Here is a 288,358-nt window from a genome sequence, read left to right on the forward strand (position 1 = left end):
TCTGCAGAAGAGTAAGCTCGAGATAATTTGTGAAAGTTACAAGTGTTGCATGGTCATATATGTCTAGAAATACTGCATCCTATAGCTTATGTTTGCAGTTCCACAGGGCACATTTATATATGACAGGTTCTGAGAAGCCCTGCAGTAAAGAAATATATTGAACTCTGTTGACTAAGTTTCTCATATTTAATAATAAAACATTTTTGTTTATGTAACACTATATAGATTGGAGCAGTTTTACAAGATGTGGACTTTACGACCATCAGAACCCAAAGAGTCTCACCAGGCCCCTGAATCTTCATGGGGTTTACCTCCCACCCTCTGTATCTCATGTGTTTTACAAAGTCTGTCAGCATGCTACCAACCTGGTATTATTTGGCCTGATCAATGTAAAGTTATTAATGTGATATTCTATGGAATGGCCAAATCTCTGTGGACTATATTATAGGAAGGACAGTTAACCTGGCCAAAACCAAAACTATGAATATATATTATTGTTGAGTCTATGGAAATATAAACTGTTCATGATTCTCTTTTCTGATTGAGATAGGAAAGGATTCATTCACTAAATAATGCTGCAGACCATGTGACTCAGGCTGTGGTAATCTGCTGTTGCAAAGCTATTGCATCTGACATGGTCATTCCAATGACTAAAAACCTTATTTGTTTGAGTATGTGACCACCACTATCATCCACCAGGATATGCCCAGTTTCTGCAGGGAGCAGATTGTGAAATAAATGGAGATACAATAGGTACCTACTCATTTATTCTTTAGACTGTATGGTGGCTCTAGTTTCTTCTTACCAGTACAATCCCTATAGCTTTGGTAAATGAAGGTACTTGTCCCTTCCCAGGAACATACAGAATGTGTGCATTTCAACATGACCACCAACCTGAGCCAGTTATTGCCTTTCTCTAGTATCTGCCAGAGTCATCCTAGCATTTCAGCTTCACTTAGCAGGAGCCATCATCACTTTGTCCGTGCTTTGAGAAGTTTCCTAAATCACTGTTTAAGGTGTGTTAATGATGAACAGCAGAAAAATAGATTTTCCTTTGTCAATCAGCTTGAAAATAACATTTCTTTTGATAGCTTGGTTAACTGCAGTCATATTTATTGACATTACTAATATGTTTGGTGCTGTTACTTTGCTTTATAATTAATATGGTAATTATATTAATTTTGCTATATTCCCTAGTTTGTGGATCTTCTTGTATTATCTAAAACTTTAACTTAGAAGTTTGCATTTTTGTCTAATGTATGTATTTATACCTCTAATGGTGTCCTCAGGTTCCTTTCTTCTTACTTAACATTTTATAGATAGTGCATCAGTTTTAAATGCTTCTCTTGGACTCCAGCTATTTGCTCCACAATGATCACTTAACTTACCCTACTTTTCTTTCTTCCTGTTCCTCCCATTTTTTGCTTGCATTCTTTCTACTTTTTCAAAATACGTCCTTCACTTACTATTCTTTACCCTCAATGACTTCATCTTTGTTTCAACCTTATGTCTAAAATTAAGTATATTGAATTCTCAAGATTAGTTTGTTTCCTGAAATGTCCCCAATTATCTTTAGGAAAACTGAGGTCTATCCTTTAGTGGATGCCTCAGAAATGTGAGAGCTCACAATAATTGAAACTTTTTTTTATAGTTTCGGTATTTGAAAAACTGTTTAGCTGGGTATAAAATCCCTGTCTTGTGGTTCTTTCAAGTTTATTGAAAATTGTGTTCCATTTTCTTTCTTGGGAAGTGAGAGGAGAACCTACTTCTTTTAGACTTATAAGTAATTAGACCTTTTTGTCTGGTGGCCCTAAAAAATATTTTATTTGACTTGAATAGCTAAGAATTAACCCTTTCAGGTCAATATTGACAAGTACATGGTGGGACATTTCAATGTAAAGATTTACATTTTCTCTTATTTCTGTAACATCTCCTTGAATTATGTTTTTGTTTGTTTAAATATGTTTTTTATTGATTTCAGAAAGAGGAAGGGAAGAGAGAGAGATAGAAACATCAATGATGAGAGAGAGTCATTGATCACCTGTCTCCTGCATGTCCCGTACCTGGGATCTGCAGCACAGGCATGTGCCCTGACCTGGAATCGAACAGTGAATCCCTAGTTCATAGGTAGATGCTCAACCACGGAGCCACTCTGGCCAGGCGAATTATGTTTTTTGTTTGTTTATTTGTTTTTCTGTTATTTTGCTTTTGTACAACTTTGGGGGGACTGTAATTATTTATGTTGGAACTTTTTGTTTGCCTTCTACTTTAGCAACTTTCTTTGTGATCCCTTATATTTCTTTATCTTATTTTTATTTTCTGGTGTGTGTATTTTGCCTATTTAAATGCACTTGATTAAAATTTAATTCATATCTCTTATTCCTTGCCATTTGTAATTTATTCTTTTCTTAGATGTTTTGTCTTTTCTCAGTTTTTCTTCTAAGTTTAATAAATCTCATTAAATTATTTTTCTCTTTACGTATGTATTGATTTTTGTTCTTAGTTTTTGTATTGCTGATTGTAGTTTTTTCTTTCTTTTTAAATAAATATATCTCATAATGTTTGAGATTTAGTTCAGTTTAGAGTGCTGAGTGCCATGTTACAATGTTCTGCTTCAGACTCATTTTTTAAAATGTATCCATATTGTTGAAAGTATTACAGATGTCCCCCTTTTTCCCCCTCCCATTGGTCTCCTCCACCCCACTCCCACCACCTCCCAAGGCCTTCAACACACTATTGTCTGTGTCCACGGGTTATGCATATATGCATATAAATTCTTTGGTTAATCTCTTCGCACCCCCACCTCTTCCCTCTGAAATACATCAGTCTGTTCCATGTTTCAATGTCTCTGGATCTATTTTGTTCCTCAGTTAGCTTGTTCATTAGATTCAACATATAAGTGAGATCATGTTGTTCTCTGACTGGCTTATTTCACTTAGCACAGTACTCTCTAGGTCCCTCCATGCTGTCTCATTTTTTATAGGAGAATATTAATGAAATAAATACTTTGTAATTTGATTTTTTCCCATTAGATTATGATAAGTAGGAGAGACACTACATAAAATGGTAGTAGAGTGTCCATTCTTCTCACTTATGCTTCCTCGTTGTATTTAAGGGTTTATTTAAAAAGAAAATTTTTAATTGTGTTACCAAATGTCTAACTCTATTAAGAATTATGATAGATTCAGCTGATGAATTAATGGTACAATGTCTTTAGTCAAAATTTCTTTCTGAATCAGAACTAGATCTCTAAAGGAAACAGCTCTCAAATCCATAGATCACTTTGTACTTTGAGGAACTAGGCAAATGAGAGCAAAGTAGACCTAAACAGCAGAAGAAAGAACATGATGAAAGATTAGAGTAAAAGTAAACAAAACACAAAATAGAAAAACACAAGAGAAAAATCAATAAAACAGAAAAGTTTATTCTTTGAAAAGATCAATAAAACTGACAAACTTATAGTTGGGCCAACAAAAAAGAAATAAAGATGCAAATAACAACTCAAAATGTTTATGTGATTGATTGACTCACCTTTTATTGAGAGATAGGTATAATATGGCCAAATACACAATGTCCTTATTAATGAATGTTTCACACTAAAAACAAAAATAGTTCTTACTAGCCAGAGTAGAAAGATGTCATTGAAGACCCAGGGCATTCCATAGGGACCCCAGCATTGTTATACCTCATTGGTAGAGCTAAGCAAGTAATGGGGTGAAGTTTACTCTAGATCTTACTAAACAAAGATTAACAAGATGTGAAAGGATCAAGCTGATACACAAGTAACTTAATTATTTTCCATAATAAGATTTGACAACATATAAAGGAATACAACGAATGTAAGCACTCAACCTTGTAATATTCAAAATATTCAACATCTAATCAAAAAGTTTTAAATATGCTAAAAGGTATAAAAATGTGACCCATAATTAGAGAAATACTTGGTCAATGGGTAAAAGCTCCGGGAATGACAGCGATGATGGAACTAGCAGACCAGGACTTTTAAACAGGTGTTGTAAATATGCACAAAGACAAAGGAAAGTTGGAACATAATCTTTTCTCCTATAATGTGGTTTGTCTTTTTACGTTCTTGATAATATGATGCAAAAAAGTTTTTAATTTTAGATAAAATCAAATTTATCTCTTTTTTCTTTTGTTGCTCCCACTTCATTCTGTTGTATGTAGAAATCCAAGTTGTCCCAGAAACATCTGCTGAAGATATATCCTTTCCTCACTGAATGGATTTGGCACCCGAATCAAAAACCAATTGGCCACATGTTTATGACTGTCTTTCTGGGCTCTCAATTCTATTCCATTGGTCTATATGTCTGCCTTTATACCATCACCACATTGTTTTGAGGTAAGTTTTAACATCAGAAATTATGAGCCCTCCAGCTTTGTTGCTCTTTTTCAAGATTGTTTTGACTATTAAGGTCTTTTGCAATTCCTTATGACTTTGAAGATTTTTTTTTTTCCTATTTCTGTAAAAAAAAGTTCATTGGCATTTTAATAGAGGTTGCACTGAATCTGTAGATCTCTGGGAATTGTTTAGTTTACAGCCTTCTAGCAATTCCTTTATCCTCAGACTTGCGGAGTCTTAGTTTAGGTGTGTGCAGCTTGATATCTAGCCAAAGATTCAATAAACTCTATAAAGATTCCTATCTCTTTTGGAATTTTTATCAGGCACATATATCTATTTTTCAGTGTCCTGCCTCACAGTAATCAGCTGGATCCACCTCCCTGAGTTCTGACATCAGTTTTTTCAACTCGGTGTGGCTGCCAGCATCTGTTTGTGTTCTGCGTCCCGGCACTGTCGTCCAGAAACTACCTCTGTTGGCAGAAAGCTGCGACCATCATAGGGTTCACCTCACTGTTGTTTCTCTTGTTTCAGGGATCACAACCCTATACCACCTGTTGTCTGATATTCTTTTTAAAAGTAGATCCTTTGTACATTCTGTCCAGTTTTCTGATTTTTTATGACTAGAGGGCAAATCCAGCACTGGTTATTTCCTTATGGCTGCAAATGTAAGTGTCCATTTTTGAAATATTATGACATGACCTATACAATTCTTGAGGGAAGAGACTACATCTTATTCGAACCTTTATTCCTAATGCTTATTATAGGATTTGATACACATTATGTCCCTGATGAATATTTTGAATCAGGGGTTTTATCTGCCACGTGTATGCAATATTTGAATCTCCTTATGAACATCATTTTGTGCCTGTCTCCTTGAAGCCAAACTTGGTAGCATATGGGTTTAATCTGGTATGTAAGCTAGAGCTTTTGTTTGTAGTAAGAAGTCTTGAGTTTTAATGCTGATTCTTCACAGATGTACAGCACCTTAGGAAAGTCAAAATCATATACAGGGTTTTTTTTAATTCCTGTGAAAAGGGAATCCTTGCACTGCTCACCACCGGAGGTTGCCAAAAGAACCAAAAGAAAAAAGGGGCTGGATGTGACCCAATTTGAGTAGTAAAATATAGAAGAATATACTTTTATCTAAACCTGAACCCTATGCATTTACTTTGTGTTCTCTGTACATTCCATGCCAGAATTTTGATGAGTTCCCCACACATATGAAGTGCTCCATGATTGTCGAATTACTTTGAATGCATGCACAGACTTCAATGAAACTCAAATGATGTTTACTGTCTTTCATGTTATTAGGGGTAATAATGCTGAAGGTAATGCTTACTTAAATTTCCAGGGCTATAGAGAGAAACACTGCAAACATTGATGCCTACTCAGGTTTCATTCCTGAAGCAATCTCAACAGCAGTGAGACTGCAGAAGAACTTGGGACACATTACTATTTTTGTTTTGTATGTTTGGGTGTAGAGAATTTGTTAATAAGAACATTGCACAGTTGGCCATATTATCCTCTCTAAGTGAGCAATGAGTCAAACAATGAAAATTAAGATTTTGAAAGTAGAGGACACTTTGCAATGAAACTTTTCCAGCCAGGTCAGAAGAATTAAGAGCATCCAAAGGGAAACGCAATTAGATGTAACATGGGAGGTGTGTGCTTTTGAGACAAAGATTAAATGGCAAAAGCTGTCCAGGCGAACTCTCAAGAACGTCTGCTGGAGTATAATTGTTTCTTATGCTACCCAAAAGGGCATTTCCAAATTGCTGACTACACTTCTCTCTTCTCCATTGTTGGCACGTTTCAATGACTCTCACTTCTCAAACTATGCACAGTTCCCTGGAAACTTTGTCCCCTAGTGACTTTCATCAACCCCCCCAGCTGGTTCTAGAGGGACATTTATCAAATGCCTTCTGTTGCAGAAATTGCTTTGGAATCACCTCTAGAAAGGGCCTGAAAAAAGTTGTCCCACCTGCTCATTTTCAGTTAAGGAAATGGATACCTAGAAAAGGACACTGACTTCGCAGTGTTTAAATATAGGAAGTGGCCCGAGGAAAACCTAGTTTTTCTATAATATCACATTACCCTTTACCTGCCGGATGATGACATGGGGCCGGCTACACACACGAGCGTTACTTGCGTCGCTTTCTCTCTCCTCCTTCCCTACATTCTTTCTTTCCTTTGGTTTTCCTTTCTCTTTTTTTCCCCTTTCCTCCAATAAATTATGTCAAATTACTTATTAATTTTCAAGTTTACGAGACTTATTTTGTGTGTGTCTGTGTGTGTTTGTGTGCTCGTGTGTCAAACGCATTGCTGAATTGTTGTTTGTCATTACAAGTCACAGTGTTTAAGGAGGGAAATGGAGAAACGTTCACCCCATTTAGTGTCTGCTTTTTGTGTGGAGCAAGCCTGTGAATCAAAAGTTATAACGGATGTTGAAAAACCAGTTTGCTCGAAAGCTGAAGTGCTTTTCTACTTTCAGATTCACTTTACTTTGATATCAAATGAAACCCATTTGGTGTAGAAAATTAAAGTAGCTGCATTTTTCCTCAGCGCAGAAAAATCTTTTATTTGCCTCTAACCCTTTCCATTTTTCATGACAGTAGCTGCAATCTCTCCTCTGAAACACAAACGTGTCAGTGTAAGCATGGCTGGCAGGCTAAAGTGATTATGGGATAATTTGTGTTTGCCAAACCAAACAAAATCAATCACCATTGTTTAGAGACCCACAGCATTAAATGGCTATGAGAGGATATCTCTGGACTCTCATAAAATAGGTTTTTCAAGCACAGATAAGGGAGCAGAACATCAAATTCCCTCAGGTATGGTTCATAATTTTCAAATTTGCATAAAAATTATAAACTATACATATGGTAGCTTAACTCCATTGGATTAATGCAAACTAAAGGCAGTTCGGCACTGTTGAAGTGATTGTTTTAGTTACAGGTTCCCAAGGGGCAAGAATATATAATGAATGTTTATGCAAAGCTGGAAGTAACCACTGCAAAATGTAACGTGCGGCCTATAAGCAGGGATGGAAGATAGCTTCACAACCGGATGGGAATCAGAAGAGAACGGATAGAAGCAAGTGTTTACTGCATCTCTAGCCATTTGTTCCTGAGTACATTAGTCCCCCCATATCTGAAGGGGATATTTCTAAGACTTCCAGTGGCTGCCTAAAACTGGGAGTAGTACTGAACCCTATATACACTAGGGTTTTTCTGTACATGCATAACTTTCTACTTAAAAGAAGCACTTTACAGCTTCTCTTGGGCATCTGTGAATTGCCAGCATACTGCTCTTGCTCTTTGGGGCTATTATTAAGTAAAATTAGGGTGCTTGAACACAAGCACTGCGATACCATGACAAGCAATATGATAACGCAGAGGGCTACTAAGTGACTAACGGGTGGGGAGTGTGTTTATCGTGGATACATTAGACAAAGGGATGGGCCACGTCTGAGGCTGGATGGAGCGGGACAGTGTGAGATTTTTATCATGCCGTTCAGAATGTCACACAATTTAAAACTTAAGAATTGTTTACTTCTGGAATTTTTCATTAAATATTTTCAGACCGTGGTTGGCCATGCATAACTGAAACTGTGGAAAGCAAAACTGCAGGTAAGTGGGACCACTGAATACTCAACAAAGATGGTTTCGAGGGTGAATTTCTGTGTTTATTTGCCTTTGTTTTGGTTCTTTTGGGATTATTTTCCCCACCTATCCCAGCTGTAACCTGTCAGGGAGCATTTGGCCCAAAGCTCTTTGCTCTGAGAGACTCTAGTAATCCACTTTCCTCCAGGGCAGGTGTCTAGCTGCCAAGAAGTGCTAAATTTTGTTCCAATTTTAAGCTAGTAGGGGCTAGTTAATTTGGGCATTTAAGGATTAAGAGAGTCTTCAGTTTATAAAATAAACTGAGCTGTCTTTGAAACTCTAAGAAAAACAGATGTATCTTTCTAGCCCAGCTGTCAGTAGCTCAAACCATTTTTTCTTTTTTTCTCAATTACTTTCAATCTTCCTATGCAGTGTGGTTTCATATATTTTTATGACTTCGGAGATCTTTAAAGCAAAGAAAGTCCCTCTAGTTCAGGTCCCTGCACAGCAGACCGTGAGATGGATATTTTTGTTCTGGTGAGGTTCCTGGGGGTGTGCTCCTCTCGGTGGGAAACTTTGAGGGAAGGGGGAGGGCAGGAGAGGAAGATGCCCACCAGTGTGGCTTCCCCTCACCCAAGCTTCAGCCTGTGCCTAAGGAAGCCCTGACTAGTGCTCACACCAGACTATCCTCTTTGAGGAAAGGGAGCTGGCTTTTATACCCTGGATCAGTCAGATGTTGGCTACAGACAACTGTCTTAGACCCTCGGAGGATGTGTAGGCCCCACAGCATCTGTTTGAGGTGGGAGCTCCCACTGGCCGAAGGAAATTCTCTGGGAAGGGTGCAGTTTTGGTTGGTTAGCAACCGACACTCAGGCAGTGAAAACTGTGTTCACTGGGCCAGCGAAGAGGTTAAGGCAGGACCCACATGGTCTGCCAAAGGGAAGGAACCGAGGCATACGTCACTCCTGTTTATAACTACACAACGCTTTGTATCGCTCTATTTCTTTGAGTGGATTCATTATACTTTATTGATCTAGCCCCTATTGATAAATATTGGTTTCTAATATTTTTCTTTTTCAATCCTCACCCAAGGATATTTTTTCCATTGCTTTTTCAGAAAGAATGGAGGTGGGGGGAGGAGGGAGAGAGAGAGGAAGAGAGAAAGAGAGAGAAATGAGAGAGATACATTGATTGGTTACCTCCCACACAAGCCATAATTGGGGCTGGGGATCAAGCTGGCAATTGAGATACATGCCCTTGGCCAGAATCGAACCCAGGACCCTTCAGTCCACGGGCTGACACTCTAACCACTGAGGCAAGCTGGCTAGGTAGGTTTCTATCTTTTTGAATTATTACCTCAACATGTTGTTATGACTATATTGCCACATTGCCCATATATGTACATATACAGGCCACAGTCATAGATGCTGAATTAATGGATCAAAAGGTATGTGTGCTGGTAATTTTCTTTGATTTTTTTTTTTTCCAAATTGTCCCTTTTAGGTATTTTGCCAATTTACACTAGCAGTATAGAAGGAAACTTTTTCTTCTTACACTCATTAGAGAGTATCGCCAAGCTTTGTGATGTTTTCCAATCAGATGAAAAATGTCTGGGCTCTTTGCATATAGAGTTTTCTCTGTCTGGAACTCTCTTCTGTGGGCCCCCCTCCCCCTACCACATGCCCCACCAAATTGTCACCCTTTCAATCTCCAATGAAGAGTCATTAAAGGAAGCACCAGGTATTTTCATTATTATGTCTCATAAATGTTTGCATGTACATATTTGTGTCTTACTTAAAAACACCTTTTTTTCCCTCCCCCAGCTGAATAGTAAACTCTATTAAGGTAGGGGCTATTGTTGTCTTGTTTACATCTGTATCTCTAACAGATCCACTTATACTCTAATAACAGTGGAATGAGTGAGAAAATAAGTGAGCAGGTCACATCACTAAAAGTTAAACTGGGATCTGCCAGATCGCAGACCTCATATTTTTTCTATCATTGTATTCTGCCAAGATGAGATTATTTAAGCCTCAGAAATTAATATCCTATGCAATAAAGCCATAGAAATATCTGCCTAAAATTTTGGATTACAGTTCACTTTTTCCTTTAATTTCCATAAAATCATATATTAAATATCTTGGCCAGCTTCTCTCATCCCCCAGTGGATCTCACTGTTTCTCTCTTAGTGACAAAGTTGCCTGTCTTTTAGTGATGTGGATTTTCCATAATGGCTCTGCTTTGGGGACAACACACCGTTTAAAGACACCCTGGAGGAATATGTTCTATGGCTTCCTGGAGATAATCCAGGTACTATGGTCTGATTAAGGAACCAGGTTTCAAAGATGAGTTTTCATATTTCCTATACTGCACTAGACTAGATTACAACACTTACCCTGTTTTGATGTCTGGGGAGAATGATAATTCAGTCTTGACTGAAATTATCTTCATCTGCTTAATTATTTAATTGACATAAAAGTGATGCAAAAGAATGCACGTGCAATCTAAATGGTGGTGTCCATGGAGGTGCTGCTAAAAGTACACGGCCTAAGCCTTACGGAGTTAGGGATTTGCCTGCTCAGAGGTCTCAGTCTCAGGCTTCCTCGTGTCTTATTCTTTTTTAGAGTTGAATGTAACATAAAAATCAGCCCATAACTCAGACCTAACATCCATATTTTGGGCTTTAATTTTTTACTGCCTAATAATGTTGTTACCAATTTACATAGTCCAGACCCTCTGTCCCTCTAAGGGTTCTTTCTCCATTCAGTGTCACCAAGGCGGAAAAAACACAAAACCGAAGCTGAGCGTTCAGTAGCACAGGCTGTATTCAATGGCCAGAGAATGGAGAAGTGGGAGTCAGACTCACAGATCAAGCTCTTGTCTAAGAGAAGAATGGGGAAGGTTATAACAGGGCAAAATAACAAGTTTTCCTGGAAGGAGTTGGTCTCTTCCCGGAATTGAGGTGCCACCCCTTTTCTTTCCTTATGTGGTCTGAGTTGGGTCTGTCCTGGAACCAGTGGGTGTGTCATTTAGTATGTTGATGTATTATAATGAGCTCATAATGAGCTTCAAGGTCTCCTGGAGGTTAGATCCAGTGCCATCTTGGTTCAGGCCAACTCTGACAATTTTTTTTTATCCCTCTTCTTTCTCTGGTTTTTCCTATAACTGAAATGGAAACATACGTACACAAGGTTCCAACAACCTGGGGCCTACAGCCATAACGACAATGTGACAATGTTACTTCTGAGACCGTTTGCTATTAGACCTTTGGGGTCCTTGATTCTGCAGGACAGTGGGCCTGACTCTGTTCTACCACAGTTCTTTCTTTGATAAGAAATGGAGAGCAAGGGAGAAGAGGGGCAGGGGTGATATTTCTTGTTCCCTATAGTTTATAAAAGATCCCAGTGATGTGAGAATGCTACCTTATTAACCTAATACATTTTTAAGTGCAACACATTGTCTCCCTGTTGGGGGCAGAAATATTAATCATGCTCTGTTAACCATGATTTTTAGCTGTAGTTATAGGAAATATTAATCATGCTCTGTTAACCGTGATTGTTTTGTTCTGATTAGAGAAAGCACACTTTAACCTGGCTGAGAGTTGTATACCCTGGGACATGGGAGTAAACTTTGGAATGTTGTCCCTACTTCTTTTATCGTCATGGGAAGATTGACAGCCTTGTTCCAGAAACAATGGAATCCTGGAGGTGCCTGCCCTTTTCGACCCCCAGCCCACATTGCTTGCCTATTTCCCCATGCCTGAAATTCCTACTTCACTCTGCCTGTAATTCCTAGTTCCCCACGTAATCTTTGTCCTTCTACCCAATATAAGCAGCTGGCTAATGGGGGAGTGAGAGCAAATTTTCATGGATGATCCCCCTGCTCTCCCATATTGCCAGCAATATTGCAATAAACACTCATATACAATTCAACCCTGTCTCTGCTTAATTGGCTCAAGTAACGATAGGCAGCCCAGACCCACTTGTTGCCCAGTTTCATTCCCTCCCGAAACTGGTAACAAATAATCCAGGACATTTTATGTTGTATAAATTGCCAGGTAAGCATAGACTGACATGGATAGAGCTTTGGAAATAATGGGTCATATAACTTCATTCATCTTTTAGCATTTGACACATCAGATTGTATAGATGTATTTTGGAATTCAATTCAACTCATTACAGTTTATGAATTTGCTGTTCTTTGGTCTGCCTCATCCTGCAATTCTTCACATTGTCATTGCCGACCCTCATTGGGTGTCAAACTAATTCTGAGAGATGCATCCCTTGGACCCCCAGCCACCTGTGTACATTAGGGTCTAGGGGTCCTAACCCATAGAGCCTGGGAGCTGTGGCCTTGAGGACCAAGGTCTCTTTTAAATGGCTCAAAATATGATCAGATAACTTTCCTTCCTTTATTTCTCGCTTTTGTTGTCCTCCCCTTTTTTACTTCCCCTTTTTCTTTCCTCTATGCTACTACTTTTCATTGTATTGTCACACTTTATATTAAGTGGTGAAGTCCTGCTATGTTTAATGTCACTCTCTGGCTGCATAACTGCTAATATGTACTTGCATAATTGCATCTCCTGTGCTCCTTTTATAGCAGTAATTACAATATTGATTTTATTATTTGCATGTTTTCCCATTCTCTCTCTATAGATCTCTCTCACTCATGAGATCAGGTGCTATGTCTGTCATTTTCATTGATATATCCCTAGCAATTATCATTGGCTTGGCATAGAATGAAGCTAAACAAATATTTGTTTAATGAGTAAATCCTCACATTTTGGTCAATTCCTGTGCCTCTCTATTTCCCATTGTCGGGACCTAAATATTATTTATGGCAGTGACTTTGCAAAACTCTACTAACCAGCCAAATTTTCTTATGGTAGCCATGCTCTAAAATGAGCTGTCCTGCATTTAATATTTCTGGGATCTTGGTGTGGTTAGGAGGGTCTTGGGGAAATTTTAATCTGTTAAACTGATACTCACTTGTATCTGTTAGGGATCTTTGGTTGCTCGGTAATTTTTACAAAAATAAAAAATGTTGGAAGACTATTGGGTCATTCATAGGTTTCATGTATGGAAACACAGGGATAGAATAGGGTAGATGCTCATGTTGTTGTTGATGTTGTTATTGAATAATTGACTGAAACCTCCCTGCTTCGAATTGTTTAGAAAAAGAGTAGGTTCCTGAGACATGACTATGAGGCCAAAAAGATGAGTGGATCAAGCCAAACCAGACCAGGAGGAGCGATAATTTTGGGCAGAGGAGGCCTTGTAACATCTTTAAATCATGATATGTTAATAGTCATTGCCTCTGTCTACACACAGAATCGATCTAGGCAGCAGCTTGTAGGAAGTCTATGTTCTAAATCATCCACATTACACAAAGTGACTTGCATACAAATGATGCTAAATAAGCTTGTTGAATGTGTGACCAAGTGCTGTGTCATACAGTTCTGGGCCTCTTGCTCTTACAAGTAGATACCTGCGTCCAGAAATAGCTACATGAGAGGCTTGTTACACATCCATCATGTACCAGTCTTGCTTGCTTCCTTAGAGCCCGTAAGATTAACTAAAGCTGGTCCTGCCTTGGTGCCCTGGTGTGTGGAGTACAGCACTTAGACCCACTCTTTCTTTAGATAGAAGCAGTTGGCATTGCACCTCTGCAGCTATAAGTCCTTAAATTACTCTTTCTGAACAGATTTAGCCAGTGTGATAGGCAACGAAAAGGGAGAAGGAAATGGAGGATAAGGAAAGCTTTGTGTTACGTGCTCCCCATGCCCCTCTTTCTGTGGCTCTTTCAAGAGTTACATGAAAAGATCATTGAGCCTGAAATGCATAATTTTTGACATGCTAACCAATTAGAAATGTTACTAAATCCTGTTAGGTTGTCATAATTACTAAAATGGTGGATGTCTAGACAAGTCTTTATTGCAATCTCTACAAAGAATGAAAAGGTTACGTGGCTTTGCTGGAAGGTTCTGTTGTTCCATCTAGGATTATTTAAATTATTTAAAAACACATGGCTAAAAAATCTCTAAGATAAAAATTCATAGTCAGGGGTCCAAAGTCTTTATATTGAGTTAGGTCATAATTTGATCATAAAAATGATCTGGTTTGTGATTGGTCATTAATTTGTGAGTGGTCAAAGACCTCTAAAAGCCCCTCTGACCTTCTGGGTTCTTAATGAGAAATTCTTGGTATTAATTTCTGGGCAGCAATGGAACCATTGCATCAGGAAAAGAGGAGGAAATGGCTTGAAGGAGCATCAAGTTTAAATGTCACTGCAAAGGTAGAATCAGTTCATGTGATTTTCCCACTTAGTAGAAAGCGTTTTATTTTAAGTTAACAAACTGGAAGTCATTCCCCAGAAATCACCAACCCCCTTAGTACCTGCTGCAGTGATGCTTCTATAGACAGGTTTGAGGCACCTGGGGATCCCCAGAAATTGTGCACAAACTAGTGTATATGCACAGACGTAGATTTCATTAGATTCTGAAATGTTCCTTGTCCCATAAAGTAAATACATGTAAGCCTAAAGGATAAAGCTAATTTTTTAAAAATGTATCTTTATTGTTGAAAATATTACAGATGTCCTCTTTTTCCCCATTAACCCTTTCCACCCCACACCCACTCCCTTCCCCAAGTCTTCACCGCACAATTATCTATGTCCATGGATCTCGTACCCTTTGGGACAGTATGGATGGACCTGGAGCATAGTATGCTAAGTGAAATAAGCCAGGCAGAGAGAGACAAATATCACATGATCTCACTTATACGTGGAATCTAAAGCTAAATTTTCAAGGACAGCAAAGGCCATCCTACCCAGTCGTAGATTTATTCTTTCAACAAATGTTTACTGAACACCTATTATGTGCTTGATGCTGGAGATATAATAGCAAACAAGCAACATGTGAATTATATGCCTGTGAAAGAGAATAGAGTGCTGATAACAGATTACGTATTGATCGATGCAATCATTGTACATAACACACACACACTTTCATTACACCAGGCAACTAGTACTCAAAGTGAACATTTGTGTGTTGTTTTTTTATTGTTCACCCTATACTTTCTGATCCTTTTTCTTTGCTGTATCTCAGACCACATTCTCCAAACTTGTTTGATTTCTCTGAATCCGGAACTACCAGTGCCTTGACTCTGGTAGTGAAAGTCACACAAATACTTTGGATCTGATGCCCAATGCATCAGGTTGCTCTGGGCACTCAGCAGTTTTAACTAGGATTTTATTGTACTCACTCCTGAGACAACTCCTTCTATCCTCTTGAGGTAATGAACCAGCCCAATAACTTCTGAATTAAACTTTTTGATCCTGCCCTTGCCCTTATCCCTGCACCCAGTGTTTGTGCTAGAGTTGCTCTGGTCAGTGCAATCGAGATGTGAACATGGATCTCCCAGGGAACTCAGTTCCTCCTCGGCATTACTTCTCTCAGTCCTAGTCAGCTTTAAGGAGCCAGATCATAGTTCTTTGCATCTACAAAGGCTTCATGGTTCCCTTTCCTTAGCTGATCTACCCTAATATTCATCAACATTTTCCCCAGGATCTCATAAGGAGATTAATTGGACATTTGCCCCTCTCCTATGAAATCAAATACAAAGGAGTAAGACTTTGTGGATAGGGTAGAATTTTGGTGTAAGAACTGTTTAACCTACAGTTTCTTCCTCTTCCAAGACACAGTCTTTACATCCTTCTAGGAAATATCATCCTGTTGGGAATGTATGATCTAGCATGTGTCAAAATCACCCGGGGTGGGGGCTCATTAGCACTCACATCACTGGGGCCTACCCCTAGCCACTAACAAATATATGTTTATATTTTTAAAAATCTAGGTTTGTATTAGGATATCATGTTAAAAGAGAAAAAAAAAAAAAAAATAGTCAAAACTTTAAAAACTTGTTTCTGTAAATATATTCTAATTTATTACTTATATAATATTTTGACTACATACCAGGCTTCATTCTGGAAAACTCCTAAGTGTAGGTTGAGACTTTTTTCTTTCAAGTAACTAAGGCTGTTATTAATATAATATTATCAGAGAGAATCATATAGACTAATACACTGTAAGCTTAAATTTAGTATATTTTGTCCAAAAAGAAATAGATGCATAGTTTTCACACAATCACCATGTGAGTTTTACCCATTTAATGTTTTATTATTGTAAACACGTTTGTTTTCCTTAAAGCCTTAAATAAAGTGACTTGTAATTTATGGGTCTAATATTATGAGCATATCATAGGATTTGTTTAAATATGATTTAGTTATGGTCTTTTTGTTTGTTTTTTAAAGCTTTAAAACATAACATTTAAACATTTAAATAGGTAGTTTGGTTTAAAATAAATAAAATGGTATATTAAAATTAATACGGGCAAATTATAAATGATAGTTAAGAACAAGGGAGATCAGAAAAGAAGACAGAAATAAATTGAAATAAAACTTTCATGCCAGAGGAAACAGGAAAACTAAAAGAAATAAAAGAAACCATTAATAAGCACTAAAAATATTCAACTTGTAGAAGTTAGACTAAGACAAATGTGGGGGTTAGAATGCAGAATAGAATAAAAGTATAATTTGATCTGATGATAAAGAAATAGTACAATAGTACAAATTGAGATGAAAAAAGCAAAAGAAATGGCTTGGAGCTATTTCAAACATAAAAACCAATAAAATAGAAAACCATATTGTGCAAAGAAATAGAGGGCTATGTGTTGCCTTCAACTTTTATATCCTCACTTTTTTGTGGGGAAGAGGGCAGCTTTGACCTATTAATTGCTGAGAGAAATGTGGATTTATCAACTTATCTTTGTAGATCAGTTCAATTTTGCTTTATATATTTGACCTGATACCTCTGTAACTAATCTAATTAAAGACATTTGTTTTGTACTTCGTAATTGCAAACATTTAAAAAAATATATGCCTCTCTTTTTCCTTTCTGCTTTGAATGGCTTCTTTTAAGGTGCTGGTATAGTTTGTTTGGAAACATTTAGGCTGAGGAAGAGAAAACTTACTGGTGCACAAAATTCATATTGGAGATAAAATCCACAAAATATGAATATTATGTAAATTCATGTATAACAAGAATATTTTTTCAACTAGAATATACTTATTGGCTGAAAAACCAAAAAAATATGAATTATTGTGTACTGAGATCAGGAATGTTGTGGAACAAGCAGGTTATGGAGAGAGGAATACGTCCACTTGAGTCTTATAAATCTATTAGACATCTAAGTGGAAATGTTGAGGGAGACATATGGATATATGGGTTGGGAGTTCACTGGAGAGGTCTGACCTGGAAGGACGAATTTCTGAGTTTTAGCGTAAGATGCTATTTGGCCATGGAACTGGATTGGAAGCCCCAGGGAATAAGTGTAGACAGAACAGTAGTTCAAGGACTGAGCCTTGACTCACTCTAACATTTGAAGCTTGGAAGATTGGGGGAGTCACGGCCAGTGAAATTAGAAAGAAAAATCAAGATAGTTGTGCTCTACGCCTTGGCTGGTGTGGCTCAGCTGGCTGAGCCTTGTCCCCTGCACTGAGAGGTCACTGGTTCAATTCTTGGTCAGGGCACATGCCTGGGTTGCGGCTGGATCCCCAGCAGGGATCGTGCAGGAGGCAGCTGATCAATGTTTCTTTCCCTCTCCCTTCCTCTCTCTACAATCAATAAAAACATAAACATTTTTTAAAAAAGAGTTGTTTTCTAGAACCAAGTTAAGAAAATATTTCAAGAAGAGAAAGAAATCGCATATGGCAAAGGCCACCGATAGCTCAAGACAAGGTATAGAATTTATTCTTAGGGTTTTACTTTTTTAATATGTAGGTCATGCTAACCCTAACAAGAACTGTGTTTGTGGAGTGGTAGATAGTAAAGACTTGTTGGGGCGAAAGGGGGGACATCTGTAACACTTTCACCAAAAAAGATTTAAAAAAAAAAAGAGAAAGCTTTGTTGGCATCAACCCTGTCTTTTAGTTCACCAGTTCTCACTTCACTGCTTCTCAGTGGCTGTTCTCTGCACTGGCAACATCTGTATCATCAGAGATCTTGCTAGAAATGAACATTTCTGGGCCCCAGTCAGGCCTGTTGAGTCAGAAACTCTGACACTGAGCCTCAGTCGTGTGTATTTTAACCAGTTCTCCAGATGATTCTGATGCACACTGAGGTTTGAGAACTACCACTCTTGATGGGTATCAGCAAATTCTCTCAGAAAAGCCGTGACATCAGCACAGTTCATGCTTACTCTTCTGATTTTCAGCTGCTTCTTGAGCTATGTTGTTATATTTTACCTTGCTTTTCTATGTGACGTAGTAGAAGTGTTTTCAGGGTGGTGTGTGTGTGTGTGTGTGTGTGTGTGCGTGTGTGTGGAGGGGGAGGAAACTATATATAGTGTGTATGCACATATATAGTATATATGATATATATCCTATTGTATTATCTGTTTTAAAATATTTTTATTTTTAGTTAATTGTGAACTTAAAGAAAAGATGCAAATCAATACCCCCATCTTCCCTCTCTTAATGTTAACACCTTACATAACGATATATTCTGTATTCAGATTTTCCCACTTTCCCCACTAATGTTCTTTTTCAGTTCTAAGATTCAACCCAGGATCTCACACTGCATTGAGCTGCTGTCTCCTTAGTTGCCTCAAATCTAAGAGAGTTCCTCCGTCTGTCCTTGTCATTTATGACATTGACACTTTTGAAAAATACTGGTCAGTTATTTTGTTGAATGTTCCTCAATTTGGGTTTGTCTGCTATTTTCCCATGATAGAATGCAGTTGTACAGTTTTTGACAAGAACAACACAGAAGTGATATTGCGCTTTTCTAAATATATTTTAAATTTTAGGACATTTGAAAGTTGCACCTTGGTTGTAACTTGTTTCACTGTATTAAAGTCCATTTGCTTGGTCTCTAGAATATATTTTATTACCTAAACTCATTCTGGGTTAATCCTTATTGCCTTCTCTCCAACATCTATTTTAATATTGACAATGTAAAGTAGTTTCCAGCAGATCTAAAGAAAACACAGCACAAAGCCTAGGTACTTTGACAGGTAAATACAGTCAAGAGTAATAGAGTTCCAGTAAGTTAAGAATGGTCCCTCAGGAATCTCTTTTCTCCTCCTTGCAAGTGATGAGAGGGATCAATGCTAATTCTGCTTGAAAATTGTTCCATCTGATTCTAAGCATTAAGAGAGATATTGATTCCTCTGGCGGGCTTGCACTACCCACCTATTTCCTAAATAGGCATTTCCCATCTCAGAGTCCAGGGCAGGGACACATGTTGGGCAGTGAAAATAGCAGTTCCCGGTCTGATTTAACTGCAGATCACTGGACTCTACTCAGGGAAAGCACTTCTGCACATTTTTCAGCTCCTGACCAGCTGCCAGCGCTGTTTCGTTGGAAACGCCTTAAAGTACTTACACATTTTAACTCGCTTGGCCTCCCCTTTGTGAAGTTTTCTTTTAGTGACCTTCTGAGGGGAGTTGAGGTGGGTAGGGCTGGATAGTTTTGAAGACTTGGACTCTTGGGTTCGATGTCAGGTATTACCCACCCCTTAACAGGACAGGATGTCAAGAGAGAGACAGACCGCATCCCTGTCATTGTGACTCTCCGTCCTGCCTTACTGTTGACCAGCCTGTCAGCACTGCCCCTCAGGGCTACCTGAGAGCCCGGTGGAGCCACCGCGTTCGGCTTCACCGAGGGGCAGCTCTGGCCCTGGCCTGTTCTAGGGAGGCGATGTGGGATAAATACGCACATGCAGTTAAAATTGCTTAGTCAGAGATGCTACTGAGACAGTAAGAGGGGCTTCTGTATGTATAAAGCCAAGCATAGAGTTTGAGAATGAACATAAAATTTTAGTGGAAAAACTCTTTGTTAAACAACCAGAATTTGACAAGGTATAAACTTATTGTCACCTGTAATCATACTTTGTCAAATCTGGAATAATGTTTGGTAGATCCTACAGTTTTTTAGTAACTTATGGGCATTAAAAGTTCAGGTGTGGTTTTAAAATCTCATATGTCCATTCTATGTAACATTATACAAACATAAAAGAAATAAAGATATGCTTTATGTTCTGATTGAAAATATCTGCTTAATAAATTACTAAAACAAATACCAAGTTTCAGAGTAGTGAATTTCATATAAAATAAATCTTTTAAAAAAATAAAATAGAAGCGAAAAACAAAAAAGAAAGAAGTAAACACGTGAATCTGAATCCTTTGTAAGAGACACAACTATCTTTTCCTTTTGTATAAGAAAGAAACTCACAAGAATTTGATAAAAGTTGTTATCTGGTGGGAGGGGATGGGAGGGATGACATGGGATAGTATGTTGTCATTTGGACTTTTGCAGCGTATGAATGGATTATTGGTTTAAGGTAAAAGGTAAATAAAATGTTTTAAATGGCTTAGTATTATAAAACCAAATGCCAGTCCAGTGACAGGTGACAATCTTTCCTTTCCTCCAGTAGTGGAATCCCAGGATAGCTGGTAGACCGAGACCCCTGAGGGAATGGAGCATTATCTGCTCATTCACTACACTTCCGACTTTGCCCTTTGGAAGGGAGGGAGTGATGGTCTGTGTGTTTCCCCCTCATTCCCACTTCTTTTTCTCCCTTCTCTGGAGTTGGGACATCTGAAGAGCAACAGAAGAAATAGCAGGGCTTTAGATAACGTATCTGTCATTTCTTTTCTCCTAGAGGTTACTGTGTTTCTGGCTAACCCTAACTGGCCAGAGATGCCTTCTTTGTGGCAGGTATCCAAAAGCTAGCTCCCCTGGGAGAATACAGCTGAATTCTTTAGGAAACCCTGTGAAGAGCCTTCTTCCCCCCCTCCCCCCATGTGGGGGATTCTGGTTTGACATCTCTAACCCTTCCTACTCCTGAAGAAAACCTCCCTGTTCTTGATGAGGAGGTTCCCTTGCCCTTCCCCTTGGGTAGGATGCTTGCTGAGCAACTCGAGCTATACTATCCCACACAATGTCTCCTTGACATACTGGAAACTAAGCCATCTTTGCCAGACCAAAGGGTCACACCTTATCTCTGTCTTGCCAGCTTTTCTCAATGGTTCCTTTTCTGCTGCTTATATAAGCCTGGAAGGCAGGTCAGCAAGTCTGCTGCATAAACAAACATCAAACCAGGGAATAGATGTCAATCAGCCTCTTTGAAGACAGTCCCAGTCTCCAAAAATGAAATTTCTTGGAGCTTCTCTTCCCTATGTTGTTGGCCAGAAGCACCCTTTCATCTCTGTTTTGGGAAGTGGGGAGGGGAAGCTCCAGCAGCCACCAATAACCGATACCTTGTAATGATAATGCTTATGTCCTCTCTCCAGCCCTCCCAGTCTTCAGATGCAGAATAGGATGTCGGATAGCAGTGGCTGAGATGGAGTAGCATAGCTTGTTTAATGGCCTTTCAAAATACCCTAACGATGGCATTTCCCACTGGTCGTTTGGGTTTCACTTTAGAGTAATGAAAACATCATCCCTATTTGTCTTCACTTGTGGATTCTAGTCACCAATTCTGCAGCAACAGGAAATATTTCAGTTAACAACCCAAATCAAATTAACCCCAAAAGACTATAATGCATTTAGTTTGCCTTTTCCATGACAAAGCATGGTGTTGTGCAGAGTAAGTGTCATAAATGCCTTCTGAATGAAAGGGAGAGAGGCAGGAAAGAAAGGAGGAACGGTAAATAAATGAATGACATACGAGGCATGTTTGGGGAGTAGACCATTTTGTAGAATGATGCAAAAAGAATGTCCTTCAGAAGCATCACTTGAAGTTAAACAGGCACGTCTTACAGTCAGTCATAAGAAAGGTAACAGAGGGTAAGTGGAGAGCAAAAGGAGGCAGGCACATGTTCCCTTTGGCTCTTCCAGTGCTGCGTTGCTTGCCTATCAAACACTCCGAAATCTCAGTGCAGTCGTGGTGGACAATGTTTCCCAAATCCTGGGTGCTTTTCATAATATTATGTGAGAAACATACAGAGTAAAACACAATGTGGTATTCTAGAGAAAAAGAATAGAAGGACTGGGTTTTGAAGTCATTTTAAGCAAGTTTCCAACATCAAAATTTAATGTGTGCAAAATGTGCTAAATTTGCATAAATATTTTACCTGGTTTGACTTTTTGTTATAAAACAAAGTACCCTGCCGTTTCATCATTCCCAATTCATCTCCTACCAGGTCACTGTGAAGCCTGGCCTGATCAAATCTACCGCGTTGTGACATTTGCAGCTGCAGAGCTGCCACCCTGTCAGCCCGTGGGAGCTCATCCATCCCAGGGCAGCATGTTCAAGAGTAAAGAAGAGAGCTTCAGCCACTCAAGCAAATATCTCTTACACAGGCATTTCTTTAGAAAATGATAACTTTTCAAGAGCCAGTTCTTAGGAGTTGCAAATGTAGTATAATTTCACTAGCTGTGATGGGATTAGTTACCTCAGAGTTGCCTCTTCTTTTGACATTGCAAGTTAGCAGATAAGTCAAAGCTAATTAGAGTAGTAAGAATGGTTCCCAGGGAGACTGAGACAAAGCTCTTAATTGGATGAAGATTCTCACGGCTTTTTCTGGAAGCCTTCCATGGCTGCTCTAACCTACATTACTGTTTGTTTCTTTGAATAACTTTAAGTGCATATTCCTTCCCATTTCTCACTTTTTTGTTGAATTAAATAAAGTACAAATTGTAAATTTTGTTGTGATTTTTTAAAAAATTCATCCAGCCAACTTGGGTTGAGTGCTAGGTGCACAGTATTGGCAGGTGACCAAGGTGACCCTTCTAGTCCAAGAAGCTGTGAACTAAGAGGAGGACAGGCAAGGGAACCGTGTCGTGGGTAGACTTCCCTGTGAGTGCACAGCGAGGATGCACTCAGACTGGGGGTCAGGAAGCACAGTCTACGGGAGATGATGCGGATCTGAGAGTCTCACCTCTGCTTCTCATTTGACCCCAATAACAAGCAATATCCTTCAGCATTTAGAAGAGCATCTGACACTCACTGAAAAGTATTTAAATGAGTAGATAAATCAGAGAAGCATTACATCTTTTATATATAGCTTCCTAAATGCAGGGAAACTTTTTTATAAATCTGAAACTAAAAAGTAATTCAGCTTCCAATTTTAGTAGTTAAAAATAGTGTAAACTATTCTGGCAATTCATGAAATGTAACCTTCCAGCACATGACCAGACTTATAAACAAACAGTCCACATGGGTTGTGACTGACCAGAAATGTCTTTAATCACCATCTGTCATGTAACATATTTTCTACCCCATCTGTTGTGAAATGAGCATGAGATTAAAAAAAATAATATATTGTGTTCCTACAGCTTTGCTGGGTAACAAGTTCAGAAATAAAGGCTGTAAGCACAGAGAAATGATGAATTAATGTCAGAAAGCAACAGGATACAACTTCAAAGTAAATAAGTAAATAAATAATAACAATAATTCACATGAAAATGCTGTCAGAAAAAAATAATAAGGTGAAACCCCTCCTTCTCTGTTTGAATTATAACACAAGAAAGGTTGCATTTAATTTTGATGCATTTAGTTTAGTTGTATTTAGGTTTTGCTATTCTTTTTAAATAAGTGACCGCTCTCTGTTCTAGACACAAGAGCTCGTGATAGCACTTAAATAATCAATTCCGAAGGAGGGTTGAAAGAGGAAAGAGAACTCATCTTTATTGAGGCTCTAGTAGGCGTCAGACATTTTACATTTATATTTCTCCTTTTTTCTTTCCCCTTTTTGCCTTTCTTCACTATGTTCTCTCCTTTCTTACGCTTCCCATTCTTCGTCTAGCTGAGATGATCCCCCAATATCTTCTCTCCCTTTGTTTCTCAGTAATGGAACAATTAATGTTGGCCAAATAGATAGCTGCCCCAAGTAAAGTCTACTGTCCCAGGCCTTTCTTGCAGCTGGGTCTCACCATGGGGGCAGTGGAAATGGTGTGGGAAATGTGATCCATCCTCACCGGTGAGATGTCATGAACGCTTCCTGCTCCTTTCCTTCTTCCTACCGACCCACATGCTCTAGAGCAACTATCTTGAACTCTGAAGTGGAAGCTGCATTTTTTAGGTTAGTAAAACAAAGAAATAGAAGTAGCTAGGATCCTGATAATAGACTGCTCCTACCAAAGCCTGGATTTATTTATTTTGTTTGAAACACTCTTATTTTTAGTCAAGGACAGCAAAACTAATACTAATAAATTTTCATTATTTCATTCACATATGGTTGCTTGAATCATTAATTCATTAAAAACAGTGACCCACAGATGAAAGGAGGTGGCCACACAATAAACATCTGTTGAAAATCAGTACACATGGATTTTCATATTCTCAGCTACTTTATAGCTGTGTGGTCTTAAGAAAGTCACTTCATTCTCTGACTCTAAGTTTACTTATTTATAAAGTGATACTTTAAGACCAGAGATTCTCAACTGGGGGCAACCCTCCTCAAACCCCCAAAGGTGTTTTGGCAATTTTTGATTGTCACAAGTAAGTGGTGGAGTACTACTGGCACCTAGTGGGTAGAGGCCAAGGATGCTGGTGAACCGGCTACAGTGCATTCTACAAGCCCCATGACAAAGGATTACTTGGCTCAAAATGTCAATAATGCTAAAGTTGAAAAACTCTAGTTTAGACAAAATATCTTGGTTCCTTTCTAAATTCCAATAATTTTTATAGGATTTTGAACTATACATTCATTAAGAAAATGGTATAATTCTTATGGTAACTTTCATAACAAGTAAGATAAAACCCCTAGACAATGAAACAAAAAAAATAAGTCCTGTGATGGGGCAGTTGCCAAGGTTGGTTAAATCATCAGGAATTAGTCTATCGTTCTGTTCTGCTTTCCTCAATATCTAGACTTTCCTCCAAACTGGATCTACTTAGAGTGGTAAAGGGGCAGCTATAGCTCCAGATGCCACACACAAAAGACGAAATATGTAGCAAAGGAGAGTGACTTTGTCTTTGTTTCTATTTCTACTGGCAAGAATGATCTTTTAAGACCATCCAAAAGATTTTTCCTAACAATACATTAGGTCAAATTTCTGTTCTTCATTTTTTTGTTGTAGATAACATCTGAGAGCTGGGAGCTGCCATCTTACAAAGGGAAGCAGGTCCAGTCTGAAGATGAAGCCAACCTACTGAGGATGGTAGAGAAAAAAGATGGAAAGAACCTGGGTTCTTGAAGACATCATTTCATTGCTCAGTCAACTAACCTTAGAAATACCAAAGCACTGAAACTGTTATCTTGTGAAATAAATTTCCCCCTTGAAGTATAACTCAGGAAAGGAATGAGACCTTGTTCCCTTTAGAATGTGAATCACTCACTGAGACAGGGGTGAGGGCTCACCTCTCTGGAAGCATAATGCTATATGGAAAGAGGTGGGTGCTTGAATGAAATCTGGGCTCTGTTAGAAATGACAAAGGGGGAAGGATGGCTGTTAATATTTACTATATGACCAACACCATGTGGGAGCTGAGGTTTCTAGATAAATATGGCAGAATCCTTCTGCTCGGTTTACTGGGAAGGCACAAGAGTAAGCAATATATTGTGCAGAGCGATTTGGTGTGCTGTGAACCATAATAGTGCTAAATAAAATATACTTCGGTAGTAAGCATGAGAAACTGTTGCTAGTGGAAATAGAATTCTTCCATGGAGTCGTGAGAAAAGCATTTTGGGGACCCACACACAGGAGGATGTGAGCAATTGTGGCAAGATGTATTGGAGCAAAAACGAAGGACTGCCCCCTAGGTGCCAGACGCCTCATCCACGACCAGGTGGCCCAGCTCCCTCTCCGAGCAGAAATCCAGTATCTGGGGCCTCAGGCCCACACTTGTTCTCAGCAAGCTCAGGAGGGCCAGGGCCCAGAGGTGCAGAGCTTCTCTGTGTCTCATTTCGCCATCCACATGTCCGCTGCCCAAGCTGTGCTTTGGCCCTCAGCTGGGACTGCATGGCTGCCATGCCCAGGCCTATGAGGCTCCTACAGAGAGAGAGCACTTGAACAATGAACAATGAACTTGGGCCTTCGTTAAGCTTTGATTATATTTTGGGGGGTCTGGGGAGGGGTAAGATTTTTTCAAACTAACCAATCTTCCTAATTCTTTGAGGGCTTGTGCTGGGCCCTCCCCGTATCCAATCCCTTTCCTGGATCTTTCGGGCTCTTTTCTTATCCAATCCCTCCTCCAGAATTTTCCCAGGCTAGACTCCCACCTTTTATGGTGACCATCTGGCTTCTACTGGGCATGCCTCAACAGAGGAATTTCCTCCTTTCCTGTTCCTCCCTGCCCCCACCCCAGGGTAGTATGGGGAAATGGAAGGTTGTTCCCTGGGAACCTTGGAAAGCTAGTCCTTTCTCCCTATTGGGAATAAACATCCATTTGGTGGAGGATGCCACTGTCCCCCGGGCGCCTGGGAAGCTGTCATTTCCCGACTTAATTAAGCTTACCCAGTTTTGCTTCCTTCTCTTGTTAATTCCTAGCTAGCTGCCTACTGTAACAAAACAGCTTAATATAAGTAAGTCAAATATACAAATGCATTTAGGAATTGAAAACAGGAAAATTAAAATGTTTTTGTCATCATAATTTGGTAAAAAAAATTAAAATTTGACAGGAAAATTTCCCAAGAGAAATAAATTCAAAAAGCAGAGAGGGCATCCTCAGATTCTTTCTGGGGGAAAAATTAGGATGTGCATTATGACACTATATAAATATATAAAGGAGCTTCTGTGAGAAGAGGCACTGTTGACACAGTTCGCATCTCCACTGTTCACCCTGTAGTCTTGTGATCTTTTACAGCACATAAGGGTCCAATTTTATGTAAATACAATACATTCAGTTTGTTTTAGAATATAAAAAAATGTTGTGTGGAATTCCAAGCAGTCTGTGATGAAAGCCACAGTGACTGTTATTTCCCAGAGCACCCAGATTTTAGCCCATGAGGTTAGTGACATTGTCCCCCTAGGCTCTATTTTGTTTCTCTGATTGTGTCATGGGTTTAAATTCTGCTTCATCAGCTAGACTGGAAGTTTTTTGAGGGCAAGCCTTAAAGATAATGATGGTCTATATTCCACCTGTAACGGCAGGAAATAGAGTAGGGATAGAAGAAAATTAAAAGGAACGGCATCCAATAAAAATCTCTCTTCTCCTGGTGGTGTCCCTGAAGTCTGTTTACCTTTAGTATAAAGAGTTTTTGTACAATTTAAGAGTGTTAAATCTAGGCAACACTTTAGCACTTTCATTTGAGCTTTTAATTTTTTTAGTAATTGGAGACAAAGGAGCTGCTCCAATCCCACAGCTCTGGATCAATTAAAATGCCAAACTTGAGGGCAACAGAAATGGAGGTAGGATTCAGACCTGTTGAGAGACTTATTTCCATATTTTTTCTGATTTTTTTCTGAATGCTGAGAGACTGTCTTTTTGATCAGCCCTTGAGCCTTAAAATTCTGCCATATTCTTTTTTTAGAACTGTGAATCACTGAAACTGAAACCAAGTACCTCCAACTGAGTTGAAAGGACTCTTTCACTAAATATCTCTCTAGTGCCCAGCCGGAGTAGCTCAGCAGCTGAGCATCAACATATGATCCAGGAGATCCTGGTTCGATTCCCGGTCAGGGCACATGCCCGGGTTGCGGGCTCGATCCCCAGTCGGGGGCGTGCAGGAGACAGCTGATCAACGACTCTCATCATTGATGTTTCTATCTCCCTCTCTCCCTCTTCTTTCTTCTCTCTGAAATCAATAAAGATATATTTGAATATATATAAATAAAATAAAATAATAAAATACAATAATATCTCTAGTGTTTCATCCAGCAATAAAATTTCAGAACATTTAATTGGCCAAGTTAAAAGTTCTTAGCTGTTGTCTTTTTCTTTCTTTCTTTTTCTTTCTCTCTTAGTTTTGCAGAGAGAAGCTTGAGATCTATTTTAACCTAATTATTTTTGACAGGCCAACTGTAGCAAACAGGATGAAATTATAACCTTTTCAGTTAATTGTTGTGATTATCTACTTAGCATAATGTGCCTGCCTGTCATATTAAGGAGACGCTTGCTGTGGGGATGCAGCTGGTAGTTAGTTAGGTATGAAGGGTGGGCTTTAAGATTTCATTAAAAAGTATCAAAACGTATGCTTTAGGGACTGAAACAGAAGAAGACCAGCACCTAGGTAATTGGTCAATCAATTAAAGTTTTCCGCAGACCAATGAATGACTAGACACTCTTTCAGTCTTTCTTTTTGTATCTTAAGAACCAGAAAGGGAAGAGTAAATTTATAATTTGGTGGTACATTAAAAGTCCTTTTCCAAGGGAATGTCATAAAGAGACAGCTGCCTAGATTAGGGCCAGAATGAGGAGGGGTGGAGCAGTTCCTGAAGAAATTTGATGGAGCATAGTAGAGAAAGGAACCAAAGTTATTATACCTAAGGAATTACTTTCAACAACTTCTTTTTAATCTCAGAAGTGAGTGGTTTGCAAGGCATAGAAATAAGAGCATAAAGAGGAATAAAAGCTGTAGAAAACAAGAATGACAAGTAGAAAAACTCTAACTTAGAGAAGGAACCCTTTGGGACATTGTGTCCATCTTATAAATTTCATCAGAGGACTCTTTTGTCTTTAATTTCGGTCCAGATATATTACTGGGCTGAAGGACAATCATTGCTAATTATTTTTTTCAGGAAGATAATAATGTCCACATTACAATTTCAATTTCTATTAGCAAAGCACAAGGAGAGCCAGGACTCGTGGTCACGTATAGATCCAGGGCCAGGAGAGCTCATGTCTAAAGGCTCTCTTGGTGTTTGCTGGGAAAACCAGAGGTTTCTCTTTATGGGCCCACTCTTAAAACTATAACCTTAATCTAATTGGCTTCAATATTATTCATAAGTCAAAGATAATTAAAGTGTGTTCAAGACTCCAGAGAGGGCACCAAAAATCAAACCTTTATTTGGGACTTCCTGATATATTGCTTTCATGGTGACTGACCTCAGAAGATATCAGTATAATATTTTCGGGCTTTGTAGCCCAATAACCTTGTCTAGTTTCCTTAAAAGAGTTGGTAAGTTTTGTCTTTCTTCTAAAATATAGATGTTGTGATACCCTTGTCATTAACCCAGTTATTAGTTAATTAACAGGAGAGGAGCAAAGGGAAGGCCAGATCATACAAGCATGCCATTTGTGCCAGAAAGCTGCAGTTTAACACTCTCCAGGTCTGTCCCCCACAAATCCTGGAGGAAGGGACTGGACAAAGAAAGGATAGATGCATGTCCAGTAATATCTTGCCTGTGAATGACCTGGGAAAGGTGATTCGCTGTCAGTCACACCTGGGAGCAGGCCATTGGCCAAAATAGGAGTGGCCACTGCTAGGACATGAAATCTGAGGTATATAAGCTCCCAAACAGAAGGAGTTTTCCTCCCTTCTCTCCTGACCCCTTCTCTCTTGCTGCTGGTGCCTGACATCTGGTTTGTGGGGCTCTCATGCTCTATTGAATCTTATAAATTTCATCAGAGGACTCTCTTGTCTTTAATTTTGGTCCATATATATTACTGGGCCTTCCCACATGGCCCACAGCCATGTGTACCCCACACCCAGTGGACCAATGGTCTATGACTAGTCTGATGCTGTGCCAGAGTCAACTTCACCGTAGAACAGAAACTCTGGACACTGGCTTTGCTTTTAGCTCTACTAAAGCTCCAGCTGCCCTTTTCCAGGATTGGTTTAAGGGAAATGGGACTTTGGAAACTGAAAGATGTAACTTCATTCAAATAAAAAATCACTCATTCTCCCTCGTGACTCTTAGAAAATTCTTTTTCTCAAAATATCATAAGAACCCAGCTCCCAGCACCAGCGGGGAGAAGGACCCCCCACTTCCACCTGTGAATGACCTGGGAAAGGTGATTAGCTGTCGGTCACACCTGGGAGCAAGCCATTGGCCAGAATAGGAGTGGCCACTGCTAGGACATGAAATCTGAGGTACATAAGCTTCCAAACAGGAGTTTTCCTCCCTTCTCTCCTCACCCCTTCTCTCTTGCTGCTGGTGCCTGACATCTGGCTTGTGGAGCTCTCATGCTCTATTGTGTCCATCTTATAAATTTCATCAGAGGACTCTTTTGTCTTTAATTTTGGTCCAGATATATTACTGGGCCCTCCCACAAGGCCCTCCTTTCACTGACAACAGGTGCACTTAGGAGGCAGCTTTCCGTCATTTGGTACAGAGCACAAGAGGAAGTTAAAAAAATTTACAGGTGCTTAATATCTCACATTTAGAAAAAGTGGACTATTCTACATCAAACTTGGTGGATATATGTTATACCTTTGCAGACAGAAATGATTAACCCATTCAGAAGCATGTATTTGTTGCTTGCTTGCTTTATGTCAGATACTATACTATTCCTTTAATTGTACCTGTTCGGGTGTCTTTTTTTAGGTCCCTGTTCCCATTACAAGAGATCAGGCTGAAGCTGTGGGTTTTAACTGTCAAGAATATGTTAATTTAATTTATTAATTCACTTAGGTATGTTGAAAATAAGGCCCAATAGGACAATTAAACTAAATTTTGTCTTGACAAGATGCTTCAAAAATAAGTCAATTTTTTATGAGGCATTGCATGTAAAAACGAGGTTAGGTCAGAGAAGCAGGGTTGTTATAGTGACTGAGAACATGGACTACCGAGCCAGGTGGGCTGAGTTTGTATTTCTGCTGCACCATTTGCTTCCCAGATGACTTTGGGCAAATAATTTAACTTCTTTGTACCTCAGTTCCGTCACCCCTGAGATTAGGACCATCAGAGTGCTCAGCCAGAGGATTGTCTGAGAGTTCAAAGAACTGATATAAGAAAAATGCTGAGAAAAGTGCCTGACCCATATTGGGGGCTCAGTAGTTTTTAGATTCCTGGTTATAGTGGTCTCACTTTAAATTACATAAGACTTTATTTTGCCCTTGAAAAAAAAAAACCCTCTTTGGGGAGGACTGGGGCATTAAATTAGGAAAGAATTGGATTAAATAGTTAATAGTAATTTTGAGAGTGAGGAAAGAAGTGTTGTTATGACCTTCCGATTTTGCCTTCCTAATAGACCTTGAGGACTGTCTCCCTGTCTAATGATATGGGTTGTTCTTCAGCTCCGCCCTTGTTCTGCCATAGACACTTCTCTTTCAATGGAGCTAGAAGGCTGCATGTTACATTTCACACACATTTCTACTGGGTCTGCCAGTGGGAAGTACTGGCAGGAAGCTGGAAAGTGGGACAAGGGAAAAAGAAGGTGTCTCCAGTCAGTGGTGGCGATAGAAAGAGTGATTGCATCAACATCTTAGCATCAAGCAACAGTGCTCTATGAGATTGGGCTCAAGCAGATCTTCAACACAGAAATAAATTGCATGAGAAGGCGCGTCAGATTCCCCAGCCATCCCCTGCGTGAACCTGACTGGTTACAGCATTTCCCATATCACTCTGAAACAGGTGCCTTGTAGGATGAGAAGTCTTTTTTTTTAATTTTTTAAAAACCCTCACCCAAGGATATGTTTATTGATTTTAGAGAGGGAGGAAGGGAGAGAGAGAGAGAAACTTCAGTTGGTTGCCTCCCATATCCAGCCCGACTGGGGACCAAATCCAAAACCTAAGTATGTGCCCTGACTGAGAATCGAACCCATGACGTTTTGGTGCATGGGATGCTGCTCCAACTGAGCCACACCACCAAGGCAAGAGTCCATTTTTGACACCAGCTTGGAGACAACACCTTGTGAGTTAGGCTATTTTCCTATAAGGTGGGACATGTGTTTTGAACCCGTGAGGAATACATCGTGCTGTTTCTTTCACAGCGAGAATGCAGAAACCTAGGAGTCAAGATTCTGGAAGCCAGAACGACTAGCGTCACTAATGTGTCTAACAACACGCTCATAAATGTTTGCTTCGCATTTCCACAATTTTCAGCTTTTCTGGTTTAGGAGTTTCAGTTCTCAGGAGGAAAATTTCTAAGGATCACAACATTATTTTCAGCAAAATCAAAGCTGAAACTTCTCTCTGGTTATGTTGAGCTCCTCACGCCATTGAAATAAGAGGCAAATCACTTGAGGCCAGGGTTTCCCTACCCTAGTTATCAGGTGGAAACACATTGCTGCTAAGAGAGGCAGAGGAACAAAGAAAGCTGGGGATCCTCTGGGGTGCCTCTTAGTAGTTCCATGTACAGTGATGACAGGTGACAGAAATCCAGTAAAAGTGGGGCCAATAGGTTGTCAGAACCTCCAGGAATAAATGTTTAGGTCAAATGCCAGATAAAGAACACCAGCCAGCTGAGGCATTGGCCGGGGCGAAGGAAGTAAGACATAGTTTGGAGATAAGGGAAGTTACAAATATCAACTATGTTTTCATGGATAGAAATGAAGACTATAGCAGCTCTTTACTTGGTCCTGTTTGCTTGCTATATGCATATTTTATATATTATTAATTTTTCTTCTTCTCTTTTCCTACTACATTATGTAGAAGTGTTACAATTGTGTCTTTAGGTGGTAGTATTTTGAAGTGCGTGGGTAAATTTAGAAGTGGAATTAAGATTATCCAGTCATTTATTTCAGTTAGTGTGTGCCCTTTTGGAAAACTGAATGAGTATATATTCATATTTATGAAGATTACCTGCTTTTTGTGGTGTGGAAAACTGATGTTGTTAAGGATGTTGTTTGGAAGTTTAAATATGGGAAGAGGGGTGGGTATGAAAGTGAGCTGCCAGGAGCGGGCAGTGACAAATCGTGTCTCTATTCTCTCAGCTTCATGTTAACTTGTTTAGACTTTTCTCTTGCCTACCAGGCTGGAAGACTATACACTACGTCCCTCCAAATTCCCGTGCCAGCTGGCTTCCTGTCGCCTTCACCCAATGGGAGCTATTAGAGTGAGGCTCGAAGGCTGGAGGAAGGTACAGCCATTTTTTTTCTAGGTTCTGGAAGTACTTTCTAAAGTGGCAGTGAAACCAGCAGCAGAAACAGTAAAGACAGCCCTGGCTGGTGTGGCTCAGTGGTTAGTGTGTCAGCCTGCACACTAAAGGGTCTCAGGTTCAAGGTCTGGTCAAGGGCATGTGCCTGGGTTACAGGTTCCTTCTCAGCTCTGCTGGGGAGCCTGTGGGAGGCAACCAATCGATGTCTCTCTCAGTCTCTGTCTCTGTGTCTGTCTCTATCTCTCTCTCCTTACCTCCCTCCCTCCCTCTCTCTCTAAAAATCAATGGGAAAAAATGTCCTTGGGTGAGTAGTAACCAAAAAAGAGGAAACAGTGGAGATGTTAGCGATGGTGATTGTCCGGCCATGTGCCTTGATTCCAGATGAGGTAGCTCAGAGGCCACCACAGCATTTTCAACGGGACAGTGACTGTGGGTTCCGGGTGGTAACACGCCTCTATTTTCTCAGCCCTACGGGATGCAGCAGCCACCTTCAGTTATGAATTTTGTGACAAGCAAAATTCTCCTTAACTTCACCAGATCTTTCATCTCCTTCAAGCCAAATGCTTGCATTAAATTCAAATTGTAAAGGTGCCTAGAATTTTCCTTATTGGGGATGTGCTAATACAGCCTTACATAGAGAATGCTTTCAGCTTTCACCCATTCCCTTATCCCGCTGCTTGGATGGCTTAAGGCTATTAGAGGACAAGGTCAAGGTGATAGAGTGGGGGAGATTTGGCACAAATTTAGCCCCACATCTTTTGGTTACTTTCTACTCAGGTCCAGGCCTCTATCCCTTATTGCCTTATTATCTTTGCAGCCTGCTGAACAGAACTGAGCAGGATCTATCTGGGAGATAGATCACTAATTCAAAGTACAATCAGCCCTATGCTGCTTCTAAATCAGTTTTTAAATTCTCTCTGTGTCTCTGGTTTGGGAGATGGAATTATTGCTCCACTTTGCCAGAAGCTTTCCCACTCTGTGTTCTCAGGGTTGCCAGATAAAATGCAGAAGGCCCGGCTAAATTTGAATTTCAGATAAATGCTGCATAAATTATATCTATAATTTTTTAAATATTATTGTTTATATGAAATTGAAATTTAATTAAATGTCTTGGATGTTGTGGAAGTTTGCTAAAAATCACCCACTTAAGCTCCACTCAGAGCTCCTAAGTCAGAAACTCTGGGGTTGGAGCCCAGCAATCTGTTCTCACAAATTCTCCAGGAATCTGTGACACAAACTGGAGTTTGAGAACCATCTCCTGGTGCAGGCAAATATGAACACCTCTAATGCTACCTCCCATCTCTCTACCGGTGATGGAAGTTTTCACCTCTTGATTGTATTATTTCCCACTACATCTGTACCTAGTCCAAGAACATCTCTTAATGTAACTCTTTAGGAAGTCACTACTAATTTATCTCCCAATGCATTCTTAGTCTCACAGTGTACTTTCAACTTCTCATCCCCAACTTGTGGAATCTAAAACTTACTTTTTCAGCATAATGCTTTATATTCTGAAATATTCTTCCTTACAACCTGCAGTTTCTTTAGCTCTGAGTTTCCACTGAGGATGAATCAAAAAGGCCTAGGTGGATAGTGAGTTAAAAGAGCCTTGTGTGTTAATCCTGGTTCCTGGCACCATAAATGCACACTTGAAGGCATTGAAATTCATGAGCCAAAGAGTCTCTATAATGGTGAAATGTAAGACACTGGATGGTAAGTTAAATACATTATTTTGGTTAAGAAATATTTAAGAGTGACCTGTAAATCACAAGTAACAGGGTGGCTCAGTTGGTTGGAGTGTCCTGTGCACCAGAAGGTCACAGGTTCAATTCCTGGTCAGAGCACATGCCTAGATTTAGGGTTCGGCGCCCTGGTCAGGGCGCATACAAGAGGCAACAGATCAATGTATGTCTCTCACATCAATGTTTCTCTCTCTCTCTCTTTCTCCCCTCCTCCATCTCTAAGATTAATTTTTACAAAAAAAGAAACAAGTAACAATTTATTATGTCTAAGCACAAATTGTGCTTTTGGACTGTTGCCTTGGGGAAATCTAGAACATAAAATCCTTGTGGAAAACCTATTTGGTTTGATTTGGAGATTTTTGATAGAGGCACTTTGAATTCACAGAGAAGGAATCTCATTTTCTCACAGGTAAACAATTCTTGAAATAAAGTCATTATAAATTACAATGTGGCTTATTTATCATCAATAAACACCCCCTTAATTAGATGTTGACTGGATCAATTGCAAGCCAGCACTGGGCTAAGTCAATGTTGGAAAATAAATGATGAAGGGTCCCTTGGCAAGGCCAGTTATAATGAACAAAATTAAAGTGATTTCTTTCTTACTGCAGAGGCAGGATTCATGCTTCCAGGACACATGCTTTGCCTGAGAGTTCGAAGTGTTGAGCAGAACATGGACTTAAGCATTGATCTCAAACTACGCAGACATTGATCAACCTCATTCCCTTATCCTGCTGCTTGGATATGAAAATGCTGATAAAATTCTCATTAAAGCAATAATGAGATAGTATTTTTCACTGATATTACTGGTAATTAAAAAATAAATAAACAAAGGATTTTGGACTATCAATGGCAAAATGAGGTCTAAATTCTCAGATTTTTCTTATAGAAATGTTAATTAGCATAATTTTTATGAAAGTTAATTTGATTATATAGATCAAAATTTTTTAAAATATTCCCTTTAACTCAGTAATTCAACCAATTTTTTCATCTTAAATAGCCAGAGATTAGAAAATAATTATGTACAAGGAGGTTTCTTAAAATTTTTTTAAATAGCAAAAATTTTAAATGGCTAGTTTGAATGCATGACAGTAATAGAATGGCTAAATAAATTATGGTGCGTATAAGACAGAATTATTATATGGCTATTAAATTACTTTTATTTAAAATTCTTATAATATAATGTGAAATTGAAAAACATGATGGAATATTTTACATAAAAAAATCTCAATTTTGTGTATATACATACAAGTGTATTTATAATAAAAATGGGGGAGAATAATACATATGAAAATGATCATAATTACTTTCTCTAAATGATAGCCTTGGTATCTATTGTCTTCTTAAATATATTTCCCCTTGTATTTTCTAATATTTATAAAATAATTTATTACATTTAAAATCAGAAATAAAGCTATATGCTATTTTATTAAAAAGCCTTATTGAGCCCTGACCAGGCAGCTGTCCTCCAAAAGGTTGTGGGTTTGATGATTCCCCATCAGGGCACTTACCTAGGTTATGGGTTTGATCCCCAGTCAGGGAGTATACAGGAGGCCACCAATCAATGCTTCTCTCTCTCACTCTCTCTCTCTCTCCTTTTTCCTCTCTCTCTAAAAATCAATTTTTTAAAAAAATATATCTTTGGGTGAGGATTACAAAAAAGAAGTTTTATTGAAATTTCCCCAGGAATCCCATGATTCTGTCCAATAATTTATTTATCACTTTTTAGCACCAGTTTTAATTGAGTGGCTATTATGTGCTAGGCGTAGTAATAGAAGTGCACACATACACGTGCACATATAAATTATCTCAGGTAGTGATAAGTATTATGAGATGATAATGTAGGGCATACAAAATAAAGGAGTAGAGAGCTGTGAGGTAGAGATACTATGCTTTTTGTGGTAAGAGGCCTTTACTAGGAGACTTTTGAGAAACGAAGAAGCTGCCTGTACAGCTCTCTGGGGGAAGGACATTTCAAGCAGAGACAAGAGCAAGTTACAAATGTCCTTGGGTTGACAGCGCGTTTGGCATGTTTAAGGTGTACAAAGAGGCCAATGTGACTGGGGAGAATTGAGCAACAGGAAAAATTAGAACATTAAGGTGAAGCCAGAATATATAGGACCTCATAGGCCATTAACAATTTGATTCTCCTGTGAATGAGAATGGGAAACGATTGGAAAATTCTGAGCAGAAGAGTGTCATTATCTGACTGGTTTCAGGAGGATTACTCTACATCTTGAGTAAATAGGCTGTAGAGGGAGGTAAAGAGGAAGAAAGAAGACTAGTTAGGAAGTTTTCAATATGATTCTCGTGAAGTATAATGATGGTTTTAACCAATGGAAGAAGTGAGACATTGTTGGATCCTGGATGTAGTTGAAAATGCAGCCAATTGGACTTTTTGATGGACTGGATGTAAGGCACAAGAGGGGAGTCAGGATCATGCCAAGATTTTGGTCTGACCAACTTGAATGATGAAGTTGCCTCGACTGAAATAGAGAAATACCATAGGAGAAACAGACTGACAGCTGGGGAGGGACGGACAGATAATCAGGAATTTTGTTTTGGATATGGGATATACAGTAGAGAACAACTAGATGCAAACACCTGAAGTGTATGGAAGAGGGAATAACTGGAAATTTATGTTTGGCCACTGCAATTCTACAAAGTATTTAAAGGGATGAGACTGGATGATCTAAACTAAGGCATTAAGTGTAGATAGAGACTGTGTGAAAAGGAACCCTAAGGCTTCCCAGTATTCAAAGTTAGGCAGGTAAACGGGAATTGTCAAAGGAGACTGCATCTGCAGCCCACGTGAAACAATTATCTAGGGTAGAGATTCTTGAATTTTAATGTATATATGAATCACCTTAATGTCGCAGTAAAATGCAAATTCTGACAGAGTCAGAGCACAGTTTGTGATTCTGCATTTATAACGACAGGCTCCTATTCTGCTGCCCCTGGGACCACACACTGAATAACAAAGATAGGAGAGAATGGCAGAGTAAACTCATTAGGAGAATATTCTTGTATCTCTGGCAAGTTCTAAAGATCCACTTAAAATCTGTGATCATGAAGTTAGATTGAAATTACTCAACATGGCTGTGTGTTTTCCTAAGGCCACTTAGCCACTGGGGTGCAGATCAGATTTCACCTGGTTGCATTTTCCTAAGAGAGTAGGAAGAAGGGTGAGAGGGACAAAAGAACAGAATAAGCAAGAAAGTGATTATAATGATGGACTATGAAATACAAGAACAGTAGAGAAAGAAATGAAGATATAAAGAGGTGAATGGCCAACAGTGAAAATATGGTAGGGTCAATGGATTGGAGGTGGCCGTGGACTGGGAGAATGTTAAGGTTGAGAGGTGAGAGGGTCTAAGATGGAAAGACCAGAGGTATTAATAGGAGCATGGCATGCTTGAGAGTATAGAGGCATTGCAGTTATAGTAATTTCAAGGCCTAGGCTATGACCATAGTGGACAAATGCTGGAGTGGGATGATGACAAAGCCAGCTGAGTGGCAGATATTGGAAAGATAGTCTACATGGAGATTAGCATCACTGAGCATTGAAACAAAAAATGAGGGGGGGGGTGGAAGGAGGGAAAGAGAGAGAGAGATGAACCATATACTAAAATGTCAAGGAATTAAGGACAGTGGTTCTGAGCTTTGCAGATGACTGCAATAAAGAAGGGCAGTGGTGGTGGAGAATGGGAGTTGTTAATGAAGTTCAGAAATATTTTCCATTCCCCTCTTTCAAGTTGTTTGGTAGAAATACCCCCAAAGAAGTTATGCCTGTTCATGCAAATCTCTTTGGTCCATTAATGCAAACATAATATATCACCTCTGGAAGGCAACCTTCAACACCCAGTGTGAGCCTCCAAGTCTCCTTATCTCTGCCACCATGAGTAAGTAGATAGATGTAGGTTCTATCCATCCAGCCTCCAAATGATGGTGACATCGAATAAAAATTTCCACTGACCAGAAATGGATGCATTAGGTGAATGAAAAATAAACCTTTGTTGTTTTAAGCCAGTAAGATCCTGGATTGGTTGTTAGTGAACCGCAATTATGGCCATTACCATTAATTTGCTTAATTTGAGAGTACGAATTTCAAAGAAACTTGAAATTTTCAGAGAGAATAGCCTTGATGTGTCTTGAATAGCAGGGAAGTTAGTATTTCCTGTTCTAGGCTTCGTTACCAGCTGTGTGGGAGAGAAAAGAGAGAAATTACATTTTTAGAAGGTGAGGAAATAGAGACAATTTTGAGAATTTAGGCAATTTTGCTGAGCATATGGGGATTTGCAAGTAGTTAAATTGGTTCAGATTAGGGGATATGAAAAACATTTGGGCAAGGAGCAGGGGATGTCCCGGGAGCCCTGCAGTAATCAACAATATAAGGCAGAGGTCAGCAAACTCTCCTCTAAGGGACCAGCTAGTGAATATTTTAGACTTTGTAGGTCAAGAGTCAAAGTTAAAGATACTAAAGGAGCTTATATAAGCATTTAAAATGTAATCATTAAAACACATTCTTTATTTTCAAGACATGCCAAACCAGAAGGTGGGCCGTGGTTTGCTGATTCCTGATATAGAGCATGAGGGGTGAGGTCCTCCCTGGTTTTCGGGAATGTCCGCATAGTGGGTGTGTAATTAGTGCTTAGCACGCTCCCACTACCTGTTTCCGCTGCTGTGCCGAGAACCTGCACACGCACCGCCACTGGCTGTCACTGCGGCACCGCAAGGAACAAGCCAGTGCTAGCATTCCTGCACCATTAACATCCCAAGGACTGCAGGCACCACCTGCCATTTCTGGGTGCTTGCTTTTCTCTACGCTTTCCTAACTGCTGCTGGATCATTAGCTCATTTTCGGTTTACCATAATCCTGTGAAGTTGGCAGTATTATTTTCATAGAAGAGCTGAGGAAACTGTGACTTAAAAAATTAAATTCTGGTCTGGAGCCAGAGAGTATGGACCAGACCCTGAGGCCAGCGCCCTGCCTTCGTGGCCTCTGCAGCGGTCTGCTCCAGCAGCCAGAACCCAGCGCGGAGGCGCAACATTCAGATGGAGTGTCGGGTCCTTCGGAACAGGGCTCCCCGGGAAGCTTCCAGGACCAGAGCCCCACAAGCCCGATGTTTATGATTTCAACACCACATATGATCAGATGGACAATGGTCTCCTGAGGAAAGACAGAACTGGGCACACAGAACAGCATTTTGCACATGTTGGAGAGAAATAGGCCCATCAAGCCCCGACCAGAAACGTTCCAGAACTGTGAACATCTGTTCTACCTGATCCACACCTGCAAAGAGAGTGTAGGCCAGGTGGTGGGAGATCTGAATTCCAGAGAACAGGAGACCCGCCAGCCACGCACATGGCCAAAGTGGACATCCAGGACACCCACAAAGAGGCCACCCTGGAGGCGCTCCTCTCAGTGAGCTCTGCCAGGACATTCAGCACACGGAGGACATGGACAATGAGACTGACCAGCTGCTGCAGGAGTTCGAGGAGAAGGGCAGCTGGACCTCCCTGCACACGTCTGCTCCTATTGAGCCAGGGGCCAGCGCCCCAAAGCCGCCTGCCTGCGCTTGCCCTTGTTAATACTTGTCCCTTCCTGACTCTTGTTTTGACTCTGAGGGCTGGTGCTGGTGGCCGGCCACCCCCTACACTGTACATAAGAGATGAGAAGATAGACATAAGCTCGGATCCACAACTATCAAGTTTGATATCCTGTTCTTACTTACAAGTGCGATATTAATTATAAAGTATTTTTTCTTTAACCAAAACAGAAATACACTGTTTAGAGTTCATTTTCCCCCAATATATCTGTATCTTCCATTGTGCATTCCTCCGCTCTCTCCTATATGGCTGGAATGTGCAAACACCTATTGAGAGAGAACCTACAATTGTCCAATAAACAGATGCTACTGATCAGGAAAAAAAAGAAAAATCGAATTCTTCCAATAGTTATGTGTCATGGGCACCAGGGCAAACAGCATTTTCCTTTCCACATAATGTCAAACCTAAAAGTTATATTATGTCACTCTTTAACGCATTTCCCCCTTTTCAAGACATTACTTATGTTTCAAGTCCCCCTGTTCAGAAGAAATACTGATAGCAAGAAAGGCAAGCTCCATAATTGGTTCTACCTATTATGAATCCTTGTGACCGCTGATACAGTGAAGTGTTCTGTCCTGCCTTTTTCTGACCTATGTTATGATTTCCCCAAAATTGTTTGGCACTGGGCCTGAAATGGTGGCCCTTATGTTAGTTTGATCTTACAAAGTTAGTACTCCAGGTTTTAAATATTTAAAATCAATGAACATTTTGAGAAAAAGACTGATCAAGTGAGAGGTGTGTGACCTCAATTTCTTCAATCTATTTGAAGCTGACTTTGTTTTCCTAAAGAAAGGTAAAAAAGATTGAAACGAAAATAGGAAGGTGTACCTTTCTTGTAGCTAGATAATGTGTTTGAGCTGCCTTTCTCATCTTGGAGAAAAGAAAGGCCAACTGAATAATAAAATGAAGGCTGTTGAAGGGACTAGCCAAGCAGATAAGACACAATGGGTAACCACAATAGGATCAACCTTTGCTGTGCATTTACTTTATGAGCAGTTGAAAAACGACAACAAAGGAATAATACTATTTATATTCTTGCAATTTTCTTATCCCCTTTACACATTATTAGCTGGGCATCTTTTAATTTGTGAGCATCTTTATTAAATAGCTGAGACAAAAATTTTGCATAGTGTTACATGGTATGAAAGTAATTTATATCTGTATCTACATCTATCTAAATTCTTATTTGATATGTAGGCTATTTACAATTTTTATGTGTTAGCATTTATATTATGTATTAGTGTTTGCAGCCAATTGTTATTTTCTTAGAACAATTTTCTACAGATCGAATTTCTTTTTTTCTTAATTTTTATTAAATTTATTGGGGTGACATTGTTTAATAGGATCACATAAGTTTCAAGCATACATTTCTATGATAGAATATCTATATATTGCACTGTATTCCCACCACCCAGTCAAACCATCTTCTTAAAGTCAATACTTTCCTTAAGATCCATGTAATCACCAAACCACAATTACTAAAAGTAGGAAGCTCCTTGAAACTTAAAGGAAATATTACAAAAGACATTTTTAACCTGACTTACTTGGGTGGGAGTTGGGGGATAGGGTAACATTGGAATGAGCGATAGTAATGGGTGAATTTCCCGGATAACAGAAACTTTACTTTCTAAATTCTGACATTTTCTAAAATATTCACTGATTTAGAGTCATCAGTACAGACAGCTTCTTTCAACTATTCTAAATGTTCTGTATATTCTGTATATAGTGCATTGGGTAATACACACATAGGATACGGCAATATCTCAGTAAGTTGGAGGGTGATGGTGCATATGGTTCTTCCGTGGATGCTTAGGTTTGCTTTAACACTTTGTATTGAAATAATTTTATCAAATGATAATATAGCTAATTAATGACAAATCTATTTCTAGACCCTCTCCATTCTATGACTGCATCCTCAAAAGTCCATTTGAGTTTTAGCCTCATAAACAAATCATCATATTTTAAAATTAAATGGCTTCAAGTGACAGGTAAAAGTAATTTTGGCAAAGTATGTGGATGGAAAGCATAGATTTTTTAAAAGTAACTGATGAAATAGAAAAGTTATATGTAAACTGAGTTTTTTAATTGAGTTTTTAAAAACTCAGTTTATGCTGTAAAATGCAGCATATTTTATATACACTAAAGAAAATGGCCCTTTAAAAAGATTATTTGATAATACTTTGTTAAGTAATCGTTAGGTGTTTTCTCAGATCTATTTCAGTGCCAACATTCTTTGAAGTAAAAACTTAAAAATTCAGATATAGAAGACTCTGGCATTTCACAGATAATGTTCCAGAAAGTGATAATCCTGTACATTTTGTGGTGCAATCCTAGAGGGGCTTCCTAAAGGACACTGGTAAGTGGTGACAGATCTGAAATTAGATTGGAGGCCTCCTGCTGCTCAATCCAGAGCTCCTTCCACACGTCGGCCTTACTGTGAGACACAGAGCCACCTGTGCGAGAGTGGGCTTGTGCTTCCACTGAAGGGCCACGTTGGGTCCATTCTCTTCGTGGCGAGTGGATAAGCAATATTAACAAGCTCTTCTCTCCCAACCCAGGTTTTATTCCGTGAAGGAATCGACTGCCTTCCTTACCCCCTCTTGTTTTCAAGTCTCATTTTCTTTTTATCTGACTGCACACCTTCTTCCGTTAGGGGCGTTTAATTTTCAGGCCCTGCCTGTGATTGAATTGCTATGTGCTTCCTCCCTCTTCCCTTTCTGTCAGCTCCTACGCGCTCTCTTTATCTCCACTGTCATTAGATATTTCGTTTGCTGGGCTCTTTTCTTATTTGTAACCTATCACTTGATTTTATTTTCTTTCGGTCTCAAGCTCACTTTGAGTAATGTGTTTTCCTCATACTGTTTTCCCCAGGGAAATAAAGAGGAAACACAAGACAGAGGGGAAGCATCCTTTTTGCAAAGAGTGAAAGCTAATCTCAGTTTACTCGGCACTGTCTTTTCTTCATCTTCTTTAGTTTTGTAAGTTTTTTTAGAATAATAAAGAGTAATCTCCTGAATTCCAGATTATACCTGAATTCTCAGACATTTTCCAGCTACTAACAGGCTCATTAATAACCCTTTTATCTGTTTAAAACTACTACACAAGAAACTAGTCAAAATAAATCAAGAAATAAAATTGAGGAACTTGTACTAATAAATGTAACCCTTTATATTGCCAATACTCTATAAAATGTGTGACTATAATGTGAAGCTTATTAAGTAACACATTGATAAGTTTATAATAAAGTTTTCTTTTATAAAAATCATATTAAGAGGCTGGCTGACTGTCTTGATATTTTGTTGCACAAGATATGTTTGGAAGTAATTTCTGAGCCACACGAGGAAAGTAGTTCCATTGCTTTATGACGGCATCTCATTTTCTGACTCTCAGCCCCATCATGATCTGAGTGATCTTGACATGAGGGTGACCTCCAAGTCACCTTGGAATATTTGTAAAAATCTAATATATATGCACAGAAGTGAACAAAGGTTTGCACTCAGTGGTGGTCTGTAATGAAATGCTGCTGTAAATGATCATTTATAAGCTCTAACGATCACATTAACCTGAGCACATGCCTTCACCAGGGCAGACACCTGTGGGACCATGTCTTCAGGGAACAAACGTACATTTTGCCAACCACCAGCTTAAGTGATTTTTGAGAATGGCATAAAATAGATGAAAATCTTCACTTATACTTTGTTCTATCCATTTTTTGGATGGATAATGTCATCTTGTATATTTCTATCTCTAAAGTTGCTTTTTGTAATGATTCACAGAGTTGTAAATAAATAGAATTTATTCATAATTTTTAAGGCTTGCCTCACAAAATATTACTACCTTGTCTTCAAACTCAATATTAACAACAATCAGTGGTTTCAGCGTCTTTTTCTCTTTCCATCCCTTTATTCCACCCTCCACCTCCTCACCCCTGCAGCCATTCCCTCCACCTCTTGGGCTGTCTAGGTGCTTCTGCATTAAGCCCATCTACTATTTCAGATTTAATTTACTCAAATCAGTTGCTAAAATGACACAACTTAAACAACATAGAATGATCTTTGAATCCTCTTGTTTTCTCACATCTCATGTCCTATCCATCAGTAAATTGTGTGGGTTCTACCTTCAGGTTCCTCCACTGCGATTACACTGATACAAACTATCATAATCCTCCTCTAAATTACTGCAGTTGCCTCCTAACTAGTTTCCTTGCTTCTCTACTTACCCCTAGTGTTAGCACAGAAGCCAGAGTGAACCTTTAGGAATGGAAGTCAGATCCTGCCAAGGCTTTTCTCCAGGCCTTCCAGTGACCTCCCATACCGCTCAGAGGAAAGTCCTTGCAGTGGCTCATGGGCCCACACTCGATACGTCTCCCGGCTATTTCTCTAGGCGTATCTCCTACCATTCTTGGCCTCTCTGGATTCCCTGCTATTTCTTGGACATGTTGAACTTTGTCTTGCCTTAGATCCTTTTGACATGTTATTTTCTCTCCTAGGATAATCTCAGGAACACTTTCCTGAGGGGCTGCTCAATTGTCACCTTATCAACTCACATAGAGTTACGCTATTGCTGCTGCTCTGCTGCTCTCAGGTGACTGTCTCCTTAAACAGCGCCACCCCTCTGCTACATTCCCTATTCCTCCCACTTTGTTTTCTTTACCCTTCCCCCCCAGAGATTTATTGTCTGAATATATCTGTTTATTCATTTGCTGCCTCCTTCATGCCTCCAAGAATGTAAATTCCATGAGAGCAAGGACTTTTGCTTAACACCTAGAAAGTGTTTAAGAAATACTTGTTGAAAAAACTAAAAAATGAAAGAAAATATGTTAGTAATGTGTTTAAAAACATAATCTTTGGTGGAAATATATGTAGACCCAAGTGGCTATATAATCATGGACAAACACTCTTCTACAAAGGGTACAATAATATCAGTTTCATAGGCCAGTCATATGACTTAAATGATTTATAATGTAAAGAGTTTATCAAAGTGTCTATCAGTAGCAGATGTTCATGTAGCTACTGCTGCTGCTCTGCAGCCCCTTGAATGTGTATCTTTGCTTAATGAATAACTGACCAAGCAGGGAACCTTCTTCTCAGGGGGAGTTAAGTACCCTGACACCTACCCTCCTTCCCCTCTTCCAGGATGTCTTGGTGGCATAACCGCCTGTTCGTCTGGGCTCATAAGATACGATTTTATTATCACAATCTTTTGTTAGATATTTTATCTCTGTGATGTACATCTCATTTTACCAAGCCATTGACTAAAATCAACAAAAATATAGCTTCTGACCTTGTTGTCTTTTTACTGCTGAAATCAAAACAGGGAATCAATAAAACAAAAAGTATAGATCTTAAAATTCATTTGAAGTTGACAACTTCAAGGAGAAACTTGAGTTTCTGGAATGAGGATGTTTATTATTCTTGCCAGATGAGCAAATGCTTCTTCTAGTTCACACCTTTCTTTCCAAAGGAAACAGACATAGGAGAGCTTCGCTTCATATATCTCTGCAGTTAAAGAGTCAAAGGTCTTCTATTAGCTAAAATCGAAACCTTTCGACTCTTTTAACCTTTGAGATCATGTTATGCTTGAAAGAAATAGTGGGAATGGGGCTTGGTAATTAGGAGTGAGGCCAACATCTAAAGAAAGAAATGATAGAAGAAAAAGCTGAAACATAACTTTTACCTAATAACCAAATCTTTGAATTGATTTAGATTTGCCAGAAATATTTTCCAGCTTAAATACATTTCACTACACTGGTGAACACCCTTGTCAAAATTGTTACTACTATTGTTTTGGAATGATCTTGACAAATAATATTGATAGTTAGAACTATCCCAGGTGTAGCCTCTGCTTGCTAAGAAAGTGTTAGCTCTAGGCTAGGCATCGTTCCAGGCATTTGATAAATGTTACATCAACAGATCCTCACAGCAATCTAATGACTTAGCTGTTATTCATCATATACTATGGATGGAAAAATAAAATATAAAATAAAATAAGACAATAAATTAAAATAAAAAGCATGGCAGGATAGTACAACTAACAAGCAAGTGGCAGAAAGTCTGGATTTCACACTGAACCTGCCTAGACAATAAGGCTTAGACATTGGCTTTAATGCCTCCCAACAGAAACCTGAATCACATGTAATACATGCCTGACAGCAGATGGATTTTCAATTCATTGGTGGCACAGAGGGGATCAGAGGATCAGGACCAGTGCTCCTCTCGGCCAGATGCAAAGACTTTCTTGATTACACTTGTCATTCAAATTTGGCTTTGACTTTGGATTAGCAGTTATTTCAAGACACTTTATGGTGTGAACAGATATACCCTTAGGTCCTTGGAAATCAATGTCCTTTTTTATTTTTCCTGTGATAAAAAAACTCAAAATCTTAGTGACTTACAGCAATGAATGTTGATTTCATTCTTGTAATATTAATGTGCTTTGGTTAATTTAGGCAGGATTTGCTTGGGCCAGGCTGGACTCCAGTGCTCTGGCTGAGTTCATATCTGTGTCTTTACTCCCTGGAACATATTCTTTTCAAGGTGGATCTCAGGTGGACAAGAGAAAGCAATGGCGTGGGAAGCTTATACAGCCTCAGTCCAGAATTGGCCCATTGCTACCGTGCCCACGTTTCACTGGCCAGAGCACGTTGCCGTCAGTGGCGTGGGCATGTGTCCTCCACGAACACAGAGGCACCGCAAAGCCCCATGTAGAGGCACAGAGCAGAGCTGAAACAGGGAGGGAGTGGAGAGGTGAGAGCAATGTGGAAGCCAAGTGTGGACTCGGAAGCCCCACTGGGCCTACGGCTCGGCTTTGCCCATCTGAAATGTGGGTAAAACATTCATCTCAGGGGTGCCTCGTGAAGGTAGAATGGCATCGCCTACACACAGACTGCAGGGACTGACACCCGGCATCACAAACAACCCGCAGTAGCTTTCAGTTTTCAAGCTGTACTTCCATTTAATACACTTCCCACTTGTGCCATTTTGTGGTCTAAAAAAACAAACCAAAAACCACTCATCTCAGCCAGGGGTCTTAAGAGAAGAAATGGAGACTTATATACATTTGGAAAATTACGGTAAGTGGAATAAGTAATACCATCTCCCCCCAAAAATTCTCCTCAACAAAACGAGTTTTGTCTTTGAAGTAAATTTCATTTGATCCATTTCTACTTTCAGAGCAAAAAGAATTAATAAAACCATTTAGCTCAAAAAAGGCAGGATACAGATATAATTATATTTTAGAAATTTGGAAGGGTTATGCAGGTTTCTTTCTAAGTCAATTATTTTACATGCTCTGCTTTTTATAGTCACCATTAATGTATCGTTAGAACATATTGTACCTTAGGAATTTTGCCATATATTACAAGTCATAGGTTCTATAATTATTATATAATTCATCTTAGAAAATTACAGTGCTAGAAAATATATTATTATAGCCATATATAATCTAGTGTTGTTTTACTAGACCAGAACCAGTAAAGTATTTTCAATAGCATTCCTTTGCCTGTGAATGGAAGTGTTTCATTGGCTTACTTCTGATTAATCTGTAGAATTGAGATACTTAAGTGCTGTTGTACATATAAGACCACAGAATCTTCTTTATTCTAAAGGATATTTATTTTTTCTGTTAAATTGTTGAAAATAACTACTAACTCCTAACTTAATTATAGCACAATTCGTTGGGAAATGACTTTGCATATCGCTAAACTATTTCAAATTAAAAATAAAACTGTTGTATTTTTGTATAAATAACCCTACAGAATAATTTTCCCCAAACATTGCTTTCTTCTTTTCTCAGCAGTGCTTGCTGATAATTGGTAGTTCAGGCCCCTAAATATGATATTTGGTGACAACTGTGAGGAGTGGAGACACTGTGTTATCTTAGTCTGACAGAATAGAAGAAACTCAGATGAAACCAAGGAAGACTTTTTTATTTCTTGTGAAAAACAAATTCAAAGAGATACATGGGAATCCAAATATACCCGAGCGTATCTGAGCAGGTGAGCCAGCAGCGGCTACTGTGTGGGAGCCCCAGAGACTCCGGGAAGCCTCTACCAGCCCCTTTGTTGTCCTAAATAATATTCACATAGTTGAGACCAATTTATAGAAAAGTAAACCAGGCTTCTTCTCAGTGGTAAGATGTGCAGTGAGAATATTAATGAAAGCTTTATATCTTTTTCTTTTGTGATCCAAATAGCCCCTAACTCAAGTGACATCCTGGGCCTATTTGACACCTGCATTACCTGAAAATTAAGGGCCAATTATTAGAATTTCTTTATCCTTAGGGAAAGGTAGGAGCTAGGGGAAAAGGCCTTCCCCTTTCTGAGCATATTTATATAGTTCAATAAAGTTAAAAATAACGTGAAAGGTAGACATAACTGAACAAACGGGTTGGTAAGGAGTGACGACAGAGCAGAATGAGGCCTGGTGACGTGACCCAGAGAAAGAAGCTCGCTTCTCCGGGCACCCAGTGCCACCCTTCTGACTTCGGTTTTGGGAATTGGGTTTAGTTTATGAAAATTCAGTTTCAGGGAGAGACCTGTCTAATTTATTTACTTTTCTTGTTTGTTTGTTCATTTTTAGTCATTCATTGGTCTTCTGCACTACTTTATAACCTTCGTTCCTTCCCTAATTTTATACTAAAAAATGTGCAGATATTATAATAATGTCTTATTAATACTTGAAATTTAGATTTGGAGCTGAGAAAACTTAATTCATCATTTTAAATATTTATTTATTATATTTACTACAAAAGAATAGATGATTCGGCATTTACTTATTTTTCTCTAAAGAGAGAGCCTTTATTTCCCTCTTTGTCACTCTCTTTCTTTTACCCTTCCCTCTTGACAGAGACGTCGTTTTTCTTATAAAAAAAAAAAGATATCAAAAAATTCCCCTAGATGAGAAACTGCAGGAGAAGTGTTATGTTTTGTTTGAATACAGGTATCTTGCACAAACATACATTTTTATTGCTATATATTTTGGGAGTTATAAAGCTGGTTAGGAAAGGCTGATGGTGCATGAGTTTTGTCAGAACTTTGCACCTTCCAGATATGAACTGAAATAGGATCGGATACCCGCCAGCACGGAAAACAGGAAACGGATGGGACCTGCGATTGGCGGGTAGAGGGCCTCACAGGCATAAGCTAAATCTGCTGTGTTGTCAACACGTAGAAAAGTGAGTAAGTGATAAACAGGGAGATGAAGAGATCTATGGGGACAGACGGAGAGACGCCTTCCTCACCCACCCTGCAACAGCGCTCACATAGCCAGCCTGCTCTCCGGGTGTCACTGCGGCCTGGGTCCACTTCAGGCCATCGAGTTGTTGTCAGGGAGCCAGTCAGGACTCCTGAATGCATGTCCTTACCTGAGGCCAGAGAAGGGTGGGGTTAGCACTGTGCTGTAGTATCAGGAACCCCAGGAAAGCTCCAATAACCTACTTCTTTGCCCCAAATTACATTTAGGTCTCTGGATAATGCCTGCTTTCAGAACTTTATTGCATAAGATCTTCAGTTGTCTGTGAGATCCTTCTATGGCTCCCTCTCACCTGCAGGATAAATGTCAAACCTTGGCATGAAGCACAAGAGCGTTTTCACTTGACCTCTGTGTCTTTGGTCTCACCTCCCATTCTGTCTATCAGCTCCCCATCTTCTAGCCATAGCCACTAGTTTTCTCATCTCAGGAACATTTTCCCACATCACTCCCTGGCCCCAGTGTCTGCTGGTAGCAACAACTCCTCTTGACTCAACTCATCCATCACCTCTTTGCAGAACTTTATCTGATCACTCATTGTTTTCATATATAGAGCAGATATTCCTCCTCTTTCCTCTGTACTTTCAAATTTTTCGTGACCTGCCTTATGTGGACATGGGACCAAGTTTCACTAGATTCAGAGCAGGGACTGTGCTTGCCTTGTTTGCATCATATCACCAGTGAGTGGCTCTGGGCCTGGTACATGGTAAGTTCTCAATAAATTTTGATTGAATGAATAAATGATAGGCAAACACTGAATATGAGGTGCTATGTGAATTAGTGCAAAATTATAACTGTAGTTAATTTAAGTAAAAAAAATAACAATATGCAATGTTTTGTCTAAAATACTATAAATCCCATAATCACTGCAATCTAAAAAAAACTGAGAAACACTGGTTTCGGCAGGAGAGTCGGAAGCCTCAGTACGTGAGGTCTTCACCCTGTTTTGAGAAGCGAGTGCCTATGAAGGGATGAAGGTAAGCCTGGTGCCCATTTCCCACCTGCCTGTCCGTGATCTCCTTAAGGACGATCGTCATATCCGCACTGGTTCTTTGGACCTCAGTGCCTACCACAGCAACGAGTACATAGTTGCTGTTCCTTAAATTTTTTTTTTTTTGTACCTTTATTGTTGACAGTATTACAGATGTCCCCTTTTTTCCCCCATTGATCCCCTCCACCCCACATCCACACCACCCTAAGGCCTTCCCCATACCAATGTCTGTGTCCATGGGTTATGCATATAAGCATATAACTTCTTTGGTTAATCTCTCCCCACCCACTCCCTCCTCCCCGCCTTTCCTCTGAGATCCCTCAGCCTGTTCCATGCTTCTATGTCTCTGGATCTATTTCATACATCAATTTATTTTGATTATTACATTCCACATATGAGTGAGATCATGTGGTATTTGTCTTTCTCTGACTGGCTTATTCCACTTAGCATAATACTCCTTAAATGTTTTTTGAATTAAGAAATAAAAAGCATACACATTCCAACCTTAGGCATGGAAAGGAATCAATGTCTTTAATTAGCTTATGCTTTCATAGATTGCAGTCACCCATTGAATTCTATGTTTCTCAATCTAAACACACTGGTTAATTTCAATATCTCAATACAGACTAGATTTGCCTCCTAAGGTAGGGTTAAATTTCAGAGGTATTGGTGTCAGTAAGTACTTAGGTGTGTGTGTGTGTGTTTTAACTATTCCCTTCTCTATCTGACTTCAGATCCTTTGTGTCTCCCGCCCCAACTTCTATCAAGTGCACTTTCTCACCTCGTCCTACTTCCTACCTGTGAAACTCTTAAATGTGGGCAGGTTTCCTGCTCTAAAAAGACGTTACAAAAACGTATGGATGGTCCAGAAACTAGTATCTTCATACCTACTGAATTTTGTAGGTCCTCTTGGATTCTAGAATGTTTCTGATTTACACTGGCCTGTCCAGACTTGGATGCATTGCCTTGTCATAATTTACACATCTATAACTCTTAATTCCAGGCTAGCCAGCTAGTTTCAACAATTATGTACCATGATTCTAATACAACCTCTAGATCTATATAATGTTTCACACTTCCCCTCTTCCACCTTTCAGTGCAAAGGTTTCCTTGCTGTAGATCTACACACAATCTGTAATTCTGAATCTCCTTTAGAAAGACAGACAGGCAAAAGTAGAGTTTCAGCATAACAAGGTGAGTGTACAGTGACACAGGTGAGCCGGAGCTGGTATAGAAACACAGCAAAGGGATGTATTGTCTAATCCACGGAGTCTCAAATTTTAGTGCACATCAGAGTCACTCGGACGAATGACTAAAATATTACTGGGCCTGTCCCAAGAGCCCCTGATTCAGTAGGTCTGGCCTTGCAACCAAGAATTTGCATTTCTAACACATGCACCTGCTGCTGGTGCAGGGATCTCACATTGAGGACCACTGGGCTGTATGTAGGGTTACTGAGGAAGGCTTTCTGAAGGAGGTGGTGTTCAAGCAGGTTTAAAAGGATAAATGAAACAGTGAGGGAGGGGATTTCAAGAAAGGGAAGAGTAGACACAGACAGTGCATAACAGTGTTTCTGGAGAATTCAGAGTAGGAAATAAGGCAGGGATCTAAAGCAATAAACTGTGGGACTTTTTCCCCCCTCTGGTATCCAGTGCTGAAGTGGTTACTGTAACATTTCATATCTGTTCAAGTGAAAAGAATCACAGAATTGCCAAAAATGACAGGCAACTCTTTCCTCCTACCCATATTTAGAGACTGGCCCTATTTAAAGTGTCTCTGAAAGATGAGAGTTGTAGGAATATTTTAAGCAGGCTGGAAAAAGTTGGATGTACAAGAATTACAGTCTACATGAAAATGATGTAGAAACTCAACAATATCCTATACAGCATCCATCAAAAACAGAGGTTCAAAAATCCTCCTTTGGTGAAACTCAAGAGTATACTTGATTGAATGTCACTGTGAGCCTACAGTACATTTTTGTCACTACTGTTTGCCATTTCCAGTTATACCATCAAAAAAATAGACATTAAAGTAAATAATATCCAGTCCAGAAAGTCTTTGTATTGTTTATTTTTTGTTTGTTTTACCACTTATAAATAAAATTGGAGCTTCCATTTATTTAAAGAAAGAAAAGTTCTGGTGATATATATGAAGTAGGAGTTTTTATTCCATACATTTTTAGTTTTGATTTAAGTTAATATTTTCAACAATAAAATACATTATACCAAAAGTGTCTACAGAGACCAGGCATGATTTAATGAGTATTAATAATATGAATCTCATTATTCAGCCTAGAACATAGTCCAGTGCCTTGGAGGCATCCAGTTTACTTCCCCTAATCATATCCCCCTTCCTCCTTCCCAGAGGTAAACAGCAGCCTTATTTTTGTTTTAATCATTTTCCTCATTTTAATTATACTTTTGCCGCATGTGTATTTAGAAACTCTACATTTTCTAGTTCTGCCTTTTTTGAAATGTAAGTAAATGGAACATCTCTGTGTGTATTCTCAGGTCCCTTCAATTTTTGTTTAACACATGTTGTTGAAAATTGGCTATGTAGACATACGTAGGAGTAGGTCATTCATTTTCACAGCTGTAGAATATTCCATTTTATGAAAAATCACAATTTATTTGTCCAGGATACAACCTTCCAAAGCTGAATCAAGAAGAGGCAGAAAACCTGAATAGGCCAATAACAACTAATGAAATTGAAGCACTAATAAAAAAAAAATTTCCAGCAAACAAAATTCCAGGAACAGATGTATTTACAAGTGAGTTTCACCAAACATTCAAAGAATTAACACCTATTCTATTCAAACTATTCCAGAAAATTCAAGAGGAGGGAAAACTCCCAAAACTCTTTTTATGAGGCCAGCATCGTCCTAATCCCAAAACCAGATAAAGATACTACAAAGAAAGACAATTACAGGCCAATATCCCTGATGAACATAGATGCTAAAATCCTCACTAAAACACTAGCAAACCAGATCCAGCTGTAAAGAAGGGCCTCGTACCCTTTGGGACAGTATGGATGGACTTGGAGAATATTATAGTAAGAGAAATAAGCCAGACAGAGAAAGACAAATATCACATGATCTCACTTATATGTGGAATCTAAAAAACATAATAAACTCATGAACAAAATAGATTGAGAGACATAGAAGCATGAAACAGACTCACAAATCTCAGAGGGAAGGTGGAGGGGTGGAGGGGAGCAGAGATTAACCAAATAATTCATATGCATACATGCATAACCCATGGACACAGATAATAGTGTGGTGAAGGCCTGGGGCAGGAAGTGAGTGTGTGGGGTGAAAAGGGTCAATGGGGAAAAAAGGTGACATCTGTAATATTTTCAATAGTAAAGATAAATTTTTTTAAAAAAGATAGTTTGTAACTTGGATAAAATCTCTTTTTCTCCTCTGAGCCAGGGCCATTTTATTCCATATATTCTTAATATAATAAAAAAAAAAAATTGATTTTAAGGAATCTATTGTTGGTGTATACAAGTGCAATAAACTTTTATACATTGATCTCACATCAAGCAAGTTTCTTAAACTAGTTTTATTTATTCTTGTTACTTATTAAGTTGATTGGATACTATGTAGAGAATCTTTTATTCTGTGGCTAAAAACAATACTGCTTTTTCCTTTCTAATCCTTATATCAATGTTTCTTTCTTGTTGTTGTTGTTTTATTTGTGCTGACTATTACTTCTAATATTTATATGTAGTAGGATGCTCACTATCAATTGCTGGTAGATCTCCTTTATCAAGTGTATCAGTCAGAATAACCTTAGCTGCTAAAACAAACAGCTTTAAAATTTAATAGGTTTAAAATTCAAAGCTGCATTCTAAGCATGCGTCTTATACCACAGACCAAGATTGTGCAAACTGCTCTGAGCCCACGCCTGGCTTGCTGTCCGACTTGGTAAATAGGGTCTTGTTGGAACACAGCCAGGCCCACTTATTTACTTACTGTCTTCGGCTGATTTCAAACTAGAGAGCAGAATGGGATGGCTGCACTAGGAATCCTGTCGTCTCCAAAAACTGAAATATCTGCTGTCTGTCGCTTTACAGAAAAAAAATATTGCTGCCCCCCGATATAGACCATAGCATTTAGAATGCTGTTTTCAAATACACTAACAAACAAAAAAACAGAGATTTCAAATCTCCCTCCCTCCCCTCTCCCTCCCTCCCTCCCTCCCTCCCTCCCTCCCTCCTTCCTTCCTTCCTTCCTTCCTTCCTTCCTTCCTTCCTTCCTTCCTTCCTTCCTTCCTTCCTCCCTTTTTTCCTTCTTCCCTCTTTCCTTCCATTCTTTCTTTCTCTTCTTTCTTTCTATTTTCTTTCTACTTTCTTACCACAAATAGAAGCACCTTTCCTAGTGAAGTCTTCATTTTGTTTCTCTTTGTTGGGTCCATTATCTAGAAGGAGAGAATGCAGAGACACAAGGAAAAACACACAGGAGAGAGTAGGTGCATATTTACCAGGCATTGCATGGAACCCATTCCTGACTTCTGAAAGGTGAGCCCTTTCACATGCTTTTCGCTGTATAAAATTTCCTCACACAAAACTCAAAGGAAAGTGTTCAAAAAGAAGTTGGACACTTTAGTGCCTCCCTCCCTGGCTGGCGAGCCTCCTCTGGGTTTTGTGTGACCTGGCTGGAAGGGAGTCATTTTTAGAACTTCTCCCAGCTGGGGGGGGGGGGGGGGGCATCTATTCCCTCTACAGAGAGGTCTGAGATGAACTGGGTGCTCCTAATGAGGGCCCTGCCTGGGTGACGAAGGACAGTTATCAGCCAGAGCACCAGAGAGGACAGCAGGACATGAAACAGCAAACTCCTGAAAGAACTGCAAATGGGCACAGCCCAGAATGTCACCCGGGCACTGTCCAGGTGACCCACTCTGTCTCCCAGCGGGTGCTGTTTCTATTATACAATACTTCACGTGTGGGTGAGCCAAGGTGTGGAGGGAGACAGTCGGTCACAGGGAGTTTGGAGATGCATGAAGACCACTGCAGTGGGAACAAACAGGGGCTGTGTATGCAGAGCGGCTAGAGCGAGGGGTCGGCCACACCCTGGGCCTGGAAGACTCTCACATACAGGCCGAGGGGTGGGGAAGCTACACAGTGAAAAGGGGGGAGGCCCGGGCGGCCCTGATTGCAGGCTGTTGACGCAGGGAAGCTGGAGGCGGGCAGACTAAAGTGAGGCGCCTTCTGCGAGGGCTCGGGGAGCATATTTGGCCTCCCCTGCTTGGCTCTAGCTAGAAGCAGAGCTGCAGGAGGGGAGCCGGCAGGCCCCGGGCAAGCCCTGACCGCCCCGGCCGATTACTGCAGCGGCTACGGGCTGGCTTCTCTGACAGGTGGCTGCAGAAGTTACGGGTCAGAGGTTTATCATCATAGACGGTCTGGCCACTGTCCACGTGTGTAATTAGTCTCTTAGAGAACAAGAAAAGTATTTGTGCAGAAGTTCTTTGAATAAGTGAATAGGAAAAAAAGGAAATGGTCAAAGGAGAGATGAAGGAAAAAAGATGACCAAGGGCAAAGAAAAGTGATTGTGGCGTCTCTGATTAGCCAGCCGATGTTATTGAAGTGCAGAGGAGAGTGGAATGAAAATCTGAAATATATCCATCACCAGTTTATGCTTCTCGGGCCCCTTCAGTAAAGAACAAAGGTCTGTGTTTCCTTAGTTTACTAATGTGTTTTTTACTTCCACAAACTGAAGTGAGACATTTATAAGTTGTCCCTGCTCCTTCAAGCAGGCATTTTTATTAAAAGACCAAGTGTCCTTACACGCTGTAAAATATGCAGGAGGCCGAGGGAACCCAGAAGTGAATATAAAAGCTCGGTGAGATGGATGGATAAGAACCACCTCCAGGCCTGTGTTAGATCACCTCCGGAACACGCCGCTTCTTGAAGGTCTGTTGACATTTCATTATCCACCCTGCAAGGGAAGGTTATAACTCAGCTCTTCTAATTTCCACTAACTGAAACTGTAGTACACAAAATATTTCAACTTAAGTGTACCGCCCCTCCACTTTTAGAAAAGGGAACATAAATTGTCTTTCCATTCCTGAGTTTTAGAACAGATTTTGCTGGGTTTGTACCATTTTGGCTTGGAGCTCAAGTGTCGATAATAAATAATGTATGTAAGAAATAATTATAGAAGTTTACACAAAATCAGGGTTTAAAGTGCACTCATTTTTATGGTTTCCTACCCATAAATGGTCTAATTTTTAGCAATTTTCTGCTCATGAAAAACCCTTTATAAAAATCCACTGATCTTTGAATCAGAACATCCCCAGCGGCCCTTTTACAACAGCACTGAGCTTCTGGTGTTTCATGAGAAATCTAGCCTTTCTTTCCTCATCTGCTGAGGAAAGCAAACCCATGGCAAGTTACACAAGTGAAATTCCTTAGTATTCCTTGTTTTCTAAGTTTTAGAAGCAAAGGCGGAACTCTTCATAGCTCATGTGAAAACCGTGGATGCTACATAAAGGGATGTTTGTTGAGTAGTCACAGCCCGTAAAGGTTTGCGTATTTATCAGTATCCATCAGGGCTTAGCCATTCATTGGGTTATGAGTTTAAAACACTTTATTCTAGATCTCTAGCTGACATCAGCTCCCCCTTAGCCTTAACTCTATAAGCAATAAAACAGCAATAGTATTTCCTTGTTTGCAGGCATTCCTTGTTTGCAGGCACAGGGCAACTGTGGCCCTGGCCTCAGAGTCGGGAGCCCAGTATTCTGGACTTGTCCCTGCCTCTAGCAGACTCATGACTGTTGGCACTCCCTGAGCTTTCCTGACTGTATGTAGCTGGCTCACCCACTAAATGAGAGCTCTGTAGCAGATTACCCCAGCGAAACTTTTAAAGCAACATTCCCCAATTGTAAAAAATGTCATTCACTGGCTAGCAGCTGACCGACCCCAAATTTTATGGTTTTTAGAGAGCTGAGGTGCCACAGTGATCGTCTCCATGGGCTCTGAACTAAGCACGTTAATTTTATAGTATTGTCAAGTTGTCTTTGCACAGTTGTTAGGAAGCATCCATGTTGTCCACAAAATAAATAAATGGACAAGTGAAATAAGTAAAAGTTCGCAAGACAACATGCAAAAGAAAGAGAAAGCAAACAGTGAAAAGGGGGGTGATTGACACATATGCGCAGAATATTCCCATCTGTGCAGCTGACAGAAAACGTCAACGGCCACAGCAGGTTGGGATGAGAATGGGATTAAAGGGATTATCAGCTTCTTTCTCAGTGAGCCATTCACTTACTAATTCACTCATTCACTCACCTATCCATTCAACAATTTTTCTTCCAGACTAGGGGCATATGACACAGGCAAGAAGTCCACGTGCATGGAACTTACGTCATAGTGAGCTCTGACAACAAACAGGGGGCAAAGATTAAATAATAAATAATAAAAGTTTCAGGAGGTGAAGAAAACAGAACAACTTGGGTGGGGAACACACAATACAATATACAGATTAGTTATTATAAAACTGCACACCTGAACTTACATAATTATATTAGCCAATGTCGTCCAATACATTGAATTAAAAAGTTTAAAACAAAGGACAGAAAAGATAAATACGATGAAGAAATTAGGGGTAGAGAGTAAGAACCTTGAAGGGGCTGCAGATGGAATAGTTAGGGAGGGAGATAATCATTTAAAGACCACGAAGGAGAGAGTTCCAGGTAAAAGTAGCAATAGGTTCTAAGACTCAGAAAGGAAAGAGCTTGGGATTTCCAAAGAAAAGCAAAAAGGCTTTGGTAGCTGGAGTCTAATGGACAGAAAGAATTATTTGAGGTGAGATAAGGGAAAAGCCAAATCACGCAGGGCCTGGTACAAAGTATTAAAACATCTGGACTTTTTGAAGTTTCTAAAGTTTATTCTATTCTCTATGACCCAAATATGATGCTTGAACCCTTTGTGGCATCTAAGAAAATAAATGGGATCGCATAGATAATTACATATTGTCTCAGCAGACATTTATAACAATAATAATAATAATAATAACAGCTAACTTTTATTGAGTACTTTCAAATAGGCCAGGCATTGTGCAGAGAGCTTTCATGCATTAATTTGGGTACTTCTTACACAACCCTTGAGTAGTTATTACTAGCCCCCTTTGCAGATAAGAAAGATGAAGTTTATAGTTTCTACAGGACTTATTAAAACTTACATAACAAAAAGGCAAAAGATCAAGACCAGAACCCAGGATTCTGAATCAAAGCATAATTTAGATTCATTTAAAATGTGATGGGAGCATTAGAGTTCAGGAAGGAGACACTGGACTGGAATGACAGCTCTGTAAAGGAAGAGATCTTTATTGTGATAAAACCAGCAGGACACAGAGGTACCTTTCATGTAGCTGTCTCTCAAAAAGATATTGTTCTGATTGCATAAGTCTAAAATTTGCCATTTTCCAGGTTTCAGTGCACCTGGAAAGGAAGGAGGGAGAATGGGTATGACTTGGCATTCTTCTCCTAAATGTTCATACTTACTTTTCTCTCCAAAAAGTGTCTTACTTTACTCTTAACCCCCTTTTTCCCGTTTATTTAAACCATTGGTTTCTATGACCTCCATGATGAACATCTGTGCCCCAACTCCTCCATTTTCCTGTCCCACTGCCAATCCTGTAGGGTCCCCTCTCAGTGCCGCCTTCCTCTAAGCACCTGTTAATTTCCTCACTTCTTGATTAAGGTGCTGTATGTACAGTCTCAATGGAGTCCAGGTCCTGCTTCATCACATCAGGATCTAGTTATGAGAAGCACACCCACTTTGCCTGGCATTAACCATGCCCCCTCAATGTGGTGGGCCTTGGCACAGGTGCCCACGGAGCTGGTGTTCTTGCCAGTTATAGCCAGGAGTGAGTAAAAGCAGGATCAGGTTACTGAGAGAGGAAAAAGCACAGAAGCTGAGGAGACACTCTGAAGAGGTAAAGGGTATAGGTTAAAAGGGTTTATCAGAGGCCAAAGGATGTATTTGTCACATACAGAACAGCACAATCAAGCAACAATTCCAAGAACTGGTGAGCACCCGTAAACTTGGGTCTCTATCTTCTTAGAAACAGAAGTGTAACAGAAGCTGAGACTGTAAGTAGACAGCTCTAAGGTCAGCAGACAATTGGCCTGCATTTTGTCCCAATATTAGTTGTCAACATTTATTTCTTGCTTTCTGAGAGCCAGTCCTGAGTAAGAGTGGCATGCAGCTGGTGGTAACTGGCATCGGGAAAGAATAGACATAGTTCCTCCTCAGAAGTTCCCTGATGGCCTGTGTACCACATGAACCTATGGGCCAAGGACTGGAGCAGGCCTGGGGAAAGGCAAATTGGCTTCATAAAAATCCCTCTTCATGTCTTTTTCTATATTCACTATCTCATTAATTTCAATCCATCTAGGATGGTGATTTGAGATCAGGCCAAGGAGATATACCTGTTAACACCAAAATTCTTCTAGAGCTGACCAATAGATGATAGCTTTGGAATGCTATCATTAGAAAATGTAAATTTAATGTCCCTTTTATTTGCCATTAATGTGATGCTCAAGACATTCCGTGACCAGGCCCCAATCTTCTCCAGCTTTAAGTTGCCTGTGTTTTCAGAGCTTTGTGTCATCCAAGCGTTCTTGGCCTGGCAAGCATGGATCCAGACATCCAACAGTAGGTTTCATGGAGCCCATGAGTTCTTGATAACTTCACGTAAGTTATATGGAAGTTTACATGTACATTTAGTTAGCTTCTAAAAGAGGTCTCTGATTCCCCCAAAAAATTAAAAACCATTATGCTATTCCCTCAGCCTCAAATGATTGTTTTCTGTTTGCCATGGTCAGGTGACACTGTTCTTTGAGGCCTGGCTGATGTCATCTTCATTCAAGGATCCCAGGTCAAAACCAAATCAACCTTTACTCTCAACTTCCACCATGGTTTGGATGCTCCTCTAATGAGAACACATTTCTATTTGCCTCAGGGTAAGATCAATAATTAAATGCCTGTCTGTCCTAAAGAATTGTTAGTGCCTTGGAGAGAGTAAAACATACTATGTTTACCTTTGTGTACACTAGTTGTACACAAAGTAGTAAATGTGCAAAATAATAACTTCTGTGTTGAGTTGAACAGGACAATGTTTATTTTTATTGTATTTAACAGATCTTGGAAGATGTCTTCCTGGGTTTATGGTACTCATATATATATATTTTTTTTTTGCCCTTGACCTCTTATTGATTTAAATCCCATCGGCTTAACTGGAGAGCCATGCCTGAGCAGTCCTCTTCCACGCTCCCACTCCCACCCCTCACCTGGCATGGCGCTGGCTCTACTTCTAGCCCTAAGCACAGTTCTCTGCTCACCAGTTTCTGCAGTTCTGTGTGAACTTCAGTTTCAAGTCAGCCTCTCATCACTTATTCAACAAAGACTTTTGGAAGAAACTATGATGTATCAGAGTCTGAACCTAGTATTGGGGATCAAAAGGTGAGACAAATAGACACTGACTTACAATAACCACCTATAGTTTGCAGAACTTTTGAATGTTGATTTTGGTCCTTGACGTATCACCCTCATGTCACATTTTAATTTCTCAATAATTTTGTTTACCTTACTCTTTGCTGAGTACAAGAAGACAGTTGTGAATACTAACTCTGTTGGCCTCTAAAAGACCTTGGAATGCTGCGTTGCTGTTTTCAGTATTTGATATTATACACATAACCAAAGTTGGATAGCCACACCTTTTTTTTTTTTCCTTGGTTACTTTCACAATTTTGATTTGCTGCCACCCATGGACTATCTTGGGGTAAAGCAGAAGGACTGCACATTAGGATGAGAGATGTTTCCTCTAAATATGGAATAGTTGCAAAGCAATCATAATAATGAAATGGATTGTGGGCGTAATGTGCCTGTGTTTTCTCATTATGGCATATTTTGCTGTGATGGTCCTGTAATGAATGCACCACTTGTATGTATTAAAAATGACATAAGTGATCATTATAGAAATATTATCTTTCTCCCGTGATAATATTGGGGATTGCTTTCTTATTGAAAGGGGTACTGTCATTGGGATGTTAAATTTTTAAGTGGATCCCTCTGTTTTAATGTATAAGTAATAAAAGGAAGTTTAATAGAGCACTTTCTTCACTTTCTTCTTTTTCTGTTGTTTCTCGTTTGCTCTGATGTTTTTGAGGCTCTCAATTATGCAAAGATAATTTCCACATTTAGATGGGTCTGATTAGCCAGTGCTATAAAGAGCCTCTGAAAAGCTCAGACCTACTTGAGGGAAAGAAATCTTGATTTTTGTCTTACATAGAGAACAAAAAGGGAAGTAGGGACCCCTTTGATGTGAAATGGCTCAGTATCAGAGTATGGTCATTTTCTCCTTACGTTTAGCCTTCCTCTATGTCTTCTTCCACTGAGCTGTATGAGAAATAGTTACCATTTGAGTATTTGTTTTGACCACTGAGGTTTCTAGCTCTTTAGTTTCCAGGTCTATAGTTCCAAGGGATATGGGGTATTTGCTTATCTGGAAAAACTCTGAATGTTATGGGGTTTTTTGATGATACAAAATCCATGTCATCCATTTATGCTAAACTTACAATGTTTATGCCACCTTTTTTTTTTTTTTTAACCTTCGCTTTATGTCAGCTTAAATTTTCTTACTTTTAAATGCATCTCACACTATATTTTCTTCTCTGAATTCCTTACTTCCTGTCACTCTCAAGTGGTTTAGGTTTTGGTCGCTTTAAAATTGTCTCATGTGTACACCACAGTTCATTAGATATGTTACTTTGGACAAGTCACATAATTTTAGTTCTCAGTTTCGTTTCCTTCTGTGGAAAGTGAATGTAACATTATTTACTTTGATGAGTTTTCTAAAGAGACATCCCTCTCTTCTCTGTGTCAGATTCCTAACTTAGTCTCCAGAGAAATAAGGTTCAGGCTTATTTTTTTCCTCTGCCAAAGTGCTCAGGAAGTGTCTTCGACATAGCTCTCCATCTACTTTCTGTCATCACCAAGAGAGGATCTGGTTCTCTAGCTGAAAAATTCACCTTCACTGGGACACGTTTCACCCTTGTGTAGAGTTACTGTGTTCACAGTGATGGCTCATTCATGTCTTTTTCTCCTGGACCAGCATTGCTCAGGTGAAGTGCATGCCCCACCTCCACTTCCTACAGCCAAGACACAAGCACACCAGAACAGTTATTGCATGAAGGAGGTTCCTGTTTTTACCGTGCAGTTTCATGAAAGTTTGTAAGGCATGCTCCTCTTGTGGCTGGATGGGAAAGTCAGAGTCTACTCTGCAGAGCCAGCACTTGCTGCAGGTGAGTCCTCAACATTAGGTTAAAGAGCAACAAAAAGAGACTTTCACTTTGTCGTTGTTTCCCAACTATTCCTTCCCATCCAGCTATAGTCAAGGTCTTGTTCTTAGGAAGAGCTTGGCCCAACAATAAAACTAATACATGGGTTTCACTTGATCTCTTAGGGTCTATTTCCCCATTATCTAGAACCCCAAAGACTGAAACAGATGTGTTAATGAAGCTTGTACTCAGACTCCCCTGTACTCACCCAAACCTTACCAAATTATTGTGACAATTAAATGAGATATCATATGTAAGATCATTTGCATTCCTTATACATTGGTGTATGCTTTCATTTTGAACAGGATTTCTATTTGTTTTTCTTTTATGGTGTCTTTTGTGCATCTAAGGTAACTAGTGATATGTTGAGCATATAGAGTGCTCAATGAAGTTTGTTTTTACTGACTGACTGGCTTTTAAAGTCTTATAAGACTCAAGGTTTGTGTCTTGCCTAGTAATGTAAAGGATGCTCTTTGTTCTCTTTATTTTATGATTTTTTTGCTTTTACTTAATCTAATGCCATAATTTTACCTTTATAAATCCTCTAATTAAGAATATTTTACCAACATGTTGTTTAAGCTCATTCATTTCTGCCATTCAGTATGATAGGTTTCAATCCTGATCAATATTTTCTGTACAATTAAGTGTCTACTTTTATACATGGTATGTAAATAAATGTGTATCATTTATTTTATCCAGTATTTTTTAAAATTATCAGAATTTGAGTAGATAAGACCCCTTTAGATTAATTCTGTTTTTGTTTAAGATTTTATTATTCTTATTAATTTTTAAATATAAGTAATACACTCACATGGTTCAAATATCCAAACCATATATTATAGCAACCATATATTAAGTCTGACTCCCACCCCTGTTCCCACCAACTCTGATCTCCTTATCATTCCCCAACAAGCAACTGTATCATTTGTATACCCTTCTAGTGTTTAATTTAATTTTTTTATTTTTAAATTACAGTTGATGTACAATATTATATTAGTTTCATGTGTACAACCCTGTGATTAAACATTTATATAACTTGTGAAGTGCTCACTTCAATAAGTCTAGTACTCGCCTAACACCATATATAGTTATTACAATATTATTGATTATATGCCTTATGCTGTACTTTACATCCCTGTGACTATTTTGTAACTACCTATTTGTACTTCTAAACCCCTTCACCTTTTTAACCCATCACCCCAACTCCATCCCATCTGGCAGCCATCAGTGTGTTCTCTGTATCTATGAGTCGGTTTTTGTTATGCTTGTTCATTCATTTTGTTTTTTAGATTCTACATATAAGTGAAATTATATGGCACTTGATTTTCTGTGTCTGTCTTATTTCACTCAGCACAATACCCTCTAGGTTCATCCATGTTGTTGCAGGTGGCAAGCTTTCATTCTTTTTATGGCTGAGTGATATTCTACTGTATGTATACATCACTTCTTTACCCATTCACCTATTGATGGACACTTTGGTTACTTCCATAACTTGGTTATTGTAAATAATAATGCAATGAACATATGGATGTACACGAGAGTAGGCAAAAGTAGGTTTACAATTTTTTCACATGGGAAAAGACATGAAAAATATAATTATTATAATAGCTTTGTTAATTCAAACTAAAGTCACATGGCACAGTGCACTTAGGTACAATCTTGTAAGTGCTATTGTGACATTCTTTTGAGTTAATAAAGATATAATAATCATAACTTGCATGTATTTTTCCATAAAAACAACTGTAAATCTACATTTGCCCACTCCTATATATCTTTTCAATTTAGTGAAAAGGGTTTCTATGAATAAATACTTAGAGGAGAATTACTAGATCCTTCTTTATCTCTTGTTATAGACTTTGTTTTAAAGTTTATTTTGTCAAGTATAATTATTACTACAGCAGCTTTTTTTTTTTGTTTCCATTTTCTTTTTCTTTTTTTCATTTCTTTGCTTTCACTCTGTGTATTTTTCAATCTGAAGTGAGTCTCATGTACACAGACATATAAGGGTCTTGTTTTCATATCTATTCAGCCACCATATATGTCTTTTGATTGGAGCATTTAATTTATTTGCATTTAAAGTAATTGTTGAGATAAGAAAACAAGACCCATACATATGCTGTCTACAAGAGGCTGACCTCAGAATGAAATTACACACAGACTAAAAATAAAGGGATGGAAAAATATATTTCATTCAAATGAAAACAAAAAAGTTGGAGTAGCAATACTTATATATGACAAAATAGACTTTAAACTGAAGGTTACAATAAGAGACAAAGAAGGAAACTACATATGATAAAGGGAACAGTTCAACTAGAGAATACAACCCTTGTAAACATTTACCCATCCAACACAGGAGTACCTAAATATGTAAAGCAAATCTTCATGGACATAAAAGGAGAGATTGACAGTAATACAATCATAGCAGGAGATTTTAGCACCCCATTAACATCATTGGATAGGTCTTCTAGACAGAAAATCAACAGAGAATGGTGGCCTTAAATGACACAATAGAGCAGATGGATTTATTTGATTTCTTCAGAGCATTTCTCTCCAAAGCAGCAGAATATACATTATTTTCAAATACACATGGAACATATTCTAGGATAGACCACATGTTAGGACACAAAACAATTCTCAATTAATTTAATAAGATTGAAATCATATCAATTATCTTCTCTGACCATATGGTATGAAACTAGAAATCATTCACAAGAAAAAACTGAAAAATACACAAAGATATGGAAGCTAAATAACATGTTGCTAAACAATGAATGGGTTAACAATGAGATAAAAAAATAAATAAAAAGATACCTTGAAACAAATAAAAATGAGAACACAACAACCCCAAATCTATGGAATACAGTGAAAGCAGTCCCAAGAGAGAAATTCATAGCATTATAGGCCTAGTTCAAGAAACAAGAAATATCTCAAATAAATAATATAACTTTACACTTAAAACAACTAGAAAAAGAAGAACAAGCAAAGCCCAAAGTAAACAGAAGAAAATAATAACTATCAGAGCAAAAAATTTTTTATAAATAGTCTTAAAAAGCAATTTAAAAGATCAATGAAAGCAAGAGCTGGTTCTTTGAAAAGCTAAATAAGATTCACACACCTTTAACCAGACTCATTGAGAGAAAAAGAGAGAACCCAAATAAATAAATTCTGAAATGAAAGTGAGAAATAATAACTGACACCAAAGAAATATAAAGGATTGTAAGAAAATATTATCAACATCTATATGCCAAAAAATTAGACAATCTGGACAAATTCCCAGAAACATGCAATCTTCCAAAACTGAGTCAGGAAGAATCAGATAATCTGGGCAGACAGATTGCAACTAGTGAAACTGAAGCAGTAATCAAAAAACTCCCAACAAACAAGTCCTGGACTGAATGGCTTCACAGGAGAATTTTACCAAACATTCAAAGAAGAACTAGCACCTATCCTAAAACTATTCCAAAAAAGTCAAGAGGAGGGAAGACTCCCAAACTCATTTTAAGAGGCCAGCATTATTCTAGTTCCAAAACCAGATAAAGACACTCTAAAGAAAGAAAATTATAGGCCAATATCCCTGATGAACATAGGTGCTAAAATCCTCAACAAAATAGTAGCAAACAGGATCCAGCAATACATTGAAAAGATCATACAAAGTGATCAAGTAGAATTTATTTGGGGATGCAAGGTTGGTATAATATCCACAAATCAATAAATGTGATACACCACATAAACAAAATGAAGGATAAAAATCACATGATCATATAAGAGATCAGAAAAAGCATTTGATAAAATTCAGCACCCGATTATGATAAATACTTTCAGTAAAGTGGGAATAGAGGTATCATACCTCAGTGAAATAAGCAACATATATAACAAACCCACAGCCAACAACATACTCGATGGGCAAAAACTACAAGCATTTCCCTTAAGACTAAGAACAAGACAGAGATGTCTGCTTTCACCACTCTAATTTAACATAGTACTGGAAGTCCTAGCCACAGCGATCAGACAAGAAAAAATAAAAGGCATCCAAATTGGTAAGGAGGAATTAAAACTGTCATCATTTGCTGATGACAAGACACTGTATATAGAGAACCGAAAAGATTCTACTAAAAAATACTACTGGAATTAATAAATACATTCAGTAAATTGGCAGGATATAAAATAAAGTAATTGTTGATAGATATGTATTTATTGCTATTTTATTATTCATATTTTTATCTTTTTTTCTTCTTCTTCTCAAAGTAGGCCCTTTAATACTTCTTGTAATACTGGTCTGGTGGTGACAAACTCTTCTAGCTTTTCTTTGTCTGAGAAGCTCTTTATCTGACCTTCAATTCTAAATGATAGCTTTGTTGGGTAAAGTAATCTTGGCTATATGTCCCTGCTTTTCATCACTTTAAATATTTTGTGCCAATCCCTTCTTGCCTGCAAAGTTTCTGTTGAGAAATTTCTGACAGTCTTATGGGAGCTCCCTTATAGGTAATGAAATGTTTTTCTCTTGCTGCTTTTAAGATTTTATCCTCTGCTTCATCTACTCTCTTGATTCTCTGTAAAGTATTCTTAATTTCTGACTGTTTTTATAATATTTCTTATCTCTTTGTTGAACTCCTCACTAAGTTCCTCTGGCATTAACCACTGGCATTTTTTAAAAATATGTCTTTATTGATTTCAGAGAGGAAGGAAGAAAGAGAGAGAGATAGAAGCATCAATGATGAGAGTCGTCATTGATAGGTTGCCTCCTGCATGCCCCCAACTGGTGATCAAGCCTGCAACCCGGGCATGTGTCCTGACCCGGGATCAAACCTCAATCTCCAGGATCCAAGGTCAATGCTCAACCACCGAGCCATGCACAGCCAGGCAAATTTTGGCATTTTAATTGTGATGCGTCTTGGTGTGGGCATCTTTGGGTTCATCTTATTTGAGACTCTGAACTTCCTGGATTTGTATGTCTATTTCCTTCACCAAGTTAGGGAAGTTTTCCATCATTATTTTTTCAAATAGGTTTTCAACTTCTTTCTCTCTCTCTTCTCCATCCAGCATCCCCTTGATGCAAATGTTGCTATGCTTGAAGTTGTTCCACAGGCTCTTTATACTATGCTCTTTTTTTTTTTTTTCTTTTTGGATTCTTTTCTCTTTGCTGTTCTGATTTGGTGTTTTTTGCTCCCTTCTCTTCCAAATCACTGATTTTATCCTCTGCTTCATCTACTCTCTTGATTCTCTGTAAAGTATTTTTAATTTCTGACTGTTTTTATAATATTTCTTATCTCTTTGTTGAACTCCTCACTAAGTTCCTCTACTCTTCTTATCAGGTCACTAAGCAGTGACCTTATAAACAGTGTTTTGTACTCTGCATTTGGTGAACTGCTTGTCTCCATTTTGTTTAGTTCTTTCTCTGGAGTTTAGTCCTATTCTTTCATTTGGGACATGTTTTTTTGTCTCATTGTGGCTGCCTCCTTGTATTTCTTTCTGTGTATTAGGTAGAGCTGCTACATCTATCAGTTTTAGTAGAGTGGCCCTATGTAGTAGGTGTCTTATGGGGCCCAGTGGCAAACACGCCCCAGTTACCCAAGCTGTGTGCTCTAAGTGCAACCTTCCTGTGGGCTGTGTTCACCCTCTTGTTGTAGCTGAATCTTCATTTCTGTTGGCAGGTCAATGGGAATAATTTAACCCCAGGCTGATTGGCTGTGAGGACTTTCCAAGATGACTGTGGAGGAGCTGCTGCGCAGGGACTAACCCCATGGAGCAGAACTCACTTCAGTGAGGCTCAGGTACCCCTTGAATATGTCACTGTGGAGGTGATTGAGTGGTGCTCCAGAGTGATCTGAAACTGTTGGATGGGTGTGCTAGCTCTGGAGCCTCCTGGGAGGTGCAGGTCAAGGTCAGCCACCCTTTGTGTTTTGCCCAGGGCCACCTAGAATGAGCTACAAAATGTTCTTCAGATGGTTGTTACTTGTGCTGGGCTTGGAGGTAACCAGGAAAGACCAGCTGCAAACCAAAGCTGACTGCCTGGGACCACTTAGAAAGAGGTACTAGGTGTGCAGAAGCCAGATGCTGCTTGCAGGAGAGGTTTCAGGAAAGTTGGCAACATGAGCCAAGGCAGGTCATTTGTATGAAAAAGCCAGTGGAAAGGGTTTGGGTGGACCTGCATATTGGGTGGAGCAGCGTCTCAGGGAATAACCATAGTGAGGCAAACAGTATTAGCCAAGTTGATAGAGACTCAACTATGACATCTGCCTGCCAGCTTTGTGGGTTAGAGCTCAGCAAAGGAACAATGGCCTCTGCCAACACTTCTATCTGGAGGAAGCTGTCCCTCCAGCCCTCATCCTGAAGCCAAACAATTTAGTTCCTCCTTATATGTCCCTGGCACCTTTTGAGCTGCTTCCCCAGTGGCTGAAGCTCAGAATGAGTGTTTGAGTAAGTCCATGTGAAGGCCCTTTAAGAGAAACACCTGGGACTCCAGCAGTCCTCAGTCTCCCTCAGCCATAACCCCTGCTGGTTTTTACAGTCAGAAGTTATGGAGACCTCTCTTCCAAGCACTGAAACCCTGGTCTGTGCATTCTAGTGTGAAACTGGGACCCCTGGCTTCTCAGGGGGTGACCTCTGCAGCCCAGATATTCCTGCCAACTTGTATCTGACACACATGTGGGTGTGGGACCAGCCCATTCAGCATCTCAACCCCTCCTAACAGTATCGATGTGGTTTCTTTTTTATACCCTTAGTTAGAGGACTTAGTTAAAGGACTTCTGTTCAGCTAAATTTCAGATGGTTCTGAATGGTGGCTGTTCTGTAGTTTAGTTGTAATTTTGATGTGGTTGTGAGGAGTTTAATAAATGTCTCTTGTTTCTAACTTAGGAAATTGTCTGCACTCCTTTTGCCAGGGGAGGAAATTGAGGCTCAAAAAATGGCTTGTCCATAATCAGAAAGTTTGTAGCTTAGCAAGAGCTTAGATACAGGTCTTCTGCCTCCAAATTTTTTTTTTTAAACTAAATTTTAGTTTTGGCCCAATCAGAATGAATATGAAATTTATGCATGAGGCTTATTTTTTTTCTTTCTAAAGAGTTTTAGTTTTTCTTTTAAATCACAATACACATTAGTTTCTAATCTTAAGACACACACAGACATGTCATATATTTCTATATTATATATGCATATGTATTCATTATATATATATTTATGTATCTCAATAATATCTGCATATTAAAAGATATTGTGCATATATGTGTCTCTTTTTCAAAACTCAATCTCTAAGTGCTTTACCCCAAATCAACTAAAGAGGACATATACATAGTAAGTGCCTCATGATTGTGACTACCATGTAGGACACAGAGAATCTGAGAATGAGACTGCAGAAGCAGCGCAGAGGCAGGGAGCCTATTCTAGTTAGCTCCTCTTCCTGTCCAGATACTTAGAACTGATCCCAGCTTGGATGGATGTATATGCATATACCATAAGGTTCAGTGCATTTCTTTAGCCCTCTTGGGAAAATACAAATGAGCTTCCTGGTGGTCGAAAGAAATACCCCAAGACTTCTTTTGTCCAGCATGTTGTAGAAACTGAGCTAATTTTTTAAAGTGAAATGCAGGTTTTATATACTTGGTTTTGACCAGCACAAAAACTAGCAATGTAATATTTAAGGTTTTGTGGTCTAGACATCTGTAATTACATGAGTGACTTACTAGAAAACCTTCAAGTCTTATTAAATAAAAATGGACTTAGGAGTTAAATCCATTTGAAAAGATTGTCTTTACAAACACCTGAATAAAAGTGTTGCTATAAGTACAGAATATTATGAGTTGCTTTGTCTTGGCCTCTGTTTTTAGATCAAACTCATTAATGTCCAGTGAATGCCAAATGTTAATTAGTAACCAGATACATAATCTTGATTTTATACAGATTCCTACTGAATAATATGTGCTCTTTCATGGGGTCACTGCTAAAGAGTTGTGTTTTTGTATTACATTTTTAGTGGTCAATTTATGTTTAGTTTGTCAATCTGCATATTTGTTGGCAATTTGCAGTTCGATAAGATGCCTGCTGATTTATTACTTCTCCTGAAATCATGAATTCCCTAGGATGGTTCTAAGAATTCATTGGTCTTGACCCCAATTACTCATTTTCCTCTTTTGTCGCCTCCTGGGGCTCATTAGAAGAATATGTCATGAAAAGCGAAATGTGTGTTGCCAAATCCACACAAACTTCTCTCACTGGGTTCATGTTTGTTTATTCAACCAAGAGGATTTGGGCTCCTAACCTATTTGTCAAGTGTTTCGCAAAGTCCTGGAGATTAAGTGGTGAGTGACCAAGATATGGTAACTTCACCGCTCAAGGAGCTTCCAGTTTAACTAAGAACCAAAAATAGAGAAGAGGAGAATGAAAAAGGTAAGTATAGAGTTCTATGGGACACATAGTATATAGAGGAACTGAGGGCTGCAGGCCAATGGGGATGCCATGCCCACAGTGTTTGGGAGGGGAAAGGGTAGAGGAGACACATAGATGGCAGAAAATTAGAAACTGGGGGACTGGCAGAAAGAGAATTGAAAAAGCAGCAGAAAAGACAGAATGGGGGGGGGGGGGGAAGAAGCAGATTGAAAAAGAAGTTGAACTACCAAGAACTAAATGAGGTATAACAAATATAAAAATGAAGTGAGAGGCAGTAGGGGACAATGGGCTAGAGAGGGCGGAGTTGATTTCTTGTTTTTATCTCCTGAGAACGCTTCCTCCTCCTTTGTGCAGCAGCTCTTGGAACCAGCGTTCTCCTAGTCTTAGCGTAGACTGACTCAGGAGGTTGATCCACGCTCTGGCACTAGTGGGCTAGGGTTGGAGGCATGCTCCTGCCTGTCAGACTTATAGCTCAGATGTGGGTCAACAATCCTAACCCAGATTAGTGAGAGTCATCCCAGGAATTTTTCCTGGAACTATTAGATAAAAGTTCTAATCTTTCACTGCAGTGATGAGCTGATAGAGCATATACTTAGAGTTACTTGTGGGAACTTAACAGAGAGTAAATCTCACCCAGAGGAAATTAGTTAATTTAAGAAAGAGATTACTGGAGATACTGTTTAAGCACCTAGACCCAGTCACAGCTGATCTCCTCAGCAATATCTCCTTTTTACTAGCTGTAAGTTAGATTTTCCTGACATATAATGCGAAGCAACAGGACTATATGTGGTTTAGAGCAGTTGTGAATTGAGGGTTTTAGGGAAACATGATAAAAAAGAAAGGTCTATGTAACTAGAGTTGTTTTGTCTGTCAAGATGGCAAGTTTTTGGAGGTAAATGTTCTTGTTGGGCGGTTTCCAAGACTGTGTCAGGTCCAGCTCAATTCACACCTGTGGATTTCAGTGAGGTGTAGTGAAGAGCAAAGACCTGCTCTGGGTAAGGGAGTCTGTGGGAGGGAGAGCCTGGATCTTAGGTTAGAGGGTATATCCGAAAGCTTTTTAACAGCCATGGAGTTGCTGAAGCAGAGATTCTACCTCAGTTTATGGTCATTCTCTCTGTGGGTGTGAGAAGTAGAAGCCAGAAGCAATGAATGGCACCAGTGATGACAAGGCCAGGTATAGGACTAAGGATTTCAAAAGGCTTCACCAATGATGCACTTGGTGCCTATTACGTCCCAATTTCCATTTCAGGTTTCCTCAATTGTATTATTATTATTAAATAAAAAGTATTAATCTGAAAACTTTCATATAACAAATGACTTATATAAATCTTAACAAATAAACAAGTTATGTTTTCTTATCTTTTCTTACTGTTTGGAACACATCACTACTCAATCCTTTTAAAAAAATGCCACTTATATACAGTCATCATTTCAAATATAAAATAATAGTTATTGTATTTGTCATTTAAAATGAAAACATCACCATAAGATGAAAGGGAGAGACCTAGAATTATTCTCACATGTCAATTTCAACCTCATATTTCTTGCTAGCTCTGTAAAACTATGTTGTTACTTGATGTTCGAATATCCATTTAATGTTGATTTCCATAACACTGCAATTTTACTCTAATTTCTCAAGGGTTTTGAGGGAATTAGAAATACAGTGTCTGCTACTGGAGCATTTGTAGAGGAACTCTGTCTGCAATGGAAGCATAACAATTAGGGTCAGTGAAAAACAAATTTCCTTTGGTTGCAAGGAAAGGAAATCTACGTGCTATCAAAAGTAAAAGAGAAATTCAAGGAAGGCTGTGGATAAAAATCATAATAAAAATATCAATAATTGCAGCTACTATTTTTGAGTGCTTAATATGGGTTATTGTGCTAAACACTTTCTTATATTCTCATTTAATTCTAATAAGTAAATTATAATGTATATTTCTTTAATATTCCCATTTTGTAGATGAGAAAACAGAGCCTTATAATTACTAACTAGTTCCTCTATGTTTACACAGACAGGGAAAGGTGGAGATGGGGTGAAAACTCAGTTTGTTTGATGTCAGGCTCCATGTCAGGGCAGGGTGGTCAGCGGGAATCCACAGAGACTGAATGAGGCACTGCGAATTCAGGAAATGGGAGCGTTTCTCCATCTATCTCACATCATATTCACTTCTCAGACTTCTTCCCTCGTCCACAGGCTCTTAGATTGTCTCTTCTAAGTGTTTTCTATATTTATTTCATCCTCAGTTTCTTCATCTTTCACTTAGCCAAGTATGACTGAGCCAATATTGAGTCTACAAGAGTTTCATCTGAAACCCCTACCACTGACTGACCTCAATGCTGTTCTCCTGGCCCAACTTCCTAGGGAAGAAAACCCCAATTGGCACTCTGTAACTAATCAGGCCTGCCCCTTTAACACAGACTGTGGACAGGGATGGTTCTTTAAGGGGTGATTACACTGGTGTCCCACAAGCTACAACAATTTCCAAACTGTGATTCTAAGCATAAGCTCAATAGGAAATCAGAGAAAGAAGAGAGCAGTGACACCTTCCTGGAGGATATTTAACCTGGACTAGGCCTCTGAAGCTGGAAAATCTCACCTGGCAGATATAGTGTTGGGATGTTCCAGGTAGGAACATACATGAAGGACATTGGGGAGGAGGGAATGTGTAGAGCAGGTTCTGGAGGGGAGCAACAGAAAGGAAAATAGTGTAAGATTTTATTTCCTCCTTCATAGTCTTCTCTCTAACATGCTTTTTTTTTTTTCCACTAGCAAGAATAAGCTGTTTGATATTCTGGACATTCTATCCTTTCCTTCAAGGCATCATGATACAGCAGAAAGAGCAAGTGGCAGAGGAGCTGGTTTCAGGTCACCACCTCTCAGAGCACCTAAATGGCTTTAGGGCAGTCACTTCACGTCCTATGGATCATTTTTGTGTATCTCAAATCCTTGCCTGTCTTACTGGATTACTACAGGTGTAAGTTGAGTTTCTTGATCACTAAAGAAAAGCTATCCCATTAAATTATTTAAAGCATGAATCTCACAAATGTCTTTTCCTTGTAGTTTCATCTTCAAAGGTTGTATTAAGGCTAGCAAGCCTGATCCCAAGTCTGGCTTTGATTTATAAACCAGACTTCCAGATAACGCCATGTTCTATATTTTCTTTCTAGTTAGGATTGAATATAGATATAAAATCCCAGTTTAATCAGATTCAGATGTTGATGATCAGAAGAGAGTTATCATGATTATACACCATGACCAAGTGGGATTTACTCCAGGGATGCAAGGCTGGTATAATATTCACAAATCAATAAACATGATACACCACCTAAACAAATTGGAAAACAAAAATCACATGATCTTATCAATAGATGCAGAAAAAGTGTTCGATAAAAACTAACACCCATTTTGATAAAAACTCTCAGCAAAGTGGGAATAGAGGGATCATACCTCAACATAATAAAGGTCATATATGACAAACCTACAGCCAACATCATACTCAATGGGAAAAAATGAAAACCATTTCCCCTAAGAACAGGAACAAGACAGGGGTGCCCACTTTCACCACCCTTATTCAACATAGTACTGGAAGTCCTAGGCACTGTGATCAGACAAGAGGAAAACATAAAAGGCATCCAAATAGGAAAGGAGGAAGTAAAATTCATCATTTGCAGATGACATGATGATCTACATAGAAAATCCTGAAGACTCCACCAAAAAAACACTAGATTTAATAAATGAATTCAGCAAGGTAGCCGGATACAAAATTAACACCCAGAAATCGATGGCATTTTTATACACCAACAATGAACTCTCAGAAAGAGAAGCTAAAATAACAGTCCCATTTACCATTGCAAAAAAAAAAAAAAATAGATACTTAGGAATAAACTTAACCAAGAAGGTAAAAGACCTGTACTTGGTTTAAAAAAAAAAAGAAAATTTGTGTGGAACCCAAAAAGACCCAGAATAGCTACGGCAATCTTGAGAAAGAAGAACAAAGTTGGAGGGATAACAATTCCAAATATCAAGTTATACTACAAAGCCACGGTAATCAAAACAGCCTGGTACTGGCACAAGAACAAACATATAGATCAGTGGAACAGAACAGAAAACCCAGAAATCAACCCAAGCCACTATGCTCCATTAATATTTGACAAAGGAGGCAAGAACATACAGTGGAGTAAAGACAGTCTCTTCAATAAATGGTGTTGGGAAAATTGGACAGATACATGCAAAAAAATGAAACTAGACCACCAATTTACACCATACACAAAAATAAACTCAAAATGGATAAAAGACTTAAATGTAAGACATGAAACCATAAAAATCCTAGAAGAAAATGTAGGCAGCAAAACCTAAGACATCTCTCACCAATACATCTCCTAGGACAAGAGAAACAAAGGGGACTACATCAAAATAAAAAGCTTCTGCAGAGTAAAAGAAACCATCAACAAAATGAAAAGGGAGCCCACAGTATGGGAGAACATATTTGCCAATTACACATCTGATAAAGGGTTAATATCCAAAATATATAAGGAATTCATACAACTTAACAAAAGGAAGACAAACAATCTGATTAAAAAATGGGCAAAGGACCTGAATAGACACCTCTCTAAAGAGGACATACAGATGGCTAAGAGATGTGAAAAAATACTCAAGGTCGCTAATCATCAGAGATGCAAATTAAAACCACAATGAGGTCTCACTTCACACCTGTCAGAATGGCTCCATCAACAAATCAACAAACGACATGTGCTGGCGAGGGTGTGGAGAAAAGGGCACCCTATTACACTGCTGGTGGGAATGCAGACTGGTACAACCACTATGGAAAACAGTATGGAGGTTCCTCAAAAAATTTAAAGTGGAAATGGTATTTGACCCAGTGATCTCACTTCTAGGAACATATCCTAAGAATCCTGAAGCATCAATCACAAAGACCTTATGCACCCCTATGTTCACATAAGCTCAACTTACAATAGCTAAGATCTGGAATCAACCCAAGTGCCCATCAGCAGATGAGTGGATAAAAAAGCTGTGGCACATTTATACCATGGAATACTATGCAGCTGTAAAAAAGAAAGATCTCTTACCCTTTGGGACAGTATGGAGGGAACTGGAGAGTATTATGCTAAGTGGAATAAGGCCGTCAGAGTAAAACAAGTACCACATAATATCATTCATATATGGAATATAATAAGCAAAATAGACTGATGAACAAAATAGATCCAGAGACATAGAAGCAGGGAACAGGCTGAGGGATCACAGAGGGAAGGTGGGGAGGGGGTATGGGTCGGGAAAGATTATTCAAAGAACTTGTATGTTTGTAAGTATAACCCATGGACACAGACATTGGTACAGGAAGGCCTAGGGGTGGGGTGGATGCCAGGTGCAGGGGATCGATGGGAGAAAAAGGGAGACATCTGTAATACTTTCAATAAAGGTAAATAAAAATTTAAAAAAGAAGAGAATTATCATTGTCAGTAGTCACCCATCCCCCACTGTCCAACCATTTGTAATTGGCTCTGCTGCTCACTGTAATTGATTTTGATAAATAAATGTGAAATAATATATCATTTTACTGCAATTAATTTTGTTAATTACATTATATATTTTGAATGTAGAGTGACAATTTTTTCTGACAAAATTAGTTTATACCTTCATCTTCCATCTGATAATGTATTTCTTAAATTTATATTTACATATGGGCAATGAATTACTGATATTAATAAGAATTTTAATGGCCTTGGCCAGGTGGCTTAGTCAGTTGGAGCGTCCCTGCACAAAAAGGTTGAGGGTTCCATTCCAGATCAAGGCACATACCTAGGTTGTGCATTTAATCCCCAGTAGGAGCATATATGGGAGGCAACTGATTGATTTCTCTCTTCCTCTCTTTCTCAAAATAATAAACATATACTTGGGTGAGGATTTTTAAAAAAGAATTTAGCAAGTATTCCCACTTTTCAGTCTTAGAAGTTTGAAATGTTTTATGCATAGGTAGGTTTTCATGTCTCAATTAAATATGTACGAGACAATTACAAAGAACAAAAAATGCATAACTCATGGACACAGACGGTAGTCAGGTGAAGGCCTGGGCTGGGGTGGGAGATGGGTGGGGGTGGGGAAAGGGGAAAAAATGGGGGACATCTGTAATACTAAAACAATAATTTTTTTTAAAAATTATTCGGCACACCAGTGTGCCGAAGCACACCGGTTGATAATCACTGCTCTAGACCACAGGGTGACAATTATCCAGATAATTTAGGTGTCAAACTACTTTATTTGAATAATGAAACTCATCCATCCAATTTTGTGCTTCTGAAAGGCCTGGCAGCTGACCATCTTGAGACAGTCAAGTCTTGAAGAACTTAATATGCAGTAAAATGAGGCTGTGGGGGGCGGAAAAAAAGTACACCAAGATCTGGGATGACTCGAACTTAACTAGAATCCTCAAATATCTAAAGCTTTTTTCCTATATCTAATTCTCAGTTAAGAAAAATAGGCAAATAATATTTTTTTTTCAAAACAAATATTAGGAAGCTTCTAGAGAATTAAAAACATCCACCTTATGTACTCTGATCAGAACAAATGCCACTCCATTCTTTTCATTTCTTTTTTCCTTCTAGGACTCTTAAGCCCACCCAAGGTTAAGAAGGATGACTTAGGGCTGGCCAAAATTATTTTATCAGTTTCCTATTGCCAGTGTAACATACTAACACAAATGCAGTGGATTAAAACAACACAAATGTAAAATAGCAGGTATTGCAGGATGTGGAAAAGGGGTCCCCTGTGCCTTGTTGGAAGGAATGTAAATTGGTGCAGCCAGTATGGAAAACAGTGTGGTGGCTCCTCAAAAAATTAAATAAAACTACCATATGATTCAGAAATCTCACTTCTGGGTATTTATCTGAAGAAAACAAAAACACTAACTCAAAAAAATATATGCACCCCACATTCATTGCAGCATTATTTACAATAGCCAACTCATGGAAACAACCTAAGTGTCCAAAGAAAGATGAGTGCATACAGAAAACATGCCATACATTTACAATGAAATGTTATTCAGCTATAAAAACAAATGAAATCTTGCCACTTGAAAGAACATGGATGAACCTTGAGGACATTGTGCTAAATGAAATAAGTCAGACAGAGAAAGGCAAATACTACATGATCTCACTTATATGTGAAATCTTAAAAATAAATAAAACTGAGCTCATAGATACAGAGACCAGATTGGTATTTGTCAGAGCCATGTGGATGGCTGGGGGTGGATGGAATGGATGGACAAAGGGGGTCAACAAGTACAAACTTCCAGTTATAAAATAAATAAGTCATGCTATATAATGTACAGCATGGTGATTATACTGTTGCTAATACTTTATTGCATATTTAAAAGTTACTAAGAGCCGAGAGGGGTGTGGCTCAGTGGCTGAGTATCGACCTAGAATCCAGGAGATCGAGGTTCAATTCCCTGTCAGGGCACATGCCCGGGTTGCGGGCTCGATCCCTAGTCAGGGGCGTGCAGGAGGCAGCTGATCAATGACTCTCTCATCATTGATGTTTCTATCCCTCTCTCTCCCTGTCCATCTCCTTTCTTCTCTCTGAAATCAATAAAGACATATTTAAAAATAAATAAATAAATAATAAATAAATAAGTTACTAAGAGACTAAATCTTAAAAACTCTCTCCACAAAAAAAAAAAAAATGTAACTGTTGGTGGTAAATGTTAACTAGACGTATTGCTGTTATCATTTTGAATATATACATAATATTGAATCAGAATTTTGTACACCTAAAACTAATACAATGTTATATGTCAGTTTTTAAAATCTCACATATTTATTTATTATATTGCTGTTCTAGAAGTCAGATGTCAGAAGAGGTTAAACTAAAGAGCAGACACATTTCTTCTGGAAACTCTAGAAGGAAATCCATTGCCCTGCTTTTTCTAGCTTCTAGAGGCTGCCTGGATTCTTTGGTGGTGTGCCCCTTCCATTTTCAGACCCAGCAGCATAGCGTCTTCAAATCTCTCCTCTCTGACCTCTAGATCCACATCACAGCCTCTCTTTGACTCTTACCTTTCTGCCTCTCTCCTATTAGAACCCTTGTGATTAGATTGAGTCCAGCCAGATAATGTAGGATAATCTCCCAACCTCAAGAACCTTAATTTAATCACATCAGCATAGCCTTTTCCACAGAATGTACCATATTCACAGGCTCTGAGGATTAAGACATGTACATCATTGGGGGACAGTCTTCTGTCCGCTACAATTATCAATGGGGAATAATTCGACTATTATTATTTTACTTGGCCAGGATACTTGGCATTGGACTAAAATCAATAAACCATCATTAAGGTTGACTGTGTCCAAACAAATGAGGTACTGTTGCATGACGGCACTCCCCACCCCCAAGGAGGTTACAGGAAGACCAGTAAAGTGCCAAGTGAAACGCAAAGCCGAAGGGTGGGGTGCACTGACTGTTCAGACACGAGGGAGGCGGGCCCTTGCCATGGCGACCAGGGAATTCAAGATTCTGATGGGGTTAGATTAGGTGGCCTTTCAAGCCCATTCCAATCCTTATATTTTCATGATTTCGGCTGCTCTATAGATTTTTTATTTATTTTTTCAATCCTCACCAGAGGATATTTTTTCCATTTCTTTTCAGAGACAGTGGAAGGGAGAGAGAGAGAGACAGACAGACAGACAGACATAGATTGGTTGCCTCCCACACAGCACCTGGCCCGGGGCCTGGGATTGAGCCTGCATCAGAGGTATGTACCCTTAGCAGGAATCGAGCCCAGGATCCTTCGGTCTGCAAGCCGATGCTCTAACCACTGAGCCAAACAGGCCAGGGCAGCTGCATAGATTCTTAACAACAAGTTGAATTTAAGATTTGTATTCTGTCTACGTCTTAAAGGACTTGGGACAGTATATAGATTAGAGCACAGTGCAGCCACCATAAGACAATAATGAGATGGAATGAAGTCTATCTGACAGAGCAGGTGTTTTAAGCTTTAGAACTGAATATGTTGAACTTCATGGGTGGTAAATATGTCTTTAATCTTTTGATTAGTATGTTAAAAAAGCATACAGTTAAGCAATCCTTTGGGGGCAGTGAGGGAAAGAAGAGGGCAAACTTAAGCCAGGATTTATTATTTAAATCCTTAAACAGGGGACACCAATGGCACAATCGCTAATAATTTCAGCTGTATTCTTACAAAGGAGACAGAAATGTTCAGTAATAATAATCGAAAACCAAACAACACTCTGGTAAAAACTCAATGACCCAACTTATTCTCAGATTCCTCCTTCTCAAATAACTATAGTTTATAGAGTTTTTATCACACTTTAGATTGTTTCAGGAATTATTCCTTTTTATTTTTATTTATTTTTTATAATTACATTACATTTATTTATTTTTACTTATTTATTTTAACTTATCTTTATGGTTGAAAGTATTACAGATGTCCCCTTTTTTCCCCCACTGATCCCCTCCAACTGGCATCCACCCCTGCCCCCCACCCCCAGGCCTTCACCACACTGTCTGTGTCCATGGATTATGCATATAAGCATATAAGTTCTTTGATTAATCTCTCCTCTCCCACTCCTCCACCCCCACCTTCCCTCTGAGATCTCTCAGTCTGTTCCATGCTCCTATGTCACTGGATCTATTTTGTTCATCAGTTTATTTTGTTCATTAGATACCACTTATGAGTGTGATGTGTGAGATATTTGTCTTTCTCTGACTGGAGAGTATTATGATAAGTGAATTCCTTTTTAAAGGATTTATTTGGCCTATTATTCATCCCTTTGCACTAATCCCCTAGGATCGTTCTGGGCAAATTCAAAGTATTAAGATTTGGGGGAGAAATCCAAGTTTTCAGTTATTTACAAGACCCCAATTTAAAACTATTGTTTCCAAGTAACTGGAAGCATTGTTATATGTGGACATGATTGGTCCCATCTGCTCAGAAGAAAACCTGAATGGCTTGTTGGAAATAGGGTGCCAAGAAAGAGGTCCTGGATGCCCTCTGCTTCCACTCTGAGAGGACTCTGTGAGCCAGCATCCTTCCAGGATTCACTGCTTTCCTCTGCTGTGAAAACCGTCAGCACCAGGGAGAAGCTGCAGGGCCTCCCTGGAAGGGAGAACAGCTTGCCCTCCTAGAAGAGTCAAAACTGCAATGACTTTTGTCTTGTGTGCCTTTTGGCGTTACCGTATGTTACCCTCATAGAAGTTAAGATGATAATTGCAGAGAAAGTCTTCTATCGGACCATAAATTAAGGGGCATGCTTCCTCTGTCAGAGCCTATTGTGCTTTATTCACATCAAAAGCAATTACTTTTTGTGCACACTTAGTCCCACCAGTTTAATGGGGCACGTAAAATATGCTTTGCAATTTACCCTTTATTAATCCTAGACTTGCTGAAAACAAGAGCCAGCCAACCATTCAGATTCTTAAAAACTACCGCCTCCCTTCAATAACTTAACCTTTGTTTCATTTGGACAAACTCAGGAGATTCTGAGAATCACATTCTTAGTACCAGGTTGTCCTCGGGAGATTTCTCTAAGCCCAGCAGGAGCCCAGGAAGGGCTGGATGGCACAGTACTGCCTACAGAGTCACTGCTGGATGGGCTGGGTTTGCTTCATCTAACAGCTGGAGCAGGGACAGGAAGCAAAGAAAATGTAGGCTTGAGTCAGCCAGCCTGGGTTTGGAAACCGGCCCTACCAATTATTGAAGGATTGATGATGTGACCTTGCCTAAGTTAACCTCTCATTCTCAGCGCCAAATATATCACCATTAAGGGGCAATTTCGCCTGACAGCATTATTTGGTCATCAGAGGTAGGATTAGATGTGGAACAAAATTTAGACAGAGAACAGAGTTTATGTCTATAAATAACAATATTGTATATCTGCCTTCCCTGCAGTCCCTAGAACCCCTAACTCCCTTTCTCAGGACATCCCCAGTTGATCTGAGTAGGGGAGGATTTCTGTAACAGTCTCATGCTTGCTCTAAGCAAGCAGAAAGGAGGTCTTATAAAGAAAACATAGGAAGAACAGAATAAAAATAAACCCTCAAGAAGGAGCAATGCATTTGATACCAAAGACAAAACCAGGAGATGAGACATGGTAGAACTTAGGTTGAAAAGAGTGCAAAGGAGATGCTCTATCAATGGGAGGGAATGTGTTAGGGTGGGGGCTCCCTATGGTTTGGTGTGTAAGCAGGTTCAGATTTCTCCAAGTAGCAAGTGAAAGAAGGCTAAGCTCAAACTCCCTTGAGCCAAAAAGAAATGAATGTATCAGCTCAGGGAACTGAAGAACCCAGGGCAATATCTTCAGTCATTGATGTAACATGAAGCTCCAAGAAGAAGAAAACATATGCAGTTTCTGTTTAACTTTTTTTTTATATATATATCTTTATTGATTTCAGAGAGAGGAAGGGAGAGGAAGAGAGAGAGATAGAAACATCAATGATGAGAGAGTCATTGATCGAGCCCACAACCCGGGCATGTGCCCTGACCAGGAATCAAACCCTGATCTCCTGGATCCTAGGTCGACGCTCAACCGCTGAGCCATGCCCAGCTGGGCTGTTTAACTTTTTAACACACATCCCCTTCGCCCTCTTTATAGAACATTCACGGAACATTATCCAGAGTTTAGAAAATGAGATTCTGTTAAGTCCCCTCAAAAATTTGTATGTTGAAGCCATAATCCCCAGTATAACTAAGCATGTGACTATATTAGAAATAAGGACTTTAAAGAGGTAATTAAATTGAAATGTGGTCATTAGGATGGGCCCAAATCCAATATGACTGGTGTCCTTATGAGAAGAAGAAATTCATACACAGATAGGCACAGAGGGAAGACCATGTGAAGACCCAGGGAGAAGATGGCCATCTACAAGCCAAGGAGAGAGGCTACAGAAAAAATCAGCCCTGCTCACACCTTGATCTGACTTCCAAACTACAAAAATAAATTTCTGTTGTTTAAGCCACACAATTTGTGGTTCTTGTTAGGACAGCCCTAGCAGATTAATACAGATTCTGAGTTGATTCTGAATTTTAGAATTCTCAGCATTTGGATGGGGTCTATTATTTTCTAATCCTCACCTGAGGATATTCTTTCCATTGATTTTCAGAGAGAGTTTGGGGGTGGGGGGAGAGAGAAACATCAATGTGAGAGAGATACATCAATTGGTTGCCTCTGTACAGGCCCTGACCGGGGTGGGGGATCTAGTCTACAAACAAGGTATGTGTCTTTGGCCAGAATCTAACCTGGAAGCCTTCAGTCCATGAGCCGACACTCTAACCACTGAGCAAAGCCAGCTAGGGCTGTGTGGGGTCTATTATTGAAAGAATTTCTGCCTGGACACCTAGAAACAATGATATGAGGAGAAATGTTCACAGGGCCCCAAATGTCCTCATATAGGTGTGAATCAGGGTAAATTCAGTTTACTATTCCTGAGGATAAGTTGAATTATGGATACTTTACTTCTGTGAGAAGTAATTCAATTTAGAAGGTGTCTGGAGCCTCAAGACTTAATTTGAATATTAATTGCAAAGATGATATTCTTGTACAAGTCTGCTCAGTAGTTCTATTCTTAATTAAAGATCACTGTATGTCTGATGTTTTCCCTCTGGTTATAGTCATTGTGTTTGCACATAGGGCATTTTATTTCCCTCCCATCTTAACTAATTTTTCTCTATCAGCCTCAGAAGAAACAGCAGTGTTTGTCTCCAAAAAAAATTGGTAGGGAAAACCTTCTGTAATTGTAAAACTAACCTCCAGGCCTCCCAGGGTATGGCAGAGTACAATGTCTTTAGAAGGCAAGAATGCCAGGCCAGCTTTTCCCACACCCCATTCCCTACAAGAGGCTGAGACAGAATCCGAGAGGGCCCCTGATTTGTTGGCTTGGCTCTCCAGGTTCTGGAACATTGCCACTGAGAGTCAACCTCCAGAGAATCACATAAGAATCTTGGGCCCACCATGTCTCCAGAGCAAAGGTCCTGGAGGCAGCTGACAGTGCTCTCTGTATACTCATCCTGTCTCTTGCATTTCGCCTACCCTTGAGCAAGATTTACAGGAGTAATTCTGTTCCCGATAACCAAACTTGATCCTGGTAATTCACTCAGAGAGCCAAGCTTCCAATAGGAAAAGTCATATTTGCAGGATAATGCTGGATTTTTTTCTTCATAGCAATAATATTTTATGTTTACCAATACATTTATTTTTATTCCTAAGAAAATAGGAAAATTATATTCTCCACCCATCTTGCATCTAGGTGTGAGCCATGTCACCACTTCTGGCCAATGGAACGTGGGAGAAGTAATGCACCCTTTTCCCAGACTGACCTCACAAAAATTATTTCCCAAGTGTGACTGACTCTCCCTCTTTACTGGCAATGTGTGAGGATGACAGTCTCCCAAGGTGGAAGGAGTCCTAAGATCTTGGAGGAATTCTTCTCAGGGAGCCACCAACTGGGAATTTCTGCATTGGAATTATGTACGATAAAGTTTTACTGTACACTATTGATAGTTTTTTCATGGTTGGATAAAACAGCTAACTTTTTTATCCCAAGTAATACAATTGTGTGTGTGTTTTATTTGTTTAGGAATGATGTTGACACTCAAAGTCTGAGTACCTGTGAAAGAGCGAATATATTATATAGATGATTTCAATTCACGGTAGCTTAAGGAATACTAAACTGGATCAATCGTATAACCCCTTTAAACCCAGTCTTTTTTTCATCCTGCCTTCTTTAACCTCCAAATCCAATCAGAAGTCTGTAAGGCTATTTCTGGTTTTGAAACTGGATGACAAAAGGTTCTGGGCTGCCTGTCACTGCTTGAGCCAATTAAGCAGAGAGTGTTGAATCATATGTGAGCATTTTTACTTTCCAGTACTGCCAGCAGCATGGGAAAGCAGCAGGTCACCCACAAAAATCTGTCTCCCTCCCCCCCTCCCCCCTCCCCCCCACCTCCACCCCTCCACCCGCCATAAGCCAGCTGCTTATATTGGGTAGAAGGACAAAGGTTACCTGGGGAAGTGGGCAAAAGGAATAAGAATGGGTACAATGGTTACAGGTTACAGGCTGGGGGTTGCAAAGGGCAGGCACCTCCAGGACTCCATTGTTTCTGCAAAAAGGTTGCTAATCTTTCCATGATGGCAGGAAGTTCTCAGATAAGGAGAGTGGACCGCATTTCGAGGTTAACTCCCAGGTTCCCAGGGTGTACAACTCCCAGCCAGGTCAGAATGTGCTTTCTTTAATCAGAACAAACAATCATGGTTAACAGAGCATGATTAATATTTCTTATAACTGAAGCTAGTCTCCCCTATTCTGTTTCCTCTTCCCACCTCTAACAGTTTGTCTTATGTACCTGCCAAAACAGTGACTGAAAACGGCAGTGTTGTGGGAGGACCACTGGTCCGAGAGCTGGGAGATTGGGTCTGAGAGCTGAAAGGTTGGATCAAAGTCTCATGTGCGCCTCTGACCAGCTATGGGACCATAAATAAGTTATTTCCCTCTCTGCGTTATAAGCACAAAGAAACACTTGCCATATCAAGAGTTGAGCTATAATATATCTGAGTCCCCTTCCCTACCTCCAGGTAATGTTTTGAGATTTGAATTCTCAAATTCAGAGCTCAAAACCTGGCCGTCTCTGTGGGTTTTTGTTTGTTTGTTTGCTTTTTGACTGCATCATGTCTTAAAAATAATAAAATTTCATATATAGACCCAAGTTTCCTCTTCACAGAAAACACTTGCTTTCTCATATGGCAACAAAAAATTGGAGCTGAGTGGTGGCTACCCTGTTGATATGTGCTTTCCACTTTCCACAGTTCCCATCAGTTTCTAACTTGATATATTGGTCTAATTCTCTCTATCTGCTCACTGTAGACATTGGCAAGTGCTTCATGGTTAGAGTGAATTTAACCTTGCTGAAACCCACCCCACCGAGGATCTAGGAGGAAAGTGGATACTGAGAGAGCTGAGATACAAATTTGGCAGAGCCAGAGGATGTAAGGGCTAACTAAGGGTGAAAGTCAAGCTAGAGAGCAAGTATCAGGGTCTACAGCCTAAAGCAAGTTTCTTAATTAAAATAAGATCGCCACGCTAATTCCTCGCAGTTTTACACAGTGCCTTTGTCACTTCTTTGATAGATCAAGTACCTTAAGCTCTCAAGTTCTTCATCTATAAAAAGGGAGAATTATACACATATCTTAGGGCTCATTTGAGAATTAATGAGATATTTTGTGTAAAGAACAAAGCCTAGCTCATAATAAATGCTCCGTAAACGCTGACACCACTATCCTTAACACAACTGGTAAGAGGGATTTTTAGATGTGTAGCAGTAGGACTTGATTTGGGGGGGTTGTGAAGTAAAGGTGGGGATCTGGCCTTCATTACTGGTGACTAAAGAGGACTCAGGAAAACTTCCAATAAGGGAAGGGAAGGGAATTTTGTCAGTTTACACTTAAGGTTGTACTTCAAGCTCACATAGAGGCCATCGCCTCTATCCCTCCTTCCCTCAAAACAGCAAGTCAAATGGTACAGCCACTCTTTTTTTTGCTCAATATCTTTCAGACTCTATACCATTTCTGAGACCTTTTCTCTTTCAGGTTTTATCTCACATTGCTTTCACCCACCTTATAAAATTGGAAACAAGAGGATGTTTAAAGGAGCTAATATTGATTAAGCACCCATTGTGTGCCAAGTACTAGACTGAGTGCTTCCCTCATAAGAATCCTGCAGACTTGATACTGTGAATTCCATTTGACTAATAATAAAACTCAAGCTGAATGTCATTAATTGACATTTTTCTGTTTTACTTTCATCAGAGCACTTATCAAAACATTCCATAGGTCTAGCCCGGCCGGGCGTGGCTCAGCGGTTGAGCATCGACCTAGGATCCAGGAGATCGTGGTTCGATTCCCTGTCAGGGCACAGGCCCGGGTTGCGGGCTCGATCCCCAGTCGGGGGCGTGCAGGAGACAGCTGATCAATAACGACTCTCTCAACATTGATATTTCTATCTCTCTCTCTCTCTCTCTCCCATCCTCTCTCTGAAATTAATAAAGATATATTTTTAAAAAAACACAAAACATTACATAGGTCTTTTATCCATTTGTTGGCTTGCTTTGCTGCCCATTTGCCCTATTCTAATATTCTAATAAGGTTAAGCTTCACATGAGGAGGTCCTGCTTGTTGTTTTCTTTAATATTTCATATCCAGTCCCTGAAACCGGCACATAACCTGGAAACATAAATGTGTTTGATGCATAAATCAATTAATTAATTAGTGACTGAATGAGTGAAAATCACATCGAGCGAACTGATCCTGGTGGGTCTTTGCCTAAGTTCACAACCGCTCTTCCTTCCAAAGCTGCCTGGACAGTCTGAAGAGGCTGGGGGTGGCACACACATTGGGTCTCTTGGTCTTCCCACCTCCTTCCACTGGTTATGAAAAAAGACTTTCTATCTCTCCCATTCTTCCAAAAATGTCCCTCTTGAAGGTTTTAAACACGAATAATATTAGGTATTTGTACTATATTATTATCTTAGAGCTGGAAACTCTTATCTGTATGTCATTAATGAAATATCAAGAAAAAGATGTCCCTAATATCTACTGCATCAGCCAGGAATTGTCTTCACACTTCATCTTGGGGCAGGGACACTCACAGGCATGATGATCCTGTCCTGGGCAGAGTCAGATCTGGAAGACTACCAACCCAGGCTGCTCTTCCCATCTGGCAGTGCCTGAGCGTCTTGCTCCAGGTGATTTTACCGCCTTCACTGGAATAGAAGCCCTATCCCAGGTGCTTTCACAGCCACGCCCCATGCTATCCTCAAAGTACTTCACGCACTCAGAGCTTGTGGTGTGAGCCCCACTGTCGGAAGCACCAAATAAGAGCTAAAAAGCCAGAGTGACTTGTCTAAGGCCACAAAACGTTATCAGCAGAGGCAGAGCTCAGAGACTCGAATTAGGCTGGTATCTTTTTAATAGGCCATGCGATATCTTGGCCTCTTCACTGATTCCACTTAAGATATGCTTGGGTGCAGAAGGTACAGAAGCAGGCAGCTTCATGTGGTGGACACAGCACAGATGATAGCATCACGGAGCCGGGGACTTAATTCCCACACACACACTAGACCCAGGCGGCCTGACCCACAGCCCACCCTCTTACAGGCCTCCCTCCTGGAAGGGCAGGCAGGTAGGAACCATGTTATCTTGTTTTTTCCTGGTTTTGTGACCACAAGTAATCCTTTGGCAGCTGTGGTTTCTATTTGAATTCAATGTACTTTGTTCTCTTCAGAATTAGGCCCAGATTCATAATGGGTGACAATAACCTCATGGAGGAAAAATGACTCTCACAATCTCACTTATCTCCCCACCATCCCCAAACCCCAGTGTCTGCATTTCCTGTTAAATTGCACTATGGACTTTTCCCTGTTCCCTGACAGCAGGACAGATAGCCCCAATGTGGGCTTAATTATTTCTGCAGTTATGCAGACACAGTTTTGCTGAAAATCATCCCCGGCCAATAAACCAAGGTCTGTCTTCATGCCTGAGGATAACAACATCTCTCAGAAGAGGCGCAGCTGCTGCTACAAATAGAATTCGGCTTTCATTGGTTGCAACTGCCGCTTACTTTAGAGGGAAAACAGGTACGGTGAAGAATTATTAGCAACTTTGGGAACAGGTAGAGTTTAGGCAGCATATTTATCTTAAAGACATTGGGAGCAAACATTTTCGTGTGGAGTGTGGAGTGACAGGTAACAGGAGAAATGTGTGAGAAGCCAGTGGAAAACTTATGGCTTTATCCTGGGTTTGAAAGAAGATGGTGAGTGAAAAGAAAAGTTTGTAGAGGAGCCATACTTCAAAAAACAATCTGTGCGTTGTACCCTTTAAGAGAGAAAAGGACTTTTAAGGAGAGCCATATTTTGATATTCCAGAAGCACTCGATGGCTTATAATCGCCTCCCTGCAGTAACACGCCTCTGTGAAGATGAAAGATGGAGAAACAGCGAAGGAATCCCCGTGCGGCTCCTTGTTCTGTCCCTGGGGACAGCACATTTGTGGAATTAGATGAGGGACAGAGCTAAACCTGAAGTCTCTTTTCTTCATGGACTTGAAGGAAAAAGTAGTTATCAGTGCACGTTTTCCTGAACACTTTGCCTCTTTGGGTCATTATTTTACTTCTCTTTCATCTAAAATTGTGATTTATCTTAACAGCATATTGGTGGTTTGGGAACCTGGTGAAGTGTTGCAGAGTGAGAATAGATTTCATGGCTTAGATGGAATGTCAGAAAGCAAGTAATCTTTTTTTAATTTAAAAATAGTTATTAAATTGTTTGTTAATAGTGAATGACAAGAAGCAGAACTGAAAGAGACGCCAGAAGCCACCTCACCAGACTTGGCGATGGTCTGTCTCACCCATTCCACCACGAGAGAGTCTCCAGCCTGACCCGGGCCCTCAAGGGGTTGGAGAGCTCTCTCTACTCTGACTAGAAGGTTTTCTTTAAATTGGACCTCATCGTTACATTCATCTCTTTATTCTAGCTCTACTTTCCAGGGTAAATTTGAAAATAAATGTGGAAAATGAAAGAGCCGGCATCCTTGTGGGGCACTTAGTTATGCTTTGAGTCACAATGAGCAAGGAAAGTAGTCATCGGCTGGTAAAAACACAACCAATGGCTTTCCTGATGAGGGGATGCCTGGCCAGGGACAGTAACGAGATTGCTCTAGCTGGATGGAGTGATAAATGTGAGAGGGGAGAGTGTGAAGAAAATGCTAGAAAGGTGTGCTATCTTGACCCTAGCCATTTAAGATCATCCGACATCACCTTTTATTTTGGAGATGCAAATGTAATACATGACTTGCTAAATTCAGAGAGCTACTCATGGGCATATTTCTAGGATTAGAATTCAGTTCTCCTACTTCTCAATCTAGTGAAAAGTGGTCTGAAATTAAGGCAAAGGTAACTCATTTCAACCTGTTTGGGGGCTACATTTGGAAACGTAAAGACCTCAAGCACAGAAAGATATTGTGGGGGGAAAAATTTTTTTCAGTAAATTCTGGGGTTTTTTCTCCCATGATGACTATTTTGACGCTTCTTTTGCAATATCGAAAACAATATTTCACAAGTTGTCTTTTATACATTCATAATAATATGACATTGTGTTCCTAGAGTCCAGTCTTGCCCAGTCAGAACCAACTGCTACGTGAAGGGGGTGCCATAGAGTAGAGCTGGTGTTGCCCTGGAAGCTACCAAAGCAAATGTTCTGGTTGGGGAGGCAAATGTCACATTTAAGAAGCAACACAAGGTGGGAATTCCTTAGGAGATAATTCATGTGGTTCAGGTGGTGATATAATAAATTTCTGAGGGTCAGTAATAAATGGGTGTTGATGAAGCCAGGGAAATTTATTGGAGAAAATGGGGTTTAAGGTGAGTTAGGAGGAAGTGGAAAGGTATTCCAGGCAGAACGGTAAGGGCAGAAATGAACTATAAATCTTATGGAATAAAAAGGTTGAGTTTGGAAATGTGGCAGATTGGGAAGGATGAGGCCAGACTGTGGGAAATTTGAATGCTATTTCTTCAAAAATATGTATTACGTATCTAATACATGCCAGGTGGGTGTTAAATACCATTGGATAGCAAGATTCATGGACTTTATAGTTCAGAAAGGAAGACATTCCATTCCAAAGGCAAAGCACAGTAGAATATAGGTGATTATAGAGCAAATAGCAGGGACCTTCTGAGTATAGCACAGGCTCATCTGCCCAAACTGAGAGGGCTGTCAGGCAAGTTTTTATGAAAGAAACAGTGTTTAATCTGGACTCAAAGGGGCATTAGGGTTAGTTGAGGAGGAGAGGAGTAATCAGGGTGGAGGAGGGCATTGCAGATGCAAATATACAGAGGCACCTGGGAGATATCTAGTGTAACCTGACATAGACAAGAGGCAAGAAGTGATACAAAAGGATGCTGGAGAGGAAAGTGGCAGCAGGTCATGATGTCCTTCCACAAACACCTGCACAGACACTGAGTCCTACTAAGAGAGCCATGAGGGTCACCTGGATGAATGCCTTACTTACAGTTCCTGCTCTGAAAGTGTTTACAGCATAGCAGGTGCCAGGGAAGTGATTAAATATTTGCAAAGGCATATGCTAAGTACCATGTTAAAGATATGCACAGACAAAAGACCAACTAAGCAAATAAATGTATGCATTTTGCCCACAATTTGTTCTTATTTATTCACCAAATATTTATTGAGCATCTTCTATTATGTTAAGCACTGAGGACATTAAAGTGCATGAAAATTATATCCCATGCTTACGGAACTAACTCATAGACTCCCTGGTATAACATACAAGAAAGTTCACATTTAAATGCAAGCATGTTAAAAATCATGGCAAAGATACTCACAGGGCATAATGAGAGGACAGAGAAAAATAACGTATCCAGCCTGGAGAGCACAGAAGGCTGTAGGTAGAGCAAAAGGTTGTTTATTAAAGGTTGGGTAGGAGATGGCTGTTGGACAGGAGAAGCCTCTCTTGGTAGATGGGCTGGTTCATACACATCCGCCAAGGTAATCCCTCATGCAGACGGTGTTGCCGGGCATGCGGAAATGCTCTGTGACATGGTTCATAGCACCACTGCCCAGCATTACAGCCCAGCAGAATTTCATTTTAATAGACCCCAAACCAGTCCTCTCTAGAGAGTGGATCATACATTCAGATGGTCTCCCTGGCCATGATTTCACCACTTGCATTCATGTTTCAATCACACACTCTAATAAAACATGAGCCTTTTAAAGGCACTCAGTCATTTGGGGATCAAAGCCACCTGGCAGAGTTGGGTTGTCTGCCAAATTAAAACTTGGCCCTGTATTGCTAGGCAGAGAAAGAGTGCCTCTAAGATAAATATTTGGAGCTCAGGGGACATGGTCAGATGCAATATTTTTAAGATTACATTTGGAGCTTCAACTCTCAGATATGTCTATCCTCTTAATTTATTTGGTTAAATTAAAAATTACATGGGAAAAAATGAGGCTTAGTAACACAATATTAGTAGGAAAATCTCGGGATAAACTGGTACTAAATAAATATTAAATCATCAAAAATAAAAATGTAACTTTTGTTCAAAAGAAAATGGTTTTGGCATAATTTTCCTTTCTTTTAATCTTGGGTCAAGAAAAAAGGTAAACTCCACTTTTGTCAGAAATTTAATAGTAAAAAGGTCACCGCCTAGAATTCAGAAATCCTGGAATTTCAGTCAAGTATCTCGGTTTTATCTGACCTTGGATTCCTCATCTTTTAACAGAAAACATAATAGCAACACTAATGGAAAGATCAACTTTCTCAGCCCCAATTTCTCCATCTGCAATGTCAGAGTGTCATATCAATCCAAGGAGGGCTGGTACACAGCTGTATCTCACTTCTCAAATACATTGGAATTTGTCATGTACACATGACAATACTCTTATGCCTAGGATGGTGCTCGAAATAAGGAGTGGTACAATACTTATTCAGTTAATAAATATAGCTTAGCTTAATTTTATATCTAGTAAATTTTAAGTGGAAGTGGGTGAAATTATGATCTATAAATTTTACTTTGGGTCATTTACCCAAAAGATCTGAAGGCATAGGCTGAAACAAATATTTTACTACAATATTAATAGCAGCATTATTCACAACAGGCAAAAGGTAGAGAACACCCAAATGCCTACTGAGGAATGAATGGATAAACAAAATGTGATCTACACATACCAAGCAATATTATTCAATCTTTAAAAAGGACTGAAATCCTGATACATGCTACAATTTGGATGAACCTCTAAAACATTAAGCGAAGAGAAATAAGAATTTTTGTCCTTGCTCATATGAGACACCTAGACTAGTCGAGTTCATAGAAATAGAAGGTAGAATGATGATTGCCAAGGACTAAGGGAGGTGGGCAGTGGGGAACTATCATTTCAAGGGTATAGAGTTTCAATCTGGGGTGATGAAAATCTAAAATGGGTAGTGTGATCACCGCACAACGGTGTAAATGTGCTTAATGCCACTGAATTGTAGACTCAAAATGGTTAAAATAGCAAATTTCATGCTAGGTATATTTTACCATAGGAGAAAAAAGACAAAAATTAATCGCCCCAACCCCTATAAGAACAGCAAGAAAAAAACCATCCTAAACTACCATAATAATACCACATGTCTAGCTTCTTCAACAATCTGACTAATAATTTGTGAGTTGGAATTTTTGGGAAAAAAACGTCAGCACTTCCTCTTGTCATTCCTCCACTTTCTTTCTCCATAAGAAACATATTGATTTTTACTTACGACTAAAATATGGGTGAACTCACAGCATATGGAGAGAATTGTTGACAGTAAAGTGAAAAACAATGAATCTAGTAAAAGAAATACAAACACTCAACAATTGAGGATTATTTAGTGTAAGGCCAAGCAGGTCTGCACTTACCTCAGTGGTCCCTGCAAGATAATCCTGTAGAGGATACCAGTGAGTATTTATCAAGGTCGACCTTGAGTTAGCAAGAACATGCTCAAGTGTTGTAGGGCTCATGTATGCTCAGTACTTAAAGAATGCTAGAGTGGCCCTGGCCAGTGTGGCTCAGTTGGTTGGGTGTCACTCTGTGCACCAAAAGGTTGCCTGTTTGATTCCAGTCCGGGCACATGCCCGAGTTGCGGGCTCAGTTCCCAGTAGGAGCTGCTCAGGAGGCAGCCGATTGATGTTTCATTCTCACATAGATGTTTCTCTCTCTCTCTCTCTCTCTCTCCCTCTCTCTGTAAAAATCAATTTTAAAACAATGTTTTTGAAACAGGAATGCTAGGGGTGGGGAAGATGGCAGCGCTGCGAGAAGCAGCAGAGCGCACCCTCTCCCAGCCCCGGACTCGACTTGCTCCTAAAATCCTACGCAGCCAGCTTGGAAAAACCAGAGGAACACACCTGAGTGGACGGAGCGCGAGTGGGGAGCACTGAAGACACATCACAGAGTCCGGTAAGAGAAGGGGGGACGTAGGAAGGGGGATCCCCCATGAAGCCTATGCTGGGCTCTGAGCCCGGAGGCCTGGAGGCTGCAAAGCTCCCTCCCCTCAGGAGTGCGGACAGCATCCAAAAGCGGGGACCCCACACCCGGGGCGACGAGAGGGAAGGAGCGCCCCGCGCACAGGGCAGAGGGGCCCAGGGAGCGGTGAGTCCCGGAGGGAACAGCGCCTTCCTGGGAAACAAAGCCTCCAGTGGCGGCTGCAACCGGCATCTGGTGCTCGGGGTGCCGACCATAGGGAAGACTGTCCCAAAGTGTGTGGCACCCAAGTGGTAAGGGACCAGAAGGCTGCACTGAGCAGCCACACACTGGGACCCTCTGCCTCCCAGTGGGGCACTGTGCTGAGCCCCAGAAAGCACTGAATCTGCAGGGCGTGGGGAAGGGCAGGAACCCTCCTGCCCTGAGCTCCCGGTGCGGAGAGGCTGGGATCTGTGACTAGCCCAGAGGTGCGCGATGGTGGAGCATGGAGCCACCCCAGCTTTGCTGAGAACAGCGGTGGGGGGGGCTGTGTGGAGCTGGCTTTGGGTCCCCTCCTGCTGGGTGCCTTGCCCTTCCACTGGGGGCCTTGGTGTGTGGGCGGCGGGACCCTGCAGGGTGGACTTTCTTCCTGTGTGTTGCTTTGTGGGTTAGTGAGTCTGATCCTGGAACTGGCTCTGACCTTCCTGGCATGCACTGGGGGACAGACCAGCAGAGGCTGGGATTGGGGTCTGCTCAGTAAACGGTCTGAGGGGAGGGCCTAGTGCAACCAGCCAACCAGAGCTGAGCAGGGAGGGGCGGAGCCCGCCAGCCTCTCCTGCAGCGGGAGCACCACCCCCAACAGGAGAGGGGCGGGTCCCACTCACTGAGGCCCCAGACACCCCTCAGGGCACAGTCCTGAGGGGGAGGGAGAGCAGCTCATAGGAGGACTTTACAAGAACAAGACTCTCAGGGACTGTTGTTTGGGAGCTGGAGGAAACGCTGAAAACCCCTGCTGGGGGCCAGGCAGGCAAAGGGCTCACGGGAATGTTCTTTAATCAACCCACTGAGCCCAGGCTGCTGAAACGGCCCAGACAGAAGAGGCAACAGGCTGAAATCAACCTGAAGCTGCAGCAGGACAGAGCCTGGGGAACTAGAATCAGAGGACAGGGTAGGGACTGAGGAGCTGGCGGTGGAGCAGAGACTAACTCCCGCAGAGTGAGGGCCTGCCAGTGACACCTCTAAGGGGAGTGACACCCTGAGCTTTACTAGCCACGCTGCACCCTAAAGACTCTACAGAAGACTCTGGAGTAAGACCAGGTAACTACAAGGTTGCAAAATAGCTGACAAGAGGAGGTGGCCCACGGAGAGCCTCAGATCAACCATCTACCTAAGGACACCAGAGCCTAACCTAGATGGCTCCTCACATTGGGTGATACACAAGCACCTCCCAGGGGAACTGAAATCAGCACACAAAACAGTGACCGGCAGACAACACAAGCTGCCCAGAAGAGACTCACCTGGTTGACTGTCTTTTTTCCTTCTGGTTTTTTTTTCTTGTTTGGTTTGGTTTGGTTTGGTTTTGGCGGGGGGGGGGTTGTTTGTTCGTTTGTTTGTTGTTTGTGTGTTTGTTTGTTTTTTCTCTTTTTTCCTTAGGAAGAAGAGAAAGGGGAGAAAATTTGTTTTTTCTTTTTTAAATTTTATAATAATTTTTTTTTAAGTTTTTAAAAAACACATTTTTTTAACTAATTTTTTTCTCTTTTTTATAAGAGAATTTTGCTTAGCTTGTTTTTAGTTTTGTTTTGTTTATTTGCTTTGTTTTGTTGTATCCTTGCTTCTACTATCAAGACTTTCTTTATACCCCTGCTTAACGACTGGGACGTTATCATTATAACCAAGTTTACAGCTTTCCTCTATAGTTTCCCCCAAATTTCTTACCGGACACCCTCCCTGCCTGGGCTATATCTCTCTCTTTCCTCTTGATCCATTGGCATAACTTTTTTTTTCTTTTTTCTTTTTTCTTTTTCTACTTTTCTTTTGTTCATTTGTTATCCTCCCTCCTGTCTTCCTGTCTTTTTGTTCGATTGTTAGTTTCTCCTATTCACTTTATTGTATTTCTGTTTTCTCATTTTCAACTATTACCCTATTCCTACTCTCTCCCTTAATTTTTTGCTGACCCTTCTTTCAGAATCTTTCTCTACTTCTGTTATCACCCACTAGCTTCTCTATTTTTTACACTTTAGTTTATTATTATTTTCTAAATTTTCACCACTATTAACAATATACATCTCTCTCTCTAAGCATTACTTTTCTTTCTTTTTTTTAAGCTTTTGTGTGTGTGTGTGTTTTCTCCCTTCACTCTCCCAGTTCTATTTTCACATGGATTGTTTTCATTGTGACTGTCAAGATATTTTGTAAGATACCTCTTGTTTCCTGGAAGTTTAGTTGTGTATTGTCCTGCCTTGCCAGCACCAATACAACAGCTTACACGACAAGGCTGGGGCTGAGACACAGTTAGCCAACTTGAGAGGAGGGTCCTCCCAAGGATTGCTCAACAACAATCTAGAACCACTCACAACAGGAGAAAATAAGAAGCCACAAAAGGGACACCCACAAGAGGGACACAGCTAGAGCAAAGAGCTCAGAAATATAAGGAAAACACACCTCTGGGCTCCAATGGACCCACAAGACAAAATCCCATCCCACAAGACTGGGAGACAGCAAATATATCTAAAATATAGATACAAACACTAAGACCTACCAAAATGGGGAGACAAAGAAACAACCCCCAAATTAAAGAAAAGGAAAAATCGCTAGAAAAAGACTTTGATGAGATGGAGTTAAGCAAGTTATCAGAAACAGACTTCAGAGTATTGATTTTGAAGATGTTCAAGGAACTTAAGAAGACACTAGATGATAAGATCGAGGACCTTAGTGAAAACATGAAAAAAGAAATACATACCATAAACAAAACTCAGAAAGAGATAAAGAATGCTGTATCTGATATCAAGGATGCACTGGAAAAAATTTAAAGCAGGCTCAATGAAGCAGAGGATAGAATGAGTAACTTAGAAGACAAGGTAGAAAAAATCATTCAGAGCAGCAAAAATAGAAAATAAAAAACACTTAAAAAGCATGAGGACAGTCTGAGGGAGCTCTGGGACAATGTGAAGTGAAACAACATTCCCATTATAGGAGTGCCAGAAGGGGAGGAAAGAGAGCAAGGGATAGAGAACTTGGTGGAGGAAATAATGATAGAAAACTTCCCTAGGATGGCGAAGGAGAAAGCCACACAAGTTCAGGAGGCACAGAGGGTTCCAAACAAGAGGGACCCAAAGAGACCCACTCCGAGACACATCATAATTAAAATGGCAAATGTCAAGGACAAAGAGAAAATATTAAGGGCTGCAAGAGAGAGACAAGCAGTGACCTACAAGGGAACCCCCATAAGGCTGACAGTACATTTCTCAACAGAAACTCTTCAGGCCAGAAGGGAGTGGCATGAAGTTCTCCAAGTAATGTAAAGCAAGAACATGCAACTAAGATTGCTTTATCCAGCAAGGCTTTTATTTAAAATTGAAGGTGAGCCCTGCCGGGCGTGGCTCAGTGGTTAAGCTTTGACCTAGGATCCAGGTGATCAGGGTTCGATTCCCAGTCTGGGCACATGCTCGGGTTGCGGGCTGCAGCAGATCAATGACTCTCTCATCATTGATGTTTGTGTCTCTCTCTCTCTCTCCCTCTCCTTTCCTCTCTCTGAAATCAATAAAGATATATTTTTTAAAAAATAAAATAAAATAATAAAATAAAATAATAAAATAAAATAAAATAATAAAATAAAATAAAATAAAATAAAATAAAATAAAATAAAATAAAATAAAATAAAATAAAATAAAATTGAAGGTGAAATAAAAAGCTTCAGACAAAAAAAAAAAAAAAAGGCTAAAGGAGTTCAGTACTACCAAACCAGCATTGCAAGAAATGCTAAAAGGACCGCTTTAAGAAAAAGAAGGAATAATGAGAGAAAGGTACATCAACATAAAGGGAAAAAATGTCATTAAATAAGTTTATGTCAATAGTAACCTTAAATGTAAATGGAATAAATGATCCAATCAAAAGACAAAGGGTAGCTGAATGGATAAGAAAACAGGACCCAAATATATGCTGTCTACAAGAGACCCACCTGAGAGCAAAAGACTTACACAGGCTAAAAATGAAGGGATGGAGTAAAATATTCCACGCAAATGGAAAGGAAAGGAAAGCTGGAGTAGCAATTCTTATTTCTGACAAAATAGACTTCAAAATAAAGACCAAAATGAGAGAGAAAGATGGTCACTACATAATACTAAAGGGATCAATCCAACAGGAGGAAATAACCCTTATAAACATTTATGCACCCAATATAGAAGCACCTAAATATATAAAAAATTTCTTGAGTGACTTTAAGGGGAAGATTGACAGCAACACATCATTGGACAGATCATCAAGATAAAAAATCAACAGGGACCACAGACCTTAAATGACTCACTAGACTTAATGGATTTAATGGACATTTACAGAACATTTTATCCCAAAGCAGCAGAATACACATTGTTCTCAGGTGCACATGGAACATTCTCAAAATAGACCACATGTTAGGGCACAAGGCAAGTCTCTACAAATATAAGATTAAAATCATATCAAGCATCTTCTCAGATCACAATGTCATGAAACTAGAAATCAACCACTATAAAAAAAGTCAAAAATATTCAAACACATGGAGGCTAAATAGTATGCTATTAAACAATCCCAAGGAGATCAAGGAAGAAATCAAACACTTCATGGAAAGTAACAAAAATGAACAGACAACAACCCAAAATCTATGGGACACAGCGAAAGCAGTCCTGAGAGGAAAATTCATAGCATTACAGGCCTATCTCAAGAAACAAGAAACCATGTAGCCATCTAATCATCTAACACAACAACTAAAAGAACTAGAATGAGAAGAGCAAGAAAAGCCCCGAGGAAGTAGAAGGAAGGAAATAATAAAAATCAGAGCAGAAATTAATGACATAGAGACTAAAAAAAAATACAAAAAATCAATAAAACCAAGAGCTGGTTCTTTGAAAAGGTAAATAAGATTGATGCACCTTTAGCCAGACTGACTAAGAAAAAAAGAGAGAGGACCCAAATAAATAAAATCAGAACTGAAAGAGGCAATATAACAACTGACCCAACAGAAATACAAAGGATTGTAAGAAAATATTATGAGCAACTATATGCCAACAAATTGGATAACATGGGGGAAATGAACAAATTCCTAGAAGCATACAACCTTCCAAAGCTGAATCAAGAAGGTGCATAAAACCTGAATAGGCCAATAACAACTAATGAAATTGAAGCAGTAATCAAAAAACTCCCAGCAAACAAAAGTCCTGGACCAGATGGATTTACAGGCAAGTTTTACCAAACATTCAAAGAAGAATTAACACCTATTCTATTCAAACTATTCCAGAAAATTCAAGAGGAGGGAAAATTCCCAAACTCTTTTTATGAGGCCAGCATCATCCTAATCCCAAAACCAGATAAAGATACTACAAAGAAAGAAAATTACAGGCCAATATTCCTGATGAACATAGATGCTAAAATCCTCACTAAAATACTAGCAAACCAGATCCAGCAATACATTAAAAAGATTATACATCATGACCAAGTGGGACTTATTCTAGGGATGCAAGGCTGGGTCAACATCTAAAATCAACAAATGTGATACATCACATAAACAGATTGAAGGACAAAAATCATATGATTATATCAATAGATGCAGAAAACGCATTCAACAAAATTCAGCACCCATTTCTCATAAAAACTCTCAGCAAAGTGGGAATAGAGGGATCATACCTCAACATAATAAAGGTCATATATGATAGACCTACAGCCAACATCATACTCACTGGGGAAAAACTAAAACCATTTCCATTAAAAACAGGAACAAGACAGGGGTGTCCACTTTCACCACTCTTATTCAACATAGTACTGGAAGTCCTTGCCACAGCCATCAGACAGGAGGAAAACATAAAAGGTATCCAAATTGGAAAGGAGGAAGTAAAACTGTCATTATTTTCAGATGACATGATATTGTACATAGAAAACCCTAAAGACTCCATCAAAGTTCTACTTGATTTGATAAACAAATTTGGCAAGGTAGCTGGATACAAAATCAACATCCAGAAATCAATGGCATTCTTATACACCAACAATGAACTTTCAGAGAGAGAAACTAAAAGAGCAATACCATTTACCATTGCAACTAAAAAATTAAGATACCTAGGAATAAACTTAACAAAGGATGTAAATGACCTGTACTTGGAAAACTATGTGACACTGAAAAAAGAAATAGAGGAAGATTTAAACAAGTGGAAGAATATACCATACTCATGGATTGGAATAATTAATATCATTAAAATGTCCATACTACCCAAAGCAATTTATAAATTCAATGTAATTCCTATTAAAGTACCAACAGCATATTTCACAAACCTAGAACAAACATTTCAAAAATTTATATGGAACCAAAAAAGACCCCGAATAGCTGCAGGCATCTTGAGAAAAAAGAACAGAGTGGGAAGGATCACATTACTGGATTTCAAACTGTATTACAAAGCCACTGTAATCAAAACGGCCTGGTATTGTTACAACAACAGGCTTATAGATCAATGGAACAGAACAGAGACCCCAGAAATAGCCCCACGCCATTATGGTCAGTTAATATTTGACAAAGGAGGCAAGAGCATCCAATGGACAGTCTCTTCAATAAGTGGTGCTGGGAAAATTGGACAGATACATGCAAAAAAATGAAACTAGACCACCAACTTTCACCATACACAAAAATAAACTCAAAATGGATAAAAGATTTAAATGTAAGTCACGAAACCATAAAAATTCTGGAAGAAAACATAGGCGATAAAGTCACAGACATCCCACGTAGTGGAACTTTCACTGATACATCTCCTAGGGCAAGAGAAACAAAAGAAAAAATAAACATATGGGACTACATCAAACTAAAAAGCTTCTGCACAGCAAAAGAAATCAGCCTCAAAATACAAAGGAACCCCACGGTCTGGGAAAACATATTTGCCAAGGATGTATCTGATAAGGGGCTAATTTCCAAAGTGTACAAAGAACTCATACTACTCAGCAAGAGGAAGACAAACAACCAATTAAGAAATGGGCAAAGGACCTGAATAGACACTTCTCCAAAGAGGACATACAGATGCCAAGAGACATATGAGAAAAGGTTCAAGGTTCCTAATCATCAGGGAGATGCAAATTAAAACCACAATGAGGTATCACTTCACACCTGTCAGAATGGCTCCATCAACAGATCAACAAACGACAGGTGCTGGCGAGGGTGTAGAGAAAGGGGAACCTAGAACACTGCTGGTGGGAATGCAAACTGATGCAGCCACTATGGAAAACAGTATGGAGGTTCCTCAAAAAATTAAAAATGGAGCTGCCTTTTGACCCAGTGATTCCACTCCTAGGAATGTATCCTAAGAATCCTGAAACACTAATCAGAAAAGCATTAAGGATGGAGTCTGATGCTTTGAGTGGGAGAAGGTGAAGCTGGGAGGCTCTAAAAAGTATGAGCTTTTCCAAAATTTGAGAAGGGAGTAAAGGAAATTAATTCCTTAGCTGTATTTTTAACTCTATTTTTAAGATAACTACTTTTAACCAGGCACATCATGGGAAAATGCAGGTGCTATAACCAATCATTATAAAGATTAAACAGCTTCCACATTTCCACTATATAAGCTTTCCTATAGCATGCCTCTGAGCTTCATTCCACTGTTGGTTTGAAACTCCCAGTTCATGAACTGTTTTGCTATGCATAATAAACTCTTACTAAATACAAAAATAAAATAAAATAAAATAAAATAAAATAAAATATAAAATAAAATAATAAAATAAAATAAAATAAAATAAAATAATAAAGTAAAATAAAATAAAATAAAATAAAATAAAGGAATGCTAGAGTGCTATGAAGTTTTGAAAAAACGAATGGTTATTAAAAACAAGGGTTTAGGCCGGCCAGGCGTGGCTCAGTGGTTGAGCGTCGACCTAGGATTCAGGCGATCGGGGTTTGATTCCCGATCAGGGCACATGCCCAGGTTGCAGGCTCGATCAATGACTCTCTCATCATTGATGTTTCTCTCTCTCTCCCTCTCCTTTCCTCTCTCTGAGATCAATAAAGATATATTTTTTTAAAAAAATCATAAAAGATATCCTAAATTGGAGACTTCACAATTTAAAAAATTGATTAATTAATTAATTAATTAAAACAAGAGTTTAATATATAAAGATGTGAGTTAATTTTATTTAGAAATATGGCTTATTGGGAACCAAGCCCAATTATCTAAGGATATTAAATAAATAAGGTTAAATTGCAATAAGTAATGAACAAATAGAGGTTGTTAAGTTTTCAGAGAAGTTCAAAGGCAAAGAACAAAAGTGATTTTAGTCAACATCACTCTGTACACTATGCAATATTTTGGTCATAGATTTAAGGATATGTGGCAACTGATTTTGATTTAAATCGAGTTGATTTAAACTGATAGTCAGGGAGAAGCACAGTAAACAAATTTCTTCCCCAGGAAAGTACATTTTTGTTGTTTTACATAACCTTAATATATAGTCCTCACAACTCAGATGGGATGTGGAAGTCATTACTGGATGTGCAGAGTACACATTTAAAATTGTGATTTATTTGATATTGTTTTTAAAGTATCATCAAAACATGGATACATGACTTTTCAATTTTATTTATCAAACAAAACTGAAGCGATATTGTCAAAGCCATTAGAAGGGGAACATTCAATTTAACTGGTTAATGAATAATATTTGCTAATATTACCAAAAAACAAGGACTTTAACTTGTATTGACCAATAAGTGAGATATACAGAATTTCAGTGCTAGAAACTTCAGAAATTGTCTTCAGGATTTGTAAACTTGATGCCTTGTGAGGCCAGGCAGGTAGTGTAAATAGTGAAGCAGCTGGTTGCAGACTAAGGTTAATGGGGGGGGGGGGGGGTGCATGTTCTGTGAAGCAATCAGCACAGTCTAGGTTATGCTGCAGTAACAAAAAACTTCCAAATATTAGTGGCTTAGAATACGGTGTGCCCATAATAGGTCAGGAGGGAGAGTTGCTCTATGTCACCTTACTCAAGGGTCCAGGCTGATGAGACAGCCACTGTTTGTAATGCTTCCTATTGCTGAAGACAGAAGAGAAAATGTAGCAAATCACACACTGGTTCTTAAGACTATTCAGAAGTGACACATGTCCACTGGATTCTCGTGGCTATGTCTTGATGGGCAGAAGGGAGCAGAGGAAGTGCTATTCTACCAAGTATCAGATGAAGAACCAGAAATATTAGATGATGAGCAATTATGACCATTCACAGAGGCCCTCAGGTCACCAAATATTTAGTTCTTTCTCTTTTTTTTTACACACAAAATAATCCTCCTCACCACTAAGAGACACCCAAAATTGTATATGGTCAAAGTATGAAGCTTAAGGTCTACACTGTCTATGTGAAGTGTGGAGTTTCTACCTCAGGCCCAGATGTGGCTTCTTGTGATTGGAGATCTATAAACTAAGAAGTTATCTGCTCCGTCAACACATCAACATACACTGAGAGGCATAGGCAGAGAAACTGCCATTAACACTCCTACCAGAATGAAGAGTAGGATTGGGACAGCAGACACTGGTTTGTAGAGATGCTGAAATTCCATGTGTGCAGATATTTGTCAGGACTACCTTCACTGGAGGTGATGATGTTCTTTGATTAGACATTGATTCCCCTCCTTGGAAGGAAGTTTCAAGGCTCTTGCTCTCTGTGGCCCTTGGTTCTGCTTTCTGAAAGGACCTTCACCTATTATCTTCATTCACATACAAAGTAGGCTTTGGAAAATATACCCTCGTTGGGGCTGAGGAGCTTTCTAAAACCACTTCCTGATCACAAAAAATGTCAGGGCCCAAGGATTAGCTTAATATTTATATGATCACAGGTTGTTTAGTACATTCTGAAAGTTTCTTTGGCTGTGTAATGCCCATAAAAAATCACTAGATGTATTCAGGATTTTCCAGAGAGACAGAGCCAATAGACTGTACATCTGGAGAGAAAGGGATGTATGATAAGGAAATGGCTCTGAAATTATGGGGGATGAGAAATCCCAAGATCTGCAAATAGCACACGAGGTAGCCAGGAAAGCCGATGATATAGTTAGAGTTTGAGTCAAAAGGCCTGAGAACCAAGAGAACCAATGGTGCCAGATCCAGTCCAAAAGCCAACAAGCTCAAGAACCAAAAGGAAATGATAGCTCACGTTCAAGTTTGAAGGCAGGAAAAAGACCAGTGTCCCAACTCAAGGCAGTAAGGCACAGGGAGCTCTCTCTTACTAGACAGGCTATTTACCTTTTTCTTTTATTCAAATCTTCAACTGATGGGATGAAAGCCACCCACATTAGGAAGGACAATCTGCTCTACTCAATCTACTGGTTCAGAACACCAGATATCTAATATCTGGGCATTTTGTGGCATAGTTAAATGGACACATATAACTAACCATCACACTAGCCTTATCTATTATATTCTAATAAGTACCATTTGTTTGTTTTCTTTCTAGATATAATTCCTAGATGATGTACACATGTTTGTGTGTGATTTTTGTGTGTTTGCCTTCTCAACCCCATGAATCTCACTATTGCATTCTTAATTTATTTTCGGGCACCTTGAGTATAATAGGCTTCAATGAATGCCATTTTTGTAATCTCTTCTCTGAGTCAATTTGGTGTTTACCGGGTACCACAACATTATTCTGAGACATCTTAGTCCAACCATACTTTTGATTTGATCCTTGTAATAAGGCTGAGTTCTAACACATCTTTATTATTCAAAAGCCCTTTTCATTTAAATTTTATAATTCTTTCTATAACCTTTTATTTCTTTTTGCAAACTAAGCAATTGTTCTCAGAGCTCATTTCTTTCCTGTGATTGGTCATACGAACATCCTATTTTCTGATGTCTTCCCTCCAGTTATTGAAGAGAATGTTTTTGCCAAATGTTTGGCACTGAATAAGATGGGAAACCATCTCTCCAGCTTTTGCTATCAGTTTTCTTACCACTTGTCAAATGAGCACTAGGAAAATGCACACGTTTGGTTATGGTTGTTGTTTTGGGTGCCGTTGGTATGTACAACTCACTCCTAGACACTGTTTTTTTCTCTCTTTTTTATCTTACTTCTTTTTATTATTTTTTCTTAAATGTATGTATAGCTCACATTTATTTCAATGTTTAATATTAGAAGTGTTTTGGGTCTTTGTTTAGAAGCTTGGTTTTTATGACCAGAAATATAACATAAGAACTTAATTTTTGTTTATAGTGATTAACCTATAATAAAATTGTTTTGTTTTTATTTAATTTTTCAGTTACAGTTTACATTCAATATTATTTTGTATTAGTTTTAGGTGTATAGCATAGTGGTTAGACAATCACGTACTTTACAAAGTGATCCCCCTAATATTTCACCATACATATTTTTTACAATATCATAGGCCATATTTCCTATGCTGTACTTTAAATCTCCATGACTATTTTGTAACTACCAATTTTTATTTCTTAATCCCTTCATCTTTTCCATATAGTTCCTCCAGCCCCCTCCCTTCTGGCAAATATCAGTCTGTTCTCTATATCTATGAGTCTATTACTATTTTGTTTGTTCATTTATTTTGTTTTTTAGATCCCACATATTGTGTTTGTGAAACCATATGGCATTTGTCTTTCTCTGCCTGACTTTTTTCACTTAGAATAATACCTTCTACGTTTATCCATGCTATCACAAATGGTATGATTTCATTCTTTTTTATGGCTGGGTAATATTCCATTGTATATATGTACCACCAATTTTTATCCACTTGTTTATTGATGGTTACTTGGACTGCTTCCATATTTTGGCTATTGTAAATAACACTGCTGCAGTGAACACAGGGGTGCATGTGTACTTTCAAACTGGTGTTTGGGGGTTCTTCAGATACATACCCAGAAGTGGAATCACTGGGTCATAAGGCAGTTCCACTTTTAATGTTTTGAGAACCATCCATGCTGTTTTCCATAGTGGATGAACCAATTTGCATTCCCACCAACAGTGCACAAGGGTTCCCTTTTCTCCACATCCTCACAACACGTGTTGTTTGTTGATTTGTTGATTGTAGCCATTCAGACAGGTGTGAGGTGGTATCTCATTGTGGTTTTTATTTGCATTTCTCTGATGATTAGTGACATTGAACATATTTTTATATGTCTCTTGGCCAACTGTATGTCCTTTTTGCCTAAGAATCTATTCAGGTTTGCTGCCCACTTTCACTTTTTTTTTTTTTTTTTTTAGTGTTGAGTTGTGTGAGTTATAAATTTTGAATATTAACCCCTTATCAGATGTATCATTGGTGAATATCTTCATCTATTCAGCAATCGTCCTTTTGTTTTGTTGATGGTTTCCTTTGTGGTGCAAAATCTTTTTTGTTTGATGTAGTCCCATTTGTTTATTTTTTCTTTTGCTTTCTTGCCTCGGGCGATATATCAGAAAAGATATTGCTAAGGAAATCTCAGAGAGTTTAATGCCTATTTTTTCTTCTAGGAGTTTAATGTTTTTGAGTCTTACATTTAAATCTTTAATTCAGTTTGAGTTTATTCTTGTATATGGTGTAAGAAGGTGGGCTAGTTTCATTTTTTTGCTTATATTTGTCCAATTTTCCCAGCACCATTTATTGAATAAACTCTCTTTACCTCATTGTATATTCTTGCCTCTTTTGTCACGTATTAATTGACCATATAGGTATGGGTTTATTTCTGGATTCTCTATTCTATTTCACTAATCTACATAGAGAACAATTTCTATAGCAGTCAGGATAGGCTTGTTTATGCTGTTGTGACAAACAACCTCCACAATTTTAGAAACTTGTAACAATGAAGGACGATTTAACGCTAATGCTAAATGTTTGGGTGGGTTGTCTGTGGGCTCTGTTCCATGCTTCTCACTCCTAGACCCAGTGTGACAAAGCAGCCACCATAAGTGTCATTTGCTGTGACAGGGAAAACAAGCGTATGTCAAATGTGTACTGGCTCTCAAAACTTTGTCCTGTGTTTAATTGGCCAAAGCAACTTGCGCAGATACAAATAAATCCAAGGAAATAAAGAACTGCAATCGAATTATGTGCCAGAGGAGGAGTATAAATATTTGGTTAATAGTAGTATTGACAACCACATGCTTTCTAAATGCATACATAACCTAAGTTTTCCAAATAAAATTAGTCTTTACTTTGGTTGTGTCCTGAGACTTTTCAGTTTCTAATTCTTTGTCTAGACACATATTTGCATATTTACAGGTAGGAGACAGGATAACTGAAACTCCCTGAAGATTTGTACAAAGAAACTCAGTAATTGAGTTTCAGGATCTAATGCTCTCTAATGCACAGAACAGTGTTGTAGAGTAGAAAGAGTTCTGGCTTTGGTTTTAGTAGGAACTGGATTCAAGTCTCAGCTATACAACTATGTTTTTTAGCCTGAGATTGTATTAGTTTACCTCTCTGAGCTTCCAGTTCTTCATTTGCCAAGTAGAATTAATATTAGAATTGCTTTCTGCATAAACTGTTGTAAAGATAAAGCTTAAAAAGTTATTAAAAGTTTTTCAATGATTCTATTGTTAAATTGGCATTTATCATTAGGATGTGTAACAAGTCATTCAATGATTCATTCTGTTGTTAGGTTGAAGTTTATTGAAAGAGTGTGTCATTTTGATGAAGACAAGTCTTGTCTTGCTAGTTGAGCATTCACTTCCAAGTACTCCTAAGTATAAGATGATTGCTCTTGTCCTATGTGTGTTTCCGAAGTCTTACTCTTTAGGGAGTAGCAACTTGTCTGATGAGAAGAGAGGCTCTGTTAGGCAGCCAAGCAACAAAGCAGAGGCTTTTTTGTTTGTGCGTGGTCAACAGTAAAAGCTTAGTGTGAAGTCAAATGTTTGCTTGAGAAAAGAAATCAGAGAATTAGATGCCACTTGGAGCCAGAGTCCTCTATTGTGCCAAAGCTCAAGGATCTCTGAAAACAGATTCTCCAAGGGCCAACCATTCGGCTTCACTGCAGAGAGTTCTGACTGTGCTAATTCCCAAAGGAGCTTATTGAACTCATGGAATTTGATGGGTGGGAGTCCAGTGAAATGATTCTGGGCTTCATTCTGATTACTCCTAAATCCATCTAAACTTTTTAAGGGTTAGGACCAAAATGCTTTCTTCTGAATTAACTGAATATTTCAATCTGAAGGCAGTGGTTCTCTAACACTCCATAATTCTCCATAAGAATCAGTTGAAGATTATATAAGAACACCATAATTCCAAGATTCAGCCAAATTTCAAGATTTTCATGTGATAGCTTCGTGATCCAGCCTGGAAAGCTGTATGCAGGTGGACCCTGATTTAAGAAATTTTGAACCAGTGTCTCCCTCTTTGGGCTGCAAATTGAAATCACCTGCCAAGTTTTCAACATAGAACTCTGCCTGAATTCGCTCCAGACAAAAGTATTTGAGAAGATCTGAGAGGGAAAGCTCAGGGACAGGTATTTTTTTAAGCACCCATGTGATTTTACTGTGAAGCCAGGGTGATGACATCTATATCTAGGCTACAGAGTTCTCTATCAGGTGCAAGGATGCCATGCCCGTATACTGAAAAATATTTGAGAGCATAAGTTTTGCTTTTTTTAATATTACAGAAAATTAGAGTAGAACATATCTAACAAAACAGGACCAAGGTTTTTAACTTAGAATGTCTGTGTTGCTCTAACAAGGTAAACAAATTTTAAGAAAATATCCAGTCCAGAATGGAAAAGGGGGTGCAAAGCCAGCACTCCCTTCCAGTCAGAGCCTACTACTCTCATCACTAACACATCCCTAAACCCTCCTCCCCTCCTTCACCTCTGTTCTCCTGCTTCTCCTGACTTAGTTTTCTGTGTGCAACCTCCTGCCCCAACCAGGGCTGTGCAAGCCCATCCCTTTCTGCTTTCCACAGACCATTTTCCTCTCAACCAGCCCTTGTAGCAGTTCTGCAAAGCTGTCTTCATTGTAAGTTGAACTCCTGGGAGCTCAGGCCTTCTACAGATGTTCTGCTGCCATCTCATTCAAACTGCAATTTTGACTTTTCTAGCCACACATTTCCTTAAAAAGCATCTCCCAAGGAGATCACTGCTCCTATCCTCACCCTTTGAGTTATAATTTACACCTCACTGATCTTTATCGAAGCTTTCAAATAGTTATTACAGGGCTCTCATCTGTCAGTAAAGTTCTCTGGTTTAAATTACATACCAGATGCTTTAAATTGTACAACCATTATCTGAACATTGCATTATACTGACCTCTTCTCCAAAACTTTATTTTTAACTTAACATACATTGAGCATCTTTAAAGAGCTAGGTACCATGATAGACACTATTAACAGCCACAGTAAGATTCTCATTCTTGTATGATAGGTAAGGAGACTGAGGCTTAGCGAGGTATGATTTGTTGAGAAAATAAGATGGAGAGACAGAGTCTGAACTTAGATCTATTTCACAAGCTCTTGATATCAATTTATTTTTAAATTATTAATTGTTAAATATTTCAGAAATATGTGAAGGTATAACAATATCATGAATTGGCTACTTTGCTTAAGGTACAGAAATGATAATTGAAAGCTTTGTAGATGACAATCTAATTGCATTTCCCTCACTCATCTTCCATCCCCAAAGCTGACCATGGATAGAACTGGAACTGAGATGGCCCTTCAGAGTTGTCTCCAGTTGAGGTAAGGGACTGGGCCTCCATACCCCAGCACTGACCAGCCACTGGATATGGGCTAACTCCAGAGTGAGGGCACATAACTTGGGTGAAGCATTTCCCTTTGTTCAAAGTTTCAACTGTGAATTTTCCAAGGCTAACACTCCTGATAGCTGGGAAAATAGTGCCTTGTCTTAACTGGGGAATCTAGGAGACAAGTTCTAGTACTAAATACAGATACTGATAGAAATATTTGCTACATTGTTGGCTTGTGTTTGCACTGAAGTTCATTAAATAATTTGACCTTGGTGTAGATTGAATTGTTGGCCCAATATCTTGTAGTTCTAAATCTGTTATTTTCTGAATCTACTATCAAGGTTATGCAAACTTATCAAATAAACTGATGCTTTCCTTTCTTTTTTCCTGTTCTCTGGTATTATTTCTTCCTCAAATGGTTTGGAAGAACTCATTGGTAAAACTGTCTGAATTATTATTTTTAATTTTTTTAGTTTGATAGATATTTATCTTTGGATTTAATCATTGTAATGTTTTTTAAAAAACTGTAATTTTATTTTTCTTCCTGTTTTGGTGATATTTTCTCCTAGGAAATTGTTCAGTTTGCATAGGTATTCTCATTTACTGGTATAAATAGTTCATAACATTCTCTAATCTCTTGGAATCACTGATCTATATTTACGTCCCCTTTCCATTACTATTATTGTAAGCATATGCTTTTTATAAAATTAAACATTCATCCCACATTCATCAGGATAAAATAAGCAATGCTACAATATAAACTACCTTCAATAACTTAACCATGAAAAATTCATTTCTTGCTGATACAGAGACCACTGCAGGCAGCTGTTCTCAATAACCCGGGCTGCTAGGAGGACTTCAGGAGGCACAGAAGTATTCACTGGGTTGTACAAGTGGTTTTTCAGTGCTTTAGCCCTGAAGCGACTGATACATTTCACTTTCACTCACATTTCCTTGCCCAGAAATAATCACATGGCCTTTCCAAACTGCAAAGAAACTGGAAAGTAAGGTGTTTTAGAAGAGTTGAAAGAGATATTGAGCATTCTATATCTGAGCCTAAATTTAATCAACATCTCCGCCCTCCTGCCAAACAATTGAGGAATACTAGAATACTCAGCTTTAATAGCCTCCTTTTTTCACATCTGTAATAGCTGTCCAGTCATTTATTTCATTGCACTGTGTATTTTTAATTATTTAATTAAATATTGTTATTATTATCATTATTTATTATTACTATTACTATCATCGTCATGTGAGAACATAACCTCATCTCCCACCCCGTGCCCTCATCACAGGCTGTCATAAGCTCTCCCGGGTGCTTTTGGTCTGGCTAATACGGGGAAAGACCGAGCCTCACATTGCTGAACCAGCTGGGAGCCCTGGCATTCCAATTTTGTGGAACATTTTACTCGCGAATGGGTTAAACCTAGAATATACTGGTTAACAATTCAGATCTCATCCAGGAGTATTCTCAGTTTTGGTGCAGTCCCCATAAATATCAAATCTGAAATCACTATCCAAGGAAATATTAAGGTCTGTCAAAATAAATACCATCTATCGTGCTCCTTCCCAACTCACATCTTTGTGCATCACCACCTTCTATTCTGTTAGATGACAGGTATGTTTCTTCTTTTCAGGGGGGTATTCTCCAGTGTCATACCTTCCCACTTGCCTTCTCTGGAACTTTTTAAAAATATATTTTTAGTAATTTTTAGAGAGAGAGAAAGGGAGAGGGATATAGAAAGAGAAACATCAATGTGAGAGCAGAACATTAATTGGCTGCCTCCTGTACATCCCCCACTGGGGATCGAGCCTGCAACCTGGGCATGTGCCCTGATCAGGAATGGAACCAGCAACCTTTGGGTGCATGGGGTGACACCCAGCCAACAGAGCCACACCAGCCAGGGCTGGGTCTTATTAATAATTTCCTTTCTCTTGCATATTAAATTTTTCCTTTCTTTCCTGGCTTTTTTCCTCTGCTGCTAAACATGTTTGAGCCCCTCAATCCTAAAAGCAAACAAAAGACCAAAGCTAAATGCTTCACTCACTTGCACAGAACCCCCCCCCCCCAGTTCCTTGAATACTAGTAGACAGTTATTCATTCCCCCAATGCTTTCCCTTCTTAAACTAAGGAGGGACCCATACCAGTGGTATGCCATCAGGTGGGGAGAGGGATCTAGAACGTTCATGTCTTTTATCCACAGCTGTCACTAAAGCCAAGGGTTGGTGCAGAAGTTAAGTCAGGAGGAAATTACATAACAGATTCTCAAATCTGAAAGAGGCCATTTTAAAGTGGGAACAATTTAAAAGCCCAGGAGCTCCTGGGGGGCGGGGGGGTGAAGCTCAGGGAAAAACACCAGTACAGTAATTCTGGAGCCAGCTAAGAGCTACTACTGCACCTGGTCAGTCCCAGTTTCTGGGGTTTCAGGCACCTATCCCAGATAATTATAGGTAAATCAGAAACAGACAAGTAAGGGAATATTGGAACTTAACCTTTGAGCTTTTGTTGCTGTTTATATTTTTCTTAGAGGGCAGACTCAAACCCAAGGCCCTGGTGGTTCTGAACTCAAATGCACATTTTTCAGCTGACACACCTGAGAGTCATGAAGGTGGTTAAAGGTTGATTCTAAAGGTCAGTGGCTTGTAAATTTGATATTTTATTAACTTTTTTATTTAGATCTTCTCACTAAAATCAAGGCTAATTTCCCTTTAACCTGCTCAGTGGCCTAATGGTTTCATTGTGTGCAGTTCCTTTCTTGCTCGTGGGAAGACCTGAATGAAAAGGACTCAGTAGCGTCAATGTCACTGATGAAGGTAATATCCGTCACTGAAAACTGATATCTTTAACACTGAGCCCTAAAAGTAAATGCATTTTTAATTTTCTGCTTAAATCAAACACATACGAAGTAATAGCGTCCACATTCTACTCTGGGTAAGTTTTGATGTAGGTATAATTTTAGTTCCCGAGGCTGGCTCAGTCTAGGAAAAACAACTGAATCTACATATTTTCTCTCCCTTTTTGTTTTCAAGAGATCATCTCTGTTTTTTCCCCCAGTCAAAATTCTCAACAAGCTACTGTTCTTCTAAACACACTTATCTGTCAGCAGTGAGCTTTGATTCCTGCGGTGTTGATCTTCAGCTCCGAAGCGGGCTTCTTTTTGAAAAACAAAAGTACATGCTAGTGCATCTTAGCTGCCAGAGTGTCTGCTCATTTTCTCTGAAAGTACAGATTCACTCACCAGAGGCCTTATTATTCAAAATGCATAATCTCTTCCTACATTTCCAGGATGTAGGAGAAAAATAGACAGCTTTTACTTTCTAGTTCCCTGGCAGCCCCATGCAGGGCTGATAGTAACCAAGAATTTCTGGGGCTGCAGAGGCCCAAGTCTGTTGGTGTCATTGACAGAAGGGCTCCTCTGGGCACCTGCTGCCAGGTGTGCTCACTGCGCCTTTGTGAGGTGGCCTAATGACAAGGATGTCTCAACACTGACTTTTCTTTTCCTGAAAAGCCAAGAGAACCTCAGGGATTCATGTTGCCTCATAAAAGTTAGCAACATGAGATGGTCAGCACTGAAAATCACAGGACTTCCAGAGGGGACATTGTAGGATGTGGGTCTCAACAGAAAAGAACTGGAAAAAATGCTAGAAACCTCTCTCTTTCTCTGTCTCTCTCTGTGTGTCACATTTTCCACCTCTCCATTACACCCTGCATTATTCCATTTTCTAAAATCTATCTATCACACCAGCAGTGCACTAGGGTCACCTTTTCTCCACACCCTCGTCAGCACAAGTCGTTTGTTGATTTGTTGATGGAGCCATTGTGACAGGTGTGAGGTGATACCTCATGGTGGTTTTAATTTGCATCTCTAATGATTAGCGATGTTGAGTGTTTTTCATGTGTCTCTTGGCCATCTGTATGTCCTCTTTGGAGAAGTGTCTATTCAGGTCCTTTGCCCATTTTTTAATTGGATTGTTTGTCTTCCTGGTGTTAAGTTGTAAAAGTTCTTTATGTATTTTGGAAATTCACCCCTTATTGGATGTATCATTGATGAATATGTTCTCCCATACAATGGGTTCTCTTTTCATTTTGTTGATGGTTTCTTTTGCTGTGCAGAACTTTTTAGTTTGATGTTGTCCCATTGGTTTATCTTTTCCTGAGTTTCCCTTGCCCTTGGAGACATATGGCAAACATATTGCTGTAAGAGATGTCTGAGATTTTACTGCCTATGTTTTCTTCCAGGAATTTTATGGTTTCACAACTTACATTTAAGTATTTTATCCATTTTAAATTTAGTCTTGTGTATGGCGTAAGTTGGTGGTTAATTTCATTTTGTTTCATGTGCCTCTCCAATTTCCCCAACACCACTTATTGAAGAAACTGTCTTTACTCCATCATATGCTCTTGCCTCCTTTGTCAAATATTAATTGACCATAGAGGCATAGGTTGATTTCTGGGCTCTCTGTTATGTTCCATTGGTCTATATGCCTATTCTTATGCCAGTACCAAGCTGTTTTGATTACAATGGCCTTGTAGTATAGTTTGATATCCAGTATTGTGATACCTCCAACACTGTTCTTTCTCACTATTATTTCACTGTTGGTGGGAATGCAGACTGGTGCAGCCACTAGGGAAAGCAGTATAGAGTTTCCTCAAAATGTTAAATATGAAACTGCCTGTTGACCCAGTGATCCCACTTCTGGCAATATATCCTAAGAATCCAGAAATACCAATCAGAAAGAATATATGCATCCCTATGTTTATAGCAGCATTTATAATATCCAAGATCTGGAAACAGCCCAAGTGCCCATCAGCAGATGAGTAGATAAAAAAGCTGGGGGACATTTACACCATGGAACACTATGCAGCTGTGAAAAAAAAGGATCTCGTACCCTTTGCAACAGCATGAATGGACCTGGGGAATATTATGCTACATGAAATAAGCCAGTCAGAGGAAAACAAACACAATATGATCTCACTAATATGTGGAATCTAATGAACAGAATAAACTGATAAACAAAATGGAACTAGAAGCATGGACACATGGAACAGACTTGCCAGTGCCCAAGGGGATGGAGGTGGGCGGTGACTGGATAAGAAAGGTGAAGGGATTATCTAAAGAACATATATGCATATCCATGGACATGGACAATAGTTTGGTGAAGGCCAAGGGAGGGGAAGGTGGAGGTGGGTGGAGATGAACAAAGCAGGGGGGAGGGGACACCTGCAATAATGTCAACATTAAAATTTTTTAAGAAAAACATAAAACAAAATCTGTCTACTGAACATAGATGTTAATGGGTCAGAACCCTCAATTAAACATTTTTTGAGCCCCCATTCCTACAAGAGATAAATTGGTTAAAAATCTTTCTGTGGATCTTCCCTCAGTCCTTCTGGCTCTCTGGGCGCAGCAGTTGTACTAGTTGCTCTCCCGCTTGTTCTCATTCTCACTACCTAATCTTTCTGAGTCTTATCATTGAGCACATTTCTTTTCCCATGACCAAATCAAAAGATAACTTCTGCTGACACCGACTCTATGTAAAGCTGTGAATGTATGTGTGTTTGTGAATTTTGAGAATTTAAGAACGCGTAAGAAAATCTTTATTCCCAGATTGTTTCTGAGTTTAATGCACAGCAATTATATAAACTCATCCTTATGAGAGAAGGACCATTATCATGAAAAATTGAGGCTCAGGTGTTTTAAGCAACATGTAGCTATTTATGGTTAGAGTCATAATTTGAATTTAAGTTTGCTGATGACAAAATGTTTGGTCTTTCCAAATCTAAATAAGAAATATCTAAAAGCTATAGAATTACACTTGAGGAAACCCTTGCTCAACAATTACAATTACAAACTCAAGAAACTGAGAACATTTTCCAATTGGTCCAATTTTCCTGATAATATGAGTTAACTATTCACTTGTTCAAGTTCAGGTGTACATCAGGGGATAATGCAATGCTGGACATCAGTACAAGGAACAAATGGGAGATTTATGGGGTATGGAGTTAAACCAGTTGACTTTCTTAAAATAATTTTCAAGTAAATCACATCAAAACATTTATTATTTAATTATTTTTTGCCTACATTGGCTAGATTTGGGTGATACAGCAATAAAAATGACAGATATGTGGTAGGCTAAATAATGGACATGCAAAGATGTCTGTGATTTAATCCCTTGTGAATATGTTACATTTCATGGAAAAAGGACTTTACAGATATGATTAAAGTTAAGGATCTGAAAATCTTTGGGGGCTGCATTAACAAGATACCACAGACTTGGTGACTTAAATGACAGATGTTTATTTTTTCACAGTTCTAGAAGCTGGAAATTCAAGACTGAGGTGCCATCAGGATTGGTTTCTGGTGAGACCTCTCTTTCTGGCTTATAAATAGTTGTCTTCTCCCTGTGTCATCACATGTTTTCTTTATTCTCTGAGTGTGCATGAAGAGAGAGAAATATCTCTGATGTCTCTTCTTTTCCTTATAAGGACACCAGTCCTATAAAATTTGGATCCCACCCTTATGGCCTCATTTGACCTCCTTAAGGCCCTAACTATCTCCAAATATAGTCACATTTGGGGTTAGGGTTCAACATATGAACTAGTAGGGAAGGAGGCACAAATCAGTCTATAACAAATAGCACCCTGAGTTATCCTCGTGGGCCCAATCCAATCATATGAGCACTCAAATACAGAGACTTTTCCTTGGCTAAGGTTAGAGAAATAGGGTGCAAAAAGAACCAAGAGAGATTATAAGTATCAGAGGGACTCAACCTGATATTGCTGGCTTTGAAGATGGAAGGGGCCACAAGCCAGAGAATGCAGGTGGCTTTGGGAAGATAAGAATGTCCTTGGCTGACAACTAGGAAGTAAACAAAACTCAGTCTTATAACCACATGGAATCGAAATCTACCACCAACCTGCATAAGCTTAGAAGCAGACTTTCTGTTAGGACCTCCAGAAAGGAATATTGCTCTGTAGATATCTCAGTTTCAGCTTTTGGAACTCAAGTAGGGAAACCAACCAAATGCACTGGATTTCCAAAAACAGAATTCTGAGATAATAAATTTGTGTTGTTATTAGCTGCAAAGTTTATGGCACCTTGTTATTGCATCAATAGACAACTAATATAACATGATCTCTTCTTTCCTAGAGCTTATATTCTAGTGGGCTCAAAAACAATAGAGCAAGCTGATAAAATAATTGTAAAGTGTAAAATAATTGCTATGTAAGAAATAAGCAAATGGATGAAATGAAGAATGGCATAGGGAACCTATGTATTAAGAGTTGTTGGTAAAAGTGATATTTAAGCTGAACAAAAGGAAGAGAAGGAGCTGGCTGCTCAAAGAACCAGAACAAGAGAATCCTGTGCAGAGGTAACAGGAGGGCAAAGGTCTTGAGGTGGGATACAGCTCAGGGTAATCAAGAAACTGAAAGATGTCCAATAAGGTTGAGCATAGCAAAGGGCAGAATTTGGAAAAATAAAGTTATAAAGTAGGCTGAATAGAGAACTTGCGATGGTTTATAAAAGACAATTAGAAATTTGGATTTTATTCTCAAAGCAGTAGGAAATCTTTGTAAGCTCTTAAGCAGAAGAGTGCTATGAAGATGAAATTTTGAAATAGAAAAAGGGCATTAACAGAAAAGCCAGAGAAATTAAAAAATGTCCTTAGGTTAGTTAATAGTATTGTACCAGTGTTAATGTCTTAGTTTTGATAATTATACCATTATGTAAGCTGTTAACTTCAGAGGAAGCTGGGTGAAAGGTTTATGGGAACTGACTGTAATATCTTTTCAACTCTTCTACAAGTCTAAAATTATTTCCAAAAAACTGTCATGACCCACTTTCTAATTTGGGAAGATCATTCCTTCTTACTTCTCAGTTGGAGTACAGGTTGTTAAGGCAGAAGAGCAAGAGTGTGAATACCAACCAGGAAACTAATTCAGCGACCCAAATGTGAACCAGTGGAACAGAACTTCTAAGGGGCAAGGTGAAAATCCGATTTTGAAGTAGAATCCCAGGACCCGATGATGAATGAGGTGTGTGTGCGTGTGTGTATGTGAGTGTGTGCGTGTGTGCATGTTTTGGTGTGTTGGTGAACAGGAAAGGACTGGGAGAAATTAAATTCTAAGTTTCTGGCCTGAGAAATTAGATAGTGGCCTCACTTACTAATGGGGAGATTGCAGTGTTGAGAGGAAGGAACAGGAGTTGGTAAGGTCCACGGGCCTCTAAATGAAGGTATCAAGAGAGCTGCAGCTGGAAGGTGCAATATGGGCTGGAGAAGTGTGGGGCAGCTGCAGGCAGAAACAAGGTATTTAAATGCTGCTCCCCTGTGGTCCGAGGTGAGAGGCATCTGCTCTTGTAAACAACCAAGAGGCTTAATGTCCAGGAAAGAGCCTCATAAAGTCAGACCAGTGGACTCGTGCTAGGAAGAGGTTTTTAAATTTTCACTGTGACTTTCTTCTTTCTTTGTAAAGTTCTTATCAAAAATGCCATTTTACCACAGCTGTGCTAGGCAGAACCAAGAAAAGAAATTATCGTATCTGTTTATGTTGTAGCTGCCGTAAAATGGGGAGGGTAAGGGCCGGTGAATCAAGATTATGGACCATCTATGGAAAAGACTTTGGGGACAGAAGAGTGGTCAGGATTTTGAACCAGGGCTTCTCTTTTTCTCTTTTCATAGAGGGAGGGAGAGACATATATATGGTATGTATGAAATATATAACTTTACATACACACACACACACACGCACACACATTTTAGCTATATCTTTATAAAACAAGTCAACTATTTCTTCATACCAGACATTCTGACACAGAAGTTGTAGCATCTGAAAATCATTGCTGAGTTTCTTATTACAAAATTCATAAAGGAACTTCTGGGCAGAATTTAAAGTGTAAGAAAGTTTCTTTTATTCCACCGAATCAAGGTTTAGGAATGAATGTGTCCTGATGACGCATTGATGAGATCTCAATGAAGATGATAACCACATGAGAGGGCAGAAGGATGTCCCACTTAGCAAACGGATAGTGTATCAGCCAGGAGTGAAGGAGGATTCTCATTACCCTCTTTTATTGGAATTATTTCATAGGACATTCACTTTATTGGTTCCCAGTACAGATCTATAGAGTTTAATGCCAATCTCTCTTCTTCTAAACAGTGTGTAAACTGAAGTTTTAATCAGAGCCTAATTCAGAGGCCAGAGACAAAACCTGGACCACCGCTCAGCTGGGCAGGGCTCAGCAGCTGAGCATCAACCTAGGATCCAGGGGATCTGGGTTCGATTCCCGGTCAGGGCACATGCCCAGGTTGCGGGCTCAATCCCCAGTTGGAGAGGCGCAGGAGGCAGCTGATCAATGACTCTTTCATCACTGATGTCTCTCTCTCTTCCTTTCTCTCTCTCTCTCCCTTTCTCCCTTCCTCTCTCTGGAAGCGATAAAGATATATTTTAAAAAAACAAAAAACAAACAAACCTGGACCTCCTTCTCCATGTAGCTTGGGTTGTGTTGCAAAATGGAGGACCTCACTTTCTTCGTTAGTTTGTTCAATTGATATAGCAGAAATGCATTTCTTTTCATTAACTTAAAAAACTGTTTGAATTTTAGATATGTTGTGTAATATAATATGCCACAAACAATCTTTATTTAGATATAACATATTATTATAGAAAGAATAATCTGATTTCATTGGGATAAATTGAATTTTATTTTTCAAATGGAAATTTTTCCAAATTATTCATATTTATTCAGTTTGGATTAGAAACTTGGAGACAGGATGCCCTTTACTACACAAGTTCCTTAGTTTCTATTTAAATTTATCGGGGGGGAAAATGGGTCAAAGAATGTTCCATTTCAACCCCTAACCCTGTTTTTAAGGGTTTGACCCTGACTTTCCCAGGTCTCCTTGCTGTGGGGCGCTGTTGCGGCCCCCTGTAGACCATTCCTCATTTCCTCTGGGTGGCCTAGCTTTCCACACGGTCTAGCAGTGTGCCCAACCCCAGCCGTCTACTCCTTTAGACGTCAGTTCCTTTGCTTTTGACTTTGGCAGCATGGTCAGAGAGTACTGCCCGACATCGACTGCCTTCCACAAGGCAGTGAACTTCAGTATTGCTGTCCAAATAGGGAAAAAAGAGAAATATAAAAAGCTCTTTAATAACTAGAAAGTTGTTGGCGCTACCGGCTGAGTCTATTGAGAGGAGCTACCAGACCAAGTTGACCTTCAAGGAAAGAGCGCGGATATCCCATGAAGCGATTGTACAGGCCTCTAAGTGGAACTCCCTTCTTTAAGCAGATCGCCTGGTGGTTGACATCACTTCCTTGCTTAAAAGCATTACCATTTTCTGTGTTTTAACTTAGTTATCTTTTTGCAGGCTGAACCCCCTGCTGAACTCTTCAGACGTACGCTACTCACCCCCGCATACCCTCTCTGGCAGTGGGTAAGTGGCAAATAAAAAGGTTGTCTCCATCAAGTCGATTGAGGAGGGCAGGTGGCAGGGTACCAATGATGCTTTTACTCTCCATGCTGCTTAATGTCTCCAAGATCAAACACAAAGATCACGGGAGAAGCAGGTGATCAGCGGGCGACAACAGATGACTGTACTAGGTTCTGGATGAGTTGTGCGACTCAGACAAAATGGATGGCCCCATTTAAAATGACTTCAGAAGTATCAAAGGAGGCCTCTGTAGTTACCGTACGTGCCTTCAGACCCGAATATTATTTTCCAGTCCTGCTGGTGCTCCTATTGCAGAGTGAGAAGGAAATCTGAAACATTATTTCTCGTCATTCAGACTCTTTCCCGTATGCTTTTCCCAAAGAGAAATATAAACTTTATATGTGGGCTTTAGAATGGGGTTGAGACAGCCTTCCTCCACTCACAGAAATGTGGGTAGGGTACAAGAAAATAGGCATGCTGTGGCCAGCAGTTTTAACCTAGAAAAAAATATTAGATAATTGCTCACTAGGGACATTAGATCCCTAGATAAAGAGTAATCATGGATCCACTTACATAGTTTTAGTTGTTATGTTTATTAACCAAGTTTAATTTTTCATACTAAAGTGGCTTGTCAACTCCTTTTATTCTGTAACAGAAAAACAAACAGCTCCCTACACATATATCAAACTTTTATAATGGTCAAAATAAAATCAAAAGTTTCCCAAAAGTTTATATGGAAAATATGTTTTTATTGTTTTTTTAATATTGGTATTTTTAATTAATATCATAAAAGCACAAACAGCACAAGGGGCATTGTATGAAACTTCTGACTCCTTCCCACTGTAAATCCCCAGGGTCTTCATTCCCTCGCTCAGAAACAACCACTATTCCTGAGTTCAATGTATTCTTCCAGAGATAGCCTGAACATTTACAAAGATATATATATATGCCTTTGTATGTTCATCCTTTCTCAATTTTTACACAACTAAGGGCTGATCATCCTTGCTGTTCTTACCTTGCTTTTTTCCATTTAACTATTTCTTATAAATATTTACGTAAAGACATATATATACACACACACATATATATGTGTGCGTTTAACTCATTTTTAATGGCTATCATAATATAAAACCTCCAAAATTTACTGATCCTTTTTTCTATTATTGATAATTAGATTGTTTTTTGTATTATAAACAATGCAACAATTAATATTATTATGAAGATATTTTTGCACATATGCTTGAAGTTTTTTGTAAGATAAATTTCTCAAATGGAAAATTTTTTTAAAGCTGTGCTTGTGTGACAGATATTACAGATTGCTTTCCCAACTTGGTACCAATCTAAACAATCACTGATAATGTATGATGGTACCTATGTCCCCACATAGTTGTCAACACAATGTATATTTAAACTTAATTTACTTTGTCCATTTGAGGAATTAAAAAAATGCTATCTTTAAACATGTTTTTGATCAATTATAAATGAAGCTGAGTTGGCCTTCATGTGTTTAAATATCTTCTTTTGTGAATTACCACCTTTTTCCCATTGATTTGAAATACCACCTATATATTATATTGGCACATGTGAAGTTGCCATTTTTCATGAGTCAGAAAGGGTTGAAAATCAGCAGTCTGGTTCATGTAGTTAACCAGATAGACAGACAAACAGACAGACAAGATAAATGGATAGTCACATAGGTGGATAGATGATACATACTTGTATCAAAATTTAATTAATATGACTTAAAAATAAATAATAAGGTATCTCTTGATCCTAGTTTTTCAGAAATGTCTTTGTATTTCCATATTTTTTATATGAACACATAAAGATGTCTTTTTTTCCAAAAAAAAATTAACATTGCTATTTTTTAAATGTGTATTAAATTACATTTAAAGCTCAATTTAAAGATAATATTTTTATACTATTGAAGTTACCTATCTTCCTTTTCTTGGATACAAAAAGCCAATCTTTTAAAAATATCAAATCCTTGATGTTTCTCTGTAGATATTACAATTTTTCCTTTCATATAGGTCTTACATATTTTTATTGATTTTATTCCTAGGTATTTTATAAATATCATAACCATTAAAATAAGATTTTTTTCTTCTATTATATTTTCTAATTTTGGGTCTTTAGGGAAAAGTATTAATTTTGAGTATTAACTTTATAATCTAATAGTTAAATTCTTTATGATAATTATAGTTAATTTCATTGTGTTATCAAAAATATAATCATACCATCTGTATATAATCATAATATTGTCTCTATCTCTTACATTTCTATAACTGTTTTTCTTTCTTATATCTATTGCATCAGCTAGTATTTATAAAACTAATATTTTTTTGTTAAGAAAGATTCTGGTTTCTGATTTGAAATATATGTGTACTGACAAAGTAATTTATTTCTTTGAACATTTTAGTAAGACTTTTCATGAAACCTGCCTGTTAAATTGTATTAAATACTATTTTAGAATACCTTTCACAGACAGTGAAAGAATTATATGACTTTTCTCCTTTGATCCCTTTTTACAAAAAAATTTATTAATAGATTTACTAAAATTGAACCATCCTTGCATTCCTGATGTAATTGCACTTAATTGTGGTACAGTCTTCTTTCATGTGTTGCTGAATTCTATTTCCTAATGCAATGCTTTATTTCAAATTTTATATCAATATTTGTAAGCAAGATCAGTTTGTAGCTTTATGGTGTAATATTATTAATGCAATAATGGTCTTAGAGAAAAGAAATTGAAAAGTTTTACCTCTCTCAATTGTTTGGAATAATTTATGCAATATATGAGCAATTTCACCTCTGAATGTTAGTGAAATTTACCTGTAAGGTTATCTAGGTCTGGTGTTTGCAGGTAGAGTGTTTAGCAACATTTTTTATTTCTTCTAAGATACAGTACTTAATATGTTTTATTACCTCTCAAATATTTTATTTTAATCATTTCTTCTATAGAATATTAATGTAGGTTATATTTTCCCAGTTTTCAAAAATAAAATAAACCACTGATAAAATAATAGAATGACACTTGAACAAATTTTGACGAGCTCAAGTCCCATCTAAAGAAGGGTTCAAGTTATGAACCAATTATCCACAAAACATTTGTGTGACTTCTGTTGTTCCTACATATAACAATGGGAAGATTCAGGAGAAAAAAATAGTTTCATGTGTGTATGTGTTGTGTATGTAATTTGTGTCTAAGGGGCCTTGACAATATTTCTGTCCATAAATAAATTCAATTCACTATTATAGAGTTGCATAAAAATCTTAAAGTTAATACAGGGTGGGGCAAAAATAGGTTTATAATTGTGAGTACATGAAGCAGAGTTTATTCTTGTATTATTTATTAATTATTGCATTATTTTTCATATGAACAACTGTAAACCTACTTTTGCCCCACCCAGTATGTACATGCAAAATTGTTGATTACAACTTTATTATCTTATAAATGAAATTCTGAAAGGTAGGTAATTTGCCCAAGTTTTTAAAACTAATACAATGTTGAGCTAGAACTGAAAACCATGCTTCAGAATTCTAAAATTATTTGTACTCTACTACTTTCCTTCTTTTCCTCAAAAAGCATGAAGAATTATAGAATGATTACTTTTAGCTTTATAAATGTATATGAGTTTTAAATAGTGTATACATTCTTTAACTGAGAAAATACTATCATAAGCCAAGGGATACTTTAAAAATGTTTTCAATATATCTATCAGTATAGATAGCTACATTTTAACAATAATGTTTGTAAACTATAGTTAAGATACAATTTGTCATGCATGATTCTTGTCTCTATAGTATGCAAAAGAAATGCTCATTAACGGTCAAAGGAATAGTGTGTGAAACTACAAAAAATAATAAAAGACAATGTCGTCTTGAATTCTGTTGCTCATTCAAAAGAACTAATGAGGATTGAAAGTAGTTCTGTCAGATTCATGGAGAAGGTAGGAGCCTTCCTTAAACACAATAGGTATTGATGAAATTTTTCAAATTTAGAGATAATTTTTTAGTTTTCAAAGCAATATAGGTGTGGGCATAGATGCCAAAATGACATTGAAATGGTGTAGTTGTATAAAGAGTAATTTTCTTCCTCAAATTATTTAGAATGTTAAGCAAATAGTCTACATTGGAAAGTGCCATTTGCATGATTATGTTCAACAGAACAGAAATAGAATTGTTCTATGTATTTTGACAACTAAGACCATTTCCTTTTTGAACTATTATGTTCAATATAAGTGGCTGGGACTGGGTTAGGTAAATTAAGGTACATCCGCATAAGGATTTTGAAGATACAGAGTCTAGAAGTCCATGAGAACTGAGCATGAGCCACCCATGCCTAGCATAACATGAGATGTTCATAAAACATTTTTAATGCACTAACCTTCGCCAACATCTTTCTTGGTATGATGGCGAGGAAATGTTGGGAAAGAGAAGAAGAGAAAAAATAACCTAAGAAGATTCTAACCCTATTTTGTCCATGTCTTCAACACTTTCACTGTTAGAAGTATACCATAGTGAGGTGTCTCTATGGCTCATACCAGACGGCAGGCACCAGAATGATCCAAATGAGCCACATAAGAGAAATAAATCTCCTTCCATCTCTTCCTTTCACTTACATTCATCTCAGACTGTGCGAGATACTAAAACAGGAGAACTTTACCAGGGGTAGTCTCACATTGTTAGCTGTAAGTGAAAAATGTAAAGGACTTACATTTACAAATATTTTGCTTTGAGAAACTTCAGTCAATGAAGGAAAACTGCTGGAACTTTTTTCTCCATTTGTTAATAACCACTTTTTAACAAATATAAATTTTTTTCTGAATATTACTAGTCCTCAAGAGTATGAACTTACTTGACTATGTTAAGTTTGGTTATTATATAGCAAACAATGCAATTAATCTTACCATGACTATGCACTAAATCTTAGGATGAAGAAAGGTCATAGACATGTGGGACTACAAAAGCCACTGCATTCTTTCAGGCCTGCATCGCCTCCTCCATGGAAAGAGGTGGCAGATTAGCTTTAAGATACATAATTTCTGGTTGCTAAACTGCTCCTGAAACTCAAGACATTGCTCTTTTGCTTATACCTCTTTCTGAGTTGGGAATTTTCCCAAGAAATGTAAGTTTTATTTAGGAAGAATAGTCTTTGAAGATAAATAAATCATTCTCAAATGATCAGTGAACATAGAGGCACCCAGCATTGCCTAATGAAGTAAGAATAGCCATTATTTTAAGAACAGTCTCAAATATTCACCAACAGTTTCATATCCTTATTTCCTGATAGTAAAAAGTAATCTCCTCCCATTGTATCTCCCTCTTTTATTATGAGACAGCAACTACATTCCACTCAGACCAGCATGAGTTTGGAAATTTCTCTTTACTTTCTCTCTAGAAGTCTAGATATAAGTGTGTGTGGTAGAAAAAAGAAACTTTTTTTTTACCTTGATAACCTCCATTTCTAAATATTAAATATCCTTCCTTGTTATTTTTAAAGTAAACACTAATTACATATCACACTAATAATAGGAGATTAACTAGAAAAGTCCACTTACAGGGCGAAAAGCAAATTTCTACATTATAACATTTAGAATTGTAAATGTACTCAGCTTTGGTTCTGTGATGTTAGCTGTTATCCATTAATCAGTTAGACAGTGAACGCTAATGGTACAGAAATGCAAAAAAAAAAAAAAAAAAAAAAAAGATGTCAATGTTCGTGATGCTGCCGGAAATATAAGTATAAATGTGATTTCCATTACTCTCTACGGGAGCTATAAGTAAAGCTGAGTACAGGGAAGGAGAGCTAGTTAAGGAACATGAGCACAGCAGTGGGTTGTGTGGGAGGCAGAACCCCAGGATTTTATAGTTCTTAATGCTTCCAGCCCTCAAATGTCACTATCTGTGACTTGGCCATGAGTGATGAGAGCCTGCCTTGTCTTTGTTGAAATTTTATTGGGAGCACTTAAAGGCACATTGCCTACCACCTATTGCCATGATGCATTGGAAATGCTGCTGGTGGGCTCAGAATTACTGCCAGTTGCTGAGCTAAAAATGCGATTCAAACAACACATTCTGATGTCTTCATTCAGAAAGGGGGAAAACAGTTCATTGTTCACACATCCTGCAGGTATGAGGAAATTCTGAGGGAAAGTTTGCTATGGAAACTGCTAGTAAAATGTGTCTAAATGGCATTAAATTACAGAAAGTACTTTGCAATAATTAGAAGTGTTTCTAAACTAGGTACATAGTGAGGGACATGTACAAATAAAACAAGGAGTATAAATATTCTCAAACTAAATCTCCATGGCAGGAGAAATAAGGGGCTAAGGCAGAAACCGTGCTTTGGAAGAGAAGGTCCTGTATTGTGCTAAAAATGCTCTTTGGTACCACAAAATTTATGTGATTTTTTTAAAGTGGTGAGACTACTCCAATTTCCTTTTTTCTAATGGAATTGTAATTATATTTTGCCTAGAAAACCATAAATATTTAAAAGCCATAAAAGAGTGGAGAGTGTGTTTTTAATGCAAAGTAGCATTTTAGGACATTTGACATAAAAAATGACCTGGAGGTGCTCATTAAAATACAGTCTGTATTTATGCCTTGCTCAGAGTGACAAATGTGATAACTCAACCAGGACTCTGGAGACAGCCATCTGGCTTTAGCACTATGAGGTAGGTGATCCTGGGCAGTATATTAAATCTTAAGGGAGTTCTCATTATTTAATAGGCACAATAATCTCTACACCACTTACCCCATAAGTTGATGGGGAGGATAATGGAAGATAATTTCTATCACAATATTTTTATGAAAATATGTAGAAATATGAAAATAAGTAGAATTCTAATCATTTGTTCATTTTATCAATAAATGTTTTATTAAATGCCTAAGATAGGATGGGCACTACTTTAGGTGCAAAGAATTCACTGGTTTGATCCTACATCTTAGTGGAGGGGGGAAAAACAATTAACAAATAAACATATGATGGCAGGTAGTGATAAATGCCAAAAAAATAATAAAGCAGGGGAAGAAAATAGGGTAGTTGTATATGAGTGTAGAAATACTTCTGGATACGTTGTCAGTGAGGACTTTTCTCACTAAATTCTGTTTGAATAGAGATCTTGGTTAGTTGAGAGGTGAGCCATGTGCAGATCTGGGGCTTGAGTATTAATGATGAAAAGGGCAGCAAGTACAAAGAACTGAGCATGAATATATTTGGTGTCTGAGCAACAGCAAGAAGGCCAGTGGGGCTGGAGCAGAGAGAGAAGAGTAATAATAAGTGACATAGGAAAGGCAACCAGAGCAAATCACATGTGGGGCCATCATAAAGGGTTAGGATGTTATTCCAAGTGCAATGGGAAACTATTGAAAGGTTGTGAACAATAGAGGCTCATGCCCTGATTTCTGCTCCCAAAGGATTATTTTGGCTGCCAGGCAAAATAGAAATGAAGGCTTCTGCCATAGTCCTGTCCACAGATGATTGTGGCTTGGCTTATTGGTAAATGCAGTAGAAGCTATAGATTTGGAATGTGTTTTGAAGGTACAACCAAATGAGTTGTGAAAAAAAATCCCTTGTATATTAGTAGAGTTGACCCTTGAGTGTTGCTGTGGCTGCTTTCTGGCTAAAAGTACAAGGGCATTGAGCTTTTCTATTTCTGGGCTCCTCTGGCCTGGTAGATGCCTCGGTCCATTAGATTGTTTTGCACTAAACTTAGGGTAACTTTGGGAAGAACTAGGGAAGTAATGAGCAGCTACATCTACTCATTTGCAATCTTAACCTTGTCTACTAGTCACATAATTTGTTTGTTGGTTGATAATAAACCAAAGTAAAAGCAACCTCCAATTCAATAGAAAAAAAAACTATCTTCTTGGTTAAAAAAAAGAAAAAAAGCAAGGAAATTAGTTGAGAGAAAGATGCTGGAGAGCCATTTTGAGCATTTAAAGTGAAGGGAGGTATAAAATAGTTATTTTGGAGAATGGGAAAGTAAATTGACCAGGGAAATGTAGTGAGACTAATAAGCGTGATAATGACTAACTTGAAATTAGTGGTGATTATTTCACATTAAACCTGTTAGCAGGACTGTATGTTTTTTATATCCATGTACAGCTGCTTGCGTCGGGAGTAGTTAGTGGGCTGGATGTAACCACCCTCAGGTTTTTGCAGGAAGTAGGATGCAGGAGGAAGGGAGTTGAAGAGCAGTGGGATGTAAGCTGGGCAGGAGGCAGGAGAGAAGGGTGATGGACACAGGAGAAAAAGGTGATGGGTCAATAGATGGAAGGACTATTAAAGTACACAGGCCACAAGAAATATTCTTGAACGATAGAAAGTGCTCCGAAGTGGAATCTGAAATTGGTGGTGCCATTATTAGTAACTGACCAGGTTCGGGGTATGGCCTTAGAAGGGGTGGCTGCATAGACTTTAGCTTAAATGCGGAAAGCGTCCAGTAAGGATCCTAATAGGGGCTTTCATATTATGTTTGAGGATCTGATTTCTATGTAGAACATTTTTATTTGTATGTTTGGTCCCTTTATCAATCATTTTTTAAGTCTGAATTGTCTAAGACATTTTCTCTGAGAATATGGGACAATAGGGCAAATTCTTTTTCTCTAAAGCTCATAGGTAATATAGATTTGGGGGATCTTTCTGAGAACACAACCCTCAAGTGTGAAAGCATTGTTTATTAGAAATCAAAATCCCATGCTCTAAGATAAGGTGTTTCCTGCAGACTTTGAATTTTTTTTTTTTTTCTGTCTCCCTCTCCTCTCCCTCTTCCCCTCCTTCTCTTTCTCTTGCTTCAAGATAAACAGAGGGATATAGATAAATACAAGTAAATGAATTTGGAAACAGATAAATGAAATATATTTGTAATAGACCTTAATTTATCTTTTGCCCTCAAATTTACCTGAAATACACTGCTGATCAAATTGCATCGCTGCTGGATGGCAGCAGCTTTTTAGCACCAAAAGGGATAGTATAGCTATTCCTGAGGCCTTATGAAACACCAGACTGTAGGCCTGTAACTCCCATAAATTTAAGAAATACACATGAAAAACAGAATATAACACAAGAAGTCACCTTCTTTTATATAGACAAAGACAAATCAACATACAAGTTATAATGATATGGTGATATAATTTAATATTTTAACCAAACACACCAGAACTTACATGTCAACACTGAGAGTGTCCTCCTTCAACTAGCTACCTTGATAGGTTATACATTATATACTTATTGCAATGATGTCGGCATTGCTCTAGACATTTTGTGAGCTACTCTTCTGGGCTTACATTTAAAGAACATTCTTTTCAGTGTTTTTAAATGGTGCTGAATCATATTTGTCAAGAAAGATTTGACTGCTTTAACTTAAGGTCGTTTGGCTCTGGGTTTGGCAGCGGATGGTTTTAAGAGGTTTGAATCATAGATAAGGAATGACTTTATACTAAAGACATCGACTGGTTTACTCGGGAATGTTGTAAACCAACTATGAAGGCTAAGGGTTTGCAAAGAGAGGCATCTAATGTTTTGAGCTATGACCCCACCATTGGACTAAATACCTGACCTAAAGGGACCCTTTTCCAGTGGAAAATGGGGCCTTTGGAGCCTTTGCTTCTTAACCCAAAGGAGAGCAAATTGTAAGGATGCGTGATATTAAACATCCTTTCCACAGTCCCACCAGCCACAGAGTTACAATTAAAAAACATTTCATTCTTCAACAAAATTGAAATCATTGACACCAGAATGAGGTCATCCTTGAATTCCTGGAGAATCACCTACGGTCTGTCTTGTGAAATGCCAAGAGCAGCAGAGAAAGGCCAATGCAGCAGCAACATCCTCACAGGTCCTTTCTCCTGGGCATTTCAAGGACACCTCTCTCAGATCATGGCTGCTTCATTCCACGACTGTTCTTGAAAACACAGAGGCTCAAAGGACAGCCACCTTTGTCACTGGATAGCAGGAACACGGGATTCGTTAGTGATCAAAGCTGGTGCTGTGAGAGTCCTGATGGTATTTTTAACATCCAGCTCCTTTACCTGTGATTCTCAGTAAGGCCATTATTCAGAATGTTGTCAGAAGTTGATTTGATGAAAGTTTGGCCTCCGGAACATCAGGTGTTCTTGCTCTTTGGTCTCCTGTGAGTCAGGAACCAATTGCCTCTCACAACTCCTCTCATGTCCATTTCTATCAGGTGGGTGAGGCTGTTTGCCTCCTCAGGGTCTCTGTTCCAGTCCTGCTGCTCTTTGAAAGAAATTAAAGGATTTCAAATATATCATCCCTACCTAAAGTGTGAGAATCCTGCTGTTAATATAAAGATGAAATACATACTTTTTTGGTTAAAAGATATTTTTTCTCTAAGTTTTTTCTACTTTATTTTATTTCCATCTCCCTGAAAATGTAAGTCAATTTTTTATATCATTAAGAACAAATTAATGTCCTTAAGGAAGTTTTTTTCTTAATTATAAAGTCTATTTTTATTTGGTCAATTGGGGGATGGTGATGACACTGGCATTGGTGACAACCTTGTTGAGATTAAGATGGAAGACCCTGGGGAGGAAGAGACTAGATCAATAGAAATTCTTCCCATTGACTAGAGATCTATTGTGTCCTAGATAGGGCAGTACTAGTAATATTAGTGACAATGACAGCAATAAAAATGGACACCTATTGCGAATTTACTCTGTGCTCATTTACATTTTTTGTATCTGTTTTTCTCATTTAATCTTCACATCACTATATAGTACTATTATCAGAGGAAGTGGATTATCCCTTTCCCCACTGGGTACTGGGGGTTGGGGTCCCAGTGGGAGTGCTTACAATATCTCAAGAAAAATAATTTTCTGAGACTCGCAGCTGGAAGTGCAGCTGGGGATTCAGTAGAGCTAGAAGCAAAGCCAAGGTCCAAAGTTTCCATTCCATGTTGGAACTGGATCTCATAAAGCATCAGGCTAGTTGCATCCCTTAGTCCATTCTGTGGGTCCTCATGGCTCTGGGCCATACAGACAAATGCCAGGAGTGTGAGAGCCCCTGAGAAACCAGGAGTCAAGAGGGCAAGAGCAAGAGCATGAGCTCCTTTGTTTAGGGGTTTAACTGTCTCAAATCTTCCCACCCTTGCAGTGGCCATGCCTACTCTGGCCAATGGCCTGTTCCCAGGTGTGACTGACAAGGGAATACCTTCCCTATGTCACCCAGACTTTACTGGGTCTAAGTCTATTCTCCACCCTCTTTAGTCCCTTCCCCCAGGGATCTACAATCTGTGGGGAACAGAAGGGTGGTATCCTGAGTATTAAACTACAGCTTCCTGGCAAAGCAGCACAAACAACATGCCTATAATATTTGGCCTTGGTTTCCATTTGCTCCTTTCCAGTTATTCATAACTAGGTTCATTACAAAGGTATCAATCAGTATGCCCAACAATATTTTAAAGATGAGAAAAGCAGAACACAGCAAGGTTAAGTGACTGCCCACTGTGATACTTAGAGCACAGCAAAGCTGGGATTTGAACCTAAGCAGACTGACTCTACAGACCCCAGGCTTTACTATAATACTGCTCTGCCTCCTTAATTTGCCTAACTAAAGTGTGTAATTTCTGAGAGTGAAAAACAGTCCTCCTGAAACTGGTGATAAGAATCGGGGGAAGAGCTAGAATGTGACCAGAAAAGTATGTTCAAAATTCTATCCTTGACAGATTCCTTGACCCTAGAAAGGCTAGATGAACTGCCTGCTTCCTTCCATGGCACTTTCTACTTACCCCATCACAGACTTTCTCTCTGTATATCAATTTCCTGTCTACCTGACTGTTTTCTCCAGTAAACACCAAGTTCTTTGAGAGTAAGGACAGTATTTTATTCAAAATTGGATTTATAATATATAGAAAAGTAACCAGAATATGATAGACACTTGGTAAGTATTTGTTGAATTTATGAATAATCACAAATGGAATGGGGATGTGTAATACATAGAAAAATTGTTTAAATCCCCATTCTAGGATGCTGGAAGGCACATTGAGTTGTCAATTTCCTGCTCCATAGGCCAACAAGACTATGTATAGGATGGAGATATATATATAATAAATATAAAGAAGGCTGGGGCCCCAATACCTCAAAAATTGTTGTGTTTTGGCTCTTTAAATATCTATACTGTATCAATTGCAGTTAAGAAAATAGTAAAATTTAAGATCCTTGATCATTGGCTAAAGGAATTGACTCTGAATTTAAATAAACAGAACCCAAATATTTAAATTTTCAGGCTTTCCTCATGAACCAGCTAAGTGAATGTGAAGAAAGGACTAGGTGCTGGGACTCAATGCCCAGGGTGTTGAGTTGCAACAGGTAGGCCACACACCTGAGGAATCCAGGCCAGCCAAGCTCAGTATCCATTTCTACCACTTTAGGAGATAGCTAAGAGTTCCTGAGACCCAGCAAATTGCTCCCTTCTTCCTTCCAGTTCTGGCACCTGCCACTTGGAGTTCTGATAGAGCTCCCTTCTCCCTTCCCCTGTCCGGGTTACTGAGCGCTGCTGCTAAACCCATACTCTGCTTCCTTGCCTGCTGTCTCTTAGCCCTTCCTATTCTCCTCCCATTCCTGGGAATCTTCTGGCTTGAGCCACTTGTCAAGCTCTTAGCTCATTCCCTTTGCCCTGACCTGAAGATCCTGAATTCTTCCCCCTGCCTTGTCTGTCCCACTTCTTATCCTGGCCCCACTTTAGTGGGCTTGAATTACCTGTCACAGTAGATACCTGCATCCACCATTGTCACTTCCAGCCAAGTTGATCTGTCCAGTCCCACCAACACTGAGCTCAAGCTGGTGGCTGACTGGCCTCTGTCCTCACATCAGCGGTGATGCTGTTGTGTTTTTTCTGCTGTCTCTGTAGGCCAACCCACACTCCCTGCTTGGAAACTTCTTTCTTTTAATTTTCTATGCCATCTTATAGACTATTGTTCTTCCCCAACTGAATCCCCTTCTTTTTATTTCTACCTCTTCTGCACAGGCAGGCTGAGCCTAAAATTGTTTGTGTTCTCTGAACTTAGTAAATATTCTGCTCCCCTAAACAAGTGCCTCCTCATCTGTGGCTTTATCCCAACTATAAAAACCCTAGAGCAGTTGTTCATAAAGTGTGGCACCAGAACCAGCAACAGGTACATTTCTCAGGAACTTGTTACAAATGCAGTTTCTCAGAGGAGTGACATACAGCAAGGTGGCTGAATAAGACATCCCTCTCTCATATTCCCCCCTCAGGAGAAACAATTTGCTTTTCATTTGTGGGGGCATGGGATCCAGGTAGGAGAATGAGAACTGTTTTTGAGAAGACAGGCCACACCCAGGTGGCTGACTCACAGGCCCAGAACTCCACACCCTCTCACTAGAGCCCCACTGAATTTAGATCTGTCGCCAGCACCATATGTTATGGGACCCGGGAGGAGTCTCATTCACCCTTGCTTTGCTAATAGGCACACAGACCTCAGTCTCAGCAGTGGACTCTGAAGTGGCCTGTGAACTGGCTCCAGTCCCTCCTGGCTGTGGTCTGGGGGCCCTGGGAAAACACTGAATTAGACACTCATCTACAGGTGAGAGACCCTTTGTGAAGTCCAGGAGTCCATCAGAGAAGTTCCAGCACAGGGTTGGAGCAAACAAATCAGAGATTGGGTGCACTGGAGACTGTAAGAGGAACAGTTTGACTTTATCTACATTACCACTTCCTCAAGGCAGCACAGTTCAATGCCAAGATCTTCTCACCCCATGTATTCCCCACAGGGGAAAGTGAGAGTATATGAGTAAGCACTCAGCTTCTTCAGCTTCTTCAGCTATGCAGAATCTGACAAAAAAGCCCCAATTCTCTCTCACCTCATCCAGAGTACTGAATTGTGAGCACAACTGGGAGGTGGGGAGTGGCTGGGAAAACATCAGCCAGGACTCAGAAAAAAATGTATCAAAGGGATGCTGATCCTATTAAAGGACTCTATCGGGTGGGACTCCCCTTCTCAAATCCAGGGAGAACTTTGGACATGCATGGTCATGAAGCTCATGGGTCTCCAAACAAAATCAATTTAAAGAGATCTTCTCTGAGACACCTTAAAATAAAACTGTCAAAAATCAAAGACAAAAGTCAAAATCAGCAAGACAAGAGAAGCTGATAATTTTCAAGGGAACTCCCATAAGGCTGTCAGTGGATTTCTCAGGAGAAACCTTACAGGCAAGGAGAAAGTGTGATGATATATTCAAAGTGCTGAAAGGAAAACTGCAAACAATGAATACTCTATCCAGTGAAATCATCCTTCAGAAAGGAAACATAAAGACTTTCCCAGACAAACAAAGCTGAGGGAACTCATTACCACTAGACCTGACTTACAAGAAAGACTGAATGTAGCTCTTCAAGTTGAAATAAAAGGACATTAATTAGTAATATGAAAATACACAACACAATGGTAAAGGTAAAGGTTAGCAAAATTCAGAATACTCTAATACTGTAGTATGGTGGTGTGTAAACCACTTTAGTGTAAAGGTTAAAGAACAAAAGTATTTAAAAATAACTTAGCAACAATAATTTGTTAACAAATGCACAATATAAAAAGGTAAATTGTGGCATCAAAAACATAAAAGAGGGAGGTGAAGGGTAGAGGTTTTGTATGCAGTCAAAGGTGTTATTAGACAGTTATATCTATAAAATATATAAGTCTCATAGTAACCATAAAGTGAAAATATACAGTAGATATGCTATTATTTAAAGACAAAAAACAAGTGTTGGAGAGTATATGGAGAAAAAGGACACTCATGTGCACTGTTGGTAGAAATGGGAATTGGTACAGCCACTAAGGAATACAGTATGTAGGTTCCTCAAAAATTTGAAAATAGAATGACCATATACTCTAACAATTCTGCTTCTGGGAGATACACACACACACACACACACACACACACACACACACACACACATATATGTATATAATCACCAAGGGAAATAAAATCACAATCTTGAACAGATATCTGCATCCTCGTGTTCATTGCAGCATTATTAACAATAGCCATGATATGGAAACAATGTATGTGCTTATCTGTGAATAAATGGTTAAAGAAGAAGATGCACACACACAATGGATATTCAACCATGAGAAAGAAAGAAATCTTGCCATTTACAACAATATGGATGGATTATTAAGGCATTGTGCTAAGTGAAATAAGTCAGATATAGAAAGACAAATACTGCATGATCTCATGTATATGTGAAATCTAAAAGAGCTGAACTCACAGAAACAGGGAGCAGATGGTGGTTGCCAGAGCTGGAGGGAGGGGGAAATGAGGAGATGTTGGTCAAAGGTACAAACTGCCAATTATAAGATGAATAAGTTCTGGAACTCCAATGCACAGCATGGTGACTATAGCTAGTAATAGTGTACTACATATTTGAAAGTTTCTAAGACAATAGATTTTAGTGATCTCACCACCAAAAAGAGGGGGAGGGGTGTAATTATATGAGTTGATAGAGGTAATCCTACTGTGTTAATCATTTCACAATAAATGCATGTATCAAATCATCACATTGCAAAAGTAAAACTGATATTTGCCAATTATATCTCAATAAAACTGAGGCAAGAAAAAAAAATTCTTATGTCTCACTTCATATCCACTGAATCAAAAACTCTGATGATGGGGTTCAGGGATAAGTGTTTTATCAAGGCCCAAATGATTCTAAAGACATTCTAGTTGCAGGACTACTGCCCTAGAGAAATGTTCCCCACACACAGGCCTTGTAGGGATGCAGCAATAGTTAAAGGACTTGTAGGGCTGACTCTGAAGGACAGAGGAGGCCTAGAGGAGGGACTGAAAGCAGACTTAACCTCGGAAGTCCATTCGCCTTTGACTGCAAATGAGTAATTGCTTGTTATTAAACAGGTAGTATGGGTGGATCAGCTAGTCTTGGGAGGAAGAATGTCTATTGTCCCCAGGGTAGGTTGCTGTTCCAGGGGCCATAAAGCACTGACTCAGAAGGAACAAAGAACTGCTGATGTTATCTTATGTATTCTGGGAAAGGTCTTGTGGTAGGGGGTTGTGTAACTTTGGTGAATAAATGCCAAGTGTGCTGCTTGCTTGGGGCTGAAAAATCTCTAAACACCTCTATTCCCTCAACCTCTTGCTCACTAAGAGTTTGATGTCTGAGCAATCATTCATCCGTTGCTCAGGGTCTGCTGGACAGCCCCAGCAAGACCTAATTTTCCTTCTCCACCTGTCGTCTCTTGAGTTTAGGGCCTACAGACCTAACTTCTATTTGCTTCCTGTTTCTGAATTCCTGCTCCTCTGTTTGTTTGTAATTACCTGAATTCCAGGTTACTAGCCTATCCATTGATAAAAAAAATATATTCTGCTTGGTCAGACCCAGCTTGCGTGCCATGATATGTCTAAGTCCTGTGAAACTGTATGATGCCAGTGTTTATGGCATTCTACCAAATAACAGCACTGCTGCATGCCTTCTGCTGTATTAGGACTAATAGCTGGGCAGAGTCATCCTGAAATGCAGACTCTGACCTCACACAGTTATTTGTATCTTGGCATGCCTCTGAGCAATGGCGTCCAAGAAGATGGATATTTAAAAAGTATTGGGGTAGGTGAAAACCTTTGGTTATTGCAGCTTCAATCATTTCTATTTCCCACTCCCAAAGGATCCTAAGCAACGGAGAACCAACTTCAGAAATAAATCAGAGCATTTTCCTGGTAAAATCAATACTAAGAGAATTTTGAAACCTAGTGTCCTATTGAACATAAACTACTTCATCACAGTGGTGGCAGATGCTTAGTTGAAGCCAGTGAGAGGTATATAAAACCTAATGGCACCTCTGATATAAACACATATAATAACTCTAGTCATTTTGCATTTGTGAGCCTACATTTGAAAGGCCAAGGGAAATGGTGTACTAAAGCCTGAAGGAAGTTTTGTAGATAATACAGAGCAAGTGTGAACTTCTGTGGATCATATATGAGGCTGATTCTAGACACTGGGGACATTTTTATTGTAAAGCCAATGTTAACAGCCAGTTTTGATGGAAAAATACATCAGAGATCAATGTGTATCTTTATCTCCATGCTTATTCCAAGTAGCTTCAGTTTCCTTCAGTGCATTTTCTTCCCTATCAGCTAAGCAGAAACTGTTAGCCTGGAGTTTGATAAAACATGAATTTGAGAAATGATTGAGATGACATTGTCAGTGACTTGCTGCCTCTTAGTCCTGCAAACCCTCTGTGGATGAGGCTGAGTAGGGAGTATGTTTGGAGGCTCCTGCCCATGGTGCTGTTGGACGTAGGCACGGTCATGGTGCTGCACAACTGGCACAAGGAAGGCCTTGTGTTTGCAGATTCACAAGTGGAGCAACAGAGAGAATGAGAACAGTTTTCTGAGTAGGTAGAGCTGGTGAGAAGCAACATATCCAAGAGTTCCTAATATAAACACTACATCTTCAGTTCTGCACTGTTACCCACCAGAATATATTCAACATTGAGGGCACGCTCCATAAACACCTGTGTCTGAGCACATAGGATGGACTGGTGGGCAAGGTGCCAGGAGCCAACTTGAACAAGGTTTTTATGTTTCTGTTTTATTTTTTGTCCAGAGGATTCTGGGAAATGACTTAAATTGGAAGGCCTGGTAGCGTTTACTTAAGATATTGGAACCCAGCCTGGACAAGTCATATATCTGAGCCCTAAGGAAAGAAGCTGAAAGTCTTGTTTTCATAAGGCACTCAGTAAGGAGATGGAGTTCAGGAGAAAAAAAGCTTCCGTGGGTGGAGGAGGTGGAGGAGGTGGACTCGTGCCCACTTCTATGAGTGGCTTAGACATGGCAAGGACAAGAGCGCCCACACAGCTCAATGCAGCACTGAGGAGAACACCTACAGTAGAGGCATCAGTGTTGTTATGCTGGCCCTGTTAGCAATGGGAGTAGTCAGGTGTTGCTCTTTCATGGCCATTGATCACGAAGTAGAAAAGTGAGCAAACCACCACGAGTCCAGAAAAACTCAGAAAGGTTGCAGAGGGATGAGGTTCTGGGGAAGAGCACCAGGAGATTTGGGGTGATAGCCTTATGTGACCCCATATTTATACAAATACTGGTAAAGATTGAGTCATAAAAAAAAAATTTTTTTAAAAACCCTCAGGTCTATGAAGCCTATTAGCATGTCAGTCTTGCTTGTTTTTTCTCATGTCATCTATTTGCTCCAAACCTTCTGGAAACTCCACTCCTACAGGATAAACTCCAAACACCTTATCATGGAATTCCAGATCATTAGGTCTCCCCTAGTCTAACCCAGTAATGTTCTCACTCTGCTCTCTAAATAGCACTCTGACCACATACTGTCTCTAAAGTGTCCTTTGGTGTGTGTCTTCTCTCTTCCTCTCTGCATATTCCTGCTTGTCCAAGTCCAGGTTAAGTTTTGCCATCTTTTTAAGCTTTTTCTTATTACCTCAGCCCACAGCAAACGTTTATGTTCAAATTCTTTCTGTCTTAGTCTCATATTTCCTTCCTATTTATTCATTTAGCTTTCAGCATACATCACCTGATTTATTAGTCTTTTCTTTTTTAAAGTTTCTTCATCTTTATTGTTGGAAATATTACAGATGTCCCCTTTTTAATCCCATTGATCCCCTCCACCGGGCATCCACCCCACGCGTCAGGCCTTCCCCAGACCAATGTCTGTGTCCATGGGTTATGCTTATAAACAAGTAATTTCTTTGATTAATCTCTCCCCGCCCACTCTCCCATCCACACCTTCCCTCTGAGATCCCTCAGTCCATGCTTCTATGTCTCTGGATCTATTTTGTTCATTGGTTTAATTTGTTTATTATATTCTGCATATAAGGGAGATCATGTGGTACTTGTATTTCTATGATTGGCTTATTTCATTTAGCATAATATTCGCCATGTCTATTCATGCTGTTACAAAGGGTAAGAATTCCTTCTTTTTTATAGCTGCATAGTATTCCATTGTGTAAATGTCCTCCAGCTTTTTTATCCACTCATCTGCTGATGGGCACTTGGACTGATTCCAGATCTTAGCTATTATAAATTGCACTGCTATGAACATAGGGGTGACTAAGTTCTTTCTGATTAGTGTTTCAGGATTCTTAGGATATATTCCTAGAAGTGGGACCACTGGGTCAAATGGCAGCTCCATTTTTAATTTTTTGAGGAAATTCCATACTGTTTTCCATAGTGGCTACAGCAGTCTGCATTCTCAACAGCAGTGTACCAGGCTTCCCTTTTCTCCACACCCTCACCAGCACTTGTCATTCATTGATTTGCTGATGGTAGCCATTCTGACAGGTGTGAGGTGATACCTCATTGTGGTTTTAATTTGCGTGTCTCTGATGATTAGGAATGTTGAACATTTTTTCATATGTCTCTTAGCCATCTATATGTCCTCTTTGGAGAAGTGTCTAATTAGGTCCTTTGCGATTTTTTTTTTTTGCGATTTTTTAATTGGATTGTTTGTCTTCCTTTTGTTAAGTTGTATGTTTCTTATATATTTTGGATATTAGCCCTTTACCCAATGTGTTGTAGGTAAATATGTTCTTCTATACAGTGGGCTCCCTTTTCGTTTTGTTGATGGTTTCTTTTGCTGTGCAGAAGCTCTTTATTTTGATGCAGTCTTATTTGTTTATTTTCTCCTTTGTTTCTCTTGCCCTAGGAGATGTTTTGGAAAACATATTGCTACAAGAGATGCCTGAGATTTTGCTGCCTATGTTTTCCCCTAGGATTTTTATGGTTTCACATCTTACATTTAAATCTTCTATCCATTTTGTGTTTACTTTTGTATATGGTGTATGTTGGTGGTCTAGTTTCATTTTTTTTTTTTTATATATCTGTCCAATTTTCCCAACACCATTTATTGAAGAGACTGTTTTTACTCCACTGTATGTTTTTGTCTCCTTTGTCAAATATTAATTGACCATAATGGCATGGGTCAATTTCTGGGTTCTCTATTCTGTTCCACTGATCTATATGCCTGTCCTTGTACCTTGTACCAGTACCAGGCTGTTTTGATTACAGTGGCTTTGTAGTTTAACTTGATATCTGGTATTGTGATCCCTCCAACTTTGTTCTTTCTCAAAATTGCTGTGATTATTCGAGGTCTTTTTTGGTTCCATATAAATTTTCAAAGTGATTGTTCTAGATCTGTGAAATATGCTGCTGGTATTTAAATAGGAATTGCATTGAATTTAAAGATTGCTTTGGGTAGTGTGGACATTTTAATAATGTTAATTCTTCCAATCCATGAACATGGTATTTTTCCTATTTATTTATATCTTCCTCTATTTCTTTTTTCAGTGTCCTGTAGTTTTCTGAGTACAGGTCTTTTATATCTTTGGTTAAGTTTATTCCTAGATATCTTATTTTTTTAGTTACAATAATAAATTGGATTGTTTTTTTAGTTTCTCTTTTTGAGAGTTCATTATTATTCTATAAAAATGCCATCGATTACTGGGTGTAAATTTTGTATCCTACTATCTTGCTGACGCATTTATTAAATCTAATAGTTTTTGGGGGGAGTCTTTAGGATTTTCTATGTACAATATCATGTCATCTGCAAATAATGACAGTTTTGTTTCCTCCTTTCCAATTTGGATGCCTTTTACGTTTTCCTCTTTTCTGTTTGTTGTGACTAGGACTTCCAGTACTATGTTGAATAAGAGTGGTGAGAGTGGACACTTCTGTCTTGTTCCTGTTCTTAGGGGAAATGGTTTTAGTTTTTGCCCATTCAGTATGATGTTGGCTGTTGGTTTGTCATATATGGCCTTTATTATGCTGAGATGATCCCTCTATTCTCACTTTGCTGAGAGTTTTTATCAAAAATGGGTGTTGGATTTTATCAAATGCATTTCCTGCATCTGTTGGTATGATCATGTGATTTTTGTCTTTCAATTTGTTTATGTGATGTATCACATTTATTGATTTGCGAATATTGTACCAGCTTTGCATCCCTAGAATAAATCTCACTTGGTCATGGTGTATGATCTTTTTAATACATTGCTGGATTCAATTTGCTAATATATTGTTGAGGATTTTAGCATCTATGTTCATCAGGGATATTGGCCTATAATTCTCTTTCTTTGTTGTGTTTTTATCTGGTTTTGGAATCAGGCTACTGCTGGACTCATAAAAAAAGCTTAGAAGTGTTCCTTCCTCTTGGATTTTTTTAAATAGTTTGAGGAGGGTAGGTGTTAATTCTTCTTTGAATGTTTGGTAAAACTCCCCTGTGAAGCCCTCAGGGCCAGGGCTTTTGTGTGCTGGGAGCCCTTTGATTACTGCTTCAACTTCATCAGCGGTTATCAGCCTATTCAGGTTTTCTGACTCTTCCCGATTGAGATTTGGGAGGTTGAATTTTTCTAGGAATTTGTCCATGTCTTCCATGTTGTTCATCTTGGTGGCATATAGTTATTCGTAGTATTTTCATACAATCCTTTGTATTTCTGTTGATTCAGTTGTTATTTCACCTCTTTCATTTCTGATTTTGTTTTTTTGGGTCCTCTCTCTTTGTTTCTTGATGAGTCTGGCAAAAGGTTCATCAATCTTATTTATCTTTTCAAAGAACCAACTCTTTGTTTCATTGATCTTTTGTTGTTGTTTTTAGTCTCTATGTCATTTCTGCTCTGATCTTTATTATTTCTTTTCTTCTATTTACTCTGGGTTTTTCTTGTTGTTCTTTTTCTAAGTTTTTAAGTTGTAGGGTTAGAGAGTCTATTAGAAGAAGTTTTTCTTGTTTTTTAAGGTAGGCTTGTAGTGCTATGAACTTCCCTCTCAGGGCTGCCCTCATTGTGTCCCATAGATTTAGAGTTGTTGTGTGTTCATTTTCATTTTTTCCCAGGAAGCTTTGATTTCTTTCTTGATCTCTTTGGTAACCCATTCATTGTTTAAAAACATGTTATTAGTCTTCATGTGTTTGAATGTTTTTAGTGTTTTTATTGTGGTTGATTTCTAATTTCATGCCATTGTGATCTGAAAAGGTGCTTGATATGATTTCAACCCTCTTGAACTTGTAAAGACTTGTTTTGTGTCCTAACATGTGGTCTATCTTTGAGAATGTCCCGTGTGCACTTGAGAAGAATATACATTCTCCAGCTTTGGGGTGGAATGTTCTGTAAATGTCAATTCAGTCCATTTTATCTAGTGTGTCATTTAGGTTCACTGTTTCTTTATTGATTTTTGTCTGGAAGGCCTATCCAGTGAAGCCAGTAGAGTGTTAAAATCCCCTAGTATGACTGTATTGCTCTCGATCTCTCCCTTAAAGTCCTATAGAAGTATTTTATAAATTTAGGTGCTCCTATGTTTGGTGTATATATGTTTATCAGGGTTCTATCCTCTTTTTGGATTGATCCCTTTAGCATTATGTAATAACTTTTCTTGTCTCTCGTTATGGTCTTCATTTTGAAGTTTATTTTGTCAGATAGGAGTATTGCTACTCATGTCTTTTTTTCATTTCCATTTGCATGGAGAATCTTTTTCCATCCCTTCATTCTCATCCTGTGTGAATCTTTTGTTCTGAGGTGGGCCAGCTGTAGACAGCATATATTTGGGTCATGTTTTCTTATCCATTCAGCCACCCTATATCTCTTTATTGGGGCATTTAATCCATTTACATTTAAAGTTATTATAAAAAGATACTTATCTACTGCCATTTTATTTCTTCATGCCTATGTTTCTCATTTTCCCTATTTCTACTTCTAATTAGAGCAGTTCCTTTAACATTTCCTGTAATGCTGGTTTTGTGGTGATAAAATCCTTTAGCCTTTTTTTGTCTGGGAAGCTCTTTATTTCACCATGTATCTTGAATGATAATTTGCTGGATAGAGTAGTCTTGGTTTCAGATCCTTGTTTTGCATCACCTTGAATACTCCATGACATTCCCTTCTGGCCTATAGAGTTTCTGATGAGAAGTCAGCTGACAGCCTTAAAGGAGCTCCTTTGTAGGTTACAGATTGCTTTTCTCTAGCTTCCTTTAAGATTCTTTCTTTGTTTTGAATTTTTGGTACTTTAATTATGATGTATCTGTGTGTGGGCCTCTTTGGATTCTTCTAATTTGGACTCTCTGTGCCTCCTGAACTTGTGTGATTTTTTTCCTTAACCAGGTTAGGGAATTTTTCTGCCATTATTTCATCAAACAGGTTCTCTAACCCTTGCTTACTTTCAACCTCCTCTGGTACTCCTATAATGTGAATATTGTTACATTTCATGTTGTTGAACAGCTCCCTTAGACTATCCTCCTGGGGGTTTTTTTTGGGGGGGAAGGGGGAGTGGTCTCCCATTAAGTGATTTTTTTCTACCCTGTCTTCTGATTTACTGATCCAGTCCTCAGCTTCCTCTAATATGCTCTTTATTACTTCCAATGTATTTTTTATTTCTGCTATGTCATTCTTAATTTCCTTCATAGTTTCCATATCTTTATTCATGCTGTTGAGCATCCTTACAATAAGTATTCTGAACATCTGAGAGATTGCTTATCTCCATTTCATTTAGCTCTTTTCTGGAGACTTCTCTTGTTCTTTCATTTGGGGCTTGTTTTTTGGTCTCCCCATTTTTGCTGCTTTTTTTAGTTTGTTTCTAAGTACTAGGTAGATCTGCTAGGACTCAGTCTTTTTGGAGGATCTCTGGTACAGGCCAATGTCAGACGCAGTTTGTCACTGGCCCTGAGTAACCTGTTTGGAGCTATCAACAACCCTCAGTTTGAGATTTCCTCTGCTGGGGCTGGGTGCATTTGGACAGGACCAAAGTGCACACCAAAGTCTGCTTTTCTAGGAGCCAGGTTCCAAACCAGATCAGGCAAAGACTCAAAGCACTCTGAGGTCTGCCTTTGCCTGCAGGGTGATTAATCTAATTCTCTTAATGAGCCTCAGGCTGTAGAAATTCCACAGGGTGGGGTGGCTGATTGTTATCTGTCTCTTAACAAGCTTCGGGCTGTAGAAACTCCTCTGGGTAGGGCTAGAGGTTTTACAGCAGGGTGGGGCAATTGCTTCCCCCCTCAGGCAAAAGCCAAACAAAAATTGTCTGCCTGAGAAAGATTTCCTTTGCAGTCTGGGTGAGTGACTCCGCACAGGAATCCAGATGGGTGCCCTCTGATCTCACTCTCCAGAGCCCACAACCCCAGACTTTCCCCACACAGCTCTAGTCTACTCTGCCAACCCCTCCGCCAGAGCCCAAAGCAAGTGGCTGCACATGAAACTTTGTGTGTTGGCTCTTTAAGAGGGTGCCTGCAGTTCCAGTCACCTCTCCCTGGCAGACAGAAACTTAGCTGCTTTTCACAGTCAGATGTTAAGTGGGCACCTTTCTCAGTTATGGTGCTCTGGGCTGGGAAGCCCAGCCTGGGGTTTAGACCCCAGAGTTCTCAGTGGGAACCCCCACAGCTCAGATATCCCTCTGGATCTTCAGTTGCTGCCTGTGGGAGCCCAGCCAGCCCTCTAGTGTCTGCACTTGCTACCAGTCTTTATGTGGGCTCCTTTTCCTCCTTGGTTATGATGGTGCTCTCCAGTTCATCTTCAGTTGGTTTTCAGGATGGTTTTTCTATGTTTTAGTTGTAATTCCAGATTTGTCCTGGGAGAGTGTCAGTGTAGCTTCTACTCAGTCCGCCACCATCTTGGAACTCCTATTAGTCATCTTTTCATGTAATATTTTGTTCATCTCCCCAGTTGCATTGTAAACGCATTTACTTCTCCTCAACCTCCTGCTGGGCCCTTCCCAGTATTGGGCATTCGAAGTTGGAAAGGACTTTTGCATGACTGAGTTACTGATGATCTGACATTGGTATCTCGGTGTGCTTGTCTCATGCTTCATTTTTGTTGAGATATGGGAGCAGAGCAGAAAGTCCCAGTAAATGACTTCTCAGCACACAAGCATAGTCATCAGTACTTTGGTTCTCACTGATTCTTGCCCCTCTGGTGTCCACCCTGCTGACTGGACTTTCAGACCATCTCAGAGAGTGGGTGGTTTGAACAATTTGCTGGCTTTCTGAGTGGAAGTGTGGTGCCCTGGGGCCAGGATGAAATCACTGGGCTCATTTTCATTTTTGAACATAAATTCCCTGAAGCCTAGACTCACTTTCTTGGAATAAAGTCATAGAATCAGACAGTGTCAGAGGAGAGAACAAATTTATATGTCACATTATTATCACTGTCACCTTTATCAGTGAGCCAGTGAACTTAGGTTTGAATCATGGTCTTACATTTATAATAATTTTTTGACCATGGACAGGTCAGTAACTTTTTAAAACTGTTTCCTCAACTGAAAATTGAACATAATATTTTTTACTTAGAAAACTATTGGTGTACATTAAAAAGGTAAATATATGTGAAGTATCAGGAGTCACAACTGACATATAACAGGTGTATAATAAATGATAACTATAATATCAATTATAAGTGATATTATCAACCAAGTAGTTATATTGGATATATTCTTTGTGATAGGCACCAGAGATATAAAAGAGTTATCATACACTGTTCTTTTCCAGAATGCTGTTAAATTAAACATAAGTGCAAAAATTTGATCAAAATTTATAAAATCCCTCTTTTGTGGCAGGTAGTAGGACATATCAAAGCTATAAAAAAAATGATACATATGCTACCCTGCTCTCAAGGAGGCATCAATGCTATCAGGGAGCCATATTTAATGTGTAGCAAAATATAGGAGAATTAGGGGCATATATGTTGTGTGGATATCAGAATCTTCTTGCCTACAAGAAGTAACTTTGAAAAAGTCCAAACTGCCTTAAGCATTGAAGGTGATATATTGTTTTTAACATGAATAAATTCAGACTAAAGACCTCAAGGCCACCAGTCAAATCTTGGCCTATGTAAATTATGTTGTAAAATGCATAAACCACATGGCTCTATGCAGTAGACCTGCACTGGGCAGGATTCAGGGCTAGTGGATTACTAGTTCAAAGTCATCAAGACCCAGATTTTTTCTATCTTTTCTTTCTGCTATCTACAGTATTGGCATCATACTTGGGATTGCAGGTTGGTTCATGACAGTCATTGAAGTTTCATGTTTTCTGTCTAGAAATATAAATAAATGGTGATAATGATGATGGTTATGGTAATAGAAAGATAGATATGTCTGTGTGAGGAGAAAGAGGGTGAGGGAAAGAGAATCAATAATCTTTTAGACTGATTGAGCCAACATAATCACTTAGACAAATATAATATCATGTGTGATTGGCTTAAGTTTGAGTTTTTAAACCATTGATGATCATGGTTGCTTCAAACTAATCAGGGTACACCGTTGGAGCTAAGGTCAGTAACCTGAACCACATGACTTCTACACAAATGATAAAAGTGGAAAATATATTGAAAGTCAAGCACAATGTCCCAAACTGGGCCTAAGTACAACATTAGATAAGTTAACTGCATAGCTTTATTTACATGTTTTTTCTTTTACTAATAATCTTCATCACTTTCCACAGACACACAAATACTGGACACTGGACACTGGACACCATTAGCTCTGTCATTGCTACTGCTGTCCCAGGGTCAGCATGTGTCCTTCACTGCTACTGCTAGTCATTCACCCTCAATTCAGTCAAGGGCAGGCATATCTGAGAGTCAACACCAGCTTTGTTCCTGACATAAGGGAAGCTGATAAATCAGGATCATTTCCCATAGACTCATATGTTGGATGGTTTCCTGAACTTAATTAATTCTTTAAGCAATGGAGAATGCTACTACTGATGACAAAAGTGTTGTGGGGGGAGAAGAATGATAATATGCTGTCACCATTTAGTAAAGGCTTTCTTTAGCTCTAGCCAGTTTTGCTCAGTGGTTAGAGCATCAGCCCACAGACTGAATGTTCCCAGGTTTGATTCCAGCCAATGGAATGTACCTTGGTTGCAGACTCAATCCCCAGCACCAGTCAGGGTGCATGCTTGAGGCAACCAATCGATGTGTCTCTCTCACATTGATGTTTTTCTCCCTCCCTTCTACTCTCTCTGAAAAGCAATAGAAAAAATATCCTCAGGTGAGGATTTAAAAAAATAATAAATAAATAAATAAATAAATAAATAAATAAATAAATAAATAAATAAATAAATAAATGCAAGCTTCCTTTATGCTTTCACAACTTGATGAAAAGCATCATTATTCCCACTTTACAGATAACTATCTTAAGTTAACCATGAAAGTTACTTAAAAATGGGGAACTGCATAAAAATCATGCTCTGGCAATATCTCATTTTCAGCTGTATGGAGAAGGGTTAGGAGTGTAGAGACTGTAGTCAGAGAGACCCAAGACAAGAAGCAAGTCCTAAACGGAGGAGGAGAGGAAAGATCAGAGCAGTTTTCTGGAAACTCAGTGTGCATCACTCTTGTCCGGAGGGCTCATGAAAGCACAAGGTGCTGGGCTCCAACCCCAGGATTTCTGGTTCAGCAGGTGAGTCTGGGGCTGGAGAATTTGCAACTCTAACATGTTCCAAGTTGACAATGCTAACTACTGGTTCAGAGTCCACGTTTTAAATTGAATAGATTGAATGAATTTAAATAAAATGGATTAAAAATCTGTTTCTCAAACCTTAGTAATATATAGACATCTTTTAATTAAATACATTATTTATACTACAAGTAGCTCCCTTCTGTTTTTATTATAGTATTATTTAAAAATAAATATGTCTAGGAGAGGAAAGATGGCAGCACTCTGACAAGAAGCAGAAAGCCCTTGCTTCCAGCCATAGACTGGATTTACAGCTAAAATACTGCATAGCCAGCTTGGAAAGTCAAGAGAAAGATACCTGAGTGGACATATTTTGAGTAAGGAGCACTGAAGAAACATCATAGAGTCTGGTAAGAGAGGGGAGTGTTGAAAGGGGGAATCCCCCTTGAAGCCTGTGCTGGGCTTCGAGTCCCAAGGGTTAGAGGCTGCAAAGCTCCCTCCCCTTGGGAGTGTGGACTGGCATCCAAAAGCTGGGACCTCAAACCCAGAGTGGACGAGAAGGGAAGGAGAGCTGGTGCACAAGGGGCAGAGGAAACCAGGGGAACAGTGTGCCTGCGAGGAGGGGACTGTGATGTCCCAGTGAAACAATGCACTTAATGGTGGCAACTGGGGCAGGAAACTTTCACTTTGGGTACTGACTGCAGAAAAGTCTGTCCCGCAGGGTGTGCCTTCTGAATAGAAAGGAGCCAGAAGGCTGCACTTACAGCAACCTAAAGGGACCCTCTGCTTTCCTATAAGGCGTTGTGTAGAACCCCAGAAGGTATTTTAACTGTATGGTGTGGGGAAGGGGAAGAGAGCCCTTCAGCTGCAGAGAGGGACTGAAGCCGCCAGGGGGACAGATCAGGTCTCCGGCTGCCAGAGCTACTGGTGCAGCAAATTGGAAATTTTTGACCTGCTCTGAGGGGAGTTGAGATAGCACACAAGGAGCTGCCTTAGCTGTGCAGGAGACCTGAGTGGGGCTGACCTTGTGACCCCTCCTGCTTGGTTCCTAAGCACAGGGGCACAGGAACCTAGCAGGGCAAGTTCTCTGCCTATTTGTTGCTTTGTGCATTTTTGATTGCTGAATGGACATCCACCTTCTTGGCTTACATTGAGGAGATAGACCAGCAAAAGCTGGGATTTCTGTGTGCATTGTGGCTAGCTTGAAATGAGCACCCTGTGAGATCAGCCAACCAGATCTGGGAAAAGAGAGGCAGAGCATGCTTACTTCTCACAGGTAAGAGCACACCCCCAACAAGAAAGGGACTGGTTCAGCTCACTGAAGCCCCAGATATCTCCTGCAGGGCACAGGCCTGAGGGGAAAGGAAGAACAGCTCACAGGACAACAATATAAGAATAAGACTCTCAAGGATTATTGTTTGGGAACAAGAGGAAAAGCTTAAAACCCCTTCTGGGGGCTGGGCATACAATGTGCTCACTGGAGTCTTTCAATAAAACCCATTGAGCCCAGACCTCTGAAACTACCCATACAGAAAAGGCAACAGACTGAAATCAATCTGAAGCTGCAGCAGGCCAGTGGATGAGGAACTAGAATTGGAGGATAGGGTAGAGACTGAGGAGTTGGCCTTGAAGCAGGGACTAAATTCCCCACAGTGAGAGCCTGACAGCAAAACCTCTAAGTAAGGGGAGCAATACCCCGAGCTACACTAGCCAGCCTGCACCCTAATGACTGTCTTCAGAAGTATCTGGAGTAAGACCAGGCAACCACAGAGGGAGACAAGATAGGTGACAGGTGAAGGAGGTCCAAAGAGAGTCTCAAACCAGCCAACTACATAAGGACACCAGAGCCAAACCTAAACAGCTCCTTATATTGGCTGACACACAAGTACCTCCCAGGAGACCTGAAATTAGCATACAAAACAGTGAGCTTCAAACAACATAAGCTGTCCAGAGGAAATTCACTTGATCGACTTTTCTTTTTTTAGAAAAAAGGGGAAATGAGAAAACTTTTCTTTTTAAATTTTTGTTTTTAATTTTTTTAATTTTTAATTTTTAATTAATTTAATTTGTTTTGTCTTGCTTTGCCTATTTTTTTTTCCTTTGTTTTGTTTTGGTTTTTTTAATCTATTACCAATATTTTCTTGATATTCTCTGTTTTATTGCTGGGATATTATCATTATAACGAATAAGTTTATTGCTTTTCTTTGTTGTTTCCTCCATATCTCTTATTTGCCTCCTTCATTGCCCTTGCTTTACCTCTCTCTCTTCTTGATCCATTGGCATAACTTTCTCTTTTTCTTTCATTTATTTTTCTCCGCTTTTATTCTGTCTTCCTGTCTTTTTGTTTGTTTGTTTGTGTTTGTCTCTATTTTATTTTTATTTTTTTCTTCAACTATTTTCCTATTACTACTTTCTACCCTTATTTTTTTGCTCAGTCTTCTTTCCTTTCGAAATATATTCTCTGACCCTTTTGTCCTCCCAGTAGTTTTCTGTTTTTTACTTTATTTTATTTTATTTTATTTTATTTTATTATTATTATTATTACTATTAGTGATAATATCCTCTTCTCTCTCTCTTTTTTTGTTTTAGCAGTTGTGTTCTCCCTTTGCTCTCCCAATTCTTTCTTGGGGGGTTGTTTTCATTGTGATTGTCAGGATCTTTTGTAAGTTGCGGTTTGTTTCCTGGCACCTTGGTTGTGTTTCAATGAGAACAACAAGACATTTAATGGGAAGATCCAGAAACTTAGTGAAAACATGAAAAAAAGATAAATATTATAAATAAGAACTAGGCAGAAATGAAGAATACTATATCTGATATCAAAAATATGCCAGAAGGAATTAAAAGCAGGCTCAAAAAAGCAGAGGATAGAATAAGTGAGTTAGAAGATAAGGTAGAAAAAAACACTCAATCAGAGCAGCAAATAAAAAAAAAAAAAAACACTTTAAAAGCATGACGACAGTTTAAGGAAACTTTGGGACAACATGAAGCAAAACAATATTTGCATCATAGTGGTGCTGGGGGGAAGAAAGTGAGAAGGGAACCTTGTGAAGGAAATAATGACAGAAAACTTTCCTAAGCTGGTGAAGGAGAAAACCACACAATTTCAGGAAGCACAAAGGGCTCCAAACAAGAGGAACCCAAAGAGACCCACCCCAAGACACATCATAATTAAAATGGCAAATGTTAAGGACAAAGGGAGAATATTAAGGGCTGAAAGAGAGAGACAAGCAGTGACCTACAAGGGGGTCCTTATAAAGCTGACAGCAGATTTCTCAACAGAAACACTGCAGGGCAGAAGGGAGTGGCATGAAGTTCTCAAAGTAATGAAAAGTAAGAAACTACAACCAAGATTGCTTTATCCCACAAGGCTATCATTTAAAATTGAAGGTGAAATAAAGAGCTTCCCAGACAAAAGAAGGCTAAAGGGGATCATTACCACCAAACCAACATTGCAAGAAATGCTGAAAGGACTGTTTTAACAGAAAGAAGAAATATTGAGAGAAAGGTACATGGGCATAAAGGGAAAAAATTGCATTAAGTAAGTATATATCAATAATAACCTTAAATGTAAATGGAATAAATGCTCCAATCAAAAGACATAGGGTAGATGATTAGATAAAAAAAACAACAACACAGGACTATATATATGCTGTCTACAAAAGACCCACCTGAGAGCAAGATTCACACAGGCTGAAAGTGAAGGGATGGGGAAAGAAAAAAAAAAAAAAAGCTGGAGTTAGCAACACTTATTTCTGACAAAATAGACTTCAAAATAAAGACCATAACAAGAGACAAAGATGATCACTACAGCAGAATACACATCTTCTCAAGTGCACATAAAACATTCTCAAAAATAGACCACATGTTAGGGCACAAAGCAAGTCTTACAGGTTCAAGAAGACTGAAATCATATCAAGCATTTTCTCAGATCACAATGCTATGAAACTAGAAATCAACCAGTATAAAAAACTCAAAAACATTCAAACACATGGAGACTAAATAGCATGTTATTAAACAATAACTGGGTTACCAATGAGATCAAGGAAGAAATCAAGCACTTCTTGGAAAAAAACAAAAATGAACAGACAAAACCCAAACTCTATGGAACACAGTGAAAGCAGTCCTGATAGGAAAGTTCAAAGCATTACAAGCATAACCTTGAGAAACAAGAAAAATTCTACTAAACCAACAAATACAACAACTAAAAGAATTAGAAAGAGAACAGCAGGAAAAGCCCCAAGGAAGTAGAAGGAAGGAAATAATAAAGATTTGAGCAGAAACTAATGACATAGAGACTAAAAAGAAAGATTAAAAAGATCAATGAAACCAAGAGCTGGTTCTCTGAAAAGATACTAAGATTGACGCACCTTTAGCCAGGCTCACTAAGAAACAAAGAGAGAGGACCCAAATAAATAAAATCAGAAATGAAAGAGGTGATATAACAACTGACCCAACAGAAATACAGAGGATTGTAAGAAAATATTATGAGCACCTGTATGCCAACAAACTGGACAACCTGGATGAAATGGACAAATTACTAAAAACATACAATCTTCCATAGCTGAATCAGGAAGCATTAGAAAACCTGAATAGGCTGATAACAACTAATGAAACTGAAGCAGTAATAAAAAAACTCCCCACAAACAAAAGTTCTGAACCAGATGGATTTACAGGTGAGTTTTACCAAACATTGAAAGAAGAATTAACACCTATTCTCCTCAAACTATCCCAGAAAATTCAAGAGGAAGGAAAACTCCCAAGCTCTTTTTATGAGGCCAGCATCATCCTAATCCCCAAACCAGATAAAAATGCTACAAAGAAAGAGAATTACAGACCAATATCCCTGATGAATATAGATGTTAAAATCCTCAACAAAATACTAGCAAACCAGATCCAGCAATACATTAAAAAGGTCACACACCACGACCAAGTGGGATTTATTCAGGGGATTCAAGTATGGAATAATTTTTGAGAATCAATAAATGTGATGCATTACATAAACAAAATGAAGGACAAAAATCATATCATATCAGTAGATGCAGAAAAAGTATTCGAAATAATCCAGCACCCATTTTTGATAAAAACTCTCAGTATAGTAGGAATAGAGGGAATGTACCTCAACATAATAAAGACCATATACAAAAAACCTACAGCCAACATCATACTCAATGATCAAAAACTAAAACCATTTCCCTTAAAAACAGGAACAAGACAGGGATGTCCACTTTCACCACTCTTATTCAACATAGTACTGGAAGTCCTAGCCACAGCCATCAGACAGAAAGAAAATATAAAAGGTATCCAAATTGGAAAGGAGGAAGTAAAACTGTCATTATTTTCAGATGACATGATATTGTACATAGAAAACCCTAAAGACTCCATCAAAGTTCTACTAGATTTGATAAATGAATTCGGCAAAGTAGCTGGATACAAAATTAACATCCGAAAATCAAAAAATCAAAGGCATTTTTATATACCAACAATGTATTCTCAGAAAGAGAAACTAAAAAATCAATATCATTTACAATATCATTGCAACTAAATATCATTTGCAATATCATTGCAACTAAAATAAAATAGGATGCTTAAGAATAAACTTAACCAAGGATGTAAAAGACCTGCACACAGAAAACTACAGGACACTGAAAAAAGCAATAGAGGAAGATATAGACAAGTGGAAGAATATACCATGCTCATGGATTGGAAGAATTAATATCATTAACATTTACATATTACCCAAAGCAATTTATAGATTCAATGCAATTCCTGTTAAAATACCAATAGCATATTTCACAGAGCTAGAACAAATGTTCCAAAATTTATATGAACCAAAAAAGACCTTGAATAGCTGCAGCCATCTTGAGAAAAAAGAACAGAGTGGGAGGGATCATGTTACTGGATATCAAACTATATTACAAAGCCACTGTAATGAAAACAACCTGGTATTGGTACAAAAACAGACATATAGACCAATGCAACAACAGAGACCCCAGAAATAGACCCACGCCATTATGGCCAGTTAATATTTGACAAAGGAGGCAAGAGAATACCATGGAGTAAAGACAGTCTCTTCAATAAATGGTGCTGGGAAAATTGGACAGGTACATGCAAAAAAATGAAACTAGATTACCAATGTACTCCATACATAAGAATAAATTCAAAGTGGATAAAAGACTTAAATGTAAGTTGTAAAACCATAAATATCCTGGAAGAAAACATTGGCAGTAAAGTCACAGACATCCCACGTAGTGGCATTTTCACTGATACATCTCCTAGGGCAAGAGAAACAAAAGAAAAAATAAACATATGGGACTACATCAAACTAAAAAGCTTCTGCACAGCAAAAGAAATCTGCCTCAAAATACACAGGAACCCCACGGTATGGAAGAACATATTTGCCAAGGATGCATCTGGTAAGGGGCTAATTTCCAAAGTGTACAAAGAACTCATACAACTCAACAAGAAGGAGACAAACAATCCAATTAAAAAGTGGGGAATGGACCTGAATAGACACTTTTCCAAAGACAACATACAAATGGCTAAGAGATATATGAAAAAATGTTTATCTGCTGTGCTGTACACTTGAAACAAATACAAAATAGTGTTGAATTCAAACTGCAATAAAAAATTTAAAAGTAGCTGTTTAAAAATAAAGTAAAACAAACACAAAATAAATAAATAAAAATATACAGACATAAAATTAGGTATAAACTCTTTATGCTTACAGCTCATATCCAACAATAAAACCTAAACTATATTTAAATTAAATATAAAAAGTATGAAAATAATAAAAAGACAACTTAGCATTATTAACTTTAATGTGACATGTTATATTGTTCTGTTGAAATTAAAGGACCATTGTTGCATTTAAGAGAGAAAAAACATATAACCTCAAAACCAATTTTATTTTTAATCTGTTTTTGTAATACTTGTGTAAGTAATGACTATTTGCATAAGTATATTCTACAAAATGATATTCACAACTTCCAGGCTCTGTTTCCAACCTTATACTTAATCAAAACCTTGCTAGTGAGCACTACATAATGGCAGTTTTTATAAGATGTTTTCTAGCATCCCTGTGAAACTAGTTTCTTGTGTATTCTAAGAGAATTGTGACATTATTGAAATTTGAATTAAATAGTTACCTAATGCAATTATTGCTGAAGTTGGTAACGTAAAATTTCTCATTACATATTTACTATTATATTTTTGCTGCTGGTGATGTGTTACAAGTTGATATGTGCCATGACCTGATCCATATAAATCTTTAATTCACACACAGATATGACAGAGTTGCAAGATACGAGTCATTAGTACTTTTACTTCAGCATTTCTTTCTACCATATGCTGTGTGATGATTTGATTCTGCTTTTGCAATTCTCTTCTCGAAGTAATGCAAAACTTTTATTATATATTTGATAGCATCTGACTTTATTTGGGTTCTCTAGAGGCAATCCCTAAGACAAGCATACTAATGAATAAAATTTATTAAGAAGTGTTCTCAGGAAAAACCAGTAGGGAAATGGAGAAATGAGACAGGCAAAGGAAGGAAGCCAAGTAAGGGCCTGATGCCAAAGTCCTTGCAGAGGATAACTCTGAGTTAATCCTGGAGGGGAGCCCTGAAGACAGAGTAGGCCACACCCAGAGTTCTCCAGACTAAGGACAGGGAAGCCTAACTATGCTCATGCACCACTACCCCCGTCAGTCATTGGATAAAGGATGTACCCAGAGAGGCCTAAATTCCTAAGCACTTCAGAAAAGCAGTCTGTGGCAGGGCAACCCTCTGACAGATATACAGTGCTGACTATTGGATATAAAAGCAGGCCATGAATCAGTGCATGAAAACAGTGAAGGAATTGCAAAGATACGGATGGAGGACTGATAGACTATTCCCTAAGCCTGGAGTATTCTTCTTTCAGGTGTGGGCATAGCTTGCTCATTCATTTCCTTCAGGCCACTGCTCAAATGTCACCTTCCCTATGAGGCCTTCCTATCAACCCTGTTAATATAATACTCCTCCATAACTCTCTGTCTTCTTACATTGATGTGTCTTACATCTTCTCATTGAATAACAATGTTATACTACTTATAAGTATGTGTTTAGTGTATGTATCCTCCCATTAGAATGGAAGCTCCATAAACAAGGACTTTGTCTTGTTTACTGCTGTATGCCAAGAAATTGGAAGTTTCCTGACACATAGTAGACACTCAATAAATATTATTGAATGAATTAATTGATTAAGCTAGAGAGTTAGGCAAAGACCAAATCAGACAAGGCCTTGTGGCCTAAAACAAGATTAATCTAAAAGCAAATTAATTTAAACAGGCAGGCTGACATGATCAGATTGGTCTGTTAGAGTGTTCATTCTGATTGGAGGAGGAAATGTAGGATACAGGGCAATACACTAAAGGGTGATTGTGATCATCTTGGTGAAAGGTGATGTCTTGGACTGTGGCAGTGGACATAAAGAGTTGTAAACATGCTTAGGATGTATTTAAGAGGTGAAATAAATTGTGAAATATTGGATGATGACGAATGAGAAAAGGAGGGTGTCCAATATAATCACAGAACAAGGGAGATAGGGAGCACTAGAAATAGTCAGATTTTTTATGGAAGATCATGAAATCATTATGGACATATAAAGTTTAAAACTGGACATCAAAGAGGCAGATGGACATTAATGTCTGTAGTTCAGAGGAGAAATATGAGCTGATGATGTAAGTTTAGAAGCCATCTAAGTATGGAACCAGCACTTCAAGGACTTTGAAAAATAATTCCACATTTGTACAGGAACCCACATTTTTAAAAAATGGACCAAGATATGCAATCTTATCCTAACTAGATTAACTGACTGCTAAAACAAACAAAAATAACCAACACTATGTAAATGATTTAAATAAAAAACACTCTTATATCTTAATATTCAACATATATGGTATACCCCAAATTTCTTTTTTTTTTTAAATATATCTTTATTGATTTCAGAGAGAAGAAAGGAGAAGGAGAGAGAGATAGAAACATCAATGATGAGAGAGTCATTGATCGAGCCCGCAACCCGGGCATGTGCCCTGACCGGGAATTGAACCCTGATCGCCTGGATCCCAGGTCTATGCTCAACCACTGAGCCATGCCCGGCCGGACCCAAAATTTCTTAATACACAAAGAGCAAGGAAAGCTCAGAAATTCTCAAGGAGAAAGACAATTAATAGATGCCAACCCTGAAATTAATCAAATGTTCAAATGATAATACAGCTTTCAAACTACTAGTCTAACTATGCTCTAAGAAGTACGAACAAACACTCTTAAAAACAAGTGGAAAAAAAAGTTTTCAACATAGAAATAAAAACTCCAAAATAGAACCGGAAACAAAATAGAAATTTTAAAACAAAAATACAAATAAAGAATTCCCTGAAGAGGCTCAATAATAAAATTAAGAAGACAGAGGAAAGAGCAGTAAACTTGAAGATAGAGCATAAGAAATTTTCTAATTTGAATAGAGAGAATAAAAAGACTATAAGAAAATGAAAAAAGGCTCAAGTATCTGTGAGACAACACTCAGAGATCTACTATTTGTGTAATAGGAGTCTGAGAATGAAAGAAAAAACACATCAATGCAGAGAAAATATTTGAAGAAATAATGGCTGAAAACTGCCCATATTTAGTGAAATATATAAATTTACAAATCCAAGAAACATTTAAAATTCCAAACAATATAAACTTAAAGAAAACCATGCCCAGACATATTATAATCAAATTGCTACTGAAAAACAAAGATTTTAAAAATCTTGAAAGCAGCCAGAGGAAAATAACACATTACATATCAGAGGATAGTCAAATGACTGCAGATTTGTCATCATTGGCCAGGGAGTCCAGAAGACAGTTTAACTACATTTTTAAAATGTTGAAAGAAAATAACTGTGCACTCAGAATCCAATAACAAGTGAAATTATCTTACAGGAATAAAAGCAAAGTGCAGACATTCTCAGATGAAAGGAAACAGCCCTGCCTTAAAAGAGAAACAAAAAGGTAGTTCTTCAGGTAAAAAGTAAATAATAGCAAAAGGAATCATGAAATAATCATGGTAAGGATGTGAGTATAGAGAATAGACTATATTTTATCTCTTAAATTTATTTAAATTATATGTGACTAGTGAAAACAAAAATTATCACATTGTTTGATGGAATTTACAATGTATATAAATGTTATTCATACGACAGCAACCTCATAATGGAAAGATGGTAAAGAGACCTACATGGTTATAAAATTTGTATATGTTCCTTGGAATGATGAAATACTAGTTATAAGGATAATGTATAAACTTTAGTGTGTATATTATAACCCTCAGATTAACCATTTAAAAATGATACAGTCAAAAAAATAATAAATAATTGAAATAGAGTCTTGAAAATATTCAAATAATAAAAAAGAGAAGGAAAATCAAGGAATGAAAAAATAGAAGAAACAAACAGAGAATTTACATAAATCCATCTATAATGACAATTATAGTAAATGTCAATAGTTAAAACAAGCCAATTAAAAGACAGAGATTGTTGACTTGGAAAAAACAAAAAGGATTCAACTATATACCATCTACAGGAATCCCATTTGAAACATGATATAAACAGTTAAAAAATAATAGAATGGAAAAAGATATGTCAGGCCAATATTCATTTTTTAAAAAACTGCAATGGCTATTTATAGCACACAAAGCTAAATTCAGGACAAAGAAAATTACCAGAAACAAAGACATATCATATAATGACAAATGTGTTAATTAATCAAACTGCATTGTAATTCTAAATGTGTATGTGCTGGGCACAGAGCTTCAGAATGCATCGAACAAAAGAAAGAACTGGAAAAAAACAGACAAATCCAAATTATACTAGGAAATTTCAATATTTCTCTCTCAGTAATAAATGGAACAAGCACACAGGAAATCAGCATAGATATAGGAGAACTGAAGAAATCATCAACCACCCTTCTCTAATTGACAGTTATAGAACATTTCATCCCACCTTCTCAAGTGCACATAGAACCTTCACCATGAAGACCATAATTGGGACCTCCAAACAAACCTCATTAAATTTAAAAGAATTAAAATTATTCAGAGTTCTCTAACTATACAAAATAAAATTAAAAATTAATAATAGACTATTTGCAGAGTCCCTAAATATTTTGAAAATTAAGTAGCACAACACTGAGTAATCATTGATTTAAGAAGAACTCACAAAAAAGGAAAATTAGAAAATATATTGAACTGAATGAAAATAAAAAATGCAATAATGATGCAGCTAATACAGTGCTTAGAGGGAAATTAGTAGCATTAAATGTTAATGCTAAACATAGGATGTTTTCAAACCAATAACTTAAGCTTCTACCTTAAGAAATTAGAAAAAAAATAAAGTAAGCACAAAAGAAGCAGAAAATTATTAACAAAGATCAAAGCAGAAAGAATGAAATTGAAAACAGAAAAATAAAAATAAAACCAAAGCTAAATCTTTCCCAACAAATGAAAAGAAAAGATAAACTTCTTGGCAGATTGATTATTTTCTTAGTTAAGAAAAGAGAAGACATAATGAAAGAAGGTATATAACTAGTGACCTCACAGATACTAGAAGGGTAATAAGGATATTCTATGAACAATTCCTCCCTTGCGTGTAAATTTGACAAGTTAGGTGAAGGGCACTAATTCCTAGAAACACACAAAATAAACTCACTTAAGAAAAAATAAAGAATAATCTTATATCTTTTAAGGAGATTGAAGTTTTCATTTTAAAACCTGGAAAGAAAAGAAAAAAAAGAAAGAAAAGAAAAGAAAAGAAAAGAAAAGAAAAGAAAAGAAAAGAAAAGAAAAGAAAAGAAAAGAAAAGAAAAGAAAAGAAAAGAAAAGAAAAGAAAAGAAAAGAAAAGAAAAGAAAAGGGGAAGGGGAGGGGAGGGGAGGGGAGGGGAGGGGAGGGGAGGGGAGGGGAGGGGGGGAAGGGGAGGGAAGGGGAGGGAAGGGGAGGGAAGGGGAGGGAAGGGGAGGGAAGGGAAGGGAAGGGAAGGGAAGGGAAGGGAAGGGAAGGGAAGGGAAGGGAAGGGAAGGGAAGGGAAGGGAAGGGAAGGGAAGGGAAGGGAAGGGAAGGGAAGGGAAGGGAAGGGAAGGGAAGGGAAGGGAAGGGAAGGGAAGGGAAGGGAAGGGAAGGGAAGGGAAGGGAAGGGAAGGGAAGGGAAGGGAAGGGAGAAAGAAGAGGAGGAGAGGAGAGGAGAGGAGAGGAGAGGGGAGGGGAGGGGAGGGGAGGGGAGGGGAGGGGAGGGGAGGGGAGGGGAGGGGAGGGGAGGGGAGGGGAGGGGAGGGGAGGGGAGGGGAGGGGAGGGGAGAGGAGAGGAGAGGAGAGGAGAGGAGAGGAGAGGAGAGGAGAGGAGAGGAGAGGAGAGGAGAGGAGAGGAGAGGAGAGGAGAGGAGAGGAGAAGAGAGGAGAAGAGAGGAGAAGAGAGGAGAAGAGAGGAGAAGAGAGGAGAAGAGAGGAGAAGAGAGGAGAAGAGAGGAGAAGAGAGGAGAAGAGAGGAGAAGAGAGGAGAAGAGAGGAGAAGAGAAGAGAAGAGAAGAGAAAAGAAAAGAAGAGAAAAGAAAAGAAAAGAAAAGAAAAGAAAAGAAAAGAAAAGAAAAGAAAAGAAAAGAAAAGAAAAGAAAAGAAAAGAAAAGAAAAGAAAAGAAAAGAAAAGAAAAGAAAAGAAAAGATGCCAGGCTCAAATGGCAAATCCTAACAAACATTCGAGGAAGAAATAACACTAATCCTTCCTTATTTCTCCAATAAGTAGAAGGGGAGAGAACACTTCAGAAGTCATTTTAGGAAGCCAATATTATCTTCACATCAAAACCAGGTAAAGACAGCTTAAGAGAAGAAAACAACAGGCCAATATCCTTTATGAACACAGATACAAAAGTCTTCAACAATGTGTTAGCACATTGAATCCAGCAATGTGCAAAAAATAATAATACATCATTACAAAGTGGACTTTATCTTGGCAATGCAAGGTTGATGCAATAGCCCCAAATTACACTAACACACTTAACAAGAAAAAACACAGTCACATGGATAGATGCACAAACATATTTGAAAAAATTCCAACATCCACTCATGATAAAAACTTTCAGTAAACGAAGAATAGAAGGGAACTTCCTCAATGAAATAAATTGCACTTAAAAAAATACTATGGCTAACACCATGTTTCATGGTAAAAACAAAAAACTAAATATTTCCTCCCTAAAATTTACTATGTTCACCATTTGTATTCAGTATCAATTTAGAAGCCCTAACAAGTGCAATTAAGGTAAGAAAAAGAAATAAAGGTGAGAAGATTGGAAAGGGGAAAATAAAATTATTCCTTTTCACAGGTAGCATAATTGTTTACATAGAAAATCCTGAGGAATCTATAAAAAGAAATCCCTAGAACTAACATATGAGTTTTTCAAGGTCTTAAGACACAAATTTCTATGCACTAGCAATGATTAGAAATCACAAATTTAAAAAATTACAATAGCTTCAAAGATATGAATACTTAGGAATAAATTTAAGAAAATATATGTAGAATCTGTATGTTAAAAACTATAAACTGCCTATGAAAGAGATTAAGAAGATCTCATTGATGGAGAGATGTATAAATGAATTGGAAATCTCAATATAGTTAAAGTATCAATTCTAAGCAAGTCAATCTTTAGATTTGATGCAATCCCAACCAAAATCCCAGCAGGATGCCTTGTACATACAGAAAATCTGGTTCTAAAATTAAATTGAAAGATAAGAATCTAGAATAAACAAAGCGATTTTTAAAAAGACAAATTGTTAGACTCACACTACCTGATTTCAAGGCGTACTTACCAGTAACAGTAGTTTAGACAGTGTTGTAGCGGTTGAAATGACAGATATGTTCAGAAATAGATCCACACACGCCCTGCCGGGCATGGCTCAGTGGTTGAGCGTCTACCTAGGATCCAGGCGATAGGGGTTCGATTCCTGGTCAGGGCACATGCCCGGGTTGTGGGCTAGACAGCTGATGTGGGCTAGACAGCTGATCAATGACTCTCTCATCACTGATGTTTCTCTCTCTCTCCCCCTCTCCTTTCCTCTGTCTGAAATCAATAAAGATATACTAAAAAAAAAAAAAAAAAAAGAAATAGATCCACACACATATGGTCAACTTATTTTTTACAAAAGTGCAGCAGTAATTCAATAGCACGTGTATAGTCTTTTCAACACCCGGGAGTGTAGAAAATGGACATCCACGTCCAATAAAATGATTCCTGGCCTACACTTCACATGGTTTGCAAAAAGTAACCCAAATAAATTACAGACACAAGTGTAAAATGTAAAACTATAAATATCTTAGAAGAAAAGACCGGGGGAAATTATGATTTGATTTTAGCAAAATATTCTTAGCTATAACACCAAAAACACAAGCAATAAAAGGAAAAAGGCTAAATGGGACCTCGTGAAAATTAAGAACTTTGGTCTGTTAAGGACACTGTTAAGGAAGGAATGAGACAAGACACTGAACAAAAGGAAATATTGCCAAGTTACATATCAAGCAAAGGACTTGTATCCAGAAGATTTAAAGAACTCTCAAAATAAGAAAAAAAAAACACAATTCCTTTTTTTTATGGGCAAAAGAATTGAAGAGACTCTTTAGAGAAGAAAATATACAGATGGCAAATAAACATATTAAGAGATGCTTAACGCCATCAATCATTAGAAAAGTTAAATGTGGATCCACAAGGAAATGCCATTGCATAGCTATTAAAAAGCTAAAATTTAAAAACACGGACAGTTATGAAGTAATGGCAACAATATAAACCAACAGGAATTCTCATACACTGACGGTAAGAATGCAAAAGTATTCTACTCACTCTAGAAAACTATTTGGTTAATTTTTATGAAGTTAAGCATACACTTTATATGACCGAGTAATCCCACTTCTGGGTATTTATTCTAGAGGGGAAAAACTTGTGTTCACTCAAAAACCTAAGCACAAATGTATATATCAGCATTATTCAGAATTGCCAAAAACTGAAAATAATCCAAATGTATTTTAATTGGTGAATGGATAAACATCCACACAATGAAATACTATTCAGCTACTTCCCCACTGCTATAAATAATTGTTATGATTAGCTCTTGGTTAGCAGGGACTCTAAGCACCTGTCAAAATGAAGTTGTTCTGAAATGGAAATAAACTCACAGATAGATACATGGAACAAAACGGTGGTGGCCAGATGGGAGGAAGTTGGGAGGATGGGGGGAATTTTTACAATTTTTACAATTTCCAGTTGTAAAAATAGTCATGAACCCCTGGCCAGTGTGGGTCAGTTGGCTGTGCGTTGTCCCATGCACCAAAAGGTTGCCAGTTCCATTCTTGGTCAGGGTTGTGGACTTGATCACCAGTAGGGGGTGTGCAAGAGGTGGCTGATGGATGTCTCTCTTTCTCTGAAATCAATAAAAAATATATTTTTAAAAAATAGTCCCGGGGATGTACAGTGCAACACAGGGAGTATAGTCCACAATATCATAATAACCGTGTATGGTGTCAGATGAGTACTGGACCTATCGGGATGATCACTTTGGAAGGCATATCAATGTCTAATCACTATGTGTACACCTGAAACTACTATAATAGTGTATATCAACTGTAAATGAAAAATAAATTTTGTAAAATACCATAAAAAAATAAAACCCTCCCTTTGGAGAGGAAATGCCTTCAAAGATTTTTAGGTCTTTTGTTTGTTTGTTTGTTGTTTTCTGTTTGATTCAAGGAAAATCACGTGTCTACAAACAACTCAATTATTTCAGAATACTTAAATTCAGGCCAGTTATTCCTTTAAGTGTTGAATAGACCAAAGCAAGTTTAATCCGAATGTAAACCGAAGTAGGTGTGTATAGCACTAGGGTACAGAGCTAGTGAAACGAGTTCACTTATTTCACCAGCCACCCCAGTGCACGGCATGTGGCCGGTCCCCTTGCCTGTGTCGGGACTTGCCAGTTGGTCTCTTCTTACACGGCAGCCACTCCTATTCTACTCTCCTCGGGCCAGACCTGTCACCTTTCTCTCACCTCTGGAACCTGCCTGTATAAAGTCCACAGCTGCCTGCCTGCCCGGCCCTGCCCTGGGCTCTGCACGGCCAGGCCTGTGTGACCTGGCAAACGCCGCCTCTTGGCCCTGAGCTCCATGAAAAGGAGTCGCAGCAGGTCCACCTGCAGAAAGTGGCCTTGGCATGTGACTTAGAAGGAAGACTAGGTTTGCTGAACAGAAGACTGCAGTCATCCTAAGAAATTAAGACAGCGTATGCAAAGACTCCATGGCAGGAGAGAGAGGTGGGGGGGAAACCTGTGTAACCTAAATGCTAACGCACAGCATCGATACTTGAGGACATGTGGTACTGAAAAAAACACACACAAAACCCCCACAAATGTTCAGGCGCCTGTGCAGCAGCCTCGCCTCAGTCAGCACACCCAACAATATTTCAGACTTCGACCTCCCCGTGCAGAGACATCAGTTAAATAATGAACTTTCAATAACAGCACAAAATGTCATCAGGTTAACAGACACTTCTCCCATTTCCTCCTGCACGTGCTAAATAAATCCATTTGCTATTGATCTCCACAGCTACGTCTCAGCCCTAACGTAATTCTCACTGTCAAAGCAGAGTAAACAGATAGCTCCTGGAAGCACCTAAACATGTTATTTTTTACTCATCAGATGAGTCCTCTATAGATTTCTGGCAACCTGATCCATTCTGTGTTTCATTACAAAAGTTACCAGCTTGGAGGCTTACCTTGTCCATCTGGAGCTGAGCTGCAGGGACTGAGTAGCAAGGACAATGTGAGGACTCTAAGGGGGGAAAAGGTACATAGGATATAGTCTAGGTTCTGGCAGATTTCTGATTCGTGATCACTGCTGCTACACAAAGATAGCAAGGCAGGAAGATGTCTCACCCAAGGTTCTGGCGTTTGACTCTGGGGGTCTGGGCAGAGGTAATTTTATTTGGCAGTATTGCCATATGAACACATTGTAGCCAGCCCACCCGGTAGACTGGCCTGTTCCAGGGTAACTTCCCAATGACTAGAGCTGGAGGAGGTCTGGGGGGATCAGCTCCAGGTATATTCATTAGCTTCACTTGTCTCTGGGTGATTTAACATGTGTGCCCTTCCCCAGGAGCACTCCTGGATGCAGTACAACCTCACTCCCTTAGACTTGAGCAAGAGAGGCCCTTTTCTGGCCCCATGATTACACCTGTGGTTCTCAAATAGTTCTCACACCGGCAGCATCAGCATCACCTAAGGACTTCTTAAAAATACAAATTCCTGAACCACACACCAGATCTACTGAATCAGAAACTCAGTAGGGTGGAGTCAAGATAGCTCTGTTTTAATAAACTTTCCAGATGACTCAGATTAATCTAAAAGTGTGAAAGCTACTGCTTTCAAGGCCCTAGTCTGGTCAGCTTCCAACAATGCCCCTCTTCATAGAAAGGGAATTCTAGAAGTCATGCCCCCCGTCTAGATCTCACTCTTGGTACCTGGGACCCCAGAATTCCCTGTCTGTCTGGCCTCATGCTTGCTTCCAGGGCCAGTCTTCCCTGGGTTTGGCCTTAGGGTTGGCCCTGCCACAGGTGTGCACATCCCAAGGTCTGAGAGTTAGGCAAGAGGGACCTGGGCGGGGTAGGGTCATGTATGGAGCTGTCTATTCACACATGTGCATACAAGGCCCCACGTAAGGCTGAGGGATCTGCAGGTAGGAAGCAGAGGGAGCTTGGCTGTGACCAGGGAGGGGCCAGGGATCAGCTTGTCCCTAGGCAGCCCCATTTCAACACAGAAATCAAAGAGTATCCAAGGATTCTAATTTTGAATCCAGCCCCCCAGATTGTTAAAAAGGTTTCTGGGTTTTTTTTTCCAACATAAAAAAGATAAAACTTAGTTGATTTAACAGTTTGTTAGTATGAGTTAAACTTTCAAATAGTTAGACCTGTGATACGTAGGCTTCTATTGGTACCCCCTTCCTGGACCCCGCAGAAGATAAGGGAGACTAGTTTTTGCTCTACCTATTTGCTTATCTTGCTTAACTTTGAAGCCTCAGCTTAAATATCTTTTCTTTGCAGAAGCTTTCCCTGATCCCTTAATTTATGCTTTAGTAGAGGCCTCTAATTTACGCTTTCATATTTTCTGTAATTCCTTGCCCTATAACTCATTAATTGTACTATCAACTTTTGTGTGATTATATGCCTATTTCCCCTAACAAACTATGAGTTCCAAAAGGTATGTTTCTATATTCAGCACAAAGCACAGCATAGTGTCTGGATATGGTATATCCAATGAACAAATAATGAAGGAATAAATTATAATACTAACAAGACTAGCATGCTTATATCACCCTCACTATATGACAGGCACTATTCTAAGTATTTTTTATGGGTTTTTAGAGATAGAGAGGAAGAGAGAGAGAGAGAAACATCGATTTGTTGTTCCACTTACTTATGCAGTCACTTGTTTCTTGTATGTGCCCAGACTGGGGATGGAACTTGCAATCTTAGTGTGCTGGGGTGAGGCTCTAAACAGCTAAACTACCCATCCAGGGTAGCATTTTGATAGCATTTTGAAGCATTTTTTATATATTAACTCATTTAGTCCTCACAATAACCCTATGAAACAGATAATACCATTATTACCATTTTAAAAGTTAAAAAAAAACACCTGAGTTTAGAGAGACGAAGGAACTCCCATAGTCACATAAGAGGCAGAATCAAGACCTCAATCTGAGTAGATTGGATTTTCTAGACGCTAAATGATTAAATGAACAAATGAAAGATTGGAAAAAGATCCAAGAATCAATATGAGATATTCTAAGGAATGCCGAGTTTAAAAAACAGACAAGCTAAATTTATCACCAAAAATAGGAAACAAATGCAAAATGTTAGAGTTGGAAACAGAGCAAGCCAGGGAAGGGCTGAGAGAGGGGCTCAAGGTCGTACATAAAACAGGGTGTGATGGAAGGTTCTTTTATTCATTTCCAGTCATGTGGTAATAGGTCAGCCCAGTGTAGAAACACAGAATCGGGCAAACTATTTAAATATTCCAAGTTGCATATGGCCCCTCATCTAAATTTTTAAATGAAGTTCTAGGACCTTCTGACATTGAGGAGCATTGACCTTAATTTCATGGTCATGCTTCAGGGATGGAGGCTATTTGGTAACAAAGTGATCTCCAATTAATCCAGTGCTGTGACCAAAGCACAGGTAGAAACCAGCCTAAGATATCAAGTAGGAAAATTCACGGCGTCGCAGACAACAGAGCACAGGTTGCCCCTTGTCCACAATTCAACCTGACTTTTAACCCTGACCACGGCCCTTTCTGATGTTCTCGGAAGGGGCAGAGTTTTCCTGGAGACCCAGAGCATCTGGGAGATCATACTTCCTAGTGACTGAGTGGCAGATGCCCGAGCCAGGCGGCCTGGACTGGGACCCTACCTCAAACATCAGCAGCTGCGAGGAGCCTTGGGCACCTTACTTAATGATTCTGAGCTTCAGTTTGCACATTTTATTACAGGGCGGATAACAGCACCTACCTCTTGAGCAGCCTGATGTGAAGGTGAAATTGGAAAATTCATGCATTCAGCAAATATTTAATGAATGTCAACTATGTTCCCGGTACCCTTTTAGTCTCCGGATATTGGTTCACAAAGTAGAGATGGCCTGTTTCCGCTGGGTCTGGTACACGATAAGCATCCACTATTCTGAAGCCACAAGTGACCTCCTGGAGAGATTTATCCTACCTTTTTCAGACTGTCACACGTCACAGTATCAGAAAGCAGCAGGGAACAGAGGGGTGAGGGGAATCGGTGTGCGCCTGGTAAGAGCGAGGTGTCCCCTGGAGCAGCCCATGGCAGCGTATCCTCCAAGAAGGGCCAGAACCACTCCGAGGGGAGAGCCAAAGCCTCAGGCTTGCAGGGGGTCTACATCAGGCGCAAAGGACAAGGTGGGGGTGGCACTGGGAGTGACTAGGCCGTCACTGGTAAGGCAAAGCGAAGCTAACGGTTTGCAAACAGGCTACTGACACTTTATAGGTTATGCTCAGCGATAATGACGGTAAATTAAAGGAAAACCCATAGAATAGTGTAAACACCTTGCAAGCAAGGACCTTGTCTTATTTTCTTTTGCCACACCACCAAGTACAAAAAGAATCATTAAAGCAATAATAATTATTATAATGGCACGCCTTTCATCGAGTGTTCGTAATGTGCTAAACCTTATACTAAATACTTCATAAATCTCATTTGATTTTTACCACACTTATTGGTAAACATTTATTTTCTCATTTATTCATTTTATTACTAAAGAGCAAACTAAGTCTTATGCATTTGAAGTAACTCACAAAAACTCACTTAGCTAATTAATAGTGAGGGCGACATTCAGACTCAGCTCCATAGTCCTATGCAATTGCCTTTCTAAGGAGTATAGGTGACCCATTGTTGCTTAATAACCAACTGAACCTCTCTAGAGCCTAGTTTACTCATGTGTAAAGTGGAGCTAAGTTGAATCTACCTCATGAGGAGATTCTGAATATTCGATGAGCTAATTCATATACAGCATTTACTACAGTGACACATAGTAAGTACTACAAATACTACCTATTGCTATCATTAAACCTATCATCCTGGCTTCTAAGTGTTTTTTCTGTTTAAATAAGTGTATACATCTTTATCATAAATGTCGATACAACTTGATTCAGATAATAAAAAAACACAATAAAAAGGAATTGCATCTGGAATGTGATGATACAAACTTGTATTATGTTTTTACCTTGAAGAGATTAAATTAAATGAAATTTAGTTATGTAAGAAACCATTGCTTCAAGCTACCAACATATTTAAATGAATCAATTTTATATCTGTATTTATGAACTAGCTTCTCGATAAATGCAGAAACCCACTGAAACTTATCTAGTGTTTTATACTTTTAGAAGGTCATTCAGGGGCATCATCTTATTTGATCCCTGGGAGTAAGCACTATCCCATTTTTCACAAAGGAAACTGAGCCCTCAATAGGAGAAGATGCCTGCCGCAGATAGTATGTTAAACTTTATGATCTGAGATTACTTCCACATCTCTCAGCCCCTCATCTACTCTTCAACCAGACTGACATAGAAAAGATCATTGCTGTCCAGTTGCAACCAATAAAGACAAAGAAATGGCCAATTAAACTCTTGCCATATGAGAAAAACTAAAGATGATTAAAATTATCCAGGTCAACTCAGTTACAAAAGTTTAAATGTGCTAGGAATACCCTTTCCCCCTGACTCATGGCATGTACTTCTCACACAGGTGGTTGTCCAGACTGCCCAAGGCAGAACCGAGAACAGAGTGAAAAGCTGGAGGCCTAATGATTCTGGACACAATACTACACGTCACAGACAAGGAGAAGTTTCTTTCCTGTGAAAGACAAAGGAACTCTTACCTTTTAAAATAATGATGACATCCTCTAACAATTTTCATCTCTAGGGTGTCCCCCCCAAAAATGTACACACACTTTGAATAATTATGAAGTCGGTGTTTATTAACATACAGTTAATTTTCAAATTTTTGAAAAAATCTACAGAAATGAATTATTTTCTTTTGTCAACCCCAGTGTTCAAATGATGACCATGCTGGTCCAGGCTCTGCTGATGAGAAACAATGGAATCGCAAGCATCAAGAATCAATGGAAAGGGTACTTATGCGCCTTCAGTTCGTCAACTGTTGCCGGTTTTGTACTGTAAACTTTATCTTTTCTATGTCCCCATTAAAAAGTTTAGTGGATAAATGTTCTTTGTTCAAAGCTTAGGCTAGCTTCATCCATTATTTCAAATCAGTTAAACCTGAAAAGGAGTTAAAATTAAGTTAATTATCAGCTGTTAGAGTGTATATACATTTTGAGGGGAACACTCTAAGTCCCCCCAAAAATGTATACACACTTTGAATAATTATAAAGGCAGTGTTTGTACTTCAACTGTGTTTCTAAACTTCCAGTAGCATTTTAGGATGAATTTCCTTTGTTCAAAGCTTAGTCTGGCTGAAAAGAAAGAAACATCAATTGGGCCATCAGGTGTTAAAGTGTGCATACATGATTTTGGGACACCCTGTATTTTTACATAGCGCTTATCAGTTGTATACACACAGGCATTCAGCTTGGTTAAACCAAAATTACAACTTGCACTGATGAAAGCTGTCTCAAGAAACTGCACTCAGAAGGTTAAAGGTGATGAAATTGGAGAAAGCAGCTAATTATTAAGAGTCCATGCTTTCTACATTTGGAGAAAAGTCTTATTTATACTCAAAAGAACAATAATTTGCTAAGGAACATATTAACCTCAATTATTATAATCATATTATAATTGTGTTAACATGGTTTATTGTTATGAGCATAATGACCAAAAGAAGGGGGAAAATCCAACTGAAAAATTGTTCTTTTTAAGAATTCAAATCAACCAAAATAAATTTTATAGACTGTTGTTATAAATTATTTTACTAGCAATAACCAAACAATTACACAATCTTAAATCCAATTTTTATTTTTCTGTATTCTTTTCTAGTCTTGTTCTTTAATGCACATAATTTGTATACTGTAACATTTCATCGTCTGCGTTTTTAAATTATCACTAGATTATAAAGGCTTTCACACTGCTTTTGTCTATGCCAACTCTCTCTGGACAGAACATTCCTGCTTTTGTTCGTAAGTCATGACCCACTTGCTCCTTCAAGAAAGTGTAACTTGCCAGGCCGGCGTGGCTCAGCGGTTGAGCATTGACCCAGGATCCAGACGATCTCGGTTCGATTCCCAGTCAGGGCACATGCCCGGGTTGCGGGCTCGATCCCCAGTCGGGGGCGTGCAGAAGGCGGCCGATCAGTGACTCTCTCATCATTGATGTTTCTCTCTCTCTCCCTCTCCCTTCCTCTATCTGAAATCAATAAAGATATATATATATTTTCAAAGTCTAACTTTCCTTAATTTCCTCACTTGCCTTGATTATCCTTAAAAATTTAATCAATCCTTCTTTGGGATTCCCATGACTTTGCACATACATTCAAGACACCCCAGCAGTCCCAGCGGCTGCATCTCCCACCCACGCTGTGTCTCCGCCGGTCACACTGCTGACGGCACTGCCCTCGGGCTCTGTTGCAAGGCTTTCTCCCATTCCTTTTTCTTGTGCTGTCAGATTCCAAGACTGACTTCCTTCAAATATTGCCTCTTAATTGCCACTATTTTTATTATATAACTCAAATTTGTATTTGTTGTCCAAAATGTCTTGAACTTATCCATAGGTGCAAGATAGGGAATGTATGGCCAGAATTCCAGAGTCAGAGAGAAAAACTATCTGGATCCCTCTCCTAGAACTACAAGACAACCAAGGAGAGGGCCACTTATCCTGCATGTGCTCAGTAAAAGTTTACTGAAAGAATGAGCTCCTTGGCATTTAATCTTTGAAATATTAGAATCAGGTGTGATCATGATAGTGAAGACTGGGAAATTGCCCGCAATTTAGTCTTACTCTTACTAAGATCCGTCTCCAAGACAACAGACAGTTTACTAAATATGTGTGCTGGCACATACGTCTTTCCAGAAAATAATATTTTTTACCCAAAGATAACTGATACATACAGTGCCCATTCCTCCCAGCTTGCCCAGGACTGTCCTGGTTTTCTCATACTTCCTCTCTGTCCACCCCACCTGGATTTTCCATTTATTTACTTATGGAAGATCATTATTAACGATTGTGTTAAAATAAGGCAGGTTGGGTTTCATAAACTCCACTCAGTATTACACCTTCTATCGTGGTCTCATCTGGTAGGATGTGAACAGATTTCCACCTTAGACACCTGGTAAAATCTGAGATGATTGGCCATGATCCAAATTTTTTTTCCTGGCCCTTTCCAGGTACTATATAACCCATACCTCCCTTTTAAGGACACAGAAGTGTTCAGTGATTAAAATAAAGTGTGCTCAGACATTAGCACCAGGGGACAGCTAAAGTGCCATCCCGCTGGTGCAGCAGCCAGTTATTCATGGCCTGGAGCACAGCCTGCAAAAAGCCTCCAGTCAGCTGAGTCATTGAGAAACATGGGAAATTATACATTGTAAAATTATGAGTTACCAGATATAAACTACATCCTGGAAGCAGAGCTGAGCACTCCTGTTCTGGAACACAGAGAGAGGGGCAGGCACACATTTGTCACCGTGGTTTTGTTGTTTGTTATATGGTATCATTCTACAGTGTTTACTTGTTGCATAGTTTTGGTTTTCAGCTTTATTTTACAATAAATACTGTAGGCAGCAATGAACTAAAAATGTACATTTTTAATTCCTAAACTGAATTCCGGAATTTGACCTATTTCACAACCTATTTTATCAGTTGGTGATGAACACACAACACAACTAGCACATAACATTTTTTTTGACATATGTCCATAGCACAAGAAGCAAGTAGTGATATTACTGACCACAAGAAAACCAGAAACACAAATCTGTGCAAAACAGCAGCATCTGTCTCAAAAGCTTATAGTTACTTAAAGGAGACTTGTACCCAAAGGCAGTTATTTAACATATGCAGAACCAGACAGGCACTTACAGATCACTCATGAAGCATGACTTTTTATTTAGACCAAATTATTGCTATTCTAAATTAAATTTACTCACTTTCAATTTTAAATCTTTTTGTGTATATGTGAAGAAATAGCTCCATTTGCAAAAATAACAATTGAACAGTTCACTGATGCCTGTATTATAGCCATGTCATCAGCTATTAAAATTAGTCAATTAATTTTAGTAATAATTCAACTTGCTATTTAATTTTTGAGAACAAAGTAAAGTTTTTGGAGGTTTATTTTATTGATGGAGTAACATTGGATATTATTGAAAATGCTGTTGTAATCTGAGTTAAATGTTCAAATCTGAAGATAAAATTATTGTTTTGTGGTGTAATAATGATACAGTTTTGGTGGATCATTGTGTTGTGGTAAAAAGCACATTCTTGCCAATTTAAGGAACCTATGAAACTAAAAAAAAAAAAACAAAAACGGTAATCGCAATTAGTTGTTGTACACAAATAATTCATAACTTCATCAAACTATAACATTCTACCAAGTTTTGCATATACCCTGTTAGAGTAACTGAACTGAAAAACGTCTGTGGTGGAATTCATGTTGAATACCCAAAACTATTTCAGTACCCCTTCCTCTCTTTGCCACCTAACGTCCCCTGGATTTTAGAAACGTTTGAGCATTTGAAGAACTACTCTGTGAATGAGCCTAAGTGTCCTCAATGGAACTGATTTTTTTGTTAACAAGTTCTCTAAAGTTTGGTTGTATTTTGTTAAAAATCAGTTGGAAATATTTAATCAAATTATTTAACAAGTAAAATGCCACAAATCTCCAGTTTTCAAATATTTTGGAAAACTTACATCAAAAAGACATTGAAATTTACCCCTAGTGATGCCAGAAAGAGACTCAACAAAGCAAATGACAAAAACTGGAATGAGGAACAAGAATTCATCTTGAAATTGTGTAATTAAACTTGGCAGCTCTTTTATTTTTAGCTGGAGGGAATTAAGTTTTGCAACAGTAAAATAATTTATATAAGTTAATCGATGGATTTGGTCTTGTAAAAATACTTGTCAAAAAATATATTTGTCAGTAAAACCTGGCTAGAGAAAAGACAGTGGCCTGGCAGCGTGACTCAGTAGGTTGGGGTGGCCCCGAGCACCCAAAGGTTGCTGGTTCCTTTCCCGAGAGCACATGCCCGGCTGTGGGCTCAGTCCCCGGCTGGGGGCGTGCAAGAGGCAGCCAGTAGATGTTTTACTCTCTTAACAATGTTTCTCTCTCTCCCTCTAGTTTCCTCTCTCTATAAAAATCAATAAAAATATGTTTTTAATTTTTTTCCAAAGAAAAAAGACAGTATCTGTGAATATACCTAGGCTAAAATATTTATGCATTTCAAAACAACAAATATATAATTAAGAATATTTTTTACTAAGTAGAGCTTGTAATGATCTCACTAAATACATTAGCACCTTAGAAAAAGTATTTTCTCAATTAAAAATATTATGGCCTGCAAATAAGTCAATTGAAGGTGTCACCAGTTTCAAGTTTACTAACCATACATTGTAAGTTTAAAAAACACTGCAAGAAAAGAATGTATTTTCAATATTCAAAATAATAAAAATATATTGAAAAAATATTCTTTAGAAAAATACCACTTACACAATACTATAAGTAAATATAGCTAAGATTAAAGTATGAGAACATGCTCTAAGACGAATTATTAGAGTGTACCTAAGACCTTTCAATATTCCAGCTTTGTATCCCTGTAAGACTCCAATAGTTATTTCCCTTAAGAAGCATTCTTTATATCCCTGGAGGATTTTCCTAAATAAGCAACACATATATATTGAATCGTGTATAAATTCTGCTATCTTTAGATCATGCAAAACATTTTTCATTTTACTTTTAAATATATTTTTTTATTTATTTCTGATCCCCACTTCCAATCCCCTGTACGATGTACCAATCCAACATGTGGGCCTATGTCATTGGATAAGTATGTTTCCTTGAGAAATGCAAAAAGTTGGCTTGTATGCAATGGTTCTTATTTGTATTTTTTTTCCTTTTGTTACTCAATACTGCTTTTAAATGAATTTATGTTATTATACGTGCATCTAATTCACAAAATATTCTTGCAAATTAATTTATTGTTTATATTCATCATAATTTATCAGTCCATTCTCTTGGTAACAGATACCTGAGTTGCTTCTAACTCCCTGCTTCCACCAAGAGTGGTGAAGTAAACACCTTTAAACGCATCCCTCCAGGGACCTGAGTGTCTGAAGTGGGATTGCTGGGTCACTTACGCCCACTTATTGCAGTCATTTTACACACTCAAATCACCGTATCATTGGACTCTCTCACTAGCTGTGTGTGAGGGCCCCCGCTGTTTCCCCACATTCTCACAGTATTTAAAATTATCCACATTTCTGATTTTTAGCAATCTGATGAAGGTTAAGTGGTGTTTTGTTGTTGCTGTTTTTTAAATTTTCATTTTAATTTCTTTGATTGCTAATATGGTTGAGCATCCATCTGTTTTCATGTTACCATTCCAGGCTTTCCCCTCATTAACCCATTGACTCATATCCTGTACTTATTTTTCCTAATGGGTTTCTCATCTTTTTCTTATTAATTTGCAGCCATTCTTTGGATTTTCTAGGTTTAATTCTGTATTGATTTTAGATTATGTAAATGTCTTCTCCCAGCCTGCCAGCCTTCTGTTAACAATGTCTGAGGAGCTTTTGTTAAATAGAAATTTTTACTATTGATATAGACAAATCTATAAATCTTCACATTGTGGCTTGTGTGTGCTTTGAGGGTCTCTCCAATATTATGGGGAAAAAATCTTACATTTTTCTCTTAATTTTATAGTTTTACCTTTCGCATTTGGACTTTAATCTCTGTGTAGTTCATCTTGGTATATGGAGTATTTTTCTATCGCCTGGGAGCCCATTTTCCCAGCCTAATTGGTATTCTGATCACCAGCTTCATGTAAGCAATTCTTGGGGCAGCAGAATGTCCAAAGTCCAACTCAATTCTGACACTGTCTACCCAGACAGAGGATCGGATTCCACTGCTCAATGCTCAGTCCCACATGACCCCCCCTCCCCACTGCAGATGCCAGTTGCTAGACCAAGTTATCACCTGTGCTTCTAACCGAACAGCTACAAATTGAAAGTTTGTGTGACCTCCTCCTTGGAGTTCAACCGCCAGTCACAAGTCCAAGTTACCTGTATTTCTCACAAACTGACTACAAATCAGAGGTTTCTGCATGTGTGATAATTTTCCCAGAGCAGCTCACGGAACTCAGAGAAACATTTTACTTATTAGATCACCTGTTATAAAAACATATAACTCAGAAACAGCCAGATAAAAGAGATGCCTAGAGCAAGGTTCAGGGAAAGGGTAGGGAGCTTCCATGCGCTCTCTGAACACACCACTTCCACCAAATCTCCATGTGTTCACCAACCTGGAGACTCTCCAAACCCAGCTGGTTTAGGCTTTTATGAAGGCTTTATTACATATGCATGAATGATTAAATCCTTAGTCTTTGATTCAACCTCCAGGCCCTCTTCCCTCGGAAAGGTCAGGGGGTGGGACTAAAAGTTCTAACTCTCTAATCCTGGCAACCTCCTCACTTTCTTTGGTGCTTTCCAAAAGTCACCTCTTTACCATAACAAAAGACACCTTTATCACTCTCAAGATTTAGGAAATTCCAAGGGTTTGGGTACCTGTCAGCCAGGAACACAATATATGTGGGAAATATATAAATCACAATATCACGCCAACCTACTACAGATTTTTGATGCCACTTGTATCCTACCGCAGCCTCCAGGTACATGAGAGTCTATTGTTACCATCTCTATTTTCTACGTGCATTGTCCTACCTCTGCACTAATATGCATTGCCTTATCATAGTAACTTAGAATATATCTTCTTATCTGGTATAGCAAGACCCATGCTTTGCTTTTCTCTTTCACAATTGACCTAGCCACTGGTGAACACTATTCTCACATAGAAGTTTAGAATGTTGGTTGGTAGAATTGCATGGAGTTGATAAATTAACTTGGAGGGACAACATCTTTACAAGTTTAGGCTTCATTATAAATTCAGTATAATTCTCCATTTATTCAGGCCTTACGTAATGTGCCATAATTTTTATCTGCAAAGAAAAATGATGAATCCATAGTCATTGTTGCTTTTAATCTCTATTGAGCATGTTATTTTGTGAGTTATTTTGTGAAGATGATGTTTGCTGGGGTGGAGGGATGTCATTGATTATTCGTAATACAGCTTGTATCTGGCAACATTTCAGAATTCTTTGTTTTGTTCTAATAACGTCTGTAGAAACCATCGGGTTATCAATGTAGATAAATAAATCATCTTGAAGGAATAAATTTCATCTCTTCCCTTTCAATTTTTTATTTTTCCATCCATTATTTATTTATCAAGGATACTCAATGCTATGTTAAATAATCATGGTGATAACAGCATTCTTGTCTTATTTTTTTCTGGTCCTAAAAGCAATATATCATATTTCTCCATTATGTAAGATGGTTGTGTATAGACTTTGTGAAGTTAAGGAAATTGCCTTCTGGTCATAGCTTTCTAAGTGTTTTTACCACAAATAAGTGTCAGACTTTATCAAAAGCTGCTTTGTTTTACATCTATTGAGAGAATCACAGGTTTTTTTTTCTTTAGTCCATTAACGTAATTAGTTATATTGATAGATTCTCCTAAGGTTAAAGCTTTCTTACATTTTTAAAGTCAAGCTGATATGATGTTGAATTTGGTTAGCTGACATTTTATTTTAGACTCAGGTAACTTATAAAATAATATTTTTGGATGTACTGAAGGTAAAAAGTAAATACGAAATTCATGTGAGCATGTGTGATTTAGAATCTGACCAGTCAGTAGTCACAAAAGAGAAGCCTGAGAACTCAACTACTCTGCATCTTAAACTTTCTCTTAAATATTTAAGTATAGATTGTTGAAAAGAAAATCACATTAGCATCTTCTAGGGGGGAAATAAATTATTCTAAGTATCAATTTACAACTCCAGAAGTTAGAAAAATAATCTCACATGACAAGCACATTTGAACTAATCCTGTGCTATTTGCAGGCAATCCTGTCAGAAACCTGGCAGTTGAACTGTTTCTACTCCTAATGATCTATTAGCTTCAAAATTAGGGAATGGGGGACACAGTAAACAAAAGAACTAGAAAAGTAATCCGTTAGGAATCCTCTCAGCCCTGCACCTGTCACCAAAATGGGACCTGAACCAAGGTGGCACAATCTGGAATGTGTAGGTTCTTTGTGCAGGAAAGATTTCACAATACAAGTGCAGGTGATTTTGAGAGTGCACCTATTAAAGCTGGGAAGAGTGAAACAAAGAGAGGGCTTAAGATATAAGAGGAAAGCCTGGCCTGAGTGGCTCAGGGGTTGAGCATCGACCTATGATCCAGGAGATCTCAATGTGATTCCCGGTCAGGGCACATGCCCGGGTTGCAGACTTGATTCCCAGCAGGGGGAGTGCAGGAGGCAGCTGATCAATGACTTTCTCATCACTGATGTTTCTCTCTCTCTCCCTCTTCCATCCTCTCTCTCTGAAGTCAGTAAAAATATTAAAAAATATATATATATATATAAGAGACAAGATCATAGCGACAGGAGTGAGCCCAGGCAGAGCTGCCTCGGCCCTTTGGAAACTTGAGGAAGAGTTGAGCCTGGGCAAGGCACCTTGGCCCTTTAGAAAGCAAGTCACAGAGACAGAAGGAATGAGCCACCTGGGCTGCGTGGACTGGAAAACAAGTTACAGAGGCAAAAGCAGGGCCCTTGGCAACAGGTTTAGGGGGTTAATTTACAAAGAGCTGCCACTGCCCACCACTCCCCTGGTTGCAAGTCTGCAAGTCTTGTGGGGACCTTTAGAGTTTAGGAGAGAGAAAGCAAAGATGCACAGCTGAGGGAAGGAGGAAGGGAAAGTCATAGGCAAGCTCTAGGGAGAGTGTGCCCTGGGTCCTTTGTCTGAAGTGTTTTTGTCTATTGCACAGTCAGAAGTTTGAGGAGAGGTCTCAGGGGAGGATCTCAGTAGACTATTCATCAGCTTCCCAGGTGTTTCCTCTAATATGCTGATTCATCAGAATGAGCCTGTAGAGGGGTCAGGGTCATTCTCTGGTCAGTTTCATCTTTAAGATTAGACCTGAAGCGGGACCGGGATCAAGGCAGGTCTGCCCCCAGCAAAGCCTGGAACGTGTAAACCATTTGCTTCAGAGTGTCCTTGCTTTGAGAAGATAAGACCTTGCGATTTATTATCTGGCTATAAATTTCTCAGCTGTTTATCTGTCTCAGTTTCCCCATTCTACTTGCCAAGGAATTTTCCTAGCTTCTTATAATCCTGCCTCACACTATGGCCAGACTCCCCTAAAAGAGACTTGAATTATTTCTGCTGAAGTCTAACTTTGCAAATAAAACCAGTGCTACCAGTCACTGGGGCAAAAAACTAAACACATGTACGTTTAGTGAAAGCTGTGTGGAGGACACCGGCACACCGAAAATGTTTATGCTACAAAAAGGTACCTAGTGAGGAATTTCAACATGGGTTGCTATTGAAATTACAGGTGATGTGTGTGCCTCAGTCCTGAACCTTCACTTCCTTTGAGAAAGCTTTCTGTAATATGCTGAGATGAAGTTCAGTGAGAAAGGAAAACCCCCAAACAAGAATTATTAATTAATGGTTTAGTCAACTTGCCCATGTTTTTTGAGCTCCAGTTAAGTGCCGATCACTGAGACTGCAAAGATGATCACACACAGTTTCTAAGTCCCGACTCTGAAGAACGTGCAGGCATGCCTTGTTTTATTGTGCTTTGTTTTATTGTACTTTTTACAATTTGGAGGTTTGTGGCAACCCTGCTTCAACAAAGTCTGTTGGTACCATTTTTCCAACAGGCTTAGATGGTTAGCATTTTTTAGCGATAAAGTGTTTTTTAATTAAGGTATGAACATTTTTAGACATAATGCTAGTGTCCTCTTAATAGACTACAGTTATGATGTAAGCAGAATTTTTTTATGCACTGGGAAGCCAAAATATTCAGCTGACTTGCTCTGTTGCAGTGGTCTGGAACCACAGAGCCCCTGGGGTACGCCTGCACAGTAGAGTGAGAAACCCACAGCAAGCAGCTGAGAATCACGGCGAGGATGACAATGCATCATGATGATGCTAAGAAAGCGTCAGGGCGATCCGGGGGCAGGAGAGATCTGCAGCCTGGAAGGAAGTCAACGAAGCATCCATAGGAGAAGGCACCTGAGCTTATTTCTAGAGAAGTAAAAGTTAGCCAAGTGAAGACAGTGCCTGTGTGTGTGTGTGTGTGTGTGCACTCACGCATGTATGCTGGTGCAGAAGTAGTGGTGATGAGGCAGAAAGTTCCAGATAGAAGGAATAACATATGTAAAGTCCCAGGGGAAAGAGAACCTACAAGTGTTTGGGTAGCTGCAAATAAATTACTTCATGAGACTCACGAATTTAAGAAGTCCCTATATATTAGATGAAGGTAATTGGCCTTTTACTAAAGGCTAAAGCCATTGCAGACAATTAAGCAGGAGAATGGCACGAGAGTGAGAAACTGCCTGCCCTAAGAAGCTGCCCACCTACCTCTTTTTGTTCCAGGACATGGCCGGTCACAGAAACCCTCCTGCCATACTACTGAACAGTCCTTCTTCCTTTGAAATGTCCCCAAACCACTTGCTTGTCCCCTTGCAGCCGACGACAGCCAAATGTATTGAAGACCAATTAGAAAATGTTCCCCCAAATACCCAACTTCATAGAAAATACGCCAATCAGAGAATGTCCCAGCAGTTCCTGTTTTTACTCTAGAAAACAGACTCTCGTTTCTACACCTTTGAAAATCTGCTGAAACCAAAATGACAGCAATTGGGTCCAGCTCCACAAGACAAAAACTGTGTTACTGATGTCTTAGACTTAGTTTTTTCTTTGATATCAGAGATGCCACAGAATAGAAAGTAGGCTGAGGGTGAGGGAGTGGTTAGACTGAAGGCAAGGAGACAATCGAGGGCACGGATGCTCTAAGCCAGGTGAGGAAAGGAAGGAGGGAGGGAGGGAAGGAGGGGCTCTTAGCCAAGGCCTGTCTTTAATCCCTAAAAGACACAGATGAATTCAATGGGCATGAAGGAGGAAGAATCACACCAAATTTCTGATTTCCAGGTGGGAAAATTAATGTTCTCTGAATGAATGTTAACCACAATATGCCTGTTCATAAGTAATCAAAGAAAGCTTTTTAAAACAATAACTGGAGGAAAGATTATGAACCACTTTCAAAAATAAAAATACCATGAGCTAAATGTATACAAGATAAACCCAAAAGATTTTTAAAGTAAGCCTTCTCATATTAGAGCAAAAATTAGAAAAGTGCTGGTTTCTTGCTCGTAGGACCTCACATGCAGAGAGAGCTATGAGGTCAGGCCACCTGGGGTGCATCCACCCCCCCCCAGGTTCCTGTAGCAGAGGGTTCTGCCAGCACCTCCGGCTTCCAAGCAGAATTTGTGACCTGGTCACATGTCCTTAACTCCTCAAGATGAGTTAGAAGTGATGACACTTGGAGCTGGATTTTCTCTCGCCTCCATATCAGAGGTCCCCTTACAATTGCGCTCACATTACTATTCTGCTTGTCTTTTTTCTGTTCAACTGGCTGTTTTCCTGCTCTTAGATTGTGAGTTCTTCCAGGTAAGGGATTGAATCTGAATTTTCTCTCTCTCTGCCCTCCTTTCCACTCCTCTTTTTCCACTTCTGAACTTCTGTCTGTCACTGTCTCTCTCTTTACCTTTTGTTTTCTGCCTCCATTTCTGTCTCTCCATGAGCATCCAAAATCCTCACCGGGTCCCTCCTGCAGCATCTGTACCCGCTCTTCTAGAAGGCATTTAAATGCACCATGACGGAAAATGACTTTCTGTTCTTATCTCTCCCCTGAGGACAAGCACATTCGTGCAGTCTAGGCTGGCTCTCCTTTGGCTCTCCAGGCACACAAGTGCACACACACACACACACACACACGTGACCTATTTAGTTATTTAGCTCTTTAAAGAGAGCCTTGAGGACAAGAACTACGTAATTCTATTAATATCTGTAGCACCCAGTCTTTGCCTGATACCTAGAAGGTACTTAATCAAAACTGATTAAATGAATGTTTAATAAATGTTAAATAAATGCAGAAAATTCTAAACTAATGAAAAACATGAGTCAGGCATCCCTGAAACAAGAATTAATTACTAAACTGTGAAAATGATTATAGGAGGTGTAAACTACAAATCAGCACCACAAATCACACTCCACAATGAGCCTGTGTAACCAGGGAAGCTCCCTGTTTGCGGGGGAGACTGTTACCATAGTCTGCTTCCTTGTAGAGAGAGTATAGTTCCCACATCAAAATATGTCAGATCATTCAAAAATATTTAACAAACTACAATACACTCCAAGATTAAGACAGACGAAGTCAGCATTCACACCACTTATCTTTGCCAATTAAACTCGGTGAGCTGGGAAGAAAGGGGCTGCTATCCATATGTGCAGTTGGGCAAGTGGCTATCGCGTGTGTCGGCTTCTCTGCAAGATTTGGGCTTCTTACATAAGCACAGTGAACAGCCTCCCATGTCCAAATAATATTCAAGCTTTTCCCAGCCATCCCGGTCTAGGGGAAATTCAGCAGACATGCTGTAGAGGCTCCCTCACAATTTACTCCCTCAAATCCTTTGAACAATTTGAAAACATGGCACAAACTGGGAAACTGGTGGATAGATAGAAATGTAAATATAAAATTTTAATGAGGGTTCTTCTTTTTCACTTACCAGGAAATGGTAAATATTTCATGCCCTTCTCAGCAGGGCTTCAAGCTCCTGGTACCATTAGTAAGATATTCCCCATCTTCTCCAAAAAGCTAACACTGTTTTGTGATACTTCATAATAGCCAAGTGTGGCCCAGCTCTCCCACTCCACACAGTGAGCACCCAAACTTCCAGGGTCAAAAACACTACTTAGTCATCTCAAGAATGCTGCATTTTGTTGTTTCTTTGGTCCAATAGTTTGGGCATGTTAGAGTAAAGCTCCTAGTAATTGGATAATGCAGAGAATAGAAAGCCACTTCTGATAAGAATAGATTGCAAATTAATTGAAAATTTTATTTCATCCAATGTTCTTGGAAATCTATTTCTCCTGTAATAAGCTACTTTGATCACAGTGATTCGTTTAACCAGGGGTAAGAAACATCCGGCCCAGAGGCTGTATATGGGCCGAGACATCATTTGGTCTGGCCGTGCCAAGGCAACCGCAGGCGGGACTAGAAATTCAATAAATCTAGGAGCTTTTTTCATAGCTAATTTTTAAGTTGATAACTTTGAATGGCCCGCGAGTGATGTTATAAATCTCCAAATGTCCCTTGGCAGAGAAAAGGCCCAGAATGGGGCTGGCCCTGCTGTAAGGAAGAAGAGGGCCCAGCAAGACAGCGGGGAGACAAGGGAAGCTTTGGGAACTTATGGGGGAGTCAACAGGGAGTGGACAGTCTTTTCCCAGCATCAAAACCAGGGCCTAGAATGATGGAAATCTCAAAATAGCCAGTCAAGATGGTGGCTTTGGAGAAGAAAAGCAAAAGCGGTCAGAGTGTTAAATATCAAGTTAAGTCACCCAAAGAATTCTCTTCTTCAAGGCAAAAGCGAAGAGCAGCAGGACCCCGGCTGGGAGAGCGAGGGAGCAGAGTAAAACAGGAGGAGGCTGCAGAGACCTGGCGGAAAGTGAGAGTCAACCCTGTCCACAAGCAGCCTTGAGGGGAGCCAGGAATCCCCTGAAACCCAAGGAACTCAAGGAAAAGTGTCCTGGGGTGTCCACGAATGTGCTGCAGAGGGCCCAAGGACCATGTGATCAACCCTAGAGGCACTTAGCAAAGCAAATAACCCCATGGTTTCTGGTCTTTAACAGTGTGATCTTGGGGAAATGATTTAGCCTTTCTAAATCTCAGTCATGGGACTTAATAGCACCTGATTCATGTAATATTAGGCTGACTCCCTCTCTAAAGGCATTCAAGATGTTTGGTACCTGACTTTGTTGACAAATTATTTAGAATATTAGTCCTCGACCCTGCATATTCCCCTCACAAAACAATCAAAAAACAATAACTGCTTCTGAAACTACTGCTTCTGAAAGGATACCTTCCTTATACTACCATCTGACAGGTTCTGGGGAGAGAAGTGAAAGTCAACTGTCACCTGGATATTTAAAGAAAAGCTAAGAGTGGATTAGAAAGTAAGCCAGGGCTGAACCTGTCTCCTTTCTGCAACCGCCGCCAGCCTCCCTCCACCTCCAGATGGCCAATGTCTTCTAGCTTCCTTCCCCCTCAGCGAAACTAGAAAAGACTACGTAAAGGTCATGTACAGCAGAGTGTGAAAGTCTAGAGGTACTTCTTTCACATCAGACTTGTGTTCTAAGCCTTATCTCAGATGAGACATAAAAGGCTCTCTATCCTGATAAAGAGACATTAAATGTGGGAGAAATAAAAAGGAGGTATAGCGCTATGGCCACAGAAGACACGGCCACTCGCCAAGACTACTCTGCCTCCTGCTAAGGCTGGCCCCAGCTCTACCTGTGGAGAGCAATTAATTAATCAGACTCATTCACAGTCTCAAAATTATCTATCACTCAGAGCTTATTATAAAGGGAAATGGAGACTGTATACTAATTTTAGATGACACGCTGGATTTTTTTTTGGAGGAAAACCACAATATTAAACTAGAACAATCTCATCTGACCTTTTCTTCTGAAATTGAAAACAAAGCAATTTAGTCAACTGGGGAATCCAGTTAAATGGTGTTTTCCTGAGTTTGGGCCTTTTCTGTGATCCATAGCTAAAGGGGTCTCCATCTACTTCTTATTTTCAAAACTCATTACCTAACAAAGCAAAAATGGTCTCCCGTGCAAGCTGACCTAAAAATCCTCCTGACTTTTGATAAAAAACATTGAATTAGCTAAATCCAAGCATGGTGTCCTGAACTGAGACACAGCTCCCTCCATAAGAGCTACAAACACAACCCCAGAGGTCTTCTGTGGCTGGAAACAGGAGCAGCCCACCCCCTCAGCTGCCTTTCAATTAGCTGGGAAGGTGGAGAATGCCTGCTGCCTCTGTTTGGGATGCGCTGGGGCTGTTCTGGTGGATGCGGTGAGTGATTAGCGGGTGCATTGCGAGCACTTGGTTCTGCAGCACGTAGCTGTGGAAACTAAATACTACAGAGCTCCCACCCGCAGCCACGACTCCTCTGTTCTTAGTTTGTTCCATCCAACACAATTCCTGGCAGCACAGGAAAAATATGTAATGAAGGAAGGGAAGTGTGCGCACCTGCCTGTCTTTATCCTGGGGTTTTGAAAATGGTCCCTCCTAAAAGGAAGCCAAGACATCAGACAGCCACAGGGAGGTCCAGCAAGCGAAGACAGAGCCCTGGGCCCAGAAGGGTCCCCTCCCTTGGTGACTCAGCCTTTCCAGATGACAGCTCTTCTCATTTCACGCCCCCGGAGCAGCAGATGACGGATCGGAAGGGTAGTAAGTGACAGGCTGCTGGAAGAGTAACAGTTCAAAGCTGGAGCCCTGGAGCCAGCTGCGGGTCATGCGGGTGTCAGAGGGGCGGGCCTGAATCTCAGTGCATCCCGCACTCGGCCCACGCTGGCACAGAGCTCCTCAACTCTGTTGTAGCGAACATTATAGTATCAGAACCAAGCATATTCAACACCTATTATGCGCCAGATCTTTAAACATACCTCAGTTAGTTGTGACTTAAGTATTTCATCGGAAGAAGAAGGGAGAATGGAAGAGCGTGCCCAGGGTCACATGGGCAGCAAGAGCGGGAGCTGCCCGCAGACCGAGGTGGGCCTGCCTGCGCCCCTCACCGTTGTAATCCTCAGCAAACACAACCTCATGGGCCTCCTGAAGCCCAGTGGGCCCGGAGTTCATGCCAACCCATTCTCTTAGAGGTTTCCGTTTTAAGAGATGTGCTTTTCAAAAGGAAAACCAAAAATAATAAGTAGACGATGGCAGTCCAAGAAATAATACTCTCTTCTGGGCATAATTGCAATTAGCACATAAACTCAGCCTCAAATTATGATGCACTTTGCACCGGAAATTAAATTCATTAATTATTGTGCAGCCACCACTGAAATCTTCCAGCAAGTCCATCCTCTGAATAAAGTATTTTAAAATTAAGGACATACTTATTTCCGTTTATTAACAATTTAATAGTTACATGTTAAGCTTTTTTAATTAAGTGGAAAGAAAAAGGGTGGCAGGAAAATTGGAAGATAATCCTATCAGTGGCACCCTTGACTAGAGAGCAACCGAATCAAGACTTCTAGGGAGAGCTGCCCTTTGTGTTCCCGGGAGTTCAAGCATGAGGAAGATAGCTGAGCCTGTCCTTAGTCCAGTACGTAAAGCACACTATGCGGTAAGGGTAGAGGTACACATAGGATGCTATGAGAGCTCGGAGAAGACTGAGGGGAAGCATACTTGGGGAGACAAGGAAGGCTTCCTGGAGGAGGTGGTTAACAGCTTATTTAAAGATCATAAAAGTTAATCAGCCCAAGGAGGAAGAGGGAGGAAAGAAGAGTAGATCAGTCCACAGAGGGAGCTGAGCATGAAAACATGCATGTAGGCTAGAAAAGAGATGTACACATGTTGCTCCTACAACCAGTTTAGTAAACCAGGGGTAAACCAACTACACTGGGGAAAGAGTTAAACAAAGGAGATACCGTGGAAGGTCTTCCATCAATAAATGCCTGTGAACTTGGTGTCATCACACAACATTTTGCCATGATTGTGCTGTTAGCCAGGAAACAAACTGGTATTTCATAACCAGGAATGAGAGAGTTCATAGTGACATATCACAAATAAAAGTTTAAATAACTAATATTTTCACATGATTAACTGTTTTCATAAGTACAAATTAAAATTTAGTCCTACAATGATATCCATAACCCTTAGTTACTCAACTTTTGATGTTTTCTTGAGTTTGAGCAAAAGACGGAACATTATATAACGCATGCCAAGAAGGACTCATAACAAGATGACACGTCCGTGAGAAAGTCTCCCACGTGAACCGCGTTTGTCCTGTGACTCTCTGTGAAGAAAAGATTGATGTCTACAGCAGTGGTGGAGTGTCCCTAAGGAACTGTGAGCCAAGTTGTGTTACCCTGCTTTCCTTGGCAATGTGAGGGTTGTCTGGGTTCCCCACCTCCCCCGCATAGCACTTCCTCTCCCCTTCCTGACAACTGGCACCATCAATTTTGCTCAAAGGTAAATCCCAGCATCTAGAGCAATACTTAAGACTAAGAGGTGCTCAATATATGTCAACTGTTGAATTAATCGACAAGAGCTAAATTTTGTAGCACCAATCATCTGCGTCTTGCTTAGAATGCAGCTCCATATGATGGTAATAGAGAACTGATACGAAAGTTGATCATGAAAATGAGTTCTGATATAATAAAGTATATGGAATTGGTTTGGGGAATGGACAGCAGGAAGCAAGGAAAATGTTACAGGAGATGTTATGGACTGAATGTTTGTGTCCCTCCTAAACTTATATGCTGAAATCCTAACCCCCAAGGTGATGGCGTTAGTAGTTGGGGCCTTTAAAATAATCAGATCATGAGGGTGGAGCGCTCACGAAAGGGGTTAGTGCCGTCATAAAAGGGAACCCAGAGAGCTCTCTCAATCCTCCCACCGGATGAGGGCAGAGAGAGAAGACGGCCAGCTAGGAACCAGGGAGCAAGTCCGCACCAGAAACCAAGTCTTGATCTGGCACCTCCAGCCTTCACAACTCAGAAGTTTCTGTTGTCAATAAGGCAGCCACGTCAAACTAAGATAAGATGGTAGAAAATACTGAGGAAACTTTTGTAGAATGCTGGGGAAAAGCATAAGAAATTGTTAGACAAGGCTAGAAAAATGGCCAAAAAAAAAAAGCTGCTATAAGAAGCTAGCAAAATGGTGATCCATGTCACGTTGTGGTGAAACATTTGGTAAGCTCATATCCTTTGACCAAACCACTGCGTTTGTAAATAACACAATCACAGGACAGCTCACATAAGTAGCATCAGTTCTAGAGCCAGATATCTGCACAAAACCAACATCTGTCTTAGTTTAACAGGGTCAGAGTACTCATAAATTTTCTGACACTGTACGTTTTGCATCATAAACTCTGGAATTAGAGTCCGTTGGGAAAGCAGTCATCAACTCCTTACCCTGCCACTGACTCTGTAAACTTAGACTCGGCACCTGACTTCTCTGTGCCTCAGTTACTTCACTGAAACATGGGGACTAAGGAGATGGATGGATGAGGGGAGAGACATGCATAATGCACTTGAATCTTTTCTCTGTAGCCAGGAAAGAAAAGCCATCCAAATTTGCCAAGACTAGCAGGAAAAAGACTGAGTGTAATTAAGCAATAATTGTCTTCAATGGGATAAAACACCAGCAATGAAAAGTTTCGCTGGGCAGAAAAATTACCTGTAGGCAAAGGAAAAACATTTAAAAACTTAACATTGAATCTAGCAAAAATTATAAAACAAGAAGAAAAGGCAAACAAAAATCTTCCTCTGGCCCTGGCTGGTGTGGCTCATTTGGCTGAGCGCTGTCCCATGCACCAAGAGGCTGCCAGTTCAATCCCTTGTCAGGGCACATGCCTGGGTGTGGGCTCCATCCCCAGCAGGGGGCTTGCAGGAGGCAGCTGATCGATGTTTCTCTCTCTCCCTTCCTCTCTCTAAAATGAACAAAAAGTTGTTTTTTTTTTAATCTTACTCAAACGACTGCTTTGAACTTTCAAAGAAATTATAGAGAACTTCATTTTAAAAAGATCAAATATGAGAGACAACAGAATGGGTGAAAAGGAGTGTGAAAAGCTAAGAGGAAAAATTAAGGAAAAAAATAACATCACTGCAGAAATTTAAACTGAATTAGAAGCAAACTTGTACCACATGCAATGCTAAAAATAAACGGCAAGGAGAATATCAAAGGTGTGTAAAAAAAAAAAAATTCAAGGGATACGAAATACAGATAATTGCTGTTTCCTATAAAGATAATAGAATCAGATGAAACAAAATAAACAATAAAAAGTACATTGTAGTCATAACTATTTATCTATGTTTAGCATTAAAATGTAGGAAAAAAGTTAATTTTTATCTCTGGGTGATGTAATTTCGTGTAATTGTTATTAGTTTCCTTCTTTTCTATATTTTAGTATTTTCCTACACAAAAAGCCTCTCTTCATGTTTATAGAAAGCAATAAGGGCTCTTACTTGTAGTCAGTATGTTGTTCCAAGGTGTCCTGAGTCCATCCAAAGCAAGCCATACTGTGGTAAAATGTAATGACGTCAATGAAAACAGTCTTTGTTCACTCCTGGAATAGCTTTCCTGGCTCAGCCACGCTGTTGCTTCTTTAAACTCAAACAGCGTTTGAAAGATTATTGTCAAAATCCGTTTTTCTTCTGAAACAGATGCACCCTGTGGCCCTGTACTACGGCACATACCAAAGAAAGGGCTCCAAAATTTCTAGAACCCAGGTAACACTAGCCTTTAGCACACACCAGTCCTTAGTTATATCTTTTTCTTCTGTCTAGAACAAGAGATGAAACCTTCGAATGCAGAGACAATGTTGTAAACCTCTCTTGCCTTTCTCAGGGTGCCTAGCAAATTTAAGACACAGAGAATGTTCTCTGAATCTTTCTGAAATAGGTGCTGAGCCAGTCTGGCAAGCAAATGCCAGCATCAAGCCAGTTACAAGCATCTCCACTTCAACTCTGGACCTAGGCACTAAATACAGAGCAGCATAGGTCTTTTCCCTCCTAGATGGAGGTAAAAATCTTTTGCATTATTCAAATCTCCAAAAAGCCAGCAGCCTTGCTTTTTTCTCAAGCCCGAAAGAGAACAATAATATAGGACACGTGAATATCCCATGGCCCGACTCCATGCCCTCCTGAACCATAGCTGGTGAAGATCGTTGACAACAGCCTTGCTCTGCAGAACACTCGATGGACTGTCCTGAAGCTATTAGGTACAGTCATTAAGTTTCACACACACAGAAGGTCCATCTCTGTGATCCTGCTCATAAAAAGTCCAGGGGAATCTGCTGCCCCTCCTGTTTCAGCTTCTCGTAGGTGGGAGTTGGTGAGTTTCATTTGTCAGAGAAAGCATTACCCCTCAGCTCAAAGAAGAAAGCAATTTATTGTTTCAAGAGATAGCCCCACATGAAATTTATCCAGCTGTCCAAGGCTGAGGTGGAAGTTCTCATTCATACCAAGCAGCAGGGACGACCGTGAAATGAGGTGACACAAAGAAAAATTACCAGTTTACTGCAAGTCTTAAGCATGTGACCCCAAACAAGGGAATAAAAATATAGTACAATTATAAAGTAATCTGTGAGATGGCTTCCTCTCATGCACCCTCCTCATCCCAAAGTAGTCAAGAAGATTGACAAGAGCCCTGCACATCTCCGGAAAGGAGAATGCATTTCCTCGAGTGGGAAAAACAGATCTTTCATGGTCTCAGAATTTAATGAAGAATTTTTTTTAAATATATCTTTATTGATTTTAGAGAGAGGAAGGGAGAGGGAGAGAGAAAGATAGAAACATCAATGATGAGAGAGTCATTGATCGGCTGCCTCCTGCATGCCCCCGACTGGGGATGGAGCCCACAACCCAGGCATGTGCCCTGACCAGGAATCGAACCACGATCTCCTGGATCCTAGGTCAATGCTCAACTGCTGAGCCACGCCCGCCGGGCTAATGAAGAATTATTTTGTGTGGGTTGTCTCACCTAAGCTGCAGCCCTAATGGGCCTCCATGCTTAGCACCAAAAGGAAGTCTATAACATTCCTTCAATAATAAAATTAATGGCTATAACCTCAGCTTTATATTCTTTATAACCTAACCTGCTCCCCTCAAATAAACCACACCATTGCCTTCCTTTAAAACTTAGTGCAAATAGAGATTCCTCAGGAGGTATCCCCATCTTTTTGTTCCACTCCACAGACCCTCCAATCCCTCTGACACTTGTAAAAATAAGAAATAAATTGTTATGACATTTGACATTACCTATAATGATTAGAAGTAAGAACAACCAGAAATTTAGAATCCTAAATTCTACTTACATTTATATTTTGGAAACAATCATTTGTGGTACAAAGTACAAAGATTGGCACATGAAAGAGTGGCTCAGCGTGAGTCTGCACCAGGAAGAGCAGGAGGAGACAGGTGGTCGTATTTACAGTTGGCCCTCCATGTCCACGGGTTCTGCATCTGTACATTCAACCAAACTTGAACTGAAAATATTATTTTTTTAAAAACACCAGAAGTTACGTTGTTGCTGACATAAACTATATAGTTAGGCCTACATTAATTGTGTTTGTACTAAATATGTACAGACATTTTTATTGTCATCATTCCCCAAACAATACAGTATAACAAGTATTTACATAGCATTTGCACTATAATAAGTATTATAAGTAACCTAGAGATTATTTAGAGTATACAGGAGGTTGTGCATAGGTTATATGTAAATACCATGCTCTTTTATATAAGGATCTTGAGTATCCCCATGGGGGATCCAGGAACCAATTCCCCTTGGATACAGAGGGCCATCTGTAGTTATGGAAATGCAGATTTTGTTTCCACTAAATTATAGGCACCGATACCTTTAACAAAAGCATAAGGACTTAAAATAGCTACTCATCATTCAAAGGCATGTTTAGTTAATGTTTACCTAGTTCGCTTATTTATATTTTTCAATACCTATTTTATTTAAGACTCTATGTTGAAAGAACACAAAAAATAAATAAGACCCAGTCTAGGGACTTACAATGTAAATGGTTACAATACATCGTAGAATGATCATTCAGTAAATATGGTTTGAGCATCCATGATTTGCCAGGCACTGTGCCAAGTGCTGGGATGCTGTTGCCAACATGTAAAACATCACTGAACTCAGAGAGTCTCCCACCCATGGAGAGACACAGTGCAGGTGGGCTGTGTTGAGCTGGTGGGAGATTAGTTATAGGGAGAGGTCAGAGAAGCCTTCATTAAAGAGGTTGTAATAATTATGTAACAATAAAAGTCTTAAACAACCTCTATTTGCTCCTCCTGGCTGCAGGCATTAGCCAGTGTTCAGTCTTCAGCAGTGGTGACTACATCCTTGTTGGCTACATATTCTTAAGTATGCCTGGCCTGTTTCCTGCATCAGTCTCTAAGCTCTCATGGTCCTATCCCCTGAAATATTTATCAAAGTCTCTTTATAAGCAGAGATCCTGCTGGGAGATTTTCAATATTAGTAGAGTGAGCAGCTTATTAATTAAAATCAGAGTTTGCAAATTAATTTTTGCAGTCACAGACTACATAATCCAAAGAATTATTGTAGTAAAACAACTATGCCCAAGTAAAATATTCTTTTTAATACACTGCCAAGCCTCCAAGAAGAAACAGAAATCTCTATGGCCCTCACCCTTCCACCAAAGCTGAAGATGGATCTGAAGTAGTTAACAGATTTAAGGGGGGAGGGGTCATCCTGAGACCAAATGGGAAAAACAACACTGAAATCTGGAGACTATACCTTGTGATAGCAGCAAAGTGGAAGTACTGAGTCTGAAACACTCAGAATGAAGTCAGAAACCATCAAAGGAAGCCAGTGTAACCCCTAAATTGTGAAAATTCCCCAACAGAAGCCAACACAAATCTTCTCTAAAGGAAATCATCTTGCCATCGGGCCTGCAGGATTCCCAGAAATTAAAATCAAAGTCAGTACAATTAGAGATCAAACAATGAACAACAACAAAAAACATCATGAGTGAGGCTCAATAGAAACAATGAACAATAGGCTTAGATCTCTAAGGACTTTGAATTCTGAAATTACTAAACATAAATCATTATACAATTATGGATGAAACTACAAGTTGGAATCCTAAAAATGAGGAAGATTTAAGAGAATATTTAAAATGTGCAGGCATGTTTGTAGTGGCTTCTAGAAATGGAAAAAAAAAAAAAGTTGTCTAAAATAAATCAAAGGTTGAATATCAAATTATACATAATGTAGAGAAAAATAGTATAGTAAAGGAGCTGGCCAAGAACACAATGTAAGCCACAGGTGGCTCAGTTGGTTGGAGCTTTATCCCAATATACCCAGGTTATGGGTTTTGATCCCCAGTCAGAGTACATACAAAGAATCATATATAAGTGAAACAACAAATCGATGTCTCTCTCTCTCTCCATTCCTCTCTCTCTCTAAAAAAAAAATCAATAAAAAATTAAAAACAACATAGAAAAGAGATGGGAAATAGGAAAAAGATGTTAAGATACTGTATGTGGAAAACAGAATGAGACCCTCCTTTACAGTCAACTGTCTGGTCAGATTGCCAAAACGGAGAACACTGAGAAAATGGGTAAGAGATGCTAGTTGAGGAGATAATCACTGTTGATTAACATGAAATATAATGTGTCCCAAGCAGGATAAAGAAAGAAATCTATACCTAGATATGTTGTAGTGAAAACAGAATATCAAGACCAAACAGAAGACAGAGAGAAAAAGAAAGATTATACAAAACTGAGAGCAAACTTAACAACAACAGAAGCCAGAAACAGTATAATAATACCTTTAAAGGGCTAAGAGAGAAATCATTAAACCTAGAATTGCATACCCAGACTTCCAATTAAAAAAAAACATTCCTGTCCTGTTGGTGTGGCTCAGCGGTTGAGCGTCTACCTAGGATCCAGGCGATCGGGGTTCGATTCCCGGTCAGGGCACATGCCCGGGTTGCGGGCTCCATCCCCAGTCAGGGGCTTGCAGGAGGCAGCCGATCGATGACTCTCTCATCACTGATGTTTCTGTCTCTCTCCCTCTCCCTCTCCCTTTCTCTCTGAAATCAATAAAGATTTTTTTTTTTTTTTTAAAGAGCTTTGCTGAAGAAGTATTTTGCTTCCTAGTGCACAATACTAAGGAACACACCTTTGGTGTCCCCGTTCTCTGTCAAGACTCTTCTCTAAAGTCCGCCACTTAATCTATTTACCTAGGAGCGTGGACTAACCTCATGAATGAGAAATAGAGGAGATTCATTTAGTTATACACTTTCCCCTCTTACCTGATAACAGCATCCTCTAGATTAGCAGGGATCAAGTGAGATTTGTGCTTGCAAAATAGAAAATTAGCTACATGAAATGCATTAATAAGCAGCAGCGACTTCTGGGCAGAGGACAATTTCACAGACACAGAAACTTAAAACTGTGCTGTATTAGTGGGGGGGGGCGGCGAAACAGGATTTCAGCTGTTTGTGTTCATCAAATATGTTGTGTGTGAAGGTGGTTTTAATATGTGAACGGAAAATTTTGGGACATATATCCCAAGAATTGCAACCCAACTTTAAGAAGTGAAAGTGAGTGAGCGTTTGGGGTTATGTATATTAGTGAGTCTGTTGAAAATATGGGTATGTTGTCTGTGTGTCTGTGTATGGTATGTGTTTATACCTATGATAGAGTATTATATTGGAGATATATTTGTTGGGTGGGGTTGTGTGTGTTGGAAAGGGTGATGTATGGGAGTTTATTTGTATGGGAAGGTGTTAAGAGTGTGCGTATGCACTTGTATATGTGTGTGTGTGTTGAATACTATATTTTGTCCCTTCATCTAGACTATCTTTTTAAATGACCAAATTATGTTTTATCAGGAATATTGCTGAAGGCAGCCAGATGTTAATGTCTTTATTCATCCAGATATGAAGGGAATAAAGGTCCTTGTTGGACCAATAAGCATGATGAACCTGTCCGTAAATGTTAATGAGAATAGTGATTTTCTTAATATGCTGGGTAACTGCCCTGCCTCAGACAAATGGTTTCCACAAGCAGCCAAATCCTCTTACTGTTTTTCCCCCAGCACTTGGGCAAGAGGAAACATCCAAAGGCCAATTGCTTGCGCACAACACCCTAACATGTTAGTGACTTTTCTATTTGCCAAGCTGACTTGAACACGTAAGTAATAATAGAGCAAATGTTCTGATACTTGGCAAAGTGGAGAATGGGTCATTGAATATTTTAATTTAGCATGAACTATCCATATCATCATATCAAAGCAACTTCAAAAATATTACACTAAACTTGAATGCTAAAATTATATCCAATTAATCTCGGATTTCTCAAAAGAAACCACGTAACAGAAAAGAAGTTGAAATTTAAAAGGTGAGTTAGAATTCTCACCCCACTTCTCATTAGCCATGTGACTTAGCACATGTCATTTGAAGCAGAGGACTCAGATTGCTCTAAAACTAAGAAGACAATCTTACCTAACTCTCATGGTTCTATGAGGCTCAAATAAAATTAACCACATAATACCATTTGGAAACTCCAAATAAAGGTCAGTATTAGTGTCAATTATTTTTATTATTATAGCCGCCACATGTAGTCTAAGAATTCTGGGAAATAGTATTCCACTGAACTCAGCTTTAGTGTGCACAAGTATTTCCCTTTTGTGAATGCCATAGTTTTGACTAATATCCAGTATAATAGCAAGGCTGCTGAACCAGAAAAGCTGTGTATCCCGAAGGACAATCTCAATACCTATTGTGTGAAGCAGAGACTCCATCCTTCAGCAGAACTCCATCCCATATGTGGACAACGATTAAGAAGCACATTTTATAACTTTGTGAAAAAAGGTTTGCAGCAGGGTTTCATAAAGGCTTTAGTAGGAAAATCTTACCAAAAAAATAACTAGAATGCTATCTGAAAATAGAAAACTTATTTTCTGTGAAATTAAATATCATACCCTTCATATTGCAAAGCAATAAAATGAGATTTTTTTCCCCCTTGGTAATGAGAAAAATAGAAGAGTTTGAGATTAACTGTACTTTTAAATTTTGAGTAACACTTTGTGACAAATTCTAGCAAAAGTAACCTTATAAGCTAGGTGGTTGTAAAAAGGCCCTCTTTGTTTTGAGAGCTGTCTTGAACATGGTCTTATATAATAAATGCATAAAGTCAATCCTTGATTGCCTTCCCCTCAATCACCATGATATTTTTTATTATTACATCTGTCTCCCTTGACCCATACCTCTCCTTCTTCCTCTGACTCTTGTACATTAACCATAACTACAAGAATAGATACATCTGAGGGCTTATGTACTAAGTCCTCGAGCCATCAGGCCCAGTGACCACCCTTCTTAAAGAGACTGTTGAGACCATGTGCAAAAAAGGCCACTTTTCATTATTTTTCACCTGTCAGGGCCAGAGGATAAGCCCACCTGGCCATCTTTCTGCTATACCACCTTCCCCAGGAATGCTCAGCACCTCCTTGACTCCATCCTGCTCTCCATTTCTCCCTCACTTTCCATACCCTCTCACTGTGCCCTGGGGAACTGCCACCAAAGAGGTTCAATTAAGTGCCCAAGTTCACACAAGTACCAAATGACAGAATAGAAATTTGAATCCAGCGATCTGATTCCAGACCCCTAGGCCCTTAAACATAACTCATGATGGTCTCCATGTGTGGCACATTTGCTAGCTCCTCAATAACTTTCCAGAGAAATTCCTACTCATCTTCACCGTAACCTTGCTTTTACTGAAGGTGGGGCTTTTCTTGTCTAGATGCTATTGCTTCTCTCATATCCCAGGTAAAGAGTCCTCTTTTCTTTCCATTGTCTTTCCAAAGAGTTACTTCTCCTTTGAACTGTAAGACATTCACTTATACAACCCATACCTACTCCTTACCACTGTTATCTACGAGCCTGCTGAGGCCTGATGAACGACAGAAAGCAAAGGTATATAAATGTGGCAGAAGATATACTGAAATGGTGTTAAGAAGCCAATATAAAAAGCAGAGAATTCTGGCCAGGTGGATCCTCACTCTGGTCAGGTTTCCATGCTTCTACCATACCTCCATGAGGAATTAGGAAGACATAATTTCATTTTCACAACTTTCCAGCTTCTCATTTACACCCTCAGTTTCACATATAGGCCTAGGTGACTCAAGAAAAATCAAAGTAAAAACAGCACTAGCCATATTCGAGGCATCATTCTAGCCAACTTCAAGTACTGATTATCCTTTGCGGTCTAGCCTAGCCGGTCTACCAGCTCAGTGTCTCTCCCCATACAAGTCCTTATGTCACCCTGGATGATGTAGGAAGGGGAAGGGGAAGATATTTCATAAACAAATAAAATTTTAAAATATATGTCAAGTGTAATGAGTATGAAGCATGAAAGTATGATTAAGGGGGCATACGGTGCCCAGATTAGAAGAGTGTAATGCTACGTTATATAAAACATGTGAACAGAGACCTAAAGGAAGTAAGAGAGCCAGCCCTCACAGATGTCTATGAAAAAATGTTCTGGGTAGAGGAAGCATTATGTCCAAAATCCTGAGGCTGGGACATCCATGACATGTTCTAAGAATAAATAATCAAAGAGACAGATGTGGCTGGAGCGTGGTGAGTGTGGGGGAGAGTGGTAGAGATTAGGTCACACAGTTAGTGAGAGGCAACTTATATAGGTCTTATGAGGCAGGGTAAGGAGTCTGGATTCACTTTATGAAGTATGAAATGGGGAAATTTGAGCAAAAAAATGATCTACTTTGACCTGTGTTTCAAAAGGATGGTTCTGTCTGCTGTTGGGGAGCCAAAATGCAAGCAAATAGCCCATGGATGCGAGAACAACTTCTTGGATCAGGGTAAACGGAATATAGTGAAAAGTTATCAGGTTATATGATCATTTCAAATGGCGAAATATGCTGGTAGAGTGGTGTAGGGTATGGGAAAAGAGAAGAAAGAGTCGACCATTACTTACATTTTTTGGTCTAAAAACTGAAAGAATAGAAGTACGGTTTATTGAGATGGGGAAGGTTGCAGGTGAAGCCGGTTTGCTGAGAGGTGGTGAAGTCAACTTTGGGCAAGTAGATTTATCAAGTCAGCAGATTTATCTAATTGATTTAAAATCTGGAGTTTACAAAACCTGGACTGGTTATAAAATCACATGAGTTATCAATGTCTAAATGGTCTTTAAAACCACGGGACTAACTGAGACAATTTGGGGAGTAAATGTCGCTAGAGGAAAGAAGTTTTGAGGGGGTGAGCCTTTGGGCACTCCAACATGTGGGCATCAGGAGGGTGAGCAAGAGAGTGAAAAGAGGCATCTGGTTAGGGTGGGAGAACCAAGAGAGGTGAGTCCCGGAGCCCAGAGAAGGGAGTGTTTCAGGAGGGCAAGTCCAACGAGGTGAGAACTGAGAATTTATTTGGATTCGCCAACATGAAGGTCATGTGTAACCCAGACAAGAGCAGTTTCAGTGGAGTAATAGAGAAGAAACCTCAATTCAAAGAGAAGCAAAGGCGGTTAATGTATAGAAGGTGAAGAACCCACAACAAGGACTCTAACAAATATTTAGTTTTTCATAAAAAGCAAAAAAATTGAAGGATGAGTGACTGGAAGGGAATGTTGGTCACAAAAGGACTTGACTTTTACTCTGGCCGGTGTGGCTCAGTTGGTGGGGGATCGTCCCACGCACTGAAAGTTTGCCAGTTCCAGTCCCATCGGGGCGCATGCCGCGGTTACTGCTTCTGTTCCCAGTAGGGGGTGTGCAGGAGGCAGCCAATGGATGTTTTGCTCTCACTTTGATGTTTCTCTCTCTCTCTCCCCCCCGTCCTCTCTCTCTAAAAATCTATTTTAAAAATCTTTCTAAAAATCAATAAACATTTTTAAAAGGGGGCTTTGCTTTTAATAATGGGAAGTATTGCATGGTGCTTGTATGCTTATGGAAGTGATACTGTGGGGAGGGAAAAAATGGGACAAATAGCAGCTTCGGGAGCAAGAGCAAATAAGAGGGACTGGGATGCAGGGCACAAGGGGAGGACTCGGTCTTAGCTGGGAGAAGGGGGGGTAATCTATTGTGAAAGGACAAGAAGGCAGAATATTTGAGAATAGACTAAAGTTAATTGGTACATTGGATGGTAGGAATATGTGAAAATTTGACCTGGTTGGTGGCATCCTGGCTCAAAACACTTCATCTAAAAATTAAAAAGACCAAAAAATTTTAAATGACCTACGAGACACTTCCTGCCCCTGCAGCAACTCACCCCTCTCCTTTCTCCAGCCTCTCCGGCTGCCTCCCTGCTCCTCCCCCTGCCTAGAATGCTCTGCGCTCCCTCACCTTTCTGTCCTGCAGGTCTCACCTCGGGTGCCACTTCCCGAAGGAAACCTTCCCTGACCCCACATTGGTTAAATCCCCTTCATGCATCTGTTCTCAACAACTCATACCTCTATTTCCTAGCATTTACCATAGCTGTACCTTTACATCTATTAACTCAAAGAGGGCAGGAATTTTGTTCATTATTTTTTCTTTTTTCATTGTAATATCCTTGTCATATAGCACCTTCCTCACATGCGTTCAATGTTTAAATAACTATATGAATAATTTTTGTCACAAGAATTACAACAGTTGGTGAACTAAAGAAAGACACACACAAAAGTACATAACTCTAATGCACAGGAAGGGTGAAATAATTTAACATCCCCAAGACAGCACCCCGAGCTGACACAGGGTGCTCCCGTCTACAGTGGGCCTGCATCATTCGAAGGCCTCAGCACTTTGACATTGCGTAGAGCGGCCTGATGGAGGAAATCTGCCCGGGAGATGGGACCCTGCGTGGTACTCATTCTACCACTCTCGGCTGCGTACATTTTAACACGGTCTTTCCCCTACCTGGCTCCTGATTCTCATCTCTGTAAGAGAAGAGACTGACCCCAACTGGTCTCCACACACCTGCCAGGTCACAAGCCACAGGACTTGTCATCGCTGACAAATAAGCTGGGTAATCAGAGGAGCAGTAAAGGAAACGCTCTGCCTCCTGCAACGAGGTGGCTTTGAGCGGGACCACGAAGGAACGATTCAGATCAGCTAAGGGCAGAAAAGGGCATTCTAGAAGAAGCAAAGAGTTGAGGGCACACATGGCATTTGGGTGATAATTTGCAACATACTAAGCTTGAGAAACAGACTCTCCCCCACGGCCCGCCTGGCGCCCCGCAGAAGCTGTTCTGCAGCTGCCGGGTGCCCAGAACCCAGCCGGCTCCTCCAGCTGAAAGCGGGGTCGGGGACACTCTCTGTGGGGCCCAGGGCAGCCCCGCTTCAGCAGCCTCACCCCGGTCCCCCCGCGGGCCTCGTAAACTGGGGAGCCTGGGCTGCACTGACTCGTGGGCGCGTCTTTAACGTGGACTCAGGGCCGCGCTGCACAGGACAACAGGCAACGCAGCAGCGGGGTCTCTGGCGTCCTGCGGGTTTCCTTTCCACCCTCAGGGAAGCAGCCTGCACCTGGAGCTCCACAGAGGCTGTTTAATAAGACATTTGTTGACTTCCTTCCTGCTACTCTGACAATATAATCCTCTCTGATTCTTTCCATGATTTGACTCTAAATGAAAAATTATGATCTCGCAGTTGGGGGCAACGGGCCTGCAACACCACTGGGAATCCCCGAAGCTCCAGCATTTGATCTGCGGGGATGAAACAAAGCAGAAAATATGTTCCTGGCAGAAAGGGAGCCATTCCTCGTGTCTGGGACAGACTGCAGCCTCTGGAAGTAGCGGTGGGAGCGAGGGAGAGAGCAAGGGAGTGACAGGCACCCTTGCCCATTGTTCCTTAAATAACAAACTAAACTAAAAGCCCACATTAATAAATTACAGTCTTCTTTGGGCTTATGATCATTTAAAAGCATCTTTTTTTCTTTTAATGTTTGCAATTCACTGATGAGCCTACAGCACACTGAACTCAGGAAATTAAGTATAATTGTGAAATTGGAGGGCAACTCCAAGGTCAAGGGTGGGTGACGAAGATGTGTGGGAAGCAGGGATGGAAGAGCAAAGTGAGAGAGGAAAACAAGAACAGTTTTCTCAGAAGGTTGCTCTTTCTGTCCCTACACCCCCGGCTGCTCTGCATCTCAAAAAGTAGGGAAATAACAGGATTTTGCAGGGCTGGGAGCCACACCCTACCTTGGCCCCTCACACGTTGGAATTTTCCAGGTGCAGGCTTTCTGCGTGACTGAATTCCACGTCACTTACTTCATTTCACCTCCCTGCCCATGCTGCTCCAGCCCCAGTGTTGGGTAGAGTTCAAGGGAGGCAAGGGAGGAAGTCAGAAGCTTACCTATCCGTGTTATTTACCATGTGGTTCCACTAGTTTAATTATGAGGGACACAGTAATAAAAAAGAAAGATCCCTGCCCACATGGAGCTTCATTCTAGGGGGAGGTCAGACAGTCAATTGTAGACACTGAACAAGTGAGTTATATGGTATGTTAGAAGGTGGTAAGGAGTCTGTATTACACTCTGTGGAGGCGAGGTGGAGCAACTAGAGCAGAAGAATGACATAATGTGACATATTTTTTAAAAAGACTGTTCTGTTTGTTGTTGGAGAGCCAAAATGGGAGCACATATTCCATGGAGGAAAGGATAACTGTTTGGACCTATGAATAGGGTCACCAGATAATTTGGGCCACTTGAGAGTGAAAGGAAGCGCAACAATTAAACTAAAACAGGAGTTGCAAACGGGAACTGTCCTGGGGAAATGGGGATGCATGGTCACACCAGAGTGGGGATAGAAGTAGCACAGAGCAAGGAGAGTCCGGAATGTGGGGTGAGAAGGGAAATGTTAATAGAGTGGTCAGGGTAGACCTCATGGAGGAGGTAGAACCTCACCTTTCTGAGCCTCCATTTCCTCACTTGTAAAAGAAGAAATTTAGCCTAAAATTATTGCTAAGATTTTGTACAGTTCCAACACTCCACAATCAATGGGCCAGGACTGATGGTTTACTGGTCTCCAGTCTGTAAGAGCAGGAAAGGGGGTGCCTGGGATAGTTGAGTGTGTTCATCAGAAAGGCCCAAGTTCATGTTTACAGATTACCTGCTGCAATCTCTGTGTCCTTTTCAGCCACTGAACACGCATTCTCAAAGTCATTTAGGCAAAAACTGGCCTCTGGCGCAGGCACGTGTGTTCTGACCCACAAACATGTGAGGCAGCCCTTCCTGAGGGGCAGAGTGGTGCCCACCCCACGGTGATCAGTGTTCCTCAGATCGGCCTGTTTGTTCTTGTCCTGGTGGTGTGTAAAGCCCTTCTGTTGGGAAAATAGCAGAATAGTTGACCAAAAAAAAGTCCAAGAAGTTTAGAGTAGTTCTGGTTTTGTGAGAAGGGGATATTTGATTTTCGATATAAAAAGCTGGAAGCAACAGAAAGGCATCCAGGTGAACACATCCAGTGACAGTTGACATGTGGGTGCTCAGGAAAGTGAACAAAGAGTCCATTCAGCCCAAGGATTAAGAGCACTGGCTTCAGAGTCAGGCAAAACTGGATTCTGATTAACCATAGTTAGCATTTAACTTCTGTGAGCCTCAGTTTGTTTACCTGTTAAATGGTAATAACAACAACCTCACAGGGACTTATGAAATGGCTATTAAGTACTTAGCCCAGTATCCAGCACACACTAGCCCTCAGTGTTGGGGGAGCTGTGGCAATTGCTATTGTCATGGTTGGTTATTGAGTTGTTGACTTAGAAATGACAGTTGAATCTAAAAATGTGAATGGATTGGGGGATAGAGAAGATATAAGGGTGAGCAAAGGCCCTTTAACAACTTTGGAAAACTCTTAAATTCAAGAAAAGAAGACAGAAGCAGCCCAAGGGACAGAGACAAGCACAGGCAAGAAGCTGCAGTTGGCAGCACTGTAGAAAGACGATTTGGAACGGTGCTGCCTCAGAGAAGGTGGCTGGCACCCTCAAATGCCACAGGGAGAAGGAACGCCATGAAGAGAACACTGCATGGGGAACACCGAGGTAATGCAAAAGCTCAACGGTTCGTGCTCGACTAAAGGGAGCTAAGGAAAGCTACTGTGAGGAGTAAATTAACTCAATAGATGCATTTGTTCAAAAATAATGCCAGTAAAAGAAAAGGAAGATACCAGCTGTGGTTATGACATCTGTGGCTAAAGGCAGTGGAGGAGAGATTAAGTGGGTCAGAGGGGGAAGAGTTCATTTTGAGAGCAAGAATCTGGAAGACACTGGGAGGCGTGCCCTCTAGGGTCTAAGTGGAAAAGTTGCAATCACCTCAGACTTTTTTTTTTCCAATTTGTTTTTGCCTGGTCTGCTAATGTCTAGAAATAGAATGGTATACCCCCATGATTCCAGAGCAGGCCCTGGAGAGCGTTTGTTGAATGACTGTAACAGCTCACATTCCTTCTTCAGAGACCTTGACCTATCCTTTCCCTGTAAACCCAGCTCTCAGCATCCTTTAAAATTATTTCAGGTACATTAATCTTCCAAACCTGCTCCTGTCTTTCTCCCCAGATTTGGGCCCTGCACTCAGGCCAGGTTGTTCTTTCAGACCACAAGCTTACCACAAGCTGTCCATCCAGTGTCTTTGTCCAGATCAGTCTCTTGACTGGCATTCCCTTTTGATCCTGTGCCAAAGTTAGCTTAAATCTCAACTGCTCTGATAGGTTTCCCCAAGTGTCCCGGCCTAAAGCCATCTGCCTCCTCTGAATATGTCCTTGAAGGGCACTGCCTGGTGTTGACAGTGTTAGTTTCCCATGGGCAAGCCCCAAACCATACACTGCTAGGCTACTCCTTGGGGGTTGTGGGAGAGAGCCATGTCTGAATGCTCCTCAGAAGAGTATAGAAAATTATGTGGGCTCCTTGGCTCATTGAAGACTCTGTGCCTGAGCCTGAATAAAAGAGACACCCTTATTCAGGTCCCACAGTCTTGGATTCTGAAATATATGCTTCAGTAATTACTTCAGCAATTATTATGACTGTGCAATAAATTACCCCCAAATTTAGTGGCTTAAACAATGACAACATTTATTTTGGTCACAAATCTGCAAATTGGACAGGACTCAACAGGAATAATCTGTTCCATTCTACTCTAGCAGATGGGGAACTTCCGAGGCCATAGCTACAATGATCATCTGAGAGCTCACTTATTCACATGTCTGCTGTCTGGGCTGGAGGCACTCAAATAGCTGGGGGATGGGACAGCTGGAGATTTCCAAGACTTTCTATCCGTATGCTCTCTCCATGAGTTCTCTCCAGCAAGGTGACTTCAGGGTAGTCAGACTTCTTAACTGTTGGCTCAGGACTCGCAAGGTGCATGTTCCAAGAATGAATGGCCAGGGTTCAGGAGCAAGGAAATAGAGCCTACCTCTTGGTGAAGTTCAAGAAGAAGGGCAAGAAGAATGGAATAGATGTATAGTGTGGCTGTCTTTAAAAAGTACAATCTACCAATCTTACCTTTTTTCTTTAGAAAACCTTTGACCGCTCCTCTTCTGGTTCCACCTCCATTTGGGTGGCATTCTGTTTGCTCCCAGGTCTTGATCTTTGCCAGTAGCTTTAAGGTGTAGCAGCTTGAACTTCAGGTCAGATAGAAACTAAATGCCATCTCCTACTTGTATAACCTTAGGCAAATAATTCATCTTTCTGATCTTTAGCTCTCATCTGGACAAAAATGAGGATGACCTACCTTCCTATGGATTGTTCTCAATGAATTACCCCATCCTCTCTGTCCCTATTACTCCTCCACCTGGCCCCGCACAGACCTGGGGCCGCCCTCCTGTGTCTGTCCTTGTGAACAGCCCTCATGCAGCCTCTCCAGAGAAATACAGAACAACATCAGACCTCAAATAAATACCAATAAGTGCACTCCCTCCACAAGCACTGCCTTCACACGATAAACTACTTAATCATGCGCTAATGAGGAGCAGTGGACTTTCCCGATGCCAGACGTCAGGGGTTGAGGGTGCCCTCTGTGTCCCCGTGTTAATTACTTTCTTGACTAACTCCAAGAGACACTTATTAAATTTTGAAACTCTGCTTATAAAAGGCCCACACCAGTACAGCCGGTGTCTCTTTCAGTTTCTGAATTTAAGGAATAAAAATGCCAACCAGGGAAGAAAGGAAGAGTCTTGTTGAGGTGGGGAGAAGCAGATGAAAGTAATTCAGCTAGAGCCCATCACCCAGGGAGCAGGAGCAGTTTGGAACACAGAGGCAGTTCCTCATAATACAAGAGCCAAAGAGACCTGATTCCATGAATCTTCGCTCCTGCACTCGTGAGCATTGTGGTCTCAGGCTGCTCACTTAGCTTCCCTGAGCCTCAGTCTCACCTGTAAAATGAAGTTGTGATGTCCACCTGTTGACTTGCTGTCAGCAATAGTGCTAATCTTCCAGGATAGTGTCTGACCCAGAAAGTGTGAGCAATAAGTGGCAGATACCACTACTGCTACTACTTTTACTCCTACTATTACCATTGCTGGGGCTAAAATACCAGCTTGATTTGAAAATACCCCACTATATTTAGTGCCCAAGACAGCCAACACCAGAGCACGACAAAGGTAAAGAATGTGAAAGAGGTAAGTGAAACAAGAGGTAACCTCACAGGTTTGTTCAGTGACCCTAGTGGTGATCGCAAGGCTTTCCTGTCAACACTCCCTGGTTGCTCAGAGATCTTTCCTAAGCTATGTCACCTGAAAAGCTCTTCAAATCAAATCAAGCCATGACATTAATTTAAATGCCAGCTCCACCACCTCCTATCTGTCCGGCTTCAGCTTCCTGTCCTATAAGGCGGAGATAATAATACTGACACCACATGTTTGCTGGTGAGAATAACACCTACCCTGCACGTAATATCTCTAAAATGCCTGTTTTGTAGTAGGGGCACCACAAACATTAGGGTACATTGCCTCTTTGAATCCAGGAGATATTCAAGCCTTTTCAGTCGATGGCAGAAGCACAGCCACAATCTGTACCTTCCACATATTGCCGTTGCCCATCCCCAGGCACGCACACACTCATATACATGCACACACGTACACAGATCCACATGTACAAAAACATGCTTATACACGCACACTCATACACACAGGGACATTCACACACTCACATACACATGCGCACTCGTAGCCACACACACTCAAATGCACAGCCTTCTAGAATGGGTGCCCATTCTGTCCCAACTACCACTTAGGCCGTCCCCCTAAATACCTTGGAGGAGAAAGCAATGTGCTCCTAGAACAGGACATAACTCGGGGGAGATGGTTCTGCCTGCGTCTCTTTGGTCACAGTGTATTTCACACCAGGGCATGCAAACTATGGAATATTTTCTCGAGCTGTTGAAGGATTAACATCCAGGCTGATTGTCCCAATTTCCTGGGGACTTTTATAAGAACACATACTTGGGCCCCACCACACATCTGCTGAATCAGCATACACAGGGCTGGAGTCCTGGGGCCTATATATTTTTAAAGATCCCTCATTGATTCTAATGTTCAATCAGATTCAAGGACAAGTCATTAGATGGTTGCAATCACTCTGTGCATTAGCTTCAGGTAGAATAATTAATCTATTTTATAGATGAGAAAAGCGAGATGAATGAGATTTGACCAAGTGGCAAACCAGTGAGTGGTAGCGACAGGTTCGAAATGGTTTTTTGACTACTAGCCCATCCCTGCTGGTAACTAGCTGCGTGACTGTGGAAAAGTCACTTAGAGTCCCTAGGTTTTCATTTTGCTGTATATGAAACAGAGATAGAACTCCAGGCTCCTTCCAGGCCTCTAGAAGAGTGGTAAGAATAAGACGAGGTGATTGTGTGAGAAAATAACCGTACACTTCAAGTGCAAATAGGAGATGCTGTCATTATTCCAATTCAGGACCTAGAACTTCTCCAGAAGTTAGGGTCCCAGCTGTCTGGACAGATTACTGGGCAGAGCGTTTCAATCTGTCCTGTCTAGTGGACCAGAGTGGGCACGAGACCCAGAGTCCCTTCCAGAGGAAATTGGAATTGGGGTAAAGAACAATTCAGAGTCCCTTTGGGGGACTAGAATTTGTAACATGGTTACTAAGGGGGCACTTTCCCCAGCTCGTGGACTGCGGAGCTGAGAATCCCAGTGTGCTAAGAAAGAAGAAACAGCTGCACAGCGGGACGAGCAAAGGCGGCAGGGCCAAAATGAAAGTGCTCTCTACCGCTCCCCACGTTCCGCTTCCAGTCCACTCCTGAGTCTCTTCCACAGTCCCTGAAACACCCCGCCACCCTTGTAATAAATTTCCAGTCTGTGTCTAAGCCTGTTCAAGTGACTTTCTGCTGCTGTTCATCAAAACGACCCCTAACACACACAGGTACCTAATCACTTTAGCCAGTGCTGTGGCTGACGGGGGGCGACGCACAGGACAGCGGCCACGTCCCTGCTCCCCGCAGCCCTCCCCCTCCCCGGCTGCCCCGTCGGGGTGCTTCCCAGCCCCTCAGAGGCAGAGGCGGCGAATGTTTTCCCATCGTCATTCACAGTAACGACCACCCCTTCACCTGCAGTGCCGGGGACCATCGTGCTCTGGAATTTTCCGTCAAACAGATCCAGGATGGTTTCTTGTCGTCCGACAGCTGTTTAGCCAATCCAAAGGCAGGGGGGAAAGTTAGGAAATAACTGGAGTTTATGTGACACCATGAAAGGCAAATCTATTCAGATTTCTGTTTGGGGCTAAAACGTCATTGTTTTCCAAATGCCTGATCAGAAGGCTGAGAGCTAACAAACAATTCGGTGGCTCTGTAGCGAGTGCACTGTACTTGTAGGAGCTTCTTTGTATTGGTCTTGCTCCTAATCCATTTTATGTCCCTAACCTTGCTTTGCCTGTTTTTCTTTCCTATTTCTAATTTATGTTATTTTGCTGCATTATAAGCCTCTTTAAATCCTTTCTGAAACAAGAAGCACTATAAGAGAATAAAAACAGATTTCCCCTTCGTTACCAGAAGAATTCTTCCACTTTTATGTTACACATAGGCGCGTAAAATGATGGATAGTCAGAAATAAAATATTTAGCCTCGGTGCTCTATCAGTCACCACAAGGCACTTTTGTGCATTTCTTATATACAAGGAACTGTAAGGACTACAGACAAGTACAACAAACAACAAGGAGATCCCAGTGTAGCCCAGAGACAGGGGCCATTCATACAGGAAAGAAAAAACAGCCAAAATGTAAGACCATTGCCTGGCCTGTGTGGCTCAGTGGGCTTAGCATCATCCTGTGCACCAAGAGATCACAGGTTCGATTCCCCGTCAGGGCACATACCCAGGTTGTGGGCTGGATCCCCAGTAGGGGGCCTGCAGGAGGCAGCAGATAGATGTTCTCTCTCTCTCTCTCTCTCTCTCTCTCTCTCTCTCTCTCTTTCTCTTTCTCTCTAAAATCAATAAAAACATATTTTTTTAAAAACACAAGGCCCTCAAAGGAGGTGATCCTTGTCAGCCACACAGAGAAGGTAGGGCAGAGAAAGCTACATGAAGGTGAAAGGCCTTAGAAAATACTAATATGCAGCGGAAAGAAACAAGAGAAAAGGTAAAGATAACTTAGAGCACAGGAAGGGGGGAATTACAGTCTAGAGAGAATGACAGAAGCTTGATTCCTCACATTTGAGCATTAGGGTCCCCCGAGGGCTTGTGGAGGTGTAGACAGCTGAGCCCCAGCCCAAGGTTCCGAGCCAGCAGGCATGCATGGGGCCCAAGGAGCTGCCTTCCTGCCCACTTTCCAGGTGATTCTGCTGCTACTAGTCAGGGACCTACACTCTGAAAAATGCAGATCTAAACAAAGAGAGTTCCCCACACAGAATTTCTGACAAGAGTTGAAATTGAGGTTTCTATTCTGAAGCAACGGAGGGAAGAGGGGAGGCCTGCTGGGATCCACTTTGTGAGACGCCCCCTCTGCCCTGAGAACCCTCAGTGTGCCTGTCACCTTCTTGCAGGCTGCACAGAGCCCCTCCCTCCTTAATTAAAATGCTCACAGCTGCAGGGCTGTGAAAGCATCAAAGTATAGTGGCCTATTCTTTCCTGGACTTTGCCACTTGGGAGCAAACTTCCCCAAGCCCAAGCCCAACTATGGCCTCAGAGGATTGTCTTCAGCCCTGCCCCACTTGCACCTCCCTTGCAAGTCTACCACCTTCATGAAATCCACAGTCTATGTCCTGTGAGTGCCCCTGACTGTGACCACTGCTCTGCCTCTGACCCTCAAGCTGTTGGGCACTATGGACAGAGTTTTGTGGGGCATGTGATGGTGGGCTGCCGGGTAAGGCCTCCTGAGTCCCTCAGGTACTGCACAGTCACACTGAGGAGCATGTGAAAGACTTGGGGGTCAGGCCTGGGCATAAGCCCACTCAGCCTCTTTCCACTCACTACTTGAGTGATTTCAGAAAAACACTAGATATCTCAGCCTCAGTTTCCCCATCATAGTAAGAAGATAAAATGATACCATCCCTATATCAGAATTTAAGATAAGTAATGGGGCCTGATCTAGCATGGGCCAATAAATAGAGCAACATCTCTGATAGTTCAACTGGTCAGTACCACATCTTTATTACCTAACAAGGATTTATTATCTCCCCTCTCTATGCCAAGTGCTAAATATCTATTTCATTTTGGAAAATAAGACACATGTACAAGTGATTATGATACTAGACATTATTTTAAGGGAGCACCATAGGATGGTAGGACAATCATTGCAGAGTCAGTGGACGTTTAGGTTAAGCCTCTCACGGAAAACTTCAGGAAGGAGATGTGAACTTCAAATATGTGCTAGAAGGCTTTCAATAGCCAACAACTGGAGGTGGCATTCCACATGGATGGACTGAAAAGAGCAGTGGCCCTGAGGGAGATCTGTAAAATGTTGTCTGGCAGATGTAAGCATCAGGTAGAATTCCAGAGGTCACCTAGAGGACACTTGGGAGAAAGGCTAAGAATGAGTCTTAATCAAAGACTCAGTGTCATTCAGTTTGCCATTCTTACACACACAAACACACACTCACACACACACTTAGAGCTTAAGTAGTGAGGGCTCAGCAAATGCTAGCTGATGAAAAACAGGAAGTGGGTTGAAAATACTTGGGTGGGAGTCTTGGAGACAAGAACTCAAGGTCAGTATTATAAATTAATTGAGCAGGAAACATTCCACGAAGCTGAGCACAGCAGAAGAGCTGCGCATGATACAATTGGACAGGCCTATAGGCCCCTGGGGAAAGCGCTCTCCAACATGTAATAGCTCCTGAAAGTCTATCTTTCGTTAAGACACTGAAGGTTCTCATTAAAATGCAAGTCTTACCACGGGAAGCAGACACTGCAGGGGAGGTCTGCGTGCAGGTGGCTCAGTAGGCGGCGCGCTCAGGGCCCGCGCCGTGGAAGGCAATGAGGAAGCAGGACGAGGCAGAGAGGGGAGCTGGGCTGTGACGCAGGTGAGAGAAGGCCTCCGGTGACTCCACAGGAGCTCTGAGGCTGGAATGGCTTTTCAGAGTTGTTCTGCACTGCGACAACGAAGTTGAGCCTTTAAATGCCCAATCGATAAATGCCCAGGAAACAGGGCATGACCTTGGGCCAAGTGACTCCCTTTAGCCACAGATTTCCCAAAGATGGCTAAGGGCTGTTTGCTAGTGGCCCTTCGAGCAGTTGGAGGAATAAATCCTTACCCTTTACTCTTTACTCCCAAGGAGCACATTCCAGCATCCACTGGCTGTATGTGTGCAACTGTACTACCCCTTAAATTATTAAATCTACTTCACAAGGGCAAGGCCTGGAAGTAAGGGGACACTGGCTGGGAGAGCAAAAGGGACAAGAAGCTCAATAGAAGGGACTCCCATTCAGGAAGGTCCCACCAGGAGCAAGTGGCATGACACTGGGGCACCGACCAGAATGAAACTAGAGGGAGGTCCACATACACGTAAGTGGGAGTTACGCTCCTGAGGGAGTAAACACCCATGATGCAAAATCCTTGCAGCTTCTTGGAACCTTGGCAGGTTTAAGGAACACACGAGATGAAATACAGAGCTTTCAAGAACATAGTAAGGGAGTAGATGTACTTCTGAGTGTGACAGTAAGTTATTAGAGGGTTGTAGGTAAAATAGTGTCATTACCAAATTTACCTTTTGAAAGATCACTTGGGCAGCCATAGGGAAAATAGACCATAGGAAGATGAAGAGTGGAAACAGGGAGACCAGTAAGCAGGTCAGGGTGAAGTATGAAGATGAAGTGAGCCAAGTGGTCAAGGTAATGGGAATAAAAAGTGGTCCAGTTCTAGAAATATGTCAGAGAGTAGGAGCCATCAAGTTTTAAAGAGTTTGGGTGTGGGGGTGAAACAATAAGAAAGGGACGAGCCACTAATAATTCCAAGACTTGGGGGAATATTCATTGTATGGTCTTCAACACATGGATGGGATGTGTTCACCAAGGGAGTGGGAAGAGACAGAGCAGACAGTGGACTAAGCCAGGGGACCCCCCCTTACCTTTAAAGGTCAGGAAGGGGAGGGGGCCCCAGTAAGGGGAGTGATGAGAGAAAGGACAGAAAGGGATCTAGGAAAGAAGCTGTCTTAGAAGCCATGAGAAGAAAATATTTTAAGAAGGAAATTGTGAATAACTGTTTCAAATGATGCTGCAAAACAGATTTTTTAAAAATGAACCTAAAAATTGAGCACTGGGCTTGAGAAAGTTTGAGCACCAGTGACCTTGACAAGAGCAGTTCCCTGCAGCATCAGGGACAAAAGCCTGCTTTGAGTTATTTCATGAAAAATCAGGAGCTGAGGAAGTATTAACTATACTTTGAGAAGCTGTGCTGTAAAGCAAAATGAAGTGGAAGCTGGAAGAGATTGGAGATAGCAGAGTGTTATTTAAGATGGGAGATATTGAAGCAGATGGAAGGCTCATGAGAATAATGCAGGAGGGAGGAAATACTGGTTGAGCAGAAGAGAGACAGGTGATGTATGGGACAATGCCCTTGGGTAGAGGAGAACGGAGGGGACCTGGAGAGCAACGACAGAGGCCAGTGTATCTCTACTCAAGGCAGAAGGAAGGAGACAAGTACAATGGGCAACACACATGGAGTCAGGAACCTCTTCTGACAGGAGATTATCTCTTCTGATAAGGACACTGAAGCCCCCAGACATTAAGAGATTCCCCAGTCACACAGCTAGTTAATGCCAAAACCACTTCCAATCCCCATTAAATTATATCATCACATCCTAACCCACTAGAAAATATTTATTATTCTTTCTGTACCTCATTGTATTGTCCCTTTTAGACTCATGGTTGTTATTGTTTTATTGTCTATTTTTTAATGATCCTAAATTTCTCTTGGACTCTTGGTCATCCGCCAAGCACTAATGTAATGAGAAGTTTGGAATTGGACCCTGGATGTCCACTTACAGAGATTTTAAAGTCCCCCAGTGACCATTTGAGAAGAAGTATATAAATTTAAAAAAACAATCCATTGGATCCACCTAGCATTTGTTCACAATGACTTCGGGCTGCGGTGCCCAGCAGAGTGTCCTGCTCACAGCAATGTGTGTTGAAATCTATTGAACAGAACCAGTGAACCATTTATATCACAAATTTTTGGAACTTCCGAAACTGAGCCAGTTCTTTCTCAAGCCTGATGTTAATTCCACTGTTTCCACTGTGAAATGCCTAAGGGTGGATTTTTTCACATTTGTTTGTAGACTGAAAATTGAATAATATCTTGTAATTGTCCATAAATGCACAGGCAAATAATTGCAAATTACTTAGGCTCAATTATTGATATCCAGCCCTAGGAAGAGAGGTTAACTGCTATGTTATCATCAGAAAATAATCATTTTAATCCCAGGATGAGTTAAAATGGAATATCACAAAGACCCCGGGGCCAGAGGTCTATGAATGCAAACTCCACATGGCCCCTGAGGGACTTCTGTTTGGCACAGAAGACACCAGCTAAATAGGAAAGTCACTTGGTCACTTTCCAAACTCTGTCCCACTAGCAAGTTCCTGAGCCATTCTTAAACTCAGATGAATGTCCACCAATCCTTGCTACTGTTCGCATTGACTATCAAGCTGTGAATTCTCTGCCAGACTTCCCCTGATGGAGGAAGACCTTCGCTGCTCAAGAGTTAGGGAGCATGTTCCTTTAGCCTTGTACACAACACGGGTAATGTCCAGGGCAACAGACAGGCTCTCACTTGCTCTTTTTATTACCCCAGCTTATTGAGCTATGATGACATATAACATTGTATATGTTTAAGGTGCGTGACATGATGATTTACATTATATATGTGTGTGTATACATATATATACACACACACATATATATAATTATAAATACATAATTATGTATACATAATTATGTATACACACATATAAATTATATATAAATTTATATATATATAAATTATATATGTGTGTATACATATATATAATATATATATATAATATATATAGTGAAATGATTACCACATTAGGTTAGTTACTACATCCATCATCTCACATAGTTACCCTTTTATTTTTGTGGTGAGAATTTTTAAGATCTACTGTCTTAGCAACTTTCAAGTTTACAGTCTCCAGAATTTATTTATCTCATAACTGAAAATTTGTACTCTAGGTTTCTGTGAGTTTAGTTTTTCAGATTACACATAGAAGTGAGATCATACAGTATTTGTCTTTATCCGACTTATTTCACTCAGCATAATACACTCAACGTCCATCTACATTGTCGCAAATGGCAGGATTTTCTTCTTTTATGGCTGAATAATATTTTGTTTTGTGTGCATGTGTCATATTTTCTTTATTCACTTAACCTTTGACAGATACATAGGTTGTCTTCATGTCTTGGTTATTGTAAATAATGCTGCAGTGAACGTGGGGTCAGGTATCTCTTCTAGATGGTGATTTCATTTCTTTTGGCTGTATACCCAGAAGTGGGATTGCTAGCTCAGATGGTGCTTTTATTTTTAACTTTTTGAAGAGCCTCCATACTGTTTTCCATAGTGGCTGTACCAATTTATATCTCCACCAACCCTACACAAGGGTTCCTTTTTCTCTGCGTCTTTGCTAGCTCTTGTCATCTCTTGTGGGTTCTTTATGGTGCCTATTCTTAAAGATGTGAGCTTTCTCATTGCAGATTGGCTAGCATTTCCCTGGTGATGAGTGATGTTGAGCGTCTTTTCATGTACCTCTTGACCATTTGTATATCTTCTTTGGAAAAATATCTATTCAAGACCTTTGCCCATTTTTTTATTGAATTCTTTGTTTTTATAGATTGAGTTGTATGTATGAGTTTCTTATATAGTTTGAATATTATCAGATATATCATTTGCAAATATTTTCTCCCATTCCATAAGTTGTCTTCATTTTGTTGATCATTTCTTTTGCTGTATAGAAGCTTTTTAGTTTGAAGTAGTCCCTCCTACTTTATTTTTAATATGTTTGTGTTTTAACTTTTAAATTAGAATTGTAAGTGATTTATGCTCTACTACTACAATATCAGAGAATCTTACTTTGATTATATATTTACCTTCACTTGTGAGTTTTACAAATTCATGTTTTACAGTGTTAATTAGCATCCTTTCATTTTAGCTTAAGTATATTAAAGTCATTTATATACATATGTGATTGTATATGTATATATATATGGTATCACATAAATCCTGTAGGCTTTCTTTACTATTATTTTTTCCTTTTGCTCCTCTTACAGGATAACTTTAAGTGCCCTATCATCAAATTCATTGATTCTTTCTTCTGCTTGGTTGAATCTGTTGCTGAAGCTCTTTACTGAATTCTTCCGTTTGGTTGTTGCATTCTTCAGCTCCTGAATTTCTAGGTGTTTTTTTAAATGGTGTTTGTTTTTTTTATCGAACTTCTCATTTTGTCCATGCATTGTTTTCCTAATTTCATTATGTCACTGAACTTCTTGTAGTTCACTGATCTTCTTTAAGAGGATTATCCTGAATTATTTGTCAGACAGTTCATAGAGCTCCGTTTCTTTATGGTGAATTATTGGAGTTTTATCAGTTTCCTTTGATGGTGTCCTGTTTACCTGATTCTTTCTGAGCCTTGAATCTTTGTGTCGGTAACTATGTATATGAGTGAGTAGTTCCAGACATTACAGGTTCACAACATTAGGGAAAGACTTCGTCAGTCATCTCAGCTTGAGGTACTGGGAAGGTCATCTGGTAGTGTCCATGGGCATGTGGGGTTTGCTATTGGGGGGGGGGCTCTAGTTGGGTGATTCCACTGCCAATACTCTAAGGTTGGTGGAGGTGCTGCTGGCTGGACATGTTCAGGTGGGCCCGCAGCGAGGGTTTCATCCCAGACCAAACCTCAAGCTGTGCTCTGTGATCAGTTAGGCCACTGGCTATGCTCCACTCTTTTGCAAGGTCACTTCCCAGTCTTTCCAGTTGGTGGTGGGAAGGGAGTAGTGGTCCAGCTGTATTCTGCAATGGGGTGGGGGTGAGACTGTGCTCTATTTCCAAGCAGAGTTGCTGTTAGGCTACCTGGTCAAGTGGAGCTACAGGCTATGCTCTGCAGTTGGGGAGGTCACTGGCTGGGCTCACTGCCTGGGCAAGGTTGCAGGCTGAGATCAGCAATTAAGCAGGTCTATAGGCTGGGTTCGAAAGCCCCAGGGTTATATGGGGTTACCTGGTTATGTGGAGCACAGGTGAGGCTCACAAGTTAGGCAGAGCTGCAGCTTGGCTTCCTTCTTCCATGGGGCTGTAGGATTTCATGGCTATATAGTTTTTCGGGTCAGACTTTCTGGTTGGGCAGGACTGGTGACCATGTGCAGTAGTTAGAGCTGTGAATTTGCTTTCCTTTCCAAGCAGGGCTATAGAGAGAGCTCCACAGCCAGGACAGCCCATGGGCTGGAAACTCAAATCAGGTAAAAGTACCAAACAAGCTCCCTGTATAGACAGAGCCTCCGCATCAGCTATGCAGATGTTCATAACTACTAGCTGGGATCTCTCCTCAGGCACCACTGCAAACAAGAATGCAGATTGGAATGACAAGACTGCACACTAGCCCTGGCAGGGTGGCTCAGTTGGTCGAAACATCCTCAAGTACACTAAAAGGTTGACAGTTCGATTCCAGTCAGGGCACAAAAGTATGTTGCGGGTTCGATCCCCAGTCGGGGCTTGTATAGGAGGCAATGGATCTGCTCACTAGTTACGTAAACTCTGCCTCTTTTCTCTGTCTCTATCTGATCCCCAATCATCAAACTCTGCAGATTTCCTCAGTGATCCCCATGAGGCAAGACCCAAGTGGGCCTCCTGGGAAGCACCCCACAACACTGGGGGAGCTGGATGTCTACTTTGGGCTCACTTTTCCCACTGGAAAAACTGTAAGGCCATGGGGGCCCTCTTGGTATGGCACTGTGCCAGCTAGGGGAGTAACAATGCAGTCAAATTTCACTTAGATTTCACTGCTACTTTCACCCTTCTAATGTGGTCCTTCTCATTCTCTGTGGTCCCGGGCTGGGAGGGTGCACCAGCCTCATCCCTGTGTTCTGGGATGCTCACGATGGTGTACTGTAGTTGGATAGTTACTAGCTGGTTTTCTTATGAAGGGGGTCAGAGCTGGGAACCTATGTTTCTATCTTCTCACCTACTCTTGAAAGAAGATAGAAATGCAGATTCAAATTGTGATGTTGGATTTAAATGAAAATCTAAATGGAAATATTGCAGTTGTAAATCATTTAACAAAACAATATGGAAAAGCAAGAAGAGTAATCATCATGAGTTTCCTCTAAAACGAAAGGTAATATAATGGAATACCTAATGAGAGGAACCAACGCCATATGGTAACAGTAACAGAAGATTGGACTCTGAATGGCCTGTGTTGTCCACGACAGGCAGTGCGTGACTTTGGAGCTACACAAGATTTCTAATCACAGTCCCACCTTTCCCAGCTTTGGGACCTTGAGCCAGTCATGTAACCTCCCTGAGCCTTAGATTCTTTGACTATAAAATAGTACCACCCCTCCAAAGTAGCGGGAGGATCGGAAGACATAAAATGTGCAAAGCCTGGTTCTTGCCCTCTCTCGCCCCCTGTCTGGGCTCCTAGAGCCTCACTAACCTTGAGCTCTTTCCTCCACACTGAAATACCTGCCTATTCTTAACAGGCTTTCAGGAAATGCTAGAAACTTCTAAATCACTTACTGTACACGAATATGTGGCCTACGCTACCAGTGGTGAATTTACAGGTAAGTGGATTTTTCTAGCATTTCTTTCGGATCCCTTCAATTCTTGATCTAACATTTCAGCTTAGGGAAAGCTAATGCAACAGCTATTGCCACATGCATGAAATTGGTGAATATCATTTCTGATGTTTAACTGCTAAAGAGAAAAAAAAGTATTTAAGCACAGTCAACTTTTCCCATGACTAAAGCACTGAGTAAAGTCACTGTGGCTAATATTGGCGTGCTAATTACCCTGGGACTATGTGCTAACTTAAAGTGGAGAGAAGTAGAGAGGGGCAGGCGATGTGCGAACACTGAAACATTTGGATCTAGCAAAATATTTCAAATGACTGTTTGCATTGTAAACCCTCAGGGCAGGAATGATTTTTTTTTTTTTTAATCTGCACAGTCCCATGGATACTGTTGTTACTCCATAAACATGAAATAAAATAGCAATATTCATAGCTTGCTATGTATACTTTGTCATGCCTCTAGAGTCTGATATATTCAGCTGGGATTACTCCTAGAGGCTACATAGAAATTAATTTCTAAGAAGATGACAGAAAGTTCTTTCTTTCTTTAGGGGGCTGTTGTTTCAGTCATCCTCCAGGAATAAAGAAATCACCCATCACCCAGGGAGGCTTCCTGAATTGATCAAAGGAGCTGTCAGTCCCCACAGCCCTGCTTTTCTGGCCATGAATCTCCCTGGTTGTTCTCTCAGAAATCCATGCAAATTAAAAGTTTCCTTGTCTCCATAAAATAAAAATAATTAAAAGCAACTTATATAGTTTAATTAAACTAATATGCAATATCTAATTACCAGATAATGTGTAACCTTAACACAACTACCAGGTTCAAATCCCAGCTCTTTCACTTATACTTGCATGACTTTGGGCAAGTCTTTTAACCTTCTGTGCCTCATTTCTTATGTATAAGGTTGGGTTATAATAGAACCTACTTCACAGGGTGGCTAAAAAGCGTAAATGAGTTAATATATGTGAAGCATTTAGAAGAGCGGCCCGCACAGAGCACGGACTTGTGAGTGTCAGATGTTTTCACATAAGCACAAGATGCTGGCTCATGTTCATGGCAAAGCAGAACATCTGCCTCCACCCTGCAGCAGAAATGGCTCAGTTAACCGCCTCAGCCCCAGAAGCCCAGCAACACGACTTTCCGTTTCACCTTCTCAGCTGCCGAAAAGAACAGGAGCCTGCACGACCCCTGTCTGCCGACCCCTGAAGATAGGTGTCAGCTCCAACGCAGGAGCCGCTCCGTCAGAAGCCTGCCTTACTCTGTTTGGAACGAGGTGAACATGAGCAGTTATGTTTTTTGAGGGAAAAGAAAAGAAAGATACCTGAGGTGGGAACCTCTGAGGTCAGTTTCTTTTATTTTTTAAACAGTGATGTGCTCAGAGCATCCCATAGAAGGGGCATCATGGAAGCACTGCCCCCCACTCTCATCTTTGCGCTCAGCCACACCTGACTACTCGCTGTCCCCTAAGACCCCTGGCCTTTTGTGCCTGGGGCCCTCCTGGGTCCTGCTCCATCACCTCGAGCAGCCCATCTCCTCACTTCCCTTTCCTCACAGGAGAGTCTATGCAACTTGACTCGACAAACGTCCCCCTGAAACACTCCCAGATCCCCAGGTAAATTTGGCCCCTCTCTTTATATTCCGCAAAAACGAATTACTTACATTTCTTACAGCTCACTCACTTTTCTCTCACTGCTATTAAATGCTGAAAGTTTTGAAGGCAAGAAGTAGCCTTGATGTTTCTCTATATCACTAACCTTAAGAAAAATGAAATATATGTCATGAAAAAGCAATAATTGCCCTTCTAATAAATTAATAAGTTTAATAATGTAATTAGTAAATTAAATAATTAATTCAAATATTGATCAGGAGCTTGAAAAAATAAAGAAATTAGAAGCACATTTCTATGCATAAGACATAGGCTACCCCTTAAAAATTTCCTGAAGTTTAGCCTTGCCAAGCGAGTTCCCTAAATTCTCAAGTCACTTTATAAATGAAAAAGGTAAAATAATTCTTTCTAAGTCAATCTTAGAATCCTAATGTGTTGAGATTTATTCTGATTCTGCCTTCAGAACATCAGGGATATCAGTTCAACACTGTTTTGAGGCCCTTGTTATGTCCTGACAAAGAAAATATGCCACCTGGATGTGAACCCCTCACACCAGAAGTTCTCACCTGAGCAGGGGCTGGTGTGTTGACGGTAGGAAGGAGGGAAAGGGAAGCTTGGGTGGAAAAGGTGACGGGAATGAGCGAGTGCAGACTGGTGGTTACAGAATAGTCACAGGGATGTACTGTACAGCACAGGAAATATATTTAATAATACTGTAATAATTATGTATGAGACCAGTGGGCACTGGAACTATCAGAAGGAACAATTTGCAAAGTATATGATTGTCTAACCACTATGCTATACACCTGAAACTAATAGAAAATAATACTGAATGTAAACTATGATTCAAAAATTTTTTTAAATTGTTAAATATTAATTTCTCCAAATACCAATCTAAGAGTATTGAGGCCAAACTTAAGGAATAATTCCTATATTTTCCTTCCTCGGAACCTATATGTCCGTGTCCAAAGTGATTTCTTTGCCTCAAAATAATAGAACTTTCAATTAATTCCGTTAGTTGATTTAATCATGCCAAGGAAATCAGACTTCAGTACCACGCTCATATCAGAAAAATGCATTACAAGAGTTAGCCAAAAACACTATATAAGGTTCGTCCGAAGCCCTTCCTCAGATTCCAGTTGGCTGGGGTTGACTTCAGCAGCCTGTCCCAACAGTGACACCTACAGGTGATGCTTTAAGAGCTGTGTTTGTCGTGGCCCTGAGAGAAGCCAGCTGAGCTATTTTTCAATTTCAAGGAAAATGCTCCTATTGTACTTTCATTGTTTAAAGTATTTACTATTCATTTGCCCTTATTTAATGAGGGTTGTTCTTTTGTTTTGTTTGTTTGCTTTGTTGTTCTGAGGCTGAAGTTTAAAGTATCCCAGAAAGTCAAAGGCACATTAATACAGTTACATTTGGGTCAAACTCATTTTCATAAATAAAACGAACAGCAGAAAATGAATCACTGGCCATTTTAACACAGAAAGGACAGTTCATCTGCCTTCAGATAAGCACAGCGAAGAAAATTGAGGATGAGACAAATTAACCAACTGACAACTGTGAGGTGTTAGTGAAAATAAAAGATACCTAACATATAGCCTCTCCAAAGTCAAACTCTAATAAGAGAGTAAGGTGGAGATTGCAATGTCAACTGCTTACACCTTGTCACTCAGGCCATAAGGAACTATTTAATTTAATTAGGACTTAGAAAATTGATTAATTTTGTATTAGCCCACATCTCAGTTGCATTAAAAACAAAATCTGGGGATCTTAGGCTCTCTGTTCAGAGCTCCTCGGTGGCCTAGAGTAGCCAACACTCACTTCCCACATCACACAAGTGTCACATGTAACCCCATAGTACAATCAGGATTAAAGTTTTACACAAAAATAATGTCTACATGATCACACAATTCGTTGAAAATAGAAAATTCAAACAACACTTTTAATGAAGTGACACAGAGCTATGATCTTGGAATTTTTTCCCTACTAAACTTATTAAAATAAACTTTTGTTCTTAAAAATAAACACAAAAGCCCTGTTTTCATTGAAAGTGATCAAAATCAAATCTCATAAAGGAAATTCTACTATCAGGTGTTACTCCTAAGTGGAGAGAAAAAGAATTCATTGTATAGGATTGACCACCTAAGTTCCTTCATGAGCATGCAAAAACATTCAAGTCTAAAAAGCCCAGAACAAACTCCCTGAGAACTGATCATTGCATTTTCTGGCAGGCAAAGAAACATTAACAATAATATAACAGTAATAGCATGAGGTAGTAAAGAGAGAAATTAACTAGAAATCTGAAGGCCTGGGTTTAGGTTCATTTCCATGCATGGTAGATGACCTTGGTAAAAATGAATATATTTGAATAAACGTCTAAATTTTTATTATCTTACCTGTAAAATAGAATTAATCGCTAACCCTGTGTGCAGGGATCAGCAGACTTTTGGAGTCATCATTTTCATCATATCCACCACCACCATTAAAGAAATCATGGTGTGAGCCTATTTCCACAATTCCATTAATTTCCTTAATTGAACATGACTGTCAAAGATTTAAGGCATATTTTTATCTTTTAGAAGTAGTCTATGAAAAAATTAACAATATTAAACATTGTCAGTGACTTAAGCTAGAATTCTTCAAGAGCAGGCAAAACACATGGAATTGTTTAGTTGACCTCTGTACTTAATTTATATTAAGTAAGATTAGTTTATCTTTTCGTTTGATAACTAAAGTGCTAGAAAATGTTCATTGTTAGGAAATTTGAAAACTTTTGAAAAATATAAAGAAGAAAATTCTCCCCATCCCAATGGATAGCAATGCACTCCCCTTAAAAAAAGTGCTGTTAGCAAATTGGTGTTTTTACTAATAGATTTTATTTTAATTTGTGAAGCTTGGGTTTTTGTTTTGGGGGATTTTTTTGTTTTGGTAAGTCATACATATTTTTATTTTTTATTGAATTTATTGAGTGACGGTTAATAAAATTATACAGGTTTCAGGTACACAGTTCTACAACACATCATCTGCATATTGTTTTGGGTGTTTACCACCCCAAGTCAAGTCTTTTCCATCACTGTTTATTCCTCCCCTTTACTCTCGTGTACCTCCCTCCACCCACCTTCCCTCTGGGAATCGACATACCGTTGTCTGCATCAGGAGTCTTTCTTTATTTTCTTTGCTTAATCCCTTCACCCTCCTCACTCAGCCCCCAAACTCCTCCCCTCTGACAGCTGTCAGTCTGTCTCCATGAGTGTGTCTCCACTGTGTTAATTTATTTTGTTCATTAGATTCCACATATAAGTGAAACCCTGTACTTGTCTGTCTCTGACTGGCTTACTTCACTTAGCATAATACTCTCCAGGCCCATCCATGCTGTTGCAAAAGGTAGGCTTTCCTTTTTTTTTTTGGCTGAGTAGTATTCCACTGTGTAAAAATGTAGCACAGCTTTTCTATCCACTCGTCTACTGACGGGCACTTGGGCTGCTTCCAAATCTTGGCTGTTGGAAATAACCCTGCAATGAACAGAGGGGTGCATACCTTCTTTCAAATTAGTGCTTTGGGTTTCTTTGGATATATTCCCAGAAGTGGAACTGCTGGATCATAAGGCAGTTTCATTTTTTTTTTTTAATATATCTTTATTGATTTCAGAGAGAGGAAGGGAGAGGGAGAGGGAGATAGAAACATCAATGATGAGAGAGTCATTGATCGGCTGCCTCTTACATGCCCCCGACTGGGGATCGAGCCCGCAACCCGGGCATGTGCCCTGACCAGGAATCAAACGGGATCTCTTGGGTCCTAGGTGGACGCTCAACTGCTGAGCCACGCCCGGCTGGGCAGGCAGTTCCATTTTTGAGGAAACTCTATACTGCTTTCTATAGTTGCTGCACCAATATGCATTCCCACCAACAGTGCATAAAAGTTCCCTTTTCTCCACACCCTCACTAACACTTGTTTGTTGATTTATTGATGGTGGCCATTCAGTCAGGTGCAAGGTAATATCTCATTGCGGTTTTAATTTGCATTTCTCTGATCATTCCTGCTGTTGAGCATCTTTTCAGATGTCTATTGGCCACCTGTAGGTCCTCTTTGGAGAAGTGTTTGTTTAGGCCCTTTTTTCATTTCTTAATTGAATTGTTTATTTTTTTGGTGTTGAGTTTTATAAATTTCTTATAAACTTTGGATATTAAGCCCTTATCAGATGTATAGGTAAATATGTTCTCCCAGTCAGTGGGTTGTCTTTTTGTTTTGTTGATGGAAGACATACCTATTTTTAAAGCACTAGTCCTTTGATTAACCCACTGTCTATTGTTATTTTATTTTATATTTCATTAAATTATGCTCATATGGCTATAAAAAATAAATAGCCTGAAGTGTTTTAATAAAAGCTTTAACAGTGAAGATTATATTCATTTCAAAATTTTAAAAGGTGAAGTATTTCAAATGACTGAATCCGATTCCATTTTCCATCTTGGTAACAACAACAAAACCTGTGTGGTATTAATAAAAGGATACCCTGAGAAGTTAGATATGTACCCCGATAAGAGTTAAGATAAGGCTCTATCAGTGCTGTCCTCATAAAGGCCCTCAAGACAAAGGTCATTAGAAACGCCAAATGTTACAGCTTTTCCTTTTGCCTTTTGTTTTTTGATAAAAGTCATAGAAAGTTTGAGCATTGAGCCCCCCACAGGATGTGAGGAACCAGGCCAGTAAGAGATGCTTCTGTAGCCAACTGGAAACACCCAAGCACAGAGTCTTGGAAGCTGCAAGCAGATCGATCCCACTGAGTTGTCATGAGACAGGATTCTGTGAAGGCGTCTCTCATTTTCCACGTGAAGCTTCCCCTTCCTCACCCTACCCCTTTTCTCCTGGAGCTTGTTTCTACCTAAGTACTTGTTGTACAGAATTGTGTTTGTTTACATAGCCATGGAACTGGACTATAAACCCTTTAGCAGCAGGGTTTATATCCATCTTCTCTGATCCCTAGTAAACACGTAGCACTCAAGAAAATTAGATAATTAAATCAATGAACAAATGAAACTTTGGCCATTTCGTGACTACATCATGGCCATTTCAAATAAAACCTCAGCACTACATCCAAAAAAAGCATTGCAAAACACTTTATACCTTCAAAGGACCCCTTGAAGAGATGCAAAGGGTAATTACATTGCAGATGCCATCATTCACCTGACTCTTCCAAAGGAAGGCCCAGCCATCACAATAGCCCCTCTCAATTCCCCTTCTTTCACTCCGAAAGTTTCTCTTTTGCTCTCTCAAAACTCCAACCACCCTGCCGTCCCTGTCTGGGCATTGTAGGAACTAATCCCATCCATTCCTAAGGAAAATCAATTTACCTTTGCCTAGCACCAATCCAAAGTTACACAACCAAAATTCAAGCTTGGTAGCCTCCAGAAAACAAACTATTCCTCCTCCCCAGAAACAGGCTTGAGGGAAAACTATAAATACTTCATCATTAATATTATTATTCTTGTCACAGGAAAAAATGAATTAATGATTTCCTGAGCCCTCTCTGGGGATGACCTCACTGCCTCCATTCCTTGGTCCTTTCATCTGATTACCATTTCCTCCCTAAAGTCTTCCCTCCTTAGAGTCACTGCTGTCATCTGTAAGTAATGGGCCATGTGCACAGATCCTATTCCTGCAATGAACCGAGCTGGGGGAATATTTCCACCCCACCCCCAAGTCTCCACAGGGTGCTCAATGCCTGTGTGTCATCCCTGAGCAATTTTCATCAACTCGCTCAGAACTTGCCTGAGGAGAAGGGGGGCTGGAGCGGAACTGTCTCTTTAATGGGATTTTAATGTGATCTTCAGCAAACTAATCTTATTTAGATATCATAGGAAGCCATGTAATCTCATCTAGGCACTCTTATTTCCTACAGAAAAGCAAAAGCATTGTAATTCATTTTCAGCAACAGGAACGCTTTAATAAAATCTGTTTCCGGGGGTTAAATGATCAGACAAACAGCTGCAGCCTCAAGACCCTATATCCATCTCATTGATTGGGGCAACCATGACAACAAAGTGGTCACTCCAAAGGCTGTTTACACAAAAGCCATGCTAAGAGCTTATGTCGCTGTCATATGCCTCTTCCCCCCCCCCCCCCCTTGTTTTAGAGTAGTGTACTTAAAAGCTGAAAGAAGGAATGATGAAGTGAGCTTGGTCTGATGGTCTTGGCTCCCTGGAATAATTCTGCCACGTACCAACCACTTGTAACCTTTACTCTTTCTAAGGCTTGGTATTGTTTTGTTTTCATTTTTTGTTTTTGTTTTTTTACTGAAAATGATGATGCAATGGCCTGGATTAGGACACATGGGCACACATGGCAGTCTCATAAATAGGTGCCCCATCAAAACTGTATGTTTTCAAAGTTTACCTGAGACGTGGATAGAGGAGAGGCTGGAGATGACCATGAAGTAGAAGCACAGGGGAGGACTGGGTGGCAATGTCATTCTCTTCTTTACTGACTCCAGCAATTCAGCTCTGGCTCCCAGCTGCACAATCCACTCTCCCCAGGAGGAGTTCCAGGAAACACAGTCTTCTCCATCTTACCCAGGGATGTTTTAATGCCTCACAGATCAGCTCCCTGGAAACCTATCTAAATACTACATCCTTAATCTAGCCCCACCTACTTCAAAAAATCATTAGAAAGTCTAGAGCATTACCATCTACCAAGTTGAACAAACTGCTCTAGTCTGAATGTTTGTGTTTGTTTTAGAGTAGTGTGCTTAAACGTTGAAAGAAAGCATGATGAAATGAGCTGGGTCTGAGAGTTTTGGCTCTCTGGTGTAATTCTGCCACCTACCAACTGGTTGTAACTTTGAGCCTTTCTAAACCTTGGCTCCTTTATTGAAAATAATGATGCAATGGCCTGGAAAAATTCACATGTTGAAACTTAATCCCCAATGTGATGGTATTTGGAGCCTTTGGGAAGTGATTAGGTCACAAGGGTGGAGTCCTCATGAATGGGTTTATTGTATTTATTAAAAAAAAAAAAAAAAAAAAAAAAAGACTCCAGAGAGCTCCCTCCTCCCTTCACAAGTGAGGACACAGCAAGAAGAGAGCCATTTTGAACTAGAAAGCAGGCTCTCACCAGACACCAAATCTGTTGACATCTTGATCTTGGACGTCCTAGCCTCCAGACTATGAGAAATAAATTTCTGTTGTGTATAAGCCACCCAGTCTGTAGTATTGTGTTATAGCAGCTCAAATGAACTAAGACCATTTTTTAAAAATTTATCTTTATTTTTGAAAGTATTACAGATGTCCCCTTTTCCCACCCATTGATCCCCTCCACTTAGCACCCCCCCAAGCCTCCCAAGCCTTCTCCATAGGTTATGCATATATGAATATAAGTTATTTGATTAATCTCTCCCCCCACCACTGTCCACCTCCACCTTCCCTCTGAAATACATCAGACTGCTCCATGGTTCTATGTCTCTGGTTCTATTTTGTTCATAAGTGTATTTTGTTCATTGGATTCCACATATGAGTGAAATCATGTGATACTTGTCTTTCTCTGACTGTTTTATTTCTCTTAGCATAATAGTCTCCAGTTCCCTCCATGCTGTCCCAAAGGGTACGAGATCCTTCTTTATGTCTGCATAGTATTCCATGGTGTAAATGTCCCACAGCTTTTTATCCACTTATCTACTAATGGGCACTTAGATGATACATAGTCCCACCAAACATGACTAAATGCACAACACAGCATGAGCCCAACAACATCCAAACTGGTGCATATCTTATTCAATAAGGCAAGTCCACTGGCCATGCCCTTGGATGTAACACCAACATCAAATCACTGACAGTTTATACATACTTTCAAATTCTGTACTCACACAATGCTCCATGGACTCATTTTGAGAAGCACTGGTTTAGAGACAAGGAACCTACTCTTGGTTTCTCTTTGGAACTGACATGTAGTCCCTAATCACTTAATAATAATAATAATAATAATTAATAATAATAATAATAATAATATCATTGGCATTCTCTTAATTTTGTCTACAGGATCCATTTTTCATTTTGTGAGCACTAAAATATTTATGAGGCTTTCCTCTTATGACCAACCTGTTAAAATCCCTAAGTTCTCGAGCTTTTAATTCTCTTACTCAAGTATAACCCTTCAAGGTGGTGAAAAAATCCTCTAGTGTTATCTACACAGAGAACATTCTAGAATCACAATTAACCACAAATCTGCTAGTCTTCCCTATTAGCTAACTGCTTCCAAGGGGGAAAAGAATCTTTACATTAGACGACTTGTTGATATAAGCCAAGGCTGATTGAATATTATGGGTGTAAGAACCAAATCATATAATAGTAAGAAGTTTTCTGAGGCATGTTCTGTGGACAATTTGTCATTGAAAATCCATTAACAGCATAAATGGAGATGAATAATGCTAAAATGGACTGACCAGGTATGCCAAAATAAGAATGTGACATGCATTCTAAATGTAAGGTAAAATGCTTCCCATAAAGCTGTCCAATTTTTTCCACCCCTCTACTGAAAGAAATTGAAGATCATTTAAATTGTTCTGAGACAAATCTGTTGACAGCAGTAATAACAAGATGAATGAAAGCAGAGAAACAAGTCTTTGGCATAACAACAGGAGCTTAACAAAAGAAGTGTAAATTTGCAGGCTGCAAACATTCAATACCTTTCAGAGGCGATTTCAGCCAGGACTCAAATATTAGGAGAAACAAAGTGAAGTGCTGATGTTGCAAAAGTGCGCTAAGCAAGAAGAATGGACAAGAATAATAGTGTCACATGACCAGAATTAGAACTCGTTTAGAAAGATATTGAACTGAAATTTGTTTTCCTTCCAAAGTACCTGATATCATTAGAAGGAAGGCAGGTTTGCCACATCTGTGAGCACGATTGTTTTCTAGTGCTTGGATCTAGGGGGAAAAGGTTGCTGGATAGAAGTACAACATTGTGCATTAGGGAAGTGACATTCACACTGCCACTTTCATTTCAGTTCCTTCTGTGAGATTTACCATTCTGGGGATCTGATTTTCACATCATGATATGAATATTCAAAAGACTACTTTACATATCACATACGGTGGGCTTGACTGATTTCTCCCCAGACTGGAGGGATTTCTCTCAAGCAAATCGATGCGTGTTGTTTTCTATACTTGCACTTTAAAAAAAAATTAGAAATGTTTAAGTAACCCAGGAAAAATGCCTGAGCTAGATATGAAGTATAACACTCCCATTTCAGCCTTGACAACCACTACTCTGAAGAGAAGCAAGAACAACAAAATTTATTATGTAGAAACAATGACCTCTCCCCTTCTGCTGGCTCCTTGTGGAAGAATTCTGCCCACTAAATTCCAGGGCACAGCTAACGGACGAAGGCTGGTTAGCGCCTATCTTCCTTCTGCCTGCCTCTCCGCTAGCTCGCGCCGCATACCCCTCCCAGCCAGGATGTGGTTTCTGCCTTTATATTCTCCCTGCAAAGACTGTTTGGGGCTGCGAGTCTGTTTAGGTCAGGAGCCCACTCGTAACCGCCGGCTAATAAACTCCAATCTCTAAATTTGGTCTCTGTGTGAATTAATCTCACAAAACTGGGTATAACAGATATGAGCTAGATATTTTTCCACACTCTGATTTTTAATATAGTTAACCTAATTTTTTACAAACTTTGGACACTAATTCACTTAAGTGTTAAAAATCATTAAACAAAAAATAAAACTCAGATATTAAAATTAGGATTGAGAGGTGAAAACATCACAGAAAATAAAAGTAAAAATGTCAAAAGCTATTCCTACAAAGCCTATGGGCAAAATATAATATGTTATTGAAATAATGTTATCTATTCAATTAACAAGAATGCTCAGGGCATGACAGATTCCAGTTACCTTAAATTTTTTAGATAATTGAAACTTTCCCTAAAATTCTCTTCCCTTTCTTTGTGCTCATCCCTTAAAATACCTGGAAATCATTGCTGAATATTAACTCAAGTTGTATAGAGACAGAGAAACACAAGGACATTTGGGTTGAATATGATCTTTCCTGTGGGCAAGACTGCAGCAGGATAGTAAGAATCTAGGAACGTTCTTAGGCAAGTGGAAGGGAGAAACTGAGACAAGAAAATTAAACAAGGCCAAGCAGTTTGGGCAGCTTACAGCCAGCTGGTGAAGTGCAAGACCTTATCTTCCTAACCAAGGGCACTTGAGAGCAAATGGTTTATACCCTCCCCCCTAACCAGAGAATACATAGCTTAAGTCACCCTGGTCAAGGAGATAGAGGACAGAGACCCAAATAATGCCATTTGTGCCAGCTAAACCCAGATGAAGTTGGGGAACAAATAACAAAAACCCCACTAAAGCCAGACAGACCTAAGATAAAAGTAAGACAGTAACACAGACCAAAGAATTATCTTAAACTCCCCTATACACTCATTTTAATGCATCAGCATATTTTAAAATGCACCTGGAAAGCTGGTGAATATTTACTGAAACCCTCTCCTAAGACTCTTGCTTACAGAGGGAAAAAATGGATAAAAAGCCTTCAGGACAAAGACTCAATTCAGGTTCACTCTAGAGCACGCCCATGTCCCCTCCTGGGCATGAACTTTTTATTTCTTTCTAATTTCTAAGGGTCCCCAGGAGACTTGCAGCCAGGGGAGCAGTGGGCAGCAGCAACTCATCCCCGACTTATCCCCTGATCCTGTCTCCAAGGCCCCTTTTTCTCTGGCTTTCCAGTGAGCTAAAAGCAGCCCCACCCAGGCTCACTTCTGTTACTGTGACCTTCACTTCCCAGTGAGCTAACGGCAGCCCCGCCTTCACTTGCTTCTTTCCTGTAACATTTCTAGGGAGCCAAAGCAGAACACTGCCTGGGCTCTCCCCTGTTGCTTCTTCTACCCTAATTTCTTCCTTTGTTTCACTGTCCCCAGCATTAATAAATATACTCTCTAACCCATCTGGACTTGTGTTGAGAAATCTTTCCTACACGGAGTCAAGGGCCCATATAGTACAGGCCGGCCTTGGGCAGACCTGCTCCGGGCTGGACCCTGTCCGGTAACAATACCTGTATATCTTTAAATATGATCACATTGTGTAGTATGCTAAGTACCCTGAAGGTGCCTTCATATCTTAACTCATTTATCATCCCAGGAAATATTTTAGAAATTATTACCATTTTGCCAATAAGAAAATCAGAGCTCAGAAAGGTTAATAGAATTTCCCTCAAATCACAGTCAGTAACTGGCAAAACTAAGATTCTAACTCAGGTCTGTCTGATTCCAAACCCAGGCCCTTCCGTCGGGCCACTGTGACCTGGCTTCATGCCTACCTCACCGTAATTGGACTGTAAAGCCTAGGACCATATACTTTACCTCTGTTGGCCTTAGTTCATGAATCTATACAATTAAAATGTTGCTATCTGTAGCAGAAAGAAAGGATTGCTCTTTTTTTCCCATTGTATTAGAACTCTAATTATCAGCTAGGCACATGGCATAAATGTTATATTTCCCATTTCCCCTGCAGCCAGACATGCCGTGAGACTAAGACCTATGACTAATTACCAATGGGATATGAACAGAAGTGATAGGTTCGACTTCTATCACTTTCTTAAAGAAACTGGTCATGCCCTTCTTAGCCCCTTTACTCTTTTTTGAGAGCTGGAATGCAGAGATAAAGGCAGGAAATAAGTAAAGGGATTAAGAAAAAAGAAAAAAGCACCTCACAGACACAGGCAACAATATGGTGATTACCAGAAAGCAATGGGGGGCGGGGGCCAGTAGGAGACGGTGAAGGGGGGATAAGTGGTGACAGAAGGAGACTTAACTTGGGATGGTGAATGCACAACACAATATACTGATGACGTGTTGTAGAGCTGTACACCTGAAGTCTATATAATTTTATTCATGAATGTCATCCCGGTAAATTCAATGAAAATATAAATTTAAAAATGCTGGACCTCATAGGCAAGTACAGTATCCTGGAGTTAGTGGAGCAGTAGAAGAAGAGGAGCCCCGTTGCCCAAAAGCACAGAAAGTTGTCCATGTTGCTCATTTTGGGAACAATAAGTGGGAGAGAAACAAATCCCTGCCCCGTTTAAGCCACCGATTTTCTCTGCATCCCATCTGAATCTAATCCTCCACAATGCCTCTCTCTTCCAACCCTAGAGCCCGTAATTGCGAAGTTGGGGTCGTTTTATTATGAGCAGGAAATATGGAATGTTTGAAAATCAGATAAAGGAATAAATAGGCAAGAATTATTTTAGCTGGGGTGGGGAGATCCTTTGTCTCTTCTCCTAGAGGTGGCAAATAGAAATAAAATTTCATAGTTTACTTTCACTTAATCAAAATTTTATTCTACTAATATTATATAATTTTCTGCAAAGTAAAAATAACCAATTTTGTCTGTGAGGGGTGCTTTTTAAAAGTGATCTAATTACTTAAAGCGTTCTTACGGGTCATTTATAGCAAGGCTCGGGAAGGGCAGGCGTTTTAGATACTGTCATATAACTCATTAGAGCCAGAACCGGTATGAAGGTGTCAGGCATGGCCCTGGCCAGTGTGGTTCAGTTGGTTGGAGCGTTGTCCCGTACACCGAAAAGTCGCGGGTTTGATTTCTGGTCAGGGCACATACCTAGGTTGTGAGTTTGATCCCCTGTTGGAACCTGAACAGGAGGCAACCCATTGGAGGCAACCGATCGATGTCTCTCTCTCTCTCTCTCTCTGTTTCTCTCTCCCTCCCACCTTCCCCTTCTTCCTAAAAATCAATAAATATGTCCTCAGTGAGGATAAAAAAGAAAATGTAAATCGTACATTTTGAACTACATCTAGTTTTTTTTCATGCCAAGTACTTTATAAGTAAGTGCAAGAATCCCTGTTCTAGCTATTCTGTTTATGTGAATGTAAGACACAAACACCAGGAGGAAATAAAATGCTCCGTAGCCAGAACTCCAAAACCATGGATTTAAGGATCTAACTGGCAAGCAAAGCAAATCAATCTTCCATAATGGAGCTGAGAAAACAAGAACAGGATGCAGTGGGAGTGCAGCATTTGCTTTGCCCAGGATGAGATTTGGGATGGTTGTATGGTTGCAATTGAGTTCTCAAAGACAGAGAAGACTGAGCTGAAAATCATGCCAAGAAGAAATGATTGTCTTTCTTCTGTTGGCAGAAGAAACCCTGGGAGAGAATGAATTTCCCACAAAGCATAACTTGAACCAAACCATCAGTCAAGGTAAATGCGGAGCAAAATCTCAACTCAATAGCTCTATTGAAGCAGACATGTTCTGCTGCCCTGTTTGGCTACAAGCTAAAGCTCCAAGAACTGGGGGAACCTTTCATGTCAGAGGGAGAACAGATCGACAGCCCACTTCTCTGTAGGGGAGCTGAACCCTCACACTTTCGTAATGCCACTGCCAAAACGGCCATTCATTCATTAACTCACTACTGAGTGTATACCCTGTGTTCTGAGAGCCAGAGATACAGCAGGAAACAAAACAGAGAAGGTCACTGTTTTCCCGAAGTTCACATGATTGGGAGAGGGAGAGACAAATAATAAACAAGAAAAGAGTATGTCAGGTACCAATAAGTATTTTTAAAAAGAATTAACAAAGAAGAAAATATTGAGAGAGCAGGGTGCAGTTTCATATAAGGTGGCCAGAGAAGGCCTCTCCAAAAGATGGCCTTGAGGCAATAACTGTATGAAGATATTTGGGGTAACAATGCACTGAGACAAGAGAAGTCATAGTTCAAGACCCTACACCTGTAGCACGCCCAGTGTGTTCGAGAAACAGCAAGATGGCCAGAGCTCCTGGAGCTGAGGAAAGAAGGTGGAGGGGGAGGAGCGGTGAGAGTGAAGCCAGATAATAAAGGACATGGAAAGCTCAAGGTAAGGACTTGATAGGATCAAAGGATCCCACTTTGATAGGAACAAACAGGGGAGGTGGGCTTTGAACAGAGATAAAACACGACCCCTTACTTTCTACGCAGGGTCACTCCACCTACTGAATGGAGAATAAATTAGGCGGACAAGGTTGGGGACAGGAAGGCCGGCTAGGAGCTGTCACAGCCCAGGTGGGAGGTAACAGCAAATGAAACAGTGGAAACGGAAGCGGCGGGTGTGAGCAGTAGGGGCATCCTGAACGTAATTCCTATATGAAGCTGGCTCTACACTCCAGGTATGAGGGAAGGAAAGCGGCAGGCTTCTTGAGCCCAGGACCTGGTACACATGGAGTTGTCATTTACGGAGTTGGGGAAGTTGGTGAGGGAAGCAGTTGAAAGGTGAGAATCGCACGCGCGGTTTCAGGTAGGTTACATTTGGGACAGTCACCTTGCAAAGGCGGTTGTGTCAGTTTGCAAGTGCACCTTTCTGTGCTTTCCTTCCTGCCCAGAAGTGGGTAGGATGCCCGGGGCGGCAACAGCCATTTCAATTCCCTGAGACAACGGGGAGAATGGAAGCCTGTGCCATGGAAGTGGAGCCAGTGGGAGGGAGCTGGGCCCCTGATGACACGTGAAGCCCTGGACTGTTGGCTGTGAGACTCATGTTACATGACAGAGAAGCACGTACCTTGTTTAAGCCATTGTATTTATGAACTCGCTTATTAGCAGCCAGACATAACCCCTAAGTGACACAGGTGGGACCAGCACGGGAGGCTGAGGGTCAGCCGGGCGTAGCAGAATAGAGACAGCGGGGTCCTAAAGGCTCAGAGGGGAAAGAGTGCTTTCAGGAGGGAAGCTGGGCCACATCCTGCTGCAAGGCTGCGTGAAAGAAGGACTGAGGAATGGCCACTGGACTTGGTGACGCAAAGGCCATGGGTGAGCTTGACGAGAATGATTTTGTTGAGAGGTGATGCTACAAGACTAACTAGAGCACATTTGAGAAATAATACAAGTAGAAGTGGGTACAGATAACCGGCCTTTCAGGAAGGAAAGAAAGAGGGTGTTAGCTGGAGGAGGGATGTGGGAATCAGAGAAAGCTGATTTCAAGATTACAGTGTTTTGAATGATAAGAATGATCCAACAGAAAGGAACAAGAGGTAGCACCAGAAGGGAGCTAGGACAACCGTCTGCGTGGCGTCCTTGAGGAGCAGAGAGGGGCATAGCCCAAGTCCGAGCTTGGCGACGAGGGCACCCTTCCTTCTCCCTCCAAAGCCTCAGCTGCTGAGTGCTATTCCTCCGACACGCCGACCAAGCACTCCTGAGCACCCCAGGGCTCCCTCTTCAGAACATCCACGGTGCCAACAGTCACGCCCTAAGTCCACATAGCTTAGCAGACGAAGTGATCCAGAGAAAAGGATTTAGAGTCTGAAGTGAGGCAGACCTGGGTTTAAAGCCCTCCTCTGCCACTACCTGGCTGTGTCTTTAGACGGGCCCTTCACTGCCCCAGCCTTCGCAGCTGTGCAACTTTGCCCCCTGAGCTGCTGAGAGAAAGGAATGTTGCATGTGCAGAAGCATCAGGCGAGTTGCCCCACAAGGTTAGCTACGGCCATCATCCGTCACTCGTCCTCACTTGCTCACTAACTAGGTGACTTCCAGGTGCAGTGCACAGTGAGACAAGAGCGGAGTGGGAAAGGGTATTACTGTCTGGGAACACGGAAAATTTCCATGCACCAAAGAGATTATTTTTTATCGCTTCATAATTTTTTTAAGTGATCTGGTCAGATAAAGATAACTTTGGTTCTTTGCCTATTCAGTTTTAGAGGAAACTAGAGCAGGGACTTTGTCCTTGTAAAGGTTTCATTAAGCAAGATGTGTGCCTGCCCTACAACCCCTGGCACAGCTGCTGTGGCACTCATCACAGGGAGATTTCACCCTACTGAGCACACTTTAATCTATGTTCTTTTCCAGGGCAAAGATCTGCCTCATACATTCATCACCCGAACCTGTGGCAAATGATTTTCTCTGCCTTTACTGTGTCGCCTACCAGCCCTGCACCAGCATTCTGTATACTCTATTATGTGCAAACGATTAAACAGATTTTCTGCCATGGGTAAAAAATATATTTCCCACTGGATATAGCAAAGGCCCTGTAATTTTACCCTAGAAAAGTGAGCCTAGAATTCTAAATGACTCAGTGGAACAGATAGAAGAAAAGTCATTGTGCTGATGGGTCCATAAATTGAGGTTTCTATTGGCATATAGAAAAATATAGTCAGTGTGCTATTTCTCCTGGATAAAATTGAGGTCAGAGGACTGTACTCAGAAATAATCTTAGCGATCAGAGGCTTTGCACCTATTGTCCCTCTCCCTGGGGTGCCCTCTCTTACCTGTTCACCTGGGTATCTTCAACTCTTGCTGCAATACTCTGTTCATATGTCACCTGCTCCAGGTAAAGAAAAGATTACTTGCACTGTCTCCCTTGGCCCAAGTGTCTCCTGTGATTTCCAAAGCTCCTAGAACTTATCACTATCAAAACATTCATCACACTGAATTATAACTTTGCATTTACTCATCTGTTTTATACACACACACACACACCCCACTTGTGTGTTTCCTGGGGATTATTTTTGTCTCTGAAACTTCAGTGCCTAGCACACATTAAATATTCAGCAAACGGTGAATTAATCTCCAGTTCACTGAAGTTTCCTTTTAATAAGCTTAGTATGACACTGCCAACACTCACACATATTAAATAAGTATGAAACAAGTGTACATTATCTATTACATATACATACATACACACACACAAATACACACACCATAATACACCCAAATGGTTCATAAAATACACAAAAATTATACAGTATTTCTAGGAGGTAGAGTTATTTTATTTTTTCTTTGATTTTGTTGAATTTACCCAAAGTTCAACAATATACATATTACTTTCAAATTTTTTAAATAATAATATTGGTAATGTTTTTCTGTTCTGTTTAATGATGATGACAAACTACTAACTTACTATTAGTAAGATCTGCTTGGCAACATATTGTCTAGTAAATGTATGTTTTTTTGCAATTTTCTCAGCCTCACACAGCAGGAGCAATCACAAGTGGCCTGCTCTGCAGACAAATCCAGCACCTCTCACAACTGCAGAAACCAAGGGACAGCACGGTCACTGTGGATTCCCTGCAGATTTCACTGGCTTTGCCCCACAAGTATTTCCAATTGCTAATGTCAGCTACCCAAGTCTCTCTCCATTCTCTTCATCATCCATCTTGGCCAGATCCTGGAACCACATTAGCAGCCATTCCAGGACTCTGCAGTTGGGTGAGTGCAAGACGCCAGCCAAAACCCTGCAGCTGGCCCCCACTGCCACGTGCATGTTCAGGGCTAGCCATTCTAGCTGTGCACTTGCATGCTGCTGGCCCGACACCTTTCATCAGTCTTCACTGCCCTGTGTGTATAGCAAGACCCACCAGCCACAGTAGCAAATGCTGACAGCTGAGGCCACAAGAGCTGCCAGTGCTCTTGCAGTTGGTCCCAGCCCCTGGGGCCTGCCCTGGCTCCCAACAGTATGTGTGTGTTTGCAAGCAGTTGCCACTACACAGGCACCTGTAACCAACCTCTATGGCCAAGCGTATGCATGCTGCTGGCCCTGACCACTGCTGCTGCTTTTCTTGGTATCTCGCTGCTGAACATGGAAGCACTGATGAGGTACCCAAGAACCCTTGTAACCTTTGAAGATCCCCACAAACTTTCTCAGGACCATGCAGCTGTTGGTGCTAAATCAATGAAACACCAGTGTCCTGCCCACCCCATACCCAATGCTGCCATACGCCCCTGCACTTTGCATCCTGGACCACTAAACTTTAGGTCACAGAATGCTCCAACATGTTCCCATCTAAAGGTGGACGTCATCCCTTATTGAAGTCAGTCCATAAGGTCTAAAAGAGGTGAAATATTTTTCAAATATGCAGACACCTACACAAGACTACATGGATTACAAAAATCAGGGAAACGTAACTCCAATAAGGAATGCAATAAACCTCTAGTAAACTGGCTCCAGTAAACTGGCTCAGGATTTTTGGGTCATGAAAGAAACAATGTACACATCACTGGGTTCCCAGACAGAGAAGAGTGAGAGAAAGGGATAGAAAACTTACTTAAAGAAATAATGGCTGAGAACTTCCCAAACCTGGGAGAGATTTAGACGTCTAAGTTGGTAAAGCTAATAGGTCACCTCAATATCTCAATCTGAAACACCTTTCTCCAAGATACATTATAACAAAATTGTTTAAAATAAAACAGAAGCCCAGCTGGGCGTGGCTCAGCAGTTAAGCATCGACCTAGGATGCAGGCGATCAGGGTTCGATTCCCGGTCAGGGCACATGCCCGGGTTGCGGGCTGCAGCCAATCAAGGACTCTCTCATCATTGATGTTTCTAGCTCTCTCTCTCCCTCTCCTTCCCTCTCTCTGAAATCAATAAAGATATATTTTTTAAAAATAAAAATAAAATAATAAAATAAAACAGAAATCTTAAAACAGTATAAAAAAATTGTTCTTTCATAGAAGTGACCTTCCCTAAGGAGATTATCAGATTCCTCATGGCAGACCTTGCAGCTCAGGAGACAATGGGATGAATTATTCAAAGTGCTGAAAGAAAGAAACTGCCAACTAAGAATGCTTCACCCAGCAAAACTGTTCATCAAATCAGAAGGTGAGATACTTTCTCAACAAAAGCCTAAGGAGTTCCAAAAATGCCAGAGGTGGCCTCTGAAAATGGGTCACTATTCACTTGACCCAGAAAACCCCACAAAATCATGCAAATCAAGAGTTTCAAATCTTCATGATCACTTTAAGAACACTCGTGAAACTGCCCAGGCCATCAAGGGCATGCATATTCAAAAAGCCACCAAGTACCTGAAGGATGTTATTACAGAAGCAATGTGTGTCATTCCATCTTTGCAGTGGTGGAGTTGGTAGGTGAGCCAACTCCACGCCAAACAGTGAGGCTGGACACGGGTCAGTGGCCCAAAAAGAGTGCTGAATTTTTGCTGCACATGCTTAAAAATGCAGAGAGCAATGCTGAACTTCAGGGTTTAGATGTAGACTCTCGGCTCATTGAGCACATCCAGGTGAACAAAGCTCCCAAAATGTGGCCTAGAATTTAAAGAGCTTGGGCAGATTAACCCACACATGAGCTCGCCCTGCCCCCTTGAGATGGTCCTACTGAAAAGGAGCAGGTTGTTCCTGAACCAGGAGAGGGGGCTGCCCAGAAGAAAAAGATACTCCAGAAGAAACCAAAGAAACAAAAACTTATGGCCTGGGCATAAATTCAGCATAAAATAAATACTAATAAAAGTAAAAATAAAAAATAAAAATAAAAAAACCAAAAGAGTTCATCACCACTAGACTTGCCTTACCAGAAATGCTGAAAGAAGTTGAAACAAAAGTACATGAACTGGCAACATGAACACATATGCATAAACAACACATGGGTAAAGGCAAGTATACAGTCAGCCTTAGAATGCTTTAATAGTATAATACAAAGGTGTGTCGATCATTTAACTCTAGCATAATGGGAAAAGGAAAAGCAGCTGCAACAATTTGTTAACAGACACTGTATAAAAAGGTGTAAAGTGTGACGACAGAAACATAAAATATGGGTCGGGGATGAAAGGGTAGAGTTCTTATATGTGATGAAGTTAAGTTATTCACCCAAAATGGGCTATTGTATCTATAAACATGTTTTAAGTAAGGTTCAGGGTAACCACGAAACAAATCTTATAGTATATACACAAAAGATAAAGAGCAGAAAATCAAAATATACCACTATGGAAAATTGTCAATTCACAACGGAAGACAGCAAGAGAGGGTTGAAGGAACAAAGTAACTGCATAACAGCCAGAAAACTATTACGATGCCAAGTCCTTAATTATAAATAATTACTTTAAATGGAAATAGATTAAATGCTCTTTTCAAAAGGCATAGAGTAGCCGAATGAATGAAAGAACAAGGCCCAGTTTATGCTGCCTATGAGACTCACCTCAGCTTCAAGAACACATCTAGGCTCAAAGAGAAGGGATGGAAAAGGTACTCCACAAAGACGAAACTGAAAAAGATCAGGGGTAACTATATTTACATCAGACAAAAAAATTACTTTAAGTCAAGAACTGTCACAAGAGACAAAGAAGGTCATTATACAATGATAAAGGGGTCAATTCATCAAAATAATATAACAACAGTGAGTGTATATGCACTCAACATCAGAGCAGCTAAATATAAGAAGCAAATAAAAACAGATTTGAAGGGAGAAATATACAACAATACAATAGTAGCAGTAAAATTCAATACCTCACTTTCAACAATGTATATAGATCAACCAGAGAGAAAATCAATAAGGAAATATTGGACTTTAAGTATACTTTAGACCAAATAGACCTCACTAATATATACAGAGCATTTCATCAACAGCAGCAGAATATACATTCTTCTCAAGCACACAGGGAGCATTCTCCAGGACAGGTCACGTGTTAGGCCACAAAACAAGTCTCAGCAAATTTTAAGAGACTGAAATTATACCATGTATCTTTTCCAACCAAATGGTTTGAAACTAGAAATTAATAACAGGAGGAAAACTCACAAATATATAAAATTAAACAACACACTTCTGAAAAGTCAATGGGGGAAAAAAATCAAAAGGGAACCTGGTCAGTGTGGCTCAGCGGTTGAGCATCGGCCTAGGATCCAAGAGATGGAGGTTCAATTCCCAGTCAGGGCACGTGCCAGGGTTGTGGGCTCAGTCCCCAGTTGGGGGTGTGCAGGAGGCAGCCAATCAATGACTCTCATCATTAATGTTTCTATCTCTCTTCCTCTCCCTTCCTCTCTCTGAAATCAATAAAATATTTTTTTAAAAAAAGAAAAAAAAAAAGGGAAATAAAAAATATATTAACAAACACAAGTGCAAACACTACATATCAAAACATATGGGATACAGCAAAAGTAGTGCTATAAGGGAAGTTTGTAAGTGTAGATGCCTACATTTTTTAAAAAAAGAAATATTTCAAATAAATAACCTGACTTTATACCTCAAAGAATTAGAGAAACAAGAACAAATGAAGTCCAAAGTCAGCAGAAGGAAGGAGATAAAGATCACAGAAGAATGAAAAGGAGGCCAGGGAAACAATCCAGCAGCTTCATTGACCAATAAAGCTAAAAACTAGTTGTTTGGAAAGATAAACAAAACAGACAAACTCTTAGCGAGACACAAAGGAAAAAATAACTCAAAGAAAATTATAAGTGAAAGATGAGACATTACAACTGACACTACAAAAAACAAAGAATCATAAGAGACTACTATAAGCAATTATATACCAAAAAAATTGGACAACCTAGGAAAAAATGGGTGGATTCCTAGTAATATACAACCTATTAAGTCTGAAGTATGAAGAAATAGAAAATCTGAGCAAACCAATATCATGAGTAATCAAAAACCTCCCAACAAAGAAACACCCAGGACCAGATGGCTCACCTATGAATTCTACCAGATATTTTAGGTATTAACACCAATTTTCCTCAAACCCTTCCAGAAAACTGAAGAGAGGACACTCTCAAATTCATTTTTATGAAGCTAGCATTATCCTGATACCAGAGCGAGATAGGACACAACAACAACAGCTACAGGCCAGCATCCCTGATGAACATACGTGCAAAATGCTCAACAAAATACGAGCAGACTGAATTCAACAGCACATTAAAAGGATCGTGCGCCATGGTCAAGTGGGATTTACCCCTGGTACACACGAATGGTTTGACACAGGCAAATCAGTAAATGTGATACGCCATATTAATAGAATAAAAAAAACTAAAATCACATGATTATCGTAACAGAGGCAAAAAAATTTTGAAAAAAATTCAACATCCCCTTATTTAAAAAAAAAAGGGAGGGTGGGTCTAGAGGAAAATACCTCAGCATAATAAAGGTCGTGTATGACAAACCCACAGCTAACATCATACTCAACAGTGAAAGGTTGAAAGCGTTTCCTCTAAGACCTGGAACAAGTGTGTCCATTCTGCCCACTCCTATTCAACACAGTACTGAAAGCCCTAGGCAGAATAGTTAGGTAAGAAAAAGAAATAATAGCCACAGAAAGTGGAAAGAAATAAGTAAAAGTATCTCTGCTGATGACATATCATATAGAGAGAAAATCTTAAAGACGCCACAAAGAAACCTATTATACCTAATAAATAAGTTCAGCAAAGTTTCAGGATTCAAAAGCAATATTAAAATTTCAGTCGCATTTCTATACACAAAAATGAATTATCTGAAAAAGAAATAATGAAAGCAATCCTATTTACAACAGTGTTAAAAACAGTAGACTAGTTAGAAACAAATTTAACCAAGGAAGTGAAACATTTATGCCAAAATTATAGGACATTTAAGAAAAAATGAAGACACAAAAAAAGGAAAAATAGCCCATGCCATGAATGAGAAAAGTTAATATTTTTAGAATGTCCATACTGCCCAAAGCTAACTATAGATTTAATTCAACATCTATAAAAATTCCAATGGCATTTTTCACAAAAATAGGAAAAACCATCTTAAAACTTGTATGGAACCATAAAAGACCCCAAATGCCAAAGCAATCCTAAGTAAGAACAAAGCAGGAGGCACCAAGATTGCTGATTCCAAGCAATGTTTTAACGCTATTATAATTAAAACAGTACAGTACTGGAATAAAAACAGACACATGAACCAATAGAATAGAATTGAGAGCCCAAAAATAAACTTTCACAAATACGGTAAACTAGTATTTGACAAGGGATACAGCAAGAATTTTTTGAAAAAATTCAACATCCCCTTATTTAAAAAAACAAGTGGGACTGCATCAAACTAAAACACTTCTGCACAGCAAAAGAAATCATCAACAAAGGGGAAAAACCACCTTTGGGGAAAAATATTTGCAAATTATCTATCTGATAAGAGGTTAATATTTAAAATATATAAAGAACTCACAGAGCTCAATAGCTAAGAACAATCCAATTAAAAAGTGGATAAAGGACCTGAATAGGTATTTTTCCAAAGAAAATCTATGAATGGCCAACACATACATGAAAAGATACTCAAGATCACTAGACCTTAGAGAAATGCAAATTAAAATCACAATGAAATTGCACCTCAAGCCTTTGGAGTGGCCTTTTGGGAAGATAAACAAAACTGACAAACCACTTTTATCTCGAATCAAAAAGATAAGAGATAAAAAATGCTAGCATAGAAGCGGAGAAAAGGGAACACTTGGCATTGTTGGTGGGAATGGAAACTGGTAAAACCATTATGGAAAACAGTATGAAGCTTCCTCAAAAATTTAAGAACAGAACTACCATATAATCCAGCAACTCCACTTCTGGGAATATATATTCAAAGGAAACAAAAACACTAACTCAGAAAGATACACGCACCCTCATGTTCATACAGTTCATGGCAGCATTATTTATAAAGGCCAAGTAATGGAAACTACCTAAGTGCCCATTGGTGGATGAATGGATAAAGAAGTTTAATATATAAATAATGGAATATTATTCAGCCTTAAAAATGAGGAAGTTCTACCATTTACAACAACATGGATAGACCTTGAAGGCATTTTTCTAAGTGAAATAAATCAGACAGAGAAAGATAAGTATTGCATGATCTCACTTACATGTGGAATCTAAAAAAAGTCATCAAACTCATAGAAAAAGAGATCAGATTAGTTATTATTGGAGGTAGGGGGAGGGAGGGAGGGAGGAGGAACTGGAGAAAGGTGGTCAAAAGGTGCAAACTTCCACCTGAGATTCCTAAGTCCTAGGGATGTAACATACAACATGACTATAGTTAACACTGCTGTGTCACATACAGGAAACTTGTTAAGAAAATAAATCCTAAGAGTTTTCATCCCCAAAAGAATTTTTTATATTTTTATTGTATTCATAGGAGATGATAGATGTTAACTAAGCCTATTGTGATAATCATTTCATAATGTATGTAAATCAAACTGCCATGCCCAGTAAACGTATGCGGTGATGTATGTCTACTTCTCAAGTGGAATTAAAAAATGGGAAAGGCAGATATCTGGATTTTATGTAGATTCAGTTTTTAAAATAAAATAAATAAATAATAAAAATTTAAAAACATTGCGTAGTTTGAGTAAATCCCATGTATGGGCAGGAACTGTCTTGTGTACTGCTAGCTAACAGCCTCTGTTTTAATCTCTAGTTGGAGAGTTTACAATTAAAACTAAATATCCTAAGACTAAACTGTGCCAGACTGATTGCAAATGCTCTGCCCAGGTAGTTTCCTTGGCCCCTTGAGCAGCTGCCAGTCACCCCACTTTCTCTGAGATTTCCTTGGACTCACACAGAGACACAATAGAAAGACAATATGCCTTAGGAAGGACTGAGGCAGTCACTGCAGCCAATTTCCCAGGTGGCCATAGGAAGCTGGAATCCTTTGGGGATGTCATCCTTCATATGTAGGCAAGGATTTTCAGCAATAGCTATACTTTAGAATCACCTAGAGAGTTTTAAATAATTACTATTTTCCCAGGCCCCTCCAGGATCAATTTAATTAGAATATCTGAGGATAGGGACCCCGGGCTCTAGTAGTTAGTTAAAGCTCTCCAGCTAATTTTAATGTACAGCCATGGTTGAGAGCTACTCTATAAAAGCTTTGTAGTCCTAGAAATTCCCCTGCTAAAATGCAAAAATTATGAGCAAAAGTGAAAAAAAAAACAAACAACAATTATCGGTCATCAACATTTCTAGAATGAATTAATTTATGAGGTCATTTCAAACCTGTCCATAGGAAACTAGGAGTGAGAAGATAGGAACAGGGGAGAGAGGTGAGGTGCTGGGTATCAGGGGGCACTATGAGGGATTCACAGGAATATAGTCATACTCAAGTTCATCCTTGAGGCCAGCTCACCCACAGGCGGGGGCACTGTCTCCCAGGATGGAGGGCCTCACCTGCTTACCCACTTTCAACCACACAGAGGGCTGAAATCCAAAGGCAGTGCCGCTCTATGGAAACCCCACCCCGGTGAGGTGGAGAAAAGACCCTGCAATGCAAACAGATGGAAAGGAGACCCACGCACCTGCTTCAAGACAAAGGCATCCCTGTCTTATAGGCAGGAACACCTCCACTTCCAACCTCAGCGAAGTCAAAGGACTGAGAGTTGGCACTTGGCTCCCAGCCTCCTCGCTTTGCTCAGCAACTGTATGCGCTGGGCAAGAGCTTTGTTTTCTCTGGCCCTCACTGTCCCTGGTAGAAGAGTAGGATCCTGATCCTGAAGGCGTCTCCCGGCTCTGTCACCCTGTTGCCACGCCCAAGGGAAATGGGTGAGTGCACTCAGCCCTCAGCACACCCTCCTCTGACTGCACGTTTGGGTTTATAGCAACCGGCCCCCAAGCCAGTCCCCCAACACCATCCTTCCCGCTGCAAACCCCTACTCTAAAACATCTGATTATGTCCTTTCACCTCCCTTTTGTCAGGGGTTTCATTTCAGCCCTGTGATCTGCAATCATTGTGCTTTAAAAAGAAAAGGGCCCGGGCCTCCCAGAAACAAGATAAATAGGATTATCAGCCGAAGGAGAGAACGTGCACCCTGTTGCACAGCTGCTCGTAACGGAGAGCTCTATGCCGTCAGGAAATAAGCAAAATCGAGCTGATCTTTGACCTACTCCATCCTGCTTTGGTGCCGCACTCAAGTCACCCGGTGCCTCTCACCCGGTGGGGGCCACTGGGAGACGCAGGCAGTGTAGGCCTGATATGAGGAAGGGTGGCTGAGGTGGGGCGGGAGCACCTGTCACCAGCTGTGTGGGGACCTTCACACAGCTGCAGTTATTTCAAGGGACAATGTGAGAGTTAGAGACAGGCAGGCAAGGCCAAATGTTCACAGCGAGGACAGCTTCTTCGGGTATCAGAAGTTTATGAACTGAGAGGAGGGGTTGGGGACCCAGGAGGAAGAGGCCAGGGAACTGTAGGCTCAGCAGAGGAGCGGGAGGGTGACACAGACAGACAGGCATGCTGACAGCGGAACTCTGAGGTGCCAAGGGTGGCTTGCAATGAGAGGTCACATCCAATTAAGAGCCTGGATGAAACTGACACAAATGACCAGCAGCTCTCAATAAAAACAAGAAAACCTTTTCTTTCTGTAAAATCTTTATTAAATCAAATGAAGCTGGGGTCCTGTAGCTGTGATTTATTGCACTGGGAGAAGCCAGAACAACCACATGACCCCTTTTCTTTTACTCCTGGCAAGTAATTAGCCTCTGTATTGCTAAAGGGGCTGTCAGCAGCCCTGTCCAGGAAAAAGAAAACCCAGCTATTTAGAAGCGCCGGGCTTTTTGCATTGCTCACTTTCTCCTGTGCCCTAAAGTCATCCCCTTTCCTTCTGGTCCTCCGTCTCTTCATGAGGAAGACAGGACCGCCAGGACCAGATGTGGCAACGCGGGAGCCACTGACCACCCGGTGGGGACTGGTGTGCTGAGGGACAGAGAAAGGGCACATCCCCACCGATGGGCAAACTCTGCATAAGTCACCGATAATTCGTGCCATAAATCACTCCCGCTAATCCTTGCACTGTCCTGAAAGGTTAGCTCCAGTTTAGATGGGAAAATCCTAAACTTGAGAGATTAAGTAATACACCGAAGGCCAGGCAGATAGTGGGTAGCTAGGATTTGAACCTGAAACCAGACACAAGGGGTCCGAGGCCACCTGTCACTACTTGAGCCAAATTAAACAGAGACAGGGTTGAATCATATGTGAGCGTTTAATCCATTATTGCGGGCAAATGATGGGAGAGCAGTCAGCCCCCCTGGGAATTCTGCCCTGACCCCCTCGCCCGCTGGTTGGTTATATGCCAGCGAGGGAAGAGGTAGCTACCGGCAGCTGCAGGGTAGCAGGGAAGGGAGCCGAGGGGCTGCAGTCCGGCCTTCAGGAGCTCGAAGTCCCATAACCAGGTGGCTAGTCTCTGATGTCACAAGCAGCTCAGCCCATTCCTGGGACCAGAGAATGGTCGGCGTTCCTGAGGCAAACTCCCGGAGGGGGTCAGGGTCCCGGCACAGCAACCAAATCAAAGCGTGTTCTGTCCTTGGCCTGTTCTCAAAATGTATTTCTTTTCTGACTGCTGGACTCACCGAGGCATCTTCTCCTTTTACAGCCTTGTCTCAGCCTCCAGTTTCCCAGGGTCTGTAAGGAAACGCCTTATCTGTAGTTAGCAAGGTGAATGATCATTAAACAACCGTGGCTCTGTTCTTGTTCCGTGCCCTTTCCGGCTGTCACACCCAGCTCTGCCTGCCCCCCCCCCCCCCGTCCACTCTGGTGCCACCACACACGGCGCCTTAAATAGAAGGGGGTTAGGGGACATCGGACACTGTGCCCGGACTGGAAGACAAGTTTCATGAACACTAGATCTCTCTCTCCCTCTCCTCTCAGTAATGACAGCTGTCAAATATCAAAATATCACATGTATAAGGACTGAAGAGAGTTTTGGCCCCCGGGGGACATTCGGCAATGTCTGGAGACATTTGTGGTTTCCACAGTTGCGGTGTGGGGGTTGGGGTAGAGGCCAGTTGCTGATCAGCGTCCCACAGTGCACAGGACAGCCCCACACTAACTACCATATGATGCCAAAGGCCACCGGTGCCAAGGACGAGAAACCCTGGAACAAATAAAGCACGTGTGGGGGAGTCTAAAGCCGTTGCCAGTATTCCTGTAGTGATGACTGTTCCTCACGGCATAACACATCTAAACTCACACTCTTCCCGTGTGTTCCCTGCTTCAGACGCGCCTCTCACTGTGCAAAGGAAAGCAAGCTCCCAGAGAGAGTGGCTCCTCCCCTGTGGGGGCACCGGAAAGGAGGTTGAGTCCACCAGCTTGCATGGGCTAACCGCGTCCCCAAGCCCGTTCCCTCTCCGATCCTAGGCTCCTGCTGAGTTCCTTCTCCCAACTGCTGCTCCCTAAACCCTCCCTGCGAGGCTAAGTGCGCAGACCCTGCGTGCACGCGGGGTCTGGAGGCAGGAGGGCGGCCACAGGGTCAGAGAGATGTGGGGTTTCGCTGCAGCAGGACCCGCGAGCAGTCAGCAGCATGGCGAGTGGAGAGACACCTGAGCAGGGGCAGTGCCCATGTGGCAGCGCTGCTTTGGTGGCCTCCTGGCCCCCTCTCCCTCGCTGGGGGGAGGCGGGTGCTGCCCTGTCAACTGGAGCAACCGCCTGACTCAGGAGATGTCCTGTACCCCAAGCCCAGAGCCGCTCCTCCAGCCCCTCCAACAGTGTCATCAGCTCTCAACGCTCTGAAACAGCTCTCAGTCCCTTCCTTCTAAACAGCTAGTGTGGTTTCCATTTCTGCAACAGATCCCGATCCACACACTTTCCCCTGACCCCAACCCCAGCGGATCCCAGCAGCAAGCACCTGTGTTCGATGAGAACATAAACAGCACCCTGGCTCTCTCTGTGGTGCCCAGACCACAGTGTCAGCATCGCCTGGGAACTTGTCAGAAATGCAGATTCTTGGACACCACCCCAGACCTTCTGAGTCAACTTCTGGGAGGGGAGTGGGGCCCAGAGATCTGTACTGTAAGAAGCCCTTCGGGTGATTCTGGTGTATATTAAACTCTGAGAACTGCTGGATTAAAAGACACTTCATACATAAATAGTTTTCCTCATTTGCTGACTTAACTGTTCACCTCCTTGTATACAGTCACACTTTATAGGCCACAAATACAGAATCCATGGTCACAAAGAAAGAGCAGAAGCTGAACTTGACTGAGTTCTTCCCCCTGACTGAGGATGGGGTGGGAGTGGGCTGAGCTCAGGGGCACCCTCCAGAAGAAGCTGAAGCAGGTCCCACAGACAAGGACTCTCTTCTGGGTGCAGGGAACAGTGAATGCCGCGAGTTACATTCTGGAAAGGATGCCAGGTCCAAGCCAAGGATCAAATTCAAATCTCATCAGTCGGGTACCCGAAATGAACCACAGGAGCTGAGGCCCCAAACCAGGGGAACCAGGAGAGTGATGAGTGAGCTTCAATAGGAAAGATGAGCAGCGTGTGGCCTGGAAACTTTCTGCAAGAAAAGCATTAATTTATTCAACAACTTTGATCATGTTCCCAGGTCACGGAATCTTTGATGCAAGAGATAAAATAGCAAGTAAGGTAGACACTGTCCTTGGCTCCAAGGGCTGAGATTCTACTGACAAACAGGTGAAGAATATATACAGTGCATGTGCTGTGGGTTACAGAATATGTAGATTTAGGGCATCCTGAAGAAAGAATTTGCTAAACAAGTGCATGGCTGTCCAGGGCAGGGAGGAGGGACTGGGTAACCCTCTCATGAAAGCACTTTAGAATTCGCCATTTATGACAGCGCTATGCTCTTCTTAAACCATTTTTCTATTCATTATTGTGGATCTCCTAAGGCCCTAGGCAACAGGTTGTCAACCTGATGTTCAATTCCACATGAGGTTTAAAATGATAAAATTTGTCTTTCTAAGCAGAATTTGCAATTCAGACTGGCCTTTTCCCATTTGTTTAAATTGGTAAAGTCTGATTATATTAGGAATGTATTTAGACATCCCCTCCTTGTCGGAAATCTGTTCCTGAAAATTGGACTTCTGGTATTAAAATACTAAATGGAAACCAACCCAAAACCCCCAACCAATTTATAAAAACACAGTAAAATGCCTACATATAAATGATAAACTGTAAGGTTTTGGTGTTGAATGCTTAAACCCCTGCTCCTGGATGGCTAGGCAATTAATATGGTGTTGACTAAAAGCTGCTTTTGTATGCAGTTACTACTCATCCCTCTGTTGATATAACGTTTTTTGCAAAACATCAACATGGGATTCTACCAACTGAACTGAAATACACTACAACAGGAGGCTTAACAGCACATAATGTTATTTTAAGAGTATTGAGTTTGGGAGACACAAATATAAAAGTTTCCTGAATAAACGTTGGCTGAAATCATTATACTGAGAGATATGTAGATGATATGAAGTTTGATTATTAAAATCAAGAGGCAGACTACTGAGAAAGTGTTAGCTGGGAAGATGTGTGTGGGATGTGGCCTATACATACATACATATATACTTGTTCTGTCCCACCTAACTGTGTCATTTCCACGACTCCTTGTGCTGGTTTTTCTCTGAATTCCCTCCAGCTCCATTCCATGCCATGCGACACCTGATCTCTGACCTCCATGGACTGATTGACCCATGTTCACTGCCCAATGGCTTTAAGGTGGGTCTAGCCAATAGAATACACCAGAAGATTGGAAAGTGGGAAGGAAGAAAGAAAGGTTCGAATACATATTTCCCACCTCCCCAGTGGGCCACACTTTTGACAATGGCTGAGTTTCTCTAAAGCCATGGTGCTCTGGGTGACATCCTCTTGACAGCTACAGCTCTCAGAGAGTACTGTCCTCGGGAGGACCGGGGCGGGCTGGGGAGCAGTCGTAGCCTCCCACTATCACTGTTCCCTGAGTCTCTCACCATTTCCTATTACTCTCCTTTCTCTTGTCTACTTGCCCACAAAGTCTTTTTATTGGGCTATCTCCACTTAAACTCTTTGCCTGTGCTTTTTATTTCCTATTAGGAACCTGACTGCTACTCTTCCTTGACACTTCCTAATGTGCCCTAACCCATGGACAAAGTAATTAATATTATTTTATATACTTTAGTTATTTTTTATGTACATAGAAGCAGATAAACTTTTGGGGGCTTTATAGAGATGCCTGAAATGCAAGACTTGAATAACCAAATTCTTACTTAGTGTAACAGCACTAGTAGTGAGTGGTAGTAAAAACAGGAATAACAATGTCTAAAATGTTAGTGCCTACTGTGTGCAAAGAACTATCCCAGGTACTTTATATTCATTATCCTACTAAATTCACACAATCCTACAAAGTATTTCTCTTCAACCGAACACAGGTGAGGAAACTGAGTCATAAGTAAAAGCCACAAGGTTAGAAAGTGGTAAAAGCCAAATCTGGACCCAGGTCTGATACAAAAGCCATTAATTCTTCCCTTGGGCCTCTTATTTATATGACTGCAATAGACAGAAACCCACTGGATCTTGCTTGAAGATAAAAGAAAGCTATAAAGGTATTGCAGAAGCCCACAGGATCAACATGAACTTAACAACCTGGGTTTGGAACTCATGGGACCTAAACATATGAATCCTCCAGTTCCACTACAATTCCAACTATATTCTCAATTCAATTTCCAAGGAAATTAAATACATCTCAGATACACCCCAGGACCGTGTCTCTCTCAACTTTTTTCTGAGACCAGCTTCTTCCTGTCAGATGGGCTTCTCCATGAAGTTGAATATATGAGATGAAAAATATGGTACCACCCAAGTAAATCTAAGGCTTATAAAACGATTTGGCTGGTATCTCACAGATTCAGCTTTCTAGTTTTCCACCAGGCAAGAAAGGGCTTTTCTCTAGTTGACCAATTTCAAAAAATTCCTAAGGAAGGCCTGTGAGTGGCCCGGCTTGGGTCCCAGGCCCACCTCTACAAAAAATTCATACAGCCAGAGGGATAATCCAACTTGGGTAACATACTCACTTCTGTTGGTGGGAGAGAGATGATGTTTTGATTGGCAGCCTGCTTGATAAACACAAGAATTAACTAAACCAGAAGGGAAAGAGGCAATGGGCAAACAACCACAAGAGATACATACCACGGAGTCCCTGCAAGTCACTGTTGTTAGTGCATCCGTCTCACTTCAAATATTTAAAAGGATTTGTCTCTGTCAGAACTCAGCTAATATTTGACCCCTTTACCTCTCTACATTTTCTGAAAGCTATATAAAATAAAATGTCTGGTACCAGCAAACTGGACCACAATATGTAATTATTAGACCATTAACAGTCTCAGGCCTTGATCTCCCAGTGGATAAGTCTCCTAAGGTGGCAGGGGGCCAAGCAGACGAAGGTGATTTCAATCGAGGCGCAGAGAAGCATGTGGAGAATGCAGGTCTAATGTCCCCAGGTATCCTTTAGAAATCCAGCCCAGAGGTCAACTGAGCAGTAAAATGAGAAAATAATGCTAGCAATAATAATAACAGTAGTTAACAGTTGACTCTCACAAGGTACCAGAAATTCTCCTCAGTGCTTTGCATATATAAACTAATTTTTGTCCCCATAGCAACCTTACAAGGTAGCTACTATAGTATCATCCCCAAGTGAGTTTAAATAACTTGCTCAAAGTTAGTGATCCAAACCCAGGCAGTCTTGCTACAGAACTCATATCTTTAAGCACTACACCATACCCCATGGGAGAAAATGATCTGGAGTCATTAGAGCAAATCTGAACTTGCCTAATCATTGGATTGTTGGTGTAATTAAAATTTTAGAAAGCAAAACAATCCTCCCACACTTCCCACATACACGCACAGAAGTCACCTTACTAATGGAGCAATGTCAGCAGTGAGAGGCAGGTGATGGATTTCTTAATAAACAGGACACACAAAGCATATATTGTAAAGATAACAACTGATAAATGTGACTACATCAAAGTTTAACACTTCTGCATAACAAAAGGCATTATAAACAGCATTCAAAGACAAGTCACAGACCTGCAGAAGCATCGTTAATGCTCAAAACCAACAAAGGATTAAAACCCTGAATATAGAAAAAAAAAAAACTCCTGCAAATTAATAACCCAAGAGAAAAATAGACAAAAGCTTTGAAAGGCATTTCACAGGAGAGGAAACCCAGAGGGTCAGTAAACATATGAAAAAACTGTCAGCTTCATAAGGAGACAGGAAGATATGAATGAAACACCAATGAGACAGCAGTTCACAAGGGTCCATTTGGCAATGAGGCCGAAGGCCCACAAGAGCAAGTGCTGGCAAGGGTGCGGAGGAACGGGAGCTGCATATCCTGCTGGGAAGGCAGGGAGGGGTTGGGGACAAGCACAAGTTCCTTGGAATACAATCTGATAACACCTGGCACGGTTCAAGCGTCCATCCCCCGACACCCAGCAACCCCGCATCCAGACCTCTGTCCTGCAGTCACTCACACGTATGTCCAAGGAGACAGCCATAAGAATATGGGTGGCAGCAGTGTTTGTAATCATGAGACATTTCAAACAATTGTACTTTGCAGACCACAGGACAGTCATAAATTAATAGTGGCATAGTTCTATCATGGAAGGTCCCACAGCAGTTGAAAAGAATGCGGGGAAGCAATATGCATCAAAGTAGATAGAAATAAAAATATAGTGTTTTATGAAAAGGCAAGTTACACCGTGATGTGACGAGTTTAATATCAATTTTGTAAATGTTAATTTATATATAATATTCACAGTATACATTTTAATATACACATAGCATTTACATATAGCACTTAAGTGTTAGTTTATATTTGTATATATATGTATTTAAATTTTTATTAAATTAATTACAATACTTAATGTATATAAATATAATTTTATGTAATTATGCATAATATACAAATTATATTATAGTAAATATAAAACAGTATACAGTATGAGTTTATCTTTTACATTTATAATAGTTTATGTACATATGAATATATAATAAAAAGGTGAAATACATATAGAATAGTTATAAGTGTCACCATGGTACTTGCTTCTGGGAGAAGGTTGGAACTGAGAAAGATACAAAAGGAACTTTAATTATATTTATAACATTTTAATTCTTAAAAATAAATAAATGTGAATGTAAGGTACATGGGTGTTTGTTATATTTCTAATATGTTTTACTTTGAAAATTTTTATGTAACAAAAATATATGTTAATACCTCCCAGTTTCACTCTTAAGAGAGAAGCTAGGGCTGGGTTGACTCTGGGGGCAGCAACCTCAGGGCCTGGCACAGGGCTGGCAAGGGAGCATTTGTTGAATGAATGCCCAGTTGTCTTGCTGGTCAAGGACAGAAAGAAGCCTTTCAGAACATTCTCAAGCACGGTTCCCAAAGGAGACTCCGGGCTACAGGAGACGAGGGAACGTCAAAACACCCAGTGCAGAAACGACTTTCTGAACAACAGGAGATAATCCAAATTTCATTTCAATTTTGCTGGGAAAATACACACAGAGCTTCATCTTAAGGCAGAGGTACCTGGTGTTCTGAGAAGTCACACTACAAATTCTGGAGCTGAGAGCTGGTTCAGGGAGAGCTAGTGAGCTGGGCAGCTCCCTGTCCTCTCGCTGGCCTTGCTGGTTCTAGCCTGGGCTGGAACTTGGTTCATGGAACCCTTGGGTCAGTCACTTCTCGGAGCTCCTATTTCCACATGTGTGAAATTAAGGTGTTAGACAAAATAATCTTTTAGTTTTTAACTCAATAAACCACATGTGCGCTTGTCTGTCTTTGTATGTGTACATTTACCCACTGCCTTTCTCCAGAGCTGCTGTCTCTCTCTTTCATGCAATTATGTTAGAAGCATTCCCATACATCTTTTGCCAATAATGTTGATAAAAGAATTAAAATCAGCTTAATAATGAAGGTTGAAGAGTGAGAGTGACATTCACATGCCACCACACACACCTACAGAAGAGTCAATGGGGATTATGCACAATCATGTAGAGAGGCTCTGTGACCATTGTCTGCCTCAGTTTCATCTTGAGTAAAAACAGAATAATATAGTTCACCTTTCATTTTTCAAGGGAGAAAAAAAATGAGATAATGTATGTGAAATAATATATAGAACCTCCAAAACAGTAAGTATTCAGTAAATGATAGTGCCTGTATATTGATATTTGCATATGGGTGTTTATCTCTGTGTATTGATATACATTTCTCCAAGCAGTCTTGAATCTGCCCAAGAATATCCAGGAGGAAAACTAATGATTAGATTTATCAAGCGAAATTTTCCAGGCTGCCTTTCTGACTCGAGGCAAGTGAGTACTTGGCATGGTTTTCATTTTCACAGCCGCAGTGATTTCAATATCCCCACCATGGCAGTGCCTGGAGATGCCTCTTTGTCAGGGTTCTTCTGGTTGGCTCTTTTTAATGTCTGGGCCTCCCCATTAGGCTTATAAAATGCTCGTGGATGATGTGCTTGAAATTGAAAAAGTCCAGGAGACGAGATCACCTATTACTTTCCTCATGTTCTCATTAGCAACCAGTATATACTACTCCAAGGGCTCAACCCTGACTTCATTGGGTCCTTGAATCCCATGAGCCAAACGCCAGAGCCCAGGCCCTCCTTGAGCCTAACTCTCTCTGACCCTGTGTCCATTGTCTACTCAATTCAATTGTCCAGAGTTTTCACTTTTACTCCTTATAAAGTAGATAAAAGTTTTAGTCCAAAGTAGGATGTGCACTAAATGTAACCTTTAAATTTTTCTGCAATTCAACTTTAGCCTCCTGTTTGACTCCCTATCCTACAAGACTAGCAAAACAATTTCTGTGAGCTGGGAGTTCTCCCTCTGCCAGGGGGGTAATCTATCTGGTTACCTCTCAGTCTGTATGATCAGGTAAGTGCTAAGTCCTATCTTATCCTACCCACTGGTCCCTCAGTTCCAGCTACTCCTGAGCCCCTTGGATGTATAAGAAACAGTATGTTATTTCCAGGCTGGCCTAGTTCCCAGAAAACCCTGAATTCCAGTATAAGAACTTCTGTTTAAACTTACTACATGCACTTCTCTTCTCTGGGCCTTACCTCCTAAGAGAGGCTCGGTCCTCTCTGCCCTTGGAATCCACAAGTCTATATTGGGTTCTTCCCTGACCATCAGCCTCCAAAACTATTTTAGAGACACACCATCTTCCCATTTCTCATCACTTCCTCTCTATTCTCTTTCCCTCAGATTGGAGTATCATTTTCCAGTCTCAAAATCTGGGAAATACCATGAAGAATAACAATTGATTAATGTTCTAAATGTTTCATTGCACCCAAAATGTCATGTGTGCCCAGGTCCCGAGATATATATATATATATATATATATATATATATATATATATATATATATATATATATATATATATATATATATATATATATATATATAAAAGTGGAGGTGAAAGTGGGCTTCCATCAGTGTTACTAATTCCTTTTATCACATACATTACTTGAGCTCCTACAGGGTTCCAGGCATGCTGGTAGGCACTTGGGATATAGAGGTGGACAGAAAAAGGCCTCTTCTTTCTACACACTCCCAGTCTAGCGGGCAAGACAGGAAAACAAGTAATAGCAGTGCAATATGGTACATGCCATAAAGGGGTCCTCATCAGATCAAGGAGGGGGAGTTCAATTCCTTGGTGGGTAGGGATGGTGTCTTAGTCAGTTTAGTCTGCAATACCAAAGTACCATAGACTGGGTGGTCTGGAAGTCTAATATCAGGGCTCCAACATGATCAGGTTCTGGCAAAGGCCCTCCTCCAGGCTGCGGATGGCCAACGTTTCCTTGTGTTTTCATCCAGTGGGAAGCAGGGAGAACTCTCTGGGGTCCCTTTTATAAGGGCACTGATCCCATTCAGGCTCCAGCCTCATGGCCTAATTTCCTCCCAAAGGCCTCACCTCCAAATGGGTTAGGATTTCAACATATGAATTTGGGGCGACATAAACACTCAGTTCATTGCAGATGGTGAGGGCGATTCAGAAAGTCTTTCCAGAATGGATGCTGAAAAGCCCACCTAGCCAGAAGTATCCCTCCCTTCTTTCCGCAGGCACTGTCAGCCACGCTCATAAATTCCACTGGAATTTCCCCACTGGGATTGCTACTTTCTCAAGTCCTAAGAATAAACTCTTGGCAACATTAAGGTACTATGTTTCAGGAAGGGAAACACATTATCTACACATATGTTAGGAGAATTTATTTAAGATTCGTTATTAATACAACCCACCCTCACCTAGTAGAGACCAGGAATTTAAATAAGGGCCAGGTCTTAACTGAAGAGAAGACAAAGGAAGACCTGAGCAGGGGCACTACCTCAGGGTGACTGCCCCAGAAGAAGGCCTGCGAAGGGGCCTCTAATTCTGGTTTAGGGAGCCAGCTTTCAAGAGGGAGCAAGGGAAACAAGATCGGGCTGGGAAACAGCTAAATGGGGTGGCTTCGGGGAGAGGTGAGCTTTGGTCTTAGGCAAGAGGCAGCAGGAGGGAGACATCCTCCCTCCTCCCCCCCCCCCCAGGCGGAGGAGGCTCCCGTTGGCTGAGAGGGAGACTACAGAGAGTGGTTCCCAGCCACCTCTTGCAGCAAAGGATGAATGCCCACCACCCACATGGGGGGAGCACCAACAGCACTAGCTGTAGGCCAGGGACCAGCAGGTAGGGGAGCTCCAGGCTGGGCGCTCAGTGTAAGACTTGGAATTCAAAACCAAGGGTCAGACTAGCACACTGCTTTGATGACCCTCCCATCAGCTTGGGAGATTCCTAGGGAAGTTTCCTGATAGACTGTCACTTCCCCTCTGGCAGCTCCCTGAGGAGAATGTGTATTTCCCTTCTTGTCCTGCACTTGCCCAGTATTCAGCCTGGGAGAGCCTTAGAATCTAGCAGTGGGAGGCATCCCAAAGCCCTGATCCCATTTCCCCAACTGTGAAGGCAAGATCCCACCCCCTCACTCCCCAGGTCACAAAGGGCTGTCCGTGATCCCTGCATCCACCAGTAGCCCCTGACTGCTTTTTCCCTTTGCTGTCTAGCAATGCTGGCACTGCCTGGAGCATGACACTTAACCAAAACCACAAAACAGGCAAGGGGTGGGTGTTGCCAGTCCTCCCCATCAAGTAGTTCCCTGTGCCTTGTCCCCAAGGCCAGCCTTGGGGAACTGCTGAGAACCATACCAGGCAGCCCAATTTCCAGTTGGATAGAATTACTGCCATGCTGGGAGACTGGCCTTGGCCTTGGCCTTGGCCTTGGCCTTGGCCTTGGCCTTGGCCAAGCTTCAGGGGAAAAGAGAAATAAAATGTAGAGATTGGCTATTAAGGATTCCCAGGAACAAATGGATCTGCAACCAACCAAACAAACAAAATCATTGCTTGTATTGCTAGAAAATATAGTTCCTAAAGTGCTCCAACCAGTCCTGGCATTCCTTGAGGGAGACCAAGCTCTTTCTTTCTAAAATAAAATATTAACCATTTCCTCAATTTGAATAAATTGCCAAATTCAAATAAATTAACAGGATATTCTCCATTTACGTCTTCTTTCCATTATATTCCCTACACCTCCGTTGCCTATTTTTTTGCTGGTAAACTCTCCTAAGTCACAAGACACATAAAGCAAGTATCAGCTTCCTGTTAACAGAAGACTTTGGGAAAAGCCACTTATATTTGGTTCCTTCTTACTAAATGTGTAACCATGGCGCTAATTTTGTATCCCATACAAAAATATTAAAATAATAACTGCATTTGTAGCCTTACGATGCTCTAGGCCTCAAGATGCTAGACACTTTAACTCTAGCATTTTCGTGTGTAATTCAATATTATTACCCCTATTTTACAAATAAGCACATAAACAGATAATAAACTGAGGCACAAAAAGTCTCAAGTTAATAAAATATTTACACAAAAACAAAAACTTACAGTGATAAAGGCATGTAACAAAGAGGCCTGAATTAGTCTTAAAGGTCAGCTAAAGTGTCCCTGAAGAAGTGATATTTGAAACAAGTTATGATAAAGAAGACAATGGAGAAGGGAGCCAAGAAAATTACATTTTCTAAACCGGTGCTAAACAGTGCACTGCTTTGGAAAACAGTCTGGCAGTTCCTCAAAAGGTTAAGCATAGAGTTACCATGTGACTCAGCAGTTCTACTGCTAAATATCCACCCAAGAGAAATGAAAATGTACATTCACACTAAAGCTCCCACACAAATGTTCATACAAGATCATTCATATCTCCACAAAATGGAAACAACCCAAGTGTCCATCAGTTGATGAAGGAATAACAATGTAGTAGATCCATACAATGGGACATTATTCAGCAATAAAGAGGAATGAAGTACTGACACATGCTACAAGATAGACATTGAGAGCATTATGCTAAGTGAAAGAAGCCAGTAACAAAATCACATACTGTAGAATTCCATTTACATGAAATATCCACAATAAGCAAATCCACAGAGACAGAAAGTGGATAAGTGGTTGCCAGAGCTGTGGTGTAGGGAACTGGAGAGTGGCTACCAGGAGTGTGGGATCTGGGGGGTAGTGGAGGGACTGAAAAGTTCTAAAATTGATTATACTGATGGTTGCACAAATCTGTAAATATATAACAAACTGTACACTTTAAGTGGATGTATTAGACGGGATGGCATGTAAATTATATCTTAATAAAGCTGTTGTAAAACAACCAAAACCTGCACTGTAGCAAGGAGTCAGTAAGGTGATTTCACCATCAAGGGAGCAATTGGATGTCGAAGCCTTGTTCCTGGTTTCTTCTACCTACATCACACCTGACCCAGCCACTCTCCTCGGATCAAAGGAGTATGGTCACTATCTCTTCCTGCAACCATCCCAGGGTCAACCCACTCTCTTCTTCCATGCCCTTCCCAGGAGTGGCTTCAGGCAAATGAATTCTAGCTGGGACTGAAAGAGAACTGCCCAGTTAAAAAATCTGGAAGTGAGCTCAGGGCTCAGGTTTTATTAAAGACCTTCGTGACATCAGAAACTTCCAGTTGCTGGGTCAGGTCATGTGTCTGGTTTGCTGCCTAATCAGTGGATAGTTGGCAGGAAATGGTATCTCAAATAGCGTCCGATGTCAACTGGGACCCAACTTGAAGAACAGGCTTTGAGCAAAGCCTCTTTCTGAAAGACAATTTTATAAAACTAGTAAGAAATGATAGAAGAGGGAGAAAGGCAGTGAGAGAGAAAATGTGAACAGAAGTTCTGGACAGAGACAATCCCAGGCCAACACCATGAAAACTTTACTTCCCCTACATGCATGCTACCCAGAACTGCTTCTATTCCCGGCCTTTCTCTCTTCTACGTCAGAAGAAATTCACCTTCTTGATGTTTTCCTCAGATTATTAGCACTTGATGGCCTTCAGTATTCCATGAAGACTAGAGGGAGGTGCACCCCCAAGTAGCTTCCAGATGGTGGGGGACATAGAAGCCACCCCGTGACAGAGAGGAACATTATTACACACATGAGGGAGCGATAGCCTTGGGCTCCAAGCAAACTTGAAGAAAGGTACAAGTGCTGACCAGCCCTAAGTTTTTCATCCAAAAGTTTATCACCTTCCTGAGATTCTATCATTAGATTCAATTTGGGGATTAAAGTTCCTTTATACTCAGTGAAACAAACTTATGCCTTGCCCTTCACTCCGCGTCTTGAATGCAAACACAGAGGAGTCATTACAACTTATATCCAAATTCCTACCACATTGCTTTTCTCAATACCCTCGGCTGCCACTTGAGCCATTACGGCTGCAGCTACATTAGCTAAATTGGGCCGTCCACAGGCAACACTTTGCCTACCCTCCCCAAATGCAACCACCTTTCACTCTGTTCACATTAAGTAATGATTCGCAGCGTGCTTCTCCCTTTTCCTGTTCACAGCCCTGCCAACAGCATTTCTTAATGCAAACAGTAAGAGCTGAGTTACAAGCGTTATCCAATTTTGCTCCGCATAATTAGTGGATTAAACATCAGCGAAAATCCACTTATTTTCACAGCTCATCCAACTTCCCTCTCCCCCACCACCCCACACTCAGAAATAAAGGCTTTAGGAGCACAAAGTGAGAAAGGGTTTATTTCTAAAGGGCAATTCCAGCTATCAAATTAATTTTTAAATCACTCCAAGTATAATCCTTTCTCAACTGGATCTTTTCCCCTAAGAAAACAAAGCTGGGGATGTGAACTACAGCACCTGAGTCAGAGTATATCATTGGAGGCTGCAAATTTTTGCCAGAGATTTTAGAATAAACTCTTAGGAGCTGAAAGGCACCCAGCTGCTCAGGTTCGTGTCAGCTCAGCTTCTGGTGTCAATTGCTTGTGTCCACCAGCTTACATACTAGTGAGCAGTTTCCTTAAATTTTCTATGTCTTTCTTAACCTCTAAAATGGACATGGTTGTGAGAGTTAAATGAGATAATACTTACAAAGTGGAACAGCGTCTGGCACATAGCAAATGTTCAAAATATTTTACATTTTTGTTCCATCTATGGAGCCCAGATGCAAAGGACAGCTACCTCCAGTCCAACCTCCCAGCTCACCCACACATGGAAGAGAACTGGTGGAGAACCTGGCCCCACCCCATGCACCTGGGAAGCTCACAGACATGTAGTCCATCCACCCAGCACTGCTGTGTCAGTGTAGGCCCCACGATCTCTGTCACCAGAACCCAACTGTGCCATGGCCGTGTGAAAACTGCCACAGACAGGAAGGACATAAATGAACAAGCTTGGCTGTGTTGTAAAAAAACTTTATTTATGGACACTGAGGTTTGAATTTTATATAAATTTCACATATTTCACAAAATGTAAATCTTCTTTTGGTTTTTCCCTAACCATTTAAAAATGTTTTTTAAAATCATTCTTAGCTTACAGAGCTATATAAAAACAGGCTGTGGACAGGATTTGGTTCATGGTCGTTTACTTACCAACCCTGACTTAAAATTCTCAGGAAATATCTTGTCCGACCCATTGTGGAATACATTGTCCAATACACTGTCCAATACTTGTCCAATACATTGTGGAAGCAAAGAGGAAAAGTGACTTATCCAGGACAAGCTGGGTCTCTCACACCAGCATCACAGGCTCACAATGGAATATTACTTGGCAGTAAAAAAGAAAAAAGCCTTACCATTTGCAACAGCATACATGAACCTAGAGGGAATTATGCTGAGTGAAATAAGTCAGTTGGAGAAAGATAAATACCATATGATTTCACTTACGTGTGGAACGTAAAGAACAAAATAAACAAACAAAATAGAAACAGACTCAGTTACAGAGAATACACTGATGGTTGCCAGAGGGAAGGAGGGTTAGGGGGTTGGGTGAAAACGGTGATTAAGAAGAACAAGTCGGCAGTTACAGAATAGTCACAGAGATGTAAATTGCAGCATAGGGAATATAGTCAATAATAGTGTAATAACTATGCATGGTTCCGGGTGGGTACTGGAAAGATCAGGGGAACACTCTGTAAAGTATGTGATTGTCTAACCACTGTGCTGCACACATGAAGCTAATACAAAATAGCGCTGAATGTAAACTGCAATTGAAAAATAAAAAATAAAAATAAAATACACAAGTGTGTCTATTAAGCATCAGGCAATTACTGACTTGAAGTGCAAAAATCACCCTTTCGCCTGCTGCCTGCCACATTCAGTGTCAGTGAGTCGGTTAGCAGCCGCCTCCGCCCTCTGCGTTTTCGGTTTACTCCGTCATTTTGTAACTTGGCCATGAGACAGCTGTGTTAAAGACCCTTAGAAGTGAAATATGAGGGTGATTTTGTATCACAAGGACCAAAATTGTGTGCTCACCACTTGCATCTTATTAGGAAACGTTCTGAAACATTGAAATGTGTCTTCAACCTTAGAAACAATAGAAGACGGCGCTGCAACGTCACCTTCACACAAAACTACCTAAGGAAATGAGACTACAGAATGTAAAAGGTGATTTTCTCTTTTAAAAGTTGCTTTACATATTTTAATTCTTGTCTTTCCCTTGGGGGGTTAGATAGTTTGGTCACATAGTTATCCAATTAAAATGAACACTCTCTGCTTTATCCTTTAGGCGAGGACAGCTGCCAGCTGCTAAGTTTTATGAAGTCTTTCATCTTGTCTATAAATATTTAACAAGAATTGGTTGGTACACAAGCCGAAGTAAAGTAGGAAATCAAAGAGAGGATCTGGAAATCACCTGTGCGCTGTGCGAGAGCCGCGGAAAACAAAAGCCGAATGACCCATGTCTTCCATTTTTATTGAAATCGCCTTTAAAGTATTTCTGAGTATTTTGATCATTCTATTAACCTGCTTGTCCTCACAAAGGTACAAAAATAGCAAGGTTATAAAAAGATATGAAATGTGACCATCTGTGCCCTTTTCTCCAGGACCCTGCCATTTGTTTCTGAGACAGGCTTTCACGTTTCCATGGAAACCCCGTGAGGATCTCTAAGCACTTCAGCAGCATTTGAAAATATAGACCGCTCCTTTCCATTCTCACCTGCACACACGTGCACACACATGCACACACGGGTACATGTGCATGCATGTAGGCCCACGTGCTCACACCTGCACACAGACACCACCAGCAGCCACCACCTCCCTGTGCTTCACTGTCACAGCCCCAAACGGGCTACACACCCGAGGAAGCAGCTCGTCATCAACAGGCAAAGGAGCCATGGCCTCTGGCCCCTGACCTGCTGTGCAGAGCATGTGCCTCGAGAGGCCTTTTAGGCTTCCCGCCCCTCCCTCCACCACCCACTTCCATTTGCAAGCCTGGGTCCTCAAGGTCGCCTTTACTTCCATGTCCCCTCGGGCAGAGGCCCCTCAGGAGTTTCCCTTGTTCATTGTCTCTCCTGTGGGATCATAGGGGCTTCTAGAAAATGGGGAATTTATGCTACTGGCAGAGATTTTCCCCACTTGCCTCAATAACTAACAGATTCGGTAACTAACAAAAGATTGAGCAAATCGGCAGTCACAACATAGTCACAGGGATGCAAAATATAGCATAGGGAATGCGGTCAATTATATTATAATAACTATATACGGTGTCAGGTGGGTACTGGAAACATCAGGGGAATACTTTGTAAAGTATATGTTTAACTACTATGCTTACACATGAAGCTAACAGAAAATAATAGTGAATGTAAACTATAATAAAAAAATTAAAATTGCCCAGCTGGTGGTGCTCAGTAGTTGAGCATCGACCTAGGATCCAGGAGATTGTGGTTCGATTCCCGGTCAGGGCACATGTCCAAGTTGAAGACTCCATCCCCAGTCGGGGGCATGCAGGAGGCAGCCCATCAATGACTCATCACTGATGTTTCTCTCTTTCTCCCTCTCCCTTCCTCTCTCTGAAAGCAATAAAGATATTTTTTAATAAAATTTTTAAAAAGGCTAAAAAATATTGAGCACTCCTTACTGTTAAGAAATTCTTTGAATCTAACTGAAATCCCTCAAAGGTCCTTAAACTCACTTGATTGTGTAAATGATGAAAATTTGGTGGCAACCACTTCCCTCATATCAAGGTAGATTGGTAAATGAAAAACAGATCCAAAGGGCAGGAGGGAAGGAAGGAAGGAAGACTATTCCTCTGTCTCAATAATTCTGAGCACTCAAGTTATTATCTTTATTTCTTTAGAAATATTATTTTCCACTGTTTTCTTTCTATCTTGGGTTTCTTCTACTATCTCAACTCCAGGATTTTCTAATTCTGGACACCCCAGAGAACGCAGACTCCTTACGGTGGGAGTTCCCTTGGCCTTTGAGGTTTCTATCCTGTAACAGTGGTCCATTCTGATTCTGTTCCTTTACACTGACCACTCAACACTTGAATCACTTACTCAACAAATACTTAGAGTCAGCTACGTACCAGGTACTGTTCTAGGCACTGAGCTTACAAGCAATGAACAAAAGTGACACAAATCTCTCCCTACTCAGAGCTTACACACCTCCCTGAGCTTAATCCAGACTGGCTCTGAGTCCATGCCCCCTCCAGTCCACCCTGACTCATGGCTCAGCCTCCCATTTATGGTCCCAACCCTTTCCATCTCCCACTGAGTGCTTGTGGAGATTTTCACTCCCTTGACTCTACACTCTTCTGCAGGTAGGCTCAGAGCTACCCAATGACATTTTTTATTTTTATACTATCTCAAATTGTGTCCCTAGATACTTCAATAACTTGGGAAGACAACCTTTATTACAATAGCTTTTAAATTTTTTTATATTTTTTGTATGTGCCAGGTACTGTTTAAGTGCCTCAGACATATTAATTTATTTAATCTTTTAACAGTACCTAAAATGAGGAAGGGGAATTTAGCTCCATTTACTGACCAACTACCAAGTAGTGAAGTTGTAACAGGTCTAAACTCACCAGCCAGAAAGTGACAAACCTGGGGAGGGGTGTAAGGTGGGGGGAGGGTTGCCTGGGTTGGCCTCCCTGTATTTGACAACTTGGCTTCTCATTTACTCTAGGTATTCTTGTTGCCTTTGGTTATGTTTCTGCCCATATCTCCTTTTTCCCAAGAACATTTGAAACGTGATCCTTGCTATACAAACTATCCATCACTCAGTTCTTCTTTCATATTTCCAGCGAAACTCCTAAGTGGCCCCGGGCCAAGGACATCACCTTGCAGGTACCACTTATTTCAACCCCAGCTTGATAAAGATGGAAACATCTAGGATCCGTTTTGTCAAACTGCACAGAACCAGGGCTCATGCCTGCGCCCTGCATCTCAGTTCTGCTGTTTAAAAGGTGTTTGGATTTTACTATCTCCTCCCATATGGCATTTCATTACATTGTCCACATGACACCCTCTATCCTTGACATGTCTCATCCCTCATGTAATGATGATTACCAGCCTCCCACTCCTCTAACTTCTCTAGGGCTGTTTCTTACACATCTAGGTTTTGTTTTATTTATCACTTCTCTCTGCCCTTTCTTGCCTTAATTAAACTCGGCCTCAGGACATAGGAAACAAGAGAACATTTTTTTTCCCCTTTGATGAAAGTGACGTTGTTTCCTGGGGACAGCAAATAACCACCACCCCCACCTTACACCCCTCCCAAAACTCACTAGTTATATCTCTATATAACTAGTGTTTTGCCCTGTGTTTTCCCATTTCTGCTTGACTGAGTGTTTCGGGGTTTGATTTACATTTTAATAGTTTCTGATCCAAAGGGAGGAAATAAATGGGAAATGGCCTTCATTTTCCTCTCATTTACCATCAGCTCCTATCATTTTCCCAAAGCATTGAAAAGCAGCTATTTTCTCATTCAGGACAATCTTCACAACTCACAAGAAAGGCCCTTTTTGTTATTTACCTAAATAGATAGATGGGAAAGAATTTCCTGATGATAACAATTCTCAGTTATCTGTAGGTTATAAGAAAGAAAAACCAGCAGGTCTCAAACCTCAGCAAGTATATGTTTACCTATAAGTATGGCTTGAGGGCTCACCACAAATTGGGGCTTCTATTCCCCCAATTCTTGTTCACAACAACAAAACTACTGTTCTTATGGTCTTCTAAAGTCACTAATATCAGTACAAATGAACATAATGAAGGGGCCAGTGATCATGCTCAAGACAAAGGAACTCCCTCTCCAACCCATTCCTCTTCCACACGACAGTCAGAATGAGTTTTCTGAAATATTATACTACTATTCTCTATAAAAACCCTCATGGTAGCCCTTGTCTTTTGGCTGAAATGTAGACTTTGTAGCCTGAAAATAAGGCCCTCTATCACCAAAACCCCTTGGACTCTCCAATCTCACCTCTCGCACACCCTGCATTTCCCACCTGTGGTCCCACCATCCTGGAACACATCCTTCTGCTGCAGTGATCAGCCTCACTTTTCTTCTCCCTCTTTACTTGTCTATTTCTTTCCCCCCAGCAGGACTCGGCTCAGGTTTTAGCTCCTTAGGGAAGCCCCTCCTGTCTATCCTAGTCTGCTTTCACTCCAGGGTGATCTTGAGCTTCTCGCCATCATGGCTCTAAAGGTAATGTTCCTTGTCTTCCTTAGTCTCTATTATCTTATCAGAAAAAATGGTTTTCATTCATGTTTCTTCCATGACTCCCAAAAATAATGTAATAATCTAATATGTGGATAAATAATGGAATAGACAATTCAAAGAATGACTAAAGAAATAAAGAGCAAAAATAGAGTAGAATCACCCAAAATTATCATCCCAAGGGTGACAATTTTCCTGAGGGCCTTTCCTAGGGACCAGAAAACCAGCCACCCAAATGGAGGCCAAGACAGTCCTATTGCCAGCTAGCCTCCTGATCAGTCCCTTGAAATTTTCACTCCCTATATGAGAATGGAGACATACAAACCTTGAATCTGCTACCAAGACTTCACCCCCCTGGAACGAATTCTCAATTATCCATGGCAATAGAAGACAACCTGGATAACTCAATTTGGCCAAAGATCTAGGCATTATCATCACCATAACCACTATCAAAAATATGATTTTTCATGTGTCCAACAGAATGTGGCACAGGTCTTAAATGGCACACCAATAACCACAGATGAGAAAATATATTTTGTAGAATTCTGACATTCAAGAGTTGATATCTTTAATATTTGTTTATAAGAAAAAAGTAAGATGTTATTTTTTAAAGAAAGCAGAGATAAACTTCCATTTCTTGGGAGATGCAGTCGATGTCCTTTTCCCTCATCTTCCCACTAAGTACAGCTAAAACCCCTGGACAATATGTGTAAAACAAACAAGAAGGTTCTAAAAGGTGGAGACAAAAAGGCCAAGTACTTAGGAACCTCAGCACCTGAGGAAAGTCACAGTGGTAAGGTCCTGGATCTTCTTTTTGCCTCATATAGATCCCAGACTTGGAGCTAAAGAAGCCTGCACTCTGGAAATGCCAATGGATGCAGACTGAAAAAGCATCCCAAAACACCTGCTTTCCCTACTAAAAGGACCACACAAGGGGCAGCCTAGCAAGACATAACTTTAAGACAAAAATGTTCTACTCCAGGCAAACATTACAGTTACAGCTATGGCCCACCCCATCCATGCCAGCAAAGACCAGCTGGGGAACTTAGACCCTCCCTGAATTGTAACAAGGTACTCTGAACTGCCCCACCCGAGTGATGTCAGAAAAGACAGAGTAGGGAGCCAGACTGCAGTACAGTCACCTGCAGTAATTGGCACATAATGGGCAGTAATGGGGGAGACCCGGGGGAGACCATGTGAAAAGAATGCAATAACATAGCACCAAGTGACCTACTGACAGTAACAAGGCATCCTGTCCTTCCATTGCAGGGGTGGGGGTCAGAGAAGGCCTAGTGTTAGGACTTTTACCACCACCCAGTGCTAATGAAGCCACCCTGCCCATCCCCCATGGAGGCCATCTGGGAGTAGTGACAAGGCACCCCTGCCCTCCCAGGCAAGGTGGGAAAAAGAACCTCGTGAGGAGGCAGATCTCTTACCCCTGCCCAGCAGTTAAGGAAGAGCTCTATCACCCACCAGGGTCCATCAAGGGTAAATGAGGAACTGGGATTCCCACCCTTACCTGACAGTAATGATGGACAGTACCCCTTCCTGTGATGGAGAGTTGTTATAAAACTTAGGTAAAATATACTGTCTAAGATGAGAGTTTCATAACGTAATACCCAAAATGTTCAGGTATTAATAAAAAAACACTTATTTTAAAAAAACTAAGAAAAACCTCAGCTTGAATGAAAAAAATAGACACCAACACAGAGATGTGAGAATTGTCTGACAAAGATTTTAAATCAGCTATTATATAATACTTCAATAAGCAATTAAGAACACATTTGAAACAAATGAAGAAACAGACAGCAAAGAAATAGAAAATCTTAGCAAAGAAACAACATATACAGAAGAACCAAATGGAAATTTTAGAACTGAAATATACAATGACCTAAGAAAACTCAGTGAGTGGACTCAACAGCAGAATGCGAAGACCAGAAGAAAGAATTAGTGCCCTCAAAGACAGGACAATAGAAATGATCCAATTAAATAACAGAAAGAAACTGAAAAAAGAGGGGCCAGTCAAGATGGTGGCATAGGTAAACGAAGTACTCGAAACCTCCCATAAGTACATCACACTTAAAACTAAACTACAGAACAACTATCATTCAGAATTGCCTGAAATCTGGCTGAATGGAAGTCCTACAACCAAGGATATAAAAGAAACTACATCAAGACCGGTAGGAAGGGCACAGATATGGAACTGGCTGGTCCCATACTCACTTGTAGTGTCTGGCTGTGGAGATACCCTGAGGAGCCAGGGGTTCCAGCCCCACAGCAGAACCCCCAGCCCAGGGTTCCAGTGCTGGGAAGAGAAGTTCCTATAACTTCTGCTGTAAAAACCAGTGGGGATTGTGGCTGAGTGAGATGGAGGGCTTCTGTAGTCCCAAGCAGTTCCTCTTAAAGGCCCATACATGGACTTACTCACTCTGAACTCCAGTGCTGAGGAAACAGTTTGAAAGGTGCCAGGGACATATGGGGAGGAACTGAATCATCTGGCTTCAGCATGAGGGCTTGAAGAGCAGCTTTCTCCCAGACAGAAATGCTGCCAGAGGCGATTGTTGCTTTGCTAGCCCTCCTGCCACAGAGCTAACAGGTGGGTACCATATCCCAGTCTCCATCAACCTGGCTCACACTATTTGCCCCACCCTGGTGATTTCCTGAGACCCCACACCAATGAATTTTCAAGCCCATCCAGGCCATTTCTAGTGGCTTTTTCACAATGGCTTCTCTTGGCTCATGTTTCAGACTTTTTTAAAATCTCTCAAACAAGCAGCACCTGGTCTCTGCATACCCTGTACTTCTTGCTAAGTGGCCATAGGCCTGGCACTACAAGCAGCCAGTCTCGGTTTGCAGCTTGCCTCTCCCAGGCACCTCCAAGCCCAGCACAAGTAGCTGCCATCTGCAGATCACTCCATAGGTCACAACAGATGGCCCCAGGCAGGACACAGGTGGTGGCTGATCTTGGCCTGCACCTCCCAAAAAAGCCCCAGAGCTAGTACACCTGGTGGACAACTTCAGACCACACCAGAGCACCACCCAACCACCTTCAAAATTAACACACTCAAAGCGCATAAGCAGCAGGCACCAAAGCCCCACTGAAACAGTCTTGCTCCATGGGGTCAGCCCCTGCACAGCAGCTGTAGTTGCAGTCACTCCTCACACCCAATCAGCCTGGGGGAGTTAATCCCTCCCAGTGATGTGCCAACAGCAATCAAAGCTCCACTACAACCAGAGGTGCACACAGCCAACATGAGGAACACACCTGGAACACCTGGATTAGGCAACTAGAGGGCTGTGCCACTGGGCCCTACAGGACATCTACTACATGAATCTACCATACCAAGACTGGGAGACATAGTAGATTTACCTAATACACAGAGGAAAACACACAAACACACACACACATACACACAAAAGCAGTGAGACAGAAGCAGTCAAAATGGGGTGATAAAGTAATCCGTCCCAAATGAAAGAACAAGAGAAATCTCTAGAAATAAAACTAAATGAAATGAAGGAAAGCAAACTACTAGATACAGAATTCAAAACAATGTTTATAAGGATGCTCAAGAAACTTAGTGAGAACTTCAACAGCATAAAAAAGAACATGGAAACCACAAAAAAGAGCCAGTCAGAAATAAAGAATACACTAATTCAAATGAAGAATTTATTACAGGGAATCAACAGTATAGTAGATGAAGCAGAGCATCAGATCAGTAATTTCAAAGATCAGAAAGCAAAAGACACCCAATCAGAACAGCAGAAAGAAAAAAGCATCAAAATAAAATAAAGATAGTGTAAGGAGCCTCTAGGACAACTTCAAGCATAGCAACATTCACATAACAGGGTGCTGGATGGAGAAGAGAGAGAACAAGAAATTGAAAACCTATATGAAAAATAACGAAAGCCTGGCCGGCATGGCTCAGTGGTTGAGTGATGGCCCATGAACCAGTGGATCATGGTTCAATTCCTGGTAAGGGCACCTGCCCATGTTTCAGACTTGATCCCCAGTATGGGGCATGCAGGAGGCAGCCAATCAATGATTTTATGTCATCATTGATGTTTCTATCTCTCTCGTTCTCTGTCTTCCTCTCTCTGAAATCAATAAAAGCCTCTGTTGCACACTCTATCCTCAGCTCTGGTCCGGGACTATACGGGAGGCAACCAATCAATGTGTCTCTCTCCCATCCACTCTCTCAGAAAAGCAATGGGAAAAAAAATATCCTTGGGTGAAGATTAAAAACAAACAAACATAGTTTTAAAAAACAATAATGAGGGATAACTTCCCTAACCTGGTGAAGGAAATAAACATAAAATTTCAGGAAGCACAGAGGATCCCAAACAAAATAAACCCAAAGAGGCCCACACCAAGACACATCATAACTAAACTGCCAAAGGTTAAAGACAAAGAGAGAATCTTAAAAGTAGCAAGAGAAAAGCAGTTAGTTACCTTCAATGGAGCTCCCATAAGACTGTCAGCTGATTTCTTAACAAAAACTTTTCAAGCCAGAAGGGGGTGGCATGAAATAGTCAAAGTGATGAAAAGCAAGATTCCATACAAGAAAAAGCTAAAGGGAGTTCATCACCACCAAACCAGTATTACAAGTAATGTTAAAGGGTTTTCTTTAAAAAGAAGGAAAAAAGAATCAAAAATATAAATAATAAAATAGCAATAAATACATTTATCAACAATTACTTTAAATGCAAATGGATTAAATGCTCCAATCAAAAGACATGCAGTGATCGAAAAGAAAACAATACAAGACCCTTACATATACTGTCTACAGAGATTCACTTCAGATTGAAAGATACACACAGAAGTGAGTAAAGATGGGAAGTAAAGGATATTTCATAAAAATGGAAACAAACAAAAAGCTGGGGCAGCAATACTTATAGCAGACACAATAAACTTTTTTAAAAAGGTTATAACAAGAGGTGAAGAAGGACCCAGAAATCCACTTTTGGTATTTATTTGAAGAAAATGAAAACACTAAACCAAAAAGACATATGTACCTATATGTTTGTCGCATTATTATTTACAATAGTTCAGATATGGAAGCACTTCAGTGCCCATCAATAGACGAATGGATAAAGAAGAAGTGATATATACAGTGGAATATGACTCAGCCATAAAAAAAATGAAATCTTGCATCTGCAACAACATGAAAGGACCTAGAGGGTATTGTGCTGAGTCAAATAAGTCAGACAAAGACAAATGACAGATGATTTCACTTAATATTTAGAATCTAAAAAACAAAATACACCAACAAGCAGAACAAAAACAGACTCATAGATACAGAGAACATTTTGACAGTTGCCAGATGGGAGAAGTGTTGAGGAGATGGGTGAAAGGTGGAGAGATTAAGAAGTACAATTGATAGTTACAAAATAGTCATGTGGATGTAAAGTACAACATAAGGAATGTAGTCAATAATGTTTTAATAACTACATATGGCATCAGATTAGTACTAGATTCATTGGGGGGATCACTTCATAAGTTATATAAATGTCTAAATCACAGGATTGTACACCTGAAACTAATACAATATTGTAGGTCACCTGTAAATTTTAAAATTAAAAATAAATAAAAAGTAAAACAAAGAAACTGGAAAAAGAAATACACACACTGTATATTATTGCCTATGAGTATACAATTATCTCAAAGTAAAAAGTTTAATTTTTTTAAAAAAAGGAAGCAGAATATCAGAGAAATCTTGACTGACAATTCACCAATGAGCAAATAAAGTTGGGAGGAAACATTTAACCTTACTAACTAATGAAGTTGACAGATATTTTTAAACAAAAAACAAGTCTTCAGAAGTTTCTCCACATAATGGAGAAGTTTCCTGTAGCAAAACTTCCATTTGGGTATAATAGTTTCTTTTGGGTTTTATGTTGCATAATAACTTTGTGGCTAACTTTTACTGAGTGTCCTTGTGCCAGGAACTGCACCACACACTTCACATGGATTATCTCATTTAATCCTTGCTGGGATCCTAAGAGGAAAGTATTGGAATAAAGCTGCTTTCACAAGCCAGGAAACTGAGTCTTAAAGAGATTAAGCAAATTGCACAAGATTACCCACCTCAGATAGGGAAAAACCTGGATTCCAAATCAGGCAGTCACACCCAGACTTTGGCAAAAGCCGCCTCTCCCAGGTAGGCAGATCCCCTGGAGGAAGTGGGTGTGTTGCATTAGCAGCCCAGGAGCCTTCAGAGCTCACAGCCCTGCCCCTGCTCCCAGGCCCTAAGCCACCACCTTGGCTGAAGCAGGTGTTCCTGGCCTTTAGGGTCTGCTAAGAGGAAAGAACACCAAAGGGACCTCACCAGGAGGCAGGAGGCATCTAATGGCTCAGGTACAGGGGGACCCTAAGGTCCCAGGCTAAGTCTGGGAGAGCATGGGACAGTGTTAAAAGCATGACCCTCACCCCCAACCCCACCAACCTGGCACAATTGCTGAGCTCAGAAATGCCACGCAAGTGTGCGTGAGGTGAGATAGAAATTAATAAATGTATTTATATTTCTAGAAAAAGAAGTTCCTAGGCAGCAATCGGGTCGTGTTCAGGGAAGCACGCCTGTGCCTTTTTAAGAAAATAATACAGGCATCCCCCGCTTTGACGGTTCACGTTAGCCTCGTTGCTTTGACGAAATGCCGACATCAGTGCCTGTCTTCACTCACCAAAAGGTTTTAGGAAGAGGCGTGAAAAGCAAAAATCGTGTCCAAAGTCTGTCTTGCAGCAGCCTTGCCTCTGCCGAGGATGCACACAGCTGGGAGCGCAGGGGGCCCGCCAGCTCCTTCCCCAGGACCAAGCCCCGAGTGTCTGTCGGCACCTGGTTTATCTCCATTGATTCTGTGCATCGTTAGCGAGACTTTTCCTAACGTGTCAGAAAAGCCTAAGAGGCCTCGTGAGGCTGTGACGCTTGGTGTAAAACTGGACGCAATTAAGCATTTCGATCGTGGGTGAACAAAATAAAGACATAAATGAATGGTAACTGCTTCTTTGCTTTCTGCTCTTTCTAGGGTTTAGGAAATGCTCTCCTTTCAAATAGCAGGGGAAACCCACACAGCTCAAGTGCCAAGAACAGGATTGGAAGGGGGCTATCGGCAGAGCCTTTGATGAGAACCCTCAGACTCCAACTAAGCCGACTACAACCGTGAAATGAGACGGATGCAGACTGTGTTGGCTCTTTTAGGGAAGCACTTTCCGTACATTATTTTACAAACAATAGTCCTAAATGGTTCCAACATTATTCTTTTCTGTATTTTAAAAGGAACTACCAGGCCTATCATAGTTATAAAGCAATTTGAAAAAGTAAAATTGTGTATCTTTGGCCTGTGACAAATAACCCTTTTCGTTAATAATTGTCTAAATTTTACATTGTCTTATCACTGTCTCCTCTTACATTGTCTTATCCAATGATCCTTTCATCATTATTGTTCTATCCTTTTAACATTATTCATTCTTTTATAATTCTGGTTAACGTATCATCATTCTGCAATAATTCTCTTCATTTTATTATCTTATTAGTCTTTTCCATGCCATTCTCCTGGCGCTGTGTTAGTGCTTTGCAGTTGTTATTACATTGAACCCTAAGAGTAATCCTTGGCAGGTAATAACAATGTTATTATATGGAGGAAACTTTAGCCTTAAGTGACTTAAGGGACTTGCCCGAGATTGTACAGTTGTCAGGGAGAAAGTCAGGGGCTGGTTTGGATCGCCACCTTCCAAGCCCTCCATTACCCAGTATCCAATATCACCTCCCACTCGGCTCTACAGATGGGACCGAAGACACACTGAGATGCTCTGAGAGCCCATCCCCGACGTCACTTAACCCAGTGTGATAGCCTCGGCTGATAACGCTGCCCATTGACTCCAACCATGAAAATCTTCCCGATCCTGCAGCGTCCATCATTACTGAGCTTATCGCCACACGACTTGCCGCTCTTGCAAGGGAACAGTAGACAAGGTAAACACTTCAGGGGAGAACAAAACGCAGCCTTTTAAAAGAGGCCAGAAGCGCAGGCGATAAAAACGTAATTACCTGCTTCTTTGCAGAAAGTGTCTGCAGAGCATAATCTCTAGGTTTGCTGTTCCGACTGCTGCAGACAGTAAAAGGCATTTACGAAAATCACAGTTAAATTTTTCTCTGAGCGCTAATATCGAGCAATTTTGCATCGCAGTTAATTGGCTTTTTTAAAGACACTGTTTTAAGACACTGAACGAAGGTTTCTGGGCCTTTGCCTCCCAGTATCCTATTCCATAGCAGGACATTACATTCTATAATTAGAATGACATATTACAGTTTCATACTCTGACATAGTTCAAGAAAAGACATATTTCAGGTTATGTTCTATTTTGGGTGCTTGGGTGTTAATACAATCAGTAGTATATGTGGTTATCTTTGAAAGAGGTGGTGCAATTTTTCCCTTCCCTCTGCTCTTTCAGACCTGTTTTGTAGGACTAATTCTTCCTCATATTAAAAAATATTCCTATATTTTTTCCTGTCATACTTGTATAAAAACTACTCTACTTTGAGACCCCCAATCTTTCTTCATAATAAAACTATTCAGTCCCAAGCAAGGGTCAAAATTCTCAACTGCACTAATAGCAGAGCTGCTTCATCTAGGACAGGGGTCAAGGCCATGCTTCCATTTCTCCGCCTGGAGCATCTGCCCCTCTCCTTAGCTCAAGAAGAGGCCTCTGCTTCCTCCAAAGGCAGGGCAATGGAGGATTCAAGGCTGGGAAAGGATTGCTTCCAGCTGTGGCCGAGGGTTAAGGCCAACTCCTCCTGTCGGGGGCCCTTTGCACATGGGCATTTCAGGGGCCCTTGGCAGGCCCTGTCTCCTCCAAATGACTGCTTTGGGCTTCCTCCTTAGCCCTTGCCCCTTGAAGCCCACCACACAGAGACTGGCTCTGTTGGGTCCTAAAGGCTGTACAAGTGGCCGGCTTGAGTAAAGTCCCTTTAAGGCAGCTCCAGGTCAGCTCTCTTCCACTCGGTTCATTCTTTGCCCCATCCACCCTGCCCTACAAACTCTGGAAGTATAGCCTATTCCCAAATCAGCAAGCTCTCCACCTGGCCACACTTTATTTCATTCTCAGCAAAGCCTGCTAAGAACCTGGGTGTCTTGCAAGGGCTGCTACCCCATCAGGTGACCCTGTGTTGCAGACAGCTTTTGTTTTGTGGCTTAGCCACAACCACCAAGATTAGAGAAGAGAGTACATAGAGATGTCACACCACTCTTCTATGCGTTGGCTTTGAAGCAACAGGTGTCCTGTCCATTCAGAGCTCATAGAACAGAACTAGTCTTGTGGCTCCACCAAATGCAAGGAGGCCAGGAAATGCAGGAAAGAACAGGAGGTATTGGTGAACATTTCTATCTTAGCCACAACCCGCAACACAGATAAAGGGTTATGGACCAAAACAAGCTTTTCATTTCCTTTGCAAGTCCTTCTTTGTTGTATGAGGGGTCATTGGCACCTAATGTCTTGTATATCAGCTAAAAGAGAGACAAAAAGGGTCCGACTGAAACATCTCATTGTACTTGGGTTAACCTTTTAAAAGCTTATAGCATCAGTGAAGAGAATTAACATATATTGAGCACTTATTAGGTACCAAGCACTTTTTCATGCGTTTACATGTATGACCTTATTTGATCCTCATAAGAATGTTAAGATATAGGTGGTAATGCCCAAGTTTATCATATAATGAAGCCTGAGACTCAGAGCCTAAATACATTGGCCAGTTCATTACGGAAGGAGTTCAGGTTTAGAATCCAGATGTGTGTTTCACAATAGCACTTTTCCCACACAGGGCACATTTTGTTCGTTTCAAACAGAGTACACCAATGCACCAATCCATTCTCTCAGTCAGCATCTGACATATTCAGAAAGCTTAATAATGAATGTGGAGTTAATATTAGGATGATTATCAGAATTAATGATTTCCCTATGTAACAGAAAGGTAGAGATACCACTAGGCTTCAAGTAATAGAAAGTCTAACAGTCATTTCTTTCATTTTCATATCTCTAATTACTCTAATCTCATTTTGTGCTTATATGAGCCATACTTTCCATGGGATCTTGCCTTAGTTATGCCTTCAGCCTTATCTATCCTTGGTAGATGGAAAAACTTAGATGTTGGAGGCAATGGATAAAAAGTATGCTGACACATGCTTGACCTCTTTCCACTTGCCTACTCTCTTCACCTCCATCTTGATTTCTGTGACGTCTTTAATTAAACACCCACTTCTTATACACCTCAGATAATGTAAACCTTGAGATATTTCATCTGCAAATACCAATGGTTTGTATAACTTATAAGATATTCACACTATAAATTAAGTAAATAAGTTCATGTCCTGATTCCAACCTTCTCATTCTTGGGAAATTAGTGTGAATTTCTTATGTGCAGGCACATAAAAGTCCCAAGTTGGAGAATTTCTAATAAATTAGACTGAAAGTACAGTGTGTGGTTTTGAATGTGTAGAAGACATGTCATCCTCAACAGCATGCAGCAGATAGAATGCAGAGAGTGAAGAAACAGGCTCAGCAAGAATGTCAGTCGTGACCACTTGCAGCTTATGGGGGGGGGGGAATTAAAAGCTTTTGCAAAGGATTCCCCAATCCTAGGCAATAATCCTTACCTATGGCTCCAGAGATGCTGAAGTGCTTAGAAATTAGCAGTGCAGAGGGTAAAAAAAGACAAGACCAAACAAAACTACATTAAGTGAGCAATTCTGTATGACCTTTCCAAAAGCTGGCTAAAAAATCCCACACAGGAGAACCCTAGTATCTGGCTGGAAGCTACTTGTATTTTCTTCCTCTCATGAGCAAACCCAATTTAATGCCACAAATATTTACTGAGCTCTCCTGTGCAGTGGCCCAGCATCCTTGATGCAGACATGAGTGTGACATTAGCCTTGCCTTGTGTCTCCATTGGAGGGGGGCGGGGAAGGGGAGGAGGCTAGGGCTGGACAAAAGGCCAGTGCAGCAGACAGGTGTTAAAAATCACAAACAGTTGGAGATTCCCACCTGACTCACACATGAGTGCATGCATGTAACAACATTTGCACTAGACCCAGCTAATTCACACCATTCACCAGCCCCTCCTCCCTTGACCAGCTGCCTCTAGGTGCAAAGGAGATTATTTTGTAAATCAACAGCAAGTTAGATGCTAACTACCTGATTTTCCATTCATCTGGCATTTACGTAAATTACTCTTCTACTCTACTCTCATGAGTTCTTTACTGAACTAGAACCTCATCCCTACCCTAATCAACGCTGCTTTCTCATTAAATTTCAGGTTGCAGGCACTTGTTTCATTAAGCAACCCTACTTTGAACACAAACCATCTGCCAGGATCTGTGTTAGATAAAATAAACATGATACAATCTTCATCCTTAAAGACTTTATGCTGTAACAGGGGAGATAGAACATGCAAAGAAAACAGGGCCTACTTCTTAACTCTTTAGGACTAACAATCCAGTGAGGATTTTGACCTCTAGAAGAAAACAAAGATTAGGCATGTGTCATGGATTAGGAGCCTGAGGAGAAGGCAGGCAGGATGGAGAAGCTGGGAGAGGAGCATGCAGGAGGCATGGCAAGCACTGCTCACAGTCAACCCAGCAGACACTCCTCGCCGTCTCTCTGCTTATGAGGACAGACTCTTTAATCACAGAGAAGGAAGCAAGCTCCTCTGCCCCATCTTCCAAGATGTGTCTCATGATCATTCTAAGTCAATATGGAATCCATCTCTTTGTCTTGGGGCGGGCGCAGTTGTGGCCGATGATTCATAAGGGAAAGTCCATAGGAGGCCTCACGTGTTTGATAAAAAGACAGACTCTCGCCCGCCCAGTGTGTCTCGGCAGTTGAGCATCAACCTCTAATTGAGATCGCAGTTCAATTCCCAGCCTGGGGCACATGCCCAGGTTTCGGGCTCAATCCCCAATGGGAGTTGTGCAGGAGGCAGCCGATCAATGACTGTTTCATCATTGATGTTTCTATCTCTCTCTCCCTCTTCGTTCCTCTCTCTGAAATCAGTAAAGATATATCAAAAAAAAAAAAAAAGACAGACTCTCTCTTTGGCACCACTGTTGTTATGGCAAAGCCATGAGCACATGGTGCCCTGGAGTTAGAGCAGCCGCCTTGCGGCCATAAGATATACATGTAAGGCTGAAGAGCCAGCACAAGCGGGCAAAGCACAAGCACATGAAGTGTGGATCCCAGCTAAAAGTGTTGAACCATGAAAGGACCTTGGAACTGCTTACCTCTAATCTACTTTATAAGTTAACAATGAACATCTCCATAAGTCAAGCCAATGTTCATTGAATGTTCCATTACCTGCAGCCAAAAGCATCCTGACTCGGAGTCTGGGGCGGGGAGGTGGTAGAAAAGTCAAGCAGCCACGGATTCCATCAGTAGCTTGAGGTGCCAAGGTAAATATGTTCCTACCTGTGTTCTCATAAGCCAGACATTGTGATGTTGTGCTACGGAATATGTGAGTACAGGGTGTCTGCAGCAGGGCACCATGAAAGAGAGTTCCAGAAGGGAATGCCTGAGCAGAGTCTGGAAGGTTGGGGGAGCAAGAGGAGATGGAGAAAGAGGTTGGGCAGGGCTACTCCATGCTGGCTGCACCTACTGTCAGCCTGGGCCAGGCCACGCCACTGCCAGCTCTTCCAAGTTCTTCCACAAAATCTGCTCTGGAAAACTTGATTCCCAAGGTCTCACCCTCACTATCCTCTTTCTGGGGATTGTGGACTGGATGAGGGTAGACAAAGGGACAGAGAGCTGTCACTGTAAGAAACACCCCCTTCAATAGGCCACTTCAAAGTCCTCTCTGGGGTGAAGAAAGCTACTGAGAAGCCCCTCCGGCCGCAGAAGAAGCTGCCCTAGGGCTGGACCCCCCAGTCCTGCCTCTCCAGGGGCTCCTCTCATTAGCTCATCCTCTATTGGCTCTTGTAGCCAAAAAACCTGAACAAGAGCAGATGCCACAGAGGTCTACAGCCAGAGGGAAATTAAAATCATACATGACAATCCATTGCATCTGAGCAATAGAAACAACCCCCCTGAGTCAAACAGAGAAGTACTCCACCTGGCTCAGCCACCATGGATTAGGACTTCGCCACATGCCAGGCACCAGATGAGGTGCTGGACATATCTTAAGCACTTCTCACAATAATTCTGTAATACAGGTAATGGTATTACTCCCATTTTGCAGATGAGTAAACTGAGACTCAGGTAATTTAAATAATTATGTCAAAGTGACATAATTTATAAGCAAATTCCCAAATGGAGATTTGATCGTGCATCTAATTCCAAAGTTTGATCTCGTACCACTATAAAATCTGATTCTCACAAAAAAGAGTTCATCCCCACAAAATTATTTGCATAATGACCAGGAGGAGTCAAGAAAATAAGTACAAAAGTCTATTGATAAGCAATTTGAACCTATTACCCCTTAAATTCAATAAGAATTTACTGCTCTGGATTAGGCATTGGATTACAGAAATGTGTTCAACAAGGCCCCTGCCCATAGTTTCAGAAAAACAAACAACCTCATATTCTGGAATAGCCCTAACCTGAATCAAGATGATATCAGTCGTCATCTGACAACTATATATTCAACCTAGAGGCAAAACCTCTGAAACAGAAAACTGATTCTTCACAAGTGTGGAAGAGTCAAGCCATCATCCAGATGGTTGCAAAAATCCTCCTTTTTGATGTCACGGGGCCACACACTCGAATGGGTGGTCATGTCCTTCACCTCCTTTTGTTGGCTTGTTCACCCTCCTCAAAGAGGCAGAGCTGTCATGAACTCACCCTCGTGATTCCAAACTCCCAGCCCTGTCACCCTCCTCGATGCTACATCAGATGCTCCAACAGCTCCTAGAATTCTTTTGTGCTGTTGTTGACACTCTGTGCAAATCTACTGCAGTCAAGGTGTCAGAACATTACCTCCGCCTTGACTGTGGGCTTGCAGGCTAGCTGAACATCTGAGGATTTGGTGCTTTAATTTCATGGGCAGGGGAGGCAAATTTTCCTGTATGAGACAGCAAGAGCCTTATACACAGCTTCAGATGCACTCAGGAGAAATGCTGAAAATATGCAGAATATAATAATAGCTAATATTTATTGAAAGTTGATCTTATTATAGCTTTTTTAAGACATCAATCCAGAGAAAAAGCCTGTTTTATGTCATTTCCCAGAAGTACAGCTTTCTCCTCTCTTCCTTGTTTTTTTCTGTCTCTCTGTTCTCCCTCTCCTCTCTCAGGTCATACAGAGTATTCATTAATGATTAATTCCACAGCAGAGGCACACTTCTAGGAGAACTCCACAGGGTCTGGCCTGAGGCCTGCCTGCTCAACATTTTTATTGTTGATTTGAGCATTGGCATCGAAACCATGCTAACCAAATTCTCCATCAAGCAAATCATTTTTATGAAGGCTTTGATGATGAGGCCTGAGTTCAAAACTATAAAGATAGTCAAATGCAAAATTCCATACTTAGGTTCAAACATCAACGTCCCAAAGGTAAACTGGGAATCTGGCTTAAAATGGAATATGTATTTAGAGGGATTTGTGTGTGTGTGTTTAATTGGTTTAAATGACTTTTTTTTTTAAATTTCACAGAATGTCATAGTTCAAAGAGAATGTCAATGTCATCAACCCTTGATTAAACATATGTGAGGTTCTCTTCGCTGTTCTATTATAGTAGACAGAATAATGGTCACTAAAGATGTCCACATCTTAATCCCCAGATCCTGTGAATATGTCATGTTAAATAGCAAGGAAGAATTAAGGTTGCAGATAGAATCACAGTTGCTGATCAGCTAAGCTTCAAACAAAAATATTGTCCTGGTTTATCTGGGCGAGTCCAATGCACACAAAGTCATTTAAATGTGGAAGAAAGAGACAGAAGGTCAGAGTCTGAGAGATTTGAAACCATGGCACTATTGGCATTGAATGTGGAAGGAGAGGCCATGAGCCAAGGAATGCAGGCAGCCTCTAGGAACTAGAGAATATTAAAAACAGATTTCCCCTGGATCCTCCAGAAGAACACAGCCCAGCTGACACCCTGACTTTAGCCCAGTAAAACCCATTTTGGACATCTGACTTCTAGAACTGTAAGAAAATAAACCTCTGTTTTATAAGTCACTGGTTTTGTGGTAATTGTTACAGCAGCAAGACAAATTAATACAACTAGTTTTGTTTATACCCATTCACTTTATTTGATCTTCACTATGACTCAGGCATTTATCTCCATTTTACAGATGAGAAAATTGAGGCTCCAAGAGGTTGAATGACTTGCCCAAGACCGTAAGACTATATTCAGTGACAGAGGAGAATTCAACCCAAGTCACTCTGACGAGAGAGTCCAGGGTCTTTACTATCACCTGTGCTCTACCTCACCAGCGGTTTCAGCGGTTTACACACTGTAGACCGCAGTCCACTCACCCCCAAGTGAATACAGGAAGGGGTAACTTTTTAAAAGTGAAATTAGAATATAAAAAAGAGAAGAGACTAGAAGAGATGAGAGAAGAGAAGAGATGAGAAGAGATGAAAGGAGGGGAGTGGAGAAGAAAAGGGAGGGGAGAGACAAAAAAAAGCGCACTGCAGATGCTGTGGGTGTTTTGTAAATTTAGGTTTCTATCTGGTCATGATGTAAAATTTATTTCTTACTGTGGTTGAAGTAAAAACATTTTAGACGCTCCTCACAGTATAGTCACTGGAGAGGAGTGGACAATACGGCCCAGCTATTGTCCTTGTCCCAGGTCTTGTCTTGTCCACCATCTAAAGAGAGACTCACAGGCAATATCTCCAGACAGCAGATACATTTGCGTTAGCCATTTCCTTTCCCAGCTAAGGATCCCCCACTCCTCCGGCTGCTATTCATAAGAGGTTTTCTCAACATGACTTCATTCTAAGCCTTGTCAATGGCTAATTAGAAAGTGTGGCTTAGACCCTGACCCGGTAGCTCAGTTGGTTAGAACATCATCTGATAAGCCAAGGTTGAGGGTTGGATCCCAGGTCAGGGCACATACAAGAGGCAACCAATAGATGCAGAAATAAATTGAACAACAAGTTGATCTTTCCCTCTCTTTCTCTCTCTCTTCCTCTCTCTTTCTAAAATATCAATAAAAAAAATTTTTTAAGTGTGGCTTAGAATGAACCCTGTGAGAGTCTGTGCAAGACAGAAGGAAGGGAGCTTTGACCATCTGGACGCTTTGCAGCAAACTAAAACTGACAAGCACTTTTAACAAAAATTTCATGCAATTTTATAATACTTAGCTTAGGAACTTCAAAAATTCACAAATCTCCACATAAATACTACTTCATCTTTCATCGAGTAAATTAAAAAACAGTAGTAATGCTATTCTGAACTTAATTTTGACCAACAAAGAGATATGTTTACTAAAATGAGTCATAGGACAAAGTAACCATGTGATATCTAAAGAACAGAAGTAGAGACAAACAGAGGCAGAGAAATAACTAGAGAGAGACAGAGAAAAATTAAGACAGAGCAAGAGATTAAGAGAGAGAGAGAAGTTCCAGCATCTTTTCAGGTTCTACTGTTTGTTTTTGTTTTGTATAGTCTTATTTAGGCTTTATCTAGTGGTCCACTGTGACTCACAGATTCTTTACTGTGTAACTGCTCAAAATCAATCCTTCTCCACTGGTTTTTGAAGAAAAGTCACAGGGTTGTGAGGGTCAGGTGCAATGATATTCTGCATCCTTTAGCTAAACAGCATTAAAAAAATAAAGCTTGATTTCTGCTAATCCTGAAGGGCATGGATATCCGGGGCCTATTTTCCCTACTACTTTATTCAGATAGTGCGGATTTATATGATTTGAGATTAAAAGCCTCCCCCATAAAAGGAGCGGGTACAGAAAAATATATTTTATAATGATACCCACTACTAAACTGAATTAAAACCAATGACTAACTGTTCTAGCTGCTCCCTATTTTCATTCCTCCAAGAGCTCAGGTACCCAATAACTAGATTAATAACCCCTGATCAGGATGCTTTGAGGAGGCCACTGCTAGTCTCGGCAACACTGAGAATTAAGCTACAAGGGTTTTTGTGAACCTCTCCTCCCAACCACTGATCTCTCTGTTTTGGGAAATGAGCCAGTACCCTGCGGTTACTTTCCCTGTGTGATGCAATGAGAACAGTCCTTCAGCAACAACCCCAGGTACCTGCATCATTGTCAACCTCATTTCCTTTGGAGAACATATCTGGCCCATGGTCCAGCTCCCCAAGCCCAGCTAAACACCAGGACGTCAATGGCAGGATATCTCTGGGTTTGACAATAGCTCCATTTCAGACCAATGCCTTAACTCAAAGGAGTGACTAATAGAGGCATTCAGACAGGAAGGCAGTGCTGTGAGGTAGATGACTTTGACAGGGCCCCCTACCTTACTCTGGGTGGGTGACCCTCTGCTCTGTGGCTGGAAAGCCTAATGTGTGTGTGTGGGTGTGGGTGGGTGGGTGTGGGTGTGTGGGTGTGTGTATAAGCAACTCACAAGCACTTTAGTCTAAGGATCTTATAAGCTCAGTTATTTGGTCAAGTATTCAAATTATCGACCACCTCATGTGAACCGGCAGAGAAGCCTGTTCTCACGTGTGCCGCAGCAGGCAAGGGGCAGAGGGTTAGAACCACCTAATCTGACCATCGGAGTTTTCATTTTCTCCACTGAGGAGCAGAGAAGACAATGAAGACGCCGGCAGTGCACTTGCAGCTGGTAAGCAGCCAGCCTTCCTGCTCCTGAATGAGGCCCAATGCCAACTCAGTCTTATCTGTCTAGAAAATCATTATCTGGAGACTTGAAAAGGTTAAGAGAGTACCCCTTTTCACTTCTCATACTTTCATCTGCAGCACAAAGAGAGGGAGGAATCTGAAGCATGGAATAAATTTGGTTTACTTAAGCACCACAGGAAAATACGCAGGCTGTCTCTCCAGGGATCAAAGGGGCAGTGACCCTTGGCATCCTCTGTCCCCTCCACCGCTCTCTGAGCTGGTAAAACAGCGGCCTTCGCCTTCAAGATGGAGAAGAGTATATGCTGTAAACAGCCAGTGGGCTTCTTATCCAATTATATGAAGAGCCGTTTCTAAGCACCTACTCTGTGCCCAGCATTGCAAGCCATGCTCCTCAAGGAGCTTGCAGCCCAGGGAGAGCCAGGTAAGTAAAGTGAGGCTTATAGGATTGTCTGAGCTTTAAAGAAGTAATCAGTCAATGAAAGAGAAGTGGGCATGAGGGGACTCTGTGTGCTAAAAACACAGAATTTTGAAGCAGGAAGGCTCTCTCGGAGTCTCTTTCTCAGCTCATGTGGGAGAAAGAGTAGCAAGCCATTGAGAGATCTATGGGGCAAACGGACCACGGAAACTCTGACTGTAGTCACCCAACCCCGGGGAAGTGGCCCCTACCATCCAAAGCTTGGAGTTCAGTTTAAAAAGCTAATACTTATGCAACAGTTAGGGAACATTGTATGGTGATGACTCTAAGCCCCAAAGTAAGACTCACTGTAGACCAGGGAATAAGACAAGAAAATCAGAAGAACGGGCTCCAGGCCCTGAGGATTAAACATAAACGGAAGAAGGAAAAGGGCATGTGAGGCCAAGGGACAGCAGGGGGAGACACATGGCAGGAGTGAGCAAGGCCCTTAGCAACCGCCTGCTGGACTGCAGTGAACGGCCTGTGCAGACGTTAATGCCATGGGGCTTAAAATTAATAACTACAGGACTAATATACAAGCAGGATTAGAGTGCCGTATGCTCGACGGAACGGCACACTCTATCTCAGAAAGAGGCCCTTTTGCAGGGGCTAGTTCTAGACTCTGAGATGAAAGGGATAGATCAGAAATACAGCAAAGCCCTTTACCCCAACCGCCCCCCCATTTTATAGATAAGGAAGCAGAGGCCCAGAGAGAAACACTAACTAGGCCAAGGCCACACGCCTCTTCCTGATGGCCACGGGCACTGATGAAGGCCCTGGAAGTGCATGCGGTCAGCGTCAGATTAAAATTGGTAAAGAAAGGAGTAGAGGACTTCAGTCTAAACTTTAAGAGAGGGTACACACTGACAGCGAGAGAAAAGGGAGATGGGGTAGTGAGATAACTAGGAAGGGAGCTAAGAAAAGATGGTGCGCTGTATTACTCTTGTTTTTTATTTTCTATATGTTATGATGTTTTCACATCTTGAAAACCTTGTCGGGGGGAGAGACTGCCCTTCCCAGGACTAGCCAATTCCTGGAGATAACAAAGGGCTCAGCCAGGAACACGCCTCTAATGTGCAAACTAACGGACCCAGAGCCTTTACAGGCCCAACCACCTTCTCCATTGTTCTCCAGGAGGCAGTATTCCTCCACTCTCGTCACCCCCGGGCCCCGTACCACACAGCTAGCGATGGCCTCTATGCCCCAGTGCCCACTAGAATTTTTCACAGTAGCCAGTCTTAAGATATTTACCCTACCCTGTCTTTTCTTTCCCATGCAGCTCCCCTCCCATCCCCACAAAAGCTGTGGCCGAGGCTTTCCTCTCGCTCCTGCTTCTGCCTCCCGAATGAAGCGTGTGCTTCCCCATGGACCCTGCGTGGTGTGGCATGCCTCCTGTTCTCTAAGAATGTAAGGAACAAAAATTCTTTCAATGACACTTGCCTCTCTGTGTTATCACTCAGTCACCTTTATAAATTAAGACCCAGCACAGATCCTGGGCCCAGACAACATATTTTTACTTGAAATGGTAATTTATTTCTCTGGTAGATTACAGGTAATCTCTTAGTCCTGAGTAGCGGAGCTAAAGTGAAACAGAACTGGCTTACTATTTCCTGAGGCCAATCATGTATATCCTAATCAGCATGGTGACTTTTAAATAGCAACATTAATAGAGTATCTAGAACGTGAGTATGGGAGGTGCATATGTGTATCTCGTGCACGTATCATGCTCATAGACACACATACATATACACAGACACTTTTTTTTTTTTAATATATCTTTATTGATTTCAGAGAGAGGAAGGGAGAGGGAGAGAGACAGACAGAAACATCAATGATGAGAGAGTCATTGATCAAGCCCCCAACCCGGGCATGTGCACCGACTGGGAATCGAACCCCGATCGCCTGGATCCCAGGTCGACGCTCAACCGCTGGGCCGGGCCAGACACATTTTGAAATTAAAGCAAGTTCAAGAGATCCAAAAAGGTAGCAGGCAAGCAGAGAGCAATCTTATGGTATTTATTAAACACAATAAATAAACCTCTTTGGAATAACTTCAGCTTCAAGGAACACGTGATAAAAATGTCCATTGTCAGAACTACAAAGAGAAATGAACACGCGTAACACAATTCTGAAAACAAGCATGCAGTTTCAGACGGCTGTGAAGTGAGTGGGAACACAGGCGCACACGGAAGGTGTCACCTTAGAAAGGAGGGGGACTCGGAGTCCTTGGGCAGGAGAATAAAGCCAGGGAAGGGTGGCGATACCGAGCTCACGTGAACTGGCACTGAAGGCCACCAGCTGGCCTTTTCCTCTCCCTTAGAAAAAGAACCCCCAACGTTTCAGCTGAGCCAATGGCCACCAGGGAACATTGGGTCCTCCAGACTCGGGAAAGCCATGGGACCGAATCTCGGGTAAATTGCGGGGGGTGCTGTGAGTGACTTTGGGGAGTGTGCTGAAACAGAGGGACATGCCTGTGCCCTCCCTCCCTCGTCCCCTTTCCTGGATGTCAAGCAGCCATGTGGATGCCAAGGGCGGAGGCCACACCCAGGGTCCGGGACAGCTGCATGGTCCGGGCTCCTGAGGCCAGGAAGCCAGTGCAGGCCCTGAACCTCCGCTTCCTAAGTGCACACGGGAGAAAGCAGACTTGATCCTGCTGGCACTCCTGCGGCGTCCAGGGGGTTTCCTAATGAGGAATGGGGCATAAGGGGGCATAAGGGAGTGGGTGCAATAGAACCAAAGGGCGTCTGCTGCTGAACCGAGGCCCCGATTCAGGAGAGACAGGAGATGGGGTGCCGGTAAGAGGAGCGCGAGGTCCGGCCAGGAGCCTTCATAGCCGGGCGCTGCCTCAAGGGATCCCACTCGAGAAGACGGAGGGGAGCCCCCTGCACGGGATGCCTGCCCCCCTCACCCACTTCAGCCCAAGCATATCCCTTTATAATTTTACACGTTTTATATTTTGTAGTCGGCATAAGATTTCATTCAGAAAGAGGGTTCTAATACTAAAAAAGAGAGAAAGAGGAAAAGCTATAAAAAGAGCAAAAGGAGGGAAAGGAAGTAGGATTAGCGGGTGTAGTAGAAGTTATAATAGTAATTTGCCACCTCAGGGCAAAGCAAGTCTCTCCGCTGGGTGCTATGCGTGCACCAGAAGAGGCCAAAGGAAGCCCAGCCGGGTGCCGGAGTCCCCACAAGAAACAGATGACACGCGCAGAAGGGGTGATGGCGACCTATTTCCAGAGCAGTGACCGCAACTGAGGAAACCAGGGTGAGGGGGGAGAGCTCCCAGGCCAGCAACAGCGGGGAGCCCGTGGCACTCTAGGCCTACAGAGGCAAGTAGGGGGAGCAGCTAGGCAGGCGGCAGAAAGCTGCTGAGGCCCCGGCCTTCGGGGGAGGGTAGCCGGCCGCCAGCCCGCTGCCCCGCAGGCAGGGAGCGGGGAAGCAAGCTCCCGGGCCTCTCTCTACCGCTCCCTCCCTCCTAATAGTTCCACTGCTGGCCATCCAGCAGAAACCAGGGAACAGAGGAGCCCACTCGAGGCAGCCCCTGGAGGTCAGGCTTCAGGACACAGCCGGTGGGAGCGGTGGAAAGTGAAGCTGGAGGGGTAACTGGGCAATACCCAGCACAGTGGGTTTTCATCCCCTGTGCCAAAAATTCAGGCCCCTCGTTCTCCATGTGCGGGTGCTCTGCTCACATTTCCTGGAGAATTCTCCACGTCTGACGCCGGGGAAGGCAATGGAAACACCGCTTCCAGTCCCTGAGTCCTCACTGCATTAGCCACCTATCGCTGCGTAACAAATTACCCGAAACTTAGCAGCTAAAAATAGCGAGTGCCGTTATCTCACAGCTTCTCTAGGTCAGGAGTATGAGAGCAGCTCAGAGGCTAGGCCCGCTCGGAGTCCCTCAGGAGGTCGCTGTCAAGGCGTCCGTCAGGGCCGTGGTCGCCTGAGGGAGACTCCCCTTCCCAAATGGGTCCTTCACGTGGCTGTTAGCAAGGGACCTCACTCCACAGGGCTGCTTGAGTGTCCTCATGACCTGTCAACTGGCACTGCCCAGGGTGAGCAGTCCCAGAGAGACGGAGACAGAGACAGACACACACACACGGGGTTGGGGGGAGGAAGCCACAGTACGTTTTATGACCTAGTCCCTGGAGTTATACTCTGTCATTGCTCTCACTCCTGCCTTATTCTCTTTATAAGCAAGGCCCCAAATCTAGCCCACACTTAGGGAGAGAGGGCAAGGTAAAGAATAGGCTCTACTCTTGAAGGGAGGGGAATTAAGCATTTTGTGGACATATTTTTAAAGCACCATGACCTCATGGATCTGTACCCCTTAACATCAATGTTCTCCTTCCTGCTAATGCCCCCTGCCAGGGGCCCAACTCCTCTGCCTCAGGTGCCCTAGAGTTCACCCTGTACGACCCCAAGGAGACGGAATCCAAGTGCTGCAAGAGAAAAAAAAAAAAAAGGCAATTGCACGGCGTTGTTCCCTTACTGATTAAAAAGCATTAAGATAAGAAGTGTGTTTATTTCTGCTACTTCCCTTCCTCAAAAGTAAGGGATGATAAGTATGATAACTAGACAGTAAAACAAAAAATATGCTGAAAATAATTCTGCTGAAAAGTTCAGACAGCTCCTGAGTTGGAGCCAGCACAGCACAATGAACTCTAAAAGTCTGGGGTGATGTTTATTTGTTCATATGATTGTTAAAGAAGCGCTAAGGACATAGGAGAGGTGGGTGCCGGAAGGAAAACACAACACGTTGAAAATAAATGTCAGAGCTTTACGTGGAATGACGATCTTTAGATTCATCGATAAGAACCAAAGTTTAAGGCATTTGCAGACAAGAACATATTTGTATTTGCTTTTAAATCTCACATTATTTGCAGTTACAACTGAAAGGTTGATAACATTCCCAGGCACCAGGAAACTGATTCTCACACTTCCAACTACAGCTTCTGGTGATTCATGAGTTTCTGGTAAATACAATGCCTGTCTTTTCTCCAACTTTTATACATTAAATTTGCTAATCTAAGATAAAGATAATCATGGACTTTATTCTTTCTTTGTGACAGATGTACAAAACAGAAGTCGCACAAACATAACGAGCAATCCATACATTTGTCAGTGTCTGCGTTCCTCCCATATGTTCATGCATTGCCTGGTGTGGTACAGAAACAGTTCCCATCACACCTACGTGGAATCCCAATTTTGTTGCAATGTGATCACAACATCTGAGCAACCTTGAAAGGTCATTTCCTTCGTATCCCATCTAGGATAATAATTCTCTGCTTGCAATATATATCATTGTTAAAAATTTCTTTTAAAAAAGATTCCAATCTCTTTTAGCAAACTTTTTTTTTTTAAACAAGCTACACAGCAAGGTTCTTATATATTTATATTTTGGCAACTGTTTCCGGAATGCTGGTGTTTGCCCTTTCAGCTTCAGTAAATGCTTTTTAGACGTACCCTACTTTGTCTTTGTGGTCCATTTAGATTTCTGCATGTCAGATT

The sequence above is a fragment of the Miniopterus natalensis genome, chromosome 8, assembly GCF_054644295.1.
Source record: "Miniopterus natalensis isolate mMinNat1 chromosome 8, mMinNat1.hap1, whole genome shotgun sequence".
In the NCBI taxonomy this organism is placed as follows: Eukaryota; Metazoa; Chordata; class Mammalia; order Chiroptera; family Miniopteridae; genus Miniopterus; species Miniopterus natalensis.